The sequence below is a fragment of the Sphaerodactylus townsendi genome, linkage group LG13 (genome assembly GCF_021028975.2).
Source record: "Sphaerodactylus townsendi isolate TG3544 linkage group LG13, MPM_Stown_v2.3, whole genome shotgun sequence".
Classification (NCBI taxonomy): domain Eukaryota; kingdom Metazoa; phylum Chordata; class Lepidosauria; order Squamata; family Sphaerodactylidae; genus Sphaerodactylus; species Sphaerodactylus townsendi.
This window is the reverse complement of record NC_059437.1, coordinates 33,069,592-33,353,252: the sequence shown is the minus strand read 5'-3', so window position 1 is coordinate 33,353,252 and position 283,661 is coordinate 33,069,592. Positions and strand designations below refer to the sequence as shown.

General features: G+C 46.9%; 9 protein-coding genes across 21 annotated transcripts in view; 7 read left to right on the top strand and 2 right to left on the bottom strand.

The window, feature by feature from the left end:
* Window positions 1–25,558: 25,558 nt before the first annotated feature.
* On the bottom strand, window positions 25,559–35,352 carry NUP62CL (nucleoporin 62 C-terminal like). Its single transcript, XM_048514713.1, has 12 exons — window positions 34,963–35,352; window positions 34,188–34,594; window positions 32,355–32,450; window positions 31,488–31,619; window positions 31,196–31,300; window positions 30,520–30,622; window positions 30,235–30,379; window positions 29,915–29,964; window positions 28,946–29,080; window positions 28,150–28,261; window positions 26,876–26,942; window positions 25,559–25,786 (listed from the first exon to the last, which is right to left on the bottom strand). The coding sequence occupies exons 1-12, from the start codon at window positions 35,262–35,264 to the stop codon at window positions 25,695–25,697; spliced, it is 1,746 nt and encodes a 581-aa protein (XP_048370670.1). The 5' UTR covers window positions 35,265–35,352; the 3' UTR covers window positions 25,559–25,694.
* A 61-nt stretch (window positions 35,353–35,413) lies between these two features.
* DNAAF6 (dynein axonemal assembly factor 6) lies at window positions 35,414–39,055 on the top strand. Of its 3 annotated transcripts, none has more exons than XM_048514717.1 (6): window positions 35,414–35,616; window positions 35,997–36,066; window positions 36,877–36,982; window positions 37,215–37,311; window positions 37,762–37,866; window positions 38,374–39,055. In XM_048514717.1, exons 1-6 carry the CDS (start codon window positions 35,464–35,466, stop codon window positions 38,413–38,415), a joined length of 573 nt encoding a protein of 190 aa, XP_048370674.1. In that variant the 5' UTR covers window positions 35,414–35,463; the 3' UTR covers window positions 38,416–39,055. The 3 variants fall into 3 exon arrangements, with proteins under 3 accessions (XP_048370674.1, XP_048370673.1, XP_048370672.1); XM_048514716.1 differs by having other exon boundaries at window positions 35,418–35,607; window positions 37,762–37,847; XM_048514715.1 differs by having other exon boundaries at window positions 35,419–35,616; window positions 37,762–37,847.
* Window positions 39,056–75,312: 36,257 nt separating this feature from the next.
* Window positions 75,313–168,086, top strand: FRMPD3 (FERM and PDZ domain containing 3). Of its 4 annotated transcripts, XM_048514681.1 has the most exons (17): window positions 117,788–117,868; window positions 123,727–123,811; window positions 134,932–135,086; window positions 135,472–135,574; window positions 136,374–136,419; window positions 140,364–140,468; window positions 142,540–142,647; window positions 143,159–143,290; window positions 145,012–145,131; window positions 146,030–146,166; window positions 147,065–147,191; window positions 148,388–148,477; window positions 151,173–151,352; window positions 158,858–159,002; window positions 161,767–162,186; window positions 162,268–162,582; window positions 165,508–168,086. In XM_048514681.1, the coding sequence occupies exons 1-17, from the start codon at window positions 117,829–117,831 to the stop codon at window positions 167,961–167,963; spliced, it is 4,764 nt and encodes a 1,587-aa protein (XP_048370638.1). In that variant the 5' UTR covers window positions 117,788–117,828; the 3' UTR covers window positions 167,964–168,086. The 4 variants fall into 4 exon arrangements, with proteins under 4 accessions (XP_048370640.1, XP_048370637.1, XP_048370638.1 ...); XM_048514683.1 differs by lacking the exon at window positions 117,788–117,868 and adding an exon at window positions 75,313–75,570 and having other exon boundaries at window positions 161,767–162,582; XM_048514680.1 differs by lacking the exon at window positions 117,788–117,868 and adding an exon at window positions 80,298–80,465 and having other exon boundaries at window positions 161,767–162,582.
* A 4,884-nt stretch (window positions 168,087–172,970) lies between these two features.
* Window positions 172,971–181,335, top strand: PRPS1 (phosphoribosyl pyrophosphate synthetase 1). The gene is made up of 7 exons (XM_048514796.1): window positions 172,971–173,315; window positions 173,456–173,639; window positions 174,534–174,632; window positions 175,605–175,729; window positions 178,586–178,759; window positions 179,196–179,355; window positions 179,472–181,335. The coding sequence occupies exons 1-7, from the start codon at window positions 173,194–173,196 to the stop codon at window positions 179,562–179,564; spliced, it is 957 nt and encodes a 318-aa protein (XP_048370753.1). The 5' UTR covers window positions 172,971–173,193; the 3' UTR covers window positions 179,565–181,335.
* Window positions 181,336–184,464: 3,129 nt separating this feature from the next.
* Window positions 184,465–188,418, top strand: SLC25A53 (solute carrier family 25 member 53). 2 transcript variants are annotated; one of them, XM_048514545.1, is made up of 2 exons: window positions 184,465–184,569; window positions 185,650–188,418. In XM_048514545.1, the coding sequence occupies exon 2, from the start codon at window positions 185,674–185,676 to the stop codon at window positions 186,568–186,570; it is 897 nt and encodes a 298-aa protein (XP_048370502.1). In that variant the 5' UTR covers window positions 184,465–184,569; window positions 185,650–185,673; the 3' UTR covers window positions 186,571–188,418. The 2 variants fall into 2 exon arrangements, with proteins under 2 accessions (XP_048370502.1, XP_048370501.1); XM_048514544.1 differs by having other exon boundaries at window positions 185,630–188,418.
* A 4,110-nt stretch (window positions 188,419–192,528) lies between these two features.
* Window positions 192,529–194,931, top strand: LOC125443150 (thymosin beta-15A homolog). Of its 3 annotated transcripts, none has more exons than XM_048515103.1 (3): window positions 192,529–192,681; window positions 193,304–193,438; window positions 194,475–194,931. In XM_048515103.1, the coding sequence occupies exons 2-3, from the start codon at window positions 193,339–193,341 to the stop codon at window positions 194,510–194,512; spliced, it is 138 nt and encodes a 45-aa protein (XP_048371060.1). In that variant the 5' UTR covers window positions 192,529–192,681; window positions 193,304–193,338; the 3' UTR covers window positions 194,513–194,931. The 3 variants fall into 3 exon arrangements, with proteins under 3 accessions (XP_048371060.1, XP_048371059.1, XP_048371061.1); XM_048515102.1 differs by lacking the exon at window positions 192,529–192,681 and adding an exon at window positions 192,772–192,795; XM_048515104.1 differs by lacking the exon at window positions 192,529–192,681 and adding an exon at window positions 192,834–192,958.
* Window positions 194,932–208,551: 13,620 nt separating this feature from the next.
* On the top strand, window positions 208,552–212,445 carry RAB9B (RAB9B, member RAS oncogene family). Of its 3 annotated transcripts, none has more exons than XM_048513707.1 (2): window positions 208,552–208,680; window positions 209,321–212,445. In XM_048513707.1, exon 2 carries the CDS (start codon window positions 209,330–209,332, stop codon window positions 209,933–209,935), a length of 606 nt encoding a protein of 201 aa, XP_048369664.1. In that variant the 5' UTR covers window positions 208,552–208,680; window positions 209,321–209,329; the 3' UTR covers window positions 209,936–212,445. The 3 variants fall into 3 exon arrangements, with proteins under 3 accessions (XP_048369664.1, XP_048369662.1, XP_048369663.1); XM_048513705.1 differs by having other exon boundaries at window positions 208,552–208,684; XM_048513706.1 differs by having other exon boundaries at window positions 208,552–209,148.
* A 3,639-nt stretch (window positions 212,446–216,084) lies between these two features.
* On the bottom strand, window positions 216,085–234,197 carry PLP1 (proteolipid protein 1). Of its 2 annotated transcripts, none has more exons than XM_048513703.1 (7): window positions 234,047–234,197; window positions 224,771–224,957; window positions 223,517–223,778; window positions 220,434–220,602; window positions 219,942–220,015; window positions 219,233–219,298; window positions 216,085–218,120 (listed from the first exon to the last, which is right to left on the bottom strand). In XM_048513703.1, the coding sequence occupies exons 1-7, from the start codon at window positions 234,048–234,050 to the stop codon at window positions 218,049–218,051; spliced, it is 834 nt and encodes a 277-aa protein (XP_048369660.1). In that variant the 5' UTR covers window positions 234,051–234,197; the 3' UTR covers window positions 216,085–218,048. The 2 variants fall into 2 exon arrangements, with proteins under 2 accessions (XP_048369660.1, XP_048369661.1); XM_048513704.1 differs by having other exon boundaries at window positions 223,622–223,778.
* A 37,831-nt stretch (window positions 234,198–272,028) lies between these two features.
* Window positions 272,029–283,661, top strand: part of LOC125443061 (glycine receptor subunit alpha-4) — a 21,796-nt gene continuing 10,163 nt past the window's right edge. The window contains exons 1-3 of one of the 2 annotated variants that reach the window (XM_048514932.1): window positions 272,029–272,529; window positions 281,307–281,440; window positions 281,686–281,753. In XM_048514932.1, coding sequence (XP_048370889.1) covers window positions 272,489–272,529; window positions 281,307–281,440; window positions 281,686–281,753 — 243 coding nt within the window. In that variant the 5' untranslated portion in view covers window positions 272,029–272,488. The remainder of the gene's footprint in view (window positions 272,530–281,306; window positions 281,441–281,685; window positions 281,754–283,661) is intronic. The other variant, XM_048514933.1, reaches the window with a different exon arrangement.

The following is a 283,661-nucleotide window of genomic DNA, read 5'->3' as shown; positions in this document are numbered from 1 at the left end:
AGTTTTACAATACATGAAAATCACTAACTATAATCAAGATTTTAAAAATCAAGATAGCAACAGTTTAGCCTATGACAATCCACCCAACCCAGCTTGAGCATAAACCTTCATTAAACTGTGCAAGCATGGGCGGAATCTGGGGGACCACGCAAAATAACAGCATGGTATAGAGAGGTCGGCAGATGGCGTCGTAGGGAAACACGAGTGGCCTCAACCAAAAGCCTGGTGGAATATCTCTGTCTTACAGACCTGGTGGAACTAGTTAAGATCCCATAGGGCTCTGGGATCAACTGACCACCAGGCCTGACCCAGGGCCAAAAAAGCTCTGGTTGAGGCCAAACACACATCCCTGAAGCCAGGATCTCAGTTCCTTATGTGGCCTGTCAATAGTAGCCTAACTATTCAAGGTATAAACAGGTGGCTGAGCTCCTTTGGAATGTAGTGGGCATGTGAGAGAAATCATACTGTTAATCAGGGATGGGCCAAGGGGCAGAAAAGAGTATTTCAAGGAGAGGACTCTTCCATTCCTGCTTTAGGAGAGGAGTGGTCCATAACCCCTTCTTTGTTTTTATTGCACCTGTCAGTGTATATATGGCTCCCCGACACCAAGGTTATACTGTGCACTCTTGTTCAGGGAGTCATGCAGACAATAGCTTGAAGACAGCTTCAGGATCCCTAGGTCTGTCCCTAGGGCAGTGTTACTAGTTGATTCTTTTGCCATGTGGTTTGATAGAGTTCCAATGATCTCTGTTTATGGTAGAGCATAATATGGCTGGGACAGCATGAGCAGTTTGCAGGTGGAAATCATGTGAGATTCCAGTCACAAGTTAATAAATTTCCCTTCTTCTGATGTGCAACTGTTATGGCAAGAGAGATGGTTAAAATGATTGGAAATGGCACACTGGACAAGCAGCTTGTGCCTCAAACACAGGGTCAGAGTTATTCGTCCCAGGATCCCAGCCCGCAAAGATGCCACTCCTATTATTGCCAGGGGCACCTCTGCTGCTATCGCTGTACACGTCGTTTTAGCCATAGCAGCAAGAAGGAAGAGAAGCATGGGCCTTCTTGCTATGTTGCCGGAAGGATGAGGGCTGAATGCCAGTGAGGAAAAGGCCAGAGAGAGGAGGGATATGGCACACAGCCAGGCCTCATGCAGGCCTTTCCAATGGCTCTTCTTCAAAACGCCTCCAGTATCTCTCCTCCCACATGCTTCATTCATAGGCTTGCCAACCTCCAGATGGGGCCTGGAGTTCACCCAGCATTCCAGACAACAGAGATCAGTTTCCCAACAAAGCCAGCAGCTTCAGAAGATGGCCTCTAGAGCACCCCATCTATTATGAACTTCCTCCTTTCTCCAAACTCCACCTTCCTTAGGATCTGTCCCAAACCTCCAGGAATTATCCATTTTGGAGTTGGCAACCCTATTTACCAAAGCTTTGGGTCATTGAGAGGCACCATGCCTACATCCTGTTCCAGATGGGAAAGCATGCTTTCTCTCGCTCTTTCCAGCCCAGGGTTTGCTAACTATCCGATATTCTTGAAATATTTGTCTAAAAGGCCATGGGGCTTGTAATGTGTATGGAACGCATGCTTGTAGAAACTGGAGGTTCTAATGTGTGCTGTGCTATAAAGAAGAGGGTTAACAGTGTCTGAATGGATCTGCAGTGGGTGGATGATGAAATCAGGACCTGCCAATCAAAAGCAACTCAGGAAGGCCTTGGGGTGGTGCAGCTGCTCACACAAGGATGGGAACAGATTCATTCCTGTTGTTGTTATCCCGCGATAGGGTCCCAAAGTTTACATGAAGTTGGGTTCCCCCCAATAATGCTCTTCATCCCTGTGCTGTACTGAAATGACGAGCACCACCCCCTTTCCAGTCATTGTTTTGTTTTGAAGGCACGTCAATTATGTGTTTTGGTGGGAGGCAGGAGAGTGTTATGTGTGTGTGTCTTTGAAATTAAAAAAAAAAGATGCTGACACTGTGTTACCTTTCCTGGGCCAAGTGTAAGAATATGCAAGCTTCTGCATTATACAAGTGACTTCATTCTGCCCAATGAATCAGGTTGTGGAATTTGAAGTGTTTTATACTCTAAGGGTGGACATCAGCCCTCTAGAACCTGTTGCATTGTCATGTTTTAATGCTCATTCTCTAAGTCTGATATGGCAGCATTGGTCTCTCTCTGTCAAGACAGCAAGAAGCCAACTGCAGTCAAGACAGGGAGAAAACGGCAGGAAATACATCAACAAACTAAGCCCAAGTGACTTAGAGGATTGCAAGCTCAGGACATTTTCAGGACTGTATTAAGAAGCTGGTGGTAGGCAAGCATGGATGCCGTGATGCTGCTGAGATCTTGTGCTATAGGTAACACGAGATATCACTTGGCATGCGGGGTAATTTGTCCATGAACAGGTGAGTTCTCTCCAGAAGGGAAGCTGGGTTGTTAACATTTGGCACGGCTATTCAGCAAAAACAAAATAAGTCAGACATTCATCAGGACAGGCTACACATCAATCAATGGACAGGTTGAGAGGGTATACACAACTTCACACTATGATGTGAAACAGCATAGGCACTGAGGACACCTAACTGGACCTTCAGATGATGAGGCAGGCAAGCTGCTGATTTAAGAAGACTCCACCTATATCTGACAGCCAGTAAAAGAGGCAACATCACCTGCAAACGGGAGGTCAAAGGAACTTGAGATCTGCGTCACTGTCATGGCATTGGAGTTTATGTTGTGGAAGGAACTGCTCTGAACCATCTTTAACCTTCTCTGGGTGGCTGCTTTGCATCCTGTACAGTGTTTCCAAAATGACAAAAGGGGGGGAAAAAACACCTGTTTTTATGATCTTTCTTTAATTTGCATTTTTCCTGCATGAAACAAAACCTTGATCTTTGTCTCTCTTTTTTTCCCACAAAAGCAGAATTCTGCTTTGAAAAATGTATAAAACAGAAAAGGAAAAAATGTTTCTAGCAAAGTGATTTAGATGTAGACTTTTTGTATTAAAAGGCAAGAAAAATCAAGGAAAAAAAAGAAATAAAATAAAAGTACCTAAAGAGCCATCTTTGTCTACTCTACAGGTGTGAATATGTGATTGGTGAGCAAACACTTCCTGTTCCCAAGCAGCCACTTCCTGTGATTGGAGAGCCATTGAGAACCACATTCTGCAGAAGGGAAGCCGCTGTTGCAGGAAGCGCGTCTTCACCAATTGCATCACCGCATGTCCTTTCAAAAACTGTCTCCTTTGAAGATCTTTGTTTGCTTTCTTTTTTAGTGCTCCTGTTAATTTCACAGTGACAGTTTTTGGAAGATGACAACGAACTAATGTTTAAAGAACAAACTTGAAAATAGTTTACAGTTTTGTACAAAACATGATCGATATGAACAAAAAAAATGTTTTTTTAACAAATGATCATGCCAGTGCCAAACCAATGTAATGTGTACATTCATGTCTTTCTTTTTTATTTTGGGAAAAAAAGTATTCAGACACACATACACACACACACACACACACAAAACACACTTCTTTTTCTTAAGCAAATGGCAATGTAAATGGACTCAAATGTATTTTAAAATTGTTAAACATTAATTGGTCAGGAATCTTTCTTGGTTTTTTTCTAACCCAAAAGAGAAATTACACTTTCAAAATATAGCCTTGAAAGCAGATGTGTTTTATTTCTTTCCCTTGTCCATTGAAAGGTTTGCTTGCTTTTTGTCGAGTCCTTTTGAGTTTGTCAGCTCATGCAAACCAGACATCATGGGTTGGACCCAGTCAGTTTTCTCATTCGGTCACTCACGCCAATTTTTCTCCTTACTTCACATCAGTCACACATGACCTCTTTTTCTTGGTACATGTGGATCCCATGTGTAGTAGTTAAGAGCAGAAGACTCTAATCTACAGAACCAGGTTTGATAACCCCCCTCTGTCACATGAGTGGTGGTGGAGGACTCTAATCTGGAGAACCGGGTTTGATTACCCCACTGCCCGCATGAAACCTGCTGGGTGACTTTGAGCCACTCTCAGAACTCTCTCGGCCTCACCTACTTCACAAACTGTCTGTTGTGGGGAGGGCAAGGGAAGGCGATTGTAAGCAGCTTTGCGATGCCTAGAGAAAAGCAGGGCATAAAACGAATTCTTCCTCATAGCGTTTTAGTGTGGTCAGTCAAAAGCTGGTTGGATCCAACCCAATGGAAGGAGAATCATTTAGAATATTCTGATACAGAAAAAGCACTGTGATCCTGGTCCTTATATCTAGGGCCGTTTTCCCACTTTGAAAAGAAAAGCGAGACTTACCGGGCTTCGTTAACCGCGGTTGTTTCTGAGCACGCAGTCATGCTCCCCACTGCCCGCGCTCTGTGCGGGGGTTTTGCAAAAGGCGCCATTCTGAACAGGGGCAGAAATGATGCGCGCTGAGGGGTTGCGAGGGCGGCAGAATTGGGACGGCTGCGTTGTCGCCACTCCAGTAGTGGGGAGTGCCACTGGACCCTACATTACTTGGAGCAAGTAGCGCGCAACAAAAGGCAAGTGGGGAAACGGCCTAGGCTGCCCAAATTGTAAAAGGGAAGGGGAAAATTGTGCGTTGATAACTTCCAGACACATCTTATTCTTGCCTCATTTAACAGAAGGGCCTTACTGAAGCTCAGTGAAAAAACTTGTACAGTGCATGCCTGCTTTTTAAAGATAGGCAAATCATTTAACTCCAAGGTGTTCCCCAAAGGAGGGTCAGTCTTTGGGCACTTTTTCACATGCAGAATAATGAACTTTCAATCCACATTCAATGCCCTTTGCAGCTGGATTTACTGTGCAAAATAACAAAATCCACTTGCAAACAATGGTGAAAGTGCATTGAAAGTGCATTGAAAGTGCATTGAAAGTGCAAAAGGGCCCTTGGATCTGCACACCCGGAATCAGCAGATAGAACAATACAGGCTGTGTATTGTGCATATTTAGGCCCTTGCTGTACTGGACTGGGAAGCAGCTGCATGTGCAGGTTTTCTGGCATTTATTGCACAAAGTTTTACACCTTTGCTGAACCAGGTCAGTATGAAAAGAGGACTTTCTCATACAGGCCACAGCTTCTCATACAGTTTGCTTCCAACAACCTTCTCTTAACTACTGGTAGTTTTGCCAGCTTTTGGATTGGGAAATACCTGGAGATTTTGGGGGTGCAGCCTGAGGAGGATGGGATTTGGGAAGGGGAGTGGCTTTAGCAGAGTGCCATGCCACAGAGTCCAGTTCCAAAGTGGCCATTTGCTCCAGGTGAACCAAGCTCTGATACCTGGAGATCAGTTGTCATCCCAGGGCAGGGGTCTGCAACCTGCGGCTCTCCAGATGTTCCTGGACTACAATTCCCATCAGCCCCTGCCAGCATGGCCATGCTGGCAGGGGCTGATGGAATTTGTAGTCCAGGAACATCTGGAGAGCCGCAGGTTGCAGACCCCTGTCCTAGGGGATCTCCAGCTGCCACCTGAAGGTTGGCAGCCCTAAACCCAAGCATCAGCAAAGTCAGACAAAAGGCGGAAAGGTCTGTTTGGACTGCAGCTTATTCTCCCCCCATCACAGTGACCTGCTGATCATATGCTTTATTGGCAGTCTGAGGCTTTGCAGAGGAATAAGTCCCTTGGGTATTTGGCAGAAGACGATCTGAGACCAGTTTTAATGTTTTTAATGTTTGTTTTATAAAAAAAAATGTTTACATTGTGCCTACTGTCTTGGGGTCTGAAAAGCTTAGTAGAAAAGTGGGCATCTACATTTTTTAATTAATCAGTAAATAAGAAGGTTGGGACCTAATCACACCTGGGCCTTTGCCAGGAAGGTACCCACATGTAAGGGGGGGGGGCATGGATCACAGGAATGTTGAGCAGTCATGCTTAAGCGGCTCAAGTTTCCCCATCATGTTAATGTCCATGGAAGAACAGCTGAGAGTCCTCAGTGGTAGAACCACCTACACAAGACCAGAAGCAGAGCAACAGGAAAGCATACTCGACGTGACACACTCGCTCGGGCCTCGCTCCCCTGCCCCTGCAGAGGGCATGCCGCCCACTTCACCCTGCCCCGAATGCCCCTCGGCCATGAAGTGACCCGCCCGCCCCCACTGACAACCTGGCTACATACTCTCCACCACTGCTGCCTGCCCAGGGCTGGCAGCAAATTTCCCCCCTGCCTGCCCGTCCCTTGGGGTTACCAGCGCCACTGCCTCAGTGGACACTTCTCTCTGTGCCATGTATGCATCTGAGAACTTGCTCAGCTCATTATCTTCTCAGGCGTTGACACCCAAACATCTGAAGTGTAGTTCTCAAAAGTAGGAGGGAAGAAGTCCTCCATGTTTTGCAAAAGAGCTATTCTTGCTACCCTTGGAAACTTCTTACATAACACATGAACTTTTTGGTTTTAGGGAATAGACATGGAGTGAAATCAGTCATGAAAGGAGTTGGAATTGTTTCCATGAATGGTCTTTGGCCTTTTTGATCAACAGGTGAGTTTCTAAACATCTCTCTGTCTGGGCCTTTAGCCTCATTGAGATCACCAACCTGTGTTTGGAAGGAGGCACAGCTTGTTTTGGAGGGAGGGCGTTCATTCTTGCAAGCCCAATTGTGCCAGCTCCCTGCCAGTGTGAAGGCACAGATTTATCACTTTGATGGGAACACAGACACAGGTAGTCTGCCAAATCGTTCAGAAAGGTTGGTTCAGATGGAGACATTCTCAGCTGCAGCATCAAGTCCTGCACTTAGCACCAGAGGAGTCTGGAGAACAAGAAAGCAGGACCAGCTTCCTGTTTTGCTGACTGTCCATATGTGCGCTGCACATATGGTCAGGGCTACTTTCTTCCGAGATACACAAAGAAGCTTGTCAAGAATATGCTGAGTTCCACAGCGATTCCTCTGCTCTGGGGAGAAGGAACTGCTGCATTCACTCTGCTTTGCACCTGCTTGTCATTTCCCAGATACTGCTCTTCCATCCTGCACCTGCCATGGGAGACCTTAAAGGCAAGGCCTAGGGGCAAGCGACCCAGTTGTGTTTTGGCAAGGAGACCAATGAATAACCTGAGAAATGCAGATGGTGTCATTCTGCTGATGCTGAGCAGGTAAGGGCATGATAAACCGTCTGGATGGGACATCAATGGGAACTTCATCTAAGAACAGGAAGTAATATAACACGTATTTTCAAATAGTTTGTCTGGAAGGGACATAGTCACTGCTAGCTACCAAATACCCATTAATCTGAGTACTACCTGTCCCCAGGCCTTCATCCAAACTATGACAAATACCCTTATGACCTTAGCACTTCCCTTCCACAAACACAGTTTATATTAACCTTAGTTCTGGATTCCACCTGATCTGGGTATCAGACACTGTCCAAAACAATGTGAAGCCAAATATTGAAACTATTGCATTTATGAAGCAGGAGTGCAACCTGACTATCTACAGATAGTCTATCTACAGATAGATACAAAAATGGAAGAAAAAATCTCAAAGTCATAACATGAAGATGAAGGACAGAAAAAAATTGCCCAAAATTGGCTTTGGCTGGTGTAAATGTCATCCTTGGAATTAGGTCGCCGCTAAGGAAGAGAGCGAGGCGCTGGAGGTTCTCCATCTGGTGGAGATCGCCAGCAGCTGGTTTCGCTGTGAGGTCCGCCAACTGCAGTTCTAAGCGAAGTCTCCCGCATGCTGGTTCCTGGCACCTTTATTATGATTCTCTAAGTGGGGCTGTAGAAGGGCGAGCAACGGGAGGAGTCGGGGAGAGCGGAGAGATCATCATGTGATGCATGATCTCACCTGGCTGCTACGTCTTGGAGAGGAGCCGTAAAAGCCGCCTGGGCCTAATCCTCACCTGGGGCAAGACCATTGTCCCTTTGTCCTGGAACGCCTCCGTGACTGAGGAGAGCCAGATAGTTCGCTATGACCTGGCAGACTCATAGAAGGGGATATGAGAGAGGGGGGAAGCGGTGCCAGTGCGACCTCAGAAGGTCCGTAGGAGGCGCTTGGTGTGCCAAGCGTTTCTACCACGGGTGCTGCACGGTCAGCAGTGCATTACTACATCTCCTCCTTTTTTTTACATTTTAGAAGGAAGGGCCGAAATGCTAAGAGGCTTATTTAAAGGGACCAGCTTTGTCCCCTCCGGCCAAGCTTGGTCAAGCTGACCGAGCTGCTTGTGTAACATTAGAACTTAGCTATGCGAGGTAAAAAAAGAGGAAATTCGAGGGAAGGCTTCTTACACACGTTACGCAGCAATATTAGATACATTAGCCAATAAAGAAACAAAGATCGGACGGCGCAGGCATACAATCAAACCAATGCAGAGCTGGCCACAATAGCACTTAACCATCCCCCCCCCGGTAGCTTCCAGCCCCAGAGGACTGACCACCAAATGGGGTAACACGCGTCATATTTCATCAGATTGGATACAACTTCTTGCAACTTCCATGACGCACTTTCATATGAATCAACTGGGAATTATCAGAGAGATTGAAGCAACACATGTTATGTACATTTTCACAACCCTTGGTGATGCAATGGCAGCAGTAAGTAATCAATAGCGTATCGATTATCTAGAGTGGCAATGGACGAAAGTTCCTGCTGCTTTCGGAGCCAGGGCATCCAGCAGGCGGTGGAGATGGAGATTGATAGACCCTTGAGGAGGGGCACAGGCCAGGCGACCAATAGTCTTAGCGTTATGGTAGAGGCTGAGTCCAGTGGACTTCCCACCAGGAAACTGCGAGGGAGACAAATTCCGCTGGAGGGAGGGCTGCCATGTCGCTCCAGCAAGCGGGATTCAAAGGGAGAGGAGGAGCGACCGGGCGGCGCTTTGGTTCCGTGGAGGTGGAGCGAGGGCAGGAGCGATGAGTGAGGCGGCAGAAGGTCCCGAGCAGGCGGATGAAGCGAGGGGGCGCAACAAGAAAATAGCAAATAGTGCTTAATTTCTAAATTCCAAGGCATGCAACAATTCTCTGCACAGTCAGTTGGGTCACAGTATTCAACCATCATAAGTATACATGAAGACAAATGAACATTGGATAAACAATACATAAGCTAGATGAATATATAAGGGCGAGGTAAGGCAGCCCACATGGCTGCATGAGTGTTCAATGTGTAGCTCTTTGCTGTTTTGACCACCAAAAGCTCACAGAACAAATGGGCGTTAGGAGTCCATGGATTTCTCAAGGGTGTAGGGAGAGCGCTACTGATAGTCTTTTAGCATTGCTAGTCCAGTGACTCTCCACGAACAGGAAGGCTGTGAGAGAAGGCATGTTCCAACATCATTCAAAGCTGACTGAAGCAGCTGGAGAGTTCCAAGCACGGTTAATCTATCAGGGAATGTCCCTGGCTGCAACCGCTTCAGGCTGGGCAGGGAAGGCAGAGAAGGGAGAGAGATATGCGATTGTAGCAGATGAGGAGCAGCAGCACGCTGGCATCAACCTCTGAGGCCACAGCTGGCCCTAGGCTGCCTGGGGGGTGGCCACCAGGGGGACTGCGATCACTTAATGAAGAATAGGTGTACTTGCTCCAGAGAGATCCCTCCTGTCGGCCCAGGCTGGGGGGGGCAATGCGTTGCCCTCTCCAATAGGGGCCGAGCTTTGTCCCAGGGATTGAGTTGGCCCCATCCCGAGTTGGAAATCTGTGTGGGAGTAGAAAAGACAAACAGCGGCTTTTTCCCCAGGGTTTTGTCGCTGGCCATTGGGATTGGTTTAGAGAGAATAGTACCCTTTGGATATGATCTGCTGGATGAGAGACCTTGATTGGAGTGGGTAAATGGGGGGGGAACCCACTCCCCTTTCTTTCGTTTGTTTTAGGCCAAGCTTTCCTTGGGTGCAGTTGGCCCATTCCGACAGCGATCACTCTACGAAAGCATCATCTAAGGTGTTAAGAGACACAAGGCAGAGAATTGCCGAAGGCCAGTGGGAGAAGGGAGAGGTCACATCCAGGTGGGATGCTGTTTGTTTTGCAAAACAATCCCAATCACCAAGTCTAAAGTGTGGGTTTTGCAAAGCAATCTTAAACACAAATTCACAATTATAGTCATATCGTAATATAGCAATCCATAGGAAAAGATTTAGAGAAATTTGCAAAGAAACAGTTCCTGGGCGAAGGTTTGATCACGGGAGCAAGTGGGAAGAGGTTTGCAAAAAAAGAAAACCCGCTGTATCGAATCCTAGATCTAGAGGTGGGAATTGCGTACAATACATTAGGAAAAGAGTGGGAGGGTGTGCAGAAGCAAAGGCAGGGGGGGGGAAAGGGTTTGGAATCCATGCCTTCCACCTCCTGTAAGGGGACTTTGGCGGTTTGATTTCGCCTCCCACCTTCACAGCTGGAGGCTGTGTAAGATAGGTATTGGCTGAGACCCCTTGGCACTGTGACTAGCCAGGGAGCCGCCTCAGCAGAGAAATGTGGGAGCATGAAAATAGTTTTGGCTTCATATATGTAAACTTGCGCCGCGCCAATGTGGCAGTGTAGAGGCCTCAGATGGGCCGAGGGAAAAAAAGGAGTTCTCAAGGAAAGGTTTGAAGAAGAGTTTCTGAGGGTTTAAGAAAAACTAAGATGGAAGCTGACCTGAAGCAAGATTTGCATCGGCCTCCTAAAGAGCATGCGAGCTGCCAAGTCCCTGTTAAAGATTGAATGCTGTAATGGGTGAAAACCTTCTCAAGACATTGTTGCACACATAATCAAAAGGAGAGAGACTTTAATTGAAGCATAAGAGCATAGCTTAGAAGCAATGGACAAATCCCTCTGATGAAGGGAAAATTTTAGGGGTCTCTTGAAAGGGGTAAAGACATATAGAGCATATATATATAGGCATACAAAGCTGACATAAAGTAAATGAGGAGGGAGGATTGCAACTCTGATTTGAGATCTTGCTCTCTGGATCTTGCAGGCGGGTTCAGCGCTTGCAGGCTGCGATCCTGCTCTCTCTGAGAGGTACTTACAGCCGATTTTGCTGCCACAAGACTTTGAGCTTGGAGCCAGGGCTTTGCACAGGCTCAGGGGAGGCCTACGAATCTGATTTGATCCTTACAGCTGCTTGTAGTTCAGTGATTGTGGGACTTGCTGAGATTTTAGGAAATGCGTGTCACTCTGTGGCACTGGCGGAGAAACATGGTGACTTTGGAAATAGAAGGAGACTAGCAGGAGCAGTGGAAGTATAGGCATTAGAGGGGAGGCGAGCTGCAGCAACTAGATTCCAGATTAGCTGAACAAGATTGGGCTTCAGGTGAGCATAGAGGCAGGGTGTTCAGATAAAGAACTTGGCAGTTTCCTGCTTGAGGGATGTTTGTCCATACCTGGTGAGGATGGCTCTGCGGCTGGAGTCGATGACCCTGGATGATGAACAACCCTGTTCAGCGAAGCGGAAGGTTTTGGCAAACCAGCCTTAATGGTCTCCGTGGGATGGGATCACTCATACTGAGCTGGAGCAGCTAAGATCTCGGGAGTCTGGGAAGGGGTTTGAGAGTCACGGGCCTTGGTTCGGGCTGGGGAATGCCCGGTCGCGAGCCTTCCCAGCAGGCTTTAAGGAGCACCGGGTCTTAGACCTCCCTGGGAGTCTTTGCCCTCTGGGGGGGGCCCCGTCCTAGCCTGGCTGTAGGCCCCCCTCACTGGCAGCAGTCTACAGTCCCTTACGGAGGATGTCCTAACTTCTGTTACAGAAATTTAAACACTTTCGCCTCGGGGCTGTCACCAGGGCGAGCGAGCAGGCTACAACTAGAAGGCTGGCCTCTGTTGGGCCGAAAGACCCGATGTCCTGGCAAGCTTTTGAGCATGGTCGGGCCAGTTCAGGAGTTCCTACCTGGCCTGCAGGACTGCTGCTATGGCACTCAGCGGGTGGATTCTCTTTCATGCAGGCGGCTTTAAGGAGTTAAGCCCGCAACTGGGACTCCACCGTTGTCAACCTGCCTTTTTGAGAGATTCCTGGAGCCTGTTCTAAGCTTCGGCATGGGGGGCTCTTAGGGGTTTTGCCGGATGGTGGAGAAACTCTGGGTTAGCTGGCCGGGCGTTGGGAACCTTTGATAAACGCCTTGTAAAGCACTCAGAAGAAGCGGCACCGTGGGGTGGCCTCAAGGCAGGACAATCTGATCGTTAGGGTTGGTGAAGGCACGGTCGAAGCCGTGAAGCTGCTTAGCGGGTGTAGAAGCCGCCAGGGTGAACTGCCCTGTTGAAGAAGCACTGCTGGGCGGAACTTCATTTTCCCAGACCACAAATTGTGCAGGGGCTCAAGGGGCATCACGAAAGGTGGTCTTCCAGTCGTCCGGAACCATTAGGTGATTCCCTCGCGATTGCCCTCCGGCATGCCTCTCCGCCACAGTAGGGGCTATTGGCTCCCTACGCGATCCGCATCACGCTATGGAACTCAGTGAGGATATTTATAGCTTAAAGAGGCGATTACTTCGACGACTAGCGTTACAATACCATCCCCCCCTCGGTATCTCTGTAAAATGGGCGGGGCTGTCGAGAATATAAATAGGCATCGCCTTCCGTCAGGAGTTTCTTTCCTTTGCGGATCGTGGCTATCGCTCTCGCGGATTTTGAAACCAGCGCCGCATGCGCATAAGCTGGCGGAGGAGATCGCGATTAGCCGAAAATGAAGAATGGAGCAGGAGCTGAGTATGAGCCGAGAATTTGAAACAAGGTAGGAGCAAAGGGGGGGGGGCAGAAGGAGTTGACAGCGTCCATTGAAGCGGATAGAGAAAAATTCGAGGGTTGAAATTGAAGGTGAAGGAATCGGGAAGAGGCTGACCTACAGCAAGGGAGCATAGGTCTGCAGGCTGATGGCGACATAACATTGTCTCCGATCAGCCAGTAGCAGTGACATCGGTAGCGCTGCAAGGCTCTGTCGGCAAGAGTAGTCGCCCGATGTTTTCCCAATCCTTAAGGATTCAATGTCCCCCCCCTCTTGGGTACCGCCATGGACGGTGACGTCTCAATTCAACCAATTCGCGGCTCCCTCTCTTTCTGCGGGGACCCTGCGCATTTAAGCCTTCGCCTTTCAGTTAGTTAGCGTGCTTGTCATAAGCCCTGCTTTTGCAAGCTCCCATACTCACCGGTGTTCCGTCGGACGAGAGTGTCCTAGGACGCCGAGTTCTCTGGATGCGCCGATCAGAAGGACGAAGCGTACTGGAACGATTAGTCCCTGGATGCGCCGATCCAGCTGGACTTCGATACCCTTGACCTTTCCCAAAGGCGACGTGTGAGCAGGGTGGAAGGTTCGAGGATTCGAGGGTTTCGGCGCGCAATTCAACTTGTTGTCATCCCGCCAGGGTCAGCCGCTTAAGCTAAGAAGAAGTGACGGCGGAGAGTTTCATCTGGTGGAAGTCGCCAGCAAAGGGAGAGCGCTGAGGTCCGATGTTCCCCTAGCGAAGTCTCCCCGCATGCTGGTTCCCTGGCACCTTTATTATGATTCTCAGCGGGAATTTAATAGAAGTGGGCGGAACGGGAGAGTCTGAGAGCGAGGAGATCATCATGTGATGCATGATCTCACCCACAAGGCTGCCACTACACGATGTCTTGAGGAAGGCGTGGCTGTCTGGGCCTAATCCTCACCTGGGGGCAAGACCATTGTCCCTTTGTCCGGGACGCCCGGTGACTGAGCCAGATAGTTCATGACCTGTGACTCATAGGGGGATGAGGAGTGGGGGTGCGGTGCGACCAGAAGGCCGTAGGAGCGCTGGTGTGCCAACGTTCTACCACGGTGCTGCTGGGTCAGCAGTGCATTACTACAGGCTGGAGAAAATAAACATGGCAATTTCAGCTGGGGTTTTGCCAGCAGCCTGGTTCAGGACATAACCCTGGAAGTCCAGTGTGGCACCACCAACATTTAGATCATTTATAGTTGAGGCACTTCCATCATACTTACCTCTGCTAGAAACTGCAGTTCTCCTACTTCAGTTGACCCGTCACACCTCTCAGTACCTTCTGCTCTAGACCAGGCTAATCAAAGTACTGTGACTCATAGGTGGTATCAGTGTTGGATAGTTACACCTTCATCTAAGTAGAAATGATGGTTAAAATGTTAACTGAGATGCCTAGTAGGAAAGGAAGACCAGATGTAAGAACACTGCTGAACCAGACCAGTGGGTAATTTAGTTCAGCATACTCACACAGCAGCCAACCAGTTGCCATAGAGACCCTCCATCAGGACATAGATACCTCCTGGTACTGGTACTCAGAGGTTTTCTGATTCTAATCATGAAGGTCCTGTTAGTCACAATGGATAAATCCATTCTCCATGACAACTTTAGTCATCATGGATGGACCTATTCCCCAATAATTGTTCTAAACCCCCTTGAACGTAATTTGTGTTTTTAAAGGCCATCACTTCATCCACTGGTAGTGAATTCCATTTTACCTTCACAAAAACCTTCTGAGGTAGATTACAGAGAAAGAATTTCAGGGGGTAGCCATATTGGTGTGCAGGACAACAGCAAGATTTGAGACCAGTAGCATCGTAGAGCCCTCATATCTGATGAAGGGAGCTTTGACTCTCAGAAGCTTATACCCAAAAATCTTGTTCATTTTGGTACTAGACTTGGGAGAGAGACAGGCCCAAAGTCACTTAAGCTTCATCATGGAGTGGCAGTTTGAACCCAGGTCTCCCTGTTCATATCCAGACACTCTAACCATTACATCACACAGATCCTTCCATGGCATTCAGTGGAATTCTCTGCATTCTAATTTTAAAACTAGACATGTGTGTCTTAAAAAAAGACAATCTGGAAGATCCATTGAGGTGTTATATAATCCATATATTTCATTGTATTTATTCCATATATTCAGAGGCTGCATGGCTTGCCGCAGTCAACACTACTGGGAGAAGTGGCTGGGACTGTGGGTTTGGCAACATGATTTTTACTATGGAGGAGGAGGAGGAGTTTGGATTTATACCTCACCTTTATCTCCTGTAAGGAGATTCAAGGTGATTCATAAGCTCTTTTCCCTTCCTCCCCCCACAACAGACACCTTGTGATGTCAAAGGCACTCCCTGTGATGTCAAAGCAGCAATTAGTAGGAGGTTAAGAGCACGTGTATCTAATCTGGGAGGAACCGAGGACAGATTCTCTGCTCTGCTGCCTGAGCTGTGGAGGCTTATCTGGGGAAGTCAGATTAGCCTGTACACTCCCACACATGCCAGCTTCGGGGTGACCGGCTAGATGATCACAGCTTCACCGGAGCCTCTCAACCCACTACCTCTGGGGTGTTTGTTGTGAGGGCGGAAGGGCAAGGAGATTGTCAGCCCCTTTGAGTCTCCCTTTGCAGGAGAGAAAGGGGGGATATAAATCCAAACTCCTCCCTCTTCCTCCTCCCCCTCCTTCTCTTCTTCTTCTTCTTCTTCTTCTTCTTCTTCTTCTTCTTCTTCTTCTACTGCAGCAAGAGCAGAGTCTGGGAATCCACACAGATCCTGAAAGCAAGAATCCTCATTTTCTTCTCATGCACACCAGGAGCAGTGGGGCCTCCTTTGAGCGTGACCTTCCAAACAAGTGATTGTCTAAATTCCACCCACTTAGTTGCTGCCACTTTAGAATGCCCCATGTGGCACGGTCCATAAATGCTGTAACTGACTGGCTTGCCACACTATTGTAGTCTAGAGGTGGTTACCTTCACACTGCAGGGTACATCATTCAACAGAGACCCCACACACACACCAGAAGCCTCCTTCCCTTTCCAGCCTCTGTTCACCCTATTCTCAGAGAGGTCCCCGGTGGTGAGGTACTGGAGCACACAGGGGCTTGGTGGAATGCTGACACAGAGACAAGTTCCACAGGAGCATTGCCCTTTCCACCTTGAAAGCTCATTCAGCCTTCCCCAGAGGCTAAACTCTCTGCAGAGCTATTCACGTCAGGAAGCAATATACAGACTCTCTTTTTTAATGACCACAGCAGAGTTCTCTGCTGACAATTACATTTAAGAAAGGGGGCAGGGGGGAGACAAGGTAGCAGAAAATGCCATCCCGACCGAGGAGGGGAAAGCACAGCAAATTTGGAGTGCAGGAAGCAGGGCAGATGTCCCCCTTCTCCTCCACTCCAACGACCTTTGTTCTCTTTAATGCCAAAACTGCACTTATACTGAGAAATCCCTTGATAGTTGTCTCTGAGCGATAGGTAACGTTAGTACATTTTCAGCATTAAAATTCCCCTCCAATTGCATAAGGCTTTACTTTTCTGGGGTGAAATTTCCCTCTGGACTGAGACTGAGGATATCAGAACGAGGTATTTGTACTAAAAATGGGAAAGGGAAGACCAGTGCTACCCTCAGTAGAAAGGCTTCGCCTCCTACAGGAGCATCTGATAAGGTCATTAGGCACCAGCGGCCCTGTTCAGTGATTCTGGCCCTAATGTTTTGATCCCTGTCTCTAGTTAAGCATTGTCCTTGTTTCACATTTAAAAGAGATTTGGGAGTTAGTTCTAACCTTTTTTTTTTTTTTTTTGCTTGCGTATCACAGAGGCAAATTTAGGGAAAATGTAACCTGGTGCAAAATCTGAGTTTTCTGTCCCGAATGGGCGGCCGCCCTCCCCCACCACAACCAAGCAACTTTTTTTGCACCAGGTCTTGAAGTCAGTGTACAGACTCGGGGCAAAAGAGGAGGGGTGTGGGGCCCCGCACATGACTAACTGGCTGCAGCCCAGGGACATTTGACCCCATACGTTCCCCTGGATGGTATGCCCCTGCACCTGTGGGTGTGCAACCGATGTATGACATATATCCTCCCTTTCCCACTTGACTGAACTGCAAGCAGCAAACATAGGTGAGGCTCCTGGGGGTTCTCCCATACAGGTAGTGACCAGACTTGCTTTCAGCCAAGGAGGCGCATCATGTGCCATCAGACCATATTTGAGTCAAAGTTTTTCTTAAAACACCTGCTCTTGGGTAGTTGGATGTGGCTGCAATCCATCTCGACTCTGAGATAGATGCTTGCAAGTATCCTAAGCAGGGCCAGCCTAACTGTATGAGTGAATTAGGCAGCTGCCTAGAGCACTTGGCTTTAATGGGTGCCAGATTAGACAAGTGAATGTCTACTTTTAACATTGTATAATTTTGAATACCAAGTAAATAATGGTAAAAGTCCAGATTACTCTTTGGCTCATTCCGCACATGCAGAATAATGCACTTTCAAACTGCTTTCAGTGCTCTTTGAAGCTGTGCGGAATAGCAAAATCCACTTGCAAACAGTTGCGAAAGTGGTTTGAAAACGCATTATTTTGCGTGTGCGGAAGGGGCCTCTCTCTTTCTCTCTCTCTCTCTCACACACACACACACACACACACCATGTGAGGAAAGGGTCAGCAGGGCACCAACACCCATGCTGTCAGTCCTGGTCCACAAAAGATGCCAGACCCCTGTTCTCCTTCAATGACTACCCCAAACTGCCATGTCTGGTAGCAAACATTGCTGGATGGAGTTGCCGCTTCTGAGCTGGGAAACCCCTGAAGGCCTGTTTCAGAAAGCAGCCATGTTGGTTAGTAGTAAAACCGATTCCATAGCATCTTAGAGTTCAACAAGTGATCCTGAGGATCTGAAGGTGAATCATCCGGAGAGTTGAGTCTGGAGAGGGGAGGGAACTTGGCAGGAATGTGATGCCATAAAATCCACTTTTCAAAGCCGCCATTTTCTCAAGGGGAGCTGGTTTCTGAAGTCTGAAGATCAGTTGTAATTCTGGGAGAACTCCAACTGGCAACCCTGTAAGTACAACCAAATCCACAGAATTTCTATTACCCTATTATTTTAAAAACAAAAACAAAACAAGCTCTCAAGGTTACGTTACTAATCCCTGATGGAGGATTAGCATATGAGGGGAAAATAATGCAAGGTACAGCAGGTAGCCAGGACTTTTCATTATGTGTGTGGGTGGGAGAAAGCGCTCAGGTACTAAATTGTCTCCTTATTTTCATCCATTAAAGGGTGAAAAGTTTGAGACCCCTGAGAAGTAGGTAACGTGAATTGAATGGGACATTCATTCAGCGCATGTTAAATTGCAACCCTCATGTGAAGCAAGTAGCGTTGCCAACTTCCAGGTGGTGGCTGAAAGTTGGCATTATTACAACCGATTATTGTAATAATTATTACAACCATTATTACAACCGAACTCCAGGTGACAGAGATCAGTTCACCTGGAGAAAATGTCTGCTTTGGAAGGTGGAATATATGGCATTATGCCCCACTGAAGCCTCCCCCCTCTTTAAACCCCACTATCCTCAAGCTCCATCCCAAAAATCTCCAGGTATTTCCCAATCTGCAGCTGGTAATCCTAGAAGCAACCCTTTTCCAAGTGTGGTGTGAGGCAGAGGCCTAATGATAGAGTTGGCATCTCCATATTCAGACATATCTGGAGATCAGAGGGTAGTGAGTGAGGTTTAATGAAAGAAGGGTATAATGCCATGCAATCCACCTTCCGAAGTAGCCATTTCCTCTAGAAGTGGAGTAAATGTTTTAAATAAATAAAGAGTAAATAAATAAAGTGATTTAGGTTTTTGGCAGAGGCATAGCAAGGGGGTAAAGCGCCCGGTGCACTGGTGTGTCCTCCGCCCCCTCCGCCCAAGCAGCCCTGTTGCACCCGGAACACCCGTAGCCAGCATGCCCTGGAAGCAGCCCTGCCACACCCCGCTTGAGGGGCGTATGCCCAGTCAGCGCACCCCTTCCTCGAGCCTACGCCTCTGGTTGTTGCAGATCAGTTGTAATTCCAGGAGATCTCTAGCTCTTCACCTAAAGGTTGGCTACCCTATCCTTGCATTTGGGTTCACACTGACACCTTCATTGAGCAAAGCCAGCCCAGCAGCCCTGACAGACAAAAAGAACAAAAGGTGCAGCTCTCTTGGAATACTGACAACAGGCTACGGCCTGAATAGATGAAGCTGTCTTCTACCAAGTCAGGCTGCCTAGCTTGGCCTCATTTCCCAACTGGCAGCAGTTCTATGGGAGCTCAGGCAGGGCAAAAATGCTTCAAGACTTACTACCAGAAGTCACTCTACTGGAGAGGCTTCTTTACTATGCCAAACATCTTTTTTCTCCGCCTGCTTTGCCGGCCTGTGAAGCCTGTCATCAAGCCTGAGAGAGGCCCTGGGTCACCCGGTGAGCATCCATGATAGACCAGGAATTTGAACCCAAATGTCCTAGTCTGGCACTCTAACCACTAGGCCTACCAGCTATCAGGATCCTTGCAGACTGGATTAGGATCCTGATGCTACAAAGTAGATGCCCTGGCACTAAGCCATACGTTTAACTTGAATGTCTGGTGAAAAATTCTCGTGTGTCCTAATTTAGGACTCGCCTCTCTTTAATACTGTGTGAAATTCCCCATGCGTTAAAGACTGACTTCTACTGGGATTTTACAACTTTAGTTAACTTCTAGAAGGAAGAAGGAAAACTGAGCAAACACAATTAATACTTTGTGATATTAACATTATAAACTCTTGGTATGAATGCACAGAGTATGGGTGGTTTCTTAAATTATCTGACCTGTTTTCTGACAGAGGAAAAAATCATTCCAGAGCAGACCCTTGACACTGGTCCTACATGCTAGAAGTGCTTATCCATGGGTGGGTAAATAATATGCAAGTGTCCCAGCCACCTGAAACAGCTGAGTCAGTAAAACAAAACAAAACCCCCGTTGAGGTGTCAGTTCTGTGGTTGGGGCTTGTGAGTGCCCATCTCCTGTGTGGAAAGTCTGGTTAAATATTATCTCAACCTTACAAAAAGCAGAAGTCACTCCGCAGTTTTCAGAACTATTTCCCATCTCCACAGGAGTGGAAACAGGGGTCAGTAGATTCCATTGGGGTGAAGCGCAGTTAAACTGATTTCTCTTTCAAAATCGTTGATAAATTGTACCTGTTAATATGGATCAGGTCAGCAGTCTTTTCTGGAAATTGTTTTCTTGAGAAGCACTTTCTGATGATATTTAAGTCGCGTTGGTCTTTGGATATGGAAAGGAATGTTCTGCTTTTCTAAAATGTTTCTTTACCTGGTTTAAGTTATTTTTTCTTAGTGGGCTGCTTGTGGCGGGCATGTATAAGAACTGAGCATTGTGTCGGTTGCTTTCTGAGCATGGAATCAGACATTCTTGTTCTATCCCGTGGTATTAGGAAAGGTTTGACCTTAACATTTATTACTATTGAGTTCATGGAAGTAAAAAGCCAAATATCCCAGATGTAGCAGGCCTCTGAAGAAAGCAAGATGCCTGTCTCTAACTAGGTGAGGGGGCTTCTGGATGGCAGGAAGCTATCTACTTGAATACTGTAAGGTGTAGGATTGCCAACTGGCTTGGAGAAAACATCTGGTTCTAATAGAGGCTTAATGTTTGCAAACAAGCAACTGAAGCTTTTCTTGGCATGGTGGTAAATAATTTCCCATTAAGCATCTGTAGACATGACAGAGCATTTTTCTCCAGGCTGGTTGGCAACTTTAATAAAGCTCAAAGGTTCCACTACATAAACAACTATCTATTTTGGGGTGTTACGTGGTTTCCGGGCTGTATGGCCGTGTTCTAGTAGCATTTTCCTCTGACATTTCGCCTGCATCTGTGGCTGGCAGCTTCAGAGGATCTGAAGATCTATTTTGACAATATGTAAAGCCTATAGTTAAATTGACTTAGTGTCTTGAATGGTTTTTGAGTTTCCAGCCTTAAATTCACAGACTGTCTTAGCATAAAGAATTTCCATCTCAATATTCCCAGTGTGAAAAAGGGGTAAACACCTTGTGGAATTGTAGGGATGCACTGCTGACCCAGCAGCACCGTAAGTAGGCGCATTGGCACACCCGGGCCCTATTGCTCCTACTGACTTCTGGTCGCGACCGCTCCCCCCACCCCCTCATCCCTCTCGCATGAGTCACAGTGGTGCATGAACTACCTGGCTTCACAACCACACACCCGGGTGTCCTGACAAAGGGACAATGGTCTCTGCCTCTCAGGTGAGAGTTGGAGGCTCCAGGCGGCTGATGCTCCTCTCGCCGCGTGAGCAGCCAGGGTGAGATCAATATGCATCACATGACAGAGATCTCTTGGCCTCAGTCTCCCGGCTCTCCCGCCGAATTCCCCCGTCTGCCTCCAGCCTCTTCTGCGCCCCGCTAGAATCATAATAAAAGGTGCCAGGAACCAGCATCGCGAGAGGAAATTAGAAACTGGAACACGGACACCAGCTACCCGTTAAGCTGGCTTCTCAGCACCAGATGAAATCACCGATATAGCCTCTGTTCTTCCTTCACGCTTTCGACTTCACAACGCGGCACGACTACATGGAATGTCTTGTTAATGCTTCATTCCATAATAATGCTCTGGGGCTTTGTGTGTGTGTGTTATATAGCTTCTGTCCCGATTATGAAACAAGTAGCTCGTTGCTGTCCAGTTTCTTCCTTGATGGTCTTCTTGTCTTTTTTCTTTTATGACAAATTTTTATAATACAGTTGAATGAAATTGCTACTCCTTTATCTAGTGTGGACAGTCACAGCTCTATTGATACACTTGGCAGGAGGAACAGCCAAGCTGGCTCCCAGCCATTTCCCAATTTTTACAGCTATTTTAAAATTTTCTGCAACGGGCTCTTTTATTTTCTTTTAATTAATCTGTCCATATTACTGTTCCAATGTAGAACACCTGCTGAGCTCAACATCCCAGCAGAGCACAATGACTGGGATCAAGCTTTATCTGGAGAGAGAAATTAGTGCTTTCCTTGGCCAAATCTGTCTTGAATAATTAACAGCATCATGGGAAAGGCCAGCTTCAAAGGAAAAGTCTCCAAAGGCTGGTCTCAAATTTGCCAGTGACGCTAAGCCACCTTGTCTCAGACTCCTGATGCAAAATGACATCTATTGAAATAAGATGGTGGAAACTAAATGATCCCAGGAAAAAATGTTTTGTTGATATGATGTTGACTTTTAGTAAACCTCAGAGCCGGCTTGCAAACTTTGATTGATGCTAGGCTACATATACTCTTATCTGAAAAATGACTGCAAGTCTAACACTTTCCCCTGAGGGAGACTCTTGGGCACAATGTGTGGAGAATTTTAGCTGAGGAATAAAATATATATATATATTTTAGCTGAGGAATAAAATTTTAGCTGAGAAGAAATATAGTATACATATTATTGTTATATATATATATATATATATATATACATATATATATATATATATATATATATATATATATATATATATATATATATATATATATATATATATATATATATATATATATATATATATATTTTCCTATTTTGCACCATCAGCCTTGGCATTTATTTATTTGCTTGCTTGCTTGCTCGCTGACTCTCCAGTACTTCAAATGCTCTGCACTAGCCAAGTTCCATACCAGAGCCTTTTTATTTAAAAGAATTTTGGACACAATGAAGATGTGGGATGTGTTAAGGGTCCCGTTCAGTAGACTGTGCCAGCACACCCTCCACGTACACATTCTGCTACCTTCTACTGACTCACACCACTGGTCCATGAAGGCCAGTATTGTCTGTTCTGTCAGCAACTCCTCAGGGTCTCAGGCGTTCACATCACCTGCTGTGGGATCCTCTCAGCTGAATGTGCTGGGAATTGACCCTGGGATCTTTTGCATGCCAAGCGGATGCTCCGCCACTAAGCCCAGACCCTAAAATTGGCCACGTGCATGTTGGCTTCCTACTTGAATCTCTGAGTGTCAGTATGCTGCCAGGAGAGGAATACATGAACAGCACAAGCAGCTGACATGATACAAGAGGGAAAAAAATTCTAATTTGATAAAAGTGACAATTATACTATGATAATTTAACATTATTGGCAGCCATCAGAGCATTTCCTGTACTGCATTGGGGGGAATGTTCCTTTTCTCATTGGTTATACTTGGCCTTTTCTTCCTTTATGGACAGAAGACAATGTTCCCAGATTGGCTGTTGTTCGCTTCTTAAGTTGACATAAAGACCTTACTCCCCACTCATATGTAGAGGAACGCGACTGAGTTTTAAAAATTAGGTTCCAAAGATGGAAACGGTCCAGAAACAAGGAAGCTGCAGTACTGCAGAGTGGCCACTTGGTGACAGCTTCTGACTATTAATAGTAGATTATATCCGCACTGAATCATGCTGAATCAATGCATGAATATGCTCTGGGCACAAAGCTTATATACAAGTGAAGTAGAAAATATATCTGCATACCTCTGGCTGTGTACTGCTAAACAGCTGAGACCCTGAAGTAGTGAATTAGCATAGTTTTTTTTCCTAGTGCAGGGGTCTGCAACCTGCGGCTCTCCAGATGTTCATGGATTACAAATCCCATCAGCCCCTGGCAGCATGGCCAATTGGCCATGCTGGCAGGGGCTGATGGGAATTGTAGTCTATAAACATCTGGAGAGCCGCAGGTTGCAGACCCCTGGCTTAGTGCCTTTACCCTTCCCAAGCTGTTGGACCCTCAGAGAATAAGGACATAGGCTGCCTATGTGTTTGCCCTTCTAGCACTGAGGAACTGGTGGGAAGCTAAGAAAGCAAATTAGAATCTTAATTCAAGACAAGCAGCATCCATTCATGGTATGGAGGGGAGAAGAAAAATAAGCAACAGGGCAATTGGAGTCAACTTGCTGGAGTCAGGCAGAAGTGGCGGAATTGGGAGAGACTTGCATATTCCTTGTCCAGCTAATCAGTCTCAGTCCAGACCCAAGACTGTAGACATAAATGCTAAAAGAACCCTTGTCAAAATACGAGTAGCAAGTTGTTCAAAAATATTTTTGACATGGGCGACAGTGTACTCAGCCCACAAGAATTCAGAAGATTCATCAGCCTCCTTTTAGACAACAGCATGAAAGAAATAAGACTTCTGCTGCTTGTCAAGAAATCTGGTTAGGCTTAACCCTTCTTGGATATGGATGCTTCCAAGAGTTTGAGGGGTTTTTCCCTCAGGGGGTGGGGTTAAGAGCCCAATTGAAATTCGGTACCTAAGCTTATGGAGACTGAGTAAGGACAAGATACTTTATGCAAATTTTTACACAAATCTAAGCATCAACATAGTACATACATATGCCACCCATTATCCACCCACACATATTAATCCTTATTAGAAGCCCAGCATTGTGTTTATTTTACAAATGGACGGGAATGAATTAGGCTTGCCAAGGTGAAATATTTAAACTCCCCATCAGGGAGCTGTGTCAGGGCAGGAGGAAGGGGGCTACTTGCTCATGCTGCCATCCCAGAGGTCCTTTTAAAGAGCGGTCACCCCAACAGGAGGCCTCAGGACCCTGGTCAGTAGAGAGAATGCGTGGCAAGGCAGACTGCCTTTCAACCAGCTGGGAGGGGACCAATGTGAGTGGTCTCCAGAAAGGGAGGTGGCATGGGTGGAGTGACAAAGGGCTGAAAAACCCCTCCCAACTCCAAGGTCTTTGAGGATTGCCTATGGTTGGTACAAGATTCAGTCAAGGATGCTGTCAGACCATGAATGAGTCAGGCATTAAGCCTAAATCACCCCCCCCCCCACGCACCCACCCACACAGGCAAGTCTCTCTCCAAATTCTCAGCCAGAGGGGGATATTTGCCAGCATTTGTTGCCTCTGCCTGGAAATGCTGGGGGAGGGCCAGCCTTGAAAATGCATTCTCGTGGGCTATGTTCTGGTTCCTGCAGGCTAACAAAGATACTACATTCTGTACAAGTGATTCCCAACCTAGGGTATATGTACCCCCACAGGTAGTGCCAGAACATTTAGGGGTATATGAAAAAAATGGATAATGGGTTTGCTAATGTGGGGGTATAATTTAAGGAAAATTGATTACCAGGGTGTACACAAGTTAAAAAAGGTTGGGAACCACTGGTCTATACAATGCAACAACTAGTATCAGACTGTACAGTTAACATTGTCTGAAGGACAATGTTAGCAATAATGGAGAATATTTACTTGACATAGCCTGAAAGGGCTACTCCTAACAGACCTGTCCAATACTACAGATGGCATCTATTAAATACGGCAATCATAAAAGCCTTTTAAAATCATGAACTAGTTTCCCACCAGTGAAAACACATAGGCTGATTTGAACCAGCACATCCTTCAATTTGCAATTTAATTCCATTTGAGTGCATGTTAATGCATGTTTGATAAAACCCATTTGGTGTTGTGTTTCCAAAAAAACCTTTCCATGAGCTGCTGAAAGACTTGCCCTGAAAGACAATAGTGCAGGAAGCTTCCAGAGCTAAGAGTAGTGAACAGCACAGCCTTACTAGGATGCAGAACTGCACTCACATATATGAATCCATCTTATACAGTCAGGCCTATCAGGCTCAGTTCTGTCTCCTTTGGCAGCAGCTCTCTCGATGTTGGAAGCAACATCATTCCCAGTACCTAGGAGACACTTTAACTGAAGATCCCAGAGACTGAACACATCAGTCTGCCTTATCGTAATTGGACCATCAGCCTATCAGGGTCAGTATTGTCTACTCTGATTGGCAGTGCTTCTCCAAAGTTTCACATCACCTACCAAGCCATCTGATTAACTGGAGATATAGGAACTGAACCCGGGACCCTCTGCAAGCAAAGCAGGTGCACAGCTGCTGGGTCATAACCTCCTTTCAGCGAAACACCTGTTAAGACTGGACACTCAGGAAGAAGTTGTAAATTAAAAAAAAAACACCTTTATTATACCTTACAAAAAGAGGCATCACAATTCAAGAGCAGATCACATCATCTGCTCAACACTGTATCTGATGTAAGTTCTGAGGAGGACCATTGGAATGTCATGCGGTCAACTTCAATCAAATGTAATCCGAAAACTGCGTTCTTGTTCTTTACGCCGGCTCTCACAAACCTTGGTCACTTCCTCGACCTTCCTCTGCAGCAGGGCTGAACGCAAAACAAACAAAGATGAGAACCAACACAGGCTTGTTATATACTTAGTGCTGCCCTGGAGAGGGAAAGCCTGAAGGTAATATCCTCACGGGAAGCAAAATAAAATATACCTGTTCTTCCAGTCCAACAGACAGCCTTAAGTAGACAGAATGATTTTTAATCAATCAGATCCAAGCTCTCTGGACCTGACCTGACTGAAGCCACACTGCACTTGCATGGGACTAATTTTTAAAGCACGGCAAGAACCCAATTCTCAGCTCAGGCTTGTGGCATCATAGGAGGATGGGTTTCTATCTCCTCACTCTCTCAGCATTTTCTCAAGCAGAAATTGGTCCATTTTCTCAAGCCCACTGGTCCACTTTAGCACTGTACATGCATGCAGGCCAAATAATGGCCTGGAAGTGGAGGTTTGGCTTTAGAAAACAGCATATAGGGAAATGCAGAAGCTTCCTCCCTGCCCGCCCCGGTACATGTCCTGGTCCTCAACTGAACTGAGTTCCTGCAGTACCTTAAAAAGGACTTCCTTGCAGTTGCTGTGGGGAAAGCAAGTTGGCCTATTTAAGAAGTCATATCTTGTTTGGCCCTAAGCCTAAGGACTCATTTAAATTCACATCATGGAACTGAGATATACAACACCAGGGAGGAGACAGTCTGACTGAAGGCTCAAAAAGTAGCTCCCCTGGTAGCCAATTACATGCAAACTGGCTGGATAAAGCTGCACTGAACACTCGGAGCCCAACCGGAAGCCTGACAAATTGCTAACAATGAAGAGTTAATTAAATCAGTGTCTGCTAGTGCAAGCATCTGGTAGACAACCACATACCATAGCTTCCAAACATCCAACTTACTATAATTGTTTCTGCTTTACGAGGTCATATCTATGCTAAGTTTTCAATGTGTGATGTTTAAAAGCTAGTAATAAGCCTGCAATAAATTGCTGGTTTTGGGTCATAATTCTTGCTCAGTCCTGAAGTGATTTTCAAAGGTTTGTTCCCTCCCATCCTTCACAAGGTTAGTCTTAAAACCAAAATTAATCTTTACATACACAGAGTTTTTCTAGAAGCTATAAACATTGCAGGATACCTGAATTCTGATCAATCCATTGGAGAGAGTCCATGTGTGCATTGAGGATTTTACAAATCTGCTGAAGCTGGGGGGGGGGGGGGGGGGGGAGAGAGATTAGAGTCATTACAAATAGCCAGCTGTTTCTTGACATCCTGCATAGTCCAAGCCAGGGGTCTGCAACCTGTGGCTCTCCAGATGTTCATGGACTACAATTCCCATCAGCCCCTACCAGCATGGCCAATTGGCCATGCTGGTAGGGGCTGACAGGAATTGTAGTCCATGAACATCTGGAGAGCCACAGATTGCAAACCCCTGGCCCAAGCCAACAACAGCCCATTGAGCAGCATCTTCCCAAAGTACTATGGGTTTGAGTGCTCTAGACAGGTTCATCCGATGAAAAATATAATCAGAAATGAACATTCACAAAACTACAGAGGGCTAAAAGGAAGTGTTTGCCTCCCTGCAGATAGATTCAAACTCTAAATTACTCAGAGCTTGGGGAAACAGATAATGGGGACAACCCTTGCAGTGACTGCATTTCCTTCCCGAATCTTAGGAGAAAGATGGGAAAGGCTCATAGTAAGTGCTGCATTCTGACTGGGTTATTCAGCAGGCAGCACAGGGTTACAAGACAAGCAAGTGGACAAAGGAAACACGGTATGAATTAAACCTCAGAAAGGCACAGCTGTGCCCTATGGAGGCACACATTGCTTAAGGTAAATGTAATAAGAATGGTTACAGTGCTATGAGAACTACCAAGCCTGGACTGTGAGGCCAGGAAAGTGCAGTTGGGATTCGTTAACGTTGGCAAAGAGCAATTTTGTCAAATCCTTAGACAACTGGGGTTCGACCTAGTTAATGGCATCAGGCAGGCAACAGGAAGCATTGCACACTGTGGCAAAAGTCCTAATACAAGCCAGCCTCTCCCCAGGCCATGTTATTGTTGGTTAGCCCAAAGGATGCAGTGAAGCTGCGTAGAGGGGTAGGGGCATCTCCCCAATGAAAGAACTATAATAGGAGGAAGTAGATTCACAGGTATTTCTGCTTCTAGTGTACCTAATGCTAGTCTGATAGGTTTCCTGCCTACCAGACTAGCATTATGTGCACTATAACCCACCCCATCCACAAGATCTGAAGTTCCTCCCTCCATTCAAATTCCAGTAAAAACAATCCCAGGAGTATGGCTCACTGAACAGACCAGAGCAGGATTCTGAGTAGACCTGCTTAAGATGGCACAAGGAGTCATCTCCAGTAGTGCCACATGCAGACAGTCTAGCACTGTTTGTACTCACTGGGTCACTAGTGTCAGCAGGGCCCCCAGAGGTGTTCAAGTGCTCAATGATGTCCTTCAGATCTTGTGCCATGCGCTTCAGCTGGGCATCGATATTCTCAGCCAGCTTATATCTACAGAATGGGAGAGAGGTGGCCAGTTAATTACAGAATACCTGTCACTCCAAGCACTAACATTAAGAGAGTCAATTGTAGAGGCCCTGAATTGATCAAGAGCATTTTAACTGGTGACCACGAAAGCATCTTCAAGCCTCTCAGGCAGAACTGGCGAGTATGTGGGTGTGCTATTAGCATTTCTGGATGTTTAGGTATACATTATGTGTGCAGCTTCAATTTACAGATATGAAAAATGGTTGAAACGACTGTTGCAATCATTACACAGATGCAAAGCAGCTTTGATACTGAGCGTTAAACAAAAGACTTTTAAAGTCATGACAAAGGCACTTAATCAAAAAGTCAGGCTTCCATCAACATTCACCTGGAGTACCATTGTACACAGATCACTGCTTATTTGGCTTGAAATTGTGGGATTTGCAGCAGGTCTCAAGCAAAGAGCCTTTCTCAACACTGCTGGGAACTGAACTAACCTCTGTGTAAAAATATAGCCATTGAGCAGGTCCCCTTCCCAGAATGATTGGAAGAAGCCTTGTTAACTAAAATCCCTGAAGAGCACAAAATGTGCTCTCAAAGGAATTGCCAGGCACAGGGCCCAACTCGAGTCTCACTGTGTGGCTGTTGTTACCCGGAGAATTTGGTCTGTCACTCCCCATCACCCATCTGAACCAGGCATCCGCTTACGTCTTCTCCCGCTCCTCGTCCGCATGCTGCAGGTAAATGGTCCCACTCTGTTCTTTCACGGATTCTTCAAGAGGGAGTAACAGATCTTCCAGCTCTTTTTGTTGGGACAAAATAAAGTCTAGTTCTTGGTCCAACCTGCAGAAGAAGAAAATGCTGCTTTGCCTGGAAAGCTTGGAAAGACCTTGACACACAGGAGCTGGAAGTTGGTTGGAAGAGGACTTGCAGAAGACTGTCTTGGCAATCTGCCTCCGGCAAAAGCCCAGCAAGTATTTAATACTGTAACCCATCCCACAGGCTTGAGAGAGAGAACAAGCAGGCCTATGAAAGATCTTCTATCACGATCTGGTTGCACGTGAAGGGAATCCCAGAATAAAAACTGGCATGTCTCTATTTGAAGTTGGAATCAAATATGCTTGCTGATTGAAATTTCTATTATTTATGTCTCAACACACACACTGGGCACCTGTTGAGGGCTCTATTGATCAAACCCAGCACTTGAATGGAGCCACAAGGAATCTAGCTCCATCACAACACTAAGGGCACCTCACTCTAGCTCTCCTTCGTGATTCAACTGAAAGAGACTAGCTTTAACAAAGCAGCAGGACAGCAACTGCACCCCTGACCAACACAGGCCTGCTTGCATTGTCACTGTCAGAACAAATGCAGCTGCTGGGGAATTTATTTTCACCCAAATGTCTTTGGACTTGTATCTTATAAATTCCATGAGGGTCAAGTTAACTCCTGCTAAATACAGAAAACTGCACTTTTTGAATGCAACACATAGAAGAATACAGCTCTAGAAGAGCCTTTCTAGCAAGAGCAGCTTTTTAAAGACAGCCCCAGTCCTATAAGCACCACTTAAGTCTTCTCAGGGTCTACCAAAAAAAAAGTGAGAAAGTGGCAGGTTGGCAACGCTTCAACCAACAGATGTCCATTACAAGCATTTTAAAACATCCTTCCCATACACACCTCTTCTGATCCAGCTTCACTTTCTCCACTTCTCTGTGCAAAGATGTGATCTGTAAAAAAGATACAGGATTCAGCGATCCCAAGTTGACATAATTTTTTCACATGCAGAATAACCACTAAAGAGAAATCATTCTGGCAGTGGCAACATTTGCTTCAGTGCCAGCAAATTTAAACAAGGTTGATTAAATAAAATGCTAGCAGAGGAGGTTGATACAATATGCTGGTTGTGTTGCTATGTCATGAGAGGGGCAGGTGCTTAAATCTGCTGTACATTAGGATGTACAACTTTGTGAAATCTGGTGAGCAAAACAGCCTCCTACCTTCTCTCCATTCTCAATCAGGGTTCGGTCCCAGGCATTGACCTGAGTGGCCTGCTGAAGGAAATGTTTTTCCTGGTCCTCCAGTTCCAGGCTCCACTTGTTAATCAAGGTCTCCAGCTGGGCATATGTCATCACTGGAGGAGCCCTATAAAAATGGAAGGAAAAGATTTAGAGGGGAATCCAAGGCGATTCACAACTGAACACAAAGAAGAAAGAGAATGATCTATCCCGCACACCCAAAATCAATGGCATGCCAGCCACAAAAAATACACACTGTGAACTTACGTAACTGTTGTGGCGGTAACAGCAATTGTAGATGCTACTGTAGCAGTTGTGGCTGGTGGCTTCAGATTCAATGTGAATCCAGCACTGGGGGCAGACGTTGCACCTAGAGTGAAAATTCTTTGAAGTTAAGTTATAGCAGAGATTAACAAGATAGGTAGCCTGGGAACTGGTCCCAGAGAGGGCTACCTCTAATTTTAAACTCAACTATGGCCAAAGAGGAAATTATTTGGGGAGGGGAGGGGAGGGGAGGAGGTCGATGTCTAAAGATAGTCATGAGCAGACCTGAATGTCATTCTCCCACACTCTACTGTAATACAATATGCTTGAATGGCTGCTAATGCCCAAAAATCCCTCCCTTTTTATTACAGCATAAAGGAGGAAAGTAGTTTACCATTCCCTTATTCAAGGCATCCATCAGGAGTATGGGGAATCATTTTAACACATATGCAGCATTGCATGAAAATGCTGAAAAAAATCCCTTCCCTTGGATTACTGGGACCTTGCATAAGTCCTATTAACAACCGCACTGTAATTTCCCAGATGGTAGAAGGGAAAACAGCAACTTAACAAAGCCTAGAACAGAGCAGTCTGCTTAATGGGCTCTGTTAAGTTTAAGAGGCTAGAAAAGCTCCTGCATTCCACTTCTATCAACCCTGCTTCATTTTGTGCTACCTACTGGCTGTTGTAGTGGCGGCTGCTGCTGCTGCTGTTGTCGTCCCCAATACTTTAGTGCCAAATCCTACAGTTCCGGCAGCTGCTGTGCCAGCTGAAGAAGCACCAACTGCAAAAGGAAACAAGTGACAAAAGCTTCTGCATCACATAGCTTTTTCTCCTTCTGCTCAACTGCTTCAAAATAAGTTAGATTTTTTTTTGCAGCCTTATAATTCTGAGGTCAAGACAATGCAAGCCCCCCACCCTCCTCTCAACCCCAGCAGCAAACAGGACATCAAATGATTCTTCCCACTTACGTGAGAGGCTGGTAACAGTAGAGGGAGCTGGGGCTGACGAGTTTCCTATGGAAGCAAAAAGTGTTGGTGCACCCAGTCCAAGGAGGGAAGGTGTTGTCGTGGTGGAAGCTGCTGTCGAGGTTGCAGCTGTACCTATTCAGGAGAGACATTTTGGGACTCAGATTTCACTCTGGAGTAAACTGAGGTTCTCCTGGGGATGAATGCATTTTCATCTCAAGCCAACACATATGCTTTAACTCTGTATTTCCTTACTACATTGTCCTATTCTTGGGTAATCTGCATCCTTTTTCAAAAACTGAAGTATTAGGAACACAGTTCTACTAGTAAGCCTGGCACAAAATCCCTATAGCAGCTCGTTCTGAAGGCTAATAGGTATTTCTGCCACTACTTCAGCTGCAATATATTAAGTCCAGTGAAGAGTACAAAACAGTTACTGCAAAGGCCTCAGAAATGCACAAAGCAGCAGATGCAGTGAGAGGGCAAATCTAGATAAAACAATTGTTATGGAACACAGGAAGCATTAGCAAAAATATAAGAAAGGGAGAAGCCACAAAAAATTGGGAAAGGACTTTCCAGAAGAAATGGTGACAAGATTGAAGGAGCAAATTAAGCACAGGCAGAAAAAAGGAGTAAAGAGCAATCATGGTAGGTCTAGTCAACAGAATAAGGAATTGAACATGGGGGAAACATGCAAGGAGCAATGCCTTAAAACGGGGACCAGAAGTATGACGGTAATGTTGGCAAGTACAGCAAGGAAAGAGAAAATAAAGTTTCTCCAAAAGATTTTGAAGCAATTTCAGAGGTAAGAAACAGCGACCATATGCACAGCCTCCTCACCACCCATGCACTTCTCTCTCCAGACCCTACCTCCAAGTTTGCCTCCAAATGATAAGGCAGGACCCTGGATTAGTGTTCCTGTGGGGGCAGAAGTAGCTGCTGATGCAAGTAATCCAAAACCTGCACCTGAAACAAACAAAAAAAGTTAAATAAAAGGTGTCAGTTCAAGATATGCTTAGGTTCATAACCATACTGGTGTGACTTTACTGTGGGTGGGTGTATGTGAACATAGGAATTCTGCATAAGAATATGACAACTTCTTATACACAGCAATGTTATTACAACACAGACCTGTTGAAGCCCACATCATAATACATAAATTGTTTACAGGAGCACAAAAGGTTAATAAAAAGAACCTTGATGGATCAGACAAGTGGTCCATCAAGTTCAGAATCCTGACTACACTAAACAAAACAAAACACAGAGGTCAAGTCTTGCCCCTGATGTTGCCTCCCAGAACTGGTATTCAGAGATCTATTGCCTCTGGATGTGGAAGCTACCTTTAATAATCATTAGTAGCCATTGATGGATTTATCTGGTTAATTCCTTATTCAACCAATCTTATTCAACCTTCAACCTTATTCAACCAACCTTATTCAACCAATTCAACCAATTCCTTATTCAACCAACTTCAATCTTCAAAAATAACCTATTCATAAATGACCTGGAAGTAGGGGTGGGTAGCGTGGTGGCCAAGTTTGCAGATGATACCAAATTATGTAGGGTGGTGAGAACCACAAAGGATTGCGAAGAGCTCCAAGCGGACCTTGATAAATTAGGTGAGTGGGCTCAGAAATGGCAAATGCAGTTCAATGTAGCAAAATGTAAAGTGATGCACATAGGGGCAAAAAATCCAAACTTCACATACACGCTACAGGGGTCAGTGCTATCAGTCACAGACCACGAAAGGGATTTGGGCGTCTTAGTTGATAGTTCCATGGGAATGTCAACTCAATGCATGGCAGCTGTAAAAAAGGCAAACTCTATGCTGGGGATCATTAGAAAAGGAATTGATAATAAAACTGCAAAGATTGTCATGCCCTTATATAAAGCAGTGGTGCGACCACACTTGGAGTACTGTGTCCAGTTCTGGTCGCCACATCTCAAAAAGGATATTGAGATAGAAAAAGTGCAGAGAAGGGCAACAAGGATGATTGAGGGACTGGAGCACCTTCCCTATGAGGAGAGGCTGCAGTGTTTGGGACTCTTTAGTTTGGGGGGGAGGCGGCTGAGGGGAGATATGATTGAAGTCTACAAAATTATGCATGGGGTAGAAAATGTTGACAGAGAGAAATTTTTCTCTCTTTCTCACAATACTAGAACCAGGGGGCATACATTGAAAATGCTGGGGGAAGAATTAGAACTAATAAAAGGAAACACTTCTTCACGCAACGTGTGATTGGTGTTTGGAATATGCTGCCACAGGAGGTGGTGATGGCCACTAACCTGGATAGCTTTAAAAGGGGCTTGGACAGATTTATGGAGGAGAAGTCGATTTATGACTACCAATCTTGATCCTCCTTGATCTGAGATTGCAAATGCCTCAACAGACCAGGTGATTGGGAGCAACAGCCGCAGAAGGCCATTGCGTTCACATCCTACATGTGAGCTCCCCAAGGCACCTTGTGGGCCACTGCGAGTAGCAGAGAGCTGGACTAGATGGACTTTGGTCTGATCCAGCTGGCTTGTTCTTATGTTCTTATGTCCATGGGCAGAGAACTCCATAAACTACTTACTAGTTGAGCTAACAGTATCACACACACATATATGCTCACAGTCTAGATTACCTACAAGAAAATGGTAAATAGTTATTGCTTTAGAATCATCACTAAAAGGATTTCCATACCAGTAATTGTCTCTTACCCGCAGATGGTGTTCCAAGGCTAAAAGCTGTAGCAGGTTGTGACACAGCTGCTGTGGTTGTAGCAGTGCTGACTGTGGCTGGAGCAACCCCAAAGGTCAACCCTGTAGGCCCTGCAGATGCTTGCGCTGTTGGGTTCACAACTGAACCAAGGCTAAAGTTGGGGGTTCCAGACTGGGCTGTTGTTCCACTGCCAAAGCTGAAACCTCCAGTTGGGGCAGGCTGTGCAGCAGCAGCAGCAGCAGTAGAGCCAAACACAAAGCCTGAAGGAGCTGCCGGCTGGCTAGCTGGTACGCTAGTTGTTACACTGCCACCCAGTCCGCTGCTATTGCCCAGAGAAAAGCCTCCTGTCATACCAGTAGGTTGTACTGTTCCAGTGCTGCCCAGGTTCAGTTTGGATGCGTTTCCCCTAAATAAAAGGCAAGAACAAGTTATTTTCATTGCAGGAACCACCGCCACCCCCAAGTCCTCCAACGCTCAGGAATTCAACCTACTGCTTCTTTAACTGCCTTATTTAGGCAGGTTACAGGCAACATTCCCTTCCCTCCCACTACCTTCCTGTTGTTAAGCTCTACTTAGGGGCTTCCTCACCCAGTCCCTAGGCTGACCGCAAACTACGCTCGACTCTGAAACGCGCATAAGGGAGTGGTACGTCTAGAGTCGGCTAAGGCCATCACTCTTTCACGTTCATGCACAGGGCTCGTCGCTGCCAAGCACTCCTTCAGTGAGTACGAAGGCAGGTGGGAGCGACTTTTCCACCTGCGGCGCCCTCCTCACCCGAGCCCGAAGACGTTGCCGGTCGCCGGGGTTGCAGGAGTGGCCGCACCGAAGCTGAAGCCAGAGCTCGGCGCCGTGGTGGCAGGCGTGGTGAAGGAGAAGAGGGCTGGCGGCTGAGTGCTGGCAGGGGCCGCGGCAGCGGCCGCCGTCCCGAAGGTGAAGCCGCCCCCAGAATTGGTCGATGACGGAGCAGAGGAGGTGAAGGAGAAGCCTGCCGGGGCGGTGGCGGCCGCGGTCTTCGGCGGTCCGAAACTGAAACCGCCACCGGCCGGGCCGGAGCTGCCAAAACTGAACTGGCTCATGGTTGCTGGCACTCCGTTACGGTGAAAAAAATGTCTTCCCTCCCAACCAGCGCACTTTCTTTTCAGCCGCCTCTGCGCGATCTGATGACGTGAGCACCGGCGACGTCAAGACAAGAGGGCGGCCCCTCAACTCTCCGGCTCCAGAAGCCGCGATACCGCCTTCTCAAACGCGATTGGCCGCAGAGAAGGGTCTGTTGCCATGGCACCGCTGGGGAAGCCGCTGGAGACTGAGGGGCTGCGCATCCTTGACGGCTGGTCTAAGACGATGGCGGTGGAGACTTCGCTGCTCGCCCTGGCTGAGCTCCTCTCTGGCCCTCGTGACGAGGACGAGGAGGATGACGAGGTGGGGCAGGTGAGGAGGAAGGCACCCTGAAACCCCCCCCCCCCGCCCATTCCCCGGGGCAGCAGGCAGGCGACGGCGACCTTTGGGAGCTGCTGCCAAGCTCCTGGACGTTGGTTGCGCTTTTGGTGCGACCGAGCACCTGATGCCAGCGAAAGCACTTGCCTGACCCCATTATTGCCCCTTCTGCACATGCAGAATAATGCACTTTCAATCCACTTTCCAGCTGGATTTTACTGTGCGGAATAGCAAAATCCACTTGCAAACAGTTGTGGAAGTGGATTGAAAGTGCATTATTCTGCATGTGTGGAAGCCGGGGGCCTATCTTGAGGAGGGTTTCGTGAATAACGTAGCGCACAAATCTTGGTGAACAGCAGACACTTTTTTTGTAGGATCGGTCTTCATCTGCGACTAACCTGGGACCTGGAAACATTGGAGCTCCGAAGACCATGGAGCCCGCAGGTAAGGTGGCCTTTCACCATCTCCAAACTGGAGGAGTGACAAGAGGAGGCTCTGAAGAAGAATGGGCATGGAGCATGGCATAATGGGCTTGCTTGGGTAACGAAGCGAGTTGCGCAGTCTCCCAGGACGGACACAGAGATACATCAGCACCATCTGCATCTCTGTCTACCTGGAAGGAGAGCTGGTCAAATCCTCTTTTGCATATTGCTTGAGAGAACAGGAAACAGCAACTTCCCAAGCAGCTCCTGGTATAAAAGTCCAGCTAGAACAAAGTAATTGAAAATGCCTCCAGGGAGGAACAGTTTCAGGTGGATAGAATAGCTGAAAATTTATTTATTCCACATTATGTAGTTATATCCTGTGTTTGTCCCCAAATGAAGAGCCTATGTGGTAGGTTAGGCTGAAAGTGACTACTCCAAGATCACATAGTGAGCTTCTGCAACAGAGTGAGAATTCAGTCCTGAGTCTCCCAGATCCTAGTCTGACATTCTGATCAATACACCATACTGGAAATGTTTAGACCCCCCAAACATACCCCAGAATGGAACCATTGAAAAGAAAAGCCAAAAAAAAAGTTGTGGTGGGTAGGCACAAATGATTTGTTCCAGAAGCTGAAAGTTTGAAAACTGAGATAGTTTTGGGGTTGAGTGCCTCGGTATTTAGAACCCCGCAAAGCCCCTGTTGTGTTATCACTTGTTCGTGGACCATTTCTCTGTAAGAATCTGTAGTAACTGCCTGGTGTCAGTCATATCAGGTAACTATGACTGGCAACAGCAGATCAACTAGGTGGTTTTCTCTGCCTCACTTCAGCTGCCTCTCAAATGAAATCTGCGAATAGCAAAGAGATTTGGAGTGCAGAAGAGGTGCTGGAGGGATCAGAGTATGATGATTCCTGGGACTTCAGAGAACAACCTGAGTAAGTATGTTGAAGCCATATATCCCCTAAATGGAGCCTTTTCTACATAACGTTCCCCAAAGGCCTTTCTTTTCTAAATGACTGACTGTAGCTCATGCTGGAAACTTGCTCATTATCATTAGATGCTTTTTGTATTAATTTTGCCCAATTTTGCTCTTAATCCAATCTACTTTAGTTCACTCACTCAGCTATCTGACTGAAATCTAACTAATCTAATGTTGTCATTTCTCAGATATGAAATTATGTTCCAGCAGCAGGTAAGGACCGAGGACATGTTCCTGGGGATGAGCAGAAAGGACCCTTCCACAGCCTGCTGTGAGGACATGCTGGTAAGCTGGATCTTGCATCACCAGGTTCCTGTTGTTTCCAATGTCTGTGTCTTCCCTCTTCCTTTGATGCTATTGAAGAACACAGTGGTTTACATGGTGACACACTGCGAGTATACCAGCTATTGTCCCTTCAAAAGCAACCAACATCTATTTCAGTGGTTCTCAACCTTCCTAATGCTGTGACCCTTTAATACAGTTCCTCATGTTGTGGTGACCCCCAACCCTAACATTTATCCATTTTACAGATGTAGAACACTGATACAGAGAGTCTTAGGGGATCCCTGTGAAAGGGTCATTCAACCCCCAAAGGGGTCCCGACCCCCAGGTTGAGAACCACTGATCTAGTTTGATTACATCATACTAAATAGGTTCATAAAGGACTCCTTGTCTGCAGAGCAGCCAAACTCACTGAGTTAATCCCCTGCCCCCATTCCTTGTGTTTAATTTCAGATTAAGATCCACCTGCCAGATACAAAGGCTTCGGACATCACTCTTGATATCAAGGAAAAAATTCTTGATCTTCGGACCCCCCAGAAGTATGTAGGGGGAATAAGGGTATATGGATATATTTTCTTAAACAATTTGTCCCAATTCACCAGTTTCTTGTTTACTCAGAAACTCCTGTAGGCAAAAAGGTTTCCCCAGTCTAATATTCCATAACCAGTCTGAGATTTAATAAAAGTGTTTGTAGTCCTGATATTTACATACGGAAGCTAGGAAAATGGGAAGCAGTCCATAAGAGCCAGAAGCAAGAACGTCCTTCACTAGTGGGCAGTTCCTTAACTCTGTTGTGTTCTTCCACGCATTTCTCAGTCCTGCCCATTCCCACCATTGTTGAGTTCCACCTCTATCATTTGTACTTGCATCAACCCATGCAGATCAACAGCTTTGCTTTAAAGGAGCACATTAGGGGGAGGGGCACAATAAATCCTACTATTCATGCTTGTTGCACCAGTGTGAGCACTCTGGAGGGGCCTTTGGATGGCGAGCCAACCAAACCTTGGCTGTGTGCCTTTCTCAGGCTATTTTCAGAGTCTGACTTTCCAACTGCACATTTTCCAGGAAGCTCCTCTTGCACCTGCCACACCCTGTGGACCCCGATGACGGAAAGGCCTGCTTCGTTCCTGAAAAGAGCAGTCTGGAAGTCACCTTGCACATGAAGCGGGAGTTTGATTTCATCAACTTTGCTTGAAGAGAATGGGGGAAAGCTCCATAAAGGGGGTATTGATTGAGAGACTTTAAATCCTAATTGAGAATCTTCAGTAAGGCAATCAAGCAGCAAGGGAGAACGCTTTCCTTCTTCACTTCTGAACATGCTGACGCTGTGCACAGTGGACCATCCTTCCTTACCTGGGAGACAAGCAGGAATCTGGCGCTCTTTCCCATTCACAACCTGGCTGGGGGCTTTGCATTGTCTCCCACAGAGTGTATCTGCTTTCAGTGACATTTTATATTAGCATTTCTGGGGGGAGGGGGGGTGGAAGCATGGTTTGTGCCAGTGGGCAGTGTGGGAAACCAGTTGGATGCAGATCCCAGATATAATCTGGACAGTTGGGGAAGAAGTGACTTTTCCTGTTTCTTACCATTTGGTGCCTGTTTTATGGATAATTAAGCTGTTTTCCACACTTGATGTGTTAGAGAATATCTTTTTGAGAAAGTCTGAGCAGAAGCATTTTCTTGCCATTTGCAGTCTGCATTTTTTTTGTTTCAGATCATCAAGTAAAGCTGATGGCATTCTCCAGGACAGGCAAAGAACTCCTCTTTGTGAGAGGACACTGGTGGTTAGAATCTCACCCCCACTTCTGTTTTAAAAATCTGGAAGAGGGCTACATTAAAGCAGGGAACGGCCCTTCTGTAGGAACAGGGCAACTGTGGAAAAAAAATACTAAAAGGGAAGTGAAGGCAGTGTCTGCCAAGCAGCATGTGCAATTTCCACCATAAAAAGCACAACAAAATGAAGCTGTTTTCCCCTGGTGCGCTCGCAAGGGGTACTGATGCAGAGCACCAGAAGATAGACTCATATGGATACAAGGAGGGCCAGGGCCAGGCAGCAGGAAAGGAGAGAAAGGGGTAAGAATGGGTTCCCAGAGCCAAATCACTCCTATCAGGCGTGATGCAGAGGGCTTTCTGCAGATCTTAATGGGAATCTGTGCTTCAAAAGATCCTCGAAGGAAGCAAGTGAAGGGAAATGGCAACAGAAGGTGTGTGCATCTGCTTGGTTCCCATCATTTCCAAAGTGGTATCAGCAAAGGGCAATTGCTGTTTGTTCATAATCTGGCCATACAGACACTCAGCTATCACAGAGAATAAAGGAACAGAACCATGTCAGCTCTAGCAGTAATTGTGCTACAGGAGTTTATATTGGAAAAATTACCAGGAGCAGGCATTTTCATGGCTCCTAGTCAGGAATTAAGAAACCTCAGTGCTCTGCACCTAATGTCTGCCACCCACCCACATCTTGGAATGTAATAGAGTACTGGGGCAACAGGGAAAGCAATGTGTGTGTGTGTGGGGGGGGGGGGGGTTGTCAACCTGCTTCAGGAGAAGGCTTGGCCGTTCATTGCTGAGCTCCAAAGAACATGACCTTCCTTCTCATCTCCTTGCAGTATTCTGGGGTAGGGGAGGTTTGGCTAATCAATGTACAGAAAATAGTGAGTCTTGTTCAACATTATTTACAAGCCTGACAAACTCATGCAAGTGAGAGAGGACCTATTTCTGTTAGTGTGACCTCCCAACCACCACCAAAAGGAGTGTTGCTTGACACCCCTCCCCCGGCCCCCCAAGGCCTGAGATACAGTTTTCACATAGCACTTTGCTCAGTTTCAACCTTTGATGCCACCTTGAAACAAGAGCAGTAGGTGTTTCTAACAGGCAAGAAAGTCAAGGATAGATGGTAGTTATCTGCAGACAGGGAAACAACTGCTGTTTATTTCAACTCAAATGTTTTCAAGTTACTTTGAGCAATCCCCAGGGATGGAATGTCCAGGAGTGGTGAAATGAGATCCTTTAATGATCAGGCAAGTTGTTTAGAAGTGTTGTGTGCCTTCAAGCTCGCCAGGAGCTTCATTATGGATTCTCAGGGACTAATTCCATGTTCAGGCTGATTGCCCGAGCCATCTCTAGGGATAAATAAAAGATAAAGGTAGTTCCCTGTGCAAGTACCAGGTCACCATGGAGTGACACCACATCATGACATTTACTAGGCAGACTATGTTTATGGGTGGTTTGCCACTGCCTTCCCCAGTCATCTATTCTTTACTCCCCAGCAAGCTGGGTATTCATTTTATTGACCTCAGAAGGATGGAAGGCTGAGTCAACTTTGAGCCATCTACCTGAAACTGACTTTCTTCAGGATCGAACTCAGGTTGTGAGTAGAGCTTGGACTGCAGTACTGCAACTTACCACTCTGTGCCGTGGGACTCTTCTAATGAGAAGAAAGGATACTAACTGAATCCTTACTAACTGAATTACAGATGTTCATGTAACCAAAAAAAATGGTGGGAGGCTACACTTTCATTGAACTCTTTTCAGAGCAAAATCAAGCTAGCTTAGGAAAGAAACTTGACTCCTTAGACCAGGGGTCTGCAACCTGCAGCTCTCCAGGTGTTCATGGACTACAATTCCCATCAGCCCCCAGGGCGGATGGGATTTGTAGTCCGTGAACATCTGGAGATCCGCAGGTTGCAGACCCCTGCCTTAGACGTTCTTGTCTTGCTAGTTCATCTGATGTGTGCGGGAGGAGTCTCACACATAGGAACTGCTGCTGGTCAGGGGAGATGGGAATTCCCTCCCCATGGGGACTTTAAGGTCAGGATAGAGGGGCTGCTTAGGAGCTAATTGGCTGATTAACTTTGCATCTTTTCAATTTACAAAATCCTGATTGAATCACGGGGGCTCAGCAGCATACCAAAGAAGATGATGAGCAGAGACTGGCACGCTTTATACAAAATAAGTGGGAGGAAAGAAGGCAGGCAGCTGTAGCCAGAGTCACAGCATGAGGGGCAAAGGTTGGAACAGGCTGATGAGAAAATGGAGCTTAGAGTGCCAATTAAGTGCTTTTTTAGCAAGTAGAGAGCTGTGCAAGTCACTCCTGATGGAGGAGTGACAGACAGGACCTGTGCCCTGGTGACCACCCAGCTTGGAAGAGATGTGGCTGGCACAAAAGGGAGGCATTCTCTGTGCCCTAGCAACTTGGCCAAGGAGGATCCAGGTAGAATGACAGTTTATTAAAGAGGTCTGATAACAACAATTCAAACCATGTATAGGATGAGATCAGTAAAAGCCAGTAAACAACATAATAAAAACCATAAACTGTCCATCTGTACTCCTGGAAATAGACTTCAGGTCAACTCACCTCTTCCTGGATGAGGGACCCCTCCACCTGCAGCAACTCCTCCCTAGGAATGAACCACTCGCCCTTTTGGGCAAGGCCTTTTAGGCATTCTTCCCAGGCACTCCCCCTCCACCCTGGTTGGTCCTAGTTTTCTCTCCAAATTCTCTTTAACCCATCACAAGGCCCAGAGGGTGCCTGGGAAATCATAGAATCATAGAGTTGGAAGAGACCCCAAGGGTCATCAAGTCCAACCCCTTGCCATGCAGGAACACACAATCAAAGCACTCCCGACATACGTTCATCCAGCCTCTGTTTAAAAACCTCCAAAGAAGGGGACTCCACCACTCTCCGAGGCAGTGAATTCCACCGTCGAACCCTGACAGTTCTTCCGAATATTTAGATGGAATCTCTTTTCCTGCACCTTGAATCCATTACTCCATATGTGACCTCCCTGCTACTTTAATGTAGGCCTCCCTAGGGCCTGCAGCCCACACTCATTCTAGGCCTAGCATCATATTGCTGTGGCATAGGAAAGGAGGGAGTGTACATACATGTAGTACAGTGCTGGCAGCCACTGTGAGAAGTGGAAAGTCCCCTCTGGCTGATTATTCTGGCCTGCTCTGTCCTACTTCTTAGAGCTAGCTAGTAGTCCTGTTGAAGACACGAGAGGAAGGAAGTGCTTTCCCCCCCCAATTTGGGATTGATCCAGTGCTATTCATTAGCTTAATCACTCTCCAATTGACAGAAGGCGAGCTCTTCTGCTAATCCATGTTGCCAGGCTCAAACAAATATCACCCCATTAAACTTCAACATTCCAAAAGTAATTAAAATATTAATTGAGTTATTTCAATTTAATGATGCCATTAGACGCACTTCCTCTCTCTGGGGTTACTGTGCAAAGCAGTGTCAGGCCTCCAGGGGTGAAGCGGCCTTCTTCAGACTCCAAAGAGGACTTTATAGAGATTCTGGGGGAACTTTAATGTACTCCAAATTCCCAGGAGGAGAAAGTTCAGCACCATCAGCTGGAATCAGCATCCCTTCACCAGGCACAGGGACGGCAAGCCTTTGTGCAGAAATAACGCAGCTGCCTAATGGATGGAATGCCACTTGCTGCAACTGCGTCCGTCTCTAATCCTCTTGGAGTATCACCCCCAGTTGCCAGTCATTTCCTTCTCCCACTCTTGTGGCCACCAAAATAGAATGGTGAGAGGGGACACACGAGCAATAGAATGTGGAAAAAGGTCTCCTAGATCCCATCGTGCCACCCCAATGGAGGAGAATCAGGCCTCAAGCTGTTATTTCAAGCCATTCTCTGGCTGCTGCTGGGGGCATAGCCAGTCTATGGCAGTGTGCTGGGTCAGATCACTCCATCAATGTGTCCTTCTCTGCTGCAGTAACCTGCAGTACTTTTTTCTGCTATCGCCACTATCTTCTCCACGTTTCCACACTTTAACAGGGAATTGGATTTCTGTCACAGCTCTGCCTCTCCCAAACCACTTTCCTGTGCTATGTGTGTGCAATGCATCTTGACCTGAATTAACTCCTAGCTGGGTGGGAAGGTATGCTGTGCTCAAGCCCTTCTGCTGAAATGGAGATATGCCATTCATCATCAGTGATGTCACTGGCGCTAGCCAATCAATACCCATGACACTTGTACAACTACATGATTCTGTGGAACATTCTTTTTTTTACATTTTTAAAAAAATTATTACAAAAAGAAAACCAAATCCATCAAACAATAACAATTGCATTCAATAACAATATTACAATTTCCAGTCATAGAGATCCAAAATCATTATTTGTTCCTAACCACAAAATATTACCTTTAAAAACAAATTCCAATAAGACTAACAAAGTGGTTCTCAACCTGGGGGTCAGGACCCCTTTGGGGGTCGAATGACCCTTTCACAGTGGTCGCCTAAGACTCTGCATCAGTGTTCTCTATCTGTAAAATGGATAAATGTTAGGGTTGGAGGTCACCACACCATAAGGAACTGTATTAAAGGGTCGCGGTATTAGGAAGGTTGAGAACCACTGGACTAACATCACCTGCAACAGTATTTAAAATGACACTTTACATAAACAATGTCTAATTACTCCACCTCTTATAAATAAATTGCAGTTTCTATCATAGTCACCCCAAAACAGACAACTTTCACAACCACCAACATACGAAGTACATTCTAAATTTATACAGTACATAACCCTCTTTACTAATATATCTCCGTATTATACTAAACGCCCCTTTGAATAATCATTATGAATGCGGAGCATTCATGACTGCACTAATAGTGTCAGTTGTGGCAGGAAATCTTGTTGGAAGAATGCAAAATCCCCACAACAAAGGCAATGGAAACAACCTCCACTAAGCTTAGAGCAGCTTTTGAAGGAGGTTAGACTGACAGAGTGACCACCAGCACAAGATCACCCAGAGAACAGCAAAACTGGATTTGAACCCTGATCTGGCCAGCCAGATGTCCATGAAACCACACCCGTCCGTCTGAGCATGCGTTGAGTTCTGCTTCTGGTTATCCACTTGCTCTTTTTCTCCTCTTTCTGGTCCTGGATCCTTCTCAGTCTCTTTCAAGAGGTTTCCCACCTTCTACTAAGTCTCTTCACTTCACATCATTTCAGTATCACAGCCCATTTCAAAAGCTGATAATGCCGACTAAGAGGAAGATTAGGCTGCAAAAAGTGTTCGGGGGGAGGGGGGAAGCTTTCATCCTCACCCTGGAGGCAAAGGAAATTATTTTAAAAGTGGAGTGGAGAAGGAGAGCCTAATGAAGGAAAATTTAGCCTTAGAGGGGCCAATTATATGAAGCGCCACAAAAGTGTTGCTGGAAAGACTTGGGTGCGGGTCTGCACCTCTGGTTTCTAGAAATGAGGGACTCACAAAGCTGAGCATCCCCTATTTCCCAGTAGACAATTCGGTGGTCAGTGCTATGGGGGATGGCTTTTTGTTGGATTGGGATTAGGGACAGAAAATCAGAGGGATGGGCCTACATTTGCAACCTTTTCCACTCTATCCTTAATGAACCCGCAGGATTTGAGCATACTTCCTGGGCACTTTCAGGAAAGAACATTGAATACTAATGCTCTCCCACTAATCCCAGGGAGTAAGAAATGTTCTGTTTCCTCCACTAAGAAAGGGAATGATCTAGAACAGGATTGATACCAGATGTTTTGTCCCCCAAAGGAACTGCTCTGTGTATTCTGAAAAGGGAACTCCCGTATCTCAGTGGCAGACTGCATACGTTGCATGCGCCAGTCTCCAATTATTTATATCAGGGGTCTGCAACCTGTGGCCATGCTGGCAGGGGCTGATGGGATTTGTAGTCCATGAATATATGGAGAGCCGCAGGTTGCAGACCCCTGCAGACCCCCATCCCTGGCCCGACTCTGACATCTGGGCCAACTGTCATCCTAGACTCGCCATTCCTCCCTTTTGGAGGGGGGAGGGAATTTTTAGAATAGAATATTGGATGTTTTCCAATAGTAGACTACTGAACGCCATCTATTTTATTGTAATTTATTATATCTGCTAGGAATGTTTTATGGTTGCCGCTGCTTTTAAATGTTTTAATTGCTTATATTGTTTTCTTTTCTGTTGTACACCGCCCAGAGCCCTCCGGGGAAAGGGCGGTATAAAAGTTTAAATAATAAATAAAAAATAAATAAAATTATATGATAGAGCTTGAACATCAGCCCCCTGGTGCAGAGCAATAAGCTGCAGTAGTGCAGTTTAAGCTCTGCTCACAGCCTGAGTTCGATCCTAACCGAAGCTGGTTTCGAGTGGCCAGCTCAGGGTTGACTCAATCTTCCATCCTTCCAAGTTCAGTAAAATGAGTCCCCAGCTTACTGGAGGTAAAGTGTAGGTGACTGGGGAAGGCAATGACAACCCTACCCCATAAACAAAGTCTGCTTAATGAACATGGTAATGAGGACACCGGTGATGAAGGACCCAGTGTTTGCATACCTCTGAGCTCAGAACCCTGGGGCTTGCTGCCAGTACTGAGTTAGGTGGAGCACGGATCAGACTCAGCTTCTGGTATTAATATGAGAGGCCCATCCAAAAGTCTCTTGCAATATTATCGAGTATGTTGGGGTACAACGTGTACATTACATCATTGACACCCCTGAGGTACGGCAGTCATTCCTGAAGTCAGGCATTTGGGGACCTGGGTGCGTGTGTGTGTGCATGTTCTGAACAGCAAGAATCCCTCAATAAGTCAAGTGGGATGAATTAGAAACTGCCAGAGCTCTCAATGAATTCCCTGTGCTTGCAGAGTAGTGCTGGGCCTAGCAATAGCTCTCTCAGCCAGCCAGGTAGCGGAACAAAGTAATTGATCGGCTTCTTCCTGCAAATTCAAAATGGCTTTGATGCTGGGCCATCCATTGCTGGAACTGAAGTAATAATACAATTCATTTGAGCTGCAGGCTCACTCAAATGGATGGCTTTAATAAAGGCTAATTTGAGATGACAGATGGGCCATTTGGGATGACATTAATGCTGAATCAGGGGAAGAGGGTAGGTGGGAGAAAGCAGGGAGAGAAGGTCAAGGAAAGCTGGAAAAAAAATAACTACCCTGAACGTTTGCAATTCCTGTTCTCTGGCCAGGTTGCCGCTGCCTGTTTTGAAGTCTCCAAAATGAGAGGGAGTTTTGCTGCCTGATCAGATATTATTTAATGCCATTAAATGGATGTGAATCCAAGGCTTAACAGCCAGAAGACACTTTAAAATAAACCTCTTTTCAAATCTCATGAATTAGGGCAAATGACTTATGATTTTTAATATAAGGAAAATAATACTTCCATGCGTTGCAGCCACATTTGACAAGATTATTCTCATATATCAGTGTATCTATAATATTGAGAGACAGTGTGGTGTAGTGATTAAGAGCAGGTGGATTCTAATCTGGAGAACTGGGTTTGATTCCCCACTCCTCCTGACTGGCAAAGGCTTATCTGGTGAACCAGATGTGTTTCTGCACTCCTCCATTCCTGCTGGGTTACCTTGGGCTGGTCACAATTCTTTGGAACTCTCTCAGCTCCACCTGCCTCACGAGGTGTCTGTTGTGGGGAGAGGAAGGGAAAGGAGCTTGGAAGAAGAAGAAGAAGAAGAAGAAGAAGAAGAAGAAGAAGAAGAAGAAGAAGAAGAAGAAGAGGAGGAGGAGGAGGAGGAGGAGGAGGAGGAGGAGGAGGAGGAGGAGGAGGATTTATATCCCCCCTTTCTCTCCTGGAGGAGACTCAAAGGGGTTTACAATCTCCTTGCCCTTCCCTCCTCACAACAAATACCCTGTGAGGTAGGTGGGGCTGAGAGAGCTCCGAAAAGCTGTGACTAGCCCAAGGTCACCCAGCTGGCGTGTGTGGGAGTGCACAGGCTAATCTGAATTCCCCAGATAAGCCTCCACAACTCAAGCTGCAGAGCTTGGAATCAAACCTGGTTCCTCCGGATCAGAGTGCACCTGCTCTTAGCCACTGCTCTTAGCCACTACGCCACTGTAAGCCACCTTGAGTCTCCTTACAGGAGAGAAAGGTGGGGTATAAATCCAAACTCTTCTTCTTCATCATCTGTGGCATCCGTTAGTGGAATCTGAAGTATTGGACGAATCAGTTTAAGCTCAATATTTCACAGAGGAAATCTGCACACTGGAATTATATGACCTGCACAGATAACACTTGAGATTCTGTTGAGACGCATCAGTTTCTTGTGGGATGTGAAAGTGCCACAGAGTGGGTCTGTGTCCCTTCCCTTGCATGTCCCATCTGTGCACATGGCAGTTTACAGGCTTGGAGCCATGGCAAAGCAGCTGGACCGAGACACTGAGTGTGTTTTGGCACTGACTGAATGAAGGATAAAGACTGTGAAGGCTGAGCACACAACATCCAGCCTTTGGGGAGAGACACCTCAAGACTTCTGGGCTCCTCTGCAGAGGAACGGCTCTGGCATGTCCAAAAGATCTATTTCTGCAGCCTGTGCTGTTGGGTAACAAATTAATGTCTCCTCCTTGTTGCTTCTATTTTAAAAAAAATAGATTTTTTGTTTAATTAGAGATGCTCCAGGGGACAAGCTTAGGCAGGCAAATTAAAGAGAGAGATTAATATAAAAGGGAAGGCAGCACAAAACAATAAGATATTAACAACACTAAGGGAGACCGTTAATTCTAATTAGAGACAGGCTCATTCGTGACACCCTCACGCTGGATTGTACAGAAGGCTCTGCCAGTGCTACACGTATGCAAAACGTCTGCTCACGTGGCCCTGGAAACTGCTCAGGGCTCTCATCTGAATAGTTGCCTGTAAGACTGCTGGGTGCCTCCAAAGGGCAGGGCCAACATCAGCATTCCCCAAGGTGGTCTTGGGGCTGCCAGGTCTTGGGGCTCCAGGTGGGACTCACTATCACTGACCCCATCCCCTCCCCTTCCCCAGCCTATTTACTTGTGTGTTTTGTCGGCATCATTCCTGGTTGCAGCTGCTGCCTAGCATTGGCTGTTGTGACATTCTCAGCCACTTGGATTGCTCGGCGCATTTACAGGCATACAGGATGTATGAGCTTGAGAAGATGAACGGCTTGCAAGCGTGTGCAGGAAGGATGGACAACAGGTGGGTGGGAAGGGAGGCATAAGTGTGGGCCTGGGGCATCTTCATCGAAGAAGAAGAGTTGGATTTATATCCCCCCTTTCTCTCCTGTAAGGAGACTCAAATGGCCTTACAATCTCCTTTCCCTTCCCTTCCCTTCACAACAAACACCCTGTGAGGTGGGTGGGGCTGAGAGCGCTCCGTAGAGCTGTGACTGGCCCAAGGCCACCCAGCTGGCATGTGTTGGAATGTACAGGCTAATCTGAATTTCCCAGATAAGCCTCCACAGCTCAAGCAGCAGAGCAGGGAATCAAACCCAGTTCCTCCAGATTAGAGTACACCTGCTCTTAACCACTACACCACTGCTGCTCCTGGGGGCTTCTGGACACTGTCCTCCAGGGCCTCTCAAAACTTGGAACTAGCCTTACCAGAAGGGTAATGACTTTGCTCCCCACTGGTCCTCTTAGTATAACATTTCTTCAATAGAGAGGAAGACGGCAACGAGCTATATTGTCAAAACACAAATCAGAGCATTTGAGAAGATGAGCATCGTGTGGCTATCTAGTGAACCTAGCCAGACAGTTCGTGATGACCCCTGTCAAGGACAGCGTGGGAACTGCAGCATTGATGGGCAGTTTTCACGTGGTTGGACAGTCACATGACTATGTGCTGACATATTAAATACCTAAGAAGAGCCCTGTAAGATCTGTAAGACCAAGGCATCTCAAAAGTGGCCAGCCAGAGGCTTCTGGTAAGCCCTCAAAAGGGGCACAAATAGTCTTCTTCTCCCATTGTTGCCCAGCATGAAGGGGTATTCCGAGATGTGCAGGGATCAGGCAGGCACAGAGCCTTGCAGTGAAGACGCTTGCCAGGTGCACATGCCTTGTTCAGACTCCCTCAGTATGGTAGTTGCTTGGTCATTGCAGCCTGCGGCTGCTTTTGCCAGTCAGAGATTTAAATCATCTTATTTACTGGAGAAGAGGCAGCATCTCCCCAGGGTCATGGCTGCTCGGGTCATTAAATCAACCGACTTGTATAAAGTACGGAATTGCTTGCTGTTTGTCTCCTCTTCGCTCCTGTGCTGTCGGATGCATTTTTAAAATGAGAAACCTCAGCTAAATTTCATTGCTTGCATTCTGTGCCCATATAGCCAGTGCAAGAAATGTTCACAGATATGGATTGCAATGTTGGCTGTGTTTGTGTGGGGGAGGGGAGTGTCATGAGTTTACACTGAAGGCACACATAGATGCTAAATAGTAAATTTCAATGGAAAATTCTAACCCTTTTCTCCTCTTCATTGTGTGCCTTTTTTGACAGCAGTGGGAACTGATGAGCGGTGGGGGGCAGTTGCTGTGAGAAAGTTGTGTAATTATGGAAGCAGGTGCATCCAAATTCATTCAGATGCAGCCTAACAGGTCACTGAACGAATTGCTTCCTGCAAATAGAGTAGGATGTGATCAGAACTGACAAATGTTCCAGTATAATGTTTTGAATACTCCAAATGATTCAGCCACAGGAAGCTCTTCAGCCCCTTCTAGAATGAAGACAAGCACAAATCCATTTAGCTCCTCTTCAGTCTCTCTGTCCTCCTTTAGCAATCCTTTTGTCCAGCTACCATGATACCATGATTTGGGAATGACTCTTGTGAAGTCCTGCTCCCCCTACTGGGTTAGCTCACTTCCCCGCTGCTTCAGCCAGGGACAAACCCAGCAACAGGGAATGGAAGAGGTGCCACTTTAATTTAATTGAATGGAATGTTTTAACATAGTTTTTGAAACACATCTAATTTATTGTGATTGTAATATGCACGTTAGCCAACCTGAGCCTGGCTTCAGCTGGGGTGGGCAGGATATCAAGTTGAATAAATCAACAAACCAGCAGCTCTTTGGCTGGTTTTTGTTCATCTGCTGGGTTTAAGAAAACGTTAATTGATTCTGGCTGCTATTAAAATATGCTCCTCCAGTTCTCTTTTTGCTTTCCTTGTCATCAACTCAGACCTTGTGTGCCGTCATGCATTTATTAATCACGCTTGCATAACCTTGGACCTCTCTGTGTACATTCTTTCTGTCTGAGCTGCTATTAAATATTGCACTCTCTGTTTTGGTTTACCAGTAAATAATGCCCTCAGTTTTGACAAATTCCCCCCTTTGAAATTAAATGTGACCTTGCTGGGTTTCCTAGGCAATTTCCCATTTGCTTGCATGTAACACTTCGTAGGACTGGTGCTAAATTCCTGAGCAGTTCAATAGCCCATCTTTCTCAGTGTCCTAAACACTGATCAGGAGTAAGCCAAGAATGTCTTCCCTCAAGTCAGCTCAATGACTGACAGCCTTTGTGGGGGTGAGCCTGCGAACCTGGCAGAGCTTCAGAAAGAGCACAGGAATGCCTGCGCCATCTGTTGCCCTCTGGGCAAGCATCCTTCTTTACTGGTCCACACAAGATTCCCCTGCTGGACTCACCGAGGGTCACAAGCATGATGTCCTGGACATTAAGAAAGGGACAAAGGTGCATACCCCCAGGTATGGATTAGGTCTAGAACAGGAGGCTGTTTCCTCCTACACGCATTTCACGCAGCCCCTATGAGTCATGTATTGTGCAACATTCTCCCGCTCTCCCGCCTTCCCGAAAACCCTAATAAAAGGTGCCAGGGACCCCAGCTCGGCAGAGTAGGCAGATCCACGGATCACACTATATTGCCACTGGCGTGCCTCTCTCCACCCGGATGATATGCAGCTGCGTCCTCGGCTTCTATTCCCTTGCATATAAGCCACGTAACGACTTCAAGCCTTCTAAGACCTTGAGCCTGAAGGGACTTACCACCAATATTATCTTCCAAGTAAGCCAGTTCAGGGCCTATTCACCATTCTGAGCCCTTTTGAGATGAGACTTAAGATGGCCTCAAATTGCTCTAAGTCAAACCCATTTATTACCATATATTTGGAAATATTTTCTCTTTATCATGACCGAATATATGTTTATGAGGCAAATGTGAGGGTAGTTGGACTTATCTATTGTTATAACTCTTTCCCCTTTGGCTGCCATGCTGACTTCTTCCTCTACCTCAAGATAATAGAGAATGTAGGTTGTATGCATGCATGCATGGGTGTGTATGTGTGTATTGACTTCAATGGACTTAGAAAAATATGGCTCCGCTTAGGGTAGCACTATGAATCTCTTGAAGGAGTGTCCTCTTATATTTTCTAATTCATTGGACTCTGTGTCCTCTTAGAATTATAGAACAACGTCACCTTAATTTATCTTCCTTTGTATTTTCTATGGATTTTGGATATTCTTCATCCATGAGTAATACAAAATGCTGAATAATCCAGAAATTAGATGAATGATGCAGCTGGAGCCTGGAAATGAGGGTGCTCCATCTTGTGAGTACCACCGCCCCATCTTTCGTCTTGATAACAGGGTGGTACATCAAAGTGCTGTGTAGTGGTTAGAGGGCCAAAGGAGAATCTAAGATACACAGACTCAAATCCCGACACTGCCAGGAAGCTCACAGGTTGACCTAGGACCATGCATTCTTTTTCAGTCTAACCTACATCACAGGGTTGTTGTGAAGGTAAAATATGGAAAGGAGAATAATGCCATCCTGAGCTCCTTAGAGGAAGAGTGGGATCAAAATGCAGTTAGAAAGACAGCACTGATGCCTCAGATGTGGTCCAAGCATGACTCACTCCAAAAGCTAGAGTCAGGTTGTGCCTAGAGCAGTGGTGGCGAACCTTTGGCACTCCAGATGTTATGGACTACAATTCCCATCAGCCCCTGCCAGCATGCCAATTGGCCATGCTGGCAGGGGCTGATGGGAATTGTAGTCCATAACATCTGGAGTGCCAAAGGTTCGCCACCACGGGCCTAGAGTCTAGGGCTGAATTCAAGCAAGCTTTCTCCCTTCTGGGTTGACTTTTGCAGTCACCCTCCATTGAAAATCAAGTGGAATGAATTCATCTGCAGGAGGCCAAAGCATCACAGGCTTTACAGCTCCTGCTAATTAGGATTTATTCGTTCATCATCTCCTTTCCCTTTAATCATCTCTCTTTTATTTCTAGCTGGACAGTGAATTCAATTGCGGCAGCAAGATCTGCACAGAGGAGCAAATGAAAGTGCTTCAAAACGATCTTTTTTTACAAAGCTCTCAGAACTCCTGCCCAATATTGTCAGGAAGTCTCACAAAACACTCTTGGGAGGGAAATGAATGCAAGCCAGCAATCGATGTGACCTCAGAAAGTATCCCCATTGTCTTTTAACATGGATCTCTCTGTGTGTGTCTTTTAAATAACAGACCCACAAGGGATCCATTTACCTCAGATCTGTCAGCTCCTCAGTACCGACTAACAAGCTCAGCACTCACCCAGGCGGCCCTTACCTGATCATCTATCTTCCTCAAAATGGTGACCCCCTGCCCCCTCAAGCTTCTCTCCATCCTAACTAGAAAAAGAAAGTGTCCGTGTCAAAGACCAAAACGTAGCAACAAATGAAAGAACTCTTTACAACTTGTAATAAACTTCCGCTTTAATGGAACAACAGAGATTCTTTTAAGACCTCTGGGGTGCATTTTATTTTTTAAAGAACAGTTTGAAGATCTGTTCATCTGAAGGAGAATAAAGACGATTGTTATTGGCTCGAGGCCTGCTTTCTTAAGAGGGATAAAGCTTTGCTTGCTGTAGGAAATGGATCTCCATGAATGGGAGAAATAGATCTCTGTGAAAAGAGGCAGGGATGAAGCAAAAACAGCAGCAAAATGCTGTTACCTCTTTGCCCCTCCCTGAAAAAAGAGAGAGAATGAAACAGCTACAGGTATTTTCCTGCATGAAACATTTGAGCCTCTCTTACAGAATTAGTACTCCAGGTTGAACACTGGTAATATACATCAAAAAGCAGATGGAAAAAAGCCACCAAATGCATATTGTAGGCAGCCACCTGAAAGGTTCAAACCTCTGCTACAGATCAATGGCATCTTCTGCACGAGAACCTAATGCCAGACTACCTAGAAAGGGCATTTCCCCACTGAGCCAGAAATCACCTTTCAGCTTTCCCCCCTTCCCTTATTATGACATGTAATAGTTGCAAATCCAAAAGGTGAGTGCCATTTGTTATGCAAATGAGCATTCTAGCCAATTGACATTTTTTACATTAACTTTATAAAATAGGAGCCTCCTGGGAAACTACAATGAGATGCAGCGCTAAATTGAAGGCCACCAGGTGGCGCTGTGACCAGATGCAACAGCAGCCAGGTCTTTAGAAGGCAGGGGGAGGTGTTCTTAATTTGAGACACAAAGCTAAGATTTTGCAGACTGTCATCTTTGTGTTTTCTTTATAGATTGTGAGCCATAGTAAACACAGCTGGCTTGAGAAGGCAAGCAAAACACTTAGGTAGGGCGACAGTTTCTTGTGACACTGTGCTGGGTGTGCATCACCCCTGGTACCCTGATGGGTAACCACCCCTCCTCATATGAGGTTTAGCAAATGCTGGATTATGCAGCACTGAGCAAGATGTGATCTTCTGTCTGCCGGGGTCACTAAATGGGTATTGCACCCCTCCTTCTCTCTGCTGAGGTCACATCCAGACACCTGAGGCTTCAATCTGATTCTGATTTCTTCAGATCTACAGGGGGACTTGATTATGAAAAGGCCACATTTGAATGCAACTCCCAATAATAATCACAATACCTGCACAGGTGTCATTGGCTGGGCAACCGAGGACACCCTGTGACTTGACATGGTGTTGGTGAACTGGTGACCATTCACTTTGTGGGAACCTGAGGATCTCTTCTGGGCCAGTGGCTCATCAAGGAATCCAAAGCCCAATCCAGGTAATCGCTGTCTTCTGCTGGTGGTGGTGTTGCTCTGCCATGCCTGGCAATTCTGCATGCCAGTCCCGTACGACTCTGCAATAGTTAGAAGCGCTTCTGATAATAAGTGATTCAGCTCCCAGGATGACATTGACGCAGCACAGAGCATTTTGAAGATGGGTTCCCACTGAGAAAACCTTACAAGTGCAAGGAGCACGGGGAGAAGGGGCACTCAGCCACCACTGAAATACACCCATCTCCTACAGCTGTGCCACCACGTAAGCAACCATTTAAGATGAAGAAGGATGCTGCTGTCGATTGTAACCATAAGGGGAATTGATAACTTTAATTAAAAACCAAAAGTATTCTTCCAAAGCGCTTTCCACTGTAGATCTCGGGGGGTGAGGGAAGGAAGGAGACGTCACGCAACAGCCAAATCATTCAGGTGGGCCGAATGCAATTATAGTACTGGAAGGTAGCCAGCAGAGGCCCTCTCTCAGAGGATCTTTGGAGCTCTGCTCATTTCATTTCTCTGACAGACAGCAGAAGGCTGAGCCAGCTCAGCTCATGGGTCTTGAGAAGGGAGCAGTGCCCTGACGGAAGGCCCAGGTGAGAAGAGCCAGCAGGACCCAGGTGGAGTTGTAGGAGAGATGGGCAAGAAGAGTTAATGCAAGATGGAAAACTGGCCCGTAGGAAGTCATAAGGGCCAATGGACAGAATGACTGTGGAGATCTGGGCATCTTCCTGTCCTGTTCCCACTGACACTGGAGTCCATGGTTCCAAGTCTGTCTCACCAGAAAGGGCAAGACCCAATATTCAGGGCAGGGTTGCTAAGGGGACAGGGGAGCTGCCTAGCCAAGAAGTAGCAACAAGAACCTCTCTGGAGAGATGCTGCATCAGCAGAGGTTTTACAGCTGACCCTACAGCTCCACCTTCCAGAATCAGCTCAAGGGTTGCTATTGCCTAGCATGTGCTGGTGTAATTTCAGGGAGTCCTCTGTGATCCCCAGTATACAGCAATGGGTATTCCTCAGGTTCCCAAGAGGGTTCATTGGTGCTATGCTTTGGACAGGTTGCACAAAGTTCTCCTCAGGGGATATTGACTCTTCCTGGGTCCTGCCAGAAAGACCTGAAGGGAGTCATTGCTGGGATGCAGGGGGGCTGGTGACCCTGCCACTGCCGCCTCCTCCTCCTCCTCCGACGACGACGACGACGACAACGATGATGATGAATCTTTTGAGTTGGGCTCTGGGAAGTCAGGGGACGTGTCACTACCACTGATGTAAGGGTGAACACAGGCATGAAGGTGCTTTATATTGAATCAGACCATTGGTCCATCAAGTCATCGTTGTCTGCTCAGACTGGCAAAGGCTCTCCAGCATCTCAAGTGGCCCTACACCTATCTATGCATGCAGCTGAATGGGCTGGTAGAATTCTGAGTGACAGAATGGGATGTACCACTTCAGTTTGTGGGGAGATGTGGGGAGGAGGTCACGTGCAGGTGGAAAGTTTCCATCCTAGCCTTTGACACATTGAGTTGACCAGGCCAGGCCTCTGGATGAGTTGACCAGGCCAGAGGCAAATCATTATCTCTGATCCTCCACACAAGAGTGAGTGGGATCCTTCACACTTTGCAAATGAATGCTGTCTGTTGCCAGAGCTGCCTAGTATGAAAAACCAGGGAGTTACTTCCCAACTTCACTAAGCAGCATGAAGGTAAAAGAACACAGGCAGGGAAGTGGGCAGCTCCTTTTTGCTAGTCCCGTGGGCTGATGGGAATTGTAGTCCATGAACATCTGGAGTGCCATAGGTTCGCCACCACTGTGCTAGTCTGTCCTCTTTAGCCGTAGGGTCTTCTTGGGAAACACTCCCAGATCAGCACCCTTGGAGGGGCTAGGCTCCGTCAGGCTAAGTGCACTGTACTAGTTGTTGGCATTTCCATGCTTGCTCCAGCGCACACATTTAACCTTGCTGGGACCACAGGACACACAGTTGCTGCTGAGTTCCTTCCTTGCCCCTTGGGTTGTTCATGAAGGATCTTGGCCCAGTAGAGCAAAGCTAAAGTGAGGGAGCGAGAGGCCAGCTCCTTCCTTCTGCAAATAAATCACCATTCGGCTCGAGTTCTGATGACTACTGTTGCCTGGGGTATGCGCCAGCTTAATAGGGAAAATGAGACAAAGGGATTTATTGCTGCTGCCCCTTGATCTTTCATTTTTTGATATTAAAATATGTTTAATTCATGGCTTCGGAGAACAAAATGAGCAGCTGGTGAAGTTCGCTTCCCCTTCTTCCTGTTCAAAGTTGTGACTGTGCGTTTGCCGGCAGTTGTCAAAATGCTGAGTCTCGCTTGGCAATTGTGTCCCAACATGGCATCCGTGGGCTGGAAGTTGGGGTTGTTTAGACAGCCAGACCTGGAGAGAGCATGCTATAAATACACACATTCCCCCTAGACAGTCTGGAGCGGGTAGCTGCATTAATCAGGCTGAGACAGGTGCAGAGAAACTGTGCGGGAGACAGTGAGGGTGGTCAGACACAGAATTTTGCAGCTGTGTTCCAAGGGTACAGAAGCAAACACCCCAGGTTATCCAGTGAATGCGTCAGCAATCAAGAAGTGCCATCGATGGCAAGGGGATGCTCTGTCTCCTTCCCAGCTTACCACACTGTCCCCACACACTTCTAGCGTTCCCCGTGCTTCTGCCCTGAGGGCACTACCATCCCCGAAGGCTTCGATGAGTCACTTCCAAGAGTCACTTTCATACAAGAGGCTTAAATTGGCCTGCAACTGAAATAGGAATTCCTTAATTTGAGATACAATCTCAAGCCACTCAAACAGAATTCTTAGCATCACTTGTGGAAAAAAAATGCCCCCGAAAGCTAGACTGAAAGGTCTGCCCATGTAATTTCCAAGCAGGCTTTCATTAATTGCACAGAGGGAATGTATCCTGGCATTTTAAAAATACAACAACAGGGGTTGGGGGTGAAATTTCACCCAGTGGTACATATTTATTTTTGGCACAATAAATACAGAAATGGCTCTGCTATGTTTTGCTTTTAGCACATTGTGATCTGCTCATTAGCAAACAGTATCACCAGGCTCAGCCACTTAAGAGTTTTCTTTCTGTAAACAAAAATGCTTGAGAAATATAAAACAGCCCTCCCAGATGAAATTATTTTGGAATGGTTTTTGTTGTTGTTGTTGCACCAGACAATGTAATACGTTGAGGTAAGACAAAAAATAATCCATGAGGTTCCACCTGATAGAGGGAAGCAAGGAAAGCATTATCCTGTGCTCCAGAGAAATACTGCTCCTCATAAGAACATAAGAAAGAGCCTGCTGGAACAGATCAGAGTCCATCTAGTCCAGCACTCTGCTACTCGCAGTGGCCCACCAGGTGCCTTTGGGAGCTCACATGCAGGATGTGAAAGCAATGGCCTGCTGCTGCTGCTGCTCCCGAGCATCTGGTCTGTTAAGGCATTTGCAATCTCACATCCTTTCATAGAATGGTGATCTGGTAACATTCCACAAGTATGAAATATGCAAAAAAAATTCAAACAAAAGGAACATTCCATATCATATGAAGGCATGTATCTAGACTTGGGATGTTTGAAGCAGGAGAAGTTGTGAAATACTTCTGCTTTTAAAAGCTTTTTTAAAAAATCACTGTGAGACACCTTTGACTACCCCAAGATGTTTCAGAATTTGTCTTGGGGTAGTAATAACCCCAATGTACCATTGTGTAAGCCCCCCCCCCCAATACAGACACAAAATAGCATAAGGTTTTGTGGATGTGGCTGTCACAGTTATCTCAGGGGGGGAAACTGCCATTCATATTCAAAGTCCCACACCATCTGGCAGTTTGCTCTTGGGAAAAGGATCATGGCTCAGCAGAAAGGTTCCTGGCAGCATTCCCTTCATCTCCAGTTAAAGGATCTCGGAGGGTGTGTGCCTGGAAAGCCCTCTTGCTGCTGTCAATCAAAACAGGGGTGGGTAGCGTGGTGGCCAAGTTTGCAGATGATACCAAATTATGTAGGGTGGTGAGAACCACAAAGGATTGCAAAGAGCTCCAAGCGCACCTTGATAAATTAGGTGAGTGGGCTCAGAAATGGCAAATGCAGTTCAATGTAGCAAAATGTAAAGTGATGCATATAGGGGCAAAAAATCCAAACTTCACATACACGCTACAGGGGTCAGTGCTATCAGTCACAGACCAGGAAAGGGATTTCGGCGTCTTAGTTGATAGTTCCATGGGAATGTCAACTCAATGCATGGCAGCTGTAGAAAAAGGCAAACTCTATGCTGGGGATCATTAGGAAAGGAATTGATAATAAAACTGCAAAGATTGTCATGCCCTTATATAAAGCAGTGGTGCGACCGCACTTGGAGTACTGTGTCCAGTTCTGGTCGCCGCATCTCAAAAAGGATATTGAGGAGATAGAAAAAGTGCAGAGAAGGGCAACAAGGATGATTGAGGGACTGGAGCACCTTCCCTATGAGGAGAGGCTGCAGCGTTTGGGACTCTTTAGTTTGGAAAGGAGGCGGCTGAGGGGGGATATGATTGAAGTCTACAAAATTATGCATGGGGTAGAAAATGTTGACAGAGAGACATTTTTCTCTCTTTCTCACAATACTAGAACCAGGGGGCATTCATTGAAAATGCTGGGGGGAAGAATTAGGACTAATAAAAGGAAACACTTCTTCACGCAACGTGTGATTGGTGTTTGGAATATGCTGCCACAGGAGGTGGTGATGGCCACTAACCTGGATAGCTTTAAAAGGGGCTTGGCAGATTTATGGAGGAGAAGTCGATTTATGGCTACCAATCTTGATCCTCCTTGATCTGAGATTGCAAATGCCTTAGCAGACCAGGTGATCGGGAGCAACAGCCACAGAAGGCCATTGCATTCACATCCTACATGTGAGCTCCCAAAGGCACCTGGTGGGCCACTGCGAGTAGCAGAATGCTGGACTAGATGGACTCTGGTCTGATCCAGCTGGCTTGTTCTTATGTTCTTATGTTCTTAAAACAGACAATACAAAGGTGAAAGGAGCAACAGTTTGGCTTCACAGGTCAGCTTCCCAGATTCACAGGAGAAGAACATGTTGCAGAGTCACAACAGACTCAAGGCAACCCCTTCCACAGGGCACTGCAACTATGAAATGAGCAGAGGTGATTTGCTATTGCCTTCCTACACGTTGCAACCCCAGTCTTCCTTGATGGTGTTTCATCCAAGTACTGACTATCTATCGATCCATCGATCCATCGATCCATCGATCCACCTACCTACCTACCTACCTACCTACCTACCTACCTACCTACCTACCTACCTACCTGCCTGCCTGCATTTTTATCCCGCCCAATTCCTCACGAGGCTCAGGGCAGCATACAACCTAAAAATTGATGCGGCAAACAATAAAACATAAAACAGTTAATTAAATATACCAGCTAACTCCCAAATCACAGTTCCCACAACTACAAAATTTGAAATACAGTAAACTAACATAGAGTCTGCTCCACCTACAGCATAACCCTCCCCAAGTGGGCAGCACCCTTGCCTTGGGCTGCTGGTAGAACTCCTGTTGTAGCTGCCGGACCCCACCCCCTGCAGGTGTTACCTATGGGGTGGGTGGGGAAGGACTCTCCTTCCCATGGGCAGCAGGTGGCAGCTCCTCAGGTCGATTTCTGCTTGGCTGGCTGGAAGGCAGGCAAACCACCAGGGAGGCTCTGTCCCAGGCCGGGCTGAACAAGCTGGCTGCCTTGGGCTGCTGGTGGAATTATGGCCAACTCTGTTTGCTCTCAAGCCCTGACAAGCTAATTGGGCTGCTAGATTTATGCAGCCAGAACTGAAAGGGGTTTAGGGATTAGATGCTGTGAAGATGCTAGTGCTGAGATATGCAAAAGTGCACACAGACTTCATCCTTAATGAAGACCTAATCTGGCCCCAGCAAAAGATGCAAAAAGCAGCTGTTTGCTGGAACTGCGGTCCGTGTCCCTGCCTCCGGGGAAGCGCTCTAATTTCATCTCCATTCATTTGTACTTTTCCCTCTCAAGGGCAGCCTCTTTCCCCCAGAAAGTCTGAATACCACTACTCTGCTTTCAGAGGAGCCATAATAGCTCCCTGCAACGTTTCCCCCACTCCAGAGAACCTTAGCTGGCACTTGCACCCCATGAAATCCCAAGATGAGATGTGGAGTCGGCAGTTGGGGGTCCTTTCAGGCAATTAGGGAGAACATTTAAGGGTTCTACCACTTTGGAAGGGTTCCACCGCATAGAAAACCTGTGTCCTATGTATTGTCGCAGGCTTTCACAGCTGGATTCAACTGGTTCTGGTGGGTTTTCCAGGCTGGGTGGCCCTGGTCTGGTGGATCTTGTTCCTAACGTTTCGCCTGCATCCGTGGCTGGCATCTTCAGTGTGTAACAGACTTCCCTCTGTGAGACACCTCTGAAGATGCCAGCCACCGATGCAGGCGAAACGTTAGGAACAAGATCCACCAGACCACGGCCACCCAGCCCGGAAAACCCACCAGAGCCAACCTGTGTTCTCTCTTTGCAGACCAGGGAGAATGGCTCAGGGTTTTAGTGGCATACCTTTAGTGGGCTAGAGACATCTCTTTGAAACTGGTCTTTTAGTTCCTTGGTAATTTGTTTTTTCTTGACGGAAGCTCTTTATCTTTATCCTCTTCTTTGGTGATTATTTAGAGGGCTTTGGGAGGAAAATCCTGTTTTCTAATTAGAACTGTCCTTAGTGACTTACTGGAATCAGAAGGAATGGAGACAGGAGGCCGTATTGAAGAATGAGCAGAAGGGAAGAACCAAGCAGTGCTTGTTAGGAACTATAAGAGGAACCATTATCGAAGAAGTTGTACAGTATAGCCTGAAACTCTACAAATAGAGAAAAGCACAGACTTCACTCTGCATAATATTTATTCCCAACCAATCCTTTAGCCTTGGTCTATCTCCCTTAAAAACCATGGAGAGGCTGGTGACAACAGGCGGACCAGCTGGTGCAACTGGGAATGGCTGTGGTGTGCGTTCATCCAGCTCAGCTGCACCCCCTTCCTGGTTTCAGGTCAACACCACACCTGTCTCTCCTTGCAAGACCCGGCCAGATGGCACTGTGATTTAACCTCACTGCATTCTAGAGATGCCATGACATTCTGTCAGCTGTCTTGTATGATTGCCTGTGTCTGAGTCTGTCTCTAAACAGGATTTGTCTTTGTGGAAAGGAAATCATCAACAGACTGGCAGTGGCAACTACTTTCGCTGCTACGGCCGGAGAGGAGTGCTACAGCCAAGCCCTGCAACCAAAGATCTTCTGAGAGAATTTGAAAAGGCAGGAGAGAAGCAGTTGTGTGCTGCTATGGCAACCCTGAGAATTTCACTGCATTGTTCTGGATCCTGAATTTACAGAGATTGCTCTTGGCAAATAAGTCCATTTATTGGCAACAAGGCACTGCAGTTCCTCAAGAGACTGCATGCCTCCTCCAGAGGGGAAGGGCTGAATAGCTGCCTTTGAGTATGTGTATCTCCCAAGACTTTGTCTTGTGCTGAGTTGTGGTTCTGCTTAGGTATGATTTCAAGGGCTTCCTGCTTGCTTTTGTCACAGTCAGAGTTTGTACAAGTGCTGGTGCAGAGAAAAGAAATCCAGACAACCTCTGAGCTGGATCCATGCTGCCCCTGACTGCTTGCTCATTTACCAGTAATAATGCATTTATATGTGCATATTTTAAAGTCCCAGCATTCCTGCAGATATTTCTCAATAAGAGGAAGTATTCTGGGTGACTAAAAAAAGGCTTGTATTCCGCATTTTAAGCACAATTTAGTCCAAAAGGTGTTGTCTATCAGATAACCACCAGCAGTAGGTACTTGTCCAGTCTACCACCACCAATGCATGCTGTCTGAGTGCCAGCATGGTGTAATGGTTAGGAGCAGGTGCACTCTAATCTGGAGATTTGATTCCCTGCTCTGCTGCCTGAGCTGTGGAAGCTTATCTGGTGAACCAGATTAGCTTGTGCACTCCAACACATGTCATCTGGGTGACCTTGGGCTAGTCACAGTCCTTTGGAGCTCTCTCAGCCCCACCTACCTCACAGGATGTTTGTTGTGGGGCAGGGGGAGGGAAAGGAGATTGTAAACCTCTTTGAGTCTCCTTGCAGGAGAGAAAGGGGGAGTGTAAATCCAAAATTATTATTCTTCTTCCCGCGGCCACCTTTTAATTTTTGTTCTACATGACACTTTCTGAATCAGCGTATGTGCTGCCTTTGACAAGATTCTTTTTTGTTTGCATTATTTTCCAGTCTTGTAATCTCAGCCCTTCTGCTTTGTCTGTTGGAGGTTTTATGCTGCCTGATCAATTCATTTTTTAAAATCAGTAATGAGTCTCACTGACAAAGCTGGGTTATCAATGAATGCAATAAATAAACTAATTAAAATTGTTCCAAGGCAACAGTTAGCTAATCACACACTTCCAAGATATTTTAACACAAGAAGGGCCTTGTGATTTTCCGACATGAGGCAAGGTGTTTGAGCAGTAGTTTAGACTGAAGAACTCTGTAGGAGAACCACAGGATAAGGATGACCAACCAGTCTAAGCCTTCTAGGGATCTGGGTACTTTGCCTAGTGTTAAAAACTTACAGAGAGTATTGCTGGACTTTGTCCTTTCAATGAGATGAAAACATTTGTCACTTGTGCCTAAAAAGACAAAGATGCAACCCAACACCAAAATAATTTTAAATTTGCATGTTGGTTCAGTATCAAGTACAGGATGCTGATATGACCTGGTTTTAAGATCACAACCTGGGAAATCTGCTTCCCCGTTCTCTTTCATTTTGTCAACTTTTCTAAGACACAATCAGAAGAAGAGTCCTAGTGAACTCAAAAACTTGCACTGTTTTGTATTTTTTTTGGTTGGTCCTAATAAAAGGTGTTATACGGATGTTCTTCTTGGGGGTGGTTATTCCAGGCCTCGGCATCTGCCAACAACTTAATCCAGGACTGCAGGGTAGGACATGCCTTCTGACAGGAATGGAGGTGTCCAACTGCCTTGGTCCTTACTGCTTTTACCGGGATGGCCTCAGTGGCTGAGCAGAGCCCATACATCAGTGAAATGTTAATTACGAGATCAGGGCATCCTTGATGGAGCAGGAGCCAGGTCTTCAGTGCTGGGCTCTTCAGCGCAGGATGATTAATAAAACCCACTTGCAGCCAAAATGGCACAGCAGGAGGAGACCTCCACAGCGTCTCCCTAAGAATCAATAATGCTGATGAGCACTGCAGCAATGACCATACGTGGAAGCAGAAGAGGTGGGCTTAACCTTTCATTCTTGGCAAAAAGGATGGGGAAGGGTAGATGCCAATTCCATAGTGAATCTTCTTGATGTCTGTGCATATCCTCCCCACTGAAGCCTGGGACGTTGCAAATGAGAACTAGCATGAGAATTAGGATGCTCGTCTATGGCCAGGGAAGGCCAGTTCCAACTTCCTGCTCAGCCATGAAGTTCACTGTGTAATCTCAGTCCAGACACCTGATTTAAACCAGTCAGTATGGTGTAGTGGCTACAGCGTTGGACTAGGGCCTGGGGCAGTTTCAACTCCCCACAACACCATTAAGTTCATTAGGTAATTGTTGGCCCAATCACATTATCCAAGCTCTCAAAAAATGTGGTGAGGATATAGTGGATGAGAATGGAACCACATATGCCACGCAGAGTCCTCTAGAGGAAGGGCAGGGTCAAAATGTGAAGATCGATGAGAACAAATAAGGCAGTCATAGAAAAAAAGCAGCTGCCTTCAATTCTGCATCCGTCATTGATTGGCATTCCTTTATCCAAAGGTGTGCAGGCAGTTTTAACATTGAGTGCCATGGGATCTTGCAGATTTGAAATTTTCATAGCTTGGGAGAACTCACTTGGGGTGGAAATTTACCCTCTCAGATGAAATCCTTGGATTAAAATAAGTCAGGTCTTGCCTCCACGGCTGTTCTTGAGTCAAACAAAGAAATGTCGAGCCCAGACTGCCAGCATACGTGCAAACCTGCCAAGCTCTTAAGCAGGCACAATTTCACATCCTTTCCCAATCAGGTCTTTTGGTCAATGGCAGTAATACTGAGGAATATGAACATATTTCTTTCTTTAAAATATTTATAGACATGCCTTTCTAAACAAATGGGAACCAGGGCAAAACCCAGAATCAAGAAACAGTAAACACACACACAATGTACAAGTTGCTCTCTGATGAGACTGGGCATTGGTCATCAAGCTTTCTCTACCACAATTGGCTGCAACTGTCCAAGCACCTGGACACATGCCAGCCTTTCTCAAAACCTGCTTCTAGAAATTCTTCATTATAGATGTCAGTGACTGAAACTGGGGACATCTACACATAAAGCATGCACTCAGGCAGCTGTGGACTCCTCCAGTCAGCCCGTACCACCTGCCCTAGTAACATGACTGGCAGCAGCTCTCAGAAGCATCAGGGCAGAGAAAGGCCCTTTGTGCTGCTTTAAATGGACTGGACCTGGGACTTTCTGAATACAAAGCCCATGATCTCCCATTGAACTCTGATTGCTGCTCCTCCTCCTTGATACAAAACCAGCTGTGTGCCCCTGCAGATGCTGAACTGGAGCAGGTATGTTGGAAAAGCAATGATATGATCTCCCACTGTGGATTGGCCTGTCCATCACCATCCAATGATTGTTGCATTGGTAGAATCCTTCTCTGAAGGCTGAGGGCAAACTGGGGACATGGCACACAGGAAGTCCACCACTACCAGCATGTTGCTACTTCCCTCCAAATGTTTTCCTTCCAGCGGCTGTTTGGTGAGGGAAAGGAATGCTTTGCATCGGCCTCCTGTTGTCCAGGCAACAAGGCTTGAGAGCAGCACACAGTTCACTTCATGTTTCACGTGACTGACTTATCCCATGCCTTTGCCTCAGAACACAGGGGGCTCTCCACCCTGGACTCTGTTCCAGGTCGTGTGGGCCAGCAGAAGTTCCAACCTTCCTGTGATTTGAATTCTTCTGTGATTTGACCACACGCAGTAGTACTCTGGCCATCACAAATAATGGTGGACTGAGATAGGGTTGGAAGGTAGAGTCCTGTTACAACTTATCCATCCTGGTAAAGGTCTCTGTTCCTTTGGCAGCACAGGACCCCTGCAAAGGGGACAGCTCGCTTTGATCCAGTGTGGCCAAACCTTGCCTGCTGACACCTTAAAGAAGGCCATTTCTCTCCTCCTGTCTGCCAAATGGAGCATCTGTCTAATAGCCTCTCTTGCTCCTCCTTAGCCAAGCACCTGCCTGCTCTCTGATTAATTTTGCACCGCCTTGCAGAGCTCCCACTCTCCCCTCCCTGACAACAGCTGTTATTAGTTCTTTGACACCCCACCTTGAGGCCATCAATCTCCGCTCAGCATGGCTCAGCTTAGCCCTGGGAGCGGCTGAGAGTGGACCATGCAGAAAGGAAATTGAGATTTGGGTGTTTTCGCTGCGCTTGGTTGCTGCCCGCTCAATATTTTCCCTTCCGAGGCATGCATTTCATTTTGATTTAACACTGCCTCCCGCAGCTGTTGCAGGCTCTGGGTTTGTCTGAGGACTTGTCGACAACAGCAGCCAAACGGCAACCTGGAGCTGGGCTACCCATAAGCTGCGGGCTCTGGTGGAAAGCAGTAAGATCAATCTCCCATCTGGTCCTCATTAAAGGCAAGGCAGGGTTAGGGCTTGGCCAGCCCAAAAGGTGTTGTGTGAGGCAGAGTCCACGTGCTATTTACTGCTCAGGCTGGATGAGAAGCACAAAACCAGGAATATAATCAGCTGCCCTAAAGCGCTTCTGCTGAATGACAGTCTTGATGCATCACGTGTTTGGATCGCTAGTGCAAACTGGCCCAGTCAGCACAGAATATATAACTGCAGGCCTCATGGCCTAAAGCCACTTTGGAGTCTCATCTCTGGAGACAGACATTACTTCGATGCTCAGTTTTACAAGTGCTGCTCGCAAGATGCAAATGCTGCGCAGGAAAAGGGATGAAAAACAAACAAAGAGCCCTGTGGGATTCAACAAGAGGCCATCTTAACCCCCGTAAATGCCAATAAGATGATTCTAGGAAGCCCATCAAGCAGGGCATGAAAGCAAGAGCTCCCCCTGTTGCTTGCTTATCAGCAGCAAAACCTCAAGAAATATTTCTAATTCCCTTCAAAGCTGTTTAAGCCAATGACCCCCCTGCCATGTGGCATCAGCTTCCATAACTTAATCGGGCTTTGTGCAATAAGTACTTTCTGCTAATCGATTTCATGAGAAAATTCTATGTTTTAAGAATGCAGTCAGAACAGAAAAGCTCTGACTATATTATCCTTTCTTTGCAGAGGAAGTGTTCCGATCCCTTGATCATTTTAGCTGCCTTTCTCTCACCCCTTTCCTAACAGCACATATCCTTTTGCAGATACAGCAACCAAAACTGCATGCAATATTCCAAATGGATCACAGGTTTATGTACGGGCACTGCCATGCTAGACTCTTCATTTTCATTCCTTTTCCTAATGAACTGTAGAGGGAACGAGCCTTGCTCACCATGGCTGCACACATCGAGTTCATATTTTCATGGAGTTATCAACATTGACCTCAAGATCTCTGTTCTGAATAGCCACAGCCGCCATAAAAGCATTGCCTTCAGCGTGAATCACTTCACACTTTCCTGCACGAATCTCATTTTTCCATTTTGTTTCCCATTCATTTAGTTTGGCAAGTCTGTTCCAGATTTCACTGTCCTTAATATTTGGATGTCACCGGCAACCTTGGCTATTTCAACGCATAACCCGATTCCAGGTCATTTGTGAAAACAAAAAGTTAAGCAGCACAATGCAGATCCCTGGGAGACCTTACTGCTTACTTTCTTCCATTGTGAAAATTGTCTATTTACTCTCTGCAAACAGACTTAATTCCATATCCTTTTCTCAATGTCTGAGGTAGGCAGCTCCATAGAAACAGAAGGCATTCAGCTGCATTAGCTTAGAGTGTGGGTGTGCAAGAGAATACCTTTGTGAATGAAACCTGGTTTCTCTTCCTTAATACATTAAGCTTTGGCTGAGCGAATGAAAGCACCAGTCTGGGAGGACCCCTGGTTCACTCTTCAGCTGTATTGATCATTTCCTAGATGACCTTGGCCATGAGGTCATGGTTTCCTCTACCAAACAAAGAGAAGCAATCAAAGGCCTCTCCCATAATGGCTTCATTCATTCATATTCCAAGAGCCTAAGAACTGACCAGCATGATGAGCTCTTTGCTTTAAAATGAAAGATGCAGAGAGGCAGAAGAGGCTTCGGGGAGCCCCAAGCCCAAGTTTTGTAATTATTATTACAGTGGAACAGCCATCGAGATAGCTACGCTCAAGAGCTTTGTAGGAAGCAGGTTATAATTGCTTCGTTTCAGCATCACGTTTGCTAGTGCCAACCAGAAAGGAAAAGGCCAGGGTCTCTGGACAAATGTATGCAAAGGCGTTAATGGAAAAAGAAAAAAGTTATTTCCTTTTCTTGCATTATCAGCATGGCCTGAACGGCTCTGGGCATCGCTTGGATGCAGCCACTTGCATCCAATGTGAAAACCTTGCAGAAACCTGTCCATCCAGCTTCACACATCCCTGTTTTTTGTTTATCAGGTCAGCAGATGGGAAGTCAAGGAGCCAAAGGAACCAGCTGCTGCTCAGAGACTATGATCTGCCCGTCCAAATAAGTTGTGCAGTTGGACAGGTTTTCCAGCGGAGCAAGTCCTTGGAAGGAATGGACGACAAAAATATTTCTTGAGGGCATGGGAAATGAGGCAAGAAAGGCAGCAGGCTCAGTCTGTCCTGCTCCTCTTTCCTTTGCTGCCAAAAGTAGGCTCAGTAACTGGGCATCGACTGGGGAGATTCAGCCATTATGCTCACCTGTTACAGTTGCCAAATGAATTGAAAGTGTGCGCAGCAGCTCCATGCTGTTGCAGACTGGTCTACTTCCTTGGGGACCTCTTAGAAGGCAGGACCGTTTGAGGCCTTCTGCCAGAAGAATCACAAAATAGCACAGATCTTGTTAAAGTCAGGAATGGCTGCCTTAAACGAGTCCCTTGAATGCATCAGGCAGGGTGAAGGCACCAGAACCCTTTCTGACACTTGTGGGGATGAGGGGAGGCGATGCCTGACCCAGAGCCTTCTACGCACTGAGCGCCAGCAGGAGTTTTTGGCTGAGCTGGCTCTCCCATCAACGATTTCTAGCAAGGACCGACTGAAGCATGATAGAATGCCTCACCTGTGCCAGCAGCAGCTCCTGCCCCAAATACGTGTCGCACTTGTGCGTCCAGCCAAAGCAATGGCTGTCACTGCAGGGAAGGTCTGAGGAAAGGAATCCACTTCCCAACAGCAGGGCCGCCTGCCAGGCAATCTGGAGGCAAGAGCAGGAGGTGCGCTGCCTGTGGCCCAACCCATCCAGGCTGTGGCAGCTTGTGGTTTTAATTGCAGAGAAAACCTGGGAGGGAAAGTGATAAAAGCCCAGCAGGCCAAAACCATGCTTTGAAAGTGAGCGTGGCCTTCTTTGGTGGTGCCTGGGGCATCTTTCTCCCCAAATTATCTAAGCCTGCTTCACTCATCGGAGATGGGGGGGGGGGGGGGTCAAGACTTGCAATCCATCCGCTTTCCAAAGCAGTTTTCACAAACATCAGCCACTAGAAGCAATTATCAAATGCATGTAAATGGCAGAAAATTGGGAAGGGGAACTGGCTGGCTCCATAGGTAGTTCTGCCCCGGTGCCCTGTAGAGAAGTTCCTTCCCCAGTGTTTCCTTTCCATGGTCTTTCCCTACCCTTTCCCCCCCACCACCCCCACCCCTACCCCACCCCTACCCCTTACTGATCATTTGGGTTAGTTCAGTTCTGTCTCTCTCTCTCTCTCTCCTGTAATTTTAAAAACCTATTTCTTGTGCATCAGCTTCCTTCAATAATTTTTGTATTATTGCTTTCCCAGACTGGAAAGACCTCATTATTTTTTTGCAAATCAAAGGAAAATAAATAAGGCCACATGGGATGTTAAGGGGTTGGTCTTTTAACACAATTTGGATAGTGTGCTTTTAGCCTGAAAACTGTTACATTCATGTGAAGCTGCTAAGTGATTTACAGTTTTATGCTCTGGCTGGGTTTTTAATACTGGGTTTTAATTAAAAGCTTTTATTGTTTTATGTGTTTATTACGTTTCATTTTCTAAGCTGCCTTAGGCAAGTTCCCCAGAGAGGTGGCATAAAAAAATTATAAATGAATTAATAAATAAATAAGGGGGTGGACTGATGGTGTCCTCGTGGAGACCGTGAGACCAGCTCTTCAGCCATCAGATAGCCAAGCTAAGTAGCTTGAAACCGTTCTTTTGGAAAGTGCTTTTGTGAACTAGAGCTCATTTGGGCAGGCTGTGTGCGGGTGTCAGTCTTCTGCTTCCACTTCATTGGGTGAGGTCTGCAGCTGTTAGAACGACTGATGCAAATCATTTGAGGTGTGAGCCTATCATTAAGGAGCAGAAGCAAATCTATTCTGCATCCTTGCTATTGGTCTCAGTAGTGGCTTGGGTGGGGTACTCTGACTGGGAGCTGGAGATAAGATGATATGTTTGCTGGGTTTCTGGTAGAAGTAGAGGTGACAGGCATCCACTGGTAACATTGTGGGTCTGCCAGCCCTTCGTGGAGAAGCTCTAGCCAGCAGCATTTGCCTGCCAAGATGTTCTAATCAGCATCAACACTAGGGGGTTATCTGAGGAAATCCCCTTTGACCCACCGTGGTTTGCTCTTTAAGGAAGATAGCCCAGGGTGTTCTTGTCAAGAAGGCAAAAACAATTATGGCAATTGCAGAAAACAAGTGAAAGGCCTGCAGCAGTCCCTCTGCATGTGATTGTGTGACTATTGCCCATGAGCTCCATTCCCTACCTGGACATGGTCAGGCTCCATGCGAGACAAAGCCAGGCTTTTTAGCACAATCCTGACTGCCTTCTTTATCCATGGGAGGAAATGAAGTGCCTTGAGTAGTTCATATTCCATTTTCCAGTTCCAGATGGGTAGCCATGTCCCAGCATAAGCTGTCGTGAGTTAGAGCTCTCTTCACCAGATGCACCAAGTGTGACTGTTATGGGGCTTCTCTGGGGATACATCAAATTCTGTGTTTCTGCTTCAACCCCCTCTGGCATGAGCCCTCCCTCCATCCTTGCTGTTGCTGGGAAATTTTATAGTGCCTTAGCTTAATGTAGTACTCCTTTCAAGGGAATATTTTCTGCAGGAAAGAGTGCACTGTTACAGAACTGAAACAGAAACCTCACGCCTTCCCATACTCCCTTCAGATTCCATTGGCTCCCACAGAGAATGGCAAGCCTGTCAACTTGCTATAGCAGCAAGGTAGGCTTAGCTCAGCCCACTAGTTCAAACCCCTGCACTTAATTCAGTGAGTGTAAGTGGAGTATGGAAGATTTATAGCTCTACAGATCAGCAATCACTTCAAGGCTTTAGCCAATTTTCCCCACAGACTGGAAGGTTTGTGTACATTCCAGCCCTTTCCTCAGAAAGCTTTGTCTTATATTTTTATTGGAATGTGTAAGCTAAGCACACTTGATCAGTGGAAGTTTTTCATGGTATTACTTTAAATAGCATCACCTGGTATTTGCTGCAGACCCAACTGATTTTAAAATGACAACTAGAGGAGCAATTTATGCCATCAAAGGCATTCCCATGTCACCCGAAGCATCACCTACTGATTTTTAAAGATCAAACTGCTGTTAAAGGCAGAAGAGAAGACTGGATTCTGTTTTTTCCTGATTATTTGGCAACCTTGCATTGTAGCAGTGGGTTTAAAATCAGAATGCTAAAGAGGCTTTTTAAAAGTTGGGGACCTTTTTAAAAGCACTTAAGGAAACACACTTCTGTTTTCATAAGAAGGGGGGGATTTCTACTGATTCTCCCACCCCCTTCTGTATTCAATCTATGAAATATTTTTATCAAAATGCAGCTTGCCTATTGAGTTTTCATTTGGCAACAGTTATATTCAGCTTGACGCACTGAAACTTGTAAAATCAAATAGGCATAGAAAAGACCTGATTTAAGAGTATGATGCTGAACAGATTACGAGCTGCATAATGTTGGATGTAGCAATGTCTAATGTGTAGAGGAACCAAGAAGAAGACACAGCAGGGGCTAGGCAAGTGGTCAGCTAGAGGGGGCTGTAAAGTTAGTGACCCCTCCATCTTTAAGTTTCACCTCTTATCTGCCCTTAAACTGATATTCTCAGATCTAGTATCCTGCTTCTTCTTGGAAGTTAGAGAAAAAAGACTCTTCCTAGCTAGCAAGATAGCAGCATGCGATCTCTCCCTCTTTCCTATCCTAAATGTAGTTCCTAATAAACATGTACCTTTTGCTCTTCTAATCAGTGTGTTAGCTGCTTCACTGTGCAGTAAACTCCAATATTTTGGTTATGGGCACCAGGATTTCGTTGATTAAAAGACAAAGCAAACTTTTGCTCAGATAGCCGGAGAACAAAGACAAAGAGCATGGAAAACGGCCAGCCCTTGTGGAGAGAGGTACAGCACTCACACAGACCTGCTAACAGGTGCAAATTTCTCCACATGGAGATTGTGAATGAAAGCAATCTTATAGCAGAAAAATATATGAAGCTTTATTTTGACACCAAAACCAACTTAGTCAGACGAGAACTGGAACACAAGGAACTCAAAAGCCAGAGGTATTATTGCATCAACTTTATCAGATCAATTATTAACTAAGATAGATGCTTTTGATACAGCGGGAGGAGTTTAAAACATTTGGGAAAGAAATCTTGAATGACAATGATGTTTCTGCAGTATCAACTACTTATAAAAAGTTAGTCCGAAGGGGGTGATTTGAATCAGCATATTAATGAGATACTGCAGTTAACTGACCAGCTGAAGTTATCTGAAAAGGTTTTATACAATGATTACTTAATTCTGTATTGGTTGATTTCATTGCCAAAAAAATTATGAGAAGTTTGCAACAGTGATAAAAAGTAAGGAAAGTTTAACTTTGGCATAAGTTATTAATGAACTCAGAGATGAGTGCACACGGATAAAGTCTGCTCAAGCCGCAAATGATTTATGCACAACAAGAAATCTTTACTATCTCATGCATGCAATAAAATGGGCCATTTTAAAAATCAATGCCCAGACCGCAGTGAAGGTCAGCAAGCAGAGCGCCATTTGTGTTTTAGAACAATGAGCAACAAAAGCTGTCAGCAGGGTCCCTCCCACAGCAGCAGTGCTGAGTATGCAGGCCAACTATCTAAGAAATGTTGTTATGAAACCTGAAGAAATAAAATTAAATGCTTGGATTTTAGACAGTGGAAGTAGTAATTATCTTTGTGGAGATAAAAGCTTGTTTGAGTACTTGGATGAAAATAAATGGGATTGCAAATGATGCAGTTATTACAGCAGAAGGCATTGGTAGCCTGGCCTTAAAATGTATTCTTCCAGAAGGTGTGATGAGAGAGATTACCATGACATAAACTGTTTATATGTACCCTCGTTTGCAAATAATCTGATCTCAGTAAGAGCTGTTAGAGACAAAGGCTTCTCAGTGTCCTTTGATGAAGCATGTTTAATTTTTGATGACTCAGAATTAGTGGCTCAAGGAACTAAGCAAAATGGGCTATATTTTCTGATTTACATACAGAAAGTGAATTTTTTTCAGAAATATGCTCACAGAGACTATTTAAACTTGTGGCACAGATGATTTGGCCATAGATCAACTGAAGGAATAAAACAACTTGAGAGCCAGAACCTAACAAAGACTATCCAAATTGATAATAGCTCATAACGAATAGAGAAATGTGATACTTGCCTTAAGATGAAGGGTGTCAGACCAAGTTTTGCAAAGGAATTAAGCAGGAAGAAAGCAAGCACCCTCCAGAGTTTATTCATACAGATTTATGTAGACCTTTTAAAACAGAGACCCCATTTCAGGAAGCAAATATTTCCTTGCATTTATAGATGATTTTTCAGAATATACTGTGACGTATGTCTGTGACAGACATGAAAGAGAAGTTCTGAGAAAATTTAAAACTTATATTGCATTAGTTAAAAACAGATTTCAAAGGACCCCAGTGGCTTTATGCTCAGACAACGGGGGAGAATATTGCTCAAATGAAATGAAAGCATATTGACTGAATATGGAATTGAACATCAGTTGACAACTGAAAGAAAAAATAGATCCCTTATTGAAATGACCAGGTGCATGTTGTTTGAGGTCAAACTGCCAGATAAATATTGGGCTGAGGTCATTAATACAGCAACTTACTTGCAAAACAGACTGCCAACCAAGGGAGCTGATAAGGCTCCTTATAAACTTCAGTTTGGGCAGAAGCCCAGAGTGAGCCATTTGAGAGTGTTTGGATCAAAAGCATATGCTTATATTCCTAAAGGTGCAGATGATACAGAATCCTTAACCCTAATACAGGTGAGTTAAAGATTTGTGATGCAGTTTACATTGATGAAAAGGAGAAAGCAGATTCCAGTGATTTCACTTCAGCAGAACCAAATCAAGTGCAGCAGATGAAGTTTATCTGAATACCATGGACAGCGCACTTGAAGCACCTGAGGATGGCAGCACCATGGACAACACATATGAATAATCTGGAGAGCCTGTTCAGTCAGAAGGGGCTGCAACCCTCAGGTGTTCCAGCACAACAAAACATGGGCATACCACCTTTGAGATATGCTTGCCTTGAGAAGGTAGCAATGACTCAAGAGCCCTCCACGTGCTTTCTAGAGAAGCAGAAAGGTGGAGGAAAGCCACAGAAGAAGATACTGAAGCATTAACTCAAAACATGGACACTTACAGAAGTACCACCGGGAAAGAAAACAGTAGGATATAAGTGGGTCTTCAAGACCAAACATAATGCAGAAGAAGTGAAAAGATATAAGGCAAGGCTGATTACAAAAGGCTACTGTCAAAATTTGGAGAAGACTACGATGAAACCTTTTTCACCAGTGGTCTGTGAGTGCTCTTGAGCATTGCAGTTACAAGAAAGATGTAACTCCAACACACAAAGGCCCACTAGGTTACAACAATCATACTGTAATGTACGTGAGGCTGAGAATGCCAGAGCAGAGACTCAAACCTGGGTCTCTTAAGTCCAGTGCTGTAGTTACATGCTTGCTGACAAGAAGAACATCTGTTACCAGGTCTTCTGTCCCAATATATCTTGCTGCAGTAGGAAAGCTCTTTTATGTGGTCTAAACCAATTTAACCCATGTAGTACATCGTATGCATCTTGTTAAACTTGAGAGATGAACAGTTTGAAAATGTGTGTCATCTGTTTTGTTAAGAGGACTCACTGTGTTCTACACATACATATCTTTGTAATAAACCTGAAACATTTTTGTGTGATATCTCATGAGACTTAATTATTTAGAAATATAAGTATGGCAATTCCGTACAGACACACAACAGGCTGCTCTCTCCACTGAGCTAAACTGCGTCTTTAACAAAAACAATTGCCTAATAAAAAATTTCTGGTTACAAGCCTGGTTTGGCTGCAACCCCTTGCAGATTCTGGGGAATTCACAGACCGAAGAAGAACCGGGAACCCATAATAGATTCCCTAGAGTTTATTTTGGGGCTGTGGGGAGCCAGTGCGGGATCAGTGGCTATACTTGCCATGTGCACCCCCTTCTTTGCTAATACATTTGAAAGTAAAGCAGATATTACAGAGATTAATGTATTGTCGAAGACTTTCATGGCCTGAATCACTGGGGTGTTGTGTGCTTTCCAGGTTCCGGGTTGTATGGCCGTGTTCTAGTAGCATTCTCTCCTGGCGGTTCGCCTGCATCTTGTCTGGCATCTTCAGAGGATCTGACGGTAGTAAAGCTTCACATGAGATATCACACAAAAATGTTTCAGGTTTATTACAAAGATATGTACGTGTAGAACGTAGTGAGTCCTCTGAAGATGCCAGCCACAGATGCAGGCGAAACGCCAGGAGAAAATGCGACTAGAACACGGCCATACAGCCCGGAAAGCGCACAGCACCCCCTTACAGAGATTCCCTCCATCCGCCCATCCCCGTCTCTCTCCAGAGGGGCTCTCCGCCCAGGAAGGCGCGCCCTGGAGCTTTCGCCCCTCGGAAGTGGGGCCGCCTAACACGATTCCTTCTTGTGCTGCCGCGGCCGCCAGAGGCATTCCCGAAGCAGCGCGTCCCATCGAAGCAGCAGCCGAACACTAAAGGAGGGGGGGGGGGGGCGTTCAGGAGGCGCAACCTGCCGGCAGGGAAAGGGGGGCGCCGCGGCGGCTCCACGCACTCTCTGCCCGCCCCCTCCCTCCGCTCGCCCACGCGTCCACAGGCGCCCCCCCCCCGCCCCGCCCGGCTGCCTCTCGGCGAGCTTCGCCTGCTTGGCCCCTCGCTGCAGTGCCGGCCGAGGATGGAGCGGCCGAAGAGTTGGGCGCGGGAGACGGCCTCGCCAGCGCGCCCTCCCTGGCTCGGCGGCGGCGGCGGCGGCGTGGGACCCAGGCGACCCTAAAGTCCAGCGGCCGCACGGTAAGCCCCGCCTGGGACCGGGACCTTCGCTGCCTGCCTGGCCGGCCACCGAGCTTTGCAGAGGCACCCCGCCCCACCGGAGCAACCAGCCGCCGGCTAGCAGGGCGACGGGAGGGGAGGGGAGGCTTGGTGGCTCCAGTGCTGGGCGCGGTGTGGCCGTGCCTTTGCTCTGGGCGGGAAAGCCGTCCGCCTGGCCGCGGGGCTGCTGGGCTTCCTCGTCCACGACTCGGCGGCCACCTCCCAGCCCGACCCACCAGCTGGGGCCTGGGGATCATCGCCCCGCCAGGACCTCCGTCGCGTTCAGGACTCCAGTTGCGCGCGCACACACCCCGTACGGGCCACAGGTGTCCCTCAGCTCCGCGCCCCCCCCCCCCCGCCCCCAGTTCTTTGGAGCGCGCCCTGCCAGTGGCTGCCTTCAAGCCCCTACCTGTCAGGGCCCTGCTGCCTGCCTGCCTGATCTGCCCGCCTGCCAGCCTGCCTGGGGTCTCCATCGTGAGGAGCCCGGCCGGGCCCGGCGTCTCAACACAGAACTCGGGCAGCTCCTACTTGGAGGAGGAGGGCTCTCTGCAGCCTGCCTGGGTTCAAGGCCTGCGCCCTGGCCGGCTAGAGCCCCGCCGAAAGAGTGGCTCCTTGGGGGAAAGCCCAGTTGGCAGGGGGGGTCTGCGTTTCTGCCCCCCCCCTACCTCTCCCCTAGAGAGGAAAGGACTGCTGTGCCCACCCCGCGCAGCCTTCTCCACGGTCGGTCTTTCCACACTGCAGAATTCTTACTCAGCAGTCTTTGTGTGTAGGAATTTCCTCGGGTGTGAAGCAGCCTGCACCTGTTGGGTTTTGTCGGGGACTAAGCTTCCCATGGTTCCCCCAGGACTGTGTTTTGTCACACCTTAGGATGGGGGAAAGCATTTCAGCGATCCAGGTGGGTGTTTGAATGAAAAGGCGCTTGTGCAGGAAGGGGATGTATGTTGGAAAGGCGGGGATGCTTAAGGTGGCGCATCTGGGGCTGCTGCAACCACAACTCGGTTCTGTTTCTATGGGGACAAGTTTCAGGAGGTCGCAGTCCTTCTTGGCATCTTCTGGGGGGGGGGGCAGTGGCAAGGGTGGTAAAGAGGATCCCGAAGCTGGCCAGCTGGCCCTCCTAAAGGCACTGCAGAGGCCGCAGCCTGGGCTAGAAGGGGGATCTTTCCAGGGGTGGCTGACCTGGAAGCCCTCCCTTGCCATGGGTTTTGCAGCTTTCTTCCGCTGGGCTGTTCTCTTACATGGATCGGGCATTCACACTCCCTTCAACTTCCTAGTGCTTCAGATTATACTGGGAAGAGAGCGCCTTCCTGCTTCAAGCTCTGCTTTCATGAAAGAGGTGGCCATTGTCCACTGGGTGACTGTGTACTTGGAATCAGGAGTGGAAACATATCTCTCCCCCCCCCCCCGCCTTGAGAAGGTAGCAATGATTCAAGAGCCCTCCACATGCTTTCTAGTCGAAGGCTTTCACATCCGGAATCACTAGAGTGTTGTGGGTTTTGCGGGTTGTATGGCCATGTTCCTGCAGCGTTTTCTCCTGACCCTTCGCCTGCATCTGTGGCTGACATCTTCAGAGGATCATCGTTTGAAGGTGCCAGTCACAGAGGCAGGCGAAACATCAGGAGAAAATTCTACTGGAACACGGCCATACAACCCGGAAAACCCACAACACTCATAGCCGCATGTATTCATGCGGCAATCCATTAAAAGGATACAGGAACAGCCACCACGATGCCTGATGAAACCTTCGCAGAAAATAAACAGTGTCTCAGACCTCTTGGACTTGTCTTGCCTTTGTGCCAGGGTCCAGTGCCTACATCCCTCCTCCCCCCACCACAAGTTTCTGTTCTTCACATTCACCATCTGCCAAACAATGTAATGTAGTAGTGTAGCATGGAACACTACTCTGCATTTGTTGATGGAGAATGAGGTCTGTACATTTTAAAAATAGTTATTTTTTCCCCAGCCAGATCGCTAGCTGTAGGGATGGTCTGTCTGTTTGGCTTTCCAAGGCTTAGAAAGAGCCCCACTCCCCCTCTACATATTTAAATGACAGTTCCTGTTTAGGGAGTCTTAGTGCTCTGGAAAGGCATGCCAGCAAGAAAGGAGCATTCCAAGGGAAGGAGCAAGGTGGAACTTGTTTTTCTGTCAACGTTGTGACGTGATGTAGTGGTTAAGAACAGTGAACTCTCATCTGGAGAACCGGGTTTGATTCCCCACTTCTCCACATGAGTGGCCAATTCTAATCTGGAGAACCAGGTTTGTTTCCTCACTCATGCACATGCAGCCTATTGGGTGACCTTGGGCCAGTCACAGTTCTCTTTGAGCTCTCTCAACCCCACCTACCTCTCAAGATGTCTGTTGTGGAGAAAGGAAGGGAAGGGGTTTGTAAGCTACCCTGAGAAAAGCGGGGTATAAATCCAAACTCCTCCTCTTTTAATTGTAAGCCACCTCAGGCAGGACTCTGAAGAGGCAACATAGCAATAATTCTGAAAAAAAAATAATTGTCCTTGAAAAACATCAGTGGACTCAACTAAGAAGTAAGTCACTTGGGATAGTGTCTCAGAGAAAACAGTACAGTCAGTCTAAAGTCTCTTATAATAGTTAGCAGGCACTGGACTTGGATTTGTGAGACCCAGGTGTGATCCTCACACACCTACACACACATTACCATGAAGGTCTCTGGGTGACCTTGAGCCAGTCACACACTTTCAGCCTAGCCTACCACACAGGGCTCTTGTGAAGATCAAACGAAGGAGTGAGAAGACCGTATCTGCCACACTGAGCTTCTTGGAGGAAAGGCAGGATAAAAATGTACTAAATAAATAAAAATGAATAGATGCTTCTGAGCTCTTTCTTCAACAGCATTTTCTACCCTTTCCTCTAGGGAGCTACTCCACAGAACAAGATATATAATGAGCCAGAGACAGTATCCAAAAGGGAAAAGTCTGGCTCTAGTGCGAACTTTAAAACTCTGTTTTTAATTAAAATAATTAAAACGTTTGTATAACAGAACCACAACTCTTAATCAACAAACAAAAGGATACCTATTATAAATAACAACTACTGGATCTCTTTCAAAATGAGACTTGATATTATTGTATTTGGGATCCCCTGTGTGTGTATTATTCATTGTTTTATTGTTGTTATTTATAATATGTATATTTTTGTTTGTTGATTAAGAGTTGTGGTTCTGTTATATAAACGTTTTAATTATTTTAATTAAAAATAGAGTTTTAAAGTTCGCACTAGAGCCAGATAGGTTCTTTTCCCTTCTGAAAGTTACTCCCCAGAATCTAGAAGTCTGAGTTTGCCCCAGTCCATCTGATTGGTTGGCAAAAGGGAAAAACTGAAACCCCTTTCGCCCCTCATATACTCATTTGCCTGAAGATGGCTGAGGAAGAGTAGGCTGAAACTGAATCCATCGAAGACAGAGGTCCTGGGGCTGGACTGGAAGCGTCAATGGAGGGTTTCTAACTGCCTACATCAGACGAGATGACATTAACACTTTCTTCTATGAAAAGCCTAGGTGTGTTCCTGGAGTCCTCCTAGGTTGCCCACATGGCTAAAGTAGCCTTTTTCTACCTCTGTCAAGCTAAGCAGTTGGCTTCTTACCTGTCCCACCCAGAGCTGGCAACAGTGATCCAAGGGATGGTTCCCTCCAGGCTGGACGACTGTAGCTCACTGGCCTGCCCTTGAGATTGCTCCAGAAATTGCACTGGTCCAGAATGTGGTATTGAGAGTCCTTACTAAGACCCCCACAGTTGACCTGTGGTGTACTGACTGCACTGGTTGCCAGTTAAGTTCCGGATCATCTTCAAGGATTTGGTATTAACCTTTAAAGCCTTGAGCAGTTGGGGATTGTCACATCTTTGGGACCACCTCTCCTTGTATCATTCCCGGAGAACATTATGATCCACTGGAAATAACCTATTGGTAGTCCCTGGCCCCAGAAGTGTCTGGCTAGCCTCAACCAAGATCAGAGATTTATTGGCCCCGGCCTGGTGAAACTCTTTAGCTGCTAAGACCAGGACCCTACAGGACCTAGTACAGTTCCACAGGGCCTAAAAGACAGGGATGTTCCACTGAGCCTTTGGTTGGGGCAGCTACATTTTATTTTAATGTTGTTAGTCTCCTAAACCTTTTTTTCCATTCAGTTTTTCCTCTCTCTCCTTTACCTGTTTATTAGAAAGCTTCAGATTAGGAAGGGAGGTGTTAGAAATTAGATAGGTTGTTTAACAAGTCTGATAAATGTCTTCTAAATGGGATACTTTAAATAGGTTTATAAAGGTATCAATTTAATATATTGCTATTGTATATGTGTGGAGCAATTTTGAATTTAGCTACTCTGAGCCCGGCCTGGTGCTGAACAAGGGTAGGATATTAAATTTAATAAAATAAAATAAATAGAAGAAGCAGCTCCAAGTTCCTCGGGTTAATTGGGCTGCAGGATGGGGCATATGCTGTGAGTCACATAGCATGTCCTTAACTGACTGATCAAATGAAGCTTCAGAGTTTATGTGAACACCATTGGAAGAGGAAGGGAGGAGTCATTATTAGGGTAACCATAGATAAGCCATAAAAACAGGATGAGCAGACAGACCAGCAGATGGTCGGGAGGGGAAGGAATTGTACCAGCCTTTTGTATTTTTATTTTTTGCTTTAGCTCTTTTCCTGCAGTGAGGTTCAGCAGGCACCCATGGTTTCATTGATTCCATTGAAGAACAAACAAATGTTATTATAGGCCAAACTTCCTGCAAACAGGATTCTAGCTGGTGAATTGGATTTAGCTGTGGAGAAAATTGATCAATGATTAAAGCACAGAAAAGGAAGTTTGGAATATCTGTTATTAGGATTGCTACCAGCTTTCTCCATGATCTTGGGTAAGTCAATTAAAGACAGAATAATGGTTGCCTTCTGTTTATATTTGGCGTTTTGTAGGGACCAGTTATGTGAAGAGCTGCTAAATTTTACCTTGACATTAGGTGGTAGAAAAAGAATTAATGTCAGCAGAAGCAGTGGTGGTGTTAAGAAAAGGGGTGGCAGACATTGTTCACTATGCCTCATAAAGCAAATTACTTTTATTTGGCATTACCAAAAATCGGGGTGCTATAGTGGTGTGGGGGGGATGTGCCTGTCTTCTTTTGATTCTGTTGATTCTGCAGTAGGGGTGATAGACTTTTGATTCTGTTGATTTCTGCAGTAGGGGTGATGGACTGTTCTACTCGTGTGACCAAAAGTTGGGGCTTGATAAACAGCTAGTTTCTGTTTCTAAAGTGGGTTAACTTCATTGTTTCATTAGTGAAGAAACGATGGTTGTTATATTTGCTGCTTGTTCCAACTTTGTTTGCAAAGGGCAAGTGTTCTGCTAGTATCAGGACCTGGTTCTGCTTATCTGTGCCAGAGGTATTGTAGGACCTGAGCTTTGCATACTGCTTGTGCGAGGGTTGGGGGCTCAGAATGCAACAGTACCAGAAGTGTGCGTCTCAGTTGCTTGATGGCATAACTGTCCCCCAGGCGTTGCTCCTTACCAGCATCATCGGAGTGGAATTAACGCTGGTGAGCTAGGAACTTGAGTTTTGTGTGGCTGACATCATTGATATGAAAAGGAATAGATTTCTTCGTAGCCCATTCTGGGGCGAATGGAAGCCCTACATCAACCTCCAAGCTTCGGTCAGCTGTGTTTGCTCCATCCTGAAGAGAATGGGTGAGGTGAAGTTTCTCAGGGTTGGCTCAGGTTTCCCCGAGCAAAAGGTGGTCGTAGGGAACTGTTCCAGGAAGACAGATCGCTTTCTGTATTAATTTAAAAAAGCTTTAGAGCAGGTGGTAGCTTCAGAGGTCAGCAAAGCCTGGTCTTCTGGATCCTGCTCAAAACTTAATAGCTCCATCTGCCAGAAAGCTGACTGCAGCATGAAGATAAGGCCAGAGGAGAGAGAGAGTGTGTGTGTGATTGAAGCTTGCAAGATGAGCAAATCCAAGACCTGCTAATGTGCTCACTGACCAATCTCTGGGCAAGACCTTCTGCTCTTCTGTTGGGATTGTCTACAGGCTTGTGGATGGTTGCCTTTGCCAGGGTCTCACCCCTGCACGCCAGCAAAAACCCCATTGCTTGCAGCAAAAGCAGCATGGTGGCCTTTAACTCGTTTTGACCAACAAATATCTTCTCTGTGGGCGGACACACTCACCAATTAAATCCACAGGAAAGATGATGTTGTTGCTGAGCCTGCATGCTGCCTGCAAGAGCACACCATGTATCCAGAAACCCAACAGGCTTGTTTCCATGCACACACGTATGCTGCAGAGCAAGGCCAAGCATTGTGTGTCAGTGTATGGAACTAAGGATCGGGCAGGAGCAGCCAAGGGGTTCAGCAGGGCTATAACAGAGCCCGCAGAACGACAGCTTACAACACGCGGGTTCCAGACCCTGTCCTATGAAGCAGAGTTCCATCTGGCACGGGCAGAGAAATGTCTCTTCAGTTGCACACAGAGATACTGCGGCTCAGATGCAGAGGGCTTGCTTTGCATGCTGAAACTCCCAGGTTCAGTCCCAGTATTTCCGCTTAAAATGGGCAGACCTTGGAGAGTCCTTTCAGTGCCTGTGACCACCCTGCGAACAGCTGGCCCTCAGAACAGGCAGCAGCAAGATGAACCAAAGGTCTGAACCAGTATTGGGAAGCTTCCGATGTTCCAGACGTGTAAGAAATCCCATTTGGGAAACCAAAACTACTGCCTTGTACTTGGCAAATGGCTCAAAAGATGAACCTGCAAGCAGCTTGTATTTTTAAAATGGCTCACAGATTCCTCTTTTGGAACTGAAGCCATCTGCAGTGTGCCTTTGAAGCACTAGATCAGCTTCCCTGTTGCTTAGAGATCCCATTTGCTGAGTTCTAAAGTCATTTAACATATGAGCCCTTCCGTCAACGCTATTTCTGAGGTTCCTGCCAGGGAACGGCATTTTGTAATCAATACATGTTCAGCCATTTCCTTAGCAAAGAAACATTGATTAGGAAAAATCAAGGAGCATCAAAACTTGGTGAATTCTGGATCCTTCTGTAAGTCAGCTGTCTTGCATGAATTTGCAGGGGGATGGGGGTGGGTGCAAGACAGGCTAAAAAAATAGTCAGAAACCAAAGTCATAACTAAAAGGGCCTTGTGTTCTGAGCACAACTGTACAAAATACTGATTTTAAGTGGAAATGCAGTTTGTTTGTTTTTTATTGAAAGGGAAAAGATGCTTTGGCCTCTCTTATACCATTTTTTTGGCCAAAGGTTGAATCAACCTCAACCTTGTTTCCTTATTTATTTAAAAGTATTCATTTGTTTTTCATAATATTCTGCTTTAGAGCAGAGGGTAATATTCCTAGCCACTGACCATGCTCAGAGTTGATAATTGGTTCACTGCAGTGGATCTGAGCTGGAAAAGACTTTGGGATGCACTTGGGACCATGACTGTCCTACTCACAGGACAATCCTTTGGAGGGGGGACTGCTCAGGAGGCAGCATGACCCCAGTGCCGGCAAAAATGACACTTGTGCTGGCATAAGGGCATTTACTCTGGTGTAGAGACACTTATGTGCTGATCTTGGGGAGCTGCACGGCAGTACAACACCTGAGGTCCTGCACAACTGTGGTGCCAGCACTCTTCCAGCGCAGTGCATTTTGTCAACAGTCTGACTAATTTCTTCCCAAGAAGCTGAGCTAGCTAGTCACTCTTTAAAGCAGTTGGATAGCTGCAAATTTGGGGAAAACAAATTCTGAAATTACTTTTGGGACTGCTTGGGGAGGAGATGCTTATTATTTAGAATGGGAGTTTTTTTAATGGACACCTTGTTGATCAAAGTCAAATTTCCAGTCTGCTGTCATCAGTCAAGTTCACCTCCTGGAACTAGGTTATGTGTTCTCTTGGCTTGATTAACTGGACATGCAAGAGCCTTCTAAAGTCTGACTGCTACGCTGTGCAGTTACACCAGTCTACGGCCACTGAAATCAATGAGTTTAGACTGGAATAACTGCATAAGATTGCACTGTGGAAAATCCTTTTAACGCAGTCTAGGCAGAGAATATTTAACCCATTCATTTGGTCTTGTGGGACCATCTGATATTCTGGTTCCTTCCCATCAGAGGGACTATAAAACAGTGGTTGTCACATAGATGATTGTACAGGTCAATTTGTATCTTGGCATAAGAGAAAAAAAAACCCTTGAGAGTTAAAATGAACAAAGAAATGGCAAAGGCAAACTGATCAAAGAGAAAAGCCATTCAGAGGAGGAAGAATGCCTTTGAATTCACAACATAGCACTGTGGAGGTGGAAAATTTTGGCCTATGGGTGCTGATCTTCTGCCCAGCAGAATGTAGGTAGTATCACACACTGCCCTGCCTCTCATGGAAAGGGAAGGCAACGGGCAGAGATCAGAGCTCTGCTTCCTGACCCAAAGTTTGTACTGGCAATTGTGAACACAGTGATTATAACTAGAACACGCAGTGACTATGAATAAATGCAGTCTGGTCTTTGATGCCAAGAGGAGGACAAACTGAATGGAAAAGGAACAGAAATGGAACAACAGAAGTGCATTAAAATGAGGATGAGGGGAGAATAGTTTTAATATATAACAGCGGTATGAGATTAGATGACTGGGGGCCTAGTTGATCAATAAGCTTGCATGAGACAAGCTTGTTACTGGGCCCGTACAGAGAGGCACTGTAATGTCTTGGTTAGAGTGTCAGACTAGGATTTGGGAGACCCATAGTTGAATCTTCACTCAGCCATAGAAGCTCACCGGCCTCTCAGGCCAGTCACTGCCTCTTAGTCTAATCCAGGGGTGTCCAACTCTGGTGCTTCAGATGTTCATGGACTACAATTTGGAATTGTAGTCCATGAACATATGAAGCTCCAGAGTTGGTCACCTCTGGTCTAACCTACCTCACAGCATGGTTGTTGTGAGGATAAAACGGAGGAAGGAAGGTTGATGATGTAAACTTATTTGATTCTCTTTTTGAGGGAAAAGGGGTATAATTATTTAAACAATATTCCACGGACTGAAACCTCATTTGCTACCAGCCCTTCCAGGTTAGTCCTGTAAGAAAAGGCCTACAGATTCCATCTCTTCCTTTTGTGCTGAAGTTGGAATAAAGGCCCAAGGCCTGTCTCCCTCTGTCTGAGTTAAGTTAATCCAAAGCTGCCTTTGCAGGTAGTTAATAACTAGTCATTATATAGATTTGATTGCTTGGAAAGCCTCTTTCTGTGTTGGGAGTCATAAACATGAGCAAACAGGCCAGTTTGCCCCAGTGGCAGAAGGAGCTCTTTGGTGAGCCTGGAATGAGCTGGACTTAGAGCCAGGTGAGGATGCGTACGCAGCTGTGACTTCTGAGGCTGTTTTTTGTAAAACAACAGTTATCCCTTCCACATCACCGGGGTTAGGGGCCCAGCGCTCCCTGTGATTAGAAATCCACGTTAAAAAATTTGGTCCTCCCTTCAGTTTACCAAAGATAAAACATCAAGGAGAGACTTCTTGGCAAAGGAGGGGCATGTATCTCTGTGTCGGATTCGCTGTGTAGAATCATCCATGTGGTTTTATGGCTCAGCTGGAACAAAGAATTTTTGACTGTGGCATGCTTGGTAGAAATTACTTCCATCCTGGCTGGTTATGCGACTGATGCAGCTGCTATTTCCACAGCAAGTTTGCAAAAGGCACTGTATCTCTTCCAGTAGTAGCAGGGAGAATACAGATGCTATGACTACAAGAAGCACTGCTCCATATTAATCTCATCCAGGTTTCTAATTTGGGTCTGGTAACTAAACGTTTTGCATTGGCAGAAATGAGGAAAGCGCGGCTGAGAATTGGCTAGGCCGCCGTTGCTGCCTGGGAGTGGGCAGGGAGAGGGGCAGGTTCGGCGTCCAGCCCATTCTGCTGCCCGTGCAAGCACGTGGTGTAGATGGAGGGGGTGGGACTGTGGGTTTATAAGGGTGGGGCAGGCCTTCCCATGCCACTCTTCCGCTCGAGCTACGACGGCTTCTTTGGCGGGTTGTGCATGCAGACGAATCTGTCCAGAGAAGGAAGAGCCTGCATGCTGGGCCTCCCCTTTTGATAGGGGCTTTCATATGAGGCCTGGGGTGGTGGTAGCGAGTATGTGTACTGCATGCCTAGGTGGGGGCTGTGGATGGCTCCCCATGGCAGCAAGGGGAGTTCATCCAGAGGCCAGCGCCCAGATGGCTCCCATTATCTTGCTGCTCTGGGTGTTGGCTTTCCCCCCATGCATTGGGCCAGGGGAAGGTTATTACTGGGGGACAGCAGACATGCTGCCCAGTACTAGATCCGTCCCCTATGTTGCGCCTCTGCCTCCTTCAGCCAGCATATCAATAAACAGGCTGTGGCCAGATTTTATTCCCCACAAGGTGGTTGTCTGTGTTGTCTTTCTGCACCCTCGAGCTCATTCTCCCCTCCTCGTGCAGCAAAACATAGTTTGTTTTCCTTTCCACTGGCACACAGAGTTCTGCTGGCCCCGCTATTCAGGATTCCAAAGCGAATTGTCCTCTGGGCCTTTTTTAGGCTCCCCTGTAGCTTTGCTTCTGAGCACTGAATTATGTTGTTCTTTTGCATCCCACAAAAATGCTTTTTTTGTGTGATTCATGACCCCCCCCCCCCCCGCAGTTGGACAAAATTACTGTTCTCTGTGTCAGAGTTTCTGAGAGAGGCTTGCTTTTCATCGATGTGTTCAGTCAGTAGTTGCAAGCAAAAGTGATTGATAACCCCAAGAGCATTCTTGTGGTCTCCACTCATCCTGTCCCTTCCTACCTGAGTGGCAGAGGCTTATCTGGGGAACCAGATGTGTTTCTGCACTCCTACATTCCTGCTGGGTGACCTTGGGCTAATCACAGTTCTTCAGAACTCTCTCAGCCCCAACTGCCTCGCAAGGTGTCTGTTGTGGGGATAGGAAGGGGAAAGGAATTTGTAAGCCTCTTTGAATATCTTTACAGGAGATAAAGGTGGGGTATAAATCCAAACTCTTCTTCTTGTACTCTCAGCATTCCTCCAGAGATACCCAGTTCCTCGAGATTTTGTTCCACCCTGCCGATTTACTCTTGCCCCTCCACAAGACCAGTGATGCCCTAATATCATTTCTCGGAGTCTAGTGCAGTCTTGCACCTTGCCTGTCCCTTGGATCCATCCCATGTGTCAAGTTTCAAGAAAGAAAAAGGCATCTTTTTTGTTTCTGGAATTACCTAGACAGAATATATACCAGTAGGATTGCAACCTAGATCCCAGAAACAGCCGTTCAGGGTGTGTGTGTGTGTGTGTGTGTGTGTGTGTGTGTGTGTGTGAGAGAGAGAGAGAGAGAGAGAGAGAGAGAGAGAGAGAGAGAGAGAGAAAGAGAGCTTCTAACATTTCACCCACATTTATGGCTTGCATCTTCATGGTAAAGCATGCTCCTCTCTGTGGCATAGTGTGGAGTGTTTTGTGTAGCTGGGTTTTTGTTTTGCCCACATCTAAGGTGGGATGAGATGAAGTGCATTTGCATTTCCAGTTGCATTTGTATGTGTATGTTCTGGTGGTTGGAATGTCTGCGAGTCACACTCATTCAAACCACCAGGACATACACATACAAATGCAGCTGCAAATGAGTTCCACTTGAACACATGCAAATGCATCTCATCCCCCTTCCACCTCGGAGGTAGACAAAACAAAACAGTCCACACTGCGTCATGGAGAGAAACACATCTTGCCATGACATGCCACTAAAGATGCTAGCCATAGATGCGGGTGAAGTGCTGGGCGCTAAAACTACCAGGCAATGGCCACACAGCCCCAAAAAAGACAACATCCAGCTGATTCCAGTTGCGAAAGCCTTCAACAATACTCTGTACCCGTTCTCTCCCCTCTTATGCTTGGATTGACCAGCTAAACAGTCTTGTAAACTCTGCAAGTTAATGTGCAGGGAAATCTTCTTCTGTATTGACAATATTAATAAGAATTAGGGTCTCTCCCCATCACATCAGAAGGCACAGCACTGAAAGTGTGAAGAAGATACATGTATTTGCTGTTTGCAAAGAACGATACAGTAAAATAGTGCTAAGGGGTAGTAGGTCTCTCCAGATCAGGCTAACCTAATCTCATTAGATCTCGTGGTCTCCAAGTAGGGTCAGCCTTGGTTATTAGTTGGATGGGAAATTACCAAGGACATCTAGGATTGCTATGCAATGGCAGGCAATGGCAAGCCAGTTCTGTTCCTCACTTGTCTTGAAAACCCTGCAAGGTCTCCATAAGTCGGCTGCAAGTTAATAGCACTTTCTTCTGCAAATGGTAATTAAATCATGATAAATGATATTCAATTGTGTGTTCTGGAGGTGGAATCTAGACCGAGACTTTATGGGGAAATTGGGACTTGAAGTAGCTGCTGGTCAGACTGGTATGGATCTCCCAGCTGTGTGTCCTTCATTCCATAGTTGCTTGTAGGCTGCTCTGTGGGCTCCTGTAGGGCTCTCGAAGGCTACAGTCACGTTGTTTGGTGCCATCAAGGTGGAATCTGGTATTCTGTGTTTATATGAGAGTGGTCCTGTGTATGAATTTATGAGAGCTTTGTGAACATTCACAAGCTTCATCTTTTAGGAAGTGCCCATACCTCAGCAATTGATTTCTAGCGCCCTCAAGTGTTTTAGAAAGTGGGTGAGACCTGGTGTGCCTGCCCAGCGAGGCTTCTGATTGACCAATGGAGATTTGACTGGTTGTGATGATTTAAAAACAACAACATTGCTTTGGTAGCAGCTGCCACCACAGGGCAAGAATCTTCACTGTATGATGGACAGTATGTGAAGGTAACCATTGTGTGGCTGGTTCTACCTCTCATGGAAACCATTATTTGGCTGGTTCCACCTTTTGTAGTAGCCATATTGTGGCTGTGCCCACCATGTTTTGTCAGGATTTCAAAGGTGCTCACAAGTTTGGGGATACCTGGGCTACAGTTTTGGGAGATGCTGGCTGGCACAGATATCCTGGGAACTGACTGTATAGATTGATGTTGTCTTTGGTTCCACTTGAGGATTTGGGATGGAGGGTGTCAGCTGTCTTTTTGTGGTGGTAGTTCTGAGCATCTTGTACCATTTCTGGCAGAAAGTCTCTTCATTTATTTCTCTCAAGATGTTTCAGTATGTGGAGGTTTCTTCTTTTAGTTGGTCCCTTCTGGGATGTGTTTGCCTGAAGAGAGAGAGAGTTTCTAGTTTTTCCCCCATTCTTTTTTTAATCTTCAAAGTTGTTCCATATATTTGGAATTACATAGTGTGGGTAGAGCTAGAAGTAAATGGAAATTTTTGAATTTTTTCCAGCTTGACCAGGAAATGGAGATGGCTATGAGATATGAGTTTGAGGTGCGATTGTTTGATTGCTCCCAAAGTTGTTTGGAAAAGAGAGCTGGCTAAAAGCCCTTTGTGTACGATGGGATATGTAGTTGATGTTTGTGACTATCTTTCTTAGGCTTAAAAATATTGCTTGAGAACATAAAGAACATGATAGAAGTGGATGGAACAAAAACCCAGGCAAGGAAATAGTTATGCTTGGAGACTCTCTTCACAGTAAGAGCTGTTTTATTGGCAACGCAATAGGAAAATGTACCTGAAATCTCCCCAATTGTAGAAGCGGTTTACAATAAGTCATAAATGGAAGGAAATTCACTATAATTCATAAAGCATTATGTTGCTGATTCTAAGCCTCTTCGTGGTTAAAGCTGTGCTGAGATTTGGCTGTAATGCAAATCAAAACCCCCTCAATTTCCATTTTATGCTTTAATGACTGGATTAAATACGCAAATTTGGTTCAGCATCTCTTCTGGGATCAGCTGGATTTTCCCCACACTGGTTATTCAAAGAAGTCATAATATTTGCTGAAAGGAGGCTTTAAATGGTCTGGCTTGGTATGACTCCCACTCTTTCCTCCTTCAACCACCACACTTTAAATACACTGCCTGCACTGGTGACCTCAAATGTTTCTGGGATCAGAGAGGGTTTCCAGAGTCATGTTTATCTCCACCCTGGAGTGGGCACATCCCATAAGGCAGTCAAGATGTCTCACAGTTGTCTGTCTTTTATCACACTTTGCATTGTAGCCATAAGGGGAGCAAGACCGAACAGCAGCCAACTCAATCTGCTTGCAGAAGTGGAAGCCATTTCCATAGCTCCTCCAACATTTTTGTGGGGTGTTTCAGGTGTCTTCAGCACCAGCTAACGGGCTTTATCATGACATTTCCACTGGCACCATAGGAAGGACACGTCGTTTTATGGTTCCAGCATTCAGTTGGCAGTGAGCGAACTGCTAGTAAGCGCACAAACACCTATTACAAGAAATGGCAGCAATAAAATGGGGGACTTGAAGCATGGGGCTGGCCCAACCTTGGCTCAGACAGAAACTGCATTAACAGTCTGATATTACACGGGTGATGCCTCTATGAAAGTAAGCTCTATATTCTTTCTACATTGGTGTCACGGACACAGAGGGGTTTTTTTGTTTGTTTGGGGGATTTTTTGGCCTGGGCTTGCTAAATTTTTTTGCTGTTCACATTTGGAAAGTGCGTATGTGTGTGCGCACACACGGAGTCACATATTTTGTTCCAGTGATCTCTCCATTTCCATTTTCTTAACAGAAGAGTTGCTATCTCAGAGAAAATGGGTTGACCTCTTTATGAGACCTCTTCAATCAGAGCCAGCTCAGGCAGTCAATTTTGTCACCATTAAAGGGCAGGAAAAATTGTCTGTTAAATACCACATTTGACTGGGGCTGGGGGCACCATTTGGCTTGGCCCTGCCTGCAGCATTTATTTTTCTTTGCCTCTGTTTCTGCATTCCTCGTTTGCTCTTATAGCTTTCAGTGTGGGCAAAAGCTACTCAGCAAATACCAACAGTAGACTCCTTAGTTCCTTCGACTCCTAGCTTCTGGTTTTCAAAACCCTAGCTGGTTTGTCAATTCACAGGAATGCTTTGATTTCACCTTAACTCTGTTTTTGCACATTCTTAGCAAAGCAGAGTCCACAGCTTGCTCTTTGAATTAGGGATGAAACAAAAGTGGTAGGTCATGACAGTGTTGCTGGGATGGAAGAAGCTGGTCTTGCTAAGCAATTTGTATCTGAGCCACTAGGAACAAGCAGGGCCCTTTCCAACCTAAACTCCTATGTCCCCAACCCTGGTTCAGCCAAAAGTATGAAAACCTTGGGATTATTGTCATTATGTGGCTCTTTGAGGCCAACTTGATATATGTAACCAAAACATGGATGTTGGTAGGCACAGTGTGAAAGGCACAGTCTTATAGTCTCTGGAAAGTAATTAGGCCAGGGGGCATAAGTCTTTTACAACAGCAGCCTGACTATATTACTTTGGTGCTTCCTCTAGTGCAGTGGTCTGCAACCTGCGGCTCTCCAGATGTTCATGGACTACAATTCCCATCAGCCCCTGCCAGCATGGCCATCTGGAGAGCCGCAAGTTGCAGACCCCTGCTCTAGTGTCTATGCCTTGTGCCCAGTTTACAGAGAGGAAGTGAACGAGAGAAAAAAAAGCACAAAGAGCAGAGGCATTGGATCAGAGTCCAAAAAAAGCCCTCCCAACATCCCTGTGGCAGCAAAGATGGAAGCATCCAACCAGTACACTCTACATATGCACCACCCCTGCCATACTTGAGCTCCCCAGTTTGAACCCTTCATGGGACTGGTTTCCTACCATACTGAGTTGGCCATATTAATTGGCACAGAAGGGCTCATTGCCATCACCAGTTCCTATTATCCCCATACCACCTGTGCCCCATCTTTCCCCACCCTCTTTCATTCAGGCTGCACGGGTTATGGGTAGAAAGAGTGTGCAGCCCAACCCGACTCCTTGCCAGAGTCTGCTTCTGCAAATGTTGAATGATCCTTTCCCCAGTGTGATGAGTCCTTTGCTGAACAATTTCAAAAAATCAATCCCTAGCTATCAAATTCCTAGCTCTCAAACCAATTTTTATCTATCAAATGAAATGGAAACAGAGCAGTGACATGATGCACACATTTATTAAACAGCATCAGGCATGAGGCTCTGGGAGAGTGGGGTTATCAACACTTTTCATTCTTTCAAGGCTCCTGTGCTTTCGTAAGGGACGCTGACAGTCTGCAGATACAGATGTCCCTGTTGTTGCCCAAGGACAGCTGCATGGTCAAACAGCTGTCTATCAAGCAGTTTGCAGTTGTGCTGGAAGCAGGCTGGAACAAGTGAGTGACAACCCTGCAGCAGAGCAGCTAGATACACACTGGCCATTTCAGTCGTTGGTCATGTTATGGGCTCAGCAGGTGCTTGGCTGTTAGCCCCACCGGAGGGCTGTCTGCAAAGAGTTAAAAGCGATTCAAGGACAGTGATGCATGATGCTCTATAGTAGCAGCAAACGGGGGGGGGGGGTCCCCACCGCTCTGCATATATGACACTCTTGCAGTTGCTCTCTTCCCTCTTGGGCTTTCCAACATGGGCCAGGAGTTTGTACATCCCCTGTTTGAAATTTCATTTCATCTCTCTCTGTACTCCACGAGGCAACAATTCCTGCAAGGCAGTAGGCACCATAAAGTTTGGTCAGCAGTAGCAGTATATAAAGTGTAGTGTTGCCAGGAGCAGCAGTGGCGTAGTGGTTAAGAGCAGGCGCATTCTAATCTGAAGGAACCGGGTTTGATTCCCCACTCTGCCACTTGAGCTGTGGAGGCTTATCTGTGTACTGCAACACATGCCAGCTGGGTGACCTTGGGCTAGTCACAGTTCTTCCGAGCTCTCTCAGCCCCACCCACCTCACAGGGTGTTTGTTGTGAGGGGGAAGGGAAAGGAGATTGTAAGCCCCTTTGAGTCTTCTTACAGGAGAGAAAGGGGATATAAATCCAAACTCTTCTTCTTCTTCTTTCTGGGGGGAAACTGTCTCTTGAATGAAGGCTTAATGGGATGTTATTAGCTAAGTGATGGTATTAGCCTCTGTGCCATGAAAGACCTCAGCTGCCCATTTCCACACCTGAGGCCTCAGGTAAAAGGACAAGACATTTCCTCTTCAGGTTGTTGGCAAACTTGGAGATGGCTCTAAGAGGCATGGATTATCACTAGCAGGATAAAACTGTTCTGAATAGCCATTTTGCTATTGTGTGCCAGCCACGTCCTTGGATTGGTGAGGAGCTCGCAAACCACATGCTGCTTATAGACAAACAGCTCAAGAATTCGTCACAGTGAATAGTTAGTTTCCAGGCAACCCAGTTGCTGGTGATCTAAAACAATGGCCTTTTAAATACACATAAAATAGAAGAGAATTAATGAAAAGATGGGGAAAGGAGCAGCAGCTGGAAGAGAAGCAGCAGGAAATGCTGACAGACCAGGATCTATTTGCCTCACGCTATGGTCAGATTGATATTGGTTTTGGGGCAGGTCTTGAAGCATTAGAGAAATTTTCAACAGAACACCAGAGCTAATTTGTGGAGAGAAACTGCAGGCTGTAAAAGCCACTCCCAGATAGCTTTAAGAACTGACCACTTGGTTGCCGTTTGCTGGTTGTGTGTCTTTATGCTCTTCCACACACCTCTGTTCTATGATCAGCCTCAGATGTTCCCATCTGTGGTAGTCCAGTCTCAAAATATGATTTATTTAGTATGTTTTTGTTCCATTCTGCCTGGTATCTTGGAATAAGATCTGAAGACCTGAGTTCAAATCCACACTCTGCCATGGAAGCTCACTATATGACCTTGGCCCAGTCACACACTCTCAGCCTAGCCCTTCCTCGTGTTATTATTGGGAGGATAAATTGGAGGAAGGGAGAACGATGTTGTAAGCTGCTCTGAGGCTCCAAAGAGAGGAAAGGTAAGGTATCATAGAAGTAAATAAATTCTCCAAGGAACTCATGGCATCCTACATTTGCCTCCTTATGTTTTACCCTGTGGGGTAGGTTAGGCTTAGAGACAGCAACTGACTGGAAGTCACCCAGCAAGCTTAATAGCAAAAAGGGGATTTAGGGTTGCCAACGGCCTGGAGAAAAAATATCTCAGTTCTTTATCAGACACTTGGTGGGATGTTATTTTTCAGGAGGTACTATTTGCCCCCAAGCCATGAAAAGCTCAGTTGCCCATTTCCATACATTCTGCTTCTATTACCCGGACTAGAGGGTTTTTTTGGTACATCAGGTTTTTGGCAAACCTAGTGGGGACTTGAAACTGGATTTCCTGATTTTGGTCCAGCAACTTATCTGCAATATCTAGATGGTGGACAAATAATTCTTTTACCCAGAGCTCAAAGACCCCTACACTCAAATTGATTTTCTAGATGGACATAGATTGGCAAAGCCAAAACAGGACATCTCCGAAGGTCTTCAGATCCTATTCCAAGGCATGCAAGTCTAAAGAACTGGTCACGAACATCCAAATTTCAAAAGGTAAAACTTTCTGTTTCTCTTACGTGAAACAATAAAAGAGGATGGAGCCATGCATTTTGAGAAAGAAAGTAAAATAAGCCTTAAAACAATTTCCAGGTGCTTTTATTTTAATGGCACAGACTAAAGATTCACAGCCCTAAATGCACATTTCAGTTACTGTCATTGAAAGCTGAGAGTCAGCAAGGCAAGCTGAGAAGTCCCTGTTTTACCCCTGCTGCAGAGATGTGGAGGCTGCAGTCCAAAGCATGCTGCCACAACATGGTGCCCCCCTGCGCACAGGGGGAGTTACTTCTGGTTAAATATCATTGGAACGGAGCAGGAAGTTAGTATTAACTCTTTGAATTTCTTGTTGCTGAACGGAACGGGGAAGCTTTGGAAGGGAAGCATGGCCGTGTTAGACTTCCAGTGTTTAGCAGCTGCATCTTAATATTTAGCAGACAAAATAAACGACACCTGTAGCTTCTTCATCTTTCCACAGTTACAGGGGTGGAAAGAAGAGGTGCATCCCTTTTTCTCTGCAGACTTGCTTTGGGCTGAGGCAGAAGTTTGCAGAAGCCAAAGTATGAAGATTGGTGCAGCTGGCTGTCTGCATTCAGCAGAGGGTGCCTTTCTTCCTCAGGCTGTGCTGATTCTGCCATCAACGGTCCTGGGTCAGGAGGTGCTGCTGCCTACATCTGCTCCCAGATATCTCCTTCAGATTCTGGCCATCACCTTTTGGAGATAGCTATGCCCTATCCAGATGGATAATGGTGGCAAAACTAAATGATCAGCTTCACAGTCTGTTTCAGGTGTAGGTCTTCAGGTTAATGTATCCATACACTTGTTCCTGCAGAGGCAAAAGCTGTCTGCGACAGCCTGATCCATCCCAAACTCTGTACTTCTACACAGTTGTTTATCCATCTCCTCTCCATTTTACCTTTCAGCAAATGGAGCGGTGTTTTCCCAGGGGCCCAATATTTGCTCAGATGCAAGCCCAACTTCCCTTGTAAGTTGCCTGATATAGTGAATGGGAAACTGGCCCATGAGGCTGGGTTGCTTGTGAAGTTTGTAACACCCTTGTGCTGAGGTTGATCAATGGAATCGCCTTCTAAAGCCAGGGGTTCCACTTTGACAACATTGGTCAAATAATCCTTTTGTTCATCAAGCATTTTGCATCTGCAAGGCTTAAAATCTTCCTGTGTTAACTGAAAACTTGGCTCTTCAGTGCCAAACCCCATTCAAAAGGCCGGGCTGTTTTGACTTGTGGACCTGCTACTGCAGACATTTGGGCAGCAGGGATAGGGACCAAACCTACTCCTTTGAGCACCACAGTCTTTGCATCAGTTCTTCAATATTCAGCTTATTGCAATGAAGATGGGCAAATTGCTGCTATTTACTAGCTTTGTGTCTTTGGTGAAAAGCACAGAATGTGGGCTTACTGGGCACACTTTTCTGCTTTGGTACAGGGTTTGTCCAGCACTGCTGGAGAGCCCTGTTTCAAAGAACCAGCTGGCCATGATGAAAGGACATAATAAATGTGGTGCAAAAACCTGTGCCAGCACATGGCACAGTCTCCCTCCCACCTTGTGTCATTGCAGAGAAAGATACGAGGTGGGGACAGACCTGGCACCTTCCTAGGTTCTTCCTTCCCCCTAGCTGGCTCCTCTTGCGGTGAGAATGTTTTTCAGAGCTCTGCTTTGAAAGCCACCTGAAGAATATTATGTTTCATAATAATGTGTTATTTTTTAAAGCATCTAACCTCCCTTGGTATTGAACAACATAAGTGTGTACACCTCTTGCTATAGAGAAAAGGATGGGGAGTAAAGCCCTGGTGTTCCTCTGCGGCTTTAGAATTCATCACACTGAATTGATTTTAAAAGCTGTTTGAAACTGTTCTTCCTAATTGATTGAGGGATGAATATAAGAAGGGCCCTGCTGGATCAGGCCAAGGGTTCGTCTGGAGTGGCATCGTAGCATGGCAAGCCGGCACATTCTCTGAAATCTACAAGCACCGCATAAAGACAGTGGCCTTCCCCTTTTTTTGAGCCTCAGCAAGAGGCATTCTGCCTTTGAATCTGGAGGTTCAATTAGGTTTTCAGGGCTAATATGATAGCCATTCCTCCTCGGGGAATGTTATTGCAGAGCTTTTAGTGGCAATCAAGGAAACAACCCTACAGGGTCTGTCCCAGTAGCCCAAGCTTGTATTAAGATTAGAATGGCCTTGGTTTGTGTTTGTTAATGCCAAAAGAGCCTTGAAGTCAAAACAGGTATTAATGTAGTTTATTACCTCCACTGGCTAGGCAGGGCTTGTGTCTGAACTTTGGGGCCAATATTTCTTGGATCTCCCAAAGGGCAGTCCAACTAATCATACAATCCAAGCATTTGCTACAGACTTCAGGGTTTCCAGGGGCACCAGGGTGGAAAAAAGAAGGTAGAATCCAGGACACAGCCTATGGGTTGTGCAGTACAGCTGCAGAGAGCAGCCCTGGTTTTATTTGGCACAGTGGTATTCACAGTGAATGCTGGATCTGGATTCTGCTTTACCTGGCTTTCTGGCAGGCCCCACTAAATCCACATGAAACAGCAGCATTCCAGTTCTTTTGGTGGCTTTACCTCAGCCTGATCCATGGCATCACTCGCTTAGCTTATTGGCTCCTAGAACAGCCATTTTGCAGCCATTTTTACATGTGTGCATACTACACATCATCCTAGGACCCAGCGCCAATGTATTGTAGGCACAGCACTGGCATCGTTGGTCAGTATCCTTTGCTTACTGAGCAGAGAGGGAATATGTAAAAGAATGACTCCACACCAAGGCACAGAAAGCATAGCAATCGTAGCAGATTCCATCATACGTTCAACAGTCACAATGCAGCACGCTGGTAATAGCCCCCCCCCCCCCCATAACAGGCCAAAGCAGCCAACTAGCACATTCTGACGTTCTGATGCCCTTGCACATGCCATATTGTGCTGCCACCCAGATGAAAAACACAACAGGCAAAGGAACTGTCAGGAGGCCTGTTAATATGGGGATTTTGCTATTGCTGCTTTCGGTATGCTGGGGGTGGGGGTGGAATGGGTTAATTGCATTTCTAACTGACTTTCAACTGTCTTCTGTATGATGTTATGCTGTACCAGGTGCTGCTCAAGGTCAGTGCCCGGCCATCTCTACTGTTATCTCTTTCACAGTTCCTTTTGGGCGCGCTTTCCCTGGATGGGGGGGTGTAGTCTGCTTTAACTACTGGGTGTTGCGCGGGCAAATCTCAGTTCTGGCATGACCAGAAAAGATCCTCAATACTCAATAAATGTTCTTATACATGAGTTTGTTTCAGTTTTGGGGATTCTGACAGGAACAAAGGGAGCATATTTCACGCATGCACATCACTAAGAAAGGACAATGTGCTTGGTAGGGCCAATCTTCATGTTACAAAGTGCTCATGTTTGAGTGACAACACAAGGACTTTGAATCATGCCTTCAGTGGGAGTTTGTGCCTCCCAAACTCATGTAGGTTCTTTTCTTTTCATCGCTGTGGTGTGCAGGCAGGTGGCTGCAGTTTTCTTCACTGCACTGTTTTCTTCTTGAAATACCCCATGGAGCTGCTCTTGGCCCTGTTGTGAAAGTTTTGTTCACTCCTGTAAGTAATATGATTTTGCACATAAATTGCACAAATAATGCCTGTTTCCCCAGTGGATAATGTACCATAGACAAAGTGAAAGGAGGAGGAGGAGGAGGCACAGCAAAAGTAATACGAGTTCTCCACTCTCCCACAAAGAGTGGGTTACCTTCCTTTAGGGTGGCTCTGTTAATGTTCTGCAGAACTGCCAGGAGAAAAAATGTCTTGTGCCTTTAATTGAAATGGGCCAGCAAATTGTTTTCATAGCATGGAGGTGAATGACATCCCCTTGTAAGCATTATCCTGTTAAGCCTCCATTAAAGGAACAAGACACTTTCCTCCATGCTTGTTGACAACCATAATGTCCTGAGGAGTGCAGCTGCCTCACTAGGGCAGACCTTTGTGATACAGCTGAGCCTAGAAAGGGAGTCAGTCAGGTCAGAAGGGACCTCCTGTGATACCCACCCACCCCCTTCCCTTCTACGCTGGCCTGTGAGGATATTCTTAGAGGATGGAGGTCCTGGATTTTGTATTGTCGAAGGCTTCACGGCCAGATTCAACTGGCTGTGGTGGGTTTTCCAGGCTGTGTGGCTGTAGTCTGGTAGATTTTGTTCCTAACATTTGGTCTGCATCTGTGGCTATCGTCTTCAGAGGTGTATCACAGATAGAAGGGTAACAGACCTCTCTCTATGAAACACCTCTGAAGATGCCAGCCACAGATGTAGACCAAACGTTAGGATCAAAATCTACCAGACCACGGCCAGACAGCCCGGAAAACCCACCACAATCAGTCCTGGATTTTGTTCTCTAACCAAGATTTTTGTAACTGGGTCTCTCCAAAGGTGCTTGTTCTTTCCCCGATGCCAGGAAAAGCCTAGAAAGGGCACTGTTGCCTACACTGCACAGCTGGACCTTTGCTGAGATGCTGCCTTCCTTGTTGGTCTCTACATTTGAGTCGAAGTAGGTGATGGAGGAACAAGCCTTACATCTTTAAAAAAAACTGTTAGTAAATATATGTGGTCAAAGGTGGTCAGCCTGAGCATCTCAATTTTAATTTTGTTTGTTTAAAAGAAACTCTTGTAGCCCCTTATTGTAAAGAATTAATGTGATAAACAGCAGTGTCCTGCGAAGAGTTCAGTGAGGCTTGCAGTGGGCAAAATTTGGGGTGCTCATGCCCTGCATGGTTAAGAGCAGGTGTACTCTAATCTGGAGGAACTGGGTTTGATTCCCCTCTCTGCTGCCTGAGCTGTGGAGGCTTATCTGGGGAATTCAGATTAGCCTGTGCACTCCCACACATGCCAGCTGGGTGACCTTGGGCTAATCACAGTTCTTCGGAGCTCTTTGAGCCCCACCTACCTCACAGAGGGTTTGTTGTGAGTGGGGGAAAGGAGTTTGTAAGCCCCCTTTCTTCTCCTTCTCCTTCTCCTTCTCCTTCTCCTTCTCCTTCTCCTTCTCCTTCTCCTCCTCCTCCTCCTCCTCATGTCTGCTGTTGCTTGTGGCAGTTTTTCTTCACCTCCATTCTCTGTCCTTGGTTTGTCTAACTGCCCCTTGGTGGTGATGTCAACATTCTCTAGAAATTTAATACTTGGAAATACAATGGATGGTACATCAAGTAATGATATGTAAATGTCTGTAATTTTCTTCAGCAGTGGAACATGGGTTTCCTTAGCAAATAGGCTGAAATTTGAGACTGAGCGTTTGAAAAACAGAGGCAGCAACTCATTTGTACAAGCTTTTAAGCCCCTGGGAGCTGCACGGTTTTGGTAAACTGACTTGGACTGATTTTCTTATTTCTTTCGTTGTTGATGCTGTTATTTTTAACTGAGAGACTGGAAAGAGATCTCAGAGGCAAGTAACCATTTCCTGGAGTGGTAGATGGCTCAGCTTGCTTATGCCGTGCCATTCTGCCCTCCTCCACAATGCATGCACAGGATTCTAGCCAGGCATTCCTCAAGTCCCTCTCCCCGATTGACTTTACCTTCTTTATTCTGCAGCAATATTTATTACCCTGTACTTCCACCTGCATTTTTTTTTGGGGGGGGGGGTGTCATTGCTTACTTGGCTTCATTTCCAATTTAATATTGGTTTTAACCCCCTAACCCCCCCCCCCCCCGGCCTCATTTTGGCACCGCTGCATGTTGGATTGCAGGGGTCACTTCCCTCTCTTGCTGCATTGTTTATACCTCCTGGGCGATATTGCCTCTCACTTTTCTCTGCATTAAAAACTCATCTCATTCAGCTCTCCCATGTTCAGCAGATTGTCCAGCATTTGATGGTCCTCCTGGGGGCTGGGGCTGCCCCCTTCCCACCCCAGCAGTCCTGGGTCATTCTTTCCACTTAATGGATTATGCCAAAAGGTATGGAGTCCCCAACTCTGGCCCTCAGAGAGCGGGTAGCCAGCAACAGTTCGGTCTATGACTAAAATCATATCTGCATAGTTAAACACTAGAAGGGTGGGATGCGATTGTAAACCACCTTCCCTGCCTAGCTATAGTTTCAGAAGCCCAGCACAAGTTAATGTAATATTGCTCTTCAGTTTTGTTATCACGTGTCAGAAACCAGATCATGGCGCATCTAGAATTGTCTTTATGTCTTCCACACATGTACGCTAACTGCAAGGGAAGGACTGAAAAGTGTTTTATGGGCCACTCATGAATATGGACCTATCTCATGAATCATCTCCCCTGCAGCAGCTGGGGACTTTCTCGCACATGAATGTGCCACATGCTTTGAAAAGCTTTAAGAGGGCTGCTGTGTTTGCTTGAACAAGTTGGAACAAGTTATATAGACTTCGCCGCTGCACCCATCCTTTGCTTTCTGATTGCTATGGCAGTCGTGACTTGAATGGAACCTCTGAGAGTCTCCTGGAGTCATGATAGTGACCGCCAAGCATCTGTGTAGCAGGGTCATTATACTTTGTTCACACAGCTGAGCAGAGCATGCTTTTGTTTTAAACCAGGACTTGAATGGAATGGGAAGGGGGATGGCTAAATCGGTCAAGTGGCTTCTAAGATTTATTATTTAAGTAACCTTGAGCACATGAAGCTGCATTACGTTGAATCAAACTGCTGGCCTGTCAGATTCAGTCATCTATTCCCACTGGTGCTGCCTCTCCTGCCTCTCATGCAGAAGTCTTTCACATTGCCTACTACCGGATCCTTTTATTGGAGATGCCGGTTATTGAATCTGGGCCCTTCTGGAAGCAAAGCCGATTCCTGTCCACTGAGCCATGACCTTACCCTTTAAAAAGTTTCAGAAAATAGTCAGGGAGGAGTGGGGTGGCACTGATAGGTATCTCTGAGAACTGTGTCATTATAAGGTTGTACAAGACTCATTGGTCCAAGGAAGTCTGGGCAACTGGTGATGTGGAACTGAATTTTCCCACCAATGCCTTGCTATGTTCTGAAGTCGCAGGAAAAATGCAAGTGTGGTGCTGGATCTCCTGCAGCAGCCAATAAATGTCTGGTTCACTCTTTGTGCTAAAAACAATTGCATGGCTGAACTATCCAACAATGTCTTCAGATCAGCAGCTTCTCTTTATTTGATCTGGAAACTCTGGAAGGCTTATTCTGTCTGACTAGTAATCTCTACAAAGTCTCCCCTGTAGTGAATAATTAGCTTGTGGCTTCCTTCTTTCCTTTTGCTGGTACTGGGGAGTAAAACCATCATGAGGGCAACAGGGAAAAGTTCTTCATAACTCCCCCTCCCCGTCACACACCCACCCAGCACCTACCTTGCCATGGGGCACTGAACCATAATTTCCTGCTTCTTTTGCCTCCCTTTCTTGAGCAAGCAGAAAGCCCGTGATCATTGCTAATTAACTGGGTCTGTCCCCTTTGGAAAGCTGGAAATTAATGAGATCAAAGCAGAAGGGCATAGAAGCAGAAGGAAGAAGGGAGGTTCAATTAGTGAATTTGGGGCGAGCCCACTGGGAGATGGTGGCCCTCCTTGCGAGGGTGGGCTTGATGTATGCAAAAGCGTTGCATCATGAGCACCATCACTGCCTCTACATTCGGCATGTCTTTTTGTTTGCTTCTTCCTCCGAGGACTTGTAGGTCACTCTTAACAGACAAGGCTAATGGCCAACATGACAAGAAGCGACTCGGGCTCTCTGCAGATATCAGTAACTTTGCTGGGATATGCATTAAAAATGCGGGGTTTGAGATTCATTGGAGTAAGCCCAAAGAATTTCCAGCTTCTTCCCCCAAAATGCAAACACCTTGAAATGGAAAAAAAGGATTGCTAAAGGAGTAGATAGGTTTTCCTGTAAAGTGCAAATTGTCATTCTAGGAAACTGCATACGCAGTCCCTTTGAAGTCCATGGCTGTGCTATACAGCCTATTAAGCTTTTGCCCACTTTTCTGATGCAGTGGATAGATATAACCAGCTTTCCATTGGGAAGAAAGGAACACCTTTGACTCCCTGAAATAGCTATGCTGGGGGTCACGAGACCTGCATGGACAAGAGTCACATGGGATGGGGATTGTGTCAAGGAGGAGAATTTAGAAACACTGAGCAAAAAGTTTGCTGGATCCACCACAGTGAAAGAGGTGGGCAACATCACACCTCAAAGAGAGAAAACAACAAAGCCAAGATTGCTGGAGAAAATCTATAACGGATTTAATGTCTAATTCAAGCACTTATTGACAGCTCATAATTCCTGGCACATTTTGAGGCAATTCCTCATCTTCTGGGGAAGTCTCTGGACAATGGAAGCTGTGAAAACTCACAGAAAACTGATGGCAAATGCCCATCTTACAGGTCAGAATTTAAATAGGCACTCCTGGGAAATCTGAATATAATAATCACCATCTAAATATTTTTCAAATGATTAATCGGTTGTTGAAGGCTTTATCGGCCAGAATCACTGGAATGTTGTTGGGTTTCCAGGCTGCATGGCCATGTTCCAGTAGTGTTTTCTCCTGACGTTTCCCCTGTATCTGTGGCTGGCATCTTCAGAGGATCTGAAGATGCCAGCCACAGATGCAGGCGAAACATCAGGAGAAAACACTACTGGAACACGGCCATGCAGCTCGGAAACCTCACAACACTCCGATTAATCAGCTGTTAGACTAACCTGATCACGTTAGATCTCAGAAGCTAATCAGTATTGGCCCTGGTTAGTGCTTAGATGGGAGACCACCAAGGAAGTCCAGGGTAGTTAAGCAGAGGCAGGCAATGACAAACTACCTCTGTATGTTTCTTGCCTTGAAAACCCTGCAGGGTCATCATAAATCTGCTGCAACTTGGCAACTTTTCCACCACCGGTAATTTAAGGAGCAGATACAACCTATATTCACTTTTTGATCTTTTAAAAAGCATGACAGTATTTTATACATTCAAATGATTAATAATTTATATGCCATTAAAGGTTAAAATTGAAATTGAATTGACATTCAAATGATGTAACACCTGGCAGCCCTTTACTAGTCAATGCATTGCATGAGCATCCATGTTTGATCAGACCAATGGTATACCTAGTCCAAGCATCCTGTTTCACACGTTGACCAACCAACAAGCTGCCTTCGGAAAAGCTACAAGTAAGAAGCAGAAACCAAAGTATCCCTTTTTTCTGCACCCTGAATCACTAGCATTTAGAGGGCAGCTGCCTCTGAACATGAAGGTTCCATTTAGTCACTGCCAGTGGTGATGTCCTTCGTGAGCTTGTCTAATCCCCTTTCAAAGGCAGCTATACTAGTGGCCATCACTGCGTTCCTCAACGCAAATTCCGTGGGCCAATCAATCTTTGAGTGAAGATTTGCTTTTTTTGTGTGCTCTGAATCTTTTGCACATGAACTTAATTGGTTGGTTGTACATTTAATTCCTATGGAAGAGGGATAAAAGGTCTAATTATAAAACTCTGTCATGTGACACCTGTAACACATCCTGCTGTCTTTTCTCTAAACTGAAAAGCCTCAAACCCTTTAGCCTTCCCTTGCAGGGAAGATTACTAGCCCCTTGTTTGCTTCATTACCAGCCCTCTTCCAGCACTATAATGTCCTTTTGGAGATGAGGTGACAGCGTATTTCAACTGCAGCTGCTCCATGGATCTATTCAAGAACATTAATTTTTCATTTGTAAGGATCTATATATTCTGTTGTTTTTCCAAACTGAGAGCTGCAATATATGGAAAGAATTCAGATGGAACAAAAGAGATACTTTACTCCACATAAGCTGAATTTGAATGGAGAACTCTAGGGCAGAGATCCTGTTTCTTGTATCGCACCCATTTCTTAATATACTGGTAATACCTGCAGAGTGTTACAGAGGTAGGACAGTGACTTGATGGAGAATCACTGTTCCCAGTATCTCTTTTATTGCCACGGATGAAGATGAATTGGTGGTGGCATTCTTTTTGTGGCTTGCCACATCTCTGTTTCATGGTTTGACTGAAATTTGAACCCAGATCAATCCAGCTCAAGTCTAGCATTCTGGCAGCTTGAAATGCCACAGGATTATTCAGCGTGGAGGATGTGAATTATGCAGGATAGTTTTTGTGATGGTGAAGAGGAGGGCAAAGTGGGAGACGCGACTGAATACTTGTGCTTTTGCTCACTGCTGTACATGACAGATGTTGCATTCCTTTCTATACTGGAATGAAGTTGGAAAACCAACAGAGCAAGCCCAACTTCACACGGTGCTGCATTGCTTGCCTCCTTGCTTTCAGAGCAGTTCTTCACATCACATTAAACAGCTGTTTTCCTTTGGGTTCTTCCAGCTGGTTTGCTTTGTCTGAGAGTTTACAGGACCCCCAGAGATGTTCTTAGAGAGCTGTTAATAAGCACGTCCCTTAGAATGTTTTGCAGCTGCTGGAGTATGCAGGCTCGCCTGATGATTTTGGAACCTGCTTGGTTCATGTGTCTCTCTGTTTTCGTTTCCACTCCATTGGTTGCCCATCAGTTATCCATGTTGAGGGAAACATAATGGGCTGAACCCATTTGGGGGAAGAGCCCTGTGCAAAGTTCTTCCCTGTAATGGGATAAATAGCTTCCTTAGCCCATTATATTTAGGCTGCGTGGAAACCACCTGTGACGATGTGGTTCAGAAAGAATCTTGGAGTAAAGGGTTAGGGACTATAGGCTGTACTACTGTGTATAGAGATCTTACAGTCTGTTTTTAAACCATATTAATTTTTGAATTAATTTAACATGCCACGTTGATACTTATTAAGTTAATACTTATCAGTGAGGCACTTCACCTCTGGCTGGTTTCCACATTTCTACAAGTCAAATCCTATGGCACTGTCGGCAGGATACCCTATTTTGTTGATTGTACTGACTTAGTCTGTGTAATCAGTCTTGTCCCAGAAAGAAAGGCAGACTATAATGAATGTAAATAAATAAAATATTGAGATAAATAAAATATTTTACCAGGTATAAAGTAAGGAAATCAGTCTTTCTTATTGGCCCTTAAGATGCAGTAGGAGTTTGCAGGCTTTCAAGATGCATGGAATCCTTTATCAGTCATTCTTCTCTGTGAAATTTGCAAAATTCCTACACCGATTAGAAATGGTCCAAGAAGAGATATTTTCCCCTCTGCTTTCCATCTCTTGTCCTTTAAAATCGACCACTTCTGTTGAATGGGAGACTTGGGTTAAGATCAGCTTGCATTAATCATGTGGCTCGAATTAGGAGGAGTGTGCAAAAATTGGCTGACAAAGGGGGGGGGAGGAGATAGTAGGTTGCACCTCCCCTGCAATTGCCCCTCTGCCTCTCACACATTTGGGAGTGTCCTTTGTGCCCATCACAGCAGGAGAAGGAATGAGCGGCAGCATTCATACAAGCGTGTTCCAGGCAGCCCCGTGATGGAGCTGAGGCTGTGTTCCTTCCTGCTGCTCTGCCTGCTGGCATCGGTCGCTTGTTCTCTGCATGCAGTTCTGCTCTGAGAATCAAGAGGCTCCCAGCAAACAGAATCATTTAATAGTGAAGAGAAACAAAATAGAAATGTTACAGACAGAAACGTGGGAGGGGACGGGCTTTTCTGTCTCCAGACTCAGGAACTGGAACCAAGTAGGCATTGACAGCTGCTTTGACAAGGTTGAGGAGCTGCATTGGTGGCCCCCTGAGTGTCAGCTGCTAACAGTCCCAAGCAACAAGCTGGAAACTTCTCCCCACCCTTTTGATGCATGCAACACTTTCTGGATGTCAGCAACCAGGCACGACAGCATTGGTGTCCACTACCCAGGTTGTGTGTGGCAGTTTCTTCACAGAGACAAGCACACAGATGTTGTGGGGCAAATGAACAGTTTTGAAAGTAGAGGTCTAGTTCGTTCCCACTTGAGAAACCCAGTTAACAAAACCCTGCAGTGCAGACTTGCGAATCTTTGGAAGGGTTTGGTGAACACATTTTCCTCCCTGAGATGATTCTCTTTAGAGGGGACGCAGGCAATTTCATTTCAGAGTCTGTTTTCAGGATGTTTATTGTGTTACAGCATAATGTACACTGTGCATTCTCTGGCTCACTCTGAAATGCACCCAGCATCCTGGGGGTAATGAAATGTTGAATCTGGCTCCCAAGAGTGATCAGCACTGGGCAGCTTTTCAGGTCTGTGGAAAAGGAGACAAAGTTTGTCCCTCAGTCGGGAAGAGTGAAGCAGAGCAGGTGGGTAGCTTGTTACATTTCTTATCAAATACCTTCACGAAGATGAGCCATTCCCTTGGTCAAGTGCCCAGGCAAATGCTGGGAGGGAGTTGCCGCAGAGAAGCTTTGATCCAATGGGATGGCAGGCATTCCACTGTTCTCTTGCCAGGGCATCTGGTTATCTACCTGTGAAAATGTCAAGGCTTTATTAATGCAGATTCTAAGTGGGGAAGTAATGAAAGCCCACCTGTTTCATTTGGTTCAAAGAGAAGCCAGAAAGCTAAAGTGAGATCTGCTTCGTCAGTCAAACTGAACCTTTCAGATGCATTTTTTTTGGCAATTTGCTGGTGCCCAACTGGGTAGTAGGTTGCAGACCATCCAAAGTATCCAGGGAAATTGCTGTCCTACCATTTGAACAGGCTTTGGGGTGATCAGGAGGCCACTTAACTGTATGTATTTTGGGATGTTATAGCCAATGGCTCAAACAATAAATACTACTTGACTTGACTTGATGCTCTGCAGAGGAGCTTTGTGCTGTGTGTCCTTCTGGTGGCCTGTAGGCGGCATCTTCTGGTAAGGAGAGCTCATGGTCTGTATCCAAGCTAATGAGAGACATAAGCAGAGGGGTGGAGGATGAAGGAAAGTCACCTGTGGGGGAGGTGAAGGACTGTTTTGACCTGCCTGGTGTGTCCGCTGCATTAGGTGAGCATGAGTGGGCTTTTTGCTCATGTAACTGCACTCATAGCAGGAGCCGGTTCTTTAAAATGGGATGTTTGTCAAGATCTCAAGGAGGCTCTTCCTTACTAGGAAAAATGTAGGAGGAAGGTCCAGGAGTGGGAGCAGAACGGAAAACCCAAGCTTGCGTTGAGAGGCCATCAGTGGGGCAGACCATCTAGATGCCTGTGGCTTGACTGCACAAAAAGGACCAACTAAAATGACACAAAACATTGTGCAAGCTTTTCAGCTCATTAGAACTCTTCCTAAAGCTACATGTTATTTTTTAAAAATTAAATATGGAGAAGAAAAACATGTATTCCAGGTCAAGATCTTAAGACCCTATCAGGTCTGCCTTTCATGTTAGATGCTGAAAGGCTCACAGACTCTAGATTAATTGTGGTTGGTGCTAGGTGACAGTGCTTGCACTTCGGGAAGAGGCCAACAATGGAGGGTCATTTTATTTGAAAACAGTAGAATCCTGCAAGGTCCAAATGGCAATAGCCTGATCTGATTTCCTGTAGGGCAGTCTCATATCAATCTCCCGGCCTTCCTTCTCTCCCCACTACCCTCCTGACTTTGCAGTAGCTAGTAGGGAAGGAGCCCCCTCCCCTGGGGTTCGGCCTCGCCCACTCGCTTTTGCTATTAAGAAAGCTCATTTTTCACATTTAACTTCAGTCGTCTAGACGCTCTATCCATCCCCAGCCAGGCCTTCAAAAAGCTGGGATTTGTTGCCATTCCACAGCCTTGCATTTCCACACACACACACCCTCGCCACCCCCAACTGAAATGCTGATGGCAGTGGGATGAGTGATGGAGGTAGCCTGAACAGTGAGATCACTGTGCGTATGAGGACGATTCTTAATAGGCCTGCAGATAATAAACACGCGAGAGAGAGAGAGAGAGAGAGAGAGAGAGAGAGAGAGAATGAGAGCCAGCCAGCCAGCCAGCCAGCCAGCCAAGGAAGCTTCTGGTAGGGGCAAGAGAGGCTTCCAGATGCAGGGCCCAGGTTCTGTGTCGTTGCTGCCAGCAGCTGGGACCTTTCTTTAAATGGCAGCCTTATGCATAGCATAGAAGGACCCACGATGCGGCTGGTTGCTCTGATAAGAAGTAAAGCACAACCCCAATCCTCTCTGCAGCTATTAAATGCTGGGCATGTTTGGTCCACCAAAGTCAGCATTGTCTACTCAGAGTAGACCTGACCAGTGTTGGGATTCAAACAATTTAACAACCGGTTCTGGTGGTGTGATTCAAATAATTTAACAACTGGTTGTTTACAAGCACCCTTTGAACGACCAGTTCTGCCGAAGTGGTGCGAACCGGCTGGATCCCACCACTGGCTCTGACTCTCCGGGGTTTCAGGCAGAGAACGGTCACATCACTTGCTCCAGACCTTTGAACCGGAAGTGCTAGGGATTGAACCTGAGCCCTTCCACATGCCAAGCAGAAGCTCAACCACTGACCTTCCGTCACTATGTGTCATGAGCGCAACAGCATCCCAGTGGCCATTTGGGTGCTGGAGAAACCTCTTCTGGCCATCACTTAACCCTTTCTGCAAGCCACCTTTGAGTTCCAAGTGCTTCTACCTCCCTAGTACCTTGTCCCTCAGAGATTTTAAATGTATTGTGGGGGGGTATATTTTAAATTCCGCCGGGGGGCGGTGGGGGGGGGGGTGGCACAGTGAGAAATGGAAATGGTTTTCCCTTGTCATTTCTTTAGGCCGAATTGCTACCTTCAGAAGTAGCTTTTTCTATACAAAACGGCCATTCAATTACTGTTACAGACAAATACTGTTCATACATCTTTGTCCTTAGCCTATCAGATATAGACCTCTGTTTGCCCTGCAAACCTTGAGCAAACAAGGCATGGTAAATGCCAAACCATGGTCTAGAGCATTTTGGTAGAAGGGATGGTATTTTCTCTCCCTCTGGGGCCTTGGAGGAGGGTTGGACATTTGGGATGAACCTGTGCCATGGTGATCTCAATTGTTTTCTCTGGCAGAAGCAAAAACAACACATCATATCTGGGTTCCATGAGTGGCACCCCAAAAGAAACTATGGTAGAGCATCTGGCTCTAGGCAGCCCTACTGGGGGGTGTATAAAACTCCTCCTTATCCACTGTTTCCCTTCCAAGATGAAAAGTGGGGGAGAAGGGTGTCGTTTACAATAAGGGAAATGGAATAAGGAAGGTGTTCGAACCCTCCTCTCCCTAGTGCCATAGGCTCAGTCAGCACACTCACACTTTAGGGCCAAAAAGCACCAGTCAGACTTAAAACTTCAGAAGCACGCAGTTTGGCTCTTAATAGATAAACTTTGCAAAATTAGTACTCTTCTTATGGAAGAAGGATTTGCATATACAGCCTTCTTTAGAGTGCTGAGTTTCTCTTTGAACTCTGTGACATCCCGTAACAAAGTGCTGCAAAAATAGGGCAAGGATAATGCAAAGCCCTTTCTTGTCGAATTCAACAGCATGTGAATCAATCTATTGGACAAGAGACATGTTGGCCTTTCCCCAGATCCGTTGCTATATGAAAAGAGAACTCTTTAAAGATTGCCCACAATCCATCACATCTAATGCTGATTTATGCAGATGTGGGACATTTGCATAGGCACATGACACCCACCTTGCTTTTTCAGCGCCTTCAGTATCTGAGACCCGAAAGATTGATCTGTGTGAAAACTTCCTGGGCAAATATGGTGCATATCAGATTAAATAACGAATGATTCCAATCGGAGATGATTTGCATGGGCTGATCAAGCTAATTACTTCAGCATCTGCAGGAACTCGACAAATGGCACAATTTTAATGTGCTGGGAATGCTAAGTTCTGTTGCTATGAAACTTGACACATACATTACCGGGGAGCTGGGGAGATCTAATCCATGGAAGGGCTCTCTCTCTCTCTCTCTCTTTCTCACACACACACACACACACACGCACATGCACACGCACATGGAGGAGGGATGGTCTTTCAGAGCCAAGACAAAGCCAGCATGGAGACTGCTTTGCCAATCTGAGAAGATTGTAAGAAGTCTGGGGGCCCTCACTGGGATGGCGGAACTGCCTTCGTAGACAGCTAATACGGCAGCAAGATCCCGGGCTCTGCTGCTTATCATTTGACAAGAGATGCAAAGCTCCTCCATTAATAATTCATATATCGTTTAACAGCCGTTTTCATTTTGTGTTGGTGCATTTAAAAGCAGATACATTCTTGGATGATGAATGCAAGTAGAGTAGATTTGCTGTAGATGTAAAAATTAAGGAAACGTTCACGGTGGCTGCGTGAATGTCTAATCAGTGTTGTTGGGAGATGTTCCACTTTAGCAAGAGGAATTTCCTCAGCTTATGGGAAGAGAATACGGTGCTTGTCTACAAGAGTGGGCATAAATGCCATCAAGGGCGATGTGCATTTGGAAAGGCACTTAAGCCCAAGCTGAATATGCAGTGGTAATTAACATGAATGAACTTTCCTTCAGCCTTTGGACTTGGACTGGCTGGCCATTTTTCTTTCATATCCTATAATGCTTGTGGCTGTGCTCCGCTTTCAACTTGCATTTCCTTGTTCTGTCTTTTAATTTAAACTTCCCAAGGTTGGCAAGATGGGGTAGAGTCTCATCAGATATGTGCCTGAGAAGCATGCTGTCCAACCAGACACTTAGCCTGTTTGTAGCCTGTTTGCACCACACCGGATAATCTCCAGTTGGTGTTTCAGACAGTTTTTCTACTAATCACACTGCTGGCTCAGATGTTTAGGGAGGGCTCTTGCTCTCTGTATATGTAGAAGGTGCTTACATGAGCCATTCCAGCTTGTGAGTATGAGCCACGTAAGAAGAATGAGCAAATCCTTTGCTTGTAGTCAATGGCGGCAGGTTCAGAGGTAGTCTGAGGGGGATAGAAATAGACCAAGGTTTGGCCTAATAGCCACTTCAAGAAGCCTCCTGGATCTCTGGTGCATTTGGGGAAAGGAACCATAGGTTTTTCTTGTTCTATGTAAGGTGGGACATACTGCTGAGCCACTTGGGAACAGCCAGAGAGCTAAAATAAAGTACAAGTGAGTTTCCGTTTACTTTATTTCCAGCCATCTTTTGTGATAAACAGCTTGCCTGCTTTGCAGAACACTGAGCTTCTACCCTCTACCTTAAAATAAACAGTAAAAGAGGGGTAAGGGAAGCAAGGTGAGTGAAAGACCTGAACTCTTTTTCTTAATCTATCACAGTGGTGGCAAACCTATGGAATGGGTGCCAGAGGTGGCACTTAGAGCCCTCTCTGTGAGCACGCGCAGAGTCGGGCCCCCCCCCCCTCACATCTAGGCTGACCTGGGCCGCTGGGCTCGATTATTAGCATTAAACCTAAGACCTAGTTTTGGGGGAGCAGTGTAGGTAACCCTGTTAAGCGCTGTTAAACCCCATTAGTTTTCATGTGAAGAACTAAAGCGCGATCCTTTACCTGGGAGTAAGCTCGGTTGCTGGCAATGGTGCTTGCTTCTGTGTAAACCCTCCTAGGGTCATGATTCACCCATTGGAAGAGTTGCACAGTTGCTTCAAAGTAAAGCCACCGACTACCACCAAGCTTACTCCTGAGTAACGCACGCCTCAGATACAACCATTTTTTCTAAACTAAAACCTCAGTATTCAGGTTAAATTGCCATGTTGGCACTTTGAGATAAACAAGTGGGTTTTGGCTTGCAGTTTGGGCACTCGGTCTCAAAAAGGTTCGCCATCACTGGTCTATCAGATGTAGAGATGGGAATTATAGGGATTGTACATGAGTCTCATGGGAACCATTGATGGGATTGGGTATAATTTTTTTTAACAAAGACAGAATGCAGAAAAAGGCAAGTGAAGTCAACATTCTGGTTCTACCTCCTTTTTTCTGCCTCTTGCCTCTAAGGGGCTCCTTTCCCCACACGGGAACAAGATTGTTGGGGTTCATAAACAGCAACTTTGGGTGGGGGTCCCTGCTGGCAGAGATGTTTGGTTGCTTCCAGGAGCAACAGTCCTGCTCTAGCCTCTTTATATTGGTATGAAGTTCTGCTTTACGACATTTTGAAAGCATTGTAAAGTATTTCTTAGAATGTTCTCTTCTTTTAAGGGCTGTGCAGAACAGGACTGTAAAGGCTGATGGAGTATGAAAAACAGGTCTAATAAATTGTCCCCGGTCCCTTTTGTTTCTTTATCAAATGTGTCACTCAGCAGGTCAGCAACACAGCTTTCAAAGAGGGATGACCTTCAACGTATTCCTAAATGGCTCCCTCCTTTGGCCAGGCCCATTTAATCCCATCTTCGGCTGCCAAACGATACAGGCAGTGGCCTATTGTTGACTGTGTATAGAAACTGATGAGTAAGGCTGCAATCCGAAGGACCTTTTCCTGAGAGCTAAGGTCCCATGGAATTCAATTGGATATGCTTCTGCAGAGACCAAGGGTCTGCAACCATCCCAATTGGCCAAGCTGGCAGAGGCTGATGGGAATTGTAGTCCATGAACATCTGGAGAGTCGCAGGTTGCAGACCCCTGGCATAGACCTTCTTAGCATTGATCCCTAATGTTGTGTTGCTTGGGCTGTGGCAAAGTGGTCCAGCAGGGACCCCAATCCAGAGGTCAGTTATTGATTATTGATGATTATTTCCCCCACTTGGCACCTTCAGCTCAGAGATATTTTTTGGAATGCAACTGAAGCCACACAAGCCCCTCACTGCCAAAAAGATGCCTTTTATTTATTTTTTTACTTTACCTTCAATCATCTGAAAATGTTGCCTTTGTCTTCAAGCCTGTCTGGCTGCTGTAGAAGGCTGGATTGGGATGAAATATCTCATTTTCTTTTTATTCCTCCCATAAGGCCTGGTGGCCTGAAGATCCCATCACTGCCCTGTGCTTCTGTGCTGGCTGGTTATGATTCTTGCTGGGAGGTGTTGTGGCTGAGCTTGATAGGTTTAAAGGACACTTTGTCTTTTTGATCCTCTCCTCCTACTCACTGTGAATGATAAAATTAACTTCTAGCATCTCCTGCTGCAGCCCACGATTGTGGAGGTCTCATTTCCAGAGGACACATACCTGTTTGCAACTCCTAAAATATTAACAGGAAGTTGTATGCAATCGGTAGACCCTTCCCCCTCCTTCCCCAGTATGCTAGCTGCAGAAACATCTGGCAAGCCATTTCACTTGGGGGCCACATGCACATATATTCTGTACTACAAAGTCCTATCTGTTTTATGCCACTTTCCCTGTCATGGCATCCTCCAGAGGATGCTAGGAATTGTTGTTTGGAGAAGGGTGTGATTGTAATGTCCACCAGTCCCGTGTTTTTGAACTTCCGATTTCCCCTCTGTTCATGCTCAGAATGTTTCCAGCCTTTTTGGCGAAACAGCCAGGCTGCAAGTGCCGTAAGTATTTATTTATTTTTAATGCAGGCCAAGTCTATGGGGAGTGACTGATCCCACAGCTTGAACAATATGCAATTTACCCAGACTTTCTTTGCTTAGTTACCAAAAATCATCTTTTTTTCCAGCTTTAGTTTTGTTTGGGAGTTAGAACTTGCTCTTTGCAAATGAAAAAAAGCTAGGATGTAAGGTTTCCAGAATAGGATCCATTTGCTTGTTTATGGTGGTGGGGAATTGAGACTACAATTGGCCTGGTGTCAGCAGGGTGGTTTTAGTGGCTCTTTGGGGGTTCAGGTCTCCCACTGCCCAGCTCAGAATTATAATCTGGGTGCATTTTACATCCTCGTTGCCTTAGCTTTTAAAACATAAGCCATCACTGAAAGTAAATATTGGAAGGACTTTGCTGCCTCCAAGGAATGCTAATAGTTCCCTGCCTCTTTCTTTTGCAGTCTTCCAACAGTGTAGTCTAGGCAGTCTTTAAGTTCTCCTTCCTTTTCATAAGTACTGTGAACTTTATTATGCACAATACATTTCCTCTGGCCAATTACTCAGAAGAGACCTTGGTCTGATTCCCAACTAAATCCCTTCAGAAGGTATGGCAGTCAGAAAGCAGACTGCTGTGGTGGAGAGTTCCATGAAACCTATAATGAAGTCCTCTGGATGGTGCCATCATGGAGATTACCCCAAGAATCACCACTGAGTACTTGGCTGGACCCAGATCTGCTCTGAGAGTTCCTTGAGCATTCTGAGGCCGTCACCAACACCTTCTCCCCGTGTCCCCTCTGATGGAGTGATGGAGGTGAGCCATATGATTCACCAGAAAAAGCTCTTGTGAGTAAAGAGGACTTTGCTGCATCCCCACCATGACAGACCCCATGGGAGCCCTTTGATCACTTCCAGGAATGGTTATATATGATCAACTTGCTTCTTTTCATGCGCATAATTTCTGTTCATAGCTATTTTATGCAGTGTACTTTTGAAGATCATGGCGATAAAGTGTTTATAACTTTAAAAAGAATTAAAAAGCAGTTGTTCGTTTCTAAGTTGCTCCAACACTGTAGTGTACTTAAACATTTAGGGCTAGTTAAAACTTGACAGATATGTCAAAGAAAAGCCATAATTATAGGTAAGGTTTACTGTTGTGTCCACTGTGGCTGGGGACGTTTTTGCCACTGGGGACAAGTAATTCTCTTGGCTGTTCAAGGTATTAAGCTGCTAGACCTCAATGAGTGCTCAGCTCTTCAGCACATTCCGCCCTGCCCTAACACATTTAGGGTTACCTTCTGCTGCCACCAACAGGCTGACAACAATCAGTGCGCTTGCCTGGTGGTGACTGCTGGGCTGCCAGACTGCAAAAGAGTTAGCTGTCCGTCACAGCAAAACAAAACAAAAATTCAGGGGCACCTTAAAGACTAACTACATTTATTTCTATATGAGCTTTCAAGAGCCACCACTTACTTGTTCAGATGTGAACGGAAATCAAACCGATAATAGTTTTCATGGGGAAGATGCCGGGGTGGTGGTGGTGCTGGGGGAGTTAGTGCGGAGCGTAAATTCAAGAGTCTTTCACATATAGATTTTACTTATTTGTTTACTTGTTTTGTTATATTGATATCCCTCCCTTCCTCTTGTGGGCTCAAGGTGGCTGACTCACTGCAAGGACAAGGAGTTGGAGAGATCTTAGCAGATCCTCTCTTCAGATTCAGCGTCACCCTGCCTTCCTTAGTAACTCCCCCAAATTTGACTCTGTTTCCAGAGAAGAGAGCTGTTTCTCCCCCTGCCAGGCCAGAGACCATTTCCTCCTTCGTGGAACATTACTAGGCAGAGGGGAAGGGGTCTAGAAAATTCTGCTAGCTCTCATTGCTTGCATCTGCTTTAGGCAGAGCCCCTTTCCCATATTGGCCTGCATTTATCAGCATAACTCACACCTTATTGCCTTGTTAGAAGGAAAGAAAAAGGGAAAGCAAAGGAAAGCATTCCGTGCAGTATCTTTGCCTGTGCTACCTGTAAAGGCAGCTTTGAGCTAGGATTCTGTGCATCCGAAGACTCTAAATTCAGTTTTCGCATAACAGAGTGAAAAATGTTCATACAGATACTTTGAGTAAAAGGTTGTTTTTTAACCACATCCACCTACTGGCATTTGTTTTGCATCCTGTAGACTTGTTCAGTGGACCCTGTAACTTTTATAAATAACTTCATGAGGTAGAGGTGGGCAATACAAAATGCTTAGAGGGAAGTGACGGCTGCTCTGTAAACATTATTTGCATGGTAGCAAAGCCGTAAAGTTGGAAAGTAATGGTCTTGTAATATGCATTTCCCCTGCTCCTAGCGCATGTTTTTTAATTTCAGGTTAAGCCCTCTTGCCTTGAAATTATTACTCTGTTCATAATTAAAAGTATGCTATATTTCAAGTTTACGTGCCGCTTCTCCATGTATGTGGCTGATACGCAGAAGATGAGGTTGCTGAGGCTGTTGGTGAATGCTTAGAAGTTGATTACTTTAGCCTATTGCTTGGTCTTCATGAAACTGTCCTGGTTCCTGAAACTGACTTTGAATATTATTGGAAACATGGATGAGATAGGAGCATTGCAAGATGACCTAGTCAAGATACGGACCCCCCCCCCCCCCATCTCCACTCACTGCAGTTCCCAAGCAGTGATGTGGCAGTGCACACTTACATTTTCAAAAAGCAAGCTAATTTTTAACTCTTGACAAAAAAAAGAAGTCTCTCTATTTTCTTTCTTTTTGGTTAGTGCTTGAAGGTACCTCTCATAATTGGCATCCCGACTACAACTAAAACTGCAGGGGCCTTGCCAATCACTCATTGCCTACATCAGAAATGATCTTGTCATGCCAACAATAGCATGCTTTTCAAAAGTAGTAGCACAAACCTCTCCAAATGAGAGAACTGGTTATCAATACCCCTGCTCAACTTTTCAGATTTGACACCTGCTGATGTCTGACCATACCCAGCTATGAATGTGACTGATTTGTACTTTTAACTCCCTTGTCAGTTCTGGTTCTTGCTCGCCGCCAATGTTTCCAAGCGAGCTGTAAGAAGAGAATGACACTCCCATGTAAGTTTCTTGTGGATTAAATGAATTCCTCAGTGCTACATGGTTGAGCTCTGACTGTCTTCTCAGGTTGGGCAGCAATGAGCAAGCTGGATAAGCTTCATTCTGCATGTAACTTGGCAGTGGTTCTGATGCAGAAGTAGTTTCCCAGTGTAGAATTGAGTGCAGCCACGTAACTCAACTAGAAACCATCTCCTCAGCCAAAATGTTGGCCATTTTCTGGCTGTGCTGCTCCGTCTTTGTGCCTTTCTCAGCAACTGCCTCCATCCCTTGTGCCTGGATTGTACATCACATGAGTCACCTTCCCATCTAGCTGGTCCATTTACTTTTGGCATTTCTGGCTTTGTTTTGTTTCCTTTGAAAGATGCATGATTTGGGGGTTGTACACTGTTTTGGCACTGTACAAGTTGGGCATTTCTCCTTGAGAAAAAAAGAGGGGGGAAACTATTTTAAAAGAACCATCTAGGAAATGGGTAGATGACCAAAAATATCATCTTTTTAAGGAAACTTAAGTCTCACTGTTTTAATTGGTTAGAACCCACTGCTCTCCCAATGGGATTAGTTTAAAGTTTGGAAGGAAAAGAAGCATTGGTTTTTATACTCTGTTTTTTCTCTACCTTTAAGAAAGTGACTTACAATCACCTTCCCCTCCCCACAACAGACACCTTGTGAGAAACATGGGGCAGAGAGAGTTCTGAGAGAACTGGGACTAGGCTCAGGTCACCCAACAGGCTTCATTTGAAGTAGTAAGGAATCAAACCCAGTTCTCCAGATTAGAGTCTGCCACTCAAGTGGAGTGGGAAATCAAACCCAGTTTCCCACATTAGAGTCTATCACTCTTAGCCACGACCTTATGCTGACTCGAAGCAGTTTAACAGAGCGATTTAGAATAAAGGCTGCCTAAAACTTCTGAAGTAAACACTTCATAAGATTTGAGTGTGGACAAGCTTCATGAGAATCATTGCATTTCTCTTCCTTTTCCATGGAAATGTTGCTGCTGAAAGGAGATACTGATAGCTACTGATTCTATTTAAAGCTATTTGCCTCTGACAGGATTTAAGTATAATAATATTGTCGTTCTTATTGTTGTTATTGGCATTACTGTTGACATTTGCATAGCACTTGCAGCAGTCCACTGTTTTAGGTACAGTATTTTGCTGGCTGACTTTTAGCTTGCTGGATCTCCCCTTTGAATTACCTCTTCTCTCCTCCTTCCAGTTCAACCTTCCCAGAGGCTCATTTCCCCGTGTGCTTTTGACAGGCCCCAAATCAAACCCTGTAGCCCTGTAAGATAGCCAGACTGATGACCGCAAGCTGCAGGTTATGATCAGCAGACAGACAGTGGGGCTGACTGAACCCCCCCATGAAAGATCTGGGCCAACATGCTTCATTTAGTTAGCACAGAAAAGCGGACGCAGTCCCAGCAGCCAGGAAGCTTGCGCAGCAGCATTAACTGTGGTGTGCCTTTGCATGCGGTACGTTTTATGGAAGGAAGGAATTTCACTTGGGGAACATGGTCTGCCGCCAGAACATCAAGTGTGGAAGGGGGAAAGGTGGGTGCAAATCTTCGTTCATTGCCCCCGTAGAAGCTATATATTTTCTGTGGCATTGAAGGTCTTGATGGGTGCTTTAAGTGCTTGCTGCTTGGAAATGATAGGATTGTACAGTGTTATAAATTTGAAGTATGGGAGAGATGTGAATTTTCGGATTGGCTTTTAGAGAAATTCAAGTGAAAACTATTTGAAATAACAGGAGCACGGAGCTTGAGCGTCTAGGCTCACTTCTGTTGAATTGTTAGCAGGAGAGGGGGGCTCCCAGAAAGAAAAGGGTAGTTCGGTTTGGTGTGCTTTTGGGAAGTAAGGTACATAAATTTGTAAGACCAGGACTTGGTCTCCTTAATGATTTATGAGATCTGTTTGCAAATGCTGTGGTTCATTTTCAGCTGTAAACATGGAGTTGTGCATAGTGTTGATAAATAAGAATTGTTTGGTGGCTCTGTTAGTATACAGTTGGTGCCATTTAGTACAGTTTTTAAGCAAGCACAGGTTTCATGGGATTGTGCATGCCTACATCTATTAGATTTAGTACGAATTAAATGAAGAATTTGCCTTGATGATGTTTTAACAGGCATTCTGAGAGAATCCAGATTTCAAGGAGCCAAGCCTGACTGTTGATCAAAGAGTATTTTGCCTCCGAGTCCCTTTTAACTGCCAAAGATCCCCTTAAATCATGTTTTGGTGATTTTGTGATTTGATGCCCTCAACAACCCAGTGTAGTACTGTGATTAAATTGTTGTGCTAGAATCTGGGTTTAAATCCATGTATTTCACTGGCTGGCCACTATCTCACCCTACCTTACAGAGTAGTTGTAGTTATAAAAAGGAAGATGACATAAACTATCCTGGAGCTTCTTCAAGGACAAGCTAGGTCAATAAACAAACAAGCATTTTCCTCAGCCCTTTCTCCCTGTTGTCTTTCCAGCTTCATTTTGGAAAACTGACCGAATGTACTTTGCAAAGTTCCCTCTCCTTTGAGCATAGGATGCTGTACCAAGTTAGACCACTGGTCTATCTAGCCCAGGAATGTTTTACTGTGACTGGCAGTGGCTTTCCATAGGCTTGACCTGAGAAAAGTCTTTCCTAGCTACCTGATATCTCCCCAGTTGGAAGATGCCACTTATTAAATTAGGGACCGCCTTCAAACAAAGCAGCTTCCCTTTCTCCCCTGAGCAGGAGGACATCTCTTCAAAGTGGGTGTTTGCCACTAGTTTGCTGGAAAGGCAGGAAGTAAAACTTCAGCTTCCTGTTCCTGGTGGGAGACCCCTTCTTCTCCCTCAGTTTCTTTCCTGCCTCTGAGGGAGAAGCAGTCTTGTAGCTACTGTCCTGTTCTTTGTCACAGAGAGGAAGGCAGCCAAAATCAAGTCACTAATCACTCAGGTACTTCAGGTACCTCTTCCGTCATGACCTTGGCAAGCTTGATGGAAGTCCTGGTCGACAGCACCAAGGCCACCCAATGGGGCAGGTTCCACTCCAGGAAGCTCCAGCAATTTCTACTCCCATTGCAATTACACATCGCGTGCAGCTGATGGTTCCCAGCATGGCCAAGGGGTCCTTGGCTTGGTGGACCAAGTATGACATTATCATGCAGGGCAAAATCTACTGGGTGAGTCATGCCTATCAGATCTTCACAAACACAAGCCTTGCAGGCTGGGGAGGGGCACACTAGAAGGGACCCCAGTGCAGGGGCATTGGTCAGTGCAGGAGTCCAAATTCTCAGTCAACTACCTTGAGCTATGAGAAATCTGTCTGGCCCTCCTTGCCTTCAGCAATTGCATACAGGGCTCCCACATCCTCATAAGGATTGACAACATCGCCGCCAAGTCATACAGGGGGGCTCAAAATTGGGCTTCCTGCATAAAGAAGCATATGCTGTCCTCTCCTGGGCATTACCTCCATCAGGGCAGAACACATCCAGGGCACCTCAAACTGTCAGGCTGACTGGCTCAGTTGACAGGCCGTACAAGACAGGGAGTGGAGGTTGAACAGAGAGACCTTCCGGATGATCTGCAACACCCTGGGGGCTCCAGAGGTGGGCCTCTTTGCCTCCCCCAATAATCACCAACTCCCGCAGTTCTTCTCCCAGTTCTTCCATCCAGCAGCAGAGGACATAGATGCCTTAACAGCCCCATGGTCCTTAGCTCTCCTCTGTGCATTCTCACCAGTTCTGGTCTTGCCCAAGTTGTTACACAGGTGAGGCTGCTGAAAGCAGAGGTCATCATAGTGGCTCCCTTTTGGCCGAGAAGGGCCTGGTTCTCCTCCCTGAAGGAGCTGTCGAATGTTCAGCCTCTGACTCTGCCCATCCGAGAGGACCTTCTCCAACAGGGCAAGATCAACCACCCCAACCCAACTTGGTGGCAGCTAGCCACATAGAGGTTGAGCACAGCCTCTTTGAGGGGTTAGGCTACCCCAAGGACATCACTGACACCATCATAGCCCGCCCAATGTTACAGATAAACACAGAGGGGGAAACTCTTGCAGGGGGAAGTAACATTGGGGCTTGGGAAAGTTATCACGTTTGTTCAGTTTCCTGTTAGGTCGATAGTTAGGTTCCTAGCTGGTGTGGTCCATTTCTCTGCCCTTCCATCTACCCGTTCTTTTTCCTGTTTGGTTCTTCTGTGGTCCTGCCATTACCTTTGCTGCTCTTTGGAAAACTCCAAAACTGAGGGAGAAGGAGGGGTCTCCCACCAGGAACAGGAAGCTGAAGTTTTACTTCCTGTCTCTCCAGCAAGCTGGTGGGAAACACCCACTTTGAAGAGATGTCCTCCTCAGCTCAGAGGAGAAGGACCCTTCACAGTAAATGTCCAGTGGTCATTCTCTATTGTTATTCTTCTCCTCCCCCTCTTTCAGTGAAATCATTCTGAAACCCTTATACACATTGCTATGCCTTCTGCTGCTGTTACTTTGGGTCATTCAATGTAAAATAAATGGTAAAAATACATTTTCTGAATGAAATCTTGCTCAACCAGCCCAAGTAGCTCAAGTCCTGTGGATGTTTCCAAGAACATGATCATTTCAGCACCATGGATAGCTCTGAGGGGCTGCTTGCAACTTCAAGACAGCTTGTTGACAGGCATTATTTTGGATGAGCCTTCGGTGGTGTGCAGTGGATCCAGGGTTCCCTGCTTTGTTCCTTAAATTGATTTTTCTTGAATGTCTGGGACTCAGTTAGTCTGACGACTTTTACTGAATGAATTCATTATGGATATTTTAAAATTAATATATAAAGCATCTGAAAGGGGGCAGAAGGAAAGGCCCCCTTTTCAGGCTCTTAATGGATCTTAAACTAGAGATTGGGACTCGCAAAATGTATTTATTTACTTACTTCATTTGTACCTTGGCTTTCGCCCCAGGGGGGAGCAGAGGTAGCTTACTCAGCTGTCCTCCATTAATTCTCAAAACAGCAACCCAATGAAGTATGTTAAATTAAGGGTTTGTAATTGGCCCAAAGTCATCACCCAGCAAGTTTCCATGACAGAGCGGGGATTTGAACCAGTGTCAAGTACTCTAACAAGTACAACATGCTGACCCTTCATAGATGTTAAACCAACAGACAGATGCTGCCTTGACTAGGTTTTCTTCTGCTATGTGTTGACTTCAAGATTGAAATGAAATATCTGATGCAGTGTATGCATACAGTCATCTCCTTCACTGTATCTTCTAGCCTGACACTTCTGTTCTTTGCAGGGCATTTCCTTCTGCCTCTTCTGACTTGCTCTGATCCTTACAGTGCGTTCCAGATTTTGGGTGGGGCGCGTGTCACCACTCCACCTCCATGGGGGCTTCAAGTGGCATGGAAAGGTGGGAAAGTTTAAATCCCTCTGGCTGCCCAAACTCTATCACCACCCATAGGACAAACAGGTTTATTCTGCACATACACATGGCACAAGTCGAGCAGGGGTCAGTATTCCTGTAGTGGAACACTAGTGGAAGCTGACAGTTCCACCCCCGGGTACACCCTGCTTGCCTCCCATTGCCCTGATGTCTGCTTGAACACAGAATAGCTCCACAGCAGCCTGGACTTCTGGGTTTCCCCACCGCAGAGCTGTGGAGTGGTGAGATGTCAATGTTTTTGTATCCTCTGCCAGCATGGGTGCCCCTTATGCCAGTGGAAAGGGCAAACACATTGGTGCAGCCCTCCACTGCTTCGACCCCTATATGGACTGGGCTATAAGTTCATTATTTGGGGTAAGTCCCATTGAGTTCAGTGTCTTATGGCATCTTAAAGACTAGTATCTCCACTGTGGCATGAAGTTGTCTTAGACTTCAATCGATGCACAGAAGATTCTTAGCTGGCAAACACATAAACTCATGCTTTGAAACAGGAGGAGAAAATAAGCTTTAGAGTTTCTAAATGTTCATGAAAGTGCTATTTAGATTTGGGGACAGGTTGCTTGCATGTTCAGTTCAAGTTGCTGCATGAGCAATTAATATGTGCTTAGTTAGCCAGCAGTATTATTTATGATTATAAAGATGTTGTCCTGAGGAGACGTTCTGATAAAAGAGACCCAAGAATTCCAGTGTACCAGGAATCAGGGAATGGGCTTTGATTTCACATGTGGAAATAGATTGTTGTAGATCTTGCTCTGCATCTTAGAAATGTTCCTAGCTGCTTTTCTGATCATACCAACATTTACTGGAGAAGTTTTTTCTTTAATGAGATGGGGACCCTAGCTGGGCACCCCAGCAATGCTAACTTTTTGTTTGGAAGCATTCCCAAACTCAACATATGCAAGGCCTGTGTGTAGTTACATAAACGTGGCGGTGGATTTATCAGAGCCAAGGGGATAAATTTTTTGCTTTGTTATAGTGCTGAGTCTGAGCAGCATGGTCCCCTGCACTAGAGGGCATGGGAGGGGAGGGGTGGGGAGGGGAGGAGGCAGGGCCATATTTTCCATCAGTTTATGGTCCTTGCCAAAGGCTTTCCTGCTGTTGCTGACTGGGTGTTCCTAGCAATGGTTGATGAGTGAATTAAAACTGGTAACTCTCTTCCTTACACCAAATATGCAACAATTTCCTTTTTGGAACATACGATAACTCACTCCCATATATAGCACAAACCCTGTTCCCACCCCATTTACACTTTTGGTGTATGAAAATGTGCTTACTCAGTCACTAGTTCCTCTTATGAAGTTTTACACCAGATTTGGGATGGACTTTACATTCAGCCCCCCTCCTTGGAGATGGCAAAGAGACAGGAACCAGGGTTAGCCAGCCAGTAATTCAAAATATTCTATGTAGGCTGTTTGGTGTATGCTGAAATAAATCAGTAGGTATAAATGAACAGTGAGAACCAAAGTGCTCTAGCAATTTCTGGACATGGTACTTTTCTCTGCGCCTCAGTTTCTACATTTGTAAATAAAAAAATGAGTGATCTGAGTTTTTGGCAATCTCTAAAATGCTCGTGAATTGCAATTCAGCAGCAGAGATGGTGGACTTTTCTCTCTGGGCAAGTGCTAACCCCTCTTTGAGATCTCCAACCTACTAGGGAACAGTTATCCATCTGAGAGCTCCAAGAAACCAAAGCACTCCCTAATTGGAAAGTGCTGCTCCCTTTGTTCTACCCTGAATGTGAAGGGGGGGGGGTCATTTGCCCATAGGTCTGGTGGGAAACGGGCTGAACTGCCTAGTGGCTCATGCTCCACAGCCCTGCTGTGGATGTGGTAGGACTGCAGTAAGCTGACCGGTTCTTCTAGCAGGCTGCGAAGGAGAGCATGTGTTCCCCCAGCTCGCTCCCTGTTATGGTTCTGGGGCTGAGCCAGCCGCTTCTTTAAGATTCTGATCACAGCCGATGCTGAATTTCGAAGGCTTGAGTGCTCAGAGTCTCTCTCTCTCTCTCTCTCTGTTTCTGCACAGACGCCGCCATCGCCCGTGCCGGGCAAAAGGAAAGGAGGGGACAGGGCCGGAGGTCGTCTCTCCTGCCAGCTGTTGGGCGCAGACAGTGAGTATTTGGCTTCTCATAAGTAGACAAGCCCCATCCCCCTCTCCCTTTCCCACTTCTGGAGTGCTTAGTTTGGGTGGGGTTTTGAAATAGGGTGGCTTTTCCTTCTCCTGAGTGGATTGTGGCTGCCAGCTTAGATTCCTTCCTGCTGTTGGATCCCATGCTGAGGAGGTTGGGTTGTGACTGCATGAACCAGGCAATCAGAGAGGTGGACCCTCCACAACATCACCGGTCCCTAGTGATTACAATCAGATTTATTAGAGAGAAGCAGCATCTGGGATTCAGTCAAATTGATTTGTCGACTTGTTAACCTGTCAGCAAAAACACATAACGGAGAACACAAAAAGAGTGGGTGGAGGTGAAATATTTTGTAACCAAATGGATCTTTTCCAGAAAGGGGCAAGGACGAAGCATTTTGCTCACTGGTGTTCCTGAGGCCTGGAATTTGGCAAGTGCCATTCTGCCGTGACTCCCCCAAGCAATTCACCAGCTGTGCTGAATCTTGCACAAAGGTGATCCCTCTTTCCAACAGTGCTGTGCTATCCTAAGCAGAGTTACACTCTTCCAAACTCCCTGACTTCAGTGGACTTAAAAAGGTATAACTCTCCTGAGGATTGGGGTCACACTGTTTTACAGGGTTTGTGGAATGTTCATAAGCTCTGGGCTTTTCAGCCTTCATTGTTGGTTCTTTTGGGTGTGAAAATAAACCTGAATATTGTCATCTGGAAAGCAACAGGATGACCTGCAGCCCCCCCCCCCCCTAATCAAATGGAAAAGTGGGGCAAGTGTGTATGTGGCTTTTAAAACAGCCTTTGTCACTTGGCATTTTGGCTGCCATTGGTGTGCCTGACCTTTTCTGTCTTTTGCATATCACATCCTCAAATCTGTTTATGTGGGTTGGTTATGCTTCACTCTGTGCAAACTGTCTGGATCTTGGGCTCCAGTTTGCTGCTGGAGTTGATCTGAATGACTTTCTGAGGTGTCTCCATCCTTAATGCTCCGTGGATCCGAGGCTGATGGATCTCCACTTTGCATTTTGGCTGCTCTGTTCTTTTTTCCGGTCATAAACCCCCAGTACCAGTAGAAGGTATGGAAGAGTTACACTAGGGCCATTTCAGGGGAGGGTCTTCTGAGCATCATTTGGGTGCATTTGCAAGCCACAGGAGGGCTGTGCCAACTCCAAGCTGAGCCTCCTTAGTCCAAACATCTCACTGAGGAATTAATGGCCCAGCATGGGATGCAGAGTCCAACGAGAGGATTCTGGGGGGATTTTTGTACACAGTTCCTGTGCAACTTCATCCTTCTCTTGCTAGTTTTGCTCCTGCACCTCCACTTCAGTGCTAAGCCTTGCAAGTCAGCAGTTGCAATTCAGCCTGAAATAAGGCTTAAGCCTTTTAGGCAGAACAGGATTTCTGAATAATTTCACTCTGATCCTGAGCTCTGCACAGTGCTTCTGTACACCTCGAAGCAGAGTGAACAGAAGCTTTTAAACAAGCTGAAAATCACAGCAGAATCCAAAAGGGGGGGGACTAGTGGCCTCCAGGTAAAAGGGATTTGCACTTATAGAAGGAGGCTTGGTTGGGAGGAAAAATGCAAATGCATGCAGATAAGCCAGACCTTTTTCCTCCCCTGGAGAAGTGAAACCATGCAGGCTTCATTTGGATGCACCTCTGAATCCCTGCTCAGGCCATTTTCATTCCTGTGTCTTTGGGGAACTTGAGCAATTTGCAGGCATACTTGTTGTCTCACTATGGACTGTCAGCTTTCTATGATTTCACAACAAATCTGAGAAGTCCTAGTATGCAGACCACTTGATGGAGCTCAATCCGGTCCCCTTCCCTAGAACCCGTACAGCTGATGCTGTCTTGGAGGCAGAAAAGGCCAGTGTGACGTGAAGGATTTGCTGCAAAGAGGGGAATTCCTGCTGGGCACAGTCATACATCGTAGAAGAAGATGCTTGCAGCTGGTGATGCAGCCAGCAGTGCCAGCAGAGTGTACAGAAACAACTGTCTGCCATTCAGACCTAACATCTTGGCAAGGCTGGCAGGCTTGGGATGAGTTCCAGACCATGACCAGTCATGGGTTGTTGCCCAGCACTGCCTCTTCCAAGCAGGCAGAGTTTTGAAAGGGGCATTGATAAAACATGGATGCTGTGACACAGCACAAGGTGTTCATGGGCAGCCCAGGCATTCAGAGACCCTGTGCTTGATCTCTGGGCCTGGAATGCCCAGGGGAGCCCTCCTTACCAAGAGGTCCCTGAGCAGAACAAGGAGGAGTGGGGTGCATGACAGCTCTTCATTGGCAGCATCTCAGTGTGCTCCTGCTGGAAGCGCAGCTCCTGCCATTCAGATGTACACCTGAGCGCATCTGGAATTGTACATAAACCTTTGGGAAACCCTCCTGAAGACACAGTGCCGGGAGCCCCTAGCACAGTGGTGGCGAACCTTTGGCACTCCAAATGTTATGGACTACAATTCCCATCAGCCCCTGCCAGTATGGCCAATTGACCATACTGGCAGGGGCTGATGGGAATTGTAGTCCATAACATCTGGAGTGCCAAAGGTTCGCCACCACGGCCCTAGCACTACCCTGGACTGCTAGAACAAATCCCCAACAGCACCATCTCCTGTAGGGTTCATCAGATCATCGGTTGGGCGTTCCCCACCATCAGAAGTGTGGTGAGTGGGCATTTGTGGCTGGGCTTTGAAATGGTGGGACTGCCTCCCCAGAGAAGTGTGTTTATTTTCTTGGTAACTGGTCTTCGGGTGATTGGCAAAGGCTGTTTTGTCCTAGGGAGTATTCAGTCCCTGACTTCTGCTTGCTTACTTTAAGTGAATCATTTTTACTTGGCTTCATATTGTTTATTACAGCGGTTCCCTATGTTTAGACTTGTTTTTCTATTCATCGTTGGTTTCCACTGGCTGCAAAGGGAAACCTATTTCTGCCCACAACCTCTTTAGTTTTCCACTCAAATGGAACTGCTCCCCTTCACCCTGCCAAATGTTAGGCAGGTGAGATTTTTAAAAGTCTGCTTTGTGGAAGCAATTAAAAGGCACTCTTGCACACAGGGGGGTGTGGGTTGGTGTGGATTGAGGTTTTGCCTTCTCTGCAGGGATCCTCAAGTAAAGGAGAGAGAACTGTTTTTAAAGGAAACTTGTGAGGGGTACTAAAACACTTCCTGACTTGGTTACCCTGCTTCGCTCTTCTCTTGTACTGGTAGTGTTTTTATCCCAGTCTGACTGGGATAAATTAGAACCTGGCCATGAAAAATTGTGCTTCAAGCACTGCTGGGAAGGCACATGGCAAGGAAAAGCATTAGTGCGCATCACCCTTACATTCTGCTTTTAGCTGAAATCCGACCTTGTACTCATGCGCACGTGTGTGCATGCTTGCTTTACATGTGAATCAAAGGTTGTCTGTCTTTTCCTCTTACCTGCAGCAGCTTGGGAAGCTAATTCATTTCAGGGACAACAGGTGGCTGTTTGTACAAAACAATTTTTATAGATATGGAGAGCTCTCGGAACGTGTGTCAATGATTCTCTCACACACAGATCCCTGACCCTTTATTTAATTTATTTGTAAGATTTATACTCTGCTCTTCTACTTGAAAAATTGCACAGGGCAGCTTCTGATAAATTTTAAAAAATCAAATTACGTTTACATAAAAATAGTTGGATCATGGCAGCAAAAGCAAAGGAATAAAAATAAACAGCAATTTAAAAAGACACATTAGGACTCAACCCAGTTTGGCTAAACAAAGCAGCATTGTTCTCAACCCTACACCACATAGTATCAATATACCAAACACTCAGAAAAATAAAACCTGGCATGCAGAGTCAATGTTGGGGGATAATTTAGGCCCCTCTTATCCCCTCTGGAAGCGGATCATTTTAGCTGATCTCTGCAAGGCCATCTATGGGGGTGCTGTCTGGGTCTTCTGATGAGGAAGATATTCCACCGCCTGGAAGTCATCACAGAGAAAGCCCGTTTTCTTCACATATCTCTGATTCCTCATCTGTTTTGTTTTGAGATAGTGTTTGCCATAAAGCCTCATTGCCCACTTCTGTTTCCTCTCCACTTCCCGTTTGCAAAGCAGGGTCTTTCCTTACAAGCAGGCACAGATCTCAGAAACAGAACCCCTGTTGAAGTAGAATCAGCAAAGCCTCCACAAACCATCAAGATGGTGCAATGGTTGGTGGAAAATGAAAATACTCGGCACAGACTGACAAGATGAACTTGTGCTGTTAATCCTTCTGGTTGGATGATGACCCTCTCAAGCACGTAGCTCCAAATACCTCTGATTATTTTGATGTAGCATTTGATTGTTGTTGTTGTTGTTGTTTGTTACGCAACTAATTTTGGTTTATTTGAATGTTAGGGTTTGGGGTCATTTTTCAACTTGTGCTTTCTATAAGCCATCTTGAAGATACAACAAAAGCATACCTAGTTAATAAACTCCAGCTTTCCTGTTAGCAGAGGGTGCTGTCTGATTTGGAGTAATGTGGTTTGCCTTCTGCTGGACTTGGGCTATTCTGTTTGTCACTTGCATGCCTTTTGGGACTTGGCATGACACAGCATTATTGTGCCGCTGAAAGCCATCCTCAGTACTTGGCAGTGCCATCCTGTGCAGAATTACTCTAGTCTAAATTCATTAATTTTATTGGGCTGAGACTGGAGTAACTCTGCATATGGGTGCAATGTTTGTAACTTTAAGATGCCTGTGAGAATGCCCGAAGGTGGTAAAAATGCCTCCACCCCATCAGCATATACAACAAATCACTGAGAAGATCCATAAGCCGAATCCCCTTGAAATCATAGGTGGCCATACCTGTGGGGTCCAGTGGGATGTAGTGAATAAAACAGCAGGCCTTGAAAATCCAGTTCTACCTGGGCATGAAACTCATTGGTCCCACAGGATTACTGGGGATGGAGAACCATGTATATCCTGAGCTTCTTGGAGGAAAGCTGGGAAAAATGTTTTAGATCCCTAACAGTTACCTTGGCCTCTTTTTTGTTTTTGTTTTGGAGAGGGGTCCCCTTTTGTCATAAGCACCAGTCAAGGTAAGAGAAGCCAGAGGGTTGGGCCTTCTGCTACCATCCCAGATATGGAAGTGTGACCCTCAATTGGCCTTTGGGTTGGTTTCAACAAAACAGTCACTCACTGACTGCATTTTATGATGGTTTAATATGCTTTTGAATGAAGGCTTTCGAGGCCAGGGCACCACCAGGGTGATCTGTTAATAATTGAAGAAGAGCTTATGCAAGTTTTGATTATTTTTTTTAGCAAACTTCCTTAATGTTGAGGGAATCCACCAGTAGCTTCCTGCCCATCTAATTAGAAACAGTCACTGGGCCAATTCTATTCAACCTTTGTTAATTGTGGGAGCTGGCATTGATAATATTGGCAGATAGCACCAATCTCGGAGGCACTGCCAGCTGATGGAAGGGTCAGGGATGAATGGGGTGGCCTCTGAACTGGAGTAAAAGACCTTTTGGGTTGCAGCAAGACTTAGTGGCTGCCAAGCAGCTCTTTTGAGGGCACAGAGTTGAAAATATCAACTCTTACCCAGTATTTAATTAGTAGCACCAATAAAGTGATATGCATAAGAATTTGAGGGTTTTAAGAAATACATGTCAAGCTGTAAGCAGCCAGCTTTTTCATGCTGCAGTGGTGCAGATACCCCATGAAAGAGTTAGATGTAAAAACAGATGGACCTCAAAATGGATGTACCTTCTCCTTCACTTATTGGCAGGCAAATTTCCGTCTAAGCAACTCCGAAGTTTAAGATGGCTTACTGATCCTGAACAGCTTGACATCTCAGGCCCGTGGCCTTCTGCAGCCTGCTTGCAAAACCCTAGATCTGAGCTGTCTATCAGATCAAATTTATTACAGTACACTTTAATTAACTTAGAGTTCCATTACAGAGCTTTCAAAAGAACTGTGTTGTGTTCCTAAATACTTTGCCTTGATCTGTCCAGTTGAGTTCTTGGCAAATTTACCTTAATTGGCATCCACACTGGAGAACAATTTTCAGTTTGCCAGAGAATTGGCAGGTCTGCCATCGTGTTTCATGCTGCAGTGCTGTGAGTAAATTCACACAAGTAGAGCTTTTGCATGGTGATTGATGTATTCACATGGGAGCCTGGATTGGGTCCGTCATATAAAGCTGCCTTATACTTAGCCACCCCATTATGCGTCTCAGTATTGTCCACTTTGACTGGCTATGGCCATCTGGAATCCGTCATATCACCTACTGTCTGATCCTTTTAACTGGAGCTAGTGGGGATAGAATCTGGGATTGTCTGCATACTAAACAGATACTCTACCACTGAGCCTGAACCCCTCCCTGTCTTCTCCACTCTCTCCAGTATGTATAAGCCCTACTCAAGAATTCCAGGAAAACACAGCACAGCATGGGTCCCTTGTTTCTGATTTCTAGCTACGTGGCTGCAACACTGAGCCCACTTTGAAGAAGGCTTTTGAAGCCCAGAAACAGGCAATAGGTGGTCTGCTCCAGCAACACAGGCAGGCAAGCCTGGATGTTCAAGTCTGTGGCTGCCAGCACTCCACCTGCACATACATACCTTGACCAGCAGCATCAGGTAAAAAAAGTGGTGGCCAGGGCTGAGTACTACCAGGATGGATGGGCATATCTGGATAACAGGTGGGTGGGGAGAGGTTAGGAAGTAAGCTGATCTATCCCACGGTCACATTCCATAACAAGGATCTAGATTCTTGCCGAGGGCTGAGGAATCAGTTCTGGTATTAGACTGCGTTGGCATGTGCTGTCTCTAACAGCCCTGGAGAAGTGCCTTTGTGTAGGATGCAACCCCAAATGAACAAATTATGCAAGACAGTGAGGCACGTCCTGCTGCCTGAAAACAGGTTGGCCAAGAGGAACCATCTCTGACATGCGGAGGCAACACCTGGCACTTATACTAGACACCAGCATGCCAGGCCATTTTGCTCAGCATTCGGGGCTAGTCCTCCAATCAAGGTGAGCTCCTGAGGGCCTGTCAGCGCCACAGTCCCTGGCCAAGCCTCCTTTGCCATCCACCGTCTTTTTCGTTAAAAGACTGACATCTCCATGGCAGATTTGGCATTTTTTCTTGTTCCAAGGCAGGGGTGTCCAACTCTGGCGCTTCAGATGTTCATAGACTACCATTCCCATCAGTCCCTGCTGGCATGGCCAATTGCAGGGACTGATGGGAGTGGTAGTCCATGAACATCTGAAGGGCCAGAGTTGGACACCTCTGTTCTAAGGGAAACAGTTCTGCCTCTTTTTTAAAAAGTTGTGGTAACTTCTCCTGAGTCAAAGAGGGAAGAAGTTAAGATCCCCACAGAAGAGAACACTAGTTCTCTGCAGGCATTTTTGAGTGAGCTGTATAAACAAATCTGAGACAGCTCCCCTGTTTTTCAGCCAGACACCTCAGTCCCAAGTACCATTAGCCCATCCCAGTAAAAGGGGAAGGATTCTCCTAATTTCCACGTGAGCACCCACACGTTGTGGGAAGCGCTCTACCTCCTTTCAGCCGCAAGACTTTTCTTCCCCATGCAGCCCAAGTGAGCTTGTAGGTCAGATTGCATGCGCTGAGGGAAGTTCAGCACCTTGGCTGTGCAGTACAGGAGGGGCCTGGCACCTTGTCCTTCCCCCTGTTGCAAGTGGACCACTGGGGTTTCTTACCTCTGCAAGCCCTGGTGATTCTTCCAAAGACCAGTCTGCAGTCCACAAGGGCCCAGCACCCTGGCATATTACAATCTGGCTTCTACCTTTCCTGTGGAAGGGAAGGAGGACGAAGAGAAACTTGAGGGGCAGTGAATCCCACTTGGGTTTTGCACTTGAACACAGCTTAGAGAGAGCTGCGGAAAGACTTGGACCCCGTTGGGCCTTAGAAAAGAATGTGTGTTTTCATTTGGCTTCAGCTGTCAGGGTGCATTCCTGCAGTGGGCCATTATCCTCCGTTCTCACCTTGTCAAGGTGGCTTCTCCTCTGTTGGGCCCTAACGCAGGCATATAAATAAGCAGCCACCGACCTCCATTCATCTGAGGAAGCCAGCCTGTGCTTATCAAGGCTTGTGCCGCAGCAAATAAATTAGTCTTCCAGGCACCTCAGGACTCTCCTGCCTTCCCCAGGAAGTGTGGCTGCTCTCGGTGTTTCCAGCAAAGACTTTTGAGGAGTCTCTGCAAAGCTCTAGGATCTCCCTCTCTGGGAAGAGTATTGTGGTCGACCTATAGAATAAACCTTTTGGGCATCCATGCTGGAGATGAGCGTTTTAATAGGTTCTGCTGCAGCTCAGAATTGCTGCCAGTAAAAAAAAACAACAGAGCGGTTGCTTCCCAGAAGGGGGAGGGAGGGGGATTTCAGCCCTCCTTATTACCAAAGGGCATGAGAACAGCTTTTATTAGATCACAACTGTGCAAATCTTAATGGTTCTCATTTCTAGCCAAAGTAAAAAAGTTCCCAGTCTGTTCTTCCCATGGGGGAGTGGGTGCTTGAAGGAGGTGCATAAGGACCGGTGAGTTGGGGCTGGAGCTTGTCTCTATCTTAGCCCTTTGCTCCTCCACTTGTTTGTGTTCCAGTACTCCTTTCCATTGATATTTGCATAGCTTAAGTCTGACGTTTCATCCCATGTAGCAAAGGTCATATCTGACCATGCGTCTTTGCAGGACAGGAGGGGCTGCCCAGCCAAGTGCTCCTCCTTGGCGAACGGCAGCAGGACCAAATGCTTTTCTGTTTTGTTTTACCAAGGATATATCTGTTCCCTGCGAAAACAGGTGTCAGAAGAATAGCATGTTCCCCCCACCCTCCCGATATATATTTCAGAAAAGGAAGTAGACTTTCTGAAATTGTAGATGTAGAAAGGAAATGTGCCCTGCCACAGAAGGTGGGCATGTGAAAATAGCCTGTTTTTATCACATGCCACAAGTCCACGTAGAATCTGGGTGAGCACAACACGTGAATGGAAGGAGCTGCCCAGCTGCTCATCTAGTCCCCTTCCTTAGCATGGCCTGCCATCCCTAAACACAGGTGGCCCCACAGAGACTTGTGCAGGCTCCCATGTTAGAGGGGGCTTGAGGAGGAGCTCAAGACAGTGCAGTACTGTTCCCTCCCCCTGCTGAGTGGCTGCCACATTGAATATGGTGGCTCTGGTGTTGTTGCTGCCCTGTGATATCATTAGGAATGAGCAATGAAAGCCTCCGTCGTGCATTTCACTGGCAATACTCTTCTAAGTGTTTGTGTCATTGATGGCTGGGCAAACCACCACTGCCGGGGCAGGCATGTTCCAGCCCAACTGAAATACGGTGGGAGCGAAGCCCCCTCCTCTTCTACGGCCTCTCTATTCCATGTGCCTCTGCTTTGGCTGGCTGCTTATTTAATTCTTCTTCTAGCAAGGAAGCTATGCTGGAGTGCACTTCTGCCAGAATAGAAAAGGGGCCAGTGTTCAGAGCAAGTTTGCTATAACCAGTCTGGTCCCCGCTCACAGATAATCCGCTTGTTCTGTGGAGTTGCGATACTGTGTGCCCTTGGATAGGTTTGGGCTTCCCGAAATGTTGCCCTGAAGAAAAAGGCAGTGGGGGGAGGGATGCCATGATTGATCTTATAGGAAAATCTTTAAAAGTGCCCAAAGAGAGAGCTCTGTCACTCTGTTGTTAAAGGCGCAGTTAACATTGTACAAGCTGGCAACTGTAGTTTGCTCATGAAATCTTATTAGGGAATGGGCGCAAGGCAATTTTTGCACAACAAAGAGGGAGGGATCGATGAATGGCAAAGCATGTTTATGCGAACGAGTCGACCACTGCAGCAGCATCTCAGGCTGGTGGGGATCTTGTGCCCGCTGGGTGTCAGGGGCTCTTGCCAAAGGGAGCTCTGGAGTGTGGCCATTCTCTGCCCCCACCTTTGGACCCAGTTTATTTGGGCAGCCTGCAGAATCTGCTCCGGCAGCGTGGAGGGGGAGAGAGGTGCCGCAAGGCATCCTCGGTGAACTTGTCAGTTAAGATCTAACGGCAGAATATTAATCCATGCTGGTGATGCATGAGGCAGTTGGAGTACAGATGGGGTGTGCAGCACTTGCAAGTTAAGCCTAAAAATACAGCATCTCCCTTGCGGCTTGGAAGCTCTGCAAACCTGTGCGGAGCAGGGAGAAGCTTCTTCCCCCGTTTTGCCACTTTCCACAGATGGAAAGGCGGAGGGCCTTGGAGGACCGTCAGACTGGCAGCCTGATCCTGCACTCGGTTTACTCAGAAGTAAGCCACACTGAGTTCAGGGGGGGATTCTTCCCTCTATGGAGGAGGGTCTATCAAAATCTGTGGGAGTTGCACAGGAGAGCAGGATTTCCTCTAGCACAAAGTGATCTGTTTCTCGGCTGCGTGAAGTAGACTGGAAACAGGACGAGTCTCCGCCAACGGCCTGTGGTGTCTTAGAGGAGAGCAAGACTAACCCGGGCTGCTCCTTTTGTGTTTTCAGTTTTTCATCCCCAGGCTCCAATTTCCTGCTTGCACTTGTTGGAATCTGCAGCTGCCATTGCTCGGGCCATCGGGTCCCAGATCAGCAGCTACGATTGGCAACGGAGAGGCCCCTCCACCTCCTTGCTTCTGCAAGGGCTTTGAGCAAGGCTTTTCTTGTAATCAAAGGGACAGGAACAAGACTACAGTTCTCCCTATTCCCGTGACTACCTCTCCGCAGCACCAGGGCCGGCAAAGCTGAATTGCAGGGGCAAGTTCTCCATCGCAGACAGTGCCGTTTAAGCCAAAGGCCAAAATGTCAGTGGGGAACTAGAGAGAGGAAAGAATGGATGAAAACTTGGGTCAACTGCAGCAAGATCTTGCGCAGGGGCAAAAAGAAGCCCCCTGATCTGGGCAATAAGGGACAACTGATGGATGGTAGGAAGTGTCCAGGGCCTGTCAGAGCCAGAGGTGGACTTGTGGCCTGAACCACAAGGGGACAGGAACAGAATGCCATGAAGCTCCATCCAAGGAAGAGCAGCGGCGCCTCCGCTTCCCAGGTGCAAGGAGGAAATGAATTAGGTTCCAGGAGATCAGCACCCCAAGAACAAGTGCTTTGCTCCAGATGTGAGCCTGCTTGTTTCCTTCTGTTTTGTGTCCTCATTCGCTCGTCCAGACATGTGATGCAGGAGGAGAGCTGGGATGATATGGAATGTGGCCAGTTGCCTTCAGATGCCCTCCGACAGGTGAAAATCCAGCGTGACCCCGCCTACGGCTTTGGTTTTGTGGCTGGCAGCGAGAGGCCTGTGATCGTTCGTTCTGTGACACCAGGTACGTCTGGGAGCGCTTGCAAGGATTCGGGCAGATGGAGGGATCAGTAGGAGCTGCAATGGGGAGGGGAGGGTGGATTACGTTGGAATTGTACTGAGATCCTCCCCATTCATCCAGCCTTAACTTAGGGGCATTGCTGACACCAGGATTGGGACCCCCCAGGCAGATGCCAGGGAGAGCAGGGGCAAAAGGGAAGGGTAACTAGAGGCAGCCAGAGCAAGTTCTTGCTCAGGAGGCAGGTGGACCAAGCATGCAGAGCTGGTGCGTTTGGCACACTGCTGGCCATTCAAAACAAAGCCATGTTGGGGAGGAAGGTCAGAATCCTCCAGCAGGACAGTAGGATTTCTCGGGCAGCGACTTACCGTTGACCCCCTCTCTTTGACAGGCGGACCCTCTGAGGATAAGCTCTTGGCAGGTGACCAGATTTTGGCCATAAATGATGAAGATGTGAGTGAAGCCCCAAGGGAGAGATTCATAGAGCTTGTGAGGTAAGGGAGGGGACCAAAGTGTGAGAGAGGGAGATGAGAACATTCCTTCCCTGGGTCTGTGAGCAGGGCTGGCCCCTGGTGTTCGGCTATCACCAGATCCCTTCCAGTCCCACGCTAATGTCATGCAAAGCTGCACATGACCCCAACCCCTTTGTCAGGAATCCTGTGCTGCCCTCCACTTGTCTTGCCAGCAGGTAGCTAGAAGAGGACTCCCATGTGGGATGGGGCCTGATGGTCTTCAGCAGAAGACAGTGTGGAGGGCAGAAATCTTCACTTGGCTGAGGAAGTTTTTGCTGTGTGGTTCCCTGGTTAATAGTGCAGAAGAGCCAAGCTTGTCTCGTGTCCTACAAAGCAAACCGAGTGGTGCCTATAAGTGGCAATGTCAGCTTGACTGGCCATACTCATGTGTCCTGCTATCAAAATCAGCTCTCCTGCATTGGGTGCTCATGGTGATGGGAGATAACAAGACGTGGCATGCAGGACAGGGTCTTCTCAGTGGTTGCACCCAGGTCATGGAATTCTGTGCCTTGGGTTGTCCATTTGACTCCCTCAGTCCTCACTTGCAGATGCCTGATTCATGTGTTTGTTTCTGTAGATGAATGAGCAGGGGAATGAGTTCTTCACCGAAGTTGTTTGGGCGCTCATGAATGAACTGTTTTACACTGTTGCATTTTTATGGCTTTGTTTGATGCTATTTTTGTAAGCCTCCTTGAGCACTGGTGTTTGGTGGGAAAACAGTATATATATTTTCTAAACGTGCACGTTGTTCTGTTTCCCATGTCCCCACTCTCTCCTGCAGAGGTGCTAAAGACTCCATTCTTCTCACTGTGCTACAGACCCATCAGGTGAGAACCATGGTTTGGCAGTCAAGGGGGGCAGGGAGAGATGAGTCTCCGGTTGGATCTGGTTGTGTCTCCCTTCTTATCTTGCCTGGTTGTGTCTCCCTTCTTATCTTGCCTGATTCCCTTTTGGTTGTGTGTTTCTTCTGCCCTCTTTGCTGACATCTTCCATTCCTCTCTCTGTGCCTGGGACCAGTTTTTCCCTTTCTCTTTGTCAGGTTCTGCAGAGTTTAAGCTAACCATTTCAAACAAATGTACTGACTTCTAAAACAAGATAGAAAATGGCTCAGGGAGTGGAGGTCACATAGTCTCTTGTCCCTAGTGGTGTCACCAGGGCAGCCCTGTACACTGCTACAGTTCTGGCTGCCCTGGAAAAGGAGAATGGTTGTGTTTTTCCATGGACAAAATGCACATGCTAGGAAATGGTGATTCCCTTGGTGCTACAGGAGCATTTCCCAGGGACAGGTGGGGAGGGGGGGGCAAACAATCCTTAGCAAAAAGTAAATCAGAAGCAATCCTTTATTTTGAGAAACCGGATGTCTGGTTTGGCTCACAGATTCCATTCCATCCAATAAGGAGCACTGATGACTGGTTGCCCCTCAAGAGTATTGAGATGTACCTTGTTTTCTATCCTACCAACTAATGAGAGTCAGGAGAAGTTACGAGGGGAAAGCTTTGTGCTTTTTTAAAATCTAAGAGCAGCCATACTGCATACTTAAATCTAAGAGCAGAGGGGGAAAATAGAGGTCCCCCCTCTATTTCAGCAGCTTGTTCCCAACAGATGACATGGGAAGGTTTACAAATTGAACGCAGAAATCAGAGGCTCTCCTTTTTCTCCCCCACCCCCCAGAAAGAAAATACTCTTTGTAAAGCCAGGAGTCGTACATACAACCTGCAGTAGCAAGTTCTGCAAGTTGTTTACTCTGAATGAAAAAATATTTTATTTTGTCTGTTCTGGATCTCCTGTCCATCGGCTTCTCTGGATGCCCATAAAGCAGAGGAAGAACAAGTTCTGTCTTATCTACCCTGTGTGTGATTTTATAACCCCCTTAGCTTCTCCTCATAGGGAGGTTTTTCCATCCCTTTAATAATTTTGCTTAACTTTTCTCCAACTTTTCCAACTCTACAATATCCTTTAAGAGATGTGGCAGCCAGAAATTCATACAATATTCCAAAGGCAGCTGCCTCATAGATCTATTTAAAGGCATTACATTCCTTGCCATTTTGTTTTCAGTCCCCGCCCTAAAAATTCCTATCACTGAATTTACCCTTTTAAGCACAGCCACAGCTTGAGTTGACTTTTACATGTCTTAATGGATCTTGCTATCAGAAGGAGAGAGAACATGCTGTGTCTTGCCTACCACTGGCTCTCTAAATAAAGAAGCACCAAGGATATGTGATCTCCTGGCTGTGTTTTACAATGTAGAATCATAGAGTTGGAAGAGATCCCAAGGGTCACCAAGTCCAACCCCCTGCAATGCAGGAACACCCAATCAAAGCACTCCCGACAGATTACCATCCAGCCTCTGTTTTAAAAACTTCTAAAGAAGGAGACTCTACCACACTCTGAGGTAGTGCAATCGACTGTCGAACAGCCCTTATGTCAGGAAGTTTTTTCTGATGTTTAGGTGGAATCTCTTTTCCTTCACCTTGAACCCATTACTCCTGGTCCTAGTCTCTGGAGCAGCAGAAAACAAGCTTTCTCCCTCACCAACATATCCATTTAAATATCTAAACATGGTTATCATGTCACCTCTTAACCTTCTCTTCACCAAACTAAATATACCCAGCTCCCTAAGTCTCTCCTCATAGGAAACATGTTCTAATCTGTGGTCCATGGCAGGAAAGTTCAACCTTTGTTCAACATTTGTGTGTGCCTCTTGTGCCTTGGTCTCAAGAAATGGGATGATGGGAGAGAAGACCTGGCAGCATTGGGAAAAGAGGTGGGCAATGCTCACTTTCCTTTCCTGCTGTGCTGAGCACAGTGTGCCCAAGTGAAACTCTCCCAGAGAAGCTGGCCATTCCACTGCTCAAGGCATTTGCATTCAGGGCCACGCAGCCAGAGAGATTGCCCAGCCGTAGCAGATGCTGGGTCTGAGCAGGGAAGGAACCTCGGTACTTCAGAGCCCATAGCGGTGGAACAGATTGAACTGTCACGCCACCGGCAATGAAGGCGGGCTGTCATTTCTGCTTTGCTGAACCTTTTGATCTTGGTGAAAGGGATCAGCGTGAGAATCCCCTCAGCTCCCTCCGCCTTTCTTCCTCCCGGAGAAGAAGGAAGTGCTGCAGCTGCATCCAGCTCTTCTGAGGACGGAACCAGCAGTGAGAGGTGCCCAGGAGCAGGCAGATAGTTTCCTCCTCCGTTTGGAACATGGCAAGGCTACTTCGCCCTGAAGCCCTCAAAAAGATCTCCCAAGCTGATGGGGGAAGCTGAGCCCTTGCAGGCCTTGGCAACTGCCCTCAGCTGCTCAGGCACGACGGCAGGGAGGTCACTCGTGGCTTTGTCCGTTGAATTCGGCACCAAGGAAACAAATTTTGCATCCAGAACTTTTTATGCAAGTATTCTTCATTCTGATGCAATCCCAGTCAGTTGTGGGGACAACCCTGCAATTTAACGTATCATCAAAGGTTTTCACAGCCAGAATCAACTGGGTATTGTGGGTTTTCCAAACTTTGTGGACGTGGTCTGATAGTTTTGCTCCTAACGTTTCCCCTGCACCTATGGCACGTCACGGTAAGATGAGTTTCGCCCCTGCCATGGAGATAACTCATCTTACCATGACATGCCTCTGAAGATACCAGCCATAGATGCAGGCCAAACGTTAGGAGCAAAAACTGCCGGACTGTGACCACACAGCGTGGAAAACCCAAAGCATCCAATCCTGCAGTTGTCTCCATATATTTCCCCTTATAATTATTGCTACTTTCATTTTCCTCCAAGGAGCAGGGAGAAGCTTACATGGCTCTCTCATCCTAGCTTGAACTTCCTGGCTCAAGATCCCCCAGAAGGCCTGGTGTTGTACAGCTGCAGCATTGCCTTTAGACATAGGAAACTCCAGGTCCAAACCCCTGGTTCAGCCCTGTAGCTCCCTGGGAGGAAGGGCAGAATATAAACATAGAATCAATTAAATGCACCTGGCAGCTCCTCCATTCAGCTCCATTCAGCTGTGACTTCTACCTATCATTCTATTATTCTGCCAGAACTGGCTGTTTTGCCAAGAAGGCTACATGGACAGGAATAATATAGAACAGAGTTAGAAGTTGGCACAATTGTGGGTGGGACGGACTCTCTGACTATTGGGGGGGGGGTGGAAATTCTAGGCAAGGGGCCAGTGGGGAGAGCAGATTTTGCTGCTCAGATTTTCCACCATGGTCTTGGGAAGTGTGGTGGTCATTGAAGACTGGGTAGGTCCTGGGAATGTTCCTTCTCATGCAGCATTGAGTATAGGCTAGCCTTCAGAAATACCTTCCCCCAACCTTTGGGGGAAATACCTTCCCCAAAGGGTTTTTTTTAAATTCGTAGAATCTTTATACTACTATAGACCAGTGGTTCTCAACCTTCCTAATGCCGTGACCCTTTAATACAGTTCCTCATGTTATGGTGACCCCCAGCCATAAAATTATTTGTGTCTTGGTTCCTAAGACCATCGGAAATATATGTTTTCCAATGGTCTTAGGCGACCCCTGTGAAAGGGTCGTCCGACCCCCCAAAGGGGTTGCAACCCACAGGTTGAGAACTGCTGCTATAGACCAAGATTTCAAAATGGTAAGAAATAATAAAATAAATATAAAATGTCCAAAATGTCATCTTATCTCCTCCTGGGGCCTGATTTTATGTGTCCCTTTTGGTGCCGCTCAGTGCCGTGTCGTCCCCCTTCCAGCTAGGCTTGTGAACCAGCTCCAGCTGCGCTCTCTGCCAGGAAGGTAATATGACTCTATTCTCTTTCCAGTCTCCAAAATCAGCATTCATCAGTGCCGCCAAGAAGGCAAAGCTGAGGTCCAATCCAGTGAAGGTCCGCTTTTCTGAGCAGGTCACAATTGGTGAGACTGATCCAGTAAGTTCTCTTCCCTGTGCAGCTTTTTGGACACAAAACCCACAACATTCCCAAAGGTCTCTGCTCTAGCCCTGTGATGGCCTTTGGCAAGTTTGCTCTCTAGTTTGTGAGGAAGGGGCCTCTTCAAAATGCGCAAGATGCCAGCGTGAACTGGGCATGAGGGGAAAATCCCTTTTTATTCACTTTTCTATGATGCGTACTGATCCACAAGTCCCTGGAGGTTTCAGAAAGAAAGTCACTCACTATCAAAGCAAGAGGAAAGGGCTAGTGAAGAAATTTCACTCATTACAGGGAAAATGGGACTTGGTTGGCTTTGCAAGAAACATGTCTTCCTTTGAATCTGGAAAAGAAGATCTCAGATGATCTTAAAAGATGTAATCAAGTTTAATGTTCTGGGAGATTTTGCTACAGAGGTGTTGCGCTCCTAGGGACTCTTCATTTGCCTCTTCCCTGCATCTACCAAAACTCATGATAGAAATGACAGACTTTGTCAAGGCACTGGGTTTAGTGGTATCTAGCATCCTTTGTGGTGACTGCAGAACCAAAAGCTGAAAGGCTAGTGGGATACAAGAAGCTTTTCCTTTGGCCCTGGCCCCTGGCCGAGCTTCATTGCAGTTGTGTCAATCAGCTAAAGAGGCAATGAAAAACTGTCAAAGCAACTTTGACAAATTCAGCTCAAGCACTGCAACAGAGTATTAATTCTCCATCAAGAAACCCCAGATTTGAGGTCCCCAAGCAGCCCCTGTGGATCCATAAGAGGCTGTCACGATTTTGCACATTGTCTTTGCACACTGAGTTATTTCAGAGAGAACAGAAGCAGGTAGTCAAGGATGAAAAGAATTAAGAGTTAACCCTGCAAGGCCTAATAGTTCTTCTTTGTATCAACCTTGCAGAAAAGAGAGAAGAACCACCAGGCTTTGTCAACTGTGAAAGTCCAGGGCGGGGAGGGTCCTGAGGCCACTGTTTTCCTGCAAGGTCAAATCTATTTTGACAGTGTGTTGTGGCCTCACCTGGAATGAGGTGCCCATCCCTTTTGGCATCAGGTCTGCAAGCATTCCAGCTCTGTCTTTTGACAGCTTCCAGTTGGGAGGGAGGGAGGGAGAGAGCACAGCTGTGCCTTTCTTGGGTTGTTGCTCTGTCTGAGACCCCCAGTCTCCAGGCACCCTGCGGGGCTTGCAGCCAGAAAGGCTCCTGCCAGAAAAGAAGGCAGCTTCCATGCAGCAGCTGTGCATGGTTTGGCCTGTGCCTCCGTAGGCTCCCGCAATGAACAGAGACAGTTATTCTGCAATGCCATTCTATCCCAATAACATTATCTCTTAATTGCACAAAGATTTTATTAAGCAGTGCGGCCAAAGTGAATCACAAGGCGCTTGTAGCAAGCGCTATTTTTAAACCAAATTAGTGAAAGTGAATATCTGATTCAAACATTACTTGATAAATAAAAGAGCTGGCTTGGCCAGATATTGGTCGCTGGATGTTGGTTTTTGGAGCCTCAGTCCTGGGTGGTCAGCAGTGAGAAGGGTCTTTGTTCCAGTGAGATGACATATAAGCATCTCAGAAGGTTATGAAAAGACCTCAGCAGTGTGAGGAAGAAGACTGGGAAGATTGTGGGTGATCTTGCCTTCATCTCCATGCCTGGGACAAGAATGTCTTGAGTACAGAGCTCAGGAGATGGTGGGGAAAGAGGCTGTGAAAAACTGGTGCCGCTGTGCTGGCAGGCTGTAGGGTGGCCTGCTTCTTGGTCTAGTGTGGTGTCTCTTGATGAGCTGTGAGACTCTTCTTCACAACCCAGCAAATCTCACCCATGAAGCGTGCCTCAAAGCAAGCCAACACAAGTCTGCTGTGGTCAGTATTAGACATTCTGACATTCTCCAAGACCTTGAGTGCAGAGGTCTTCTCACAACACCTGCTTCTTGACCCTTTTAGCTGAAGATGCTGGAGCCAGCACACAGCAACTGACAGACCTCTTTCTCCTTTTTTTTGTCCTCCACTCCTTTCTTCACCACGCTGTGTCCTGTTGCTGCTTCTGCCACTCCTGGACTGGTGGGGGTGGTACCCATTCATCTCCCAGGAGATGCTGAAGAAGGAAGCACTGCTCCTTATTCCTAACGTGCTGAAGGTTTTCCTGGAGAATGGGCAAATCAAGTCTTTCACGTTTGATGGTCGAACCACTGTCAAGGTAGGGGGGACACCATGGGAGGGAGGGAAGTCCATTGCTCTGCTCATCTACCTCGCAAATGCCTTTTCCATCCTTAGGAAAACCGGAAAGTTTTACCTGTAGCAGTCTGTTAGCTTTTTCTCCTCACAAATTCTGTGTCTGCTTCCCACAAACCCAGAAAGTTTACTGCCCTTTCCTGGCTATCAGGCTGCCTTAGAATTAAATGGGAGCAGGATTGAACTTTTCTGAGTGGTCTGCTTGCTGCTCGTTTGCTGTGCATTTCTACAACTCTGAGAACAGCTATGTGGTTCGTGACTCTGCAACTTCCAGTTGCAGTTTTGGGGAAATACATTCCTAAGTCCCATTGTACCCCAGCTGTTCCCAGAAGGCATGGTGGTCCTCACTGCTTCCTAATATGGAAGGCGGGGAAGGCTTACAATCACTGAATGCTGTCCTGTAGCAAGCTTTGGCTTTCAAGGCCAGCACCTAGGCTCCCTTCCCACAACCTTCTCAACCTGTTCTCTCCCTCCAGGACGTGATGATGACCCTGCAGGACCGGCTGTCCCTGAGACACATTGAGCATTTTGCCCTAGTCCTGGAGTACGCCAGCCCAGAGCAGAGCTACAAGTTCCTTCTCCTCCAAGACAAGCAGCCTCTTGCCCATGTAAGCAGCAGTGGCCTTATGCTCCCTGCGCCAGCCTTTGCAGCATGTCTAGGTGATCTGGTTTAAAACTGGTTTGGGATGGTTTTGTTGTTACGGCTTCTGCCATGAGATGATTCAGCAAAGAATAGCAGCAATTAGCGAGAAATCTGTGATGGTGCTGAAAAAAACTGGAAGAGGCAAAGGTGCAGGAGTATTGAGGGGAGCACTGTGAACAGACTGCGGAGCACAGTGGGGAGCCTCTCCATGTGGCCTGGCACTCACTCAGAGACATCATAGGATGGGCTGGGATGAATTGTTAGTCATTCCCCCCACAACTTGCACAGAGTCTTACCAGGAAAATCAAGTGGAACTGAAGGGCTTATATGCATGACAGAGTCTACAAGACCACGCTTGGGCAAGCTGCAAAAAATCTCCTGTGCCTGGTGCCTCTGTTCATGCGCCAGATCCTTTCTGATGGACTTAGTTCCTCTTGAGTTTGAAGGTACCTTTGGAGAAGGGCATTTGAGCGTGCCCTCAGAGCGTTGAGGAAGGGAGACAAAGGGCCACTCCCCACTCACCATAAGCCGTTGAGGAGTCACCTCTGCCTAAAGGAACACAGGGAGAATTCTGGGCGTTCCCCACGTCACCAAGCGCCCATCTTGCCCAGCTGCCCTTAGTTTGCCACGCTCCCACCTCCCTTGTCCGCGTGGCAAGTGGGTCCCTCTGAAAAGAGCAACATTTTTCAAAAAAAACCCCTTGGGTGCACTTGGGAGGTGGGAGACCTCGGCTATTTCACCCAGCCAGCGGCTGATTGGCTCCTAGTAGCTGCTTCCGGCTTTCCAATCAGGGAAACAGGAACCGCCATTTTGTTTAGGGAGGGTATTCCCGTCAGAAAGTGCCCAGAGTGAAGCGTGTACACATCGAGACGTGCCAACATTGCTGCTCTTTTACTCTTTTTTGCCAGAGCTCCACTGTTTTGCAACAGCGAAGTGCTGCTGAGCACAGGATTTGTCGGTGATGTATGCTTGAAACCGATATTTACTTTCATTTTTCTGCCCAAGCAATTTGCAGCAGGTAGTGGCGTCAGCATGTGCAGACGTCTTAAAACAATGCGTTCAGCTTATCCAAACTAACTTTTCGGGTCAGCCAATCAAAATGGAGCCCCGCCTTCGGCTGGCTGCAACTCCCACATGTAAATGATGCACACGCGTGCCAGCCAATCAGAACGCTCAATTGCCTCTTTGACTCTTGATGTGGAACCCCGCGCTATTTCCTGAATGGAAAATGAGTGGGGAACAAATGTCTCCGTTGTCAAAAGCCACGGAGGCTTTTCTACGAGGGGTCGCTGCGGGGTTGCACTCAGACGAGGTAAGTGGGGAGTGGCCCAAAGAGAACAAAGCAACGAGATGGAAAGGGCCCCGGAATGGATACTGGCACTAGCAGTCACGGCCTGCACACTCATAATCTGCTTAATCTGCTACCTGGATGGGAGACATTATTCCAAGCTCTGTGAAGGAAGGGTGAATCTACCATGGTGAACTTTAACGATCTGGAGGAGTCTGAAGCCATGAGTGATGGGCTCCCCAGTGTCCCCCCATTCCTGTAATTGTCAGATTGGCAACTGGGAGCTGGGGCGTTGCTGTCCTGTGATGGGGACTTCATGTTCCTGACCTCTGCATGGAGCTGGAGATGGAACCACTGGCTCATTGTACCTTGCCTCACCTCCTGCTTCTTCTCTCCAGGTGGTGCAGAGGACCTACTATCAGGGGATGAGATGCCTGTTCCGTGTGAGCTTCTTTCCCAAAGATCCAGTGGAGCTGCTGCGTCGAGATCCGGCAGCATTTGAGTACTTATATATCCAGGTAAGAGGAGAAGGCCAAAATGATGGATCAGGGTGTCCAGCTCTGGTGCCCCAGATGTTCATGGACTACGATTCCCATCAATCCCTGCCAGCATGAAGTCCATGAACACCAGAGTTGGACACCCCTTGGATGGACAGTCAGCCAGAAGGAGCCTAACCAGGCCTCAGCCTTCTAACCCAGCAGAAAACATGCCACATTTTCCTCTCTCTCTCTCTTCTGCTGAGTCTTGGATTCTCCTGGATTTTTACTAGCTGTGACGGAACTTCTTTTATTGTTGGCTTTTCCAGGCATTTTGATATTGCTATGTTTTTGGATTTCCAGTTTTATGACTTGTTCTTTGATCATGTTTTACTGCTGGTTTACTTACAGACGCTCCTTGTATTTTTCCCTTTAGTTTAGTTTTGTTTTGAGTTTGGAAGCTCCTCAGGAGCCTTCTGATGCCAAGGGTGTGGAGTGCGAATCCCCCATCCACTTGGGTCACTTGCTCAGGTCATTTCCATGCTCTGCCTCCTCAGCCATCCCTGGCAGCCTGTCAGGCAAGGCCTTCAGCCCAGAAAGCCTCCCTGCCTGGTGCAGCAGTCGAGCAGCCCTGACAGGCACAAGCGTAGCTCAGCAGCCCCCTCTCCTTGACTGAGGATGACTGAGGACAGGAGGCTGGTAATGAACATGTTGGATGAAGCCGTGGTTGGCTGGAGCATCACAGCAGCAGATGGTAGACAAAGAAGCCAGCCAGTCTGCTGCGTCCCACTCTGCAGTAGGTCTGGGCATGTGGCTTCTGGAGCAATGCAGCATGGAATTGGGGGAGGGGGGGAATTGCTCAGCTGAAACATTCCTGACCATAGCAAGGCGCCAGGGATACTGATGTAAACGGTCTCCTCTTTCCTCCCCATCCCTGCAGAGTCGCAACGACGTGATCCGGGAGCGCTTCGGGATAGAGCCCAAGCCAGAGATGTTGCTGGGCCTGACCGCCCTTCACATTTACATCACTGTTTCTGCCACACGGCCCAGCCAGAAAGTGTCCCTCAAAAACGTTGAGTGAGTCTTCCTGCTGCCTCCACACACTCTTCCTCTGCGTAATGGGGGGCAATCCTCAGGGCCTCTCAGCACCAGCCCATTCTCGTTGCTGCTGAGCTGAAGTTGACTGCCCAAAGCAGGCCATTTTGACTAAGAAATGGCCAGCATGGTGGGAGGTGAAGCATGGAGCTGGCATCTGGGCTGGAGGGACACTGCTCTGCCAAATCCCTGGAGCAATGACACAATCACTTCTCCACCCAACTCCTCCTCTGTCCTTACAACAGTCCAGTGAGACTGACCCAAATTCCCTATTGCAAATGTAGCTGCTGAGGCTGAGCAATGGTGGCTTGCTTAAGTCTTCCTAGCGATATCATGGCAGGGATGAGATCTGAACCCTGGACCTGCCTGATTGCCTGTTATTCTCTTAGCTGCTTGGCTACAGCAGCTTGCTGCTGAATCAGCCTACTATTTCTCTCTCCTTTTTCCCACTGAAGTTCCTCTTAGGACCTAAAATTTATCTTTTATGGGCCGGAGGGAAATATTATAATTATGATATTTTAAAGTAGCATTTTTAAAATTAGAAACAGCAGTCCTTTTAATATGCTCAAACCAGGGCATTTGGGAGGGTGAGGATTCTCTCCCACCTCATGCAGCTCGCTTCTTGCACCTCTCTCCACTCTGACACTTTTGCATTCCTCTTTGTGTCTCCCCGGACCAGGCCTCATATCTTTCTCATGTTTCCAGCTACTCTGGGAACCCCCTCCCCAAACTCCTGCTGCACAACCTCCCTTGCAGCCACCGCCCCACCTGCTTGTCTAGATCCCCTCCCCTCCCTGTTTCACACACATTGACAGATTGGAACGTGAGGGAATTTGTGCCGCCACCCTTTATTTCATGGTTTTCTCTTTCCCGCTTCCAGGAAGGAATGGGGACTGGAGCCATTTCTGCCTCCCTCTCTGCTTCAGGGCATTAAAGACAAGAGCCTTCGGAAAGCTCTGTCCCAGCAGCTGAAAGCCCACCAGAACCAGCCGCCATGTGGCACCAAGGCAAGGAGATGTGGGGGGCAGGGGAGAGACTCTCTGGAGGCAAGAAATGTTAGTTTTATGTATTGTCGAAGGCTTTCACGGCCGGAATCACTTGGGTGCTATGTGGTTTCCGGGCTGTATGGCCGTGTTCTAGCAGCATTCTCTCCTGACGTTTCGCCTGCATCTGTGGCTGGCATTCTCTGAAGATGCCAGCCACAGATGCAGGCAAAACGTCAGGAGAGAATGCTGCTAGAACACGGCCATACAGCCCGGAAACCACACAGCACCCAAATGTTAGTTTTCTTGGCTATAGGGACTCTCTGGAGGCAAGAAATGTTAGGTTTTTTTGGCTATAGGGAGCAAAATGCCATGTTGTGTAGAAAGGAGATGGATGAATCAATCGCACATGGCTCCACAGCAGCAGCCAGGACAGGGACCCCCTGGCATTACCAACAAAATCAGCCCTGAGACTGGCCAAAATACAGTTTCGGCTTCAACAAATTTCAAGAAAAACATTCTCCCCTTTGCAAGTCTTCCAAAATCACAACCTGCACCCTTCCTCCCTCCCTTTCTGTGGCACTCCCTGTTACCATCTTCTGTACAAAACTCAGTGTTTTAAAATAATTAAGGTAAACGAATAAATCAGAAGATGTGAAAGAGCTTTGTAATAAATTGTTGCACTTCAAGTTTTCATACACTTCTGGAAGTACTGTAGCCAGAATAAACTGACACATACAAATATTGCTAGATCAAAGTTTGTGAACTAAATTTTTTTGGTCACTGAGAGGTTTTGTACACCAGTCATCTTAATATTATAGAGAACACTGTCTGATCCTTTAGCTTGCCTTTTGCTTAATGAGAAGCTGTATTTTGGCCCAAATTGTGCAAAATCTATATTTAGGGGTTAGTGCTTGGAAGCATCTCTCAGACATGCCTGCAATACCAGCCGGGCCAGGACTAGTGCAGTCGACCTGCTTGTCTGTTGTGATGTAGAGAGCTGTGCCTCTGTGTTACAGTTCAGGGTCACAGCTAAGGGGTGCCTGTGTTTGTAATGCCCTAAGTGCTCTTAGTGAGAAACCTGTGCTCCTTTGAGGCCCTGAACAAAGAGGCTGTTTTTTTCACGTCTGTCAAGGGAGCAGTAGCCATTTGCGAAGTTATAGGTAATGCCTTGGAAGTCTTCACACTCTTGCTGATAGGGTTGTGATGCATTTACACAGGTCTCCACAACCCAAGCAAAGCTGCAGTACTTGCGTATCCTAAATGAGCTGCCGACCTTCGCAGGCGTCCTCTTCAACACAGTGGGACTGGTATGGTAACTGTAGTGTGGACTCATCATAAGCAAATAGGAATCCAAAGGCACGTTTCCTAAGGGCATGAATCAGGCTTTCCCAGGACGGGGCTTTTGGCCATCTGGCCAGCCCTTCTCCCTTTTCTTGCTTTCAAAGCTCTGGGGTAATGTTCATACCATTCCATTCCATTGCCATCAAGAACCCCCATTCTTTAACAGGCGAACAGAGAATTGCCTTGAAAGTGGAGGAGATATTTCCATCTTTGAAGGGAAGCAGTTCTGGGTCTGGCCATTATCTGAATGGGGAATCTCTGTGGAATCCCCCACACACTGTTCTGAGTTTTTTGGGAGAAGGTTGGAGCAGAAGTGTCCTTTTAAAAAATCCAATTCTTGGTTGGCGATATGCCACTGTTAGACTTTCTGCCAAGGAACTGAAACCCTCGTCTCCGTATCAACATGTACCTGTGTCACATGAGAGTCCTTCTTTGCACAGGCCAGTCAATGCATTTGAGGTGCCACATCGACCAGATGCAGAGGGTGTGACGGGACTGTGTGAATGCATGCTTCCCCCCCCAAGTCAGATGGTTTTGTTCAGTGCCGAGGCATGCATAGCATTGCTGTGGAGCCCACATCAGCTTGATCCCATTGTATGTGGCATGAGCCCAGTCCTGACCCCAGTTGCTGCAACAGGGACTGAGTTTTATACACACGGCCACACACAGGCAGGCAGAGTATAGTCCAGTGGTGGCGAACCTATGGCACGGGTGCCAGAGGTGGCACTCAAAGCCCTCTCTGTGGGCACACGCAAGCAGAGTCAACCCCCCCCCCCCCCCACACACACACACACACATCTAGGCTGGCCTGGGCTGCTGGGCTCAATTATTAGAATTAAACCTAAGACCTAGTTTTGGGGAAGCAGTGTAGGTAACCCTGTTAAGCACTGTTAAACACCACTGATTTTCATGCGAAGAAATAAAGTGTGATCCTTTACCTGAGAGTAAGCTCGGTTGCTGGTAATGGTGCTTGTTTCTGAGTAAAACCTCCTAGGGTCGTGATTCACCCGTTCTAAGAGTTGCACGGTTGCTTCAAAGCAAAGCTACCGACTACTACCAAGCTTACTCCCGAGTAACGCATGCCTCGGATACAACCAGTTTTTCTAAACTAAAACCTCAGTATTCAGGTTAAATTGCCATGTTGGCACTTTGAGATAAATAAGTGGGTTTTGGGTTGCAATTTGGCCACTCGGTCTCGAAAAGGTTCGCTATCACTGGTATAGTCCCATATTTCATCGTTTTCATCCACACAAGCCTCATTGTGTCCACCACAGGGGGATGCCAAGGTTGATCCAGGGAGGCTTCTGCTCTCATGGTCCATCTCCATCCTGGGAAGGTTCTGCTTTCATTTGTCGTAAGTCTCATCCACCAGCCATTATCCGTGCCTCCCAAATATGACTGGGGATGCTTAATCCCTTCATTTCACACACCCGTCCATTTGCCTGATTTCCTGGGTGATCTCCCTCCCTTTCCCATTTATGTGACTCTTGGGCTGATGTCAGTAATTTGGAATAGTGTTACAGAATCTATGCAAACCCAGGTCCTTTGGGCTGGAGCAAGGAGACAGTACTGGGCACCGCTGGGCTCCTGTTGGGAAAGTGACAACCTTTTCCCTGCTCTCATCATCTCTCTTCGGCCATCCATTCATTTTCTTTGGCTCAGTGCATGGTTACTAGACATCCTCAGGGCCTTCTTGCATTCTGCACATTTCTTGGGAGCCTGTTTGCCAGTTCCCCACTGGGAACTCAAATCCTGAGAGTGTGGGGATGGGGATTGCAGTGAAAGAGGAGAGAATGCTTATGCCTTTTTTTAAAAACCCAAAATGAGAGTGGCTGTCTGCCCTTTTGAGAAAACCTATGTGAACCCCATCAGTACATGTGGAGCCCCCATTGGAGCAAACAGAAACCCCTTGGAGGTGTTTTGGGTGAAGAGTCCAGGGTAGGGGGAGGCAGGCATGAGCCCTGTCTCCTTCTGGGCTGGAGTCCTGATGGGGTACATGGGGGGGGGGGGAGTTGGAGCCTCTTCTCCTCACTTAGCACAGCCCCAATCCAAATTAGAAACTGAGATTCCAGTGGGGAAGCTGCAAACACAGATGAACTGCATGAAGCCACAGAGGACCTGGGGGAAGTGTGAACATGTAGTTGGACCCTGTCAGATCTAGCATCAGCTTTTGCTTTCACAGGCCTTATGGATACTTCTGTATTCCCCTCCTCTTTTGTGTCTCCCCTCACCCCATCCAGCTACCAGGTGATCTCCTTGTCTGACTTTCTAGGATAGGATCGCATGCCTGTTTTTCAGTACCCACAAGATCCATCCTAAATATTCCCTGTATCTTTTGCCAACCAGTCTTGAGATTTCACATAAAAGGGGTGTTTGCAAGCACCTCAACAGCAGCTGCTTGTGGTCTTTGTTCTGGGCACATTCCCCATGCCACCCACAAGCTTTGCCTCCTACATAGAAGCAGGCTCTGGTGCAGTGACCTTCTGCCCAGTTTACACCCCAGGTGGAACCCAGCCAACAGAGCTTGGAATGTTTGGCTCTGGGCCCAGCTCAGTAGAAGGAGAGCGGGAGGGAAAGAGACTGCAGCAGCCCGTGCAGGCTGGCCGGATTCTGACAACCTCTCTCCCTCCTTCTCCCTGGCTGACCTTGATCCCTGCTCAGGATGAAAAGCAGCCAGCCACCACCCTTCTGGTGGGACCCCGTCATGGCATCAGTCACGTGATTGACCTGAAGACCAATCTCACCACAGTGTTGTCCGAGTTCAGCAAGGTCAGCAAGATCCAGCTGTTTCGGGAAAACCAGGGTGTGGCACGGGTGGAAACAAGCATCCTGGACGCCAAGGTGGGTGCCGCTTCCTCCCCCCTTCCCTATTTCATGGTGGGCCCAGAAAGAGAAACCTCTCCAAGCTGGGGGAAGGGCGTATCTGCTAATGGACGTTCAAAGAGGCAGCATGGACCAGTAACTGTGGAAAGGAAGCCCAGCCCTGTGGGAAGAGAACCCAGGAGGCCCAGGAGACTAAGAGGGGGCAGGAAATGCAGAACTGGGGTCTGGTGGCCCTCAGACTAAAATCACAACAGAGCAGAAAGTGAGGCCTAAAGTGAGAACCAGGAGGTCAGGTTGGGTGCATTCTCTCTTGTCCTTTTCTGTTTTTTTTTAATTCTGCCCTTCCTTCAAGCAGGTCAGGGCAATTCTCCCCCTGCCATTATCCTTTCAACAACCATGTGAAGCAAGATTTGATAGAGAGACAATGGCTAGCTGGCTGGCTCACAGTTTCACAGCTGAGTGGAGGTTTCAACCCTGGTCTCTCCAGCCTGACACTGTAACCACTGCACTGCAGTTGTTGGATCCCAGGGGGAGGTGGGTCAAAGCTAAAGACAGACACCACAAGGGAAGCTGGAAATAGGCACCAGCCTCAAAAAAGCAGAAGCCAGCAAGTCCACTCTCAGAGCCACTGGCAGGCCAGTGTAGCAGGAGCCATCCCAGGCTGGGCCACTTGAATCTCTCTGGGGGCAGAAGAGCCACTTGGGGCCACAATTGGTAGAAAAGCCCCAGGATCCCAAGCAATGCAATGTGGAGCTTCATTTGCAAACGTCTTGGAGGCAAGGGGTGAATTGTAGGGAGCCCAAGGAAAGTATTGTGCTGTTTGGAGGGAGAGAGACAGTGGGTATGGATTGCTGCTTGGCCCCTCCAGTGATCTGCCTTTAAGAGCAATTAACTCAAGAAGAGTACTCTCCCCTCCCTTGCCAATTGATTCTTTTCAGCCCCGGAGAGCTCAAGGAGACTGGGGAAGGATGGAAGGATTCCTTGCAGTCCTTGGACGTGTTAACCTGCTCATCACAAGTATTCCATTGTGCTAGCAGCTCCTGCAGCTTCCGTTAAAGCTGTGGGATGCAACTTCAATGCCATTCCTTTGTGCTTTAAAGCCATTAGCTGTTCACCTTCCCCAAGCATTCTTCGAACCCTGGGGGGGAACAGGAGGCCCATCCCCGTTGCTCTTCAAGACTGTCAAGAGCCTGGCAGATTAGTAACAGTAGGGAGAATGTATGAGAGAGGATTGAGAATGTCAAGCCGGAGGACGTTCGCACCCCCTGAGATTCACAGCCCATCAGCCCACTGAGATGCGAAACCTACCTTCAGAGCTGGGCATCTGGGCCCAAACATTCTACGAGCATTTTGGCCGATTTTGAAATGCTTCTCAGGTGCCTAAACAGCAACTCACTAAGCTCCAGGCAGCGATGCTTCCTCTGCCCTTTGCCAACTCTTTTTCCGTTTATTTATTTTTAATAGATATTATCATAATAATCTTCACAGGAACCATAAGATACCTTATATAAGACTTAATAAACCCAGAAGTGATGTTAAAAGAATATAGTAAAGTAAATGATAGTAAATTGTAATAATAATCTTGTTCTCTCTTGTGCTGATGTGGGGCTGTCTTCTCAAGCTAGTTCCCTCCTTACCTGTAACTGTGGCCCTTTCCACACATGCAAAATAATGCACCTTCAATCTACTTTTAATGCACTTTGAAGCTGTGCAGAATAGCAAAATCTATTTGCAAACAATTGTGAAAGTGAATTGCAAGTGCATTATTCTGCATGTGCGGAAGGGGTCTGTGAGAAGCCGTGGTATTACAGGCATCGTTTTTGCTGCATAAAGCAGGGGCATGTCTGACTGCAAAAAGATTGTCAGGCTGGTCCTGCTTGACCAGTGCAGCACATCCTAGAGCTGCGGCTGGTCTAGACACAGAAGAGAAGGAGGAGATTTTGGATTTATACCTTGTTTTTCTCAACCAAAATGACTCACAAACTCCTTTCCCTTCCTCTACCCACAACAGACACCTTGTGAGGTAGGCGAGCCTCAGACAGCTTGGAAAGAACTGTGACTGGCCCAAGGTCACCCAGCAGGAATGAAGGAGTGCGGAAACGCATCTGGTTCGCCAGATTAGAGTCCGCTGCTCTTGCAATCAAACCCGGTTCTCCAGATTAGAGTCTACCACAATTAACCAACTACACCACACTGGCTCATGGGGGTCACTTGCTTGATGCAGGTGGTTGTTTGTCTGAAAATCAAAGCAAGTCCCTCTCCTAAGCCAACCTTTCTTTTCCTGTCTTGTTATGTTCTGAGTATATTGATCCATAGCCCCCAGTAGAAGCAACCTCTTAGCATTCCAGTTGCCTATAATTAAACTGAATCGAAACACGTATTTTTTTCTGTAGAGACTTTATAATTAGCTACTGTTTCCAACCCTGCTGCAGGCTCATCTTCTCCTGGCAGGAATACACACTGTTCCTGCACATCACCTGTTACCCAGCCCCAGTGATACTGCCCTCTATTGAGTCAGGTCACGTGCAGCCCCATGCCACTGACACCACAACCCACAGTGACTTTGTACAGCTTCTCAGACCAACGCTTCTCCCAGATCCTAGGGACTGGGTTTTGGGTATTCTGCATGCAAAGCAGGCATTCTTCCACTGAGCCTCAAAGACGAGAGTCTCCCCTGAGAGCAAGAGATAAGATGAAGAGCCAGAGTGCCTGGCAACAACATGCCAGCTGCAAATTTAGCCCAATGCCTTGTCACAATCATTGAGGTCCTGCCCACCACACTTAGGAAAAGTCACGTAGTCTTGCCTTGCAAAGGATCTCTGATGTTTGTACCTAGAAGCTGATTTCAGGACCAGCCTGCTTTGATTGCAGCATTACATGCCCAGTCAATAGTCGAGGAGGAGGAGGAGGAGGAGGAGGAGGAGGAGGAGGAGGAGGAAGAGGAAGAGGAAGAGGAAGAGGAAGAGGAAGAGGAAGAGGAAGAGGAGGAGGAGGAGGAGGAGGAGGAGGAGGAGGAGTGGGCTGAGAGAGCTCCGAAAAGCTGTGATTGGCCAAGGTCACCCAGCTAGCGTGTGTGGGAGTGCACAGGCTAATCTGAATTCCCCAGATAAGCCTCCTCAGATCAGGCGGCAGAGCAGGGAATCAAACCCGGTTCCTCCAGATTAGAATGCACCTGCTCTTAACCACTACGCCACTGCTGCTCCTTTGGCACGGCTGGTCTCCTTGTGAGTCAGCTCCATGCTTACCTCCTACTCAGCTAATCAAGCATCTGCCAGAAAAAGCCTGTTGTATACTGTAAAACCACTCATGCTATTGGTTGGGCAGAGTATTTTATCTAAGGCTCTGACATTTCAAGGGACCCTGAACTGCAGTTCATCTCATCCAGGCGGGCGCATCTCATCCACAGGGCAGCATAATGTGGTCTGGCCTTGCCTGGGCAAGAGAAAGGAGTGCTGCCCCTGGTGGCAGAAGGCACCAGCCTAGACAAAGTAGCCAGCCATGCTTGCTCTGTAAATGCTCATTCTGCCACACATCAGCCAGTCTGACTGGTCCAAGGCCCCTTCCGCACATGTAGAATAATGCACTTTCAATCCACTTTCACAACTGTTTGGGAGTGGATATTGCTATGCTGCGCAGCTGCAAAGTGCATTGAAAGTGCATTATTCCACACAGTGGAGTACCAGAGGAAAATACTAGTTCTTCCTTAAGCACAACCCTTCTCTCTTTGGGAGCAGGCAAAGGTTTTCCACATCACCATTTGTGGTGTGCACCCAAGATGGCTAATTAGCCAGAAAAAAAGATGTTCTGTCTCCTTAACAGAGACTCAATGTGTAGACTTGGTTCACTGAAGTGTATCATGGCAAGGAGCTAAATAACATCACGCAATAATGGCTGCAAATCAAAGTGACATTAATGGGACAACCAGAGAGTCAAGTTTAAAAGCTGGCACCCCTGGGTCAGTGAGACAGCTCACCAGTTGAGGGCCCATCTTCATGCAGCCCCTTAAACATGGACAGCCCTGCAGTTTCATCACTCAGAGTTCTGCTCTAAGCAAAAACACAAACATTCTGGGTGAGACGCTCTGTAAAGCCCTCATAAGGTCACCTTCCTGCAGAAGCAGGCATCTGAAAAGTCCCTAAAAGACCTCTGAGAAAGAGGAATCTTCCTCTTTACAGAGCACCAAGAGTCAGAGGCGGGGTACTCATGGGAACATGTGGGGTCACATGTCCAGGCACATGCCAGCTGGTCACGTAGGGGGGCGCCCAGAGCAAGTGTTGCTTCGGGTGCCATTCCCCACCCCACCCCCATGCCTCTGGCAAGAATAGGCAAGAGTACCCAGCTTCTGTTCAGCAAGTCAGAAGGAAAAAAGTGTGAAGGTGATACCCAGAGAAGCACACAATCTGGCTGTGATGTCAGAACTTTCCTTTGCACAGCTGGCCCTTTATGAATGGAAAAGGTGATGTGTCTGGCAGGCCCAGGCCCATGTGCTGAGCAAGCTTTTCTAGTGGCAATAACTGGACCATACGATTGAATGTTAAGCTGGTAGAACCTCATTAGTTTAATTTGCTTGTGTCCTTCTGCAAAGTGATGCAGACCAGAGGTAGGATTCCCTCTTTCTCTGGATTTGCCTTCAGTTCAGATGAGCAGAGGAAAAGAGCGTGCCTTCCTCATGTGATTCAAGCAGAGCATCGATGCTCATGATGTGCCATTGGAGTCAGGTGCTTCCTGCCATCTACAGACCTTTGCTGGAATTGCCCGCTGTCTTTGCAAATGGCTGACTGGAAAAGACACTACAGTGACTGGAGATCTCCTGAGCAGGCTGGAGTGGAATAAAAGCGAAACATTTTTCTGTCCTCCCAGGCTGCGCTTCTGAGGAGCAGGAAGCAAAAATAATGAGCCAGGCTGGGACAGATGTTTCTCAAGGACCAACAGCAGCTTTCCTTTGATGTTTAAGGAACACAAAGCAGATCCCTGATTTTGACCCCACAAGCAAAACTGAGAGACACGCAAGGAAGCTTTGAAGAGAAGCAGGAGATGTTGCATGATGCATGCCGTCGTCAACCTGGCGGAACCTCACAGCAGAGGTCTGCAGGAGCGCAGCAGTGCTGTGCAGAGTGGACTTCAGTGTTTGTGGAATGAAACTTTGATTAAAGTTTCAGACCAGATTTATGTGAGTCCGCAGTCCAGCCCTGCTTTCCCTGTGCCTGAAAATGAGCACCATTATGCCCATGAGAATTTGATGCAGTTATCACCTTTCTCCTGCTTAAACCTGTCATATGAATCATTGTTAAAGCTTCCAGCTTTCAGAGTCCTAAAGGAAAAAGGGCTCTTTGCTACTAATTAACTGAGCCCAGATCTACTAGCTGTTTTCCCAACAAATCATAGCAACAGGATCTCAGCATCCATTGCCTTCAGTGGACTTATAAAGGTGTAACGCTGCTTAGGATGTCATTGTTAATTTGCATTTTAGAAGGTCTCAGTTAAAGGGAGAGTCTGCCTAAATCAGCCTTTCTCTCATCTGCAGACGTGGTTCCCACAGCTCCTTCATTGTCCCATGTTGTCCTCTCTACGGTGCTTGATCTAATTCACTCACTCAGCAAAGGAACAGCAGCGACTTACTGCCATTGCTGCTGGGGAAGGGACAGCCACGGCAGGCTGCCATCTTCCCCTTGGGCCTTGTGGGGCCTCGCCGGGCGAGCGGGGTCTGCCGTGCAAGCGCAATCAGGCGAGCAGCACAGCCCCGTGACCAGTGGTGGGATCCAAAAATTTTAGTAACAGGTTCCCATGGTGGTGGGATTCAAACTGTGGCATAGCGCCAGTGTGGCAGGGTGGGGCACGACGGGGGTGGCTGGGCATTCTGGGGGTGGGCCATTCCTGGGCAGGGCTGTGGCAAGGACGCAGCTCCTGCGCTGGTCCTTGGGCGGGAAACAAATGCACGCAGGCACAGCCTGCCACGCACGCCGGTGCACCTCCTGCTTGACTGCTTCAAGTTCTGCGCACTACTGCTGAGAGGAGGGGCGTAACTAAGGCAAAAATCACATAGCAAAATCACCAATTAGTAACCCCCTCTCGGCACACACAAATAATTAGTAACCTACTCTCGGGAACCTGTGAGAACCTGCTGGATCCCACCTCTGCCCGTGACATCAGGGAAGTCGCCCTGACGTCATGGGGAGGGCGGGTCAGGCAACCTATATAAGGCCAGGCCTGGCCTTGCTCACCCCACTCCCTTTGAGCTGGCTGCGTGCTCTCCCAACACTCACTTCTACATCAAACTGTCATCTGGATGCCTCCCTAGACCCCCTCCTTGTTTTTCATTTTTTTTTCCGTTGGGGTTAATAGCAGCCAGTGAGGTGATTTCAGTCAGGAAAAGGAAGCAATCAGACCTGATCCAAATTGCTACTTTTAAAGGGCTAACTAGCATGTTGAGGGATCTTCCCATGAATCCCCAGTGCCAGGTATGCCCACAGGGCCGTGGCTCAGTGACAGAGCACCTGCTTGGCATGCAGAAGGTGGAGTCTCCAATACCTCCAGTTAAAAGGGCCAGGCAACCTTAGACCCTGGAGATCCACTGCCAGCCTGAGTAGACCATGCACAAGGGGCTGGTTCAGGATAAGGCAGCTTCATCTATGTGTGTTCATGTGTGTCCCAGAAGAAAGCAGAGCATGAATTGAGAGGGAAAATGCAAACGGAATAGCTGCAGGACACTGGGGGAAGATGCCACAGGTCAAGAACTGCCACGAGTGGGGCAAGTACAGCCGCTTCCTTATCACTACAAAGTGATTTTGGCGCCAAAGGATCCAGAATGGGTTTATCTTGAAGCACTGAGACAGCTTAAACATTCCAAACCGCAGGAAGTAATGGCTGAGATTGTGCCTTCCGTTGGGCAAAATGTAACTTCACTAAGGGTACTTTTGCATGTGCAGCATAATGCAATTTCAGTCCACTTCCAATGCACTTTAACAACTGTTTGCAAGTAGATTTTTCTATTTCACACAGTGAAATTCAGTTGCAAAGTGCACTGTATGTGCAGAAGTGCCCAAAGCTTCCTTCTATCGGTATCTTGGCCTACCCACTCTCCCATTACACTGAAATGCAGTATTCCCAGCCTTACTCCCTCTTGGGCGTCCCCAGCTACCTTTCTGGTCCCATGTAAGATGGTGCCTTCTCCAAACCCAAGCGTTCTTTTCCCTGGACTCCTCTGCTGGCAATTTCCAGGCAGGGAGAGGAGCAGCTTCTCTGGCATTTTCTGCATCAAAAGCCTGGATGACTCAACGAACGCCTCTGCACTGGAGTCTGCACAGCACAGGAAGATACAGCCTTCAGTGTAGGGGAGGAAACCTTCTCATTAATCATGATAAACCTCACAAACAACCTCCGAATAGGGTTCGGTGACACTCAACACCCACACAACAAACTCAGGCTGTTTTTTTTTCTCCCTGCAGCAAGAGGCTGATTTTCGCCTCCTTGTCTTCGCTGTTTGCTGAGCTCCCCTCTTTAATGGCTTTTCCTCCCCTCTCCAGCCGTTGGTGTTGCTTATGGAGTGGCCCGAGGCGACCAACTTTGCCTGCCTCATTGCCGGCTACTGCCACCTCCTGGTAGACGCCAAGAGGATGATCTTCTCCCGTCCTGCCAGCCAGGCTCCACCTCCTCAAATGATCAAGGCAGGTATGTTTCATCCTCTGCTATTTGTGACCCCAACTACTCAGGGCTGCCTGCTTGAATGGGACCCCCAGCTGGCATCTTCCCTCCGCTATCAAGGGCTGCAATCCCTCCCTCCTTCCCCCCTTTCCGTTTCTGTCCTCTCGCTGCCCATTGGTGCGTAGCACCTTCCATCCACCCCAGCCAAGGCAAAGAGGGAATCATTTCTTTCCACTTTCCCTGGACCAGCAACAATGGCTGGATATTGAGACTAAGCCAAAGGGAGGGAAAGGGTGGGGATGACTGAGGGTCTGCAGCTGCTTACAGCAGGGGGCTTTTGCCATGCCAGCCCCACAGGAGGGAGCAGCAGCAACAGTCCTCTGTGAAGTGGCCCTGAGTAGTTCCATCTTGGTCTAGCCCCTCACAGAATATAGTCAAATCAGGCAAGGGTATTTGGGATTTTTTACTTCAAAACATTACGGAAGTCCTTCACATTGTTAAGAATAGCGTTAAAGGGGCAAGTCGTATCTGGCCATGATGGAGATCATATGTGTGTTTTGCTTTTCCAAATTCTCAAACTTGCAACCAGGTACAGCGAGGCGTGCTACATTTCTGTATTGGATAGTGTCAGGGGGGAAATTTGCGAACTGGCAATGCAGCCTCCTCACAGCAGTTCTGCCTGCACTTTTCTTGCCTCAGCCCCATACAGCTGCCATCCACACTGCCACCACCACTAAAAGCCTTTGGGGCTTTTAAAAAAAATCAGCCATTGCAAGACCATGGCAGTGCAGTAACATAACGATCTACTGCCACAACCAAGCCATTCCTCTGAATTTCCATAAAAATCTAAAAGTAAGTCTGTAGCCCCTTTTATCGCTTGATGGTTATAATGTCTCTGTATTGTAGCAATGGCCGACTTTTTAAAAGAAAAAATCTCTGGTGGCAACATGGTGGTTTGCAGGTGGCTGTAACAAAGAAAATGGAGCTAGTACAGGTGGGGCTTTCAAAAAGGTGCACTTTCCTGTCAACACAGCTGGCAAAGGTGCTTTGGTTGCAATTTTTCCAAAAACAGTCTATCAGGCTAGTTTTGGGAAAGATCATAAGAAAGCATGGGAAAAGTGAGAACATGTGATTAAAGGATAATATAATGAGAATACAAAAAAAAAGCCAGCTGCAATTTGGCTGCTGAACCAGAGCAAAGTATTTGTGAGTGTAAGAAACATGCAAGTCGCTTTCTGCTCTGCAACCACCTGACACATTCTGTCCCATGAGGGAAGATTTTTTTTTGCTCGGGATCTTGCACCAACTGCTGCAGTGAGACCTCGGCTCCGTTTTCTGCTTGGGATCCAAGACAGTGATTCATTTCCACACCTGGACCTGTATCCGCTTGCCGGCTTGCTTTTAGGGTGAGGGTTGAGAGGCCAAACTCACCCTAAAAGCAACAGGGTAATTAGAATGATTTTTCTATAAGGGTCTGATTTCAGGAGAGTGGCCACGTAAGTGTGCAGCCACCCAAAGGCCAGTCAGTCCTGCAGCATCTCAGCAGTTGATTGGTTGTATTGTGACCTGAGCCTTCCTAGGCAAGAGCCGCATCATCAGATGTGTGGACTGGACAGCGACAATGGTAGGTATATATATGATATATGCATGGGTAGAGGCACATTGATTTATGGGCGCTGATAAACTTGGAACACGGGGCCATCAGACAGGAGGTCCTGCAAGTTGTATACTAAGTCAGTGGCTATCCAGGTCCTGTGTTGTTTTTTTTAAAGCCACTGCAAGCTTGCAGAGTTTCACTGTTGACTACTGACTGCCATGGATCTGAAATAACTTATTTATGGGTATATAAATATATAGATACATTAAAATGTGGGTTTAATCTGTATTTTTATATATCCATATAATATTCTGTTTTAAGCCCTGTGGGGCATCTGCTGAGCTTGCCGTGTCATTGGGTACGTTGAAGACAAAAGAGGAAAGAGTTCCTTTTGTGGCTAAATTTTTTCAGCCACCTTTAACATCCATAGGGATAGAACAGCTCAGAGGAATCTCTGGTTCCTCCTCCTGCCACTAAGCGGTTTCCCAATATGCAGACCACGTGCGGATTAACCCCTCTGCAAGGATAAGCTCTCCCTGTGCCTGGCCAAGCAACTGCAGGTGGGTAAATGTATAACTGATGCATCTTCATTCCCCTGTCTGGAAAGCTAGCAGGTCAGAGAGCAGGTAAGGCTAGAACTGTTCTTCCTGACATGCTGGGGGTGGGAGGAGTTGTACATGGGTGAATGTTGTATGCAGAAGCATTTGATCACATAGGTCATCTGAGCTGTGTGGTCCAATCTCGGTGAACACAAGGCTTACAGGTTAATCCGTGTCAGCTTGATCAAGCAATGTCACTTAAGCTGGTGGCACCATTCAGGCAGTTTAGGCTTTATCCAGACGGCCAATTCCTGTGCCATTTAGTGCTGAATTTAAAGTACAAAAAGCACACATTTGGGGAGGGAAGAGAGACAACGATCTCTCGACAATCTGGTTTGTGTTGCTGCCCCCCAACCCCATTCTGCTGTTTGGACTCGCTGGGATCAACACCACCTCCATGTGGTGAGTGTCCTGAAAGCGCACACCTAGCTGGTTTTAGAAAAGGCTTCCAATGTGAAAGTGTCCTTCACAATGCAAGTCTGCTAACCAAACTGTTTTGGGAGCAAAGTCTTTCACGAGCACCACTGGACAAGCTTAGGTTGGAATGAGTGCTTCAGGGCAGACTTATAATAGTCCATTTGCTATTTTTATTTAGATTATGCACCCACCACCCACCGGTCTGCTGCAGCGGGGCACATGGGAAAGAAAGAGAGCGGGTTCCTGGGTGGCGCTGTCCCCAGCCCCAAGGCATTCCCCCCTCGAGCTCCCGTGGCCTCGGACTCGGAGCTCGTCAGCTTTTGCTACCTGCACATGCGAGAGCAGAGAAAGGAGCGCAAGAGCAGGACGGACATCAATGAAAACCTGATCTTCTTTGAGGAGTCGCGGCCCCGGACCAAATCTGATCCCACACCGAAAAGCTCTGGACATGACTGCAATGGGGCTGCTCACAGCTATGACCCAGATGGCCTGGACCGGGAGCGCTGGGCCAACCGGGCCAGAGCCTACACCATGGACAGCCATGGGCGGAGTAACTCTGTGCACTTTTACTGTGACTCCTGCAAAGCCAAAGTCAAGGGTAGGTTGACCTCTCGTAAGGGCGGCAATCCTGGCAGCTCCCGTGACAACATGGTGGATTTGATGTCCCTTCCCCCTCCAGGGAGTGATGAGGAAGAGGACGAGACCACCGCTCTGCTCCCTGCCATTGCTGCTCCGCCTCCTGGCTTCCGGGACAACAGCTCTGACGAAGATGACTCCAAGCGCCGGGCAGCGGCACAGGGCCAGGAGCAAGGCCGCCACCTCTGCGGAATCCTCTATGACGAGATCCCTGTGACTCTTATAGACAGTGTGCAAACAAGGACGGTTAGAGACCATGCCCAGGATCTGGATGACGCCCTCGTCTCCACCCTACAGGCACTGGAAGCTTTGGCTGCTTCGGAGGATGGCCCGCACCCCCAGCCACAGCAGACAGCCGGTAACTCCATCTGGGCATCAGTTGTGGGGCAGAGTCACAGATATTGTGGCAGCCATTTAGAGCAGGAAAGGCAGGAGGCCAGGTGACGAGGCAGGGTCACAGGATAAGAGTGTGGCGTAGTGGTTAAGAGCAGGTGCACTCTAATCTGGAGAACCAGGTTTGATTCCCCGCTCTGCCGCTTGAGCTGTGGAAGCTTATCTGGGGAATTCAGACTAGCCTGTGCACTGCAACACATGCCAACTGAGTGGCCTTGGGCTGATCACAGTTCTTCAGAGTGCTCTCAGCCCCACCCACCTCACAGGGTGTTTGTTGTGGGGGGAAGGGGAAGGGAAAGGAGATTGTAAGCCCCTTTGAGTCTCCTTACAGGAGAGAAAGGAGGGATATAAATCCAAACTCTTCTTCTCTTCTTCTTATCAGCGTGAAACTGCCTTGATCCACCCTTGCCCAGTGCTCTGACAGTAAGTGTCTCACTGGGATCTCAGGCATAGAAGTCTTTCTCAGCACTTGAAGCATGAAATCCTCTATCTGGAAATGCCTGGGATCAAACCTGGGATCCACAGATTACAAAATATGTGCTCTGCCCATGAGCCACAGCCCTTCCCAATGTGAACTACCTTGTCCTGAACCAGACCTTTGGTTCATTAACCCCGCATTTGCCTACTCTGACAAGGAGTAGCTCTCCGGGCACGAAAAGGCACTTCTTTCCCAGACAAGCTAGCAGAGACCTTTTGAACTGGAGATGCCAGGCAAGATCTGGCAGCTTCTGCATGCAAAGCATATACTTTGCCACTACGTCGTGGCTGCACTGATTTGAACAGCTCAGTCATGAGATATGGCTAACTGAGCCTTGTGATCAGGACTAACCATAGTGCCCCTTCAGAAACAGCTAAACTGCAAGGTTTTTCTGAAGTCACAGTTCTATGCAAGATGTACACATTCTAAACCAGATTTTGGCAGTTCCAATGGGAATTTTGTGCAGTTCTGAACTGGGAGTCAAATGAAGAGAAAGAGAAAACATGTCTCCTTTCAATCTGTTAATTGCTCGTCATTTGACCTGCAATCAAATAATGAGGCCCAGCTCCAGTATACAGCTGGGTCTTACAAGGGTGTCCACGGAGATCATTCAGAAGCGGGAGGCAAGAGGTGCCCACTTCCCCTTTGGGTAGAGTTCCACAACAGCCTTTCCGCCCCGCCTATCATGAACAAAGTGCCCAGTCCTACCCAGCAAGCATCCATGGCAGAGTGAAGATTTGAATGTGGGTTTCCTAGTCTGCACCTTAACCACAACACGAGGCTGGCTTTCCAGCCTTTATTGGGTATTTACAAATGAAATCCAAGGAGGGTAGGAATTTGCATCCAATGCAAATCACACATCCTTATAAGTCTTTATTTTCAGCTGTGAAATAGAGGAACTGGGAAGGTGTGAAATTCTGAGTGCCACAGGCTACTACTGTGGACCGAAGCCCTCCTCCAGAGCAGAGATTCCAGGCCTAGCAACCAGGGCCTGCTGTTTTTGTGTTCATACTGAGATTCCTGGGGATGCTAGAACATCTTACATCTGTATATCAAAATCCTTTTCAGTAAAATCTTTTCCCCTTTCACTGTAGACCCAGCCTTTTCTATAGAGGCCTCTGTGATCCAGAATGTCCTCCCAAAAAGAAATGGGAGCCCCCTTCCTCTTTTTTAACCTTTATAATATATACTGAGGGCTATAAAGAAAAATGCAGCATAAAAACAAAAACTAACATTCATGCTGGAAATGTGCAGGCACTGAGGTTTCAACCAAGAGGAATAACTCCTTTCTAGAGAACACAAACAGGTCCAGGGGAGGCACAGACGGGGGAGGTGTGAGTTGCCTCTAAATTGTTTTATCCATATTTGATGAATACAAAATTCACAACATTTATATTCCCATGAAAAATTATTCCCACAAATGTTTCATCGCCTGTATTTGTGCTCACGTCCTCCTTGAGGTTGTTGGGTTTTGGGTTTTTTTGCAAGTTGCAGATGTGAATATTGTCATCACATACCCTCTTTTTTCTATTACATGGGGTAAGCTGGTGTCCCATTAATACTGGATTGGGGCTAGCACAAATAAAGGGCTAAAAAGAAATTATTTTAAAGCAGACCTTCACTTTGTGGTCCCTGAATATCCAGCCTTTCCAACTAGAGAGACCACTTCTGATTTCTGTAAATCAGTTTACGCCATTCAGAAGATTCACACATAAGCCCTGAGAAGAAAAAGACCATTTTGGCTTGCCATGTTGCAGGCGAGCAGCTGCAGTCCTGGCTGATCAGCTATACACAACTTTGTGTGAGATGCAGCACCACTGCTGCAGCCAAGTCCCTCAGAAGCAGCCCAGTTTCTGCGGCTGCAGTTTCCTTCAGAACAACTTACGTTGCTTTACAAGCTTGCAGCATGGTTTAGCTGGTTGCCAAGGAATTCCTGTCAATAGCATTAAATGCTCTTTGGTTATCTGTGCGAAGACTGGCTGCCCCTAAGAATGTCTGCTCATATACCACTAGCAGAAGTCTGAACAGGCAGCAGAGGAGGGGGTATTGCAATTTAGAAGACATCACACTCCTTGCCTTCATATTAGGGGGCAGTACTCCACAATGAGTAGAAAATGCAGGTGCTACCTTATCCAACCCTCTTTTCACACGATTGTCTACCCATAGGGCACTCCTGTCACTACTCTGGGCTAAGGTCAGGGAAATCATAGTTCCAAGATGGCACCACATGCTAAAATGCACTAGCTGTATATGAACTCACTGTCTGTGGGTGGGCTCCCCTTGAGGTGGTGGCAGACCTTTCCCTTGAGATCCATCCAACCTATTGCTCCTTTTCTGTCCTACCCTGTGCTTCCTGGCAGGGCCGTCCTTGAGCATATCCTCAACTCTGATGTTTGGTTTGTGTTTCTCCAGGCCTGATTGTTCTGGCTGCCATCACCCCTGAGTCATCCTTGGACTCCGGCCACGAAACCAACTCTTCGGAGATCACCGATGTCTCGGAGATGGTTTCAGCCATGAAGCAGCGCCAGAACGCTGCCTACTTCCTGGCTCAGCATATCAACAAGGAGAACCTCCTGACTAGGAAGGACCTTCCTTTCCGCATTCAAGGCTGCGCTGCGCAAGCCGTCCTTGCTTCACCTTACCCCCTCCGCCACCAGGAACCAAGCTCTTCCCCCAAGCCGGCAATCTTGAACCAAAACTCCAGGCCCCCCTGCAGCAGGAATAAGCAGGATCCTCCCCAGGGGGGGGAAAGTTATGGCTTGGCTGTTCAGCCGGTGCTCTCCGCACAGCTCAGTGAGCCAAAGAGCAAAGGCACTTCAGCACCAGGCTTGGAGTGTGAGGGCCCCACCTCCCCCAAAGTGGCCTTAGAGGTATCCTTGCATGCCGCTCCCCTGAGCAGTGAGCAAGTGCAGGAGCTGCAGGACAAAATGCCCAAGGAGGTCCGTCTGAGCCCCAAGTTGATCCTGGATGCCAGAAGCGGAGTTCCTCCTGCCATCATCTCAGCTGCTCTGCAGCAAGTGGTAAGCCACAAGCCCTTGCCTTCCCAAGCAGCAGCAGCAGCAGCCGCCACCGCCTCATTAGATCCTCCAAATGAACAAAAGACCCCCAATGGGAGCCAGGGCTGCAGGTGGCAAGCCATCAGCAGACACTTGCAACAGCAAGCGAGTCAGCTCGCCAGCGAGACTTCTTCTTACAAGTGCCCCCAAAAGCAGCAAGAAGAGGCCTCTCCAAGGCCCAGGGGATCCCAAGGCAGTAAACTGAATGTCCTCCATCTCTCTCCAGCACCTGGAGAAAGGCAGGCTTCCAAGAGCAGCCAGCCCAAAATCAGCCTGGAATCTGCAGAAAAACTCGGGGGTGATGAGCCCAAGGCCGGGGGACAGCCTGCTAGCCCAGCTTCTCAGAAAGAGGCGGCTCCTGCAGGCCGAGGGGAGAGGGGGCAGCAGGAACCGTGTGCCAAGAGCCTCAAAGCAGAAGCCGCAAGCCTCAGGTCCCCTGCTGCTGCAGGTGGCTTTTCCAGGAGCTCCAGTGAGGATCTCAGAGGGCAGAGCCAGCTGGGAAGCAGGGCCGAGGGCCTGGCTGTGAGCGCCGTGCCTTCCAAGAAGCCTGAGAAGGTCCTGGAGGTAACTTCACAGGACTTTGATATCCCAGCCAAGCCCAAAGTGCCCAAGGCCCCCTTCCGCTTCAGGAAGCTCTTCTCCGCCACTTTCCCCACCCGGCTCAAAAAAGAGACGGACGAGCGGCAGGCCCAGCTTCAGAAGGTGAAGCAGTATGAGCTGGAGTTCTTGGAAGAGCTGCTCAAGCCAAAGACGAAAGGTGATCCCCCGCCACTGGAGTATCTGCTCCCTTCGGCATCCGGGCGCTGCGGTTGCCAGCTGAAAACCAGCCCTGTGCAGAAGGTCCCAGGGATGTCCAGGGAACAGAGGAGGAGCTGTGACTGCAAGCGCATCAGCAGAGGGGTACGGTCTCAGCCCAACCAGTCAGCTGAACCAGAACTGGAAAGACGAGGCCGAGAGAAAGCCCAGAAAGCCGAGGTGGTGAAAGGCACCAGTGTCAAAAGCCCTCTGAAAGGCAGCCGGCTGCGTTCCACCAGCCTGGAGTCCAGAGACCGCCGATCAGATCCTGAGAACGGCTTGTCGTGCTTGACCACGTGTGCCTCTCGCGGAGAGTGCATGGGAGCCCCGCATTACAAGAAGCTCATGCGTCGCTACAGCGTTAACGAAATCGACAAAACAGACGAAACATCTCTAACCTCCGACATCTACCAGAGCATTTATCCAGATCAGAAGAGGAACTTGCAGAAGGAAAGCCCAGCTGCTGTCCAGGCACCAGCCCCGAAGAGCAAAGCCCAGGAGACTCTGGCAGTGGGGGCAGAGCCTTCCTATGTCCAAATTGCACAGGACAAAAAGAGCCCGAAGGACCACACGGTTTTCTCTCTCCAGGAGGACTTGTACCCGAGCCATGTCGAGCTGCCTGAGGAAGACATGCAGGGAGAGAAGTGCTGCTCCATTAGATACTGTTTCTACTACAGGAAGTGCGACATGGCGGATGATGGGAGTGAAAAGGACGAGCTGTCCTATTCCATCCCCATGCAGATTCTTCCTGGCATGAAACTTGACAATCAGGCTGTTCCAGTTGTAAGCAGGACCCTTCAGGTTTTGGATGCCAGTGCCTGCAGCACTCCTGATGACAACCAGACCCAAGAGATAGACCTGCGGACCTCCACCTTTGAGGGCAGCCTGGCCAAGATCCATGCCCTGCGCGCAGGCCGCGAAGACTTATGTCTTGCCTGGGTTCGACCCGGGTTCCCTTGTAGCCGCGACAGCTGGGACACTAGCGCAGCTCCTGACCAATCCTGGAGGACAGTGTGAGTTGTGCCAGACTCTTGAGAGTCCGGGAGGGCAAGCCCTACCTCTCGCAGCTGATTGAATACAAACAACAGCTGGCCTTGAAGTTCAAGGAGCTGAGGGCTTCTTGCCGCAGAGTGGCTGCGGTTGACAAGAGCCCGACGCGCATGCTCTCGGCTGTCACGAGCAGCTTCCAGGTACTAGGCAGCTTGATCGAGACCTTTGTGCGGCTGGTGTATGTGGTACGCTCAGAGTCTCAGAGGCAGGCACTGCTGACCAAAGTCGAGGAGGTGGTGCGGAACTACACTTTCCTGCTCAGGGCAGCTGAGGAGTCCACAGCCCGAACGGTGGGTCACCGGGACCAGGCTGCCGATCAGCTGACTCGGCAGTCGGTGGCCACGGTCATGAGCACTTTCACACGTTCCTTGAAGACCCTCATGAATAAGTAGGTCAGTGTAGACCAGAGCGGTGAGTCTGTCCCTCGTCTCTCATGTCAGCATGCCGAGAGCTAGTGCCCAGCCTTCCACGGTGGCTGTGGGTGGATGACCGAGTCCAAAGAAGAAAACCAAAAGTCTTGCTTCCTTGTCAGTGGCCTCCAGCAGCTGCACTGCATGCTTTCCATGCTGGCTGCCCTGTGTGGAGAGAGTTCACTGCCCACTTGAGTCCCGTTTTGTTTCTTTGAAGGCAGCAGAGAGCTTTTGCTTTACAGAGCTCTGCCGGGCCTTTCTGTCTGAGATGTAACAAATGAAAAGTGTGCTGAGGCCACTCCTGCTTTAGGGGTCCCACAGAAGGGACCTCAGACAGAGCCTTGGAAGTCTCTGCCTCCCTAGGCCTCAGCCCAAAGTCTACAGATGCAGCATTTAACCAACAGTAGGTGCTGCCATCAGCAGACCAAACTCTGCAGGCAAAGCTGAGGAGTAGCAGCAGGAAGGTAGCGGCCCTTACAAGGAGCACATTAAAAATCCAGTAAGGGAGCAGCCTGTGTGTGTTATGGGGGGGGGGGGTATTCCTCTTGCTGTGTTGATGCAGCTAAGAGCTGAAAAGACCCACCTGTGCCTCAGAGTTTCTACCAGACCAGACCCAGGGCCATCAGCTAGGAGTCATCTCCCACCCTCCCTTTCCCAGGGGATGCGGCTGCCATGCAGCACCAGACCTCATCCCACTCCAGTCTCTATACAATGACATCTGACTGTTCGTAAGCAAGGAGCGGTGGCAGCTCCATCTCAAGTTCTCAAGTCAGGCCACAATTCCAATGTCTTTGGAAGTGGGAGTTTCCTTTAAGAACCACCATTGTGCTGCCACCCCTCATTGGAAGAGAGGGGTGTCCTACAAACTCTTTTCTATCCCTCCCTGGACTGTTTAAATTTTGCCAAAATGTTATTTAGTACTAGGACATGTTCGTTGGAATGTACGATGAAACGATGCCCAGTTAGTCTGTCATTCCACTGATGCCTGACTTCTAGATATACCCAATTAAAGCACTTTCATTGGGCTTCTGGGCCATTCCTGTTTCTCCCAAACAGAGTAGAGGAGAGATTCCTCACGCTGTTTTCCCGAAAACTTACTCCCAACACAAGAGTTGGGGCAAAGTGCCAATAATGAAGAGCTCTCGACGTTTTTCCCTAGGAGGATCGCATGAGGGCAAAAAAGAATCTTACCACTTAGGCAGAAGGGCAGTGGCTCAGGGAATGGGCTTTGCATCTTGTGGAGCTTCAGTTACAAGAGTTCACCCACCTTTCTGTTACTGTTGTTTGAATACGAGGTACGTTGGCGCTAGTTCATTCTTTCCGGAAAAGGAGGTGCACACTGTGCTTTCAAATATGTCCTCTGCATAGCACAGTGTTTTCTTGGGCCCTCAACTACCCCAAACCTTGTCTGTCGTCCCAGGGAAAGAGTCTTTTGCAGGATACCCAATTGGGCCCTGCAGGATCTCTTTCCCATCTGTTCTCTACCAAGCAACCGGGTGGCCTCACTTGGTAGTGCCTGCCTCTTATAAAACTCCCCCCTGAATACAGAGGAAACTTTTTTAAAATGTCTGTATATAGTATACATAAATAAAAACTATGTATGTATAAATATATGAAAATTATATATATATATATTATATATACACACAAAAAATTATGTCTTGTTTTACAAATAAGAAAGAGTAAATATATTAATCTTAATATCAAATGTGTTGCTTGTCAAGTTTCTCTTAAGGTTGTATGAATTTCCTCAAAAGTAAGTGCACTGAGCAAAAGGGAAGCTGAAGATCAGAGCCCTTCGGAAAGCTTAGAAATGCTTCACTATGCAGTTACAGAAATGAGGTGTCGTTTTGATGTCTTGCAAAGGATAACCTAACACTGAATAGGGTTTAGGAAAGGGCAGTTTAAAACAAGGGTTACAGCATCTTCCATACCCAGCAAAACTATAGCACTCTATGCCTTTAAGAAATAAAATAGATTAATACCGAGGGATCTGGTATAGGTTTATAAAATTCAAAGTACTATATGGCTAAGAGCACCCATTTACATTTTGAAAATTCAGAAAAAGGACGCACTCCTTTACACGATGTATAACTTACAGTATTCCTTGCTACAGATGACACAAGTTTTGCTGTTCTGTACCATAGAAGCATTTCTGGGAATATCTAAAGGTAAAGTTTCCCCTTCAGTCATGTTCGACCCTGGGGTACCACTGCAAGCAGTGATTTTATAGGCAACCCGTTTTTGTGGGGTAGTTTGCCATTGCTTTCCCCAGCTTTTTTTTACCCCCTAGCTATGAGCTAGGTACTCATTTACCGACCAAGAAATGGATGGATGGCTGAGTTTACCATGAGCCAGCTGCCAGGATATCTGACCCCCAGGGGGCTTGAACTCTTGACCGTGTGAGTGGCAGTGCAAGAACTTAACCACTACACCACGCGGTTCTATGGAAATATCTATTGACAGGCTAATACCCTATTTTTAAAATAAAGGTAAATGGAGTACTGTACATTTGAGTACCAGGAACTGGGAACAAACAACTCATGAGTATCACTTACATGTTGCTTGAGAGTTCCCAGACTGGCTATTTCTGAAGGCCACTTTGGCTTGATGCCAGCTAATACAAGGAAGAGAGATTTGCCCTTAACAATTTAGGCCGCTTTCCACAAAAGTAAAACAAGTGCAGTCTTCTCCCCAAAAGAGGCAGCCCAAGTGACTTCAAGAAGGTTGTGGAAACCAAGAACCAGAAAATATTTGTGTGAGGATAGAACCAATTTTTGTCAGAAAAGGGGAACAAATTATGAATTCCTTCCAGTACCATCGGCAGGTCAGCAAAGCCAGTTCTGGATGAGGCCTGGCTGACTTCAATAACACCTCAGTTACTTTGTAAGCAGAATTTAATGAAAGAGCCCTAAATTCAGAATGCACTGTACTTCTGCAGACTGTTTTCAACTAGCCCTTCTTTGTACTACCCCTTCCATATTCTGATCTGAAGATAAGGGTTAATGGGTCTTCTTTCTGATTTATATTTGACAAAATGAGCTTTGACTCAGAAAAGCTTATACTTGGGGAAATGTTTTGTTCTGTAAGGTAGTACTGACCAAGAATTTTGTTCTATATACCGAATGAATAGTCTTCAGCATAATAAACCATTTTCTAAGCATCACCCATATTTTTAAAGCTAGAAGCATGCACTTTATTTTACATTATATTTCAGCTTTCTGACTTGGATTCAAGGTAAATTACACTGAATGCATCAATAAAATCAAGGGATGGGGCATTCTATAAACAATTCAATAGGATTATGATTGCAGAACCAACCAAAAGGCTAAAAAAAGATGCAAAGCAAAAAGATAAAGTATCAACATGATACATTAAATGATGCAAAATTCCATAGTAGGAGCCTAGTTTTAGCAAGCCATAAAAACAATCGTTTTATAACAGCAACAAAGAGACAGAATACCTTCTCTTGAAAAACTTGGGGACAGGAAGAAAGCAATCTTGTGGTGCTCACTGCAGTTTACGGTCAAGAAATTGTAAGTAAAGGTGACACATGTTGCTCTTATAAAGTGTTGCAAGGCACAGATTAAGGGACTGTGATTTCTCAAAGGTCCCCATGTGTTCCAAAGCATTGGTGGTGGAACGAAGGGTCAGGCCCAACACTGATTTTGAACTGGCAGTGACTGATCCTGGAAGATGCAGAACACACGGGGCTTGGGAATCTTTCCACACAATGAAAGACTAAGGAATTTAAGGGCTTTTAAAGAAAATATCCTTGGAGAGGAAACATGGTTGGGGCTTTTAAAATTATGCAAATAGAGGGGAAAGTGGGTAGAACATTTTCTCCTATGAAATTAGAACTGGTGGTCACACACTGAAATCGATTGGTAGCAGATGCAGGGCAGACAAAGGAAGGTTTTCACTTAAACTTATGGAACTATCAGGGTGCAACGGTGGCTATTCGCTTAAATTACTTTTAAAGGGGACTTCGTAACTTCATGGAGGAAAGGTGTGTATAGTATGAATGGTTACCAGTCATGATGGATGAATGAGACCTCCATGTTTCGAGGCAGTATACCTCTAAATGCCCATTGTTTTTGAGGGGCTTTGTTCGTTCTGGGCCTACCCACTGAGCGAAAAAAGGATACTTCAATTATTTTATCCGACGCTCTTTCTGGCAAGCTAGGTTTCTGCCGGTGGGAAGCTGCCCACTCCCCTGCGCCCAGGACCTATGCAAAAAAACGTGTTTCCTTTTGGCCTCCTGCATACAGTCGTATTTCAGGGAGGTCCCTGCTTCAACTTTACCAGTTGAACTGTGGTCTGTTGGTAGCTGGACTAAACTCTCGCCATTCGGACAGCGGGGCAGAATCGCGAACGCCCATTGGCTACCCCGTCCCGCTTTCGCCTGCCTGGACCAACCGCGTTCTCGGAGGTCCCACCCCTCCGCCAGAAGCCGTTCTCAGACGGTCGGTTATGAGTGGCCCCGCCCCGCGTATTACGTCATCGCACGCAACGCTATGACATGTGACGAAGCCCTGGGGGCGTGGCCGCTACGTCCTGGCGAGGTGATAAAAGGGGGCGCAGCTGGCGGGAAGCGCCAAGATGGCGGCTTAGGCGCGGGTATTCTTATTGCACTGTTGTCCCCTCCCCCCCGTCCTTCCTCCGGAACCGCCAGTAGGGCGGAGGTGTGGCCGCCGCTGGAGCCCCAGACGGAGGCCATCCCTGAGGAGCGGCGCAGGGAGGCAGCGGAGGCGGCGACAGTGACGTGCCCTGCCATCGCCGCCAGGATGCCCAACATCAAGATCTTCAGCGGCAGCTCCCACCAGGACCTCTCGCAGAAGATCGCCGACCGCCTCGGCCTCGAACTCGGGAAGGTCGTCACCAAGAAGTTCAGCAACCAGGAGACATGGTGAGCGGGGGCGGGGAGGCCGCGGGAGAGTGTGGCGGACTACGATTCCCGGCCTGCTTTGCGCCGCGCGGGCGCTGATGGGTATCGTAGTTCAGGGAGGGAGTGCTAAGCCTAACCTTGCCCTCCCCCGTGCCCGGCAGCGTGGAGATTGGCGAGAGCGTGCGTGGCGAGGATGTGTACATCGTGCAGAGCGGCTGCGGCGAGATCAACGACAACCTGATGGAGCTGCTCATCATGATCAACGCGTGCAAGATCGCCTCGGCCAGCCGCGTCACTGCCGTCATCCCTTGCTTTCCTTACGCCCGCCAGGACAAGAAGGACAAGGTGGGCGGCTCGGGCTGGAGGAAGGGCTCCCGGGGGATCCGCTGTAGTTGCAGATGTTGCTCTCCTGCTGTCAGCACCCTTGCCTGTGACTGGCAGCAGCTTTCCACCAGAGAGATGGGCTGTCATGTCATGGGCTGCCTGGCATCATTAGGGTTAGGCATCGAATCAGAGCTCTTCTGCATGCAGGTCAGGGGGCTCTGCCACAGAGCCCAAGAGCCAGAGGGAAAGCCTTGGATGTGGCTGGGAAACAGGCAAAAGGCCTGGTGACTATGAAATAGGGGGGCTATTGGCAGAGGAGGAAGGAACCCAGCAAGGGTTGTATTGGGGCCAAGCAGCCAAAGATTGGTGTTGGAATGACAGCAGGGGATGCCAACATTATGTGTTGGAATTGCCAGACCCCCAGCAGTTTGGAACACAAACTGCTTCACCTGAGCAAGGGAAAGCAGTCAGGCATGACAAGAACAAGGGAGTTGGTCCCTTCAGTCCCTATGAAAAAAATTATTAGAATTGATTTGGTCCCTTTGGTTCTTGAGAAAGCCCTGTTAGATCTGCTAACCAAGTGTACCTCCTAAGAAGGGCACTTTTTACAAATAAGCAAATTTATATTGTGCTTTTTGTTCATTTTCAGTTGTTATGGACATATGTGTGTTTTTGTCCAAAGAAATATTCTAAAATGGAATTTGTTCCCTGTCATCTGTTCTTCTGCTTACTTGACTGGTTCCCAGTCCAGCTATTGCAGGCACTGAAACTTCTGGCGAGTTCTGTCTGCCATGAAGACATGGCCCATTTTCTTATCTCCTTGTGATGCATTGCCTATTTCTTCGATTAGGGAAGTTGTCCATGGCACTCAAAAAGGAGCCTGTTTCAGATTCACATGGCTGCTTTCTCCTTTAGAGCCGGGCCCCAATCTCTGCCAAGCTGGTGGCAAATATGTTGTCGGTTGCTGGAGCAGACCACATCATCACTATGGACCTGCATGCCTCTCAAATCCAGGTGAGCCAAGGATATCGTTTGCACTCCTGTCTGCTTCTGATCTTCTCTGTGACAAATGCTATTTTTGAGGATGTTTCAAGAGTCTGCAGTTCCAGCAGAAACATCAGCTGTTCAGGGTGACTTCGGAGGCATGTATGAGCCTTGTGCACAGTGTAGCAGAACGGCAGGGTGATTGCTGGTGCAATATGATCGCCAGTGTCAAAACCCATCTCTGACTAAGTTTGGTCAGAAGAATGAGGCGGTAGAACCAGAGGCATAGTTCCAAGGGGGAGGGGGGAGCAATGTACCAGGCACGCCTCTGTGGGGGTGAGGCGGGGGCGGGGGACACACCAGTGCACCGGGCACTTTTTCCCCTTGCTACATTTCTGGGTAGAACAGACTGCCCTATTTCAAACTGCAGGTTGACAATTGCAGTGTTCCTAAAAACTCAGTATACATAGAAAACTAGAACAGCAGAAAGAGTAAGAGCCTCTATCCGCTCGCCTTTCCTATTGTGTTGAATTCCTCTTTGCAGGAAGTCTCTTAACATAGGAGAACATTCCAAAATGTGGCCCTTGACCACCACTTTGTAATGGTTTGGTCCATTCTATCACCTCACATCTCTACTTGTTCATTTTCCTGCATGCATTAGAAGGCCAGGTATGGTAGATGCCCTGAAACTGTGAACCCTTTGCAAAAATAAAAAAAAGTTTTGCTTCTCCTTTTTGGGCTGAGTTGATGGCTTGTTATGATCTGACTATTGTTTAAACCTGCAACACGCGTGCCAAGGAAACTGAAGTAGCATCTTGCAAGGTGCGTCATTGCTGTGCCAGTTCCAAATGACAGTTCTGGAGCAGTCTGCCTTGAAACCTGTGACTTCTGCTAACACCTTACAGCAGACTTTTTATTTCCTTCTCTTAAAGTAATTCAAAGTCAGAGTAAGAAGCCTCTGGCTCTGCCAGATGTATCTTGAGCTGTCTCCTTTTCCCCAAGGGCTTCTTTGATATCCCCGTGGACAACCTGTACGCAGAGCCTGCCGTCTTGAAGTGGATCAGAGAGAACATTATAGAGTGGAAGACCTGCACAATCGTCTCACCTGATGCTGGTGGAGCCAAAAGGTGATTGTTCGGATGTCCTGGGAGTGAGCCCCTGGAACAGCAGTGGGCATGCATCCTGATCTAGTTACTGCCCTGGTGTGCTGCTCTGACCACCATCTCCTCTACAGTTTCTCACCTTGAAATGTGCCCATTTTATAATCGCTGGCTTTCATATTCAGTATTGATGTAATCTCTGATATTGTTCCCTTCTATGGCACCATATTAAGCCTTTACTGAATGGGGCTGTACTCTCCTTAAAGGAACAGGTCCTAGCTTGGGGGTGCTCATGAATATGCAGATAGCAGCTGTGGTTAGAAATGTCTTTTACCAGATTCAGCTGGTTAGCTAACTGCAGCCTTTCCTGGACAGAAAAAATCTGGCCACTGTGATTCACTGCGGCAGTAATCTAGATTAGAGTGACTAAAACATGCTTTACATCCTTGAAAAGTGTTTGGAAACTTCAGTTGGTACAGCACAACCAAGTTGTCTGAAGAGGGTTGTAGGGGCCATATCACTCTAGTTTTGGCCTATCTAAATTGGCTCCCAGTGTAGGCCCTTTTCAGGGTGCTGGTGTTGACCTTCAGAGACCTATATGACTTGGGATCAGCATTCCTGAAAGACTATCTACATCCATACAAACTTGCCTGATCGCTAAGATAATCTTCAAGCACCCTCTCCTTCCAAGGGCCTGTTTGGCTGTGGTACCAATACTCTGAAACTCTCCCTTCAGGGATTTCTGTTCTGTTTGGGTTTTCTGCCAAGTGAATACTTTTTTTTCCATATAGTGTTCCCTCAGTGATCCCTTCTTTCCACCATATATTTAAATTAATTGGTTTACGTCCTTCATAGGTGTCAAACTCACAGCCCTCCATATGTTATGGACTACAGTTCCCATCATCCCCTGCCAGCCTGATGCCTGTGCTTAATGTAGTTTAGTTTAGTTTGGGCTTTAACTGTGTTAACTGTTGTTAAGAGGTGTTTTTATTATGCCATCTTCTAACTGTTAGCTGCCTTGGTGTGGCCCTGATTATGCAGAAAGGCAGCAGACAAATCCTGTAAAATAATTGTTGCTTCAGATATGGACAGAGTTGTTTGCACACGCTTGGAAAATTCAGCGGCTATCAATGTACTTTCCAAATCACTGTTTAAGCACACAGTAAAATTCTAGGGCCAGATGCAATCAAGTTGGAGTCATCTAAAGTAGCCATCAGGGTTTCTCAGGCCACCTAGTCCATCCTCCATTTAATGCAAGAAATGTAAAACTGAGAGCATCCCTGACAGATAGCTGTCCAGTCGCTGCTTGAAAATTTCCAGTGCGGGACAGCCCCCCTTTCTCCCCCCACCCTCACTAAGTCACTGGCTTCATTGTTCTTCTAATCTTCAGAAATGCAGGCAGGCAATTACATCGAAGTCTTTCATGGGGACAGGTAAAGCCTTGACCTTACTTACCTCAGCAGGATGGAAGGTGGCTGCCCAATGTCTTGTAACATCCCCCTCCCAGGGTGGGTTCATGTCAGAGGGCTGAGACAGAGGCATAATCCTTTGCTAAGAACAAAAAGCCTCCAGTCATTTGGAAATCTCTCCAAAAATGTGTTTGCATAACTAATGCTGGTGGGTTTCCCGGGCTGTGTGGCTGTGGTCTGGTGGATCTTGTTCCTAACGTTTTGCCTGCATCTGGCTGGCCTCTTCAGAGGTGTATTACAGAGGAAAGTCTGCTAGAGAGAAGGAAATGTTTGGGGTATATATTGTCCATGTTCCAGGGTGGGGAACCAATCAATAAGTGTTTGGATGGAACTTATTATGCAAAGATGTAGCTGATAGTATTGTATTTCCTTCTCTCTGGAACAAATTTGTGTTTGCATAAATTTGCATAGATTACCTCCAGATTGCAGCCAGTGAGGGCAGCATTAGGTTTTCTTTTGTTGATTCATATGTGTTATCCTGATGCAGACAGTTGGCTCATTGAGGCTAGTGGTGTCTACTCTGATTGAAGTGGCTTTCCACAGTCTTAGATGAGGTATTCTTTAACAATATGCTGGATGTAGAAATTGGACTCAACTGCACACACAGTATGCAGTGTTAGCCTCAGCCCCTCCCCAAGCACACACAGGGCATGCCTAGAAGTCACATGATGCATTACTGTTGCTGAAGCCTAGCAGGGCTGCTGTGCTGAATTGAGAGTCCTCCTTGGTCCCACCTTCACCTTGTTGAGTTCTGTGATGATAGAAATGTGAGAGGGCATGCAGTAATAACAAGCGTATCTTCGAGACCGCATCACCCCGTATGTCCCTGCACGGCCTCTTCGCTCAACGGAGGCTAATTTATTAGTGGTCCCTGGCCCCTCAATGATGCGGCTGGCCTCCACGCGGGCCAGGGCCTTTACGGCTCTGGCCCCGGCCTGGTGGAACACCCTTCCTCCGGCTGTTCGGGCCCTGCGGGACCTTAACGAGTTCCGCAGGGCCTGTAAAACGGAGTTGTTCCACCGGGCCTTTGGAGGGACCAGCCGCTGAAATGGTGCCCCAGCCGGCCTGTCATCTCGGCTACCACCTAATGTGGCTTGCCACCCTCCCCCCCCCCCTTCTTTTCTCTTGGGAGAATTTTAATGAAAAACGGGGTTGGTCGGACGCCTTCCCATTATTATTATTATTACTAGTGTTATGTAACCGCTGTTTTAATGATTTTAATAATTTATTTATTATGTTTTATGTTGTACACCGCCCAGAGCCCCTAGGGGATGGGGCGGTATAAAAGTTTAAACAATAAATAAATAAATAAGTACTATAAGTTGTTTATCACTAAGGCCTGTGGAAGTTGGGCACAACAGCCATGCCAGATACAGATCTTCAGGGCATCATGTTCAGTTTTTTGTCTCCACAGAGTGACTTCCATAGCTGATCGGCTGAATGTGGACTTTGCCCTCATTCACAAGGAGAGGAAGAAGGCAAATGAGGTGGACCGCATGGTTTTGGTGGGTGATGTAAAAGACAGAGTGGCTATCCTTGTGGATGACATGGCAGACACCTGTGGAACAATCTGCCATGCAGCAGACAAGTAAGTGCCTTTCTCCATCCATGCTTACATAAGAAGCAGCTCTGGCTTAATCTACTTTTGGAAACTCTATGCTGGGTTCACATGGAAGGGTCAGAGTCCTAAGTAAGAGTGGATTCTTTGGAGGACACCCACACACACCTGGCATGTTATTCATCTGTTGTCTTTCTATCTTGAAAAAGATACCCCAAAATGAGTTTAAAACTCAATTCCCCCACTTTGTGTTTGAGGTGGGCCTTAGAATCGCTAAGCTCATTTTGATTTCTGGTCATTAAAGCAGTTGTCACATTCCAGATAGTCCTTAATGTGAGGAGGCAACTGAGGTATGTTCTCTCTTTGCACGCTGGGTTGTCAGTGGCACAGCTTGTTTGGAAAAGGAATGCCGGACTGTCCCTTGCACGAAATGCAAACTTTGCCTTCTGCCTTTCTTTTGCCCCAGGCTGCTTTCTGCTGGAGCCACCAAAGTTTACGCCATCCTGACTCACGGGATCTTTTCTGGGCCAGCCATTTCTCGCATCAACAATGCTTGCTTTGAGGCAGTCGTTGTCACAAACACAATTCCCCAAGAGGACAAGATGAAGCACTGCCCTAAAATCCAGGTAGTTGAGTGTTTGTTTGTTTTTCAAGCCCCGGTGATGTCCAATAGAAAAGACCTGGCAAAGGCAGAGGACCTTCACGTTGATCTAATGGCCTGTCCCTCCTTTTCCCTCCGTAGGTGATCGACATCTCCATGATTCTAGCCGAAGCCATCAGGAGGACTCACAATGGCGAATCCGTCTCCTACCTCTTCAGCCATGTTCCTTTATAACAGTCGATGCTGCTGCTGATGTGGCCCTCTTTTCTTTTTCTTTTCTTTTTTTTGGAAAAAACCAAAATGTGTTGAATTTGTTTTAAGGTTCAGTAGAAGATACTTTGCTTACCTGACTGCAGCTCTCCTCGGTTCTTCCTCTGCATTTCCCAGAGCTTGACAGGGGAAAGAGGGGCAGATCACGTCTAAGCTCTCTGACTGCCATCCCTGGTCTCTTGAGAAACTAGCGATATCAAGAAATTTTCACTCCGAGTAAAAGTGGAGCTGACTTTGCAGACCGCCTTGGGGGATTGGGGTGGGGGAGACTTTTTTGCATGTTTAGCTCCCTGGATGGTTTGGTATAGTTAGGTCAGGTAGCTGCTCCTTGACAGAAGGAAGCTCCCAGAAAGGGGGGGGGAGGATGGGGAGGGGTTGGAACACAAGGGGACATTTGGGGGCTTCCCTATGCTAGTGCCAGCTGTATCTGGGGCGTGGCTTTTTCTTGGGTCCTGCCCCTTCTAGTCTGCCTGTCTCTTGTCTCTCTTTCTCTTTGCCTTTGTGTCCAGTTCATTTCAGAGCAGTCTACCTAGTTGGCCAGATGCAGGTGTTCATTTTCCCCCCCAATGAAACAAATGGATGTGTTTTGTATTTTGGGCTTCGATTAGTAGCATTCAGGTCTCAAGCCTGCCATGCTGAAGGACACTGCTTTCCTTCTTGGGCCAGAGGACGGCGGTGCAGTTTCTGATACCCTGGGGGAAGACCTCACCACACACTCCTCCCTCTCTCCCAGACGCTTCTCCTAGTGAGACCTTAGGCCCCGCTTTTATTTATTGGTGCCTCTTTGGCGTTCCTTTTTAATTCTCATTCGGTACTGTGCACCAGACAGTCCGCAGATGACCCACTAACCCACAGGTGTCAAACTCGCGGCCCTCCAAATGTTATGGATTACAGTTCCCATCATCCCCTGCCAGCATGATGCTGGCAGGGGATGATGGGAACTGTTGTCCATAACATCTGGAGGGCTGCAAGTTTGACACCTATGCACTAACCTGTCACGTGAGAGAGCAGCAGCCTGGCTTGGTGAAATCTGGCTTGATTTAAAACGAAGATGGCTGTAGCAAAGTCTCTGGCATCTCAGCCATGGCTGCTGTGAAGTCCTTCATTTGTGAGGTAACAGCAGCTACCTTGAAAAGTCTCTGTCGGGCAGGGTGGGGGGGTGTCTGCTTTAGATGTTGGGTATTGTGCCTTCTTAATACACTTCCTCTCTCATGCCACAGGGCTTTGTCCTCTGGCAATTCTAAACCCATTTTTTCCCGAGCACATGGCAGGAAGATGTCTGGTGTCCCATCTGTGTGGCAAGTCCATGTGTGTGTGTGGTTGCTTCTTTGCCCTGTGTCCTTCATGTCTCCTCTCCAGCTGCTGCCTCAAGTCCACCCTGGGCAGTCGCCCAGAGTGAGGCTTCATAAAGCAGCAACGGGGGTCGGCAGCGTGTGTGTTCCTCCAGACTTCAATGAAGGAATTAAACTTTTATTTAAAAAAACAAATTTCTTGGCTTCTACTTCTCAAATGCAGGGGCGGGGGAGTGGTTGGTCCCTTTTTGGAACCTGCTGTTAGAGGATCTGATAGTCTGGCATGGCTGACAGAACTGGATTAAAGCAACAAAACAGAAAGGAAAAGAAAAACTGTAATCCAGAAAGAGGAAGTAAGCATGAATGTTGGCAACAAAGCTAATACCAGAATGAATAATTTAAGTGTTACTTCTGATAAAAATTAAGTTTTCTACCATTTCTAACAAGAGTTTTGTGAATGTATCACATGTAACCCTGAAGTATTCATTTTGATAGTAGCCTTTTTGTCAAGCTTCTTGGTTAACCTGAGAGGACTGGATGCCAGCATAGGTATGGGCCACTGGATCCCCCGCATTGAAGGGGGGAGCTCATTTTTTTGGTGACAAAGATGCAACATGGCCCAATGGGGGAAGGAGACAAGGCCAATCAAGATCTTGGCTTCAAGGATCTGATCGAGTTTATGCTATTGGAAAATGGGGAATAAATGAGCCAAGAAGTCAGAATCCTTCCTGATACCCCTATCCTGATGCAGCACGAGGAGGAAGAGCACCTGATTTCAGAACAGTTGAGGCTGCTTGCCTGCCTTGTGTCTCGCAGGCTTGAATGTCCAGTCTTGCAAATACTAAAGAGGTCCAAGTGGCTATTATGAAGAAACATTGATTCTGCAAAGATGGAGCAAAACGGGACTGCTGCTCACACAATAAGCATGAGGATGAATCCTCTTCCATTCTGTCGACGAAGGCTTTTACGACGGATTCAACTGGTTGTTGTGGGTTTTCCGGGCTGTGGCCGTGGTCTGGTAGATCTTGATCCTAACGGACAAACGCTTCTATTCCTTTGCATAAAGGATTCAGAGCCTGAAAAAGAGCTGCTGCGGGTAGAAATCTCTGCACGCCTTCTCCAGTATACAGTGATAGTATGAAGCGCTAATGGACTGAAACAGGGATGGCCAGTCGCTGCCATCTAAGTATGACTCCATCATAACGAGCAAAAGGGAGTGGTACACAACCACAAGGTAGTGAAAGCAAAATTGTACCACAGGGCTACAGCTTAATGCTGACAAAATAAGCTCCCAACGAGTGCAATTACAACAGATTTTTTTATTTATATTTCTTTACAGTTTAAATGAAAATGCACAAAAGTTTACAAATATGTAACACCATCTGTACAAGCATAAGCTTGCCGTAAAGCAAGACTCAAATAAGCTAGACTCAAAGCCGCCCTTGTAATGAAACTTCAAGGCTCACTCTGTAAAAAAGATAACCAAAAAAGCAAATAAATAGAAAAGTCCACAAAGAAACTCCAGCCACAATTACAAATTCTTTATACTTCTAAACTGAATGACACTAACAAACACAGCTTGTTACAATGAGATAATCTACAAAAACTATAAGTAAATACAATAAATTTGTAACCCCAAACCCATAATGTAGAATAATAAACTAAAAAATATATATTACAGATTTTATATATAGGATACCATATAAAAGATATTAAAAGGGACTGGGCTCTTCCAGCCTGAAATCCAAATACTAGGCTAATGCAGTTGACAAGGAGGGTGTAAAGCCAGGGGCGATAATTTCCTCCTTACAAAAACAGTTGAAAGACAATTAGCTGATTATGACTGGAGTCAGGATGAAGTGTGTTCAAACGAAAGAGAAAGAAACTATGAAGGTGACAGAGTCAGAGTGGATCAGAATATCTTCCAAATTTTGGGTTCTTCTAAATGTTAACAAAGGGAACAACCAGGGAGATCTTGGAGAAGTGGCCAATACCTAAGAATAATGTTTTTAATACCTGAAATTAGCTCAGTAAACTCAAAAGAAGAAACAATCCTAGCTGTATTGGTGTGAGCATTAGGAGTAAACAAAGTCTCCCTAGACTCTGGCAAGCAATTTTTTTAAAAAAAACCTTATCAGTACCAGTTGTTTTGTTCCCTCTTTGTTTTTGTATTGAGGAGATTATTGCACCTGGCTATACACCCTCCTGGTCAACTGTATTAGCCTAGTAATCTTATTTCTTCAAGGACTTTGCGAGAAGCATGAGTTTAAGCTAGCAGGGCACAGTCCCTTTTGGTATTCTTTATATATATTTATATATAATTTGTAATGCTTTTTTTTTAGTTTATTCTACATTATTGGTTTTGAGCTACACATTTATATATACTGTTTTGTAGATTATCTCATTGTAACAATCTGTGTTTCTTAGTATCATTCAATTTGTAAGTATAAATTTTTTGTGGCTGGGGTTTCCTCGTGGACTTTTCTATTCATTTGCCTTTTTGGTTACCATTTTTTTACAGAATGAGCCTTGAAGTTTCATTTCAAGGTCGGCATTGAGTCTAGATTTCTGGCTAGTTTATTCTTGTATAGATGGCTGGTTTGTAACATATTTGTAAACTTTTGTGCATTTTCATTTAAATTGTAAAGAAACGTATAAGTGAGAAAGTCTTTTGAAACTGCACTCCAGTTGGGAGCTTATTTTGTCAACATTAAGCTGAAGCCCTGTGGTACAATTTTGTTTTCGCCATCCAAGTATGGGCAAAGTGGAAACATACCGTAGAACTGTCCAAAGCAACACTGGGTTCTTGGCGGAGTCAACGCAACATCCTTGACTTTCCCAATCAGGTCCACTGTTGTTCTTTTCCCAGAATGCCAGGAGTGCGCTGGGGCTTGGCTTGACAATCTGCCTGCTGCTTCCCACTGATTAAAACACCTAATTTCTATGCTGCTGATAGTGAGACTCTGCAGGAAGAGCAGAGGAAGTCAGCAGTGTTCTCATTAGTATAGAGCTGGCCCAGAGATTTTCAAAACTATGGCCCTCCAGGTATTTGAAATTGGACTACAATTCCCATCCAGCCCTGCGGCAGCCTTGGCCCAGAATTAAGGTAGGGCTCATGGTAATTGTAGTCTATGAACATCTGGAGGGCCATAGTTTGAAGACCCCTGGGCTAGCATAAAGAAGCTCACAGTTTGTGGAAGGACAGTGGAGCTTTGAGCTGAACCCTGCATGGTAGGTCAATGGCTTTTTTCCCCCCTCAGCAAAGGGCATGAATTTTCCGGAGGCTCTCAACCAACGCACACCCAGCCAGGAGTATTATTATAAACCTGAGGGTGTTCCGGAGCTAAGTGAAATTTTCAAGTTTTAATTTGCATAATGCCAAGACGTTCAGGGAAAGGGAGCAGGAGGAGGACGTCTTTGTGCCTGGGATGCCGCAGCTGGGTTTCCCTCGCATCACTCATGCGCTCACTAAGGCATCCTCTGCTTCTGATTGTAAGAAAGAGCCTCGTGGGAACTGTTACTCCTGAGCAGCCACCGGAAGCTTCTTGGGGTGGAGACAACAGCACAGAAGACATCCGGCAGCTCTGAGAGTAATACTGCAAAGAACATGAGATGAGGAGAAACTGAATGAGGGGGAGGGGGAAGAAGAGAACTGGCTGCAGAAGAGTCAACAGAAGGTGAGTTCTGCTTTTGCCTCCAGCCCCCTTTTCTTTGTCATTCCAAAGGGGAGTAGGGGACTCCCCCCCCCCATACATACATACATCCAGACTGTGCCTTATTGCCCACGGTTGGTTTCATAGAGCCAGAGGCTAGCTAATGTGTCCAAAGATGGGTTGCCAGGTTTGCTTGAAGCGAAGGGAGCGGCTGCCTGGCACAAGGTTGCAGAGTGCATCATCTTGCTCTTTCCCCTCGCCCAAAAGGAGGTAGCCGTGTTCGTCCATAACAGAAGCCATGCGGTACCTTTTATTCAGACCACAAAACAACAGATTGCAAGCTTATGAATTCTCCAGGCTAGCTGTTAACAAAAATCAACAGGGAAGTAGGATTTTTCAGGGTGCTTCATATTCAACCTATGTTTGGATGCTTTAATGATTTCAGTGAGTACATTATGCAGCTAGCTAGTTTCTGTTCTGCTTGTGCAATGCTGGAAACAGAAGACCAAAAAAATAAGAACCTTCCACTTCAAGATAGAAGAACCCTGAATGCATGATCTCTCTTGCCTCTGTCCAACTGGATATCCAGAGATATCCCATCTAGCGTGTTGTAGGACTGTCAGAGAGGGGGCTGTGGCAGCCATTCCAGGGGCCTTGGTTTGCAAGCAGGAGTATTTCTCTGTCTCACGCTGCTTGGAAAGCTAGCATGGTGCAGTGGTTAAGAACAGGTGGACTCTTAAACTGGAGAACCAGATTTGATTCCCCACTCCTCCACCTGAGCAGTGGTCTCTCATCTGTTTCTGCACTCCTTTGTTTCTGCTTGGGCTAGCCACAGTTCCCTCAGAACTCTCTCAGCCCCATCTGTTGTGGGAAGAAGGGACAGGAGTTTGTGAGCCCGTTGAGTATCCTTACAGGAGAGAAAGCTGAGGTATAAATCCGAACTCTTCTTCTCTTTCCTTTCCTAATGTGGTCCACCAGATCCAGGTGGTAATTATCTTACTCGTGTTGTTTAAGGCTACTCCACCAGTTATCTCCAGACACAGAGTAAGGTAATCAGTAACTGGTCTCCTGAATCCTCTTACAGGCTTCCCTTCTTTTGGCTAGTGACCCCAAGGAAAAGGACTTGTGATGCCGAAGGAAGTGGGGACTTCTGGGAGCACTGGAAAGGGGGAGCAGAGAAGGGACAAACCAAGTTGGGGCTCCCACAGTTACAACATGGGAGCTGCCTCTGGCTTCCTTGCCACGCTCGCCACCTTCCCAATCTACAAGACCATCTTCCGCCAGCAGCTCCATGCCTTTTCCATCCAGGAGGCTGTTCGCCAGCTGAGCCAGGAGGGCCTCCACAGATTCTACCGGGGAGTCTTCCCCCCTCTCCTTTCCCGGACGGTGCAGGGCACGCTGATGTTTGGCACTTATGAAAGCTGCCTTCACATTCTCTCCTGCAGGTCTTCTAGGCCTCACTCACTGGGAGACCGGTACACAGCAGGACTCGTCTCTGGCATTTTGGAAGCCTTGGTGCTGTGTCCCTTTGAGAGGATCCAAAACGTTCTTCAGGATGGACGGAAGAACAAGAGGTTTCCAGCAACCCATAGTATCCTGCAGGAGTTTCACTCCTATGCTCCAAGGGAGACGCTGGTACTAGGCTACTACCGTGGCCTGGGTCTCATCCTGGTTCGTAATGGCCTGGGGAGCTCTCTGTATTTCTCCTTGAAGGATCCCCTCCAAGACAGCCTCTCTGAAAGAGGCTTGCCCCGTTGGCTCCCTGCCCTGATTTCCGGCAGTGTAAATGGCACGTTGATTTGCCTTTTTCTGTATCCTCTCAGTGTTCTTATTGCTAATGTGCAGTCTCAGGTGGGGAAACAAGAGATACTCCACTTCCAGGCTGCAGTGACGGCTGTTTGGGGAAACCATGGGAGGAGCGTGGCATTGCTTTACAGAGGTGGGTCCCTCCTTATTCTCAGGTCCTGCCTAACATGGGGTCTTACTACAGCCATCTATGACTTCCTCCAGCAGAGCACAGTCTAGGTTCAAGAACCACATGGTCAGTAGAACAAAATCTGGAGAGTGGCTCTTCAGGAAAGGCAGGGATGGAGTACTCCCCCACTTACACTGCAGCCCATTTGACTATCGCTTGCAATTGGTAGATTAGCACTCTCCATACGCACACACACACAGGGTAGCTGCCAACACCAGTCACATGGAAATCTTTGGCAGTACCTGGGAAGCCCGTTCTGACCTCTCTCCATCTCACAAACACACAGCCTAACATGCAATCTAACTTGCTGAAGTGCTGGCTACATAAAACCTAGTCCCTTTTCGCCCAAGCAATATGTTAACGATGCAGATTTTCCTGAACAATATGTTCTAGTTTTATTTGAGGGAAACAAGAGTAAGGAGAGAAATTGGATGCAATTACTCTCCGGGAAAAAATAAAGAAAATAAGGAAGAATTATATACATATGGGAGAATGCAGAACAGATAAAACGATACAGCAGACTGACACATCTGGTGGTCCATCTAGGAGTGGCCAACCTGTGGTGCCCCAGATGTTCATGGACTACAATTGGCCATGCTGGTGGGGGCTGATGGGAATTGTAGTCTAGGTACATCTGGGGCAACATAGGTTGGCCACCCCTAAATGACTTACAGTCTACAAATCCTGAGCAATGTCAGCTTGACATGAGTCTATCCTGCACCCTTGTTTACTTCTGGGAAAGCCAAGTGCAACTCTCCCTTGAGAGTTTTTATCAAATTTTCTATAATCACACCCATTGCACGACGAACTGTTCTTCTCCTGCTGTGACTGGGGCTAAACCTATAAGAAGTTTCCATTTGGAAGAGAAAACCTATTGCTCCCCCTGGGGCTTTGTAGTTTGCTGTCCTGTTCCCACTCTCAACTTGGAAAGTTCTGTAGTCCTGTTCCCAAAAGGATTGCTTGATTTTGAGCCTAAATTAAAACAGGGGATCATGGAAACTCGTTACCGGAAGTGAAGCCCATTCTGGGACCACGCTGGGAGCGAAAGGATGGACCCTTGGTCAACAGTGCAAGCACCATATAGGAACCAAGATGAAGGAAGATAATGCACCCAAGACCACAATTTCCATTCAACTGTTCATATCTTTTATTTTTAATTAAGCAAGTGCCAGTCAGCTTTTTAGGGTGTCAGCACAAGTGCTTCCCAGAAATGTAAGTCAGCAGCCTCTGCAGCTGAGAAGGACTGTTTGAAGAAGGCAGGGTAGCCAGCACAGTTGCTGGGGTGCAAATTAGACCTGCAACCACCTGCCTAACCATCTACTAAGGTTTGTTCCCCTGTTCAAGAGACAATTCACATATACAGGGAAAAAACAGGGGCAGAGGAACAAGAGAGCTTTCATATAATTTAGAGGGGGCTACTTTGGCTGAATGGTAGCAACTTTAGAGGCCAAGCATGGTATCACTGTAAAGCTCCATCATCAAACAGGCTTGAGGGGCTGTTGTCAAGAGAGAAGCCATTTTAATGGGATTTTCCATATTTGTTCACTGTTTCTTGACTCTGTGCACCTCCATACAGCTACTTATCAAGGATATCTTCTCAGGCCTGTTAATTAGCTCACACAATTCAGTTGAGGATTTAGTATGAAAAGGAAAAGTCACTCTTAATCTGGAAAGATCATAGAATTATGACTGGTTGAGGAGGGCAGGAGGGTATGGTCAGCAATTTTCTGTAAGTATCGCTAGAGAGAAGAATCCCTTTGACCTTTCCTTCCTTGCTGCCAATACATTATTTGTATTACGCTCTGGAAACTCTTTGCCTTAAGAATCAACTGCACTATGTTTGGATTCCAGTAAGCAAGATAGTTGGTCAGTTTTGTTATATATGATAATGCCTTCAATAAAGCCTTCTTTTGCTTTCTGTTATGTGTTATTCAGTGAGTTACTGGAACCAGACTTGAGCAAACTCTGTTATGCCGCTTCACCAAGGCAAGGTCAGCTTTGACAGAAGTGCTGGAGCATCTGCTTGGAATGCAGAACATCCCAGCTCAATCCCTCACAAAGAGATTTAAAAATACCAGGTACTAGATCAGAGGTCTGCAACCTGTGGCTCTCCAGATGTTCATGGACTACAATTCCCATCAGCCCCTGCCAGCATGGCCAACTGCATGGCCATGCTGGCAGGAGCTGATGGGAATTGTAGCTCATGAACATCTGGAGAACCACAGGTTGCAGACCCCCGTACTAGATGATATTAAAGACCTCAGCCTGAGATTCTAGAGATCTACTTCCAGTCCACCAGACAATACTGATCTCAGAGGGGCTATGATTCAGTATGATTCCAATGTTTGGTTTTTCCTCCAGAGTGTAACACTTAATGCTTCTAGAGGGAAGGGGACACCCCACTTGGATATAGTCAGGAAGAAATGGAGGAACCCCCTTCCCCCTTGACACATATACTGCAGACCATTTGCTCCTTCTGTCCTGGGAAGTACTGATAAAAGTTTAATGAGCTCTGGGTTGCAGGATCACCTTGTCTTGGAGTTGTAAATACAAGAACATCTCACACACCCACTGCCCAACTCTACCTTACAGCTGCAGCATATACCTCAGGTTGCCATGTAAAGCCATGAGCTCAGAAGTCACTCCTATGGAACTGGGAATAGGCAAAGAACTGGGATTGGCAGGGAGGAGCTACAGGGCTCCACAGTACACTCCTAGGCCTTCCCCAGGTTCTCCCAAAGTGGCCTGTATCCTGTGAGGGAGGATGGACCAACCAAGGCAGTCCTGTGGGTTCCCTTCCTGAAATCCATAGGGTTCTTAATCAAGGGGGAGGAGAGCAAATGACTGGAGAGTAGCACAGCTCAGATTATGACTAGACAAAAACTGGTGTGGTCCGTGGCATAGAATGTGCCTGCTGTACTTCATGAGGTATAGACTGATTAAATGAGCTCAGGAAGCAGATTACCCATTGAAGAGCTGCTACATGCACATATGGATTACTTGATAAATTGATTACTTAACTTAGGTCTTTCAAGGAACTGATGACTGTGCCTAATTTATTGATTTGTAAGGCAAGTAAAATTAGTTGCACAATTGCTAGAGTTACTCTTGTAATGGATGGCATGCAGGAATAAATTATGAATCAAAGTTTGATGAGTCAATTATAGCCTCTTGTGGTTGATATTGAGAGCCAGCATAGTGTAGTGCTTAAGGTGTTGGATTATGATCTGGGAAATCCAGGTTCAAATCCCCATTTGTGCCATGAAAGCTTGCTGGGTGATCTTGGACCACGCTCGCCCTCACCCATGATCCTGGCTAATATTTTGATGGGAGACCTTCAAGGAACAGCAGGGGCACAATGCGGAGGCAAGCAATGGCAAACCACCTCCAAAATTCTGGCCTTGAAACTCTATGGAGTTGCCATAAGTCAGCTGTGACTTGACTGCAAAAAAAAAAGTTGATATGTGTATCCCAACAACATTACCAAAGTACATAACATTTTTTCTGAGCAGAGGGCACTTCCCTGTCTGGAGGAGTTTACATTGCACATTTTGAAACAAGAAAACAAGACAGGAGGAAAGAGTGGATCAGGATAAACACGGCACCTGCTGCAACACCAGCAGATGTTCTGGGAGGCAGTTTCAAGGAAAAGGTTGGGGGGAGCAGTAGAATTATTTCCCAGTTTAGGGAGATAGAACTGGAGAAGCCACAGTTAAGGATGAAGTCCATAAGCATATGAAGCTGCAGGGAGCTGCAATTTAGCCAATTTGGCTATTTGATTAGTAGGACTGGTTGTGCTGGGTTTTCCAGGCTGGGTGGTCTGGTAGATCTTGTTCAGTGATGGGATTCAGCAGGTCCGCGCCACATCGGCGGAACCGGTTTTTAAAATGGTGCCTGTAAAAAAACAGTTGTTAAATTATTTAAATCCCACCACCGGAACCGGTTGTTAAATTATTTGAATCCCACCACTGAATTTTGTTCCAAATATTTCGCCTGCATCTGTGGCTGGCATCTTCAGAGGTGTATCACAGAGAGAAGTGTGTTACACACTCTGTCCAGTGACACAGTAACACACTTCTCTCTGTGATCCATCTCTGAAGATGCCAGCCACAGATGCAGGCAAAATGTTAGGAACAAGATCTACCAGACCACGGCCACACAGCCCAGAAAGCCCACAACAACCAGCTGAGTCCAGCCTGAAAGCCTTCAACAATAAATTGATTAGTATAACTGTAGTTAATCTGAATAAAATGCAGGCATCCAAAAGAGGAAAGGGATGACTCACTGTGATGCTTCCGTTGCTGCAGCAGTAGTGGAAACGACTTGACTTCTCTCTCCTTCCTTGGAATGCCTCGTGGCTTTGGTGTTGCTTTGGGGGATGTTTGCCTATTTTATTATGCTGTAAACCGGTCTGGTAGGTCTTTGGAATCCCGCCGATTAAAAAGGACCAAAGACATTCCAGGCAAAAGCTTCAGGAGGGAAATAAGCCAGCGTATCACCGCCAGAGGGCGCACAAAGCATTGAGGGCGGCACAGAGCAAGAACGTGGGGCTTCAGGGACGACCGGTGTTATGGCGCAGGGCAAGCCGTCTCCAGTTCCTCTCACCTACGAAAAGGTGGGGCTCGTTACCGCACAGCACACAACACACGGGGAGCACGCAAGCAATACACAGGCCTTGCAATCTTATAGTCATCACAATCCCCTCGTTCTGTTGCAGGGGGGAGTTATACGCAGCCCAAAACAAATAGGTTCAAAAGTGAAACCCGCCATTGACTGTGAACTCTGTGGGCGAATATTGCAATGGAAAACATTCTTTGCACGAGGAGCCCTTAACACCGCCATCACTACGCCCTGCTCCGCTCCTGCCACGCGGAAGCTTCTCCCCAAGGAGCTTAGTCACTCCCCTCGCGCTTTAGTTTAGCGCTCCTACGAGCCCCCTGTTTCTACAACTCGGGATAGAAGCGCAAACTGAATTGCAGTCTTGTGCTAGGAAAGCCTGGTCCCTTGCCGGCCCCTTTGCAGGGGCTGCTCTGGTTCCAAGGTGACGCTCGGGTCAAAAGTCTTCGAGTTGTCACTCGTCAGTAGCGGAAGCACGTGGTCACGAACCCACCCCAGCTAGTGACAGCGTTTTGTACCTTTCACAAGTGGGACCAACGTGCTCCTTTTCCAAATCGGCCTGCTCTACCAAGCCGGAATAGGGGAACTGAGATATCATTAAGAAACAGTCGATCAGCCCGACTTACTAATTGATAAGGAAGTGCGTACAGGACTGCCCAGACATGCACACCTCCCCCGCCATTCACACGGGCAGGGAGTGTGTTTCTGTCTGTATGCACCACAAGGCTCGAGCTGGGAGGTCCGGTCCGGGACGGGACTGGGTAAAAGCCGGATTTTCTCGTCCGGGACGATCCCTAAGACTACCGTCCGAAGGATTCCACTTTCCAGGGCTGCTGGAGGGGTATTCTGGGCACTAAGCCCCTTAACACCGCGGCAGTAAAGAGCGAATTCTCCCAAGCCCAGGACTAGGTCGCCTGCTACTGGAGTGCAATGGTTAAACACACACACACAGAGAACCAGAATTGTTCTACACGCTAGCAAGACTTCAGGTTATTTCCGCAACTGCAGCATGTGAAACAGCAGAGACTGAGCACGCATGCTGCCTTGCGGCTGATGCACGCGCACTTTCCTACACGTGGGCAGCAGACGAAAAGCAGCCATGCACGAACCCATAAACTGAACTTCTGCAGGGGGGGGGGGGGGGGGGGAAGAGCAGCAACTTGCGCATCTCGCATTTGCAAAAGGCAGACGTAGCCACTGAGTAAGGAAGGACCAGGGTCGGGGCTGTCCCTGGTAGATGGCGACAGGCGGGACCCTGAGACGGGCCAGCACAACGGGTCCCCAACCCACTGGCTGTCTGTCGCCTGTTGCCGCCTCGCCCACGCAGCCCAACAGGGCCGCGCCCTGGAGCCGCGCGCGCCCTCCGCCGCAGCCTCCTGGGGCGCGTAGTTTCCTCTGGCGAGGTGGCTGCAGGCTGACGAGGCAAGCGGACTACATTTCCCGGAGTGCCTAGCGCTCTGCCGCGGCATATAAAAGGCTATGCCAGACACGCTGGCGTTAGAAAGCGGGAGTAATCTTGAGCGTATCGGAAGGCGTACTTGCAGGTAGGGGGGGAGGGGGGGTGGCTGCTGGTGGGCGGTGCCCCGAGCTCGTGGGAATGGGGAAGAGTCTGTGGCGCAGGGACATTTTGCTCATCGGTATCCCCCCCGCTTGCATTGGTGTGTCCTGAGGGGCGCGCCTCCTGCGGACAGGGGCTGTTGTGGGACGCGTGGGTCCTCGTCCCGCCTTTGTCTTGGCGGGCGTGGCGGGGCAGGGAGGCTGCATGGCCGCTGGAAGGCTCGCGTTGTCGGATCACGGGCGGGGGCGGATGCGGGATTGACGGTGTGTGTCTCCTTGGTTTTGCAGGCGATGAAGTGCTTTGCATTAACCCAAGGGGGCTGATTTCTGATTCCCCACTGCGAGCAAAGGATATTTTTGCACCTTGCCCCCCCTTTTTTTTAAAAAAAAGAGGAAGCTTGGAGGGGTTTCCGCTGTTCTTAACCCCAAGCCCCTTTCTCGAAAACGGGTTCCATTCCATCTTCACGGGGTCCCCTTTCTGTCCTTGCACGGCCTCACCCTGGCTGGCAGTCTAGGGGTCTTCTGTGGATCATGCACGGGAGGGGAGGGGGCTGTCCCTTGGGCTCTCTTCCGACCTGCTGCCCTCGTTGACGCTGACCTTTTTTGCAGTACCTGAGGCGTCAGCTTGTCTTCCTGTGGTCAAAATGTGCGACAAACCCGATCTGTCTGAAGTGGAGAAGTTTGACAAAAAGAAGCTGAAAAAAACCAACACGGAAGAGAAGAACACCCTTCCGTCCAAGGAAAGTGAGTGTCTGTGGGGAGAGAAGGTCTTTGTAGAGATAGGATCCCACCCCCACCCCACTTTCCTTGACCGTGAGGCAGGAAGAGGAGTCTGCTGCATAGGTGTCTCCACCACCCAAGTAGCATGGGGAAAATGGGCGTGTGCACGGGGAAAATGGCAGGCAGCCATGCCTGTGGGGTGGTAGTTTGTAAAAGTTGGAGTCTCAGGCTATCTGCCAATCCCTTTCCTTTATCCGGGCTCCCCTTGGATCCCAAAGCAGATGGAACTTGATAGGCAGCCATGCAGTGTTAATGAAGGATAGAGAAACCTAGTGGAAAGGGGCTAATTGACACCCAGGTCTGGTTCAGCAAGTGACCAGTTTGGCAAGGTTGGCTCTCCTAGGGTAGAAGGCCTGGTTTGAAGGTCCACCCGTCTTGCCCCCATTTGGGCTCATGAAGAAGTTTCTTTCTGATATTCCCAGTCCTGGTTGAGTGGGGCTGATGCTGGAGGCTCTTGCTGTCGCCTACTTCACGTTAAAGGAATCTGGCAGTCACGAAGAGTTCAGACATGTCTCAGCTTCTTGGAGTCCCGCTGCAGGGCTGCCTGGAGCATGTCTCAAGAGCTGCCACTGATCTTCCACTGTCCCTGCATGAGTTTCTAAGTGCAACAAGGAGCTCGGTCTTCCTCACTGGCTGTTTGAAGGATCTTCCTGAGAGTGGTGATTCTTCTGGGGTAGCTATAAGACGAGTGTGTGAGGTGGGGATCAGAGTTGTTTTTGCAGGAGAAATGGATGGCTGAGCACAAGATGGGAGCCCTCGGTCCGGCCCTGCTAGCTGATTTCCTGAGTCCAGTGCCCAGAAGCACTGAGCTTGGCCAGCGGCTTCAGGATATTGCCTGCAGTTGCCTTGACAAACCTCCAGCCTCTTGTACTTCACTGCTGATGAAATGCTTTGGAAAGGGGGGGTTGCATTTCTGTGCAACTCTCAGAGAGGCATTTCAGGCCACAACGTGAATCTACTTTTGCAACTAACAGTTCCTCTTTTTTTCCCTTTCTTCCAGCTATTGAACAGGAGAAGGAATGTGGGAAGACATCGTAGAGATGGCCCTTGATATGCAGTGCCCATTCTCTCTTCTTTACTCTCGTTTGCATTAATTTTTTTTTACCACAATGTATATTGTATTAAATGCTGCAGCTCCCATTGCAACCCTCCCACCTCCACTGCTTTGGATTCCTGTGCAGCCTTGTCAACACCAGACTGCTCCTCCCCTGCACGGCCATGGCCTCCTTCGGGGGATGATGCTGCCGCCTGTATTGGTGAGGGGAGAATAAACGACACAGAAGAGGGGATCTAGGGATCATGTGGCTCAGACCCCAATCCTTCCTGCCCCATCTTGCTCAATTGGGGCAGTTTCAGGGGCTGAGACATGTCCACTGTATTTGCTCACTAATTGTTTCTGCAGCTCTGTTTGATTTGTCTTCCTGAAAAATTAAAACTGATTAGAAAAATTAAAAAAAGCAATTTCCTGGTTGTCTTTCTGGAAACCACTGAAGCCTTTCAGAACTTCTGCTGTTGGTTTCTGAATTACTTGAGCTCCCAGCACAGGGAGGTTCAGTTTTGCCAAGGAAAGATTAGCAGTTCAGTTCAGAGTTGCATGCTGCCCTTCCAAGTCTGCTGACTTACAGGAGTGTAACTCTCTGAGGGTTCCATTGTTCATCTCTCAGCTGGGGCAGCCTATGGGAAGAGAACGAGGGTTGTGGGATCCATGAGCTAAATTCAAGAGAGGGTCTTTTACCATGTACGATGGGATGGCTTGGAGAATCTAGGGCTTTTGCGACTTGACAACCTCTTGCTTGCTTTCCAGCACTTGGGACTCTCGGTTGGTTGGTTTTTTCCAGACAATTCCTGCTGCTTACTTGCTCAAAACTGGTCTCAGTTGATTCACCAAGCGCATATGGGTGGAAGTGCTGAGTTCAGGGTTTGTTTTAAAATTCCCATTGATGGAAGTTCTGTGGGTGGCTTGATCTGACCTCTGTGCTTGAAGTTACTTGAAAGTGGATATTTAACTGGAATACTCTTCTCTTCCCAAAGTGTTCAATGTTGACCACTTTGTTAATAAGCAAGTAGGGGGAGATCATTGGATCTCTTGCTCCTGTGCTAGGGTGACTTGCCATACTGATTGTCAGATCTCTGGCCTGTCTATCTTGTGTATAGTTAGTGCAGAAACTATAACTGACATCTAAAACAAATCTGGCCAGGTCATCCAACCAAACCCACCATTAAGTTCTGTACAGCAGAGCTCTGTCACTAACCGAAGGGGCCCCTCCAGGGCTCTGTTTTGCCAAGCTCCAAACTTTACTTGTCGTTTGGGGTCATCGAGCTGCAGTGGGGTGGAAGGAAACCACTGCAATGGGGTAAGGTGGAGCCAATGATCTTCCTCACATAAATCTAAAGATGACTTCAGTATTCATCACACGGTGACAGAAGAAACAAGTGCAAACTTGTATGTGTTCAATAGCTCCCAGACTGATCCAGCTTGTTCAAGTGCAGACAATTAGCATGTTCAGTGAGTGACAAGTATGTGATTGACATGCATGTGTGAATCAGCTTCATAAGTTAAAGCTGCTGCTTGCTGTGGCTGAAGCTCTTGCCTAATAGCATTCTTTGGGTGCCTATCAGAACAGGCTTATGGGAACAGGCTTATCGCTTTAATTATTGACTGATGGTGCTCTAGGTGGAGTGCCTGCCTCTTACCTTTTTAAGTGCTTACTGTGCCATCTCCCAGAATGCACAACCCAGCTGCAAGAAACTGCATCCCAGAAATATAGGCAACAAATGGAGGAAGTGAAAGATTGCAACCAAAAAACCACTACACCTCTGGGCTAAGAAAGGGGGGCAGGGGCAATATGTTAGAAGATAAGAGTTGGCAGAGGCTGTAGTTCATCTGGGCAATGGCCCAGTTATAGTAGGCTTTGGGCTGACTGATCCTAAACAAGTAGGAAGTGAGAGGTTTAAAAAAAAAAGCCGCAGCTGCTCCACACGTGACGTGTCTTCGTGTAGTGGTTGAGTAAATGCCAAAGTGATAGTGTCTGCGGCTTTCCTTTCTGCACACAGGTTATCTGCATAGGAAAAGCATGCGTCAGAAGTGGCCCTGTGATCTTGTAGAAATGGCGCTTGGAGAGCAGGGTAGAGCATGGACTGCACAGGAGGGCCAAGGTGGAGATGTCGTCTCTCCTATGCTCAGCATTATGAGCTTCTGCTGCTTGCAGAGGGAGGTAATGGACATCAGTGTATAAGCGTGCCAGGATCTTCCCTGTCACTCTTCTACAGTGATAAGTAGGAGATTAGACAAGTTGTGCTTCTCTGCAAACCGGCATTGCTAAGGGAGGCTCTCCAGAGACACCAAAAAGCTTACGAAAGAGGAAGAACCTGAAGGAAGTGGGAGAGCAAAAGCCATGACTTGTCATAAAACTTCCCGTGACCATTATGTAAGTAAATTAGAACATCTGACAGCAGCCCTAGTATGGGTTTGCTCTCCTTTGTGGGGAGAAATGCCCCAGCATTACTCTCTTATCGCTTTTCATAAGCTTTTGAATCTATGGGCACTTCTAAACGCATTTAAAATAATAGGGGAAGGCAACCCTACTTCTCCAACTCAGCAGGATTGGTGGAGGTGAGCCCAACCTTTTTCCAAAATGCTGGGTAGTGTAGCATGGTGGGCACTGATGCTCTGTACCCATGGTAAGTGCATGAATTAGATGCTAGATGGTGCATTCCTTTAGTCTTTGCAGGCCCACCAAGGAGGAAGGAAGAAGGGCTGGTTAAAAGATCTGTGTCCTGGACTTTCCCAAAACTATCCTAGATTTTACAGATAACATGATGTTTCCTTAGGTGGGGGTAGTGGGAGACAAGCTGGGTCATGTCCAAGCCTGTCACGCTGTGTTCGCCTTCTAGGTGAGTCTCAGAAAAGTGAGCAAGGCCCCATAATAGAACAAACCTTCCAGCTGGGCTCTGTAGGCCCTACCTGGGTTGAAGGCAGGAAACTGGAGAGCATGGATTCCTCATCTGCCCTCATGAGGAAGCAATTCCTCGAGCTCACGGCGGAGTTGGGCAGAGGATAAGAGCAGCAGGGACATGACAGAACAGGCCTTTTCCTCTACTAACCAGAAAGTTTGCCGAGGCTTCAGTGCATACAAGACCACGCAAAGGCTCTGCCTAGGATGCATCATCTCTGCAGGGCAAAGCTGGTGCACAAAACTCTCTGAAGCTCCAGTTGCAGCAAACATATGGAGGGCTGTTGCACTCACACCTCATTATATTTCTGCATATAGTAGAAATGAGCAATGCTAAGGACTTCTGTCCTGCAGTTATTGTTGAAAGAACAGCCACCTAGTGACTTCTGTATCTCATCTGGTCTGGTTAGACCACTTCCTGGTTATTAGGGAACTGTTTGAGTTTGAAGGCAAGGTTGATGTGGACTTCCTGGTTATTAGGGAACTGTTTGAGTTTGAAGGTAAGGTTGATGTGGACTTAAGCAGGAGAAACCTTGATTCCACAAGTTGCCTGGTTTATAGCCACCCATCAAGTAATGCAAAAACTTAGCCAGGTGTCCAATGAAATTGAATTGAATGTTTCTTTAGGGCTCATAGCTGGAAAACCCTCTTCTTTGGGGAAACAGCTTCACTGTGTCCCAATTCCAGCTCCTCATTCCTCCCATTTCACAGACAGCGCATGAGCAACTTCAGGCAAGGCCCTATGTAAAGATCTGACTTCCAGCCTCCTTCCCAGAAGCAGGCCTGGAAATCCCCATCAGAAAGGTCCCTCCCCGCCAGAGGGAAAGAATTATTTCGGATACACAAGACAAGCGGACCCTTAGTAAATTGACAGTTGAAAGCAGAACTTGACCTTCCTGTGGATGGCCTCTGTCCATTTGTGCAAGTTGCCACCAGCCTTCAAGAGGAGATGAGAAAACAACACCAGAGTGTGAACTCCTTCAGGAGGGGAACTGCCAGATTCTTCAAGGCTTGTTGGAACTGGAGATATTATTAAATGCAGCGGAGAACACACAGGCTGCCAGAAATGCAAACTCTCTGCTCTCAAAGGGGGACTACAATAGTTAGCCTTTGCCTGATCTGCCATTGTCCATCGGGTCAGTCCTCCCGCTGCTTGTCTTGGCCTGTCTTCCCTCTGTCCAGGGCTTTTCACTGGGTGCTTCTGAACCCTGGTCTCTACAAGGTTCTGCAGAAAGAACTCTGCACAGAGAGGTCAATAATTTTGCTTCCAATTTTGGAAGCTCCCTCTTCTTCTATAGTGGAGAATGGAAGTTGGGAAGTTTAACAGCAATTATCATTTGTATAGCTTAGTCCATAGTAGTTTCCTCAGGTCGTCTCTACAACAATCCAGCAAGGCTGACCAGTGCCGTTAATCAAATAACATAGATAAGGACGGAGAAGCTGCAAGAAGAATGACTTGCCTTAGCCACTCAATGAAATCATAGCTGGTGTGAGATTTGAACTGTCCAGATCACAGAGGATAAGAAAGCATGATTTCCCCTTTCCACTCATTCCCATTAAACCCACCTATTCCTAGCTTGAAGAACAGCTTTCTGAATGTAAGGCAAGAAAGAGAAATGAATGTATAGTTCCACCGGATGTGTGCAGATGCAATTAATCTTTCATCCATTTTTCTCCCAGTTGCTCACAGCATTTCCAACTCTTGTGACAATAAAACAGAAAGAAAATTACAAGATGTGTTTGAGTAGAGAGGAAGGGCTGGAGAAGGTGTTCATCCAAAATTATGCCCATAGCTGCCTCTTGACGCTCATCCGTCAACCTCTGACAGTTTGACAACCAAGAAAATGTAATAATCCCATGACAAAAGCAGAACCCGGGAAGCAACTGTGCAGAAAGAATTTGAGCCTGGTTGCGGCTCTCCCAGGTTTTTCATACAAGCCTCTCCCCAGAACTTTTAACCAAAAATATCAGGGACCAAACCTGTCTTTTGAATAAAGGTTTTAGCCCCACCCTCGGGCTTTCCTTGGCAGGTCTCTCTCTGCAGCAGGCAGATATGGCAAGGCTATCCTGGGTGTGCAGGCCTGCCTAAGCATCCTTCCCCTCTGAGAACTCTTCACCCGTTTTCTTATTCTGGGGAAAGTGGATGGATCCTTTTGGTTGCCGACTAATTGTATCAGCTCAGCAGCACGCAGGGCTCTCTGAAGCAGCAATAATTGGCATTTTGCACATTCTGCAGATTCCAGAAGTCCTCCATGACAAATATAAACCTGCCACAAAATAGCAGAGCACATTCTTCATCCTGGGTTCCTCAAGGGAGTGCCTGTTCACTGTTCTCTTACTAGAGGTGTATATTTGTGAAGCAAATGTGGTCTGCTAGGGGTATTTCTTGGAGCAGCTGGTGGCTGGAATAAGATGGAGGCATACTGTGACTTTCAAATCTTCCTTTCTAGCATGTGAATTGTGTTTTTCATGAGCAGCTGATCCAAAGGGCCAGAGGCACACAGCCCAGGCATGGCTTGCAGATCCGCAAATTTCTAGACAAAGCTGGGAGAGTTGCAGACAAATTACCATCCCCATAAAACCTTCTTCAAGGGGTGCTTGTAGTAGCCCATTCCACCACGAAGTGCAGGCATCTGGCACACCAAACATGCTGAGCAGAGATTAAAAGCAATGTAAATTAAGACAGCAAGAAGGAGTGTTGGATAGTGAGGAATCCCTTCTGGGAAACAATGGGGAGGCATGGTTGGTTGTGATCAACCATCATGCTTTGATAAAAGGACTAGCTGAGACACCCACATACACAGACGTTATGCTGAGCAGCACACAGACTTTCAAGATCTGAGAAAAACAAACAGGTTTTTTTAAATAAAAAGGTATGTGACATGGTGCCAGACTTTGAGATCAGAGAGAGGTGTGTCACTGGTCATTAGGCATGCCAGGGACACTAGCCAACAACACTTGCTCAACTACTATCTCCACAATAGTTACAAATCTGGCAGATTTTTGTTTTTTTGCTAAGAGGAGGGAAGTGGTTAGTTTGGAAAGTCTGGGAAGTGCTGGGAAACTCCCAACTGGGAGTTTCTGCACCACAGCCTTGGCATTGGTTGTGGCACCAAAACAGTATTTGCTTTTCAGGTGTGTATTTCAGCCAAGAAATCGGTCGTATTCTTAATGCACTGAGTGACTTCCCCTCCCTTGTACAAGGTCAGGAGAATAGAGGCCGCTCCCTGAGGCAGGAACAAACAGAGCCTGCAGGTCCGGACTGGGCTGGAGTTAGAAGAATAGAAAGGCCTGGAAGCCAGGAACTGTGAATCTTTGATTACCTGAATTTCCTGAGTTGATAAAAAGGAGGATTGGTGGATGGGGGTGGGGAGAGAGATAGAGCAGGGCCAGATCTACATTTTGTGGAAGTGAGCCAAAGTTAAAAAACGACACCCCCACATTATATACCTATTCTCCCCCTATATATCCGTAGATAATCAACAACTCTTTTAAACAATATTGTGGTAACTTCTGTGAATTGTTAATGAATAATTACACTTTTGCATTACCTTATCCATCTATGATCTATTAATTCCTCCTAGAATTCCTTTGGTTTTGAAGAGCAAGGCTTGCCATAGCCAGACATATGTCAGATGTTAGGAAATCACCCCAGAAGTATGACGAGAGTCATTCCATGTTAAGAATGCTGGGAGGGAGGGGAGCAAGTGAAGGCTGGGTTCTTCTAAAACAAGATCTCTTGCAAGCTCAAGCTGTCAATATCCCAGCAGGATGGAATTGTGGTAGAGAATTCATTCTGATGGGGCAAATAGTGGCAAATTCCTCTAAGGAAGGGAGTCCACTATGCAAATAAAGGAAATAGATTTGTAGTCTTTATTCTCAGTCCTGTTGTTGGACCTCCAGAGAAAATGTTTGGTCACTGTGTGAGACAGGATGCTGGACTAGATAGGCCACTGGTTTGATCCAGCAGAGCTCTCTTAACGTTCTTTTATTTATTTTTAGAAGAAGAAAAAGAATAGTTGGATTTATATCCCCCAGTGGCGTTCCTGCCTAGGGACAGGGGGTACCCTCTGTCCCCGGGCGCCCCCATTTGGTCACGTGGGGGGGGGGCGCCAACATTTCAGGGTCGTTTGTGTGTTTTTAAAGTTTTTAAGTGTTTTTTCATGTTCCGGCCTGCAGCGGGCACAATTTTAAGGCTAGTGGCACCAAAATTTCAGGGTACCATCCAGAGACTGTCCTGATGATACCACGCAAATTTGGTGATGTTTGGTTCAGGGGAAGCAAAGTTATGGACCCCCAAAGGGGGTGCCCCATCCCCATTGTTTTCAATGGGAGCTAACCTGAGATGGGGGCTACCCATTTGAGGGACCATAGCTTTGGTCCCCCTGAAGACCTAACTTCAGTCCTAACTTGGGTGGCATCATAAGAATTGTTAATCAGATAATACCCCGAAATTTTATGCCACTAGCTTTAAATGGTTGATTCCTTCCAGGCACCTCAAGAAATTTGCTCAAGATTCTAGCTTTGTAGTGACTTTGTTCCATTGCAGCCACATGGGGAATTTCTGAGTGTGTAGGCAGGTTGCACATTTTTGAAGATAGAGATTGCACCAGATTCTTCAGGGTGGCTCCAGGAGGGTCTCCTTGGTATCAGCATTCAGAGCTTGGAGACCTTTGCTTCTGGGGGTTCAATTTTATGGGCTTTCAGCAAGCTTATTTTGTTTCCCCGCTCCTGCACATTAAAGCCTGTGGGCTGAGTTCTCTCAGAACTCTCTCACCCCCCCCCCCCCCCCCCACTTCCAGCAAAGCTCACCAAGCTTGGATGTTATTATTGCTGCCTCTTGGAACCACCTTGGAAAAGTCTGGCACCTCTATCTTCAAAAATGTGTGGTTAGCGCTTACACACTCAGAGATTCCTCAGAATCTGTTAGGCTCTTCAGCAAGTTCTGTGGTGGATTCTTCACGGGGTTTTCTGTTATGCTCCAGATGGTTTCAGTGGTTGAGGCTTCAACACAGGGAGGCACCCGTGGTAGGGATCCTGCTCTGGCTGGGGGCATTTCCTGGGCTGCTGGTGTAAGTCTCCCAGCGAACCAGCCACCATAAAATGCGTGTGGAAGAGGAAAATGCCGTGGGCACTGTGCTGAAGCAGAACCCGATGCCCGGCAGCATTCGCCCATCACAAGCACACCTTAGCAAAGTTGGCTGGTTCCTTTCAGGAGACTCACACCAGCAGCCCTGCAGGAAATAAGTGCCCCCCACCAGAACAAGACCCCTACCACATGGTTCTCCCATTGAAACCCCTCTACCACAGCACCAGCTGGGCATAAATAGAAAGTCTGCTGAAGTCTATGGTGGGAAAAATAATGTTTCCCACCACAGAACTTGCTGGAAGGAGCCTGGCAGATTCTGGGGAATTCCTGAGTGTGCAAGCACTGACCACACACATTTTGGTAGAAGATAGAGGCACCAGACTTTCAAGGTGGCTCCAAGAGGTCTTGAGTAATAGCATCCAAGCTTGGTGAGAGCTTTGCTTTTGGGGGTGGGTGGGGGCGCTGAGAAGTTCTTGAGAGAACTCAGCCAGCAGGCTGCAAGTGCAGGAGGGTGGAAACAAAATAAGCCTTTTGGGGGCTCATAAAATTGGACCCTCAGAAGCCAAGCTCTCCAAGCCCGGATGCTATTACCAGGAGGGCTTCCTGGAGCCAACTCTGAAAGTCTGCGCCTCTATCTTCAAAAAAAAATGTGCAGCCTGCCCCCCAGAAATTCCCTCATTAGCTACAATGCACAAAAGTCACTGCAAAACAAGAAATCTTGGGCAAATTTCTTGGGGTGCGTGGAAGGGATGTATTTTTAAAGCTAGTGACACCAAAATTTCAGGGTATCATCTGTTAACTATTCTTATGATGCCACCTGCTTGGTGAAGTTAGGTTCAGGAGGACTAAAGTTATGGTCCCTCAAATGGGTAGCCCTATCTCAGGTTAGGCTCCCATTGGAAAACAATGGGGTATGGGGGCATTCCATTTGGGCGTCCAGAACTTTGCTGCCCCTGAACCAAACATTGCCAAACTCAGGTGGTATCATCAGGGCAGTCTCTGGATGATGCCCTGAAACCATGGTGCCACTAACTTTAAAAATGTGCTCCCTGCAGGCCAAAACATCACAAAAAATACCCCTAAAAGCCCAAATACCTTGTGCATTCATGCATCTGTTCATATTTGGTAGGGACATAATCGGACAATTTTTGTCCCATCGTGCCTAAATTTGCCCAGATTCCAGCCGAATCTGCTATTTGTTTCATTCTGGAATCTCCAACCCCCAAAAGTGATGCTGTTTCAGGGTGGGGGAGCCTCTGCCCCCAAACAAAGCATCACTTTCAATTTAGTTTAATCAGGGACCCCAGATTCTCCCTTTAAGGTAGATTTAAAAGAAGAATCTGAGCTCCCTAGTTTAAACACCATTGAAAGTGATGCTGTTTGGGGGTGGATTTCAGTGGAGGTGTTTTGTGAGAGATGATGCTGACATTTGTTTGGTAAATGTTCTGCTGGGGGTGATTTGTGAGAGATTTACATGCTTAATACCCACTTGCACTGGCTTGGAGTTGTTTCTCAGGCTAACAACCTACCTCATAGGGTTGTTGTGATTAGGAAATTAGGAAAAGAGTTGGTGGGGAGAGAGCCATGTATGTTTTAATGGGAGTGGGAGGTGTTTTGTGAGCTGGTACAAAAATCATTGTTTGGTCATGGTGGGGGAGGGTGGCCGTCCATACGCCGGGCGGGGGGGGCACCAAACTCAGGTTTTGTCCCCGGGCAGCAGTTTGCCTAGGTACGCCCCTGATATCCCCCCTTTCTCTCCTATAACACCCTGTGAGGTAGGTGGGGCTGAGAGAGCTCAGAAGAACTGTGACTAGCCCAAGGTCACCCAGCTGGCATGTGTTGGAGTGCACAGGCTAATCTGAATTCCCCAGATAAGCCTCCGCAGCTCAAGAAGCAGAGCGGGGAATCAAACTCGGTTCCTCCAGATTAGAGTACACCTGCTCTTAACCACTACTCCACCGCTGCTTTTATTTTATATTTTATATTTATTAGACACCCTCCCCTGAAGGGCTCAGGGTGGCATACAACAATAAAAGCATAATAACAATTATAGAACATTAAAACCAACAACAACAAAATTAATTATAAAAACAGTATCCCAGAATTTTTTTGTAAAACTCAGATGGCGATTTATTTCTTATGTCAATAAAAATGGCATGTTGACAGCTTTTTTACATTTCTTCATTGTCTTCTAGAATAGTGTCGCCCACGCTGGTCTTGGATCTGGAACTGGTCTTGAATCTGGAAGTCCCAGGTTCAGCTCACTACTCTGCTATGCAAGCTTGCTGAGTAACCTTGAGCCAGCCTCATATTCTCAGCCTAACCTCCTTCTCAGGATAAAATGGAGAAGGGAAGACTGAAAGATGCCAACTTGAGCTCCTTGCAGGAAGGACAAGTACTTTAAAAGTACTACACTGATAAAGAATGACAAGGTGTTTCACCTCTAGACTGGTGATTAAAACAAACAACTTCAGTTTTAGCACAAAGCTAATGGAAAAACAATTTGATTCCTACAGGCGCCTTACATATTGGTTAAACTGTATGTTGAATAAGGAATAGTGTGGAGAAAACACATCCCATCTTACAAAAATGATCTGGTTTCGTCATTCTGCTGAAGGTATGAAGGGTGAAAGAAAATGTCTTCTACAGATCTGGCCTGAATAACCCACCCCTTCTCATTCTCACGCAAGAATGTCCAAAACATCTGGTTTGTGGCTGGGGTGCCTGAGGCAGATATCAATGTGCATGAATAAACCACATCTCATCTTAGCCCTAACCTGCCCTACCTTGCTCAGACACCATGGCAAACCTGTGATAAAACTCTCACAGGTGAGATCTTTGGACAAGTTTACTTCTGAAATACCCTCTCACCAGACAAACTAATAATGTTAGGAATAGTGGAAGGCAGTCGGCAAACATGAGACTGACTGACGCCATCAAGGATGCCACAGTCCTCCATTTACAAGACCCAAATGTTTTTGGAGGTCATCAATTCATAGGGTTGCCATAAGTTGGGAGTGACTTTGCCCATAATGCACACAGGTCAAACCCAGTCTGAATGCTCCCTAGAAGCTAAAATGACCGAGATGAGGCTATTGTATTTTGGTCACATTGTGAGAAGACAAGACTCTCTCGAAAAGATAATAATGCTAGGAAAAGTGGAAGGCAACAGGAAAAGAGGCAGACCCAACATGAGATGAACTGATTCAATCAAGGAAGAAGAAGAAGAGTTTGGATTTATATCCCCCTTTCTCTCCTGCAGGAGACTCAAAGGGGCTTACAATCTCCTTGCCCTTCCCCCCTCACAACAAACACCCTGTGAGGTGGGTGGGGCTGAGAGAGCTCCGAGAAGCTGTGACTAGCCCAAGGTCACCCAGCTGGCGTGTGTGGGAGTGCACAGGCTAATCTGAATTCCCCAGATAAGCCTTCACAGCTCAGGCGGCAGAGCGGGGAATCAAACCCGGTTCCTCCAGATTAGATACATGAGCTCTTAACCTCCTACGCCACTGCTGCTATGTCTCACAGAAAGATCTTAGTGGTACGTAATTGTCCAGCAGAAGTGAAAGTAGCGTCTTTCCGTTACTGAAAATAGTCCCAATTCTCTGATAACTTAAAAAAGAAGGTTTTATTTTTTATTAGCAGTTTTGGAAGCTTTGCAGATCATATATTAGAATAGCAGCCGCATCTAGGACTGGTCTACCTCTTGTTAAGCAACGCTGGGCCAACCTGGCATCTGATGCACTATAAATGCTATTTTATCAAAGGTCCATGTTTAATAGTGCACAGAAAGATGTTTTTGATGAAGGCGGCACTTAATTGTAAAGGGGGATGGGAGAACTAACTAGGCACTAGGACCACTGCAGAACATTACACTACAAAGAAGGTCCAGAAAGAAGTGGTGGATTAATTCCAAATCTCCTAAAATCTTCTGGTGAGACAGAGCATAGGATTGCTTCTTCTTCTCTCCCCCCCCCCCCATTTACAGCAGGATCACCTCTTTTTCCCTTCCCCCTCTAGGCACCAAGATTGTCTTTCTCCCCATCTCCAGTTCATGATCTAACAAGATGGCTACACACTGACCCAGTCAGTCAGCAGTTGGACCCTGCTGAAGAAGAGGGAGGCAATGGGGATTGCAATGCACTGGGTACACCAAGGCCTGACTGAGGCCATGAGAATCGAGATTCGGCTGCCCAGTTGAGCTCAACTCAATGTGTAGGCCATGTGCCGAGCACATGCAGCCTCTGCCTCATCATGCTTCTTCCCAGTTGCACAGGTCGCCAGAGGAGGGGCTCCTCATCCTTCTGACCGATGGCTCCTGCTGCCGCTGCTGCACCACTGCACCCTCTCTTCCTGTGCCCAAGGTAGCACCCCCCCCCCTCACCAGAGCCGGCTCTGATGAGGAGTTCCCACCCAGATATATCAGGCCACTTATCAGGCTTTCTCTATAGTGCCATCTTCCCCCTTTTGCAAGCAGGTCTTATAAATTCACTTAGCACCCCTCTCCCAAGTTGAGATTCCTGAGCAGGGCCCTGGGGGAAAACTGCATACCTTAATAGGAAACCTGACAGCAAGCGCTTACCACGCGATGGTTTGTCATTCCAGAAGCAAAACAGGCATTTTTTCTTTCATGACTCATGAGATTGCATGTGTAGGAGAGGATCACATTACAAGTTTGTGCTAGGCCCGGAAAAAATGATGTCTGGGCTCTGCTCTGTGCCAGATGCCTGGCTGGGAGCCCCACATTGGATCATGCCTGTTTTCTCTCCCTCTCCTCAGGGCACCATCCTCAGCTGTATGTGCCAGTGGTATTTATTGCCTTTCTATCGCATGGCAGCAGCATTCAGCTGTGTGTTATGTTTGCACAGTCCAAACTTCCTGGCAAAGGGAAGGGAGTTTTTGGCTGGCCCTTCCTATGATATCTTTGCTCTCACTTCTCAAACTGCCTTGCAGGAGACAATAGCACACCATATGCAATTAGGTTCCTCCTACCTTGGCCCTCCCTCCTTAGGTTAAAAGTGCACCAGGGGCTGCTTTTTACCTGTCTTCTGGGATCCCACATTCTCCTACAAAGGCCCCCAAGACTCTGGCCAGCAAGCCACTCAGCAGAGAAGTGCTGCTATGTTCCTTGCCAGAGATTTGGCTACCACTCATACCAAGACATAGGAGTATGTTCTACCTGCATTGCACTTATTTGGAATAGCCAGAAACCCAATTTGAGCTTCATATTCATGGACACGAGTAGTGGCTGGGTTCTCTAAAACTGGCTCGCTCTAAAATGTGACTTTCTGGCCTACTCAGAACGAAAACTTTATTTGCCACAGCTTTGCACGGGAGTTGCTCCTCTCTCTCTCTCCAGGTACATCGAATCGACTGCAAACCACTGGCCAACAGCCAGTTTGTCCCACAAACATGCCCTCACATGAAGAGACCCATGCACCTCCAAAGGCAGGAAGAGACCAAGAATACGTTCGGGGGAGTGGGGAGCTGACTGCACGAAATGACTACTGCAGCCAGTTTGGAGAAAAGTGACAAGGCCCAGCCTTGCTTCTTGCTGCTTCACTTCCAGTTTCCGGACCATAAAAGCCTCGCTTAGCTCAAGGCTTGGCCAGGAGTCTCATGAAGGGATGGGAGTGATATTTATTTTATTCACACCCCGCCCTTTCCCAGCGGCATTAGGTCCAGGGCGGCGACCAATATCTCCAGCATACACATAAATAGTCTTAAACCCAATACGTATCTATGGAGAGAATTGCAACCAGTGTGGGCCACCACAAGACGCAGTTGACTCAGCAGCATCCTCACGCCTTGCCCCCTTTCGGAGAAGGCCACTCGCTCTCTGCATCCTCACGCGCAGAGGTTTTGGAGCCAGAGGCGGCGGCGCTGCAAGGCTCCCCGAGGAGTCGCCCAGAAGGAGGATCGGCCACGCGTCACCACCCAGGCCAGCTGATGATGGCGCACCTGCTTCACGCTCGCGACTCCCGGGAGGGGCGAGGAGGCGTGGCCCGGGAGACCCCGCCCCCTCTCGGAGAGCATCTCCGGGAGCCGCATGCGGCCGGCGCACGCGCAGGGGAACCGGCCTCTTTGGGGCCCGCCCGGCAGGCGCTGCTGGTCGGCCGCGGGGAGCAGACGCGCATCCGAGCACCGACGGGGTCCTGGTCGGCCGAGTAGGTGCGCTGCCTGCGGGGGCGGCTTTGACAGACGCCCCTGGACAAGGGAATGCGTCCTCCCTCCCTGCATCCCTCGGGGCGGCTGCATCCATCCTGACCCCGCTTAAATTGCTGCTGCCGACGAGGGGGGCGGGTTGAGCGCGCTGGGGTCTCCTGGAGGCGGCGAGGCTAAGGAAAGCCCCTCCTGGGAGACAGGCTGCAAGCGCCCTGCCTCTGCCCTCAGTTGCAATGGGAGAGCGGAGCAGCCTCTGCCCCCAACCTCTAGGCTGGACTCCGCCCTGCGCACCTGCTGCCCGCGTCCCGGACTCTGCGTCGGGGATGCTGGCCTCGGGATGAGGCGGGAAACGCGCATCCTGCGTGCTTCCCCGCGAAAGTGGAGCCTCTGGGGCTGAGGCCCGCCCTTGCGTGCCAGCTCGTTGCCTCCAGCAGAGCTGCGCCTCTCAGACTAGCATCCCATGGAAAGAGGTGAGGAAGCCTCCCTGAGTCGCTCATTCATAGAGCCCCTTAAGAGCCAGGCTATGTTTGGCCGCTCCCTCTCCCAGAGTTGCCCTCATCCTTTTTCTGCCAGGAGAGTGGGGAAGCTGCTCCCAGGTCAGGCCACGTCTTCATCTAAACTCTGTGGGTTTCCTTATTGCAGGCCGCTGCCATGAGCGGAAAGTCGCTGTTGCTGAAGGTGATTCTCCTGGGCGATGGTGGCGTCGGGAAGAGCTCCCTCATGAACCGCTACGTCACCAACAAGTTTGACTCTCAAGCTTTCCACACCATTGGGGTGGAGTTCCTAAACCGTGACTTGGAAGTAGACGGGCGCTTTGTGACCCTCCAGATTTGGGACACTGCAGGCCAGGAGCGCTTCAAGAGCCTGCGGACCCCCTTTTACAGGGGGGCGGACTGCTGCCTGTTGACCTTCAGCGTGGACGACCACCAGAGCTTTGAGAATCTGGGCCACTGGCAGAAGGAGTTTGTCTGTTATGCCAACGTGAAGGATCCCGATCACTTCCCTTTTGTTGTGCTGGGCAACAAGGTAGACAAGGTGGAGAGGCAGGTGACCACCGAAGAAGCCCAAGCCTGGTGCTTGGAAAATGGAAATTACCCCTATCTAGAGACCAGTGCCAAGGACGACACAAACGTGGCCGTGGCCTTTGAGGAAGCTGTTCGGCAGGTGTTGGCCGTGGAGGAGCAGCTGGAGCACTGTATGCTGGGCCACACCATTGACCTTCGCTCCAGTGCCAAGTCGGGGTCTTCGTGCTGTTGAGAGCAGCCGTGCAATGGAAGCCGGATTCATGAACCAGTCACTCCGCAGTAGAGGTTCTGGAGGAGGCCCTTAGAATGCAGCCAGAAAGGGCAGGCAGGTGGCCTGGAGACATGATCTGGAAGTAGCCGTTCCTCTGTCTTAGCATACCTAACATATTGAGCACAACGCCGAATCAAATCGTTATAGTTGTTGCATGGGCCAGATCTGCCAATGAGGTGTGTGTGGCAAGGACAGTAGACCTCCCACAGTTATTTTATCAACTGGAAAATGACCTTCTGCTGCCCTTCAGGATGTTCCTGAAGTTACTGGGAGAAGCCAACAAGAGAGCGGAAAAAAAGAAAAAGGGATCTGATCCAGAGCCCCCCAGCCTTGATTTTCTCTGGCAGTGCTGAGCATATGAGTGACAGCCTGACAGTTTGGCTTTTTAGTATGGGGAGTGAGTGGGAATGAAATAATTGCGTGAGAGAGAGAGTGGTTAGAAAGGGCAGCTTAGGCCTCTGTGTGCCCATGCATGCCCAGAGACACTGTTTGGGGTACAGTTGCCTGTAGTTTTGACGCCTTGCCGTGCTGTGATGGTGGTGTTGCCTGGAGCAGAGGCTAGACACGCTTCCTCTTTCCCACTCAACCTTGCCCTTTTTAGCTTGTGCCCTCTGCCCTGCTATGGGAAGCACCATCCTTCTCGAGCCTTCTGAAACATACTGAACATTTGACAAGGGAGCGTGTGTGTGTGTGTGTGAGAATGAGGCAGCCTATAGGCATAATTCCTGTGTTGTGTGGGAAGGAGATGCTTGCGGTTCCTCCTTGCTTGTCTACCTGGAAGGCAAATCAGATTTTCCTGGCAAGGAATTGGATTCCAGATATGGATCTTGTGTGGTTGTCCCTGTAGCATTTTCCCAGCAGCCTCTTCTCGCTGGTAGGAATAGAAATATTAGGGGTATTTGGAAGATTCCTCAGCAGATGGATTTCTCTGCAGTGTCTGAACAGAGCCCATGCCTTTTCAGGTTAGACAGTGTTTAATTCCCTCCCAAGAGGACTAATTTCTCCTGGAGGAAGGAGTGGGGGCAATTCCGGCTTTCTTCAGAACCTGCGGTTCCAACATTGGTTTGGTCTTGGGCAGGCTGTGATGGGAGAGAAATACTCCAGGCCCCTACTGTATTCCTTCTACACTGTGTTGCAAGGTTTGGGGGCAGCTTTCCAGAGGTGCTTGAAAGTGGCTGAGCTTTAAAGTTCCAGAAGGATAACCATGTTAGCATTTTGTAGTGAACCAGAACAAGTGCCGCCTTATAGACTCTGGAATAACTGTTGTTTGCGTTTAAGGTGCCACCAGACTTCTGTTTTATACAGGAAACTCTGAGTTACAACCCATGAATTGGTGACAGTGCACTTAGATCAGCTGCATTCTCCCCACAGCCTTGAATTACACCTAGCAGCAGTGGAGCAGAAATGCAGCAGCTGTTCAAGCAGAGAATTACCCTGCCAAGGCCCCAGAACAGCTGTGAGGGGTCACAGCCATAAGGGGGCCTCTTCTTGCCATATTTTGCTAAGCAGTGGCTGCAGTTGCTTGGTAGCTTCTAATGTCCCTTCTGTTCTGCTGTGCACAATTAGTGCCATGAATTGGCCATAAAAATGCTGAGTGATAAGTGTGCACCCTCTGCAGGAGATCCTGGAAATTGTAGCCTGTCCTTGCATGGAACAATATGCCTGTAGGTGCAAAGCTGTTGCAATTTTTTTTTTTTGCTTCAAAGGGCTGAGACCAGAGAACTTTTCCTGCTGCAAGTAACTGGCAAACTGCTGTATGTGAACCCTCTACTCCTATCCCAGAGACTGCTGGTCTCTCATCTTCTGCCTTTGCTCTTAGTAATTGATTACCCATTTTAAGTGGTTCAGTCTGGTTGCAATTGGGAGCTGAGCAGGGCTGGTTTCTGAAGTGGCCCAGGTATTGGTGAAGGCAAAACCTCTTTACTTGTAAACCCAGTTGGGTGCTATTGCAACATGTTCAGCCCTCCAGGTTGTGACTTGTGGTGTTTCCCACAAAAGAAAGGGAAGTGACTGCTGTGGTTCTATCTTGGATTCCAGGGATAATGCACAGTATGGGTTGTCTAGAGTGTGCATTGGCAGCACTGGGAAGATGTCCCATCAAGTGAACTGAAGAACGATGAGTGAATACCTTGAGAAGTCAGAAGTATATACTCTGGCAGCTTCAATTACTAGATGTTTCCCTTTATATCCAGATCCAATATTTGGTTGGGCCTGTGTAATTTTTACATTCTTTTTAAAAAAAAAACCCTAGCATTTTTAGTGAGTATTAATTTATTTCAGAGTGCACCTGATGTCTACTGGGAGGCACATGACAGAGGATCTTGCTTTGCAAGGCCTTGTTCCCAATTGCTTGCTTCTTCCCTTCTATTTGACACTTCTGTGGGCACTCCTGCATTTTACAGGAGCCTGGAATGTATGGGGCAAGACTAAGACTTGTTGAAGCCAATAAAATGTGAATGTATTTAAGGGAATGATTAACCTCCTTCCTTGTGTTTTTGTTCATGAAAAGAGCACATGATGCAAATCCATGCCAAACCACAGCCAGTTTCACCAGGTGTGCCTGATGCCCACCTGGAGATCTCTATGGTTGCATCCAAAGCTAGCAGTGGAGTAATCTTAGCTGCCTCCTTCAGTTGAGATTCGTCATGGAAAGAGATTTCTGGGAGATTTTGGGCTCTGGATTCTGGGAAATTTCATGCTCTGGGTACTTCAAGAAGAGAATCTTTTCTGCACAGAAAGGCTGAAGCATCTGGAGCTATTTGGTTTAGAAAAATACATAACTTGGGAAGGAGGGCTTGATAGAGGTTCACATAATTTCATACAGTACATATAAACTGGGTAATGAAAACTATCTCCCATGATACTAGAATATGCAGGCACTGAATGGCACTGATGAGAATAGGCCTTCTGGGACATCTGGTCACTGGAAAACAGCAGTTTTCCACAGGAAAATGTGGGACCAGATGGAGCTCAGATCTGATCTAGTAGGGATTTTCTTATGTTCACTATTCCAAATGGATAATTAATGGGTACATGTGATAAATTAACAAAACTTTAAGACATTATGAATAGTAAAAGAAATCAATTAAAGCCAAATGCGTTTGATCCAATAGTCCTTCCACAGTGGTATAAACTCTTACATACCGTAAAGTAAAATTATGTAAAAAATACAACATTTAGCATTTCTGATCAAGCTCTAAAACACACACAAGAAGTAGTTCATGAACTGGATTACCCCCCTTCGTTATTGGAGTAGATGGGGAATAATTTTTCAAATTGTTATGCCTGGTCTAAATATCTCTTTAAGAAAGGTCACAGTGAACTAAGTTGTGTATGTCCACATTCAGAGCTGTATCTTTCAGCAGTCTGAAAAATGATTCTTGAAGGTCCTCGTCTATTCCGGTAATGAAGGAGGATTAGTTACTGAACTGGCCTTCTTGAACTTGGTCAGAAATGCAGTATTTTGTATTTTAAATCATTTTACCTTATGTTATGTATTTTAACAATTTGTACGACTGAGATGACCTATTGGCTGAAATGTGTTGGTGTAAATGGAATTTTTAAATTATTTGTAATTAACGTTATGATAATGGAGCATGTGCACCCTTTCAGTATCCATTCTGTTATTAGGCTTTTTGTCAATATTCTTGGTTACCTGGTTTCTGTTTTGAAGTTTCCTTCCAGTTTGTTTTGATGTCATTCCTCCTGATGATTTGTACTTTGGTTTGAACAAGGAGGATTGCAGCCACAAGGAGGAGGTTGAATATCAGAGTCTGGAGCTATAAGACGCGACAATCAATGCAGAGTTGAATCTGATGGATACCTCAGCCTGTTTTTGGTAAAACTCCACAACGTAATTGCCAGCTGATCAAAACATCTGAGGCAGATGAAATCCCATTATTCCACTGTAATGGTGTAGACCTTCTTGGCTTGAGCGTCTTTGCTTCTTTCTCATACTTATGTACCCAGATGAGACATCTTTATGCAGTTACATTTCTTACCGAATTGGCTTGTCTTTTTGTCAGTTGAAGAGTGATTAGGTTATCCCTAGGAAGAATTTTACTCTGAATTCACGAGGTTAATCCCACTAAATAATTGGCTCCTGTATTTCTCTCCCTGCACCCCATACCTTCTAGCCATCTGGGTGTTGACTAGACAGCTGAAGGCTGTTGAGCTTTGCTACAGCAGTAGAGCTAAAACTGTAACCTCAAGATATGTTGAATATTTTATTGCATCAGGGCACATTCTGATGCAGGAGACTAGAAGGTGATGAACACAAAAAACATTAATTTATTTGGGATAATTATCCACCTTTTTTTGCCTAAAGGTCCCTGAAGTGCCATGCGGTGTATTCGCATGCAATACTTGCAGCTCTAGGGATCATTCTGTACAGATAGCCATGAGCCCAAAACAGAGTAGGTGTGATTGTCGCTGCTTAAACTAAGAAGCTGTCTGCGTGCTTGCATGAAAGTGACACAGGACAATGTTATCTGTTAAATTTATATTTCTCCATTATGGAATTCAAGATTATGTACTGTGGAGTGAGAAGAGTGATTTGCAGGAGGCCTTCAGTCTGGGCACTGTATGATGTTTCTACTCACCATACCTTGTACCTTCTGGGCCAGTGGACATGCCATTTCTTCTATTTGGACACTGACCTCTTTTCCCTCAGAAACCCTGCTAGTTCTCCTTCAATACTATCTTCTCTGTGCTTGAAGCACAGGAGCCAGACTTGGCTCTGAGAAAGCCATGGCCTTACACACACACACACACACACAAGGCACTATTGAGGTTGCCCCGACCCCCTCCCCCAGGGGGAGCAGCGTGCTTTAGCAGTGAGAGAGCAGACCTTGTTTACATGCCTCGTTCCTGATTCTCAGCTGATCTGAACACCCACAAGGTCCTTTCAGTGTGCAGAAAGAATGGTTGTGGTATGTGGGAGAGCTGTGGACAATGCGCTCAATTGATAGATCCACACGTTCCTACTGACGTGGGTGCTAAGTACAGAAATCAGAGTTGAAAGATGGGATGGGATAGGACAGGACAGGACAGAAGCTGGGCGAAAGGGAGAAGTGTTTTCATTTTGGAGAGGACCTTCAGATTCTCCAGTCACATGATAACAGACTAGAGAATGTTTACTTACCTGTGCACGAGGAAGACATTCTACTGAAACACTAGAGATGCTGAAGAAACACCTTATGGTTCTGTTGAAGGTCTCTGACATTTTCTCAGTACAGGAAAAATATTTTGTTGCTAGGAAACGCTGATACTTCCACCCAGTTTTTTTGGTGTGTTGCCATATAGCAGTCAAAATAGCATATATGCACTGTTGGCTAATGTCTGTGACATCAAGGTTGAACAGCAATACTGTAGCGTAGCACTGACACCATTTTGTGAACTTGTAGTTTAGCAAATGTCTTTAGAAGCTGATTTTTCTAGAATTGTACCACTAGAATGCTCACATAACCCTTACAAACACCAGCAAGTCTCATTTTCTCTCCCTGCATCAATACACTGCCATCTTGTAACTTTTGAACAATATTTCTTTAGGTTGTGGTGGGTTTTATGGGCTGTGTGGCTGTGGTCTGGTGGATCACAGAGGGAAGACTGTTACAGTCTGATACACCTCTGAAGATGCCAGCCACAGATGCAGGCGAAACGTTAGTAACAAGATCCACCAGACCACGGCCACACAGCCCGGAAAACCCACCCCAACCAGTTGAATCCGGCCGTGAAAGCCTTTGACAGTATTTCTTTAATTTTTTTCATTCTGTACCCCACTGGGGTTCATATTTTTTAAACCTGGGGGGGTACTTTTTCATCCTTTATGGGTAAAGGAGACAGCTTCACTAATGGTTTTACACACTACTAATAGATGTTGCAGTAGCACAAGTGATAGTAGTAAGGATGACCCCTGGAAGTCTTAGCATTTGAAAAGGACCCTGCAGAATTCTACCTCTTGTTGGTGGCTCATAATTAGATTCAACTCCAGGCATTTTTTGTCTCCCTTTAACTCAATTGCTGCAACACAAAAGACTTACCAACCATTTAGGAGCCCATACAGCACTGGACAAATGGAATCCAAGCCAGACAAACAAACAAAATGCGTGTGTGTGTATGTTCAGACATCTTTGAATTTTATTTTCTTAAATTTTATAAAATACACCTTGTAAGGTAAGTCTCTGAAAACATGTTCTTTTATGCTTTGTTAAAAAGGTGAAATTCATAATCAGAATGATCAAAACACTTTTCAGCTTATTAACTATTTTGTCCTGTATTTCTTGGGGAGAGTGAGGGGGCTGGGAGGGCAATGGGGGCTGGTTATGTGTTAGTTAAATCAAAGTGAAATATGAAAAATGGATCACTTCACTTGCCCTGATCTTGACTGGCTTCTACTTGTCCCACCCCTTCCCACCCTGATCCTCCCCCTTCCCCTGCCCTGTGTATGTTGACAGCCTAATCAATTTGGTCTAGGCTGGCATTCCTGCTCAGCAGGACTATCTTGGCCTGCCTTCCGTCTCTCTAACATCCCTGCTCTCTGCCACTGTGATTTTGGTTTCCCCAGTAAATAAGCAGCAAGCCTCAGTCTTTCGACTTGTGGTTAAGCACTGCATGTCAGGGCTGGAATAAGGAAGTCTTAGTGGCCATGGACCATTTGCTTCCTCATGTTTTGGTTGTGTCACTTCCAGAGGTAGCCCGCTGGTTGGTTCTCTTTGCCCAGTGGCATAATGAAGTCCCAGTCCTATGCTAGTGGCTCCAGTTTTTTTTTTAAGTATTTTTGGCCTGCAAATTCTTATTTGGCACACCTTTAAGGGATCCGCCCCATGAGGTTCATTCCATGCAGTCTCTAACTCATTCAAATTGGCTGGAAATACAATTACCCAGAATGCTCTACACTCTTCTATTTGTTGATCTTTCTAATTTGACTGTACATTAACAATGGTAGAAGACTTCAAATAAGGTTTTCAAACAGGGTTTGCAGCAAGTTTCTGCAGCTCATTGAAGACAGCAAATAGCAACAAGAACCAAAAGAGCAAATATTAGATTCTGCAAAAGGTCGTCTGCGCATAGAACATATGGAAGCAAATGTCACTGGGAGAAAAGAGCACCATTGTGAAGGTTGGAGAAAGTTCAGTTCCACAGCTGGTTACAAAAGGAAAGGCATATAGCACAGATGTGCGGTCCAAAAGGGTTATCCCACATACAGCAAGGGAGCCTCTCGCATTACACACTCAAGTTACTGGTTATTACAGATGTCCTTAGGCTAATACCGACATCTGCCCAACTGGTTAGCAAAATGCCAGCACAGAGGAAGCAAGAAGAGCAGCCTGGCTCTTCTGTGTCAAAGTATGAAGGCAAGAGGCCCTCTTGGCTGTAGGGGCACCAAGCTCCTTAAATGTTTTCAGTAGGATTGACTGGGTTAAGGAAAGGAGGAATCTGTCAGCATTGGAGGGGGGCGGGGTCAGCGCTCTCTTCCTGTATCAGGAAGATCCTTGCTTTTAACCCCTTTGCCTGGGCAGTGGCAAGTAGGATCCTGTAAAGGTTTGTTTCATCCTCATGTCCTCTACTCCTTGTTCAGAGAGTGATGGAAGTTCCACCTTCTGCGGCATCAAGAAGAGTCTCTAGCAAGCTCCAAGCACTTCCTTCTCTCCCTCTGTCTGTCTCTCTCTGTCTCCCTCTTGGGATCACTTTGCCACCTTGACAGTTAACAAGCGTGATTTCATTCCTATGCTTTGTCGTTGGGAGCAGAAAACTTGGAGTAAATTTGCTGCACTTTTCCTTGCAAATCGAGGGCAAGACATCCCTTTTATTTTGCAGCACTCTCTTATTTTTGCTGTGAGGCCAAATTGCTTCAGATGTACGTGGAGAGAAAAGGGTGTGAAGAGCTCTGCTGCCTTGAGAGGGTGTCTCTTCTCGCTTGCCACACATCCAGGGTCAAATAGCATAGAGGATGAGGAGGGAAACTGGCGGAGTTAGAGTAGGAGGCTCGGCGTTGTGTGACTGCATCAGGTTAAAGCCTTGTCGTTAGGGGACGAGAGGCGTCCTGTAAATGCGATGTCAACTCCTTCATCGTTTAGAACTTTGTGCCTCGGCCCATGAGCCTCAGGACCGCAAAGTTGTAGGTGGTCGCAATGATGAAAGTGAGCTGGTGGAGAGGAAAGCAGCAAGGAGGAAATGAGATCAGAAGAGTAGCACATTTACACCCCAAAAGATAATAGAGTAGCCCTCCTGTGGGATCTGCTGCAGCCCTCCTGGTTCACTCCTGCAATGCCATTTGTGAGTTAAGGTCAACAGTTTGTGAGGAGGGACTCTCAGGGCTATGGCATGCCCAAAAGCCACTGAAGCCCAGGCTTTTTCCAGTGCAATATGAAACATCTTTGTCCAGAACAGAGGCGTATTTGCCTAGGGACATAGGGTACCCAATGTCCCTGGGGTGCCACCATTCTGGTCACGTGGGGAGCGCCAAAACATCCCCCCATACAGACTGAGCCATTAGATCTGGTGTAAAAATCATTGTTTGGTCATGGTGGGGAAGGGTAGCTGCCCATGGGCGGAGGGGGGGGGGAGCGCGAAACTCAGATTGTGTCCCCAGGCTCCATTTTCCCTAGATACACCTCTGGCCCAGACTTATTTGTAGTGGCCAAGACTGATACTGCCATTTTTTTTTAGTTAATCGGGCATTCATTGTAACATTCTTATCGTGCTGTGTTGTGGTTTCATTTTAAATGTTACTGAGTTATACCTTCTGTATAATACCCTGGATGAAAATTAATGCTGCTGTTCTGGTTATTAGTGTAGTTTGGGCATCATAAGTGGTAAATGGTGGGACTTCCCTGCCCTTAAATGGTGGGACTTCCCTGTCCTTAGCACTGCCCTGACCTCTCCTCCATATATTGTACCCTTTAGATCCACTTCCCACTCTCACTTTTCTCCCACGGGAGACTCTCATTGCCATCCACTCAACCAAGAAGTGTTGACTCAGTTCTGGGACACCCATTTGCAAATCAAGAATGACAAAGACTGTGTAGAGATGCTGTATTTTATAGGGCATGACACACTGGAATTTACTTTCCCTGATGTGAACAGATGTTAATAATATCAACCTGTCAGCATTCCTAGCTCAACGGCATTGTTTGGTGGCTGTCTTACGTTGTCTGAGTGTATTGTTGTATATTATGTACACCGTCTTGAGTCCCAGTGAGACAGGCAGACTAAGTAAATAAGATAAAGTGAACAGCTGTTAAAGGACCAACTTACCAGCGCCACCAGTGTGATGGCAGCCCCAACAAATGCTGCAATGAACAGATGGAAAGTCATCTGGAACTGTAAGGAAATGACAACAGCAGATATCAGTTCTGGCTGCTTCTCAATAGACATGCAGTGCGGAGCCAGTGGCCCATGGAGTCAGTGGCCAAATGGCATGCTACTACACCCTCTGGCTGGCAGAGGAGGAAAGGGGCAAGAGTTGCAGCTACATCACTTCCAGTCAACTTTGTTTTCCTTCTGCTCCACAGGTATGAAAGGGCCCCGAGGCCTGAGCCATCCAGTGTGGAATGCTGTGATTATGTCCCCTGTACTTTCTGCCAACCAGCAACTAGCATATCGCTCAGTGATGAACGAATTAGGCAATAACAAATGGCCAGAGAAGAACTAACAAAATGTGCTCAAGGGGAAAAAATCCTCTGGGAGGCAATAGAGTGTGTCTCATGGGTGTGTGCTTCATCTGTAGGAAGTTACATGTTTCCTGACATTTAAAAGGAGTATATAATGGGCAGCCCCTGCCAGCTAGATACTACTAAGCTTGATGGGCTGCTTCAGTATTCAGCTGCTTCATATAATGTTTCGTTCAAAAATGAAGACCCTCTGGAGGTGCTATGGCCTCTAGCATACTTCCTTCATGGGTTTAATTCTGGGCAGTTTCAGGTTTTCCTTTTACATTCTTTTTCTCCTTTTGCTGGGAACTCACCTCGGCTGTCTTGCAGATGGAAAGAAGGCTTTGCCCACACACTCTTCCTGGAGAAGCATTCCAGGGGAGGACACCTGCGTGAAAACAAGACACCCAGAGTGAGCTGATGTCAGATTAGGTTGCTTCAGAAGAAGCAGAGGAAGAGGATTTCTGCAAGTTTTTTGTTGGTGTAGGAGTGGCAAAAAGACCTGTCTAAGAAAAACGCTTGGTTTATTCCATGAGAGAATGCTTTGTTTTATGTACACTACTGGTGTCCATCTTCTGGGCATGAGGAAAAGAGGATCAGATTCTCAGGCTGGGCTGCAGGGCCCTGCAAAAATTGCTGGCTGTCGTCTCATAGGAAATAGTGCATCCCTTCACTTCAAAAACCCCTTTCCACCAAGGACTTGCACTTAGAGAAGAGGACCTATGGGTTCCCCAATGAACCCATTGTGCAGTGGTCTCCCACTGGAAAATGCTGATCCTGTCAAGGCAAAGATGCATATCACTCACCATACATCCTGGCATCAGTGCATAGGTTGCCGATACTGGCTGATGTCTTGGTGGGATTTGCAATGGAGTTGCATGTTGTCCAAGTGCTGAAGTAGATGTAGACAGGGACTGCGGAGCAGGCCAGGACCAGGAGCCAGAGGATGGCCAAGACATAGGTTATGCCCACAAACTGAAACAGTCAAGATCAGCAACAACAGTTAGTGGGCAGTTAGGAGTCTCGGAGACAAGAGCATGAGACGGGAGATCTGCATCCTGAAATGACCTGGGAAAACCTCTTCCGACTGGAGAGGGAAAGGGCACCTCTAGCCAATTGGGCTGCAGAGGGGCTAAGCATCTCTGCCCATGCACCCATGCAGACATATACATACAGTTGTGTGAATATACACAACTGTGGTCTTTCTGCACAATTGATTCCCTGTGAAATGTTTATTTGTTGTGTGCAGTTTGCACATCTTCCCTCAAGGGGGTGCATAGCTGTAATGGGATACACACGCCGTATGCCCCAGTACTCAAAACACAATAGTTTTTTGTGTTGTCGAAGGTTTTCACTGCCGGATTCAACTGGTTGTTGTGGGCTTTCCGGGCTGTGTGGCTGTGGTGTGGTAGATCTGGTTCCTAATGTTTTTCCTGCATCTGTGGCTGGCATCTTCAGAGTGTGTAACAAACTTCTCTCTGCGATACACCTCTGAAGATGTCAGCCACAGATGCAGACGAAACGTTAGGAACAAGATCTACCAGACCATGACCACACAGCCCAGAAAACCCACAACAACCAACAATAGTGTTTATCTGGGGAAATTGCAAGGAGCTGGACAGCTGCTGATTGCAAAGGTAATAGTTTTGTAATTGCTATGTGGGATGTGACTGTGGAAACCCACCTCGGCCAAGATGTGAGCTCAATCCATTATGTAATAAGGGCAGCATAAAATCGTTGGTAATAGTGTATGCATACTCACCCCTTCTTGTTGTCTAGGCTAGACAGACTAATCCTGGGCTATTCATCCTTTGGAGACCAAATCCTCCAGTGTAAGAATGCTCACCCAGCCACATTCTTTTTAAAAGCAGCACACCTCCAGCAAGGTTGCCTCTTTTGGGGAAATGACCATGTTTCCCTTCTAAAAGAGGATGTGAGCTGTCCTTTTCCTATGCTAAAGCGCCCATCTCTCCACACTTCTTTGAAAGGTCAAGATCAGCTGCCTCAGCCACTGCAAAGGTTATCATTTTATATCTTACGGGTTGCTATATTGCGCAAAAGTGAAAACGTCTTTGTGTGTGTCACATTTATTGTGCAGAAAGACCCCCAAAGATGCAAACAACGTTTGTGAACGAGTCAGATGGCCCAGGAGAGGAGCACTCTTCTTTTCTTTTTGCTGTCAAGTCACAGCTGAGTTATGGCGACCCCAGAGGGTTTTCAAGGCAAGAGGCCTTTGGAGATGGTTTGCTACTACATGCCTCCACATCACGCCCCTAGTATTCCTTGGAGGTCTCCCATCCAAATGCTAGCCGGGGTCAGAGTCGAGAGTGTATGACTGGCCCAAGCTCACACAACAAGCGTACGTGTCATGTGGGGATTCGAGGTCCTAGTCTGACACCCTCGCCAGTACATCATGCTGGCTCTCCAGCACTCAATTACACACGTGTATAACTGAGGAATTCTTTCTGTGCCCCGCTGGATTGCACTTCTGTGGTGGGCTTCCCAGGACTTGCTTTCACCTCAAAAATTTGTATAATTGTGATATCTGTGTCTTGGGAGTGATTTGTGTGTTTGTGTGTGGTTTAGTTGCATGATGAATTGTGTGCTCCTGGCACTGAACATCTGACCCAAGAGGTGCATTGATAAAACCGGTCTTAAGAGAAAATAACACTAGTTCTGCTCGGCTCCCCTGGTCTGAACCAATCTTGGTTCATAAGCTGTGAGGTCTTGTTCTAATTAAAATGGGCATTCCTGAAGCAACTCTACTCCCTAAGTGACAGGCAGTCCAGCTACTTTGAATGCCTGCTGCAAAACTGAGCCTTTGAACGAGCAGCTCTAATGCAGAGGTGTCAAGAATGCTACTCTTACTCCTTGTTTAGAAAGGCTTGCACTAACTCTCTGTCAGTCAGGTGGACATGAAGTCCAATCCCTCTTCCTGGTACAACCACAAATGGAGTTTTCACTGTTGCTCTTTTTGTTTGTGGTGAAAACAGAGCTTGATATTCTTTATGGAGCAGGGCAGCAGTGGAGAGTTCAAGAACTTGTACATTTCATAGCTTAGATTTGGAGAATTGCCAAACATACCTCACCTGTGCACATGTTCAAGAAGGACAGTTGATGGTGAGGCAGTGGCTCAGAAATGCCCATTTTAAGAATGTGGGCAGCCAAATGCCCAGCCAATCAGTTGTGAACTGTAGTCCCTTTTCCCACCTACTTTTGGTTGAGCTAATTGCCCATGCTGAACAGCCGTGAAGCTGGAATTTTATTATAGATAGTTCAAGCGCTGCATGTGACTTTGATAAAAAGACTGGCAACAATCTTTTTTTTTAAAAAAAAAAGCGCTTAGAGGCTGACATTTCAGGAAATTCAGGACTCCTTAGTAGCCCTAGCTCCAGACTATTCGACTAATGGGAGGACTTGTTGCAATGAATATGGTCCATATGCTGTCCTGGTCCATGGGAACATTTGGGCACAGTTCCCTCTTCCTTTTAAATATTGCAATTACAAAGCAAGTTGAGATGCTTCAAAGCAATGGCGGAAGGGAGGAGGCTGGCAGGTAAAACATGGAAGAAAATGATGGAGCAGGTAGAATAGGAGAGAAGTGAACAAATTAGCATTGGGAAAGGATAAAAGTAAAGGTGACAATTGGGGAGAGTCTATATAGTGATGACAAGGGATGCATTTGATCCTGGAGTAGCAGAGGGGAGCGAAGGAAGGGGGCGAGCAGTCCTGGTGCAGTTTTCTTTCTAAGATGCCGTCAGTTCAGTGCAGCTGCTCCCTCCAGTGCCTGGTGCCTCTGCCACACCAGTCACTGTCATCTCATGCCCATCAGTCAATGGCCATGCCACTCAAGTGGCTCAAAAGATAAGCAAACTCTGCATAAGATCACCTTGTCAGGATGTCCTAGCCATTTTCCCAAACAGTGACACACCAGCTCCAAAGAGTGAGCTTGACGGTGTCCTCTGGGACCCCTCCCCTTGTGGCCCCCTGTTACCGTAGCGCTGAGGCCCTTGCCACAGATGGTGGTCTTGTAGTCGCCAAAGATCTGCCTGACAGCGCCGGTGGTGTAAAAGCCTTCGGCCAGCAGGAGGGCTCCAAAGAGGAAAAAGAAAGCGGCAACCCCATAAATAGCATATTGGAAGTCATGGATTCTGCAGAGAGATAAAAGAAGGGAGGAAGGTTTTTTTTTAAAAAAAAAAACATCAATTCTGGTTCTAATATTTGACTGATGAAAAACTCTTTAGACTCTGAGTGAAGTGAAACCAGACTCGGTTGCAGCACAGCCTGTTATTAGCTCAGCCATCAAAAGAGTTTAGGGGAGTTCTGAGGATGGTCCTAGACCATGGAAGAGGGAGGGAAAAAAGGAGGATAGTGTAACCTGGATTCCCAAAGGAGGCCCACTTTGTGATGAGAAGCCATCTAGGCTTGAGCATGGGTAAAACGATGGCCTTGTAAAGCAGAGACTGTAAAGACACATTCTGCCTGGCAGAAAGAACTGGTTTGAGTCCTCCATGCCTATCACACTATTAAAGATCCAACAGAAAACACACCTGAGCAATAAATATATGATGAAGGAGCATAACAATCTCAGCATGTCCTCACAAGGACTAATTCAGCAACTCTGCAGAGTTCAGGAACCAGCAACTGCTTGTAAGTGGGCCAGGGACACCCAGAATCAGCTACTAGATTATATAGGCAAACTAGGTTGTTTCCTAAGGTGCTAGGCTTTAAGGAACTGATTTTCCCTCTATTTATACAAGATATCTCTCATAAATGAAAGGTTGTAGGGTGCCAAAGGCCCGTGGGCTAGCCATCCCTCAGACTACCAGTGGGGTGACTTAGCAATGTACATATATGTTTCAGAACAATCCCCTGAAACATCTGTGACCATTTTGGAGTGTCTCACCAAGGACTGTTGAGTACCTGGTCTTCAAATGGGACTGGCCATGTAGGTTTTCCAAATGGGACTCCCTTAGCATAATTACACCAAGGCATTCAGTTTGGGTTGAACTAAGATTGCAGGGGCTTAAATGGTGTTACAAGTCAGGTGGGAAACAGTAGGGCTTAGTGTTGTTTCTTCAGCCTAGAAGTAGCGTTGGCCAGAATGGGATATAGGAATGTCAGTCATGGAGAGGATACTTACACATCGACCAGAAACTCATAATCCTGATAGTTTTTGGAGAAGTAGGTCTCGATCAGGTGCTCTGTGCCAGTAAGGGCCTCATGCCCACAGCCACAAAAGAGTGCTACCCCCAAGAAACACAACCCAGTGGCAACCAGCGAGGCAAAAGGTGCCCCAATAAGACATCTCGCACAGCAATCTAACAAACCTGTGGGAAGAAAAGAGAGATCCCATCAGCATCCCAGAACTCACAGACTATCACGTATGAGAGAGAACAGTTTTGGGGGAGAGGAAATGTATGTGGTGGTAGCAGTCAAAAGAAAGCATATTAATACAGGAATGAGACAGAAGGGAGAAAGGGAAATGTCCCATGGCATGGTAGTCCACTTATAATAAACCTGTATTTCAGAAGAACCTAAATACAAATCTCTCAGGTAAGAACTCAACAGGAGCTTCACTCTCTAAAGGAAAGCTGCCAGCTCCTGCAGCAAACGAGAAGCACAAACTGAAGTGGAAAGGGTGAGACGCCCTTCGTGATCTTTCTTTTCACTTGAAGACAGAAGACCCACCTAAACTTCACTTAAGGCTAGCTGGGAACCCCTTTAAAGCTTTCTTAATCACAGTTTGGAGGAGGTATTTGGTCTTGGGGTTTTGTTACAGGCACATCACTATGCTTGCAAACTTTTGGATCTTTTAAAGCCTCATGGTTTTCAAGCCAATCTCATGATTTAAGGATCCAAGATCAATAGGACCAGTTGGGCAGGGTTCCAGAAGGAATTTAGAATTGGGAGTGACCTCCAGAGCTGCTGTGGCTGAGTCTCAGACCACACCTATCCTATGTGGTACTAAAAGTTTAAGGAGGTAGGAAAAGTTGAGGAAGGCAGTGAAAGTTGAACCAGGCTATACAAATATTCCTGGATGAGGATAATGCTGACACATGATGCAGACAAAAGAAAGCCCAGTTGGTTGGTCATTCAGAGACCTTTTTTTTGCCCATGAGTGTATTGCTTGCTTTCTGATCAATAAGGCAAATACAAGATACTTTGTTAGCACTTCAACAAAGCTGCTTTGGTGTTAGAGAAGTTCAATCTCAAGGCAGAGCTTTGTGCTGCTGCAGACCCCTGAAATTGCACCACAGGTCCCCTTGTGTGGATCAGCACTGTGGCATCCCAAAAACTTGAGTCCCAGCTTGTATCCACCTGGGTTAGCACCACACTCTGTCTCTGTTGCATTTGGGGATATGGATATGCCCACTGGTGGACTTTGGGGGAAGCAAGCAGAAAAGGCTTAAGAATTAATCTTGACTGACAGCAGCAAAGAGCCAAGCTAAACTAAGCGAAGCCATCCCAACCAATTGTCAAGGAGTCAAAAAATAACAGCTCAGTCCTGCCCTCTGGGATTTCAACAACTGTTGGATGAGGCATCCCTTTAGGAGCTCTGCCTAAAAGATGCTCTTCACAAGGGAGCCACTTAGCATGTCAGGACATGGGAAATTGAACCTGCCTGAGCTCTCAGCTGGGAAGGGCTGAGCTCCCTCCAAAGTACATTTTGCAAGGGGAATTGGGCAGTGCAGATGAGGAGACACAGCTGTCCTGCCCTGTCCAGACCCTACAGTGTGAGGAATAGCTTTTGGCTCTAGGTTTTCAAAGGTTGGGATGGAGATAAGGGCTACCTGGAAAACTCGGTTCTGGAACTGGATCCAGGTTTGGATTCTGAGGACCCGTAGTTTGTGGAGGTGTTTGGCTCTGGGGTTTTGGCTCAGGCACATCACTAACATTATCTATATTATAAAAAATACAACAGTAAACCTAAGAATGCTCAACATAGTGTGGAAAACCCACGCTCCCTCCTCCCACTAGCTCTGGGGACAGGAGTCCCTGGAGTCCCCAAGGATCTATGGCCCTCTCCCCCCATTCCTCACTGCCTCTGAGAGGTGCTGGGGTTCAGTCCAAGCCACATAGCAATGCTTCCTTCCCATGGCTCTTCTCTTTCTCTCTCCCTCCCTCCCTCCCTCTTTGTCCCCAGAGTGTTTTTCTCGCCCCCTGAAGAATGAGCCCATCAGAAACTGATGGGACCAAGGGCCAAGGTCACCGCTTGTACTGATCTCTTGGTGGCACAAAGGACAAGAGGGGGCTTGTTCTTCCTCACCAGGCTTGGATAAGCTCATCAGTATTCTCTCTGCTCTGGGGAGGGCTGGACCAGGGGCAAGAGGAGACAAACAGAGAACAATGGGAGGCCTATTCCCTCAGCCTTCTTTAGGAGCAGCCCCCTCCAAAGCACTGTGTGGAGCTAGCCACCACAAGGCCAGCACTTTCCATGTATGGCATCTGTTCGGGCTTCGGAGTGGCTTGAAGGAGGCGATGGGCACAAAGTGGGTGGTCAAAGGCTTGCAGTTAGCTTTTTGGTCGCCCTTGTTCTGGGCTGGCAGCCAAGGTGGCCCCAAGGGACCTCCCCACTTTTCTCCAGTCAGTTTGGAGTAACTTCATTGGGCTCTCTTACCATCAGCACTGCGAGAGCCATCCTCAATGCACAATGCACACTGTGACCTAAACAGTTATTCTCCTTCTAAAGTCAGCTTATACCTTCCTCTCATCTGATTTCTTCCAAAGTCCACCATGCAAAGCTTCTTTGGTGTGCTTTCACCCAATTTGTCTCCCAGGTTCTCATCATACTCCCCGTACAGCCTCTACCAGGTTGCGCGTCAGTTTCTAGGTCTGCGCTTCCCAGCAACGACTGCCCTGCTTCTCATGAGATCTTAACACATATCTAAAGATCACATTATCCACAGCAGACAAATCGCTGGACTATTTCACCAAGAATACTGTTGTGACTTGACTTTAGAAACCACTTTCAAACTACTTTAGACAAGTGTGTAGTAGTAGCAAACCAAATTGTCTGCTGTTTAAAGACCTGTTTCACCCCAAACCTCAAACAATCAGAGGTCGAAAAGAAGGGTTCAGTGGTTGTGAAAACTGAACAACTTTGACAGTGGTTGGCAGAATGGCCTTTCATTTCAACCCATTTATTTGATGGGTATGTCACAGATCTGTGTCCAGGGTGGGAACCGTGGTTGCATTACCCCATCTAGAACACTGCTGTGTCTCACCAAAAAATACCCCCCAAAACCCTCCTTGTAATTTAAAGCAATTTTTAGACTGTAACCCAATTCACACAGACTTTTGGATTTGCCAACAGGGTTATAGAAGTTTCTAGATGAGCTGAACCTGCCTGATTTTTCATTCATTTCTTTTCTGGCCTTTCTAGAAATGTGGCAACATTCCCTGGCAAAGATGACCGTCTACTGCTTTGATAAGTTATTCTGTCTCTTCCCTTTCATTTCCTTCATCCTTTTTTCTTCAGCCTGAACATGCACTGTTCCTCCAGTTTCTCCAAATGCAACCTGTCCCTGGGGTCTATATCACCTTGCAGATTTCTCAGAAACCCTGTCTTGTATTCTGGTACCCAAAACTGAACTCTGAATGCCCAAACAGTCTTGTCAGGCTGAACAGGTTGTATTCCTAGTACCCTTAAAGTGTTTTCAGATAATAGGTTGGTAACAGAATGACATTTCCATGAAGCATCCTCACAGCGTCATGGACATCTTTAACAAGCGACCAGTCCGTCGCTCCATTTAAGCCATTAAGGGAGATGATGAATGGCGCAGCTTCTACCTGGCAGGTGCTTGATCAAACCATTTCCAGTTCAGTGTTGAAGCTAGAGAACTGCACCTGGATGCTCTTGTAATCCACACTGTCTGTATTTTGCTGGCCTGATTCTGCACATGAACAAGGCAAGGGCTTGGACCCTCACCCGTCAAGCATGCCTTGGTAACCCCACCTTAGACCCTGGCACAGATGGCACCATGTTGCAGTTGTTCTCAGAACAGAAGGACAAAGTTATCTCTTTTTTTGGTCCATTTGGCACAAATTCTTGGCTTTCCTCATTTACTTGCTGGCTGCCAGGGCTCTGGGATGCAGCTCAAAGCTGCAGGCCCCGTAAGCACAGAGCTGGAATCTGGGGGTTCAGAAGAAGAGGGAGGAGATTGGAAGGAGGAGGTGAGAGAAAGAGTCCCTTGTCTGAACACAATCCGCAGCTTTGTGTTCAGAGGCAGAACAATGGACACGAGACAAGAGGATGAGCCTCCGAGCCTGGCTCCCTGCCTCCCTGGCCCTCCTACCCCGGCCCTGCTGGCTCAGGCTTCCCCCACAGAAACAGAGCTCCCGTTGATGAGGTGTGTGGGAGCCAAGGGTAACCCTGGCTGGTACAAGATGGGGCAGGGGAGCAGGCCCTTTGGAAGACGATGGGACTAAGATTCCATTTCAGGATCCCTTTCCTTTTTCCTGCCATGTCAATGTCCTTTTATCTCCATCTTTAAAAAAAAAAGATCTATACTTGTCAACTGAATTTAATGCAGCAGGATTAAAAGGATAAATGTATGTCCTGGAGACTAAAAGACAAAACCATAGCAAGAACAACAAAAACAGATATTGTTGGAGCCAGAAGGAAAATACAGCTTCTTCTGCACATTCAGTCCTTCCATTTTTATTCAGGTTTGGACTTCAAGTGTGTGGGATTCGAAGAATAAAATAGTGAGCAATGCTGCCTATCAGGAACTTACGCTGAGCTAGTAAATATTCCTGGCCAGTACTGGGTGGGCTGGGGGCTTCATCTCCGCTCCCCCCATCCAGGCTTCTGGCCAAGCTCTTGGTCTGCCTGGGGATATGTGGGGTGAGGCGAGGAAGAGGAGAAAAGGACTACATTCATTATAGGTGGATTAAAGTTGTAGGCCATACAGGACAATCAGAATAGAACCCTGTATTGGAATCTAGTAAATGTAGCCTAAAATATAACCCTTGAAAACCCAAATGACTCCTGGCTCTTGGGACGACCTTTTCACTGATCACTGCTTTAAAATGAAAAGGATCTGAAAATCTTAAAATATTAAATGACATCACTGTCTATCTGTCAAGGCCTATAAAGCCCATCCCAGAACAATTTCTGCTCCCAGTTAAAAATGGGCTGAAGAGGGAAACACTTGGAGGACTTCTTTGCCAGGAAATGACTGGAGTACAGGAGGAAGAGAGGTCTGTGAGAACACAAAAAACATCATCTTTCCCCTGAAAACTCTGTTTGGGCATCCAGTTTCAACCCCTTTAACCGACCTCAAACTGCAGGAAGGTGAGCCCTTGAACACAAACAAAATCCCTGAGCCTCCTGGAGTTTATAGTAGGCCAGAATCTAGAAAGGAGAGACAGAAATCTCTGTCAACCAGGCCAGAAAAGGTGCCTCAAAGGAAACAGAAACCTCCTTGTGGCAGATGAGGATTTTTAGAACCAGGATCCACTGGCATTTGTGGATCTCAGTATCATACAGGAAGACTTGTCTGCTTGGTCTCAAGACATACTGCATTAGAAGCTGGTATTCACCAGAAAGCGCAGGAGAGCTCCCAAAGGCACCTGGTGGGCCACTGCAAGTAGCAGAGAGCTGGACTAGATGGACTTTGGTCTGATCCAGCTGGCTTGTTCTTATGTCCTTATGTCCTTATGAGAGTTCAGAAAGAGCTTGGTCAATCATGAGGGGAGACGGAGGAGTATAGCGAAGCCCATGAATATAATTGAACCCAAACCTTTCTGTCTCCAGCTGCTTCAAGCCATCATTTGGGGCTACTGTTGACTTTCTGTTTGTGGGGATAGGGCTGAGTAAAGATTTCACTTCAGGGAAGCTGCATCTGTCCTTTGCTAATATAACAAAAGATAGATTTAAAGTCAAGTTTAAAACGGGATTACTTCAGAACCACTACCATGGCTGTGCCAGTCTCAGACATGAATGACCACCAGTCAATGACTGGGAGGATCCCAAATCGGGTAATTAGATCTTGAACTCCACAAAGATTTCTTGGACTGCCATGGGACCCATGTAAATGAAATCAAGCTTCAGGAATTCTAAAGGGTACTGGATAGTTTGCTGAATGTTTCAAGGTAATCCCTGGACTTTGGATGGGATGACAGGATAGCAAGACTGTCCATCAAGTGATCTCTGCCTGGTCAATGTTAAATAATACCCTTAGTCCACTGAACAGATGGGGTGGAAAGAATTTTCAGCTCCAACTGCATCCCCCCCCCCCCCAATAATGTACCAACATGGGCTCTCTGTGGAGTAGCAGAAGGTAGAAGTCCTGGATACTGATTGGATACTGATATTAACCTTGGGGCTGCAGAGCTAAGGAATCATCTCCCCCTCCCCTCTCTCTCTCATGGCTTAATGTAATAGTTTTTAAAAGGATATTTTAGTGGACATGAGATGCCATCCAGTGTGGTATTTTGAGTGGCCTCCTGTACCAGGAGAGATTTAAGTTCGCTATGCCAGACATACAATTGCCCCACCCCCACTCCATCTTATGTATATCTGGCTCACGCTACAGGTTCTTCCAAGCCCCCAGGATCTGAGCATCCTCCCAGAGTGAAGCTCCACGTCTCGTTACCAAGGAAACACTTATCATTCTCAGACTCAGACCAAGCTTTGGACCAGTGGGAAACAGGAGGTGACTGGAGGCTTGGAAATCAAGGGGACTTTCATTAGAGATGTTGGGAGAGGAGGCTGTTAAGAGAATGGAAATACTTACTTTCTATTGTCTACCACCCACGCCCAATTAATTCCCTGAACTGTTTGCCAGCCAGCGCTTCAGAACCAGTCAGATTTCTGAGATCTACAAAAAGAATGCCTCCCTCCACAAGAAAGGAGATAGCAGGGCTCACAAGAATTTTACCTCCGTTTTGCCTCCAGTTATGTGGGGTGGGAGGTGGGGGGAAAAGTCAGGAGACAAAGCACTGAGTCAGGGGTCCTGCAGGCTCCCTCCCTCTGGAAATTCTGGTTGCATCTCACAGGAAGGAAACTTGCTCCCCTGTCTGAATCTTGCCCGGCCTCTGGCTCTTGAGCTTGCAGGAACCATCCTTATTGCCTGGAGTTGGTGGCTGCTAGTGCAGCTAATCAACCAGAAAGGGTTGCAGACCTCCCATCTGCATCTGTAGCAGCTACTTCTTGAATCAGATTAACCTCAAACCCTAGCAGATTTCCCATGACAATATCAGCACTGCCATGGCAGGTGAGAGTTGGGTAATAAGTCAAATTAATAATAATAGTCATAATAACGAATAAAACTCTTGATGCAAGATCAGAAATTTCACCCTGCACATGGAGTTGGCTGGCAATCAATAGGGAGTCAATGTGAATAACATTTCTAATTTATTGTTCACAGGTTGTGTTGGATGTGAATGAAGCCAAGATCAAGAGTTCAACTTCTTGTCCCAACTTTCATCTGCAGCACAAGCCGAATGAGAAGTCAGGTGGTCTCTCCCTTCTTTGCATTAAGCACTAGGAAAGGTGGCATCCCATCTGATAAGCATAAGCATTGTCATTGTGCACGCAGCGCCCCTGCAGGTTCATGGTCAAAAGCAAGGTGTGTGAATGCTGGGAAACTGGGAGTGACTGGGTGGATCTTGGTCTGGTAGATAAACTCTCTCCATGTGGTACATAAGATTGACTTGCTGAGAACTTTGAGCAACAACACAGCAAGTGGCTCAGTCACTGGTGTTGTCATTCCACAAAGCTCATGTGATAAAAGTTGTTTTCATATTGTTATTGCTCATGTGCACTGCTGAACTATCATGCTTTATGAGCCGTGCCTCCTCCTGAATTTGGCAACCTGGCACTACTGTGTCTCTGCTTTTCTGAGCACTTGCTCATGTGGTGCCAACTCCAGACTGAAGAAGTGAATAAGTCAAATCTCTGGCATGCCACAGCTGCTGTCATTGAGATAGTAGTATCATCGATGAGCTGGTAGCATAAACCTCTCTCTCTTGCGTGCTCTCTCTCACTCTCTGTGTTTTGCTTCACCTGATACCTTCTTTGTTTGGGACATGTTCCAACTCTGCCCGTTCAGATGCACTGACGGACACAGAAATCCCAACTTGTGGGGCTTCACTGGATCTGAATAAGAGGCTTCCCTTCAGTTCTACAAGACAACCCCAGGGGTCTCCCAGAGGTGGCAGAAATGACAGAATCAAGGAGGAGGGAGGAAGAATGGGAGACTTGGTGGCTCTTCTTGTATGTCTAGTTTAGATAGTCACAGAATGATGCTGGAAGGATCTGATTGGTTGTCGTTGGTGGAAACACACTCTCCTGTCCTCCTACCAAGCCTCTTGAATCTGCCCAAAGCGGGCAGCTTCTTTGAGGATCTAGCTCTTTAGAAAAGGTAACTTGTCCAGTGTTTAAACTAAAGCTGCTGTCCAACACATTAGTCCTAGCTAGTTATAATGAATAACACTTCTCCCTCCCTGCACAAACACACCTGTCTTTCTTTCCTGAATCACAGTCACAATAAATGAAATGAAATATCAAGTCCTTCTAGAAGGGTATTGTTACTGCTTCAGAAGAAGAGAATTTGAACTTACACCCTGCTTTTCTCATCTGTAAGGAGCCTCAAAGAGGCTTACAAACTCCTTCTCTTCCTCTCCATATGACATTTCCATGTGCATACTATAAAAGTTTATTATTAATAACAATACCCACACAAGCATAGAATAATAATAACAATATCTACGTGACTGTTCTGAATTTAACCAAACTAATCGCTGAAGACTAAACAACTTACACATTGTAGCACTTTGTATGAACACTACTGTTGTACGAACACTTTGAATGAACACTACTACTATTTTGACAGAGCTAATTCGTAAAAAGACCTCCTCACCATCAACTCCATGTTTCTTACTGCATACTTTTCAATAAAAGTTATTTTAGAAGGAAAACAAACTCTCTCAGATCCTGAGATCAAATAGCCAGAAATCTCATCTCTTTGTTTCTCCCTTCAGCTTGTCCTGTTAGTGGATAGATTCCAGTTAGCCCAATTCAGAGTTGAAGCAGAAAATTCTGCATCCTTGGTTATTCTTCAGCAGTAAACTTTCATTAAGCCAACTAACTACAACCGACTTCCAGAGAATTAATTCACACAGTCACGGGAGAGCATCAGCAACAGCGATATTTAGTGGAGGGCCTGAATGCCTGATCCCACCTGCCACAGAGACCTGCAGTTGTTTGGATTTCTTCCACAAATACCTCCAACCACTTGGTCCTTTTAGTCAAAGATCCTACTGTAAGGGCAAAATGGTAATAAATGGGACATTCAGAGAATTAATCAGGGATTTGACCCAGAATTCTTCTCCGTGCAACCACATGCCTTTCGCATTAGCACCGTTAAATGAAATTGTTGGCAAAGTTTCCTTTGCTTTGTAAACTCACCCATTGCTTTGGGATGTCAGGCAACAACCACTGGCTATTTTCCTTCCTTCCACTAGAACAATCCTTTGCCGCTGTCTCTGTGCCTCCCTCTGCTTCCCCCTGGATCACTCTCTCTCTCTTACCCCGTCCTCAGCAAAGAAAAGGGCTTTGGGTGGACAGCCAGCCCCCTTAAAGGGACAGCCCCCCCTGGCTCCTGCTCCTCCTCCTCACACTATCCCGTCCCTCTTAACCCTCATTTGGACTCATGCCTCTTGTGTCTGTCCTTTGTGTTGCTGTGATTCTTTGTTTTTGCTTACTAGTGTCTTTTCTTCAAAACTTCTGCGGGGCAAGGAGCTGCTGAGGACTTTGCTAAAAATGAAGGAATGGGAAGCAGTTAGAATGATTCTGAAGTGGCATTCAAGGTCAGGAAGGAATTGGCTGGTGGATATTTTGCAGGAGGCAGCAGGGCTCATTTAGACAAGGCAGTTATTCAGGCCTGCCTTGTGTGTCACCCTGGCCTGTTCCTCACAGCTGCATGTAGCTGGGATGGGTTCAGGCATGGATTGTGACTTAGCCACTGTGGACCTACAGTTTTATCGCCACCACAGTGCAGGTTGTGCCAGCAGAAAGTGAGAGTTTGTTTCCAGCTATCTGCTGATGTCCTCCCACAACCAGCCTCGATGGGAAGACCTCATGACATGGCAGGACTCCAGTGATATGTTAGCTGGCCAAGCCACTAGTGCATGATGGAGGCAGAAGAGATTGGGCACTAGCATAGACAGTGGCCAAGGAATGGCGTTCAGTGGTGGAGAGCATGATAATGTGACACAAAGACTGAAGGCTTTTGTGGCAGCTCTAGCATCAGTGTAACGCTCAGTGTGTGTGGGGACGTGTGTGAAGCAGTAGCTGATGAGGTCACTTGAACTTTGGAAGCTCTGCAAAAGCAGAGATGGTGCTGTGAATAACTAGAGTTGCCAAAAGGCCTGGAGGAAAATGCCTTGACCCATTTAACAGAGGCTTATGATGTGGAAACAGGAGACTGGAGCTGTTCATGGCATGCTGCAGGCAAATAACATCTCTTGGTATATTACAGGCTGTTAAAGGCCCAGGGCTTTTTTTTTCTACAGGCAGTTGGCAAATCTACCAACAGCTGGCCAAAGAGATTCCTGGTGCTGCTGCTAGAAGTTCATTATGTTGCCAAACACAGATATATGACCAAAATAGACAAAGCCTCTAGGTGAATGGGTGTCCTTTACAGAAATGCACAATGTAGTTCAGGGCAGGCTTTGGGCTGCCTAAAGATATTTAGTGCAATCAGTCATTTGCATGATGAATATGTATTCATTCCTTAATGGCTGTGCAGTTTTCACAAGAACCCTTGAGAGCCTCTGGCCCCAAATTCTTTTTTTGAAGCATAAAACCATTCACCTTGCGAAAAGACCAGATTCAAACTGAATGAAGAATATTATGAGTGCAAGGTGTTATTTGCAGCATCCCCTTTGGGTGACCATGCCTGGCAACATCTTTTTAAAATTAAAAAAACTAGCAGGAAGGACAAGAAGACAATGAATACAACTAGATCCCTCCCCAGGAGCTGCAGGCCAGACAATCAAATGACTAGAGACCTGGGTCAGATGGGGAAAGTGGCACAACAGCTGTTGCAAACCGATAACAGGGCAACTGACTGCAGTTGACAGCCCAGGCTAGCAGGCATTCCCCCAAAGAATGTTGCTGGCCCTTTGAAAATGGTGTCAGTCAGGCCAAGCAATCTATGCACTGATCACCACAACAGACAAAAGAGCTGGCCTCGCACGCCAGCGCCTGCTGATCTGCCTGCTCACAGTTTCATAGCCATTTATAGACTCACAGCTATTTTTCATGCCTGCCCATGCATCTGCCTGCTGCCAATTGCCTACATGTCACAGCCAAAAAAAGTCACCAGATTTATCCTAGACTCAAAAATACAGAAAACGCTCTTTGATGTAAAAGTGCAGGGTGGGGCATGCCTTCCTAGCCCCGTCTCCAAACTGGGTTAAACTGAGGTAGCTTTGAAATTATTAAGCTCCATTCAGAAATTCATCTGGAGCTTCTGGGGGGCAGATCATCAGTGACAGTTAGAACCAAAACCTAACTTTCCACTTTAGAGCCTTGAACACACAGCCTTCTTTCACCCAATCAGATCTCCTCTTTTATATATTCACCAACACAGCCATGCCTCTAACCCTATCAAAACCAAATTCCTTTAAGCACTACTACCCCTGAGAGAGGTCTCCATATCTGCATTCTTTCCATGGTGAAGGTGTGCAGTTGCTGTGTTCCCTCCCACAGGCAGAACACTAAGAGCGATTCCGCACACGAGTAAAATAGGTTCGACCCAGTTCCCTGAGAAGGGTACTAACCTAGGTCGAAGCCATTGTTGTTCCCCACTGCAACCAGCTTGATCCCAGCTCGGAGGGTGGGATCATCCTGTGCCTCTTCGCTGCTCTGTTCCGATTGGCTACTGTTCTACGGCCATGTTCCGTCTATCCCCACACACGTTATTAAAAAACTGTCACAGGAATGAAGGGACAAAGGTGGCATTTTTTGATTGGCCGCTTACATTGGTACACGGATATTATGCGCCATTTGTGCAACCAGCCATCGCTTCAAATGCAAGAAAGAAGGGGGGGGGGATTAGGCACGATTTTTGCCGCGGCAGTTCTCCAGCTGTACGCATGCCCGAAACACTCAGCTGTGATTGGCTGAATGGGGGACTCCTGGCACCAGAGATTCCGCACTTTACTGGAATCGAGCTGAGTTCGAGCGTGGTTCCCTGAAAAAGTAGTAGTTCCCAACTGGAGTCGGAACTTTGACCGTTATACGGGGCGAAGCTGGTACAAAACCACGTCGATCCCAGTGGCTGTGCGGAGCACTTAGGTCGAACGCAACTCAAACTTAGGTCGATAACGCAAGTGCGGAATCGACCTAAGACTAAGGACTACCTTTCCTTCACCAAACCTGGTCAAAAGAACCACTCACACAATGTTCTCACAGTCCTCTAGAGGGCAGTGTGGTCCTTCCAGCCTGGGAGAAGTCACAACAACAATGCAAGGATTGTTTCCAGCGGTTACATACCACAGTTTGCCGAGTGCCAGGCTGCTTCGAGAGGGCTTGTTTGTTTGTAAGGTTCAGCCAGGAGTGATGCTAGAATAATTTGCTCAGGGGGGTAAAGATGATTAATGGGGAACAAGAATGCTGCCACCACATATATGTTGGCTATGCGTGTAGCGGGGGGGTGGGGTGTTGGTGGGACTAGTCTTCACAGTCGTTCTGCAAAGCTGCCTGCATAAAACAGTACCCTCCCCACCAAGGAACAATCAGTATCCCTAACTCTTGGTGTGTCTCTCTGCTTGCAAATGTCAGGAGGAGGGGATCATTTTTAAGCCCGGGTTTCCACAGTCAGTCCACAGCATCTCTGCAGTTCCTTGTTTGTTTCAGTTTGGCTGTTTGGGCTTCTTTCCAGGGGAAGGGGGAGCTTGCTTCGTTTGCAGGCAATCATTTATCAAGTATTTTTCTTCCACGGTTTGCAAAACTGAGCCGTGGATCCAGGACCCTCTGTCTTATTGGAAGAACCTTGACCAAAAACAGTAACAGGTGCCTCCTAGGTATGAGGGCTGTCTTTTCAGAGCTGTGAGTGAGGAATTCTGGAAGGCTAAGTGGTCCTGATCCAGACTTCTGCTCCTCTGCTAAAGCCATGTGGTCTTCCCCTGAAATGTTGGGGTAAGCTTACCCACGTTCCCCAAGGAAGGAACATCCTTCCTGCAGAGGCTACTGTAGAGAGAGTGGGTGCTGCTAACACGTTGCCTTCTTCAGGCACCGCCAGGTGCTGTTGCACAGCTTTGAGAGAGACTCTGGGCTGTCTATAGCCTCCTTTATGTCCAAGGTATCCTAATAAGCCTTGCACAGCAATGAGCAGGCTGGCAGAGCGGTGCCCGCATGGCCAAACACAGCCCCTTTATGCTGACAACAATCGCTCCCACACAAGTCTTGGATCTGTGAGAAAAGAGCCACAAAGAAAACAATAGACCAAAGAAGGAGGACCCACCGGGTGAGCAAAGGTTTGTGAGTTGGGCCACACCTCTCTTTGTACTGCCTATGACTCTCCCCTCAGCATGTATGCCTCTGCCAATAGGCTGGCAGCTCCCATGAGCCTTGGTGTTCCTGATTCATACACCCACTGCCATGGCAGGAATATTGACAGGAGAGGCCCAAGTGCATCTGCAGAAATGCAAATGGAGACCAAAGGAGACAGGAACTCTTGGGGGCCATAGCAGAAGGTCTGTCTTGACTGTGTTTGTCCACCCCACCCCGATGCTTGACCTGGCTGGTTCCAGGCTGGGGTGCAGGGCGACTTAGTAGGAAGGGGTTCCTATGAGGCAGTTCTCTGGGACTGCAGAAGGTGCCTAAAATATTCTGTCCTGGACATTCCAGCATGTTTGGGGGACTCAGAAGGGATGTGCTCATATTAGGAGGTAAGGCTAAGTCCCACCTCCCCAAATACTGGCATTTTCTCTCTGGTCCTTTGGATGAATCCATTTCTGCAGTAGCTGTGGCAGAATGGCTCCAAGCTACCCCACATGCTAGCTATGGTGAGGGAATTAATCAGTTACAGAGAAATGGGGGGGGGGGGAGCTTGAGATTGAGAAGCAGGAGGAGGGATCTGCCAAGAGTGGGTCCGGCAGATGCTGCTTGTCAGTTCTTGGTATTCCGAGGTCATCTCATCCATAAGGTTGTTTTTTGTTTTTAAAAAAAGCGCAATTAGTTCAAAAGCAGAAGAGAAAGCAAACAAGAAGGATTCCCTAGAGAATCCTCCAAAAGGCTTTACATGCTCCTTGGTTTATCCTTGAAATCCTTCATGATTTCTACAAGGTAGCAATTATTTCCAAAGGCTGAATCTTGGAAGGAATTCAAAGAGAAAGCTCTTTTTCTTCTTTCCCCCATCTCTAAATGTTGTGCGGTGGGGGGAGGGGGGGTTAGAGGCAGAACTTTAGAGAATTAACTCCAGTGGGTAAAGTGGGTTGTGGGGGGAAGGTAGGGCTTGGAGTCTACACCCAATTACACAAGTAAAGTAGAGGAACCAACAAGCATGGGGGGGGGGGGGGGGGAGATTCTGAACAGAAGCTTAATTTGCCAAAATAGTCAATGGCAACTGTCACTAGCATAGAGGTGAGTCACATCACCTGGTAAATCACAGCCTACGAAGCCTCTATTTCTCCAGGTAATTTGCAGCCCCACAGGGATGGCAAACTGATTTCAGGGCAGCCATGCACCCAGGGCTGATTTCACACCAGTGTATGTTCTTGTATCCTTTCCCTTTGGCCCAGCACCGTTGTCTGCTCATTCAGAAGACAGTTTGTTAGAAGTGTTGCCTGCCGCAAAACTGGGGAATGCCAATGTTCTTGTTCTCCCCTTGGAGGAAAGGCTATTAGCCTCCGGAACAGCTGCTACACCCAAATGGGTTTATGTGCCATCCTGACCAGGATCAGGGGCGCCAACAGCCTGGAAGGAAAAAAGGCATTCACCTTTAATACAGCCATACTGGCATGTCAATTACCAGTGGGTGGTATTGACCTCTGTGTCATGAAGCGCTGCAGCTGCCCATTTCCACACAGACCTGTTGGCAGTCCCAGCCAATACTTTAGTACCTATTTCTGGAGAGAAGAACTGCGAGACAAGGCCAGTCTTAAATCGTTCATCTGATGTAAAAAGACAAAATGATGCTCCGCCCCCATCTGAAATCATTAATCTGTTATTGCCACACAATGCTTGATGTTAACGGTGGAAGAATAGCACCATCAGCCAGTGTGACATAGAGGTTAAGAGCAATGGATTCTAATCTGGAGCACTGGGTTTGACTCCTCCACACAAAGCCTGCTGGGTGACCTTGGGCCAGTCACAGTTCTCTCTGAAATCTCTCAGTCCCATCTACCACACAAAGTGCCAGTTGTGGGAAGGGGAAGGCAAGGCAATCGTAAGCCACTTCGACACTCCTGAAGATAGAGAAAAGCAGGGTATCAAAACCAGTTATTCTTTTTCTTCTAGAATCTGTTGCCCCCTGTTGCCTCCCAATAGCAGGCCGAGGGGTTCCCATGCCAAAGGCCTGCAAGTAATGTATTTGGCCAGCAGATGGCAGTCTCTCTATGTGCTAAACAGGCTAGGAGTGGCTGAATTCAGATTCAGGCTGCCCAAAGGGTGTGTGGATCAAGAATTGACTTTAGCTCAGAACCAGTCTAAAGTTGACCCTTCCTGTACAATCCAAGGTCAGTCTCAAGAAGCCTGATGCTGTCCATTTTTTATGTGGAAGTACGGCCTACTTACTCAATAGGGCTTAAGGTTAAGGTGAGTGGCAGTGTTCTTACAGCATTAAAACTGCATATTCTAATAGAAAACGCCATGGTGTAAGATGTGTACCATTTTATTAAGTCACAAATGATGGCTATGAACTGGCCCACCCAGTCCAACAGTCAAATGACTTCAGCCTTCATCTGCTTCTGAGGGGTTTTAGTGCAGACCAGCACAGCCATGTCCATAGGTGAATGGGAAGTGTTTTTGCTTTCTGTAATGATCCACATGCTTCCTAATAACCAGATGATAACCCTGGGAACTGACCACCACTCAGTCACTCTCTTTTACAGAAAGAATTTCTCAGAAAGTTTGTTTTGTTGCAAAAGATTGACCAACTGCTGGTTTTGGTATTTTTAATGGAATGTATGATAGATTACCCCTCCATGTACAACCCCATAGAGGCACACACTCACATAAGCCTTCCTTCTGCCCACTAGTGCCCTGAGGAGAATTGTCCCTCCCAAGTTCTAATGGTTGTTGTTGCGGTGACTGAACAGTTCTTATGGAATGCAGTAGCATGAGTATGGTTATTTAAAATTGGTGCTTACTCTTGGGAGATTTCCTGCTTTCCTATACAAAATAGACAGAAATAATGGCATTTAAATGTTCCACTACGACAATTTACAGTCAGGAAGATGTGTAGCTCTGTCTGGACAATCAGTAATCTATTCCTATCGGTCAAAGGCATAATAAATTGGTACCCAAGGCAGGTAGAGTTTCAACAAAGATTTAATTTTTAAAAAATTATTTACAAGGAAAATATTAGAAATCGAGAAGTGTTTCAGGCAAAGGACAATATGAATAAGTATATACAAGAAGTTGTTTCAGAAAAGTTACTTGTTTACAAGAACTTTATATTGTTGTTACAAGGTTCTCATAGGTCAAGGTCACTAACTTTAATGCCTTCAAATGTGATACAATCACTTAGAAAATATCCAAAACCCCAGGAGATGTTCAGTTATTTGTTTGGAGCTCTCTACTTAAAGAGCTGACCGGACTTAATTTCTAACTTCAATTAGGTGTAACAGACAATTCCTAAACCATTAACTCCAAGACTTTCTCCCCCTTTTAAGACGTCTATTTCACATGGTGCTTAGCAGAGAAGGACCTGTGACTTTCATCCAGAAAACCCAATCCTGTCACTGTTTACAATTTCACCACTTTCAGGACTTCAGTGCCCCATAGGTAGGTGGGTTCTCTTCAGAGAAGCCAAACCAAGTCACCAGTGTGATTAACTGTGGTTTCTTTGTAATGGATAACTACAGACCCTTGGCACAGTTTCCTTCACATAAATCTGCCCCTACAGGACCTCAGAGTAGCTCAGCTCTCACAGAACTGGCCCTCAGCCACCAGAGCATGGCTCTATAACAGAACAACCATCCCTCAGGCATTCCAGACAGTTCAGTCCCTTAGTACTAACTGCCCTCAGGTTAAGAACACACCGCAGTTTCTGGCCAATCAGGCTGCATTCTCAATTAACCCTTTATGTTCTCTACATCCTAAAACCAGAATGAGCCTAAGTATACATTATATGCTTCCATTCTTTTCATGTTTCTTTTTCCTGATATCCTACGTTTATTACAAACTTTTTGAGCTGGTAGACACCTTTAAATTTTTGAAATAGTAAAATGGGCACAGCTACAAATTGGCCATGTGGGAGGGATCACCAGAAAAACACACACAAAGGAAGACTGAAGACAACAAAAAGAGTACATTTTGAAAATATACTAGGAAAGAGGAGTCAGAGAGAGAATAAAACCTACACTGTAGTGGGAGCTGTTGCTGAAATGGTGTTTTAATCTGCCCTACTTGGCAGGCACCACCTGGCCACACCCACCTTCTCAAAATGCTTGGTGGGTGCTAGGAAAGGTGTTGGTGAGCACCATGGTATCTCTGGGCACAACAATGAGGATTTGTGGTTTATCACCTCTGGAAGGACCAGGCCTGTGGAAGGTATATAAAAATCCCCTTTGTAATTCAGTTGAGAATTTGTGAGGGTATCAGCCTACTAGGTCACATTGAATGTGATTTCATCCCCAACCCTGGGAGTTTGGTCATGTTTTGATCGGATGTCTAGAACATAAAGCCTGAGAGATGGGCTGGCAGTCTCCCTAGGAGAAACTGACATTTTATTGAAACAGTCAATTTATGCTGACTGACAGATCAGTCCTTTTGACTGCCAGCGTTTCCTAATCTAGAAATCGAGTCAGGCAAATCTGGAATATGAGAGAGCAATAGAATGAAGGGAGAAATGAACTATGAATATGCTGCATTGAGCTTCTTGAAGGAAGGATGGGACAAAAATGTACAAGACAGATAAATCTGGTTCATCTTTCTGTGCAGGGACTGAATCATATTTTTATGGGTTGCCAGCTTTTAAACTAGTCCCTCTAGCTGTCCTTTTAACATCAGTTTGATCTGCAAACGAATTAGGCAGAGGCAGGATGCAGCATATTCAATCTGTCAGATTTCTGGATTCCAGACACCAACATAGCAAGCTCTGAGATGCAGCTTGCTGAATTGCTTTCAGATAGCATCAGTGCAAGAACGTAACGTGGCACAACAATGTGAATCTTAATTTCACGGGCAAAGGGCAATTATCACTTTGCAGAGAAATGATCACTAATAATGGCATCTTATTATATCCTGGTTTAGTTTTAACCTGAAGCAGAAATGCTGATACAAGTTTATGCATCATTGCCTGCAAAGCATGAAGGCCTGAACCCTTGATTTGCATTTAGGGTTGCCAACTGATTTGGAGGTAAATGTCTTGGGCCTTTAACAGAGGCTTAATGGAATGCTATAAACCAGGGGTTGGATGTAGCAATGTGTAATGTGCAAAGGAACTGAGAAGAAGACCCAGGAGGGGGTGGAAAACTGGTCAGCTAGAGAGAGCTGTAAAGTTAGTGACCACTCCATCCTTTTTTGCTACCTCTTGTCTGTTCTTAGACTGATATTCTCAGGTCTAATATCCTGCTTCTTCTTGGAAGTTAGTTGCAGAGACTCTTCCTAGCTAGCAAAATAGCAGCATACTATCTTTCCCTCTTTCTTATCCTAAATGTGCTTCCTAATAAACATTTACCTTTTACCCTTTTAATCAGTGTGTTAGCTGCTTCTCTGTGTAGTAAACGCCAACTTGTTTTGGTTATGGGTCCAGGACTTAATTGCACTGATCTAAAAGAAAAAGGAAACTTTTGCCCCAGGCTCAGATAGCCAGGGAACAAAGACAGAGGTGCAAAGATAGCCACCTTCTGTGGAGAGAGGATTGGAATTCATATGGAACTGCTAACAGATGCAAATTTCTCAACATGGAGATTGTGTATGAGAGCGATCCTACAGCAGGAAAATTTATGGAGTTTTTTCTCTACACTGAAACCAGCCCAGCCAGATGAAAACTGGAACAGACGGAACTAGAAAGATAGAGCTTATTATTTTTTTCAACCTTATTATATCAATTACTGACTGAGACCAACGCTTTTGAAATGGCAGCTGAGATTTGGGAAGAGTTAGAAAAATGTTTAGCAAATAAATCTCGAACAACCATGATGTTTTTGCATTATCAACCGCTTGTTAAATGAATGCCCGAATGGGTTGATTTAAATCAGCCTATCAATCAAATGCTGAAGCTAATTGATCAACTGAAGTTAGCCAGGAAGGCTTTGGAAGATGATGACTTTATTCTATATTTGTTAATTTCATTGCTGAAGAGCTATGAGAACTTGGTCACCATAATTAAAGACAATTTAACTTTGACACAAGTTGTTGGTGAGCTGAAGGACGAGAGCGTGAGGAGAAAGTCTGTTCAAAGCACAGATGATTTACATGCATTAGCTATACGCAACAAGAAATATTTACTATGTCATTCATGTAATAAAATGGACCATTGTGCAAGTCAATGCCCAGACCACAGTGAAGGCACCATTTAGGTTTCAGAAACGGAGCAATAAAAGCCATCAGAGAGGTCCCTCCCATAGCAACAGAACTGAGAGTGAAGGCAAACTAAGAAGTTTTTTGTGGTGAAACTTGGAGAAATAAAACCAACAGTGGAAGCAGTAACCACTTTTGTGAAGATAAAAGCTTTTTTTGAGTATTTGGATGAAAGTAAAAAGGAGTCATTTTACATTGCAAATGATGAAATGATCAGAGCAGAGGAGATTGGGCAGCTCACCATAAGAGCTCTTGCAAGAGGAGCTGTGAGAGAGATAACTATTAAGGACGGTTTATATGTACCCTCACTTGTAAATAATCTGATTTTTATAAGTGCTTTAACAGATAAAGGTTTTTTTAGTGTCCTTTGATGAATCATGTTTAATTTTGAATGGCTCAGAATTAGTGGCCCAAGGAACTAAGCAAAATGGGGTGTATCTTCTGGTTTTAAATACAGAGAAAGTGAATCTTGTTCAGAAGTGTACTAATAGACAATTGGGGAAGGGGTGTGTGTGGATATTTCTTAAATGAAATGAAAGCATTATTGGCTGAATGTGAGATTGAACATCAGTTGACTATTCTATTTTGTCCTCAAATGAATGCCAAAAGAGAGGAAGAATAAATCCCTTACTGAAATGTCCAGATGCATGTTATTTGAGGCCAAGCTGCCAGATAAATATTGGGCAGAGGCCATTAATACAGAAACTTACAAAACTGACTGTCCACTAAGCGAACTGATAAGACTCATTAGGAACTTTGGTTTAGGCAGAAGCCCAGTATGAGCCATTTGAGAGTTTTTGGATCAAAAGTGTATGCCTATATTCCTAAGCAAAAGAATTAAAAATGGATCTCAGAACTGAAGAAGGTATTTTCATTGGATATGTTCAGGGGTGCAGAAGATACAAAATCCTTAACCCTAAGACTTGTGAATTAAAGATTTGTGGTGCAGTTTATGTTGATGAAAGAAAGCAGATTCCAGTGATTTCACATCAGTAGAGAAAAATCAAGTGCAGCAGCCAGACAGTCTATCAGAATGTAATGGACAGCACACTTTAAGCACCAGAGGATGACAGCACCATGGACAGCACACATGGAGCATCTGCAGAACCTACTCAACTAAGAAGGAGTTGCAAGTCTCAGGCATTCCAGCAGAACAAATATGGGCATACCACCTTTGAGATATGTTTGTCTTGCGAAGGCAGCAATGTTCCCAGAGCCTTCCACTTGGGAGGACATTGTGAGGATGCCTGCTAGAGAAGCAGAGAGGTGGAAGAAAACCACAGAAGAGATCAAAGCATTGATGCAAAACAAAACATGGACATTTACAGAACTACCCCTTGGAAAGAAGGCAGTAGGATGAAAATGGGTCTTCAAGACCAAGCATGATGAAGAAGGGGAAGGGGAAAGATACAAGGCAAGACTGGTTGCAAAAGGCTACTCTCAAAAATTTGGAGACTGCAATGAAACTGGACACTTGTCCAGTGGCTGAACTCCTTACACAAGACCATCAAATTCTCTGCCACAAAACATGACAGTCACATTCCTTACTTAGATGTTAACATTATGGTTATGGAACATTGATCATTAGCCTCTCTATTTATGAAGGAATACTGATCATTAGTGCCTCTATTTAGGAAGGAAATAGATAGGAATTCCTATTTACACTACAGATCATTCCATCCTTGTCATCTCAGAACAATATTCCTTACGGAATTTTTTTAAGGGCCAAGAGGAACCCCTCGTGCCTTGAAAAGCTTCAGGTGCCCATTTCCACTTGTTCAGCTTCTCTTAACAGGTTAGAATATTTCTCTTCAGGCTAGCTGACAAGCCATCACTGCTTCATGAGCTGCTCATATCAGTGGTCTACAATGTGGAGGGCAGGTGAGGCAGCAGTTTTGACATAATGCACATGGGTTGAGTGGAAAGCCCAAATTGGTTGCCACCATTAAAAAGCAATTATCAGCCGATGAAGAGTTCTGGAGAACTCAAAAGTCTGCACACTGGTTTGTGCCTTTTGGGGTTGGTCCTGGTAAAAGGTATTACATGGAACTGAGCACTCTTACCCCCACTCTACAGATGGAATGGGGAGGCTTCCTAAACAGTCAACCAGCTTATTCTATGAAAGGTATAGATTCGCACTACTTATGCATCTCATAAAATGAGGCTTGACTCCAGAAAGCTTATGCTGGATGTTAGTCTTCAGAATGCCACTGGACTCCTGCTGTATAAACAGTTAAGTATAAGTTTCTTGTAATATGATCTGATATCTTTATATTCAGGAGTAAGATGCCTCTGAATTTTTAATGACTTTTTAATCAAACATACAGTGATGTAATAGTGACTTTGCTGGCTAAACAGAATTTGAAATTGAATTGTTTACAAGTACAGAAAGTCCCGATTAGTTCAACAGGTCTGAAGTAAGTAGGCACAGGATTACAGAAATTGTCATTTGCTGTCATCTATGGAACAGATTACCATTAAAAGTAGAGAATCCAGGGCTGGCTACAGAGGTTTGCAAAGCCCAGGAAGTAATCTGGAGCCAGAATATGCCTTTGAAGCAGTGGTAGGCTTCATTTTTTCTACTCATGCTGTTGCATTCTGCACTCATAAGATCTTCCTAAATGCGGGTAAGGACATTGCTCAGTATAAAGCTCCCTGATGCATCTTGTGGCAACAGAAGGCATGAATGGCAGCTAGTTGGTTGTCACCCAATGGAATTCAGATAATCCTATTTCAAGTTCTGATTAAATGTTCTTCTATACTGAGCTTTGAAAAACTCTTGGGTTTGCGGAATTCCTAACTATTCTGACTGGTAGAAATGGTTGAGGAGGAAAGAGGGGCTGTGATAAGCACCGCTAAATAAGAAACAGAAATCAGGGCAGGTAATTATTGTACACCAGTCATGACTGACCATTAGCCACCCCAGGTTTGACTTCCCTCAGGTTGAAGGTCACAGTCCTGTGTTTAAGGCCAGAGCTCAGCTGTAACTAAGAATTAGCCAAGGGGAACCATCTTTGTACATATGCAAAGCGCATATCAACTTTAAAGTCCTGCCCTTAATCTCTTGCAGAAGAGATGTTCATGTAAAAGCAGACCTGGGCATTATATGGCCCGGGGGCCACATCCGGCCCGCTGCATGACCCTGACTGGCCCTTATGACAGACTTGGCCCTGGCCTAAGAGGACCTGTTTAGAACCATGCTGCTCACGCTAACCCTCCCCCTTCCCCCCTCACCTTGCCACTGCGCTGGAAAGGGCCTCTGAGGAAGGCCACACCACTCGCACAGTGGCTTCTGGGACATTCCCCTCCTTTGAAAGCCCCACAGAAGCCGGTTGCCTTGGCTGCCTGCTTCTGCGGGGCTTTCAAAAGCGCCTCGTCCCCCTGCCTTGCTGGGGAGCGAGGCGCCTTTGAAAGCCCCGCAGAAGCCGGTTGCCTTGCAGGGCTTTCAAAAGCGCCAGTCGATGAAAAAAGTAGGTCAAGGGACTTAAGTTTCCCCACTTGCTTGATTGTCACAGTGGACAACGATGCAGGTAGGTTAAGCCTGTAATTCTTTGTGCCAAATAGTGTTGTATGCAGAACTGTTGCCACTGATTCCAAGTTGATCTGTGCACCTGTCTGTCACTTATCAGCCCCTATTATGCAGAATTGAGTTCAGCCTTTTGGCCCGGCCCTCCACAATATTTTCTGTTTCTTATGCGGCCCCATGGAAAAAATAATTGCCCACCCCTGTGTTAAAGTATACCTAATGTGAAAGGACTTCTTCCTAATCCTTGATGGGTATAGATTCTCTTCATTTAGAAAGGGAAATGCGCTCTACCTGTTCAGTGGCAGAACCATCAGCTTCACATATTTCCAGATTTGATCCTTGGAAAGGGGTTGGCCTGGGCACAGAGAAACTCTGCACCAGCACAGCACAAGACATCACACTGCCAGAGGCTGCTGTTCTGCTTTGGATACACCAACCATCTACCTGTCTCTTTGCAGAAAAAAATAATATCAAGGGACAGTTTGCCGCCCCAAGGAGCTTACGGTGCATGTTAATTATGAGTTTCCATGCTACCTTTCAAGAACTAGCTCATTGCCAAGCAGATTCATTATTCCACTTCAAGGAGAAACTTTCCTGTTGTGAGTGGCTAGACAAGAGAGAAGGTCAGGGAAGACTCCAGTGTCCAAATGCACTCCCAGCAACACACTTGTGCTGTGAGAGTTCTGGTTCTAAGAATTTAACATGTTTGGGCAGAAGCAGTAGAAATAAAATGAAAATCAATGTCGCAACTCAAAGCAGGCAGAGCTGAAGGCGGGCATTTGCAGTGTTTTGAATAAGAAGCTTAGCTAAGGAGGGCTTTTCATTCATCTGCATTCCTGCAAGGCCTCACAGTAGGCAGAGAGTTAACAGATGGAGATACAGGAGTAGGAAAGTCTTCATCCATTGAATTTCTGTCTTGTCACTATATTTTAACGACACAAAAGTTGCAGGCTACCTTCTATTTCACTATTGTGGCAGAAACTGAACACAGTGCTTTCCCATAGATCTCCATTTGAGTTGCTGACGGACCAGACAGAAATGAATCAGCCTGCTTTTAATACAACTATGATCTGTAGAAATCAGCAAATGAAGCCTGGTAAGAAGCATTATGACCTCCAGTGTTGACAGACTGAGAAAATCTGGAGCCTGGAGGATGGTTTAACAGAGTAATGCTAAGTGGAAAGTCAAAGAATGGATAATCCCAGTTACAATTTAAATAATTTCCTTTGCAAGTTTTAAAAAATTATAACCATTTGAGACAATATAATAACAATAATGTTACAAAGTCCTTTTGATGTCCAAATGAAAGAATATAATGTTTTGCATCTTGGTGACCAAACTAGACATGACAGATCAGAGAAAATAGCTGCAGTAGCCATTTAGTATCTCGCTGGGTGGTCTAGCAAGCATCCCCACTTAGGAATCTATTCTTCTAGCTATTTTTCTGTTTTCCTCCTTGCCAGTTCTAGAAGCAACACCTTACTCCTGTTTAGTGTTTTCATGTTGCCTTTCAGCACAACCGGCCCTGTCTTTTTCTTGCGCCTGTCCAGTCACTCCTTTCTTTCACTGCCTCTTTCTCCACCTGTCACCCTGTTTCATCTACTCTGTCTTCCTTCTTAATCTCAAGCAATGTATTGTTATTAATCTGTTTTTAGTCCTGTTTGTCTTTGGGGTTCCTCACCTTCATTCTCTGGATTTGCCTCTTTCTGCAATTTCAAAACCCAGTACTCTTTTTTCCCCTTGTGGAATGTTGATGACCGAAACCTTTGAGAGTTCCTCCTGATGCAGGAAGCGACAGGCAGGGGTACACTGTTGATGAAGCCAGAGGCCAGGGACAAATATCCTTCCTCCCAGTGTCTTGTTCCTCACTACCTTCAATCAGAGGCCCAAATTATTTCCAGGGGGCACTTGCAAACAGCCGGCTTCTTATAAGCCTCAAACATTCACCTTGCCAGAACTGTGAGGAAAGGGACTGGGATTTCCTGGGGAAGGACTTGTTTGCTTGTTGAAGTCATCCATCTTCTTAATAAGCTGCCCTGGAAGGCTGTTGGCAGCAGCTAGAAAGACACAATTAGTAAGGTTCTCTCTGACCTAGATCCAGTGGGTTCTTGGCTCAAGGCTGAAATGGAGCATCTATCCCAGACCCCCTCCCTCCTGAATGCTAACCTCTTTTCCAGCAGCAAAGAAAAGGGCTTAAAAAGGAGGCTAGAAAAAGAAATCATACAACTGGCAATGGGTGACATTTTGGAACAGGCATTCACTGTGACATTACAAGGAATCCTGGGGCACATTTCCTCACATCATGCCATTGATCCCCATTCTTTCTCCCTCCCTGTCCCCCCCCCCCACCATTCTCTACACTATTTCTACTCTCTGGACAACACAAGGAAGTACTCCAAGTGAACCCACATCCTCTTAATTTGCAGCATTCTCCAGGTAGAGAACCCCAACAGTGATATGTATCTGCATGGACATATGCTGACATACTCTGCTGAGATGCACAAGCACATTTGAACCTTATGCTGGTATGGTGCAGTGGTTAAGAGCAGCGGACTCTAGTCTGGAGTACAATCCCCTGCTCCTCCACATGAAGCCTGCTGGGTGACTTTGTGCTAGTCACAGTTTTCTCAGAACTCTCTCAGCCTCATCTAACCCACAAAGTGCCTGCTGTGGGAAGGTGAAGGGAAGGTGGTTGTAAGCTGCTTTGAGACTCCTTTTGGTAGAGAAAAGCAAGGTATAAAATCTACTCTTCTTCCTCCTCCTCTTCCTGCCCTGAAGAATGTTATGGATTAGAAGTGCAGGCCCTCGTGTTTACTTAATCTTGTCCTAAATCCAGGGGTGCAAACCAGTAAGGAGGAAATATCCTGGCTAGTTTGGGGGATGTTTTGGGTTCAGTTACCAGAAAAGTACAAGGTCAAATCAGGGCTTTTCCTTCCTGCCATTTTTTAAAGAGATATGGGCTATAGGTGACCTTGGATGCACCCCTGGGATTTTGCCTCAGACCTTCTGTTGACAGGGCTGACCCAGGGACCAGATTTGTTGAGGTCCAGACCTGACTGCCCAATCTATGACCTCCCCCACACTTCCCCCCCTTTGTTATATTATTAGCCCACCATTTCTGTTCCAGTAGCCATCCATGAAAATGCCTTTTTGACCAAGAACGGGACTGAGCTTTCATCATTTAAAGAGAGCCAGCATGGTGTAGTGGTTAAGAGCAGGTGGATTCTAATCTGGAGAACTGGGTTTAATTCCCCATTCTTCCATCTGAGTGGCAGAGGCTTATCTGATGTGCTTCCGCACTCCTGCATTCCTGCTGGGTGACCTTAGGTGAGTCACAGTTTGGAACTCTCTCAGCCCCACCTGCCTCAGGAGAGGAAGGGAAAGGAGCTTGTAAGCCACCTTGAGTCTGTCCTTACAGGAGAGAAAAGTGAGGTATAAATCCAAACTCTTCTCTTCTTCTAAACCAGTGATATATGGTTGTTCTAGGGGGGCAAAGTTGTTGATACTATTTGTAATGAAAATTTACGAATATCCTACTAACATTTATTATACTTCCAATTCAAATAGAATTATTATTTAGGATCTTACTTTTCTGTGGATGCTGAGATATTTATTCATAATTCCCAAGAGCTCCAATTTAGTTCAACTTGTTCTGCATCAGGAGACTTTGCTAAAACATTTCAGTTCTTCTGTTGTCATCTTTATGGAATATGTTTGTATGGTACTCCATTCTTATGCTGTGTGGTTTTTTCTAGCCCCTGAATCTGCATATTCATTCAGATTTGTACTGTTAAAGATTCAGTAATAATGGAACAAAGAACATTAAATTTTTACACAGTATATAGGCTTGACTTTTTCTGGTGAATGAAACAAGGGCAGTATTTCCTCTGGGACTCCCAGACTATGTGTGGTTAGATTTGGTATTTGCTATTCCCCAAAGTGTCACTGAAGACTCAAGTTCTTCTCCTCTCAGGCTGGAGCCCAAGTACAGAAGTCATTTCATGCACGCAAGCTGCTGCGTGACAAATGCCACGCTCACTGGAAGAGGAAGCGTGTCACCTGGCCTCCCCATTCTGGAATTCCCCTCCTTTCCTTTCAGTCACTTTAATGATCACGGCTCTGTCATGGAGCCCGAAGTGACCCTCTGGCTGCAGTTAGTGCAGGAGGCATGATAAGAGAGTGAAAATTGCTTCGCCTGCTGATTCAGCCACTTGTGAAGCAGAGGGAGGGTGACAGAAAGGGGAGAGATGCAGTAAGGAAGGAGAAAGGACAAGGCTGCAGACAAGGGAGAACAGGGAAGATAAAGCTGTAGACAAGGGAACAGGAGGGAGATAAGGGAGAGAGAAAGAGAGAGAGAGAGAGAGAGAGAGAGATACAGAAGGCCCAGGGACAGCCTTGTAGGCAGGGCTAGAAAATGAAAGCTAAGCAGCGTGGAGGAGAACTGAGGAGAGGGAAGGGGAGCCTTCTAAGGCACTATCAACTTTGCTCTGTGGGGAGGGGTGAAGGAAAGGACAGGTGCTGTGCAGGGCGGGTAGATAACGGAGGGATTCAACAATCTGTGGACACAGTAGACTTGAACAGAACCGATCTTGCTAGTGGTGGGGGTGGAAAGTCACAGCTGACTCATGGAGACCCCATAGTGTTTTCAAGGTAAGAGACATTTAGACATGGTTTGCCAATATCTGCCTCTGTGTGGGCTGAGAAAGTTCTGATAGAACTATGACTGGCCCAGGGTTACCCAGCAGGCTTCATATGGAGGAGTAGAAAATCAAACCAAATCCCCCAGATTACAGTCTGCCACTCTTAGCCACTGGACACATTAAAAGTTGTTAAATTATGTTATTTTTGTTATAATTAAAATGATGTGTTGTTTCTCATAACCTCCCTAGGCATCCACACTTGGACCTAGCTGATAGCCTTTTGGGAGCTCAGGCCAGTAGGGAAGGAAGAAATGTTCTTCGCACAGGTGTCAAACTTGTGGCCCTCCAGATGTTCATGAACTACAATTCCCATCAGCCCTTGCCAGTATAGCCATATTCATGTTGGGAGGGACTGATGGGAATTGTAGTTCATGAACATCTGGAGGGCCGTGAGTTTGACATCCTGTTATGGCATCAAAGGAATCCAGAGATCAACCTGTTCCTGGCCTCAGCTGTCTCTCTTTTCCCCGCCCTGGCTCAGCAGCTAAGAGCTGCCTTAAGAGGACAGAGCCTTTCCCAGCTCAGCATTTTAGAAACAAAGGGCAGCCCCTAGGGAGGAAAGAAAGCCAGGCAAGGGGAGAAAGAGTCATGCAAAGTCTGCTTGACCTGAACAGTAAGTTGCTTGGGATTCCCGTTGCTGTGCAGCTCCCCACCCCCACCCCACACACTCTATAAGTGTCAGAGATGGCACCTAGTTGACTGAGGAGCATTCCTAACTCCATGTAATGAATGGCTACATAATATATGGACGGTGACTGTATCTGGGTGATTGAGATGCATTCCTGTCAATGTAACTGCTTCTAGATATAAGCAGTGAGCATGCTATATGTTATCACTGTAGTAATGGAACATTCTTTCCTTGATCTTCCCTCTCTCATTTCATATGCTTGGTAAATAACTCCGTAGGCTTATCCCTGACATCGTCTATTCCCATGGGAACTGGGATGTTTCCATCGTTCCATGGGAGTAGGAGTCCAGGTGGCTTTATCTCTAACCATCACTGATCTTGGGGAGCTTAGGCTCCAAAGTATCTCTTTCTCGCATTCTTTGGGAAAATGGGAGGGGGGATTATTTCTGAATAAAGGGGACTGCAAAAGCCAGGTTTGCCAGAACTGGCTTCTTGCAATCTGAGCGCTTGTGTTACCTTTCCAATAAATGCTTCTGATCAACAATCCAGAGTCCATTTATTGATTCAAGGCTCAAGACCTAACAATAGGGTGCCTTTTTCCTCCCTGGGACATCCCTCTTTCCTTCCCTCCTTCTATTCCATTAATAAAGATCATGTCATCCAGAGAGAAGAGGGGTAAGATTGGGTGGGCGGGCTTCATCCTGCACACCAATTAATTTCAAGCAGAGTCCTTAGAGGGCAAATCATGGCCAAGGAACACACTCCCCTTCTCTGGCCATAGAATCAGCTCCCTGGTAATTGGGCCAGGCAGCCTGTCATATTCACTCCTGTCAGGCGTTGTATTGATTTCCTGGGACAGAAACCTTCAGTCATGGGCTGTATGCCTGCTTGGCAACCTGAAGCACATGCTACAAGAAGAAACAAAGTTTGTGCTTGGTATAGTGACAGCCAGTCTGCACCAACGCAAGTATGATACCTTAATTGTAAGGTTATATTCTGTTGTCGGGAGTGACCAGGGCTTGAAACAGGAATACCTGCATCTTTGCTGTGTTGTTCCTATTAGTTGAGCCACATGTGTTGCAGACCAAAACATTCCCAGGCCTATGATGTTATTTGAGACTCTAAACCCACATGTGGCTCACCACAGAAACAGAGTTCCTGAGAAAAGAAAATTGTATCTTTATAGTAATCATATATTTACATCAAGAAAATCATACCTTTACATGTGGAGGAGAAAGCAGGCAATTTTTGAAAAATGGCACTAAAGGGCTGCTTAGAGATTCTTTTCAGTTGCCAATGATCTAAGGCCGAATTCACACTGAAAATTTAATCTAGATACAACCAAGTTTCAAAAGAATTGGCACCTTTTCATCCAGGTTCCAACATTCTCACTGCAGCATGTTTCTAGTGAAGACGTCTAGGCCTGCCCCGAAGGGGGGGGGGGGCCTGCTGTCAGGGGTGCAATTGTTAAGTTAGCAGCACCAAAATTTCAGAGCAACTTTAGGAGACCCTCCTAATGATACCACCCAGATTTGGTGAAGTTTGGTTCATGGGGGCCAAAGTTATGGATCCTCAAATGTGTAGCCCCCATCTCCTATTAGCTCCCATTGGAAACAATTGGAGATGGGACACCCCCTTTGGGAGTCCATAGCTTTGGACCCCCTGGACCAAAATTCACAAACCTGGGTGGTATCAGTAGGAGACTCTGCTGATGATACCACCCAGGTTTGGTGAACTTTGGTTCATGGGGGCCAAAGTTATGGACCCTCAAATGTGTAGTTCCCATCTCCTACTAGCTCCCACTGGAGTGTTTTTTTCAAAAAAGATGCATATACAAGCAGGTCCAGGAAAATCCCCTGATTAAGGGGGGGGGGGGCAGAAATTGGACTGATCTGTGTTCCACGGTTCGGCAGTGGGGAGATCGCAAGGAAACCTGGATATTTTGGGTGACTATCCCAGGATTAATCGCCAGTGGGAAATCTCCCTAAGTGCAAATTATACACTTATCAGCTCACTGGAGCAATTGTGCAGGGTGCTGTGGTGTATGTTTATTTCTTATTGTTAGACCTTATGGGTACCACTTCATCATGAAGGACTACCAACAACCAGTACTTGAGAACAGAAACTTCATGGCTGTACCCACATGCTACTTATCAGTGATATTAAGTTGCATAGTCTCCGTCATGCGAATGAACTTCCTTATGTAAACTTTCTGTTGACCTCTTGTGCTGAATTTATATGGACCCTCAAATGTGTAGCCCCCATCTCCTATTAGCTCCCATTGGAAACAGGCCATTAAATGCTACAGGTTGCAGTTCCTTGCTCCAGAGGGTGACTCCTCTTCCAAGAATTTCCCTTGGTTCCCTCTGACCTGGCAAATCCATACAAGCTTGTCATTCAGGCTTAGCCTTTGCTTGGGCAACAATCAAGGTAACCCTTCTGTGCTCTCAAGCTTGTGATCCCCTCAGAAGAATCCCTGAAAATCTCTCATTTACGTAGGGATAGATTGTCTTCATCAGATGTCTGTCCTTTCTCTGTCCTCTGTGGGAACTATTGCTTCAAATTCAAATTAGAATAAAAGTTTCTAGCTTAACATTGGATTGGGATGCTGTTATCCTCTAAACCTGAGAAAGGCCCTTTCCTTCTATTCTGGCTGCCAGAGATTCTTAGCTGTCCCTGTTTCCATGGATGCAAAATACCACATCTGCAAAAGCAATGAGAGAATTTGTATCTTTATACAGTCAGACCCTGCAGAAGATGTTCACATCATCAGCATCATGTCACGCTTGACCAGCGTCACAGACTCAACCTGGACATAACTGACTCAGTTCAAAACTACCCCCTTTATCAATTGTCAACTGGAGCAGCAGTGGCGTAGTGGTTAAGAGCAGGTGTACTCTAATCTGGAGGAACTGGGTTTGATTCCCCGCTCTGCCACCTGAGCTGTGGAGGCTTATCTGGGGAATTCAGATTAGCCTGTGCACTCCCACACACGCCAGCTGGGTGACCTTGGGCTAGTCATAGTTCTTCTGAGCTCTCTCAGCCCCACCTACCTCACAGGGTGTTTGCTGTGAGGGGGGAAGGGAAAGGAGTTTGTAAGCCCCTTTGAGTCTCCTTACAGGAGAGATGGGGGGAATATAAAACCAACTCTTCTTCTTCTTTAATATCTGTCATCTTTGGGAAGGGGGTTCTTCTCATCCCTATTGTCAGGGTGGCTTCAAATGGCACCCATAACATGAGAATCAGGGCACAATATCACAGAGGCAGGCAGATACAGCACTTGCCACAAGCTGTTATCTTCAAATATATCTGCATAGTGTAATCAGGCTGAGAATGCTCTCTCTGGCATACTGGTGCAATCTCTGCTCCTGAAAGTTTAATACTATGGGAATGCAGTGAGTTACAGAGACCCAGGAGAAGCCTCGTTCTAAGTGTGTGTTCAGAAGAGTCCAGATTTTCAGGGGGGGTCACAAAACAGCTCTGTTGGTCAGGCTAAAAATCTTGTCAATGTTTCTTCCAGCTGGGGATATTTGTGATGGTGAAACCAGTTCTCTGTTCTGATTTTCAAGAAGCCTAAGTATTATTTTTGGAAACGCCAAACCATTAAACCACAGCAGCAGCTCTCATTCGGCTCTGTGGAGCCCCTGCCTGATAAACAATGCAGCCTAGTGGTTGGCTCCTTGTTTGCACAACATGATCACTTCTGAAGACCCCGGGAGGAAACAGGAACAACTTAAGGCGCTCAAACACCTGGCCCAGATGCCTCTTCTCTGATTGCTGCAGTTCTCTCCTCTTCTTCTTGGAGTGGTGCAAAGCCTGCCATGTAGAGATGGGGGCAACATTCAGAAAAGGAGACTAGATGGACTGGAGGACTTGTAAAGCCAGCAGAGGATAGATTTTCATGACCCAGAAATGCCTCTTCAAACCTATCATTTGTGAGTCAGTGAGAAAAATATTGGGGGCTCAATTTCTATCCATCCTCAGCAATTCCAGAGCAAATTATCTCAGTTTAAAAGTTAGAGGGATGTTTTTTCATTGTCCTCCAACGTTCCAGCAATGCAGTTTACACCTGGGATTCCAGACTCCAGCTGTGTGTTGTCTTCTTCCTTTCCCATCACCAGTAAGGTTCTTGCCAATGGCATACACTCGTATGCTTTTTAAGCCTGCAGATTGTTTACCAGCCTGCCACCTGTCTTGGGTCTAGCAAGCAATCTGTGAGCCTAAAAGGCAGGAGCATAACAATTGCCTAGCAGAGGAAAGCCTTCCTTATGTCACTTTACACCAATCAGAAAAAGCTGCTTATATCGACCTGTCCTGTCCCCCAGGTGTCCTTTGTTACTTTGCCAAGCTGGAGAAGTTATAGGAATGGCCTACTAGAGAGTCTGCCATGCTGAGTTGAGGTTTCAAAGAAATCCATGGTTTCCTTATAACCTTCTGTAATGCTATGCCCAAATCTCTCATGTCTTTTGGTGTCTATGAATTGTTAACATCAGAAATGTGCATTGGATTGAAAATAGTTATTCTAACCTCAGAATCTTTACCACTTAGTGACAAATGCTTCTCCTCAATAGAGGACAACCTCTAGCTGTTACAACAGTGAGGACTGGAAGGGGGTGGGGTCAGGATCATTTACATAGAAGAGGAGGAGTTTGGATTTATACCCTCCTTTCTCTCCTGTAAGGAGACTCAAAGGGGCTTACAATCTCCTTTCCTCCCCCCCCCCAACAAACACCCTGTGAGGTGGGTGGGGCTGAGAGAGCTCCGCAGAGCTGTGACTAGCCCAAGGTCACCCAGCTGGCATGTGTTGGGGTGCACAGGTTAATCTTAATTCCCCAGATAAGCCTCCACAGCTCAAGTGGCAAAGCGGGGAATCAAAACTGGTTCTCTAGATTAGATTGCACCTGCTCCTAACCACTAGGCCACTGCTGCTTCTGGGTAGGGTAAGCGTGTCTGTGATTTTGAAGGATCTACTTGAGCCAGGGGGAATCTTATGTGGGTAGAGCTTGGTGTGTCTGGTGGGGATCAGTACTAACTGCTGGTGGTTTTTTAAAACCATAAATATTTCTGTTCTGAAAACAAATTCTAATTCTCTAAATGTAATACACTGTACTAGAAACCAAACTTCACTAGGCCTGGGCCATATATGCAGGAGGACTGAGCATGGTGAATCAGTTAGAGCATCGGCGTCAAACTCGCTCCCCTCCAGCTGTTATGGACTACAGTTCCCATCCTGCCAGCTGGCAGGGGATGATGGGAACTGTAGTCCATAACATCTGGAGGGGAGCGAGTTTGACACCTGTGAGTTAGAGTGTTAGATCAGGATCTGGGAGAACCAGGTTTGATTTCCCACTGTGCCATGAAACCTTGCGAAGAGACTCTGGGCCAGTCACACGGTCTTAGACTAACTTACCTCGCAGGGTAAGATAAAAGATAAAATGGGGAAAGGGGAGAGTGTAACAAGCCACGTTGGGTCTCCCCTGGAAGAAAAGTGAGGTGTAAATGTAGTACTAAATAATAAATAATGAAATGTCAGGATGCTGAGATGGGTGAATGGGTTGCACCCCTCCAGTCTACAAGGGAAGAATCACATAGTTCAGAATTCCCCTACTTTAATAATATCCTATTAGTGGGAAACTAACACAGCATACAAAAGGCTAAAATAGCACATTTCTCCTGGATGTGCAAATTTTGGAAAGGAGTTTGACATGTGGCAGTGGAATTAAGAATTTGCCCCTCCTTCCCCCTCAGTCTTAAATGGTACATTCCATTGTGCCCCCTCTATGTTCTACCTACCACCTCAGTCCACTGTACTGGTGGACAAGATCTATGTGGAAAAGGATGGAGAAGATGGATGTGTTTTGTTTTGCTGAAATTCAAGTTTGCTGATATGCAGAAAAGGACAAAGCCTTTGGCCATATACAATTAATACCATTATCCTCCTCCAAAATATCCCTTTACCCATTCTTTTCACAGAACATTGGGTGCACGGGCACAGGAAGAGGAGGGGAAAGGAATTAGATTAAGAAACATGAACAGTGATCATTATAGTGTGTTGGACTGGATGGTCCATTCTCACACATATAGGAAATCAGTGTGTCATTTATTACCGTTTTAATGCCTACCCTATGCTGAAAGGATGTATATGTCTTCAAGATAAAAACAGTCAGCCATTCAGGGACATTTTGGCAGGGGTTGGCTGATGGGAAGCATCTTTTCACCCCATCCCTCTTTTATTCTTAACAGGCAGAAGAGACACTCAAAGCACCCTGACTCCCAGTCTGTAAGCCACTCATTCCCAGAGGGGACTGGCTCTTTGAAACTCATTCTGAAAAATTCAGGCCTGCAGCTTCATTTAGCCACCCCACTACTCAAGCACTGGGACCTCAATATAGAGGTATTATGTATTCACAGTAGTTCTCCTGAGCTAAGCAAACTCTTAGGCTGCCGATTGTTCCTCCCAGCCTTGTGCAACAGAAAAGAAGGGACCAGAGTATGAGGCTGTTAATAATAATAGTCTGGCACCCTGACTGGAGCAACTTCATTGCTTGCTCTTGTGTATTGCCAGTTTTTTTGTGTTTTTCCTATGTGCATCTCTGTGCAGGAGGGATACATTTGCTCTCTAATTAAACAAATTGATCACAGCCATCACAATAATAATGGGAAACGTGAGAAAATGTGATATGGTTGGAGAAAGCAGAGAAAGAGTTAGGGGCTTAGCTTTTGTCAGACACCATCTCTTGTTTGCCTTTAAGCGTCTGGTCTCTCCCAGGAGGTGAGCCTTCCTTTTTCCCAAACCTCCATTTCCCATTGTACTGCTGGTGTCCTTTGGTGCTGATGATCTGGAAGGAGAAGGAGGCTGAGCAAAAAATGCTACTCAGTCATCATCAAAACCAGCAAACGAAAACCTCCTCCTCCTCCTCCTCCCTGTTCCTTCATCCTCAGGGCCTACTAATCACCATGGCAACCAGCAGGCCTTCAGGCTCCCATAGTCAAGCAGTTATCTTAGCAGCAACTGCTCTTGTCTTGACTGTTTGCAGAGCTTGGAAGATTAAAATGAATGGAGGGGAGGGGGGAGAGGCTTGCTTCATGACGGATTATCTTCCTAGGGTATATTAAAGTCATACATTTTGGAGAAACTGTCCCATTCCCAACATGCAACTCCTATGCTATGCAGGACCGGATCCAGGGGAGAGCAAAGGGGAACAGCTTCCCCAGATGCAGGAAAAGAGAGGGGGTCAGCAGAGAGGGAGTCGTGGTGTGTCAGTAGCAGCCACCGGTCAGAGGCTGTGGTCAGAGCCATCCCAACAATAATGGGAAACAAGAGAAGATGGCCCAATCCATTTGAGGTGATGACATCCCTCATCTGGTGGCCCACACAGTTGGAAAGCAATATGATGAGGCATAGGCTGCATATGCTCAGTTCATGGCCTACAGCCTGAATTGAGCCACAGTCAGGCAGTCCAGTCTCAATTCTCGCAGTTCCCAGCCAGGCCACAGTGCACCCAGCATGTTGCCTGCCCTGCCACCTCCCTCTTATTCACTGGAGCCTGATTTCCTCCCAACCTTGGCAGTGATTTATCCACCATGTTAGATTGCAGCCTGGAGCTGGGGAAGGAGGCAATTGGGGGGGGGGGGTATGAGAGGGAAGAAGAGACCAGTCTGTCGTGAGTGGGGTGAGAGGGAAGAAGAGGCGATCCTGCCACAAGGCGGATGAGAAGAAGAAGCAATCCTACTGTGAGGGAGAGCGAAAGAAGAGATGATCCTGCTGAGGAAGGAGGGAGGGAAGAAGAGGTGAACTTGCTATGTGGGAGGGAGAGTAAAGGCACTCCTCCTGCTTCATGGGGAGTGGAAGGAGGGAAGAAGAGGTGATCCTGCCACAAGCAGGGGAGGAAAGAAGAAGCAACCCTGCTGCAATGGGGGAAGGAAGGAAGAAGAGGAATTCCTTCTGGGTGTGGGGAAGAGTCAATCCTGATGCAAGGGAGAGGGAATGAAGAAGAGGCACTCCTGCTGCCTTTGATCTTTTTTTAGCATTATTCTCTTTTTTACTGAGTCCTTTCTCATAATGTGACCGAAGTCCAATAGCCTCAGCTCACCTTTCTCATAATGTGACCAAAGTCCAATAGTCTTTAGCTTCTAGGGAGCATTTAGGCTTGATTAGATCTCGTGTATGAATTATATGCAGTCAAGGTACTTCCCACTTATGGCAACCCTATGAATGAATGACCTCCAGAACATCCTATCGTTAACAACCTTGCTCGGGTCTTGCCAATGGAGGGCCATGACTTCCTTGATGGAGTCAATCCATCTCATGCTGGGTCTTCCTCTTTGCCTGCTACCACTTTCCACTTTTCCTGGCGTTATTGTCTTTTCTAGTGAGAGGGTATTTCAGAAGTAACTTGTCTGAAGATCACATCTACTGGAGTTTTATCACAGATTTGCTATGGTGTCTGAGACAGGAATGGGAGGATAAGAGTAAGATTAAGTGTGGTTTATTTATGCATCTTGGTATCTGCCTCAGGCATCCCACCCACAGCCTGGAAATTTTGGGCGTTCTTGTGTGAGAATGAGAACGGGGTAGGTTGTTCTGATCAAATCTATAGAAGACTTTCTTATTTCACCCTTCATACCTTCAGCAGAATAACGAGACATGAACACTTTTGCAGAATGGGACATATTTTCTCCACATTATTCTTGGTTCATCATACTTTCTAGCTAATATCTAAGCTGTAGGAATAGAATTGTTTTTCTATGATCTTTGAGCTAAAACTGGAGTTGTTTGTTTTTAATTAGAGGTGAAACACCTTGTAATTCTTCATCATTATAGTATTTTTAAAATACTGCCCTTCCTCCAAGGAGCTAAGGGTGACATCCTTCGTTCTTCTTTTCTCTAGTTTATCCTATGAGGTAGATTAGGCTGAGAATATGACACTGACTCTAGGCCATCTAGCAAGCTTCCAGATCCAAATCCAGTATTTTGCCACTACGCTATTCTAGAAGACAATTAGGAAATGGAAACAGCTACGTCAACATGCTATTTTTATTAACATAAGAAATAAGAACATAAGAGAGCCCTGCTGGATCAGACTAGGGGTCCGTGTCTCGCATAGTGCCAAATGTTTTATCTGGGGGTCCAACAGCAGGGCTGAGAATAAAGGCTATGGATCTATTTCCTTTATTTGGGTAATGGGCTCCCATCACTGGAGTAAATTTCCCCCATCATAGTGAATTCTCTACCACATTCCCATCTTACTGGAAAACTGATGGCTTGAGCTTGCAAGAGCTCTTGTTTTAGGAGAGCCCAGCCTTCACTTGCTCCCCGCCCTCCCAGCATTCTTGCCATGGAATGACACTCCTCATACCTCTAAGGTCATTAAAGTTTGTCTTCCTAGCATCCAACATATATGTCTGGCTAGGAGCAAGCCTTGCTCTTGACAACAAAAGGAATTCTAGGATGGATAAGGCAATGCAAAAGGACAATTATTCATTAACAGTTCACAAAGTTGACACAATTTATTCTATCATTTCAAAAAGTTGTTGATTATATATGTATATTAGAAATGTTGAATATATAATTGTATATATATATAATGTGGGATGTCATATTTTACCTCTGCCCCTCTTAAAAAATGTAGATCCAGCCCTGATGCTGCGAAGGCCTTTCCACCCCATTCATTCATCTCTTGGCTCAAAGCAGGGATTGTCTATCCCAGATAGTCCTCATCATTTTACATCAATGGATTTTGCAGGTGCAAAGATCAGCCATGGGAACAAAGGCTACACATGAGGCCCTACTGCTGTTGTGTGGTGGATTCAAGGTGAATGTGGCATGCCAACGCAGAACAAAGTCCAACTGTAGCTTTTGTCTTTGGCTACCATCTTGTGGAAGGTGACTCTGTTGGGAATGCGGCAACATCTATCTGAACAGTGTTTGCAACGTAGGCAACAATGAGGTGCCTCACAACTGGTCAGACGCCAGGTCCCGTCTAGCAGAAAGCTCACTTCAGCCAGAACCCTGTATTTTTAGATTGCTGCAAGTAAAGTGCCAAAAAACAAACCTCCCTTCCCACTTCCCCACCTGCTCCATTCTCCTCTCTACTCCCAAGACTCTTAATCTTTTAAAAGCCCATAGAATGTTTTTTAAAAAAAACACACTGCAGCAATCAGAGAATTAAAACAAGGTTATCCAGAGCAAAAGGCATCAATTATAAAAGATCTTCTTCTCTGAACAAAGCAATTGCTAAAAGATTACAGGGGCTTTGTTGTAGTGAAAGGGCAGTCAGGTTCCAGGATGACAGGAAAAGGAAAGGATGATGCAAAGGGAGCCCTTGGAAGGTTGCCCCCCATCCAACCTGCCTTGGCTGCTTCCATCCCTCCCTCCTGTTTTCTATCCACTCCCCCCCCCCTTAATGAGATGCAGCTGTTCTTGCTTATTCCCACAGTCTGTGGACTTTTCTCATTCTCGGGCTTCCCATTACACTGAATTATTCATCCTCACAGACTAGCTTAACAAACTGCTCTCATTAAAACTCATGGTGGGAAAATCCTAACCCAGAAAAGGGAAGGCAGGATGCAAGAAGCAAAAGCAGGGTTTAGGGGGCAGAAACAGTTTGTGAAGTGGCCACCTTAAAAACATATAGGAGCCCAGAAAAAAGACACTCCTGTGCTTTCAATATATGGTTGTGCATGGAATTAAAAAAACTGATTCCTGTTACAAAACTGTAGAGTTTATTATTTTTGATTTAGATATTTGTATTATCTGATGCGGAGCTGAAGAGGCTTACAGTATCGCCTTCCCTGTTCCATTTTCTCCTCACAGCAACTCTGTGAGGTGTGTTAGGCTAAGAGAAAGCTAGGCTGGTACCAGTGGGCCTTACCGAGGATTTGATCTAGTCAGCTCAGCACATACTTAGGGAGGAAACCAAGGGGAAACTTTTAGTGCCCAGTATGGTGAGAAGATACCCAAAAGTAAAGGCCCACCTGACTGGCCCTACTTGCAACATGGTGGAATCCTCTGTCTATGCTCTTCAGTATTGACTCCGGCCCCCTTCCCTGGAAGGTCCAGAACCCAAAAGCACATGAACCAGGCAACTGTTTTGTTTGCCTGGGGAAATGCAGGAACAGCATTGGAGCCCGGCTGCCTCCTCAGCCTTCTCCCACAGTGAACTGAACAAGCCCTCCTGTCAGCTGCTGCTCCATGGCTAACCCCCATCCAGCACCTTGTCCTGCCTCAGGAGGGCCAGGGTGGAACCTGACAGAACCAGTGGAGGCTTTTGAGGTCCTGGGTGTGCAGTCCAACCCACCTCACTGCTGGTCTCCTCGGTTTCTGCCCACTAGAGCCTGCAGGCTACTCTTGTATTGCTCCTCCATAAACTACCTGGATATTTTTAGCCCTGGAGAAAGCCGCTGAGTTGGAGAGAGATTGAATTCAGTTTGGGATGACTGCTTCCTCTCACCTTGCTCTCTCCTCACAGAGCCAACTGGTAGCCTTTCAGGAAAGTACCATTTGCAAACAACCTGGTGAGGGTCAGAGGCGCATCTAGGGAAAATGTAGCCTGGTGCAAAATCTGAGTTTTCCAGGGGCAGGGCTACTCCCCCCCTGTAAGGGCAGCCTCCCTCCCCCACCATGACCAAACAACTTTTTTTGCATCAGATCATCTCAAAGTCACCATCACCAAGGGGGAGGAGAAGGCGCATGGGGGCGATTTTCTGGCCCCAGAGTGACAAAATGGCTGCAGCCCAGGGACATTTGACCCCATATGTCCCCCTGGGCGATACACCCCTGATGAGTGTGAGGGGTGGAGCAGTCCCCAGTCTGGCAATAGCTGTGGGAACTATTTAAGAGAAGGGGTGAGGATTTGAACAGAATTCCCTCCTCCTCCTCCTCCTCCTCCTCCTCCTCCTCCTCATTCCCAGTGATCCCAAGAGTTAATGGGTTCTGAAGTTTTGTATGCACACTTCTGCAGTCTGTGGGGGACAGATACCAATGAGCCACGCCACTTGCCTCATCCTGCCTGCAGTTTGGAGAGGCATCAGTTTTTAATACCTGAAAAGTGCTGTTGGGCACTGATGCTTTTATGCTGGGTAAATGTGAAGCAGAGATATGATCCCGCCAACTGCTGACTTATTTATTAGTGTCTTAGACTTGTATTATTTATCATCATCACACGTTATCATTAACGCAGCACTGTGCGTAGTGTCTTGTGGAACAAGGGAGCCAGAGTCCAGCTAATTCCCAGCAAGCTTGGGAATGGGGGTGGGGGGATAGTGGTACAGGATCTACAAAGTCAGCAGCTTAGCACAGGCGAAGGGCAAGAGGAACAGTGGGGGGAGGAAAACAGCTCCGGTTGTTGCTTTTTCTACAACGTTAATTTCATACCCAAAGGACGTTCTGAAAACAAGCTTTTGTACAAGAAAGGCTGATTCTCATCCCGCTCAGGGATTCCCTCGCAGGTGGTGAAAAGACGGAAGCCAAGAAGCATGAGCTCATTGCTGAATTAATATGCCCTCTTCTGCCTTGCTCCACAGTTGTCTGAAGGGCTTTACAGACTATGGAGGAGTAAAAGGGCTGAGTGGAGCTCCTTCAAATAGGCATTAGGAGCAAACTAGCTCACAGCTTTTTTTTGCTTCATCTTAATAATGTTTTGTTTTTGCTGAGACTGGGTATGCTGGTGATAGGAAAACTGGTAATTCAGAGAGGTTTAGAGATTTGGGATTTTGGTGGTAGATACTGTGGGTTGAAGTTCATTATTTATTCAGTGCATTTTTATTCCAGGTTTTTTTCCCCATAGGAACCTCAAGGCAGCATACTTTGCCTCCTTTCCTCCATTTTACTCTCTCAACAACTTTGTGGAGTAGATTGGGCTGGGAGAAAGTGACTTCCCCATCCAGCAGACTTCATGGCAAAGACAAAATTTGACCACATTTTAATCTCTACACCAAGCATTCAGAACCACAGATCTCAGTTTACATAGTTGCTTACATGTTTGAAACAATGCAATCTAACAATGTGATCCTATACAGTGTTACACCTTTCTAACCCCACTGACTTCCATTAGGAAGGGAGAATAATGCAAGCCCCCCTGGGACCTCATTAGGAACAAAGACAATAGAAAGTAAATATGCTTAAAAACACTGCTTAGGAGTCTCTTCTCCACCACAAACTCTGTTTAGGATTACACTAATTGAAGCACCCTTGTAATTTTTGGTTTAAAAAAATCCCTTCCTTTTAATTTCAGTTATTAATGACTTTAATCTTGCGTAAAATGGTTCACTAGCCAGAAACTTCAAGGCAATTAATACACTTCTTATAAAGTAGAAATCCAATGCAATGTAATGATTAGTAAATCAGACTAGGGGGACTAGCCAGTCACGCTCTCTGGGGGGCTTGGAGCCTGTTACAGCCTCTGAGCCGAATCTACCTCAGGATGAACTGGAGGAGGCGTGAACCAAGTAAGTAGCCTTAAGCCCCTTGGAGAAAGAGCAGGATGAAAATGTAATAGAAGAGTAGAACTGTTCCATTCTCAATTATTTTTCCTATGTTAGGTGTGATGCTACAGCTTTCACATTGTAACACCAGAGTAAAAAAAAAACTGATAATGAGATAAGGAATAAATGTGTCTCTTGTGTCTAGAGATTCTCCACTTCCCTGGATGGCCTTTTTAATTTCTACCTCAGAAGTACTTCCAAATACCCTGAAGCAAAACTTGGATCTTATTTAAATGTGACAATGGCAGGAGAGAGAAGCCTTTGTCTCTCATCTGGGCAACTGTGTGTAGCTGTCCTGAAAGACAAGGTCACAAACCAAAAACTCATCAACTTCAGGGAGCTGTGGAACTCAGTCCTCTCAAGTGGAAAGGACAGAGTGGCAGGCCTGTCCCCAGTGGGTGGGCATACACTTGCACTTAATCCAGATTATCCTCAAAGAACTGCCACCATATAAATAACGGCTCCATACAAAGAATCACCAATAACATTTAGTGTTCACACTGTACCCCTAACTGGGAATACAAACAGTGAATATCTCTCATTTTTCTGGTGTAAACTGGGCTTCCTTCAGCGATGCTGAGCAGAATCCCTCCCCAAAACTGTAAGCAGGCCCCAGTATCCATGGCAGCCTGCTCTTTAGTTGAAGGATCCTTGACATTCAGCATTTCCCCCTTTTCTCTCCATATGAAATATTCACCATCTTTTCCCTGGCAGTAATGACTGCAAGGAGGGAGATGTCAGATGCCAGGCAGAGCAGCTCAAGTCTCCTGTGATCAAAAGCGCCTAAAGTTAAGCTATGCTTTCAATTCCATGCAAGGCATCTAACTGTCAAGGTGCACAGGCATACAATGAGGGGGAGGGGAGACTCCCAAAGTCTCTGCGGAGCTACACTTTTGCACTCACAATGGTCAAAGGAGCTAAGAACTGGTCATTATAATGGGGAAAGTAATACAGTGTTTGTTAAAGAAATAGGCAACGAAGAAAAGCACTCCGGTCAGCACTCCAAAGGTCAAAAATGAAAGGACCTGAATACTACCGTGTTTCCCCGAAAATAAGACTGTCTTATATTAATTTTTGCTCCCAAAGATGCGCTATGTCTTATTTTCAGGGGATGTCTTATTTTTCTGTCTTCTGTTCATCGGCCATGCTTCCAAACAAAAACTTTGCTATGTCTTACTTTCAGGGGATGCCTTATATTTCACGCTTCAGCAAAACCTCTACTACATCTTATTTTCTGGGGATGTCTTATATTCGGGGAAACAGGGTAGTGCCAGAGCAGGGGGCCTCTGTACCATTTTCATTGGTCCTCCAGGGTAATAGGTTGGCCGCAATGAGAAATAGCATGCTAGACTAGATGAGCCACTGGTCTGATCCAGCAGGACTTTTCTTCTGGTCTGGTGGTCATAGTTCAGGAACCCTTGATCAAGACAGACTCCCTGGATTTCTGGTCCACTTTTATGTTATGGCTTTTGTTAGTTGCTTTGAGCATCCTTTTCTCAATGCTAGAAATGCCAGAATCCCCTCAGAGATTAGGGTCCCAAGACCCCCAACCTGTTTTATCAGGGTTCCTTTCTCCACTACTTCTAGCCATCATTTAGTCCATGGACACTTAAGAAGTTCAAAACCGAGTGAAGTCCACAGTGGGCAGGGGTGGAAGAAGTGAGCCTTCTTGCCCCCAGAATTTCTGGCTGTGTCAATCCTGTTCCAATGTGCTATTTTCCTGAAGCTGAAATGACATAAAAACATAGTGGCTGTGAGCATGGCAGTGAATGTTCTACATATCTATATTTAACCCAGCTTGATAAATTTTGCATCAAACCCAGTTTAAAGGGAACAATTAAACTCCTGAAAAGCCGAGTTTTTTTCCAAAGGAAGATCTGAGAGGTACTTCAAAGTGTGTAAAAATAAACAGGAGTCTTGTGAGACATCCACAACATGTTTAACTTGTTAAGGTAACAGCTTTGTTTTCCTCCCAGCTGTGTCTGCAAAAAAATTGAATGGGCATTGCTCCATGTCATCATTTTCCCCAGAGCAAGATCTACCAGAGGAATGGCCTTTCCATATGTGATGGATGTCTATTGAACATGACAAATGCCTTTTCTACAGTCAGTGTTACTAGGAAGATCTTGGAGATGAATAGTCTCTTCCTTTGCAATGTTTTTACTTGGTTGGAAAGACATGGAAGTTCTGGGGCTTGGAGGGGGACGGCTCCAGTCCTTTCTCTGATGAAAGATTCTCCCTCCCTCTTCGTGCAAAGGAAACGCCTTTCACAAAGAGCCTGCTTACAGGACCAGGGAGCGCATGAATGACAAAGCTGGTCCGTTTGGATTTCCAGCTGTAGCAAGTTCGATGTAACCATCACCTGCCACTCACGTGGGGGGGGGGGGGTTTCCGTCAAATTTTGTGCTGGCACGCCAGAAGCTGGTGGTGGATTGATGTACTCATGCAACCACCACAGCGGGAAACCAGCGGTGACAGATCTTTGTAGAGTCGTGGAGCAGTCGTGCGAACAGACTGCTGAGCAGAATGGGGACATCTCGAGGAGAGCTCCTGATCAGCAGCTGGACAGCGCTGAGCAAGGGACGGGCTGCCCAGGCTTTGCTCCGTGCTAAGCTCATCAGTTCAACGGCGTCCTCTTCACCCGGTGACGGAAGAGGCCCCGGCGGGGAGTCTGTGCAAATGTCTACCCCTGACTGCACCTTTCTCGTGGCCGGAGCTGCACAGGCAGAGCCGCCACTCTGTGCCTCTGCAGACAGGAAAACCTGCCACAAACCGAGCCGGAGGGGTGCCCAGTCTCGCTCCGCTCATCTGCATTCTCACCTTGAGCCGCCGCTGCCGGCGGAGGCGCGTCCGTGTCCACCGCCCAAGTGACAGATGGCTTTTTTCCCGGTTACCATCCGCTAATTTTAGCCTTGCGGTGGGAACAAACAGCAGTCGCATTTCCCTCTAAGAGTTAAAGGTGAAAAGCAGCCAGATCCCCCACTGGTGTTTCTAATTCCAGCCCCCCCCCCCCCCAGCATTATTCTTTCCAGTTGATTTTTCTCTTCCCCTTTTTACTATTTCATACCTGAACGTGTGTGGGAGCTAATTCGAGTTGTTGAGGATCTAGGCATATTTGGAGTACGCGCGTAGAGGGGAAAGGGAAGCGTTTTATCTGCATGGAAGGTGTTTTCTTCGTATGTCTTGGCATTTTCCCTTGGCAGCTGCCTTTCGCCTTTCTTCTGCCTAAAAGACCAAAAGTGCAAACTGATATAATCAGATCCACCCAGTCCGACTTTATATTCAGATCTGCCCGACATTCTGTGCAGCATGGAAACAAGGAACCGGAAGCCCCCAAGGTTATGTTTAACATCCATCCTGATGAAGAATTCTGGAGAACACTTGTGCATTGTTCTGTGTTGTTTTGTTTGATACCTTATGGCTTTTGCATTCTCTGCAACTGAAAATAACAAGTCTTTCCCTTCTACCTGTCAAAGAATCCTGTGTTCCTCAGAAGCTTGCTTACTATATCAAAGTTCTTGCATTGTCAAAAAGACTCTCATATGTGTTCTGGTCTGGACCATGTTGGCTGATCTGAGAGGGGGACTTTAGGGCAAATGCTCCTGCCTTTCCTGGTGTGTGTGGGGATTTTGCACCCAAACCTGTTTGTCCCTCCCCACCCCAACTTCTCTGCATTCTTAAAATCCATAGTGGTTTTTGCAGTAAGTTGCACACACAGAATGAATGGCAAAATAAAGTGTCACACTTCATTAAAGTAACCAAAGTTTCCTTTCATCTTTGCTAAAGCTCTAAAGAACAAATCTAGTATTCATTTTGCAGTCTGATATCCTTTCACCAGCAGCAGTTAGCCAAATTAAACATACTTGAGGAAAATTGCCTTCAAAAATATTTGTCCATAGGAAAGTGACAGAATCCATTATGCTATGTTGCATCCACAGTGCCTTGAAAGCAGCTATCATAGCAAGCCTTGCAAAGATGAATGGTCTGACTGCTTCCCTCCCCAAGAAAGACCCTTGCTTTGAATACCTATTAGTCTAGGTTAGGGTGTGGCTAAAGAAGTGGATTAGACCACACTCCAGCCTAGAGGCCACCAGGCACTGTAACTTCAGTCCAGATTCCCTCAAGGAGCAAATACATGGATTGTCTAACTGGGCACCAAGGTGGTGGGGGTATGTGTGTGTGGGCGGGGGGGGGGAGGTTGACAGAGAAGAGTTTGGATTTATATCCCCCTTTCTCTCCTGCAAGGAGACTCAAAGGGGCTTACAATCTCCTCCCCCTCCCCCGCCCCCCAACAAACACCCTGGGGCTAAGAGAGGTCCAAAGAACTATGTCTAGCCCAAGGTCACTCAGCTGGCATGTGTTGGAGTGCACAAGCTAATCTGGTTCACCAGATAAACTTCCACAGCACAAGTGGCAAAGTGAGTGGGGAATCAAACCCGGTTCTCCAGATTAGAGTGCACCTGCTCTTAACCACTAAACCACGCACGCTCTCATTTGCTCAAGTGCTGGGAGGTCGTGGAAAAAAACTCACACTGATGCTGACAGTCCTCTCTTGATCATAACACAGGGATTTGCTGCTTATTTTGCAAAGGTCTGACAAAACACACAGTGGCCCCCAGTTGTCACAGGGTGGCCGCTTGCAAGCTCATAGTGAGTAGCACTGGCCTCCCTGCCTAGGGCATTGCGGGATGACTGTCCTGTCAACCAGGATTAAAGGACACTCTGAAGGTATTTTCACATTGTCAAGAAAACACCAGAAGAGCCGCGTTAACGAGGCCGGAAGGCAGCCTGAAGTGAGGCTGTACAAGCTTTGCAGAACTAAAGCTGGCCGATGGAGTGCCCTGCAAGGGGAACCAATTAGAGGGCATTCCTTCTTGCTGGTGAACCGGAGTCCCCTAGGCAACCTCTTCGGGCGGTTGTTAAGCCCACCCTCTACCTTCAGGTAAGCAAGCTATTTGTCTGCTCCTGCCCTGTTGGTTCTGATTGGCTGGTTGCCCTTTTGGATTCCCAGCGCTTTCCGTAGGGCTTTCTGCGAGCATTCCTGGGGTGAGCTTGTTGTGGGGTGGCGGATCTGTGAGCAACGGCCCGGTCTCTTATCTCTTTGTGGGAATCGAAACCAACAAGGCCGAGGAACGGGCGGGGAAGGGGGCTGCTCCGACCTGCTTCGGAGCCGAAAGGGAGAGTCGGGGCGCGCCCACCCTCTTCGAGCGACGCCTTAAGCCAAATGTTGGTCGGACTCTGCGCACACGGTGCTCTTGGTTCTTGAGCGGACCCAGACGGTGCTGTCGGACCTTCCTTTCTCCGGGCCCCATGGGGTGGCGGAGAGGCCGGCTGTGGCCGCTGGGCGGACGGCGCTCTGCACATGCTTGCCTTTCCCTACCAGAGGTCGAGTCCTCCCCGCCTGAATCCTGAGCAGACCCCCCTGAGCAGGCGGAGGGCGAGGGCGGGACGGCGGCTGTGGCTCCCGAGCCCCAAAGCTGGCCGCCCTGTGCCGCGCCGTGCCGTCGGGGCTGTCCTTGACGTGGGCAGCGCCCTCCCCGCTGGAGGGCGGGCGGAAGCGAGCGGGGCTGGAGCCGCGGGACTGGAGCGCCTTTGGCGAGGGGAACGGCCGAGGGAAGCGGGCGGGCGGGCAGTAGCGACCTGGTGGCCGTCGCTCGGCCGTCGGGGCGCTGCCTCCATGCGGCGCTGCTGCTGCCGGGCGGTGCCGCGGAGTAGCGGGACATGCCTGCGCGCCTCCCGGGGCTGGGGCGCCGCCACCGCTCTCGCCATCCGGCCGCCTCCCTTGCCGGCGGGGGACGCCGCGCGGCCGAGGGATGCGAGCGCAGCTCCTGCTCCTCCTCGGCGCCCTGCTCAGGTGAGTGAAGGACAGGGCGGGCGCGTGGCTCGGGCGGGGGGGGGGCGCCGGTCCTGGGAAGGGGGCACTTTGCACGTGCTCAGAGGCACGCGGAGGCTCCTCGCGATTTGTTGGCGCTTTCTGATGGCACCTGGCACTGCAGAAGGGTCCGGCCCCGCCGCCCCACTAGCTCGAAACGCTCCCCCGTTTGTCACCTGGCCTTCCTTCCCGCGACCCCACCTCCCTTCTCCACTGGAGCTGCTCCGAGCACCCCCACATTTCACCCCTCCCCGAGGCCTTGGAGTGCGAGAGGGGTCCACTCCCTGGCGATGCGAGTCCCCCATCCCCCCCGGTGCCCCGCCCCTGCCGGATTTCAGCGACTGTCCGGATTCCACTCAGATGTTCCGAGAGGCTGGCTGTCCATCGGGCCCCTGCCCTCGTTCCTCCCCTGGCCCAGGGTGCGTGGGTGAAGGTAGCTGGTCCCAGGCCAAGGGGGCCTCTTCTGCCTTAGGGGGAATAGGGAGAATGCCAGCTTCAGCAGCTTCTCACTTGAAGACACGATACTCGCGGGAGGAATGCCCGTCTTCCATGCCTAAAACGACTGGCGCCCCTTCAGGATGTTGCTCTGACAACCCCGGCAGTCGGGAGGGAGCCTGGACGCTCAGGGGTGGGTGCACTGACCTCCCCCAACTGGCCTCTCGCTCAAGGGCTGAAGGAACCCAAACCCAGAGGGGCGTTTTCTCCCGAGAGGACGGAATGGCGTCTCCCTTTGGCCAGGCCTGTTTCGCTTTCCCCAAGGTGCGAGCGCACGTCTTCTTCTCTAGCTTGAGCACGGGCACTTGCCCTCCCTCGGTTCAGAAACGAAGCCCCTGTAGCCAGTTCCTTCACACAGCCCTTGCCTGCTGCCCTGAACTGGGTTTCGTGTGGGGATATGGACCAGAAGCGGGTCTGAAAAGGTGGCTGATGATTGCCAGTCCTCAAGGCCGAAAGTGGTGGGGGGAGGCAGTTACCCAGGTGTAGAAGAAAAGAGATTTCCCAAGAGCAGGGTGAAGTGGAAGCATGGCCACCTGTGTCCGTGATCTACTCCCACGGCAGGCAATGCCCCAGGTGGGCACCAATTGTGAACCTAGAGGTTCCTGAAGATTCTCGATGGGCGGCCCTGTTTGTAGCAATGGAATAAACCAGGAGTTCAGTGACACCTGAAAGAGCACCACCTTTCACTCTAGTAAAAGCTTTCCTGAATTGTATTCACTTCACCAGATGCCTTGCAATATAAATCCATCTTTCAGTTTAGATACACAACAAAAGATGGCAGTGATGGAGGTGCTGCAGTGTGAGTGGTTCAGAACAAGATCTAACCCAAATGGCTGTTCTTAGATAGTGCAGAACAGGAGCCAATTAAATAGATACAACAGGAAGTTACAGAGGCGTACTGAAGTAATGAAAGAGGGTGGGATGCAAAAATATTAGCACCTAGAGTGAGCAGGAAATGCCAAGTCTGACATAGCTGAGAGAAAGTGTTAAACTTCTTGATGAATGTTAATTCAGTCCATTTCCCTTTGTAGTCTATCTTTGAAGCTCTTCTGTGTGGGAGAATAATGAGATCTACATAATGCCTCAAGGGTTTCTGAGCATCACATTTTATGAGCCCCGGAATCTTTCTGGCTCCTCTGGAGGTTGCAGAGAGCTGGATATTTTCTGGTGCCCCTTCAGATTTCAAAGAGACCAGGTAGCTACTGAGGCAGCTCCATACTGAGGCTGAGGGTTTGAACGATGGCCAGGTTGTCTTCAAGCTTCCTGACTTGCTCACGAAGGTGAAGGAAACTCCCCAGACATTCTATGACGTGAATGAGTCTTATACACATAGCAGAACAGATAAATTAATTGTGGAAGAAGCCAGCGAGGCTGTGGTGAACATTGTCCATTCAGCTCATTGCTGCTTACAAAAGTTCAAGGTCTAGAGATGGGTTTGCCTAGAACTGAGGTCATGGTGGGGCAAATGGCCTCAGATGTGCAGCGTCAGGATCTGCTTGGAAAGCTGTGCCCCTGTGTAATGATGATGTCTTTTCTGAGCTCCTCTGGGCTGGCTGGGGTTCCCAGTTCCATGAGCCTTGCTCCTAGCCCTGTTATCCTTTTCCAGTCAATCTCTGATGTTGCATGGCTGTGGGTGTGTCCTTTCCACCTGAGAAGCTGCAGATGATTTGAAGTGAATGCCATAGCATTCAGTGGCATCTGGACCTGCCATTGACAAAGAGTCCCAGGAGAGTTGGCATTTCTGGTGTACAATGTTCAGCGGAACCTTCTGCTTCAGTCCACTGGAAGTTGTTTCTCCATGCAGGCTTTCTTGGTAGTGTACCCTCCCCCACCTGGGGCATCAGTAGTTGCTAAACGAGTGGCAAGGTGAACCTCTGAGCTGGATTTGTGCCCATTGTGAGAGAAAAGGTTACATTGTGTTCCACTGTAACCTACCTCTTGGCTGACTTGCACAGATCTTCTAAATCATAGGTGTCAAACTCGCGCCCCTCCAGATGTTATGGACTACAGTTCCCATCATCCCCTGCCAGCATCATGCTGTCAGGGGATGATGGGAACTGTAGTCCATAACATCTGGAGGGCCACGAGTTTGATATCTGTGTTTTAAATCTATGTGCTGTGTGAGCGGCATCTTTTTGGTGAAAGATCCTTACAGTACACACTTTGGCCAGGATTAGTTTTAGGTCCCTGCTAGGTTGGCCAGGAACCAATTAGATTTGGGGTGGGGGTGGGGGGCAGTTCCAAACTGGTTTAAAAGGAATTTGACCAGGGTTTCGACAGTGCACCAGTATACTGCCCGACTCCAACAAGCAGCACTTCCAGACTGAGAATCTGCTAAGGGCCCCCTGCCTGTATTCCCTGAACCCACCTTCACCCAGGTCACCACAGGAGCAGGGCTCGCCATCCAAGCAATTGCGAATGCTTTGCTGTGGCTGCCACCACCCTGTGAGATTGGAAGGAGCTGATGGAGCATTCATTCCCTCCATGCTGAGAGGCTTATGAAAGCTTTCCTTCTCCCCCGTCCTTCCACCCCCCACCCGCCCTCAGGGCTGCTTGGAAAGGAACACAGCCTGTACTCTGGGGACACGAAGGGGAGGAGAGGAAGATTTGATGTAGCTGCAGTGCATAGCAAGAGGAAATATGGGGGTGCACAAAAGAAGGGGGAGGGTTCTTTCCCCTGGGAAATGGGCACAGCTGGGGTCGAAGTGAGAAAACTGGCACTCAGCAGATTGATTTGGCCATGAGCATCAATGGCTTTTAAAGGGGATTTGGCAGATTCACAGAGGAGAGGTCCATGAAGCAGTGAATCTCAAAATAACAGTGTTAGAAGGCAACCGGGGTGGGGGTGGGGGTGGGGGTGGGGTGGGGTGGGGGTGGGGGTGGGGGTGGGGGGGGAGGCCTTGGACTCTATGTTCTGTTTGTTGCTTGTCTAGGGCAACTGGTTGACCATTGTGTGCAAGGTGATGCTGGACTAAATGGGTCAGTGGTCAGCTCCAGCAGGATTCTACTTATATTTCCACTCAAAGTCTGCCCGACCCAAAGAGGTAGGCCAGCTTGGATATTCTGTGGCATCTCATCTCCTACTGAATGTGGCTGAGCTCACTTGCCATTCTTTGCTTCACGCTGGTCACTCTGGCATAATACATCATCCTTGCCTATATTTTTGGTACGTTGTGAACAGTGCATGTTTTCAGTCTGTAAGAGAGGTGGTGGCAGAGGCAGAACAGACAAGTCCTGCAAAATTACTTTATATCTTGTTTTATTTGCCCTCCAGGGCAATCGGAGGGTCAATGTGTACAAGAAGATGCTGGACTAGAAGGACTACTGGTCAGATCCAGCAGGGCTCTGCTTACACCATGTCTTCTTCTCCTTCTCCTTCTTCTGCCTTCTTCTTCCTTCCTTCCTTCCTTCTTTCTTTTCTTCTTCTTCTTCTGCCTTCTTCTTCCTTCCTTCTTTCTTTTCTTCGTCTTCTTCTCCTTCTTCTTCCTTCCTTCCTTCCTTCCTTCTTTCTTTTCTTCTTTCTTTTCTTCTTCTTCTTCGTTGCATTTTATATTACCTATGCAGCTAAAGTGTGAGTGAATGCAGATTATTGTACAAAAGATTTTGTATTTGGAGAAGGAGTGCATGCCCCAGCCTGGATGGCCCAGGCTAGCTGGAGAGACCTCAGCTGCTAAGCGGGCTGGGTCCTGGTTAGTATTTGGATGGGTAATAACCAAGGAAGTCCAGGATCATTGGGTAGCCAATGACAAACCACCTCTAAACATCTCTGGCCACAATGTTGGAAGAAGAAGGAGGAGGAGGAGTTTGGATTTATATCCCCCTTTCTCTCTCAAAGGGGCTTACAATCTCCTTCCCCGCCCCCACAACAAACACCCTGTGAGGTGGGTGGGGCTGAGAGAGCTCCAAAGAACTGTGAGTAGCCCAAGGTCACCCAGCTGGCATGTGCTGGAGTACACAAGCTAATCTGGTTCACCAGATAAGCCTCCACAGCTCATATGGCAGAGTGGGGAATCAAACCCAATTCTTCAGATTAGTGTGCACCTGCTCTTAACCACTACACCATGCTGTGATTGTGACTTGCTACCAAAGCATGCATTTTTGTGTGTGCTGGAGCCAAGGCCACCTGGTGCCCTACAACTAAAGAAGAGATGGTTCTTGGTTCCCAGAAACGTTCCCACCTTACAGTCAGAATTTCAGATGTACCCACATTTGAGCATGAACATTTGAGCAAAAGTCCACATTTTGGACTCTGTTGGCTTCTGCAGATATGCTGAACAATGGGCAGGGGTTGTAGCGACAAGCACTTTCAGGATTGCCTTGTGGGCCTCTAGAAAGGAGGGGGAAATTCTTACCTATATGTACATGTAAACCCTCCCCCCCCCCACACTCGAAAGGAACAGCAAGCACAAGAAACCATTTCATATAGCACTTTCAGGAATTTTCAGTGTTCCCTTCCAGTATATGACTCCTAGTCTGCTCCCTCTCCGGGGTGATGTACAACTTGCCTGTAAGCATGGTAGCATTTAGCTCTGAGACAAGGAAACTTTTCTGAGACTAGCTCCTCAAACCAACACCATATTGTCAGTCAGGTCTCCAGAACCTACTGTCCAAAACAATATCCCTTGAAATACATGCACCTGAACAGGTACAAACAAAATTCTGAGTGTGTGTTCACTAGGATCAGCTAAAGTTGGCATTTGCTCCCATCCCAGATGTGGGGACAGAGACCCAAAAAAGAGGGCCCAAAAAGAGGCCCCTTCCCAAAAAGGAGCCTCAAGAATCTGAGAGAGGCACCAGGTGCTGCACTAGAAAGCCCAAATAAACAGCTGTGTCCAGTGGAGGGATTCAAATAATCTAACAACTGGTTCTGCCAAGTGGTGCAAACCTGCTGAACCCCACCACTGGCTGTGTCCCCAACCCATCCCCCTGGTTACACATCCTGCCCTCCTCATAGGACGTCTTCCTCTCACAGTCCCTCCTGTTCAGGACAGCAGTCAGGTGAACTCCCAGCTGCAGAGGCAGCGTTAGTTGCTGCTTGCGTTAGCATTGGCACAGCCTTGGCGTCTCTTCTTGGAGGGGGAGAGCCTGGCATCCTCTCTTCTCTCCGGGGACGAACTCTTGAGAGCTGGGATGTGCTGCTAGTCACTCTTTTGTCAGCCTGCTTTTTGAGGAGGCTGCCTCCCTGCTTGCAGCCTCCTGGGACTCAGAAGTGTGTCAGACTCTGTCTGAAGCTGTTCCGGGAACAGGAAGCAAGTGCATGACAAGAAAAGCTCACAGGGGCTGGTACTGACTGAGCCACACACAGGAGGTCCAGACAGGCCTACAAAAAACTTTCAGTGTGACTCAGGGCCATAAAAGTTATTGAGGCTACAATTTCTCAATAAAAGTCTTCGTGTGCCCCTTGAACTTAAATGTCAGTATTAAATTCCCAGTTTTTGTGTCATCTAAGAAACAACATACAATGCAATGGTTGCAGGGGTGGCCAACTTTTGGTGCTCCATATGTTCATGGACTACAATTACCATCAGCCCCTGCAATTGGCCATACTGGCAGGGATTGATGGGAATTGTAGTCCTCAAACATCTGGAGCACCATAGGTTGGCCACCCCTGGGGAGTGTTGGACTAGGATCTGGGGAACACAGGTTCCAATTCCCACTTGTGCCATGGATGCTCGCCAGGTAACCTCGGTCCAGTCACACTACCTCAGCTGATTTTTTTGCCATCTTGTTTAAACTGGTTTTAATATTTCTATATTCTTGTATTGTTTTTAAACTACTGTATTATGTTCTAATTGTTTTGTAAGCCGCCTCGAGCCCTTTGGGAGATTGGCAGGATAAAAAAAGGAATAAATAAAAATTAAAATGTATCGTATATCGCAGGACTGTTGTGAGAATGAAAAGCATCACGTAACTACTTTAATAGTGCTACGGACAAAATTTACTCAGATATTTATTATTTCTTTCCTTACCATATTTAGATCCTGCCTCTCTACACCAGAATCTTTGAAGCAAATACATGTAGACAGTTTATACACTGTTACTGTCAGGCTGAAGAACGTCTTGTAAATTGTACCAGATCTTCAATTGCCCCGGGAGAGATGCCTTTGTTGCAGAACCGAACTCCAGGGACCCTCCCCACTATGTCATTGCAGACATGATATGAATTTTAGTGTGGCTGACCTCTCAGAGTTGTCCTTACTTAACATTCAGAAGGGCCGTGGCCTCCCAATTCTCCTTGCTCCGCTTGCAAAGATTATTTGGACTCTCCAGATTGGAACCTTTTATTTTGCACCCTTAGTTGGAGCAGAAGCTGGAATGAAGTTCTCCGCAAGAGGGCTTGGCTTTGTGCAACTCATGCAAAGCTTGTTTTATGTGAACTGACAAGAGCCCCGGGAGATTTGCAGTGAAGGAATTGTCCTTTTGTTGCTCTGCAGATAGAGCCGTCCACCTCCAATGTGAGGATTGCTTTATAGAAGATGGGGAGGCAGGTTAACTTTGGGGAAAACAGGCTCAGAGCTAGCAGACCTGTCAGACAGGATGGCCATGAACTGAACTTGCAATAGCTGCTGTCCTGGTGCAGCCAAAAAAAAAAAATCTCCATCAGCTGTTTGCTTTGACTGATAACAGATGAGCAGGAGAAAGGAATGCCTCTCTTTGGCCCTTTTAAGTGCTGCTCAGAAAGTGTCTTTTCCATGCAGGCCACGTGTGGGACCTCGAAACAAGACTCAGCACAAACAGATTTTAAAAATCAAGATTGCAGAGAGACTCCCGCAGTGCTCTCTAGCTGGAGGAAGAGGATGGGGCAGAGAGGAGAAAGTCCCCTGGAGTTTTGATGTTCTGTAGCAAGTGCTAATGCCCTTGAGGCATGGAAAAGGCTGCTCCTGAGATGGCAGCTTTCCAAAGGCCATGAGGCGTAGCCTGCGGGAGGAGGAAGAAGGCAGGCAATTCTGGTGGCCAAGGGGGGGGAAAGCCGAAAACTGACTTCTTTAATCTGTCTGTTCATTGGTTACTTCATTGAAGCTGCCTGGCTGAATAAGTTGACAGCCCTAATTCCAAGCAGAGCTGTCAGGAAGCATATCTAGTGCCTGGGGCCCTGGAAGCTGCGTGCTCTGAACTGCAAGAGCAGGCCCTGGAAGGTAAAAACAAAAACCAGGCCCAATCTAGCAAAGAAGTTTTAAAAATGGGCATGTAGCAGTCCATTTGCGCTGAAGTCCAGCAGCCCTTTATGCTGTCCCCTGACTCAGTGCTCCAGGACACACAGAAACCTACAGCTGGAAGGGATCTCAGGGGTCATCTTGTCTAAACCCTTGCACAGTGCCGGAAATTCACAACTCCCCCACCCCTCACTTCCCCAGTGATCCATGCTCTATGCCCAAAGGAAGACATAAAACCTCCAGGATCTCTGGCCTGGAGGAAAAATTCCTTCCTGACCCCAAAGTGATGATTGGCATTACCCTGGGCACATAAGGAAGGACCGTGAGAGCCAAGCAGACAGCCACACTTGGTCCCCAAAGAGAACTTTCTAGGAAATCCCAGTCCTGGAGGTTGCAGTCCCCTCTCCCAAAATATCCGTTAGGAACCTTCTGGCTCCCCTACAACCCATCCTGACTGTTCACAAGATCATATGCTGCCTGGAGATTGCCATAGAGCTGCTGTAGGAGAGCCAATTGATTGGCTTGCTGCTGCAGATGGGGAAATGGTAGTTCTTCCTTAGATTCTTCAGCTCTTCAGTTCTTCCTTAGATTCTTCAGGCTCTTCTTCCTTAGATTCTTCAGCTCAAAAATGCCCCCCGCCCCCAGGTGTATCATATAATTGCCAGTCTTGATTTAATGAGATCTGCTGGGGTGGAAAAATTCTTAATAAATAAATAAATGCCCCCTCCATTTCTCTCCATTGCTCTGCAAGTCCTTATTCTCTGGTGCCCACTGCCTGGGACTGAACTCCCAAGAAGCCTGATCGTTTTGAGTCCTCCTATGAACAGGCCTCTCTGGCAGCAGTGGGGATAAATTAGACTAAATGGACTTGTCACTTTTTATAGTTCTACCTGGGTACAAAATAAAGCCCGCACTGTTTAACAGTGACTGTTCTAGGCAGCAACAAAATCCTGGCTTGCATGCTCAAGGGATAACCCTCTATTCATGCTGTGGGGGTCATTTTCAAATTCTGTGAAAGGTCAGCTCTAACCTGGCAGTGACTCATCAGTGGAAGTGCATTTTGAGGGAGCGGGTCCACCAATTGATGTTCCATCTCTTTTCACTCCTCAGACTGGGATCGGGAAAAGGAGAAATCAAGTCTGCCCCACGGAGCCTTCCCCAGCCAATGTCACCCTCTGACTTCCTGGATAAACTTATGGGCCGAACGTCAGGGTATGATGCTCGGATCAGACCTAATTTCAAAGGTAAATTCTTCCAGCGTGGCTGTCTGATCCAGAATCCTTGAATGCAGATTCTTACTGGATGTCTTGAATGGAAGTTCCAAAGCCCACTGGGGTGCTCTTGACTCACCCAGCCACCAGTAGCACCCACTTCCCTCAGCAGCCGCCAGTAGAGCTAGAAAGGAAGCAAGCTGAGTTCGAGCCCCAAGGATCTCTTGTTCACGCAATGTCACATGTTCATTCACACATGTCTTTTCACTGGCTTACAGGCCCGCCCGTCAATGTGACATGCAACATCTTCATCAACAGCTTTGGCTCGGTCACAGAAACCACTATGGTAAGGTGTCACTTGCTTCCTCTCTCTTGCGTAGCACTGCAATGTCTTCTGTTGTTCTCTGCAGTTCTCCAGCGGAAAAGTCTGGGCAAGGCAATGTGAATGGATTTCTGGGATTCTAACCCAGATCTGATAGTATCTGTCCACTGCAGCAGATCTCTAGAGAGGAGCAAAGGGATCTGGAGACAGGCGAGGCAGCTACTAAGAGGAAGAAGTCTTGTTTGAAGAAGGCACCAGAGTGCAGGGCAACAGCCTTTGCATCTGGACACCATGTTCTGGATTACTCTGGTCAGGCCAGATTCAGATATAGGTGTGCATTTAAGAATCCCTAGGCAGGCAATGGCAAACCACCTCGGAATGTCTCTTGCCTTAAAAACTCAACAGGGTTGCCATAGGTCAGCCGTGACTTGGTAGAAAAAAAGACATCCAGTTAGCTTTCCTATAGTAGATCATTTAATTCATGGCAAGAGGCACATCTCAACAACATAAAGATATAGTTCAAAGATGAGGCGCCAATAAATATTTACACACGAGGACCTTGTAATCTATTTTTAAATAAACTTCATTACAATACGAAGTAGCAAGAATGAATTAACAGTTTTTATATATTCTAAGAAGATGCTGAAATATAGATAACATTGTATAATGTTTGAAATTTTAAGATAATTTGCCAAGAATGTGCACCCTGATCTAGTGAGATAGCTAGCTACTGTTGAGATTTTTGGGAGATTGTGGGAGGTGAACTTGATGAGAAGCATTGTTGTTAGAAAGGACTCTTTGCTTGTGACCTACAAACACTGGCGTAATGCCCATTGGGCAAGGTGGGCAGCTGCCCAGGGCATCACCTTGTGGGGGGCATCAAAATGCTGGGTTCGTTTTTGGGTATTTTTAGTGATTTTCCATTTTCGGCCTGCAGGGGGTGCAGTTTTTAGGCTAGTGGTACCAAACTTTCAGCGTATCATCAGGAGACTGTCCTTATGCTACCCCCCAAGTTTGGTGAGGTTTGGTTCAGGGAGTCCAAAGTTATGGACTCCCAAAAGGGGTGCCCCATCCCCCATTGTTTCCAATGGAAGCTAATAGGAGATGGGGCTACAGTTTTGAGGGTCCATAACTTTGGACCCCCTGAACCAAACTGCACCAAACTTGGGGGGAATCATTAGGGCAGTCTCCTGATGAGACCCTGAAAGCTTTGAGAGTGTGCCTTCAAAAATGTGCCCCCCCAGACTGCAACCCCCATTGACAGCAATGCAGAAAACTCAATGCAGAACAAAGATTCTTGGGCAAATTCCGGGATGTTCTTGCAAGGAGGGCATTCTTGGATGTATCAGCACCAAAATTTCAGGGTATCTCCTGGAGACTGTCATGATGGCACCCCCAAAGTTTGGTTCAGGGGGTCCGAAGTTATGGACCCTCAAAAGGGTAGCCCCCATCTCCTTAGCAAAGAATGTGGGATGGGGTACCCCCTTTGAGGGCCCATAACTTTGGACCCCCTATACCAAACTGCACCAAACTTTGGGGGCACCATAAGGACAGTTTCCAGATGATACCCTGAAATTGTGGTGCCAATACATCCAGAAATGCACCCCCTGCAGGAACATCCCAGAATTTTGCCCAAGAATCTTTGTTCTGCATTGAGTTTTCTGTAATGCTGTCAATGGGGGTTGCAGGCTGGGGGGGGGGGACATTTCTGAAGGCACAGTCTCAAAACTTTCAGGGTCTCATCAGGAGACTGCCCTGATGATACCCCCAGGTTTGGTGCAGTTTGGTTCGGGGGGGGGGGAGTTATGGACCCTCAAAACTGTAGCCCCCATCTCCTATTAGCTCCCATTGGAAACAATGGGGGATGGGGCACCCCCTTTGGGAGTCCATAACTTTGGACTCCTTGAACCAAACCTCACCAAACGTGGGGAG

What these genes read in the sequence shown, in the direction of transcription:
- NUP62CL (XM_048514713.1), bottom strand. Translation starts at nt 35,264, where the DNA reads ATGAGCCAGTTCAGTTTTGGCAGCTCCGGCCCGGCCGGTGGCGGTTTC. An exon ending in TGATTGAGAATGGAGAGAAG is followed by an intron (nt 29,965 to 30,234) that starts GTAGGAGGCTGT and finishes TCTTTTTTACAG; the next exon opens with ATCACATCTTTGCACAGAGA. An exon ending in ATGGATTGATCAGAATTCAG is followed by an intron (nt 25,787 to 26,875) that starts GTATCCTGCAAT and finishes TTTTGCGTTCAG; the next exon opens with CCCTGCTGCAGAGGAAGGTC.
- DNAAF6 (XM_048514715.1), top strand. Translation starts at nt 35,464, where the DNA reads ATGGCACCGCTGGGGAAGCCGCTGGAGACTGAGGGGCTGCGCATCCTT. An exon ending in GACTTCAGAGAACAACCTGA is followed by an intron (nt 36,983 to 37,214) that starts GTAAGTATGTTG and finishes GTCATTTCTCAG; the next exon opens with ATATGAAATTATGTTCCAGC. An exon ending in CCTGCTGTGAGGACATGCTG is followed by an intron (nt 37,312 to 37,761) that starts GTAAGCTGGATC and finishes GTTTAATTTCAG; the next exon opens with ATTAAGATCCACCTGCCAGA.
- FRMPD3 (XM_048514679.1), top strand. Translation starts at nt 117,829, where the DNA reads ATGGTCTGCCGCCAGAACATCAAGTGTGGAAGGGGGAAAG. An exon ending in GTGTCCCTCAAAAACGTTGA is followed by an intron (nt 146,167 to 147,064) that starts GTGAGTCTTCCT and finishes TCCCGCTTCCAG; the next exon opens with GAAGGAATGGGGACTGGAGC. An exon ending in TCCTCAAATGATCAAGGCAG is followed by an intron (nt 159,003 to 161,766) that starts GTATGTTTCATC and finishes ATTTTTATTTAG; the next exon opens with ATTATGCACCCACCACCCAC.
- PRPS1 (XM_048514796.1), top strand. Translation starts at nt 173,194, where the DNA reads ATGCCCAACATCAAGATCTTCAGCGGCAGCTCCCACCAGGACCTCTCG. An exon ending in TGCATGCCTCTCAAATCCAG is followed by an intron (nt 174,633 to 175,604) that starts GTGAGCCAAGGA and finishes CTTTTCCCCAAG; the next exon opens with GGCTTCTTTGATATCCCCGT. An exon ending in GATGCTGGTGGAGCCAAAAG is followed by an intron (nt 175,730 to 178,585) that starts GTGATTGTTCGG and finishes TTGTCTCCACAG; the next exon opens with AGTGACTTCCATAGCTGATC.
- SLC25A53 (XM_048514545.1), top strand. Translation starts at nt 185,674, where the DNA reads ATGCCGAAGGAAGTGGGGACTTCTGGGAGCACTGGAAAGGGGGAGCAG.
- LOC125443150 (XM_048515103.1), top strand. Translation starts at nt 193,339, where the DNA reads ATGTGCGACAAACCCGATCTGTCTGAAGTGGAGAAGTTTGACAAAAAG. An exon ending in CACCCTTCCGTCCAAGGAAA is followed by an intron (nt 193,439 to 194,474) that starts GTGAGTGTCTGT and finishes CCTTTCTTCCAG; the next exon opens with CTATTGAACAGGAGAAGGAA.
- RAB9B (XM_048513707.1), top strand. Translation starts at nt 209,330, where the DNA reads ATGAGCGGAAAGTCGCTGTTGCTGAAGGTGATTCTCCTGGGCGATGGT.
- PLP1 (XM_048513703.1), bottom strand. An exon ending in TATGAGTTTCTGGTCGATGT is followed by an intron (nt 223,779 to 224,770) that starts GTAAGTATCCTC and finishes ATCTCTCTGCAG; the next exon opens with AATCCATGACTTCCAATATG. An exon ending in CCATCTGCAAGACAGCCGAG is followed by an intron (nt 219,299 to 219,941) that starts GTGAGTTCCCAG and finishes ATTTCCTTACAG; the next exon opens with TTCCAGATGACTTTCCATCT.